At 38.3% G+C, this 288,358-nt stretch overlaps 1 protein-coding gene across 1 annotated transcript; it reads left to right on the forward strand.

Moving 5' to 3' along the window:
- Positions 1-18,151: 18,151 nt before the first annotated feature.
- Positions 18,152-139,174, forward strand: RNGTT (RNA guanylyltransferase and 5'-phosphatase). The gene is made up of 16 exons (XM_026666545.2): positions 18,152-18,377; positions 26,146-26,255; positions 27,732-27,835; positions 27,913-28,001; positions 32,068-32,143; positions 40,246-40,498; positions 52,396-52,505; positions 56,316-56,417; positions 60,994-61,129; positions 64,026-64,097; positions 77,912-78,076; positions 88,233-88,301; positions 119,221-119,321; positions 129,018-129,084; positions 136,119-136,242; positions 138,510-139,174. Exons 1-16 carry the CDS (start codon positions 18,314-18,316, stop codon positions 138,671-138,673), a joined length of 1,806 nt encoding a protein of 601 aa, XP_026522330.1. The 5' UTR covers positions 18,152-18,313; the 3' UTR covers positions 138,674-139,174.
- Positions 139,175-288,358: the final 149,184 nt, after the last annotated feature.

Below are 288,358 nucleotides of genomic sequence, written 5' to 3' on the forward strand. Positions count from 1 at the left end.
TTAGTCAATTCAAATTCTAACTTCCTATATTCACACAACAAAAGGGAGGTAATGCAGATTTATGATGAAAATATATTGATTAATATTGATTAATCACATGAATGCTTTATTTTGTGGGAGGGAACTAAATGTTCTTTGGATTTAAAGATAGATTTTTCTGGAAAAATCTACATGAAATATTGATGGGTGCTGACGTAGATTAGATCTGCGTAAAGCACTTAGTGGTGAAAAAAATAGTACACATTTTCTATCGGAGACCACAAAGTGGTACCACTGAATAGATTCTGTCCAGTGTGTAACAGAACTGAGAATTAAGAATTGGACTGAGAAGCATCAGTTCTGGATCTGTACAGGTTTCTTTTGACTCATTTTCTGATAAGAACATTTCACAGTAAAATATTCAGAATCTTTACTAAGGACAAAGGTGAGTAGAATGAATACACGAATGACATTTCTCATACCCTCTTGAAATTTCTGAAAGTCTGCTTTTTATTATGGTCTTTGTGAATCAGTTCTTGGATGACACTGTGAAAACCACTTTAGGAGGCTAGATCATAAATTATCATATATATAATTTAGCTTAAGATTTATATCCTGATTTCCCCCTAGTACTCAAGGTAGCTTATGAAGAATTGCTACCTCAAGTCGGGCTGAAAAATAGTAACTGGCTAGAGTCATCCAATATGTTTCCATGGCTGTGGTCCTAGTCCAATATTGATCAATGCACATGTATATGTACAAACACACATACACAGACCTTCCCTTCCTTCCTTCCCTTCCCTCCTTCCCTCCCTCTTTCCTATTATTCTATTTTTGATGATCTTCTGACAAAGTTTTACAAGTTTTGTGTTGTTTCAAAAACTTTCAAAAACTTTATAACTTAGCCAGCATTATCTCTCAGCCTTTGTCTTGTACGTAGTTTTTAATCTTACTTTCTCACCCAGAATTCATCTTTCTTGAGGAAAATAGCTATATAATTATTCTGTTATTCTCAATATATTCATATTCAATGCTATGGTATCCTATAGATATGTGAATACTGTAAATGTTTAAGATGCTATGTCAAGAATATAGCAAGATTATAAAATCTGTAAGAAAATCCACTATTAGTAAGAGGTCAGTGTCATACGTAGCATTTTATTTGTACAGGGATTTTTTTAAACTTTGAACTTTTTGCTGAACAAGGGAGCGGGAAGTATTTGGAGCAGTTGTACATTAACAGCCCGGAGTTTCCTGTTTGAGTTAACATAAATGAGAAGTGACACTGCATTGCATGTGAATGATTACTGGCATTTACGTAGTACTGGGAGTTGGTTACAACATGTGTCAGCAAAAGAGGGAGGCATTTTCTCTTGGCTTTACGGAAAATATGTGATAAGACTTTAGAACACTGCCTCGAAACTACCTTTCTTCCAGCCACAATTTTCTTTTTTTAAGAAACAGGAAGATCATGGATCAAAACGACCTAGTTTTTGTCTCCAGTCAATACACTATGGAACTTCTATATAGGGATTTATTTGCTTTGGCAAATTTAGGAAACATACAGCTTTAAGGGAGAACACTTTCAAATTGAACTGTAATGGTCATGACACACAATAGATGAAAAAGAACCAGGAAGGCAAATTTTGTTTAGCTATAGAAACTAACACCTGTGAAATGTTTTCTTTTAATTGGAGGAAATTCAAATGTTATTATGCCTGGGTATTGTTTTTTTTTCACATTGGCATCATTCCACTCTGGTTGTTACACTGAGTAATCATAATTTGATTCGCCATTATGTGAATGGTCTTTTTACAACTGATCAAATTAATGGAATGAATGTTGTTGGATTGCATTGAGATACCTTTTTTTGCCATAGTTTATATGCACTCATATTTATTCTATTTTACCTGAAAATTGACAAGCTTCTTCCCATGCTGAATAGTTAAGTTAAAATACTGTGTTTGTCTTGAAGTTTGGTGGTTCAAGAGCCATACTGCAATTTACCAATTTACTAGAAATCTCTCCAGTTCTATTCATTTACCACTCCACTGCTTTTTCACACTCAGTTGTACATATTTCTACAGACATCTCCCTGCTTTCTTCAGTGGCACTAATGTTTCTTTGACATTTTTCTTGTTAGTTCATCCTCTGATTCCACCAAACACATCCACAGAAATCTGTATTTACATTTCTATCAATACTGAAAAATAAATAAAATTCTGAGTAGCATTCATTCAGCCACGCAGTTTACTTTCCTTTTCCTTTGTGAGTCATGCCTCATAATAGTGCTGACAGGTGCATGACCTCTCAAAGAAGTAAATAAAACTTTTTAGTGGGCTGAATGGAAACTATTCAGAGTTTTTATTTCTGTGTGTGTACAGAGTGTACTGCTCCTTATTCATGATTGGTTTCTTAGAATTGGTTTTCTTTTTATTTAACTGCATTTATATAGCTTAGGTTTGATTCACTACATTATTTATTTGTTTATTTATATTTATTATATTTCTTTGTTTACTTTAGTTAGGTTTAGTCTAGTCTTAGTTTAGTTGTTTAGGTTTAAGACATTGAATTCATGGAGACATTCCTATACTATGCAGTGAAAGCCCTCTTTGAGGTAAGAGAGCCTCTATTTTATTTATTTAGTTACTTGTCAACTTGCATGTCTGATTCTAGGATGTAGGATTCAAAGAGGTAACACGATAGGTAGCATGACATAAATAATAGTAATAAGAAATTAAAGGAATCTAGGAACAAGCAAAAATAATTTTAGAACAGTTTTTAGAATAACTTTTGAACCTGAATATTTTAAAAATATTGGTACATCTTCTTCCAGGCCCTGAATTGTGTTAATATCTTTAATTTAAATGCATCCACAAGACAGCCAGAAAAGCTGGGAAACATGACTCTGTGGCCTTGCTTAGGGCGCACAGAAAAGTACATACTCATGGGGCTGGAAAACTGTATGGATTGAAAAAGGGCCTTTGAATTGGGAAGGAAAATGGCAGAAACAAATATTAGCATGTTAAACCATGGGTTTGATCCCATGGCCACAGTCATGCAGCACAGCACATCTAGTGCCTGCATGGAGTCAAGAAGTAATTGAGATAGTCTCTTATGTGCTTATGTACTTATGAGCACATTATATCAGTTGTATCATGTGTAGGCTAGACACGTTCTCTATCTTCTTTAGCAATTTTTATATGGAAGTTGTTGAAAAAGTGGTGGGACTCAAGACTTAGGGAGAAACTGCATTGGTTGCCCCTAGTGGATGACAGCCTCAGGACCTACTTGGGGAAGTTCTAGGTTCTTTTACATTTCTAGGGGCCTTCAATATTATTAAGCAAAATATCCTGGACTGTTTACAAGGGTTGGAAGTTGAGAGCAAGTAGTGATTCTGCTACTTCCTTAGTGGATAGTCCAGTTGATAAAAATAAGGGAGGAGACATCCAGTGGCTGCTCACTTGAGTACATGAAATTGCTGAAGGGAGGTCATCCATCAGTTTGGGATCCAGTATTACTGATACACTGATGATCACCAATTGCATATCCCTGGGATGTTCCAGGGATAGGGTGACCTCGTATTTGGGGGCTGTTAGGCTCAAAATGAACAGACTGAGATTGAATCCTATGTTTGCTCAAACCCAGCCCTCCACCTCTCAGTTTAACATCACTACACACAACAGTGATACCAGAACAGTACATGTACCAATATCTTCTGTGATAATCAGCCCAGAACCATATCAGAGCAAACTGACGCAGACTAGCTGATTTAATAGTAGTTTTGTACCACTGACTCTATATGAATTCTTCTTAATTTACAAACAGCTGCATAAAATCCATGCAATTAGTAGTCAAGAGGCTCAGAGTCACACTAAACTAGAGATGGGAGGATCCGAGCCTCTGACCATGTCATCAACATGATCTTGGAGGCTCTGTCAATTGTTCATACAGCAAGGTTTATATTGGAAGAAGAGGGCTGTTATAACATCACTAATGGCAGACCAACTAAAGGCAACTTCAGGTGTCCCTGCAGCTGGCTAGAGGCAACATTCAGATGATGTCATGAGGATTGTTGCTTAACAGTAGTTAGTGAGAGTCTTCAGGCTATTAAAAAAAATATGGATACAATCTGCCAAATTTGTAGCTATAGAAATCTGCTATTATTTCTCTCACATCAATTTCAACACAGACACCTCCCCAGTAAATGACAAATAAATAAAACCCCAAGCAAATTCAGTTTCAGCTCCTATCATAGTAGCCTGATTTAATTTTACAGAAAATAGTCTGCTGCTACTACAGAGGCAGAGCAGGTAAAAATGAACCCTTTTCACAAATAATGTATATCCAAGTGGGTTTGTTGACCCTCTCCTATGATTATTTCCAAGCAGCAACATTTCCAGAAATTTATATACATTAAGAATTCAAATAAAATTTTAATATAGTTCCTTCCAGATCCCAGTTTCGAGATATAAGAGTTTTTCTCAACATATATTTCATAGTTTTTCACATATAAATGTGTTGAAAAGGTAAATAATACAATTTTCAAAACATTATGTATTTTTATTTAACAGAAAAGTGATCATACAAAATTCAATGGTGAAAATCAATTTTGCAACACACAATGTTTATTGAGGAATCCCACCCACAGATAGAAGTGGAAGTGCAGTAAGTATTATGATAGGTTTGGTTTATTGTCTGTATGATCAAATTTGCACATCCACATTTTCCTTGCTGTTTGGAGGGCTGGGAGATAATCCATTCGACTGACAGCTATATTGTAAGTGAATGGGATCCTACTTTCAGAAAGCTTTAAAAAATCAAATCAAATCGAAGAGCACAGCTGAAATTCGTATTTAAAGTCCAAGGTGAGATCTACTTTTTTCAATGGAAGTACTTCTGGAAATGGTGCTAAATTAAGATTTAATGTTTGAGTATTTCAGGGTTAACTTACATTTTGTTACATATCTGCACTGTTGCTACCACAATGTAATCATCCATCATTAAAATGCGACAGAGTGAGAAGATGAAATTTTCAAACAAATTCTAAGATTATTTCCAGGAGTTCCCAGGTATACTTATTCAAAAATGTTTAACCAAATGTTTAAATGTTTAAAGATGAGATGCCATGTTTATTGGACAAATGTGAAATATATTTTCACATATAAAAAGGGAAATTATTATACTGAGAGGTCATTGATTTGTAGGAAATTCATAGAGTCATGGGGAAAAAATGAAAAACATTTCTCTCTGAATTTTTTGTGGTGTTTTGCTGAGATTTTCAAATTCTGCAGAATTCTATACCAGGGATGCAGAAGAGTCAAGGACATCCCATAATTGGACTATATTATTCAACCATGAAATAAGAGATTTTAGACAGAATGTGCTCTCTCATGGCATTTGAAATAAAATTTAGATGACCTGTCTTTATATGCTTGGCTGAATTATTCCAAAAGCAAATGTGATGGAAAATTTTGCTAGTAATCTGCCTGATAATTTCTGTCAAAAAGTTATTCATTAGCTTGAATTATTTTGTATTGCAATTTGGCTAGTTTTGATTGGACAAAAATGTTATTTGATAAATAATTTAATGTTAAGGTTTTTTTTACTGAAAAACTTATTTTTTTAAAAAATGAATATATTGTTTCTCTTCAAATACAGTCTTCAAATAGAGGATCGAACTAATGTAATTCTGTTCTAACCTACTTGCTTTTAATCTATTTTAGTGAATATTTCAAAAGTTCAAAGATACCTGCAGTCTTTTTGGGGAACTCTGTGATGACTTGGGGTGTGGCACAAAGGCAATTCAGCTAGAGTATAAGTATGGATCCCTTTATTAGCTCCAACTTTGCCCACAACATCCCGGTTACCTTCCAGTCTGGAGAAAAAACTCTCCCACGAACCTGCAACAGCCTTTGGCTGAAGATATTCCAATCCAAACATTGTAAACAAAAAACTTTAAATTATAAATCCAACAAGGCAAAATAAGTAATAAACCAGGCAGGGCAAGATAAGGAGTTCCAGAAGTGAAGTAACATGGCAGTAAATCAAACCAGTTGGGAGGATGCCAGGAACTCAGATAACAGCAGCCAACATTAGATAAACTCAACATTTGTTCCCGACAAATGCCCCTCCCAACTGGTTCTCATTTAAACTCCCTCCCCAGGTGTGCCTTGTGAAGGGAATCAGGGTCCTTTCCTCCCTTGTAAGCCATGCAACCCACATTGCTCACTTCTCTGTTCTTCCCTACATGCCCTAGGATGAAGAGGGGGTGGGCCCTGGTCTTCCTCTGAACCCCATTTCCCTTGTTCTACCTCTCCTCTGCTCTGCCTAGCCTGACTTTGCCCATCCCCAGTTTCATCCACAGATCCTGCTCCCTGTCAGCTGTTCGTCTTCCTTCTCGGACTCAGACTCCAAGGGGGAGGGCATGACAGACCCCCTCTGCTTCCTGCTTAACCCAATCAGGGACAACCAGGAACTGGCTGGATTGCTGTGGCTAAGACATGCAATCGTGTGACATCATACTTTACACTTCTTCACATATGGTAATCAGTCCCAATTTGGTCCCAATTGAAATCGTAACACAATTACAACTTGTATTATGAATATTCTCCTTTACCATCAAATACTCTCCTGAAGCTCCTTCTATGATTGGGGCTTTGACAAGGCGAAGGGGCTTGTGTGGGTAAATGAAATTGTGGGCTATGTCATTGGACATGTACATGTCCAGAAGGGTCACCAAAGGGGAAAAGGCCATGATAGACACCCCAGACTAATATCAATTGCATCTGCTAACCTGCCTTGGACTAGCATGGCAGATTATAGTCTATTCCTTAAACATGTCAATATAACTTCAAAAATGGCCCTTATTCCCCAGTGGTCCCGGGACAACTACCCATGGCAGCAGGAAGACCTGCCCAAAGGCAGAGGCTGCTAAGAATCACCGGGTTAAATCAGGCTGCCTTGGGATATTGAATATAGGAACATTCAACATTTGAACTATGAAAATGGACATTCAGCGTGAAAAACTGCTGATTGAACTCAACAATGTGCATGGGGTGTCATTGGATTATGTGAAACACAATGAAAAGGCAAACATTTAATTGAGCTTGATAGGATTCGGCATCTACTCTACACTAGGGGTGCTGAGGATGGATCATGCAATGGAGTTGGTTTTCTCATCCACCAAAAGCTGCAAGACTCTGTAGTAAAATTTGAAAGTGTATCAGAAAGAATAGCCCAATGCATCATTCAATGAAAAAAAATACACATTTCAAATAATCCAAGTGTATACATCAACAATAAGCTATATTGATGATGAGGTCAAAGAGCTTTACAGTAAGGTGGCCCAACTTCAAGATAAAGAAAAATGCTCATACAAAATGCTAATTAATGGTGATTTTAATGCAAAACTAGAAAGAAGAATAACTGGAAAAAAGCTACCTGTATGGAAGTGATGAACGAGATAATAGAGGCGGTAGACCAGTAGATTTTGCTGAAGGACAGTTTTATATCATGAACTCATTTTAAAAGAAAAAGGCTAGCAGAAAATAAACATGGAAGAATCCATCTGGTACACAAGCAAAATTCACTACATCATGGCAAGTGATAAAACCATATTCTCCAATTGTACCTCCATCAGTTGCTTTAACGTTGGAAGTGTCCATAGAATGGTACAAGCTAAAGTGAAGCTAAACTGTCAAAGAGAGTGTATGCAAATTATAAAGATGTCATGAAAAACAAAAATAAAGAGTGATAAGCTGTTACAGAAGAACAGCAATTTTGAGATTAATTTATAAAATTGTTTCGCTTTATTGCAAGATTTGGAAGAGATGAGCATTATGGACCTAAATGAACCAATAGCAAAAAGCATCTTTGAATCTGCTAGAGCGCCCCCCCGCCCGCCCCGCCCCGGGGGCGCCCCGGGGGGGGGGGGGCGGGCGCCGGGGGGGGGGGGCCCCCGGGGGGGGCCGGGGGCCCCCGGGGGGGGCCGGGGGGGGGGGCGCCCCGGGGCGGGGGGGGGCCGGCGGGGGGGGGGGGGGCCCTTCGGGGGGCCCCGCCCGGCCCCCGCGGGGGGGGGCTCGGGGGGGGCCGGGGCCCCGGGGGGGGGGGGGGGGGGGGCCCGGGGGGCCGGGGCCGGGGGGGGGGGGGGGGGGTGGGGAACTGCTGGAAAAACACTTTGTACAGTCAAATAATACCACTTAGAAACATGGAAGATCAAGGAAGTGCTGGAAATAATAAAATAGCAAATAATAGCTGTAGCCAAGAAGATCAACAAATATGAAGCTTGAATTGCAAATTAGAGGCAGAATCTCTAATTTCAATCTAATCAGAATCAAGTGCCTAGAAATAACATTAGTCAGTTAGCTTTGGGCAAAGATTGATGGCACAATGGAAGACAAGGTTGCTGGTCAATGGTGAAAGAATTGGAGAGGTTTAAAAACAAGAGAGGAATTTCCCAAGGAAACTCACTATCACAACAAAAGATTTGTCATTGCACTGGTTCGTCTGTCAGCAATACTGAATAACTCAGGCAATGACTATCAAACACCAAAAACATTTGCCAGGCTACTCCACTTGCTTTACATGGATGATTTGAAAGTATATGGTAAAACACTGTTTGAAATAGCATCGCTGCTCAACATTGTCCGTATAAACAGCCAAGATATTGCAATGGAGTTTGGACAGGACAAATGTGCCATGCTTGCCATACAACAGGGAAAATAGTGAAAACTGACAGAATAAGGATGCCCTATTGAAATGATATCAAGAGTCTGCATGAAGACAATCTCTGGCTACCTCTCAAGCTGACAACATCAAGCACAATGAGATGAAGAAAAAGGTTACAAATGAATACATCAAGAAAGTGAAGAAGATCTTAAAATCCAAACTCAGTGCAGGAAATACCGTTAAGGTAATCAACACCTGGGCAATTCCAGTCATTAGATACACAGAGGAATAGTGGACTGGACTCAAGAAGAACTAAAGGTTTTGGACAGGAAGACCAGAAAAATAATGACAATGAATCATGCCCTTCTTCCATACAATGATGTTGAAAGACTCTACCTACCAAGGAAAATGGGTCAGCATGGAATGTAGCAGGTACATCAGATGGTTGAAGAAGAAGAAAGGGCATTAGAAGAATATCTGAAAGAAGTGAAGAAGATGCATTCTAGCTAGTATATTAGGAAAGCTTACCGACTACTGGCAAGACCAAACTGGCCTACAAGAAAGACCAAATGAAGAACAGAATGGACGCATGGGAAGACAAAGCACTACATGGCCAGTACACTAAAAAAATTCCAGGGAAAACAGAACAAGACCTGACAATGGCTAAGAGCTGCATTCTAACCACTGCGTCACCAGAGCTCTGGTATATAGAAAGATAATAAATATTTGAGTTAAAATACCAATAGAAAAAGAATACAATACAATATTACCTTACACTCATCTACTCAAAAGTAAAGCCTGATGATTTTAATAAGGCACAGAAAGTGTTTAATATACAGAGGTGGTATTCAGCAGGTTCTGACCAGTTCTGAAGAACCGGTAGCCGAAATTTTAAGTAGTTTGGAAAAATGACAAATACCACCAAGCCACGCCCACAGAACCGGTAGTAAAAATTTTTGAATCCCACCACTGTTAATATAGTATATGTGCAACCAAGTGCATATTGAACTACACGTTATAAGAATACACAAGAGAGCACAAGAAGAGCATGAATATTGCCAAACGCCTACAATAAATATAGGAAAAAAGCAAATCACAATTGCATGTTTTCATATAAATGACTGCTTATTCATAAGAAAATATAATAATCTCCAGGTTAATGCATTTTAAAGTTAAAATTATTCTTTTGACAGAACACAATAATTTTAGTTATCATATTTCGTAGTTGCCCAATGACAACAGCCCAGGAGGATGCACTGTCAATTTAAATAACTGCCTTCTTGTACAATACAATATATTATAAAAATTAAATAAGATACTAGCAGGGATGGGTAACTAGGGGTTCACCCGGGTTCGGGTGAACCCGTAGCTAATGTTATGGCTGCTTCAGCGAACTGCCAAATCCCATCCCTACCTGGCCCCGCCCACCCTGCCCCTCCCCTCCCAGGAGTCTCCACGCAGCCTGTTTTGGATGTGAGGTAAATACAGGGCCCGCGTGGAGGCTCAGAGAGGGCGAAAAATGGGCCTCCCGGAGGCTCTGGAAGGCCAGAAACAGGCCCGTTTCCGGCTTCCGGAGGGCCTCCGGAGCCCAGGGAAAGCCATTTTCGCCCTCCCAGAGGCTCGAGGAAAGCCTCCGAAACCTGAGAAAGGCAAAAATGCACCCCTCCAGGCATGGTGCAGGAGGCCGACTAGGCCACGCCTGTTCTGTACAGTTAATTAGCATTCTTGTAAACCCCGCGCCGTGATTGGCTAAAGCGCGCGGTGACCGGATTGGCCAAGCGAGCCGCACCGATTGGCCCGTTAAAAATCTCCCGCGATTGGACAAGCCAAGAGCGGGAGATTCGAAACGATGTCATTGGTCGCGGCCGCCGCAGCTTGAGAATAAAAAGCCGCAGGTTTTTTCCTTACAGCAAGCATGTAACTGGAGCACATTAAAGAGCTGAACTTGTCACTGACTCCGAGCTTCCTTCCTGCGCTGGACACAACACTGGCGACGAGGGTGGGATCCAGGAAAGAACCACCGAGCACGTGTCCGGAGGAAGACAAAGACCGACGCGATGGCCGGCCTCACTCCGCCCGGCGCCTTTCAACCCGGCTACCGAGGACTGGGAATCGTACGCAGACCGTTTCCAAATGTTCCTCGAGAGTAGCAACTTGAAGGACGCAAACGGGAACAAGAAAAGGGCCGTTTTCCTGACACACTGTGGGCCCGCAGTGTTCAAGATGGCGAAAGCCCTCGCCAAACCCGCCGACGTGAAGGCGATGGACTGGGCCGACCTTGCGCCATTACTCCAAAACCACTACGCTCCCACCGTACCCATTCTCATCCGGCGAGACGAATTCTACCGGCGGAAACAGCGGCAGGACGAGAGCATCAACGACTTCATAGCCGCTCTGAGGGACCTCGGGGTATGTGCAGTTCCAGGAACTAGACGACATCCTCCGGGACCGCGTGGTCCTAGGTCTCCGGGACCAGGCATTGAAGAGCCGCCTAATGGCAAAGGGCGACATCAGTCTCGATGTCGCCCTGGCAGAAGCGTCCGCAGCGAAGCCACCAAGAAATCAGCGGCCCGACTGCGGAAGGCAGAGAACGGGGACCGCGCCGACAACCCAAAGGCAAGCCGCCGAGAAACCGCCATACACCACGGCGACCTGGACTCCGCCTCGGACACCCCGGACGAAGGAGAAGAAGAAGACGCTCCATCGGCTCCAGACAGGACGAGACCGACGAGACCAACGAAGTCGTAAGTCGGGACTCAGTGCGCAGGGTGCGGGGGAAACCACTACCGAGCAGACTGCCATTTTTTCGATGCGACATGCCGGCATTGCAATAAGAGGGGCCACATCGCAGCGAGTCTGCCGGCTTAGAAAACTTACAGCCCCGACGCCGAGAACCAAGCAACCGGAGGCGAGACAACACACCCCCAGGCACCGAGAGCACCAAGCCGACACTCGCTGGAACAGAGACAGCCAGGGCCGACGAAGCGGGAAGACCAACAAAGGGAGGAAACCCACCAGACAGTCACGACACACGCCGAGACCAACGACACCCGAAGGTCTATGTGGAAGTGAGCATCGAGGGCGAGCCCTGCCAAATGGAGGTGGACTCCGGATCCTACCTCTCCATGATCGCCTGGAAAGAAATCAAGCGGCTGGTGCCTAACATCCACAAGGCAGGGCTGGAGAACCAAAAATTGATAGTCAAGGACTACCAAGGAACCGAATCCCGTCATCGGGACCGGACAGTTCGAGGTGACCTTCAAGGGCCGCACCGCAAAACTTCCCTGACAATTGTGGACCGGAACCGACCCAGCCTCCTAGGACTCCAATGGTTCGCACCACTGGGCATCGAGGTCACCGGAATAAACCACATTGAGGAAGCCGACTGGGAGCAGCAGCTGGCTAAGGACTTCCAAGAAGTATTTGACGGCACTTTAGGCAAGTACCGAGGGCCCCCTATCTCCTTCAGTCTAGACCCAAACATCGCCCCCATACGCCTAAAGCCGAGGCGGGTGCCTTTCGCACTACGGGAAAAATAGACGAGCAGCTTGACAAGCTCGTCAAGCAGGGGGTTCTGCAACCCATTGATCACGCCCGTGGGAGACCCCAATAGTCACCCCAATTAAGCAGACGGGTCAGTAAGGATCTGTGGGGACTATAAGGCCACCCTCAATTGCGCCTTGCAACAAAGCGCATACCCCGTCCCAGTCGTGCAACATCTACTTCACTCACTGGGGGGGCAAAGTCTTCAAGCTCGACCTGGCACAAGCCTATCAGCAACTGCCGGTCGACGAAGAAACCGCCGAGGCACAGACTATTGTCACCACCGGGGGCATTTCGTTGTAACCGACTCCAGTTTGGAGTCAGCGTGGCCCCGTGGATTTTCCAAAGCCTCATGGAGAGACTCCTACAAGGAATACAAGGGTGGTCCCTTATTTCGATGACGTACTAGTATCAGCAGCCAACCGGAAAGAACTAGAGGGTCGCCTAAGGGAGGTACTTGAAAAATTCAAGAGGGCCGGTTTAAAAGTAAAAAGGAAAAATGCCAGCTTTACACAGAGCAAGTCGAGTTCCTGGGGTACCTCCTAGACAGACATGGCATCCACCCGACCGGAAACAAAGTAAAAGCCATCAAGGAAGCCCCACTCCCAAAAACAAAACAGAGTTACAGGCATTTCTGGGACTGCTCAATTTTATAATGTATTCTTACCCCAAGGCGACCACAGGCGGAGCCTTTGCATAGGCTCCTCGACAAAACAGCAAAATGGACCTGGGGACGCGTGAGGACGCCGCTTTCAGGAAAACAAAAGACCTGTTAACCTCGGATGCCGTCCTCATACAGTACAACGAGACTCTACCCCTCACCATCACATGCGACGCCTCACCTTTGGCGTAGGTGCCGTCCTCAGCCATGCCCTAACGGACGGGAGAGAAGCACCCATTGCCTTTTCTCAAGAACACTTAGCAAGCCAGAAAGGAACTACAGCCAACTGGACAAGGAAGCCCTTGCCATCGTTGCGGCCGTAAAGAAATTCCACGAGTACCTTTACGGCCGCCGATTCACAATTATCACAGACCACAAGCCGTTGCTAGGAATCCTGGTGGGGAATAAGGCTACACCGAACATCCTATCCCCCAGGATGACAAGGTGGTCCGAGTTCCTCGCCGCCACGACTACCGGCTCACACACCGCCCGGTAAGACAATCACCCATGCAGACGCACTGAGCCACTCGCCATTACCCGACCTCGAGGACGACCCAGCACCCACAACGACCACCCTCAGCATAGAGGCGTTACCCGATCTACCCATAACCGCGTCAGACATTGCCCGAGAAACTAATAAAGACAAATGCCTGGCGCGGGTATTGCATTGGGTAGAAAAAGGGTGGCGGAAAAAGACAACGACTTAATCATTCAGGACATTCAGAAACCGGCAAACAGAACTGTCTTTGCAGAAAGGTTGTTTGTTATGGGGGACAGGGTGGTCGTACCAGAAAAGCTGCAAGGGAAAGTATTAAAACTTTTACATGAAGGGCACCCGGCATCGTACGAACAAAAGCCTTGGCCAGAAGCTACGCTTGGTGGCCAGGCATAGATAAGGATATTGAGGGTTGGGTGGCCAGGTGCTCACGCTGCCAAGAGACCAGACCAAACCCCCTACCGCACCAATACTAGAATGGGAGACCCCAGGGGACCATGGTCTAGAACAGTGGTCCCCAACCTTTTTGTACCAGGGACCGGTTTCAAGCAGAAACATTTTTTGAAGGACCGGGGAGAGAATCCGAGTTTGGTAGTTTGCTTGCAGACGCGTTTCATTACCTGACTAGGTAACATCTGATGTTGTTACCTAGTCGGGTAATAAAACGTCTGCCAGCAAACCACCAAGTTCAGGGAGCGCCGGCCCTGCCTCCTCAGCCCCATCCTCAGGTGTCTGCCTCCCTCCTCCCTCAGGTGTCTGCCTCTGTTCTCTCTCAGTCACTCTATCGCTCCTACAGCAGCCCAGGAAGAAACTGCTTCAAAGAAGCCGGGGTGGGGTGGTGAGGCTTTTCCACGCGCCCACAGCTTCCGAAGCGCCGTTTCACCCCGCCCGCCCGCCGCGCTGGGTTCAATCCACAGTGCTCCGTTTACCTGCCTGCCTGCCTGCCTTCTTCGCTTCGGAGCAGCTTCGCTGATAAAAAGAGGCGAATAGTTATTATTCTCAGCTGAAGCTGCTCCCAAACAACCAGACAGGCAGGCAGGCAGAACGGAGCACTGTGGATTGAACCGCGAGCGAGCGGGCGGGCGGGGTGGGGTGAAACGGGCGCTCGGGAAGCTGAGGCGACAGGAAAAGCCACCCCCACCCCGGCTTCTTTGAAGCAGTTTCTTCCTGTGCTGGTGGAGGAGCAACAGAGCGACTGAGAGAGCTGAGCCAGAAAGCAGGACAGGCTTCGGTTGCTTCCTCCCTCCCCTTCTTTCATTTGTGTCCTTGATCCCCGATCCCAGCAGCATTCACCGAAGGCGAAGAAAGCCGCCATTTTTTTTAATTTTTTTTCTTTGCGGCCCGGTAAAGAGTGCTCCACGGCCCGGCACCGGTCCGCGCCCGGTGGTTGGGGACCCCTGGTCTAGAATACACATAGACTTTGCCGGTCCCACAAGAGGAAACACATTCCTCATCACGGTGGACGCTTACTCCAATTGGCTGGAGGTAAGCAACATGACAACCACCACAACTGAAGCTGTCACCAGGGTACTCAACAAACTGTTCGCGACCCACGGTCTCCCGGATGTCATCGTGTCAGACAATGGGCCCCAATTCACCTCGCTGAATTCAAAAATTCCTAGCGGAACGGGCATTCGACACGCACTGACAGCGACGGCTCATCCGGCGGCCAATGGTAGGGCGGAACGGATGGTTCAATTTACGAAAAAACCATCCAGAAAATCGAACACGGGACATACAAGAAAAAATAAATAAAAATGCTCCTAATACAACATATAACCCCAAATACGACAAATCTAACAAAAGCCCGGCAGAATTATTAATGGGGAGGAAACTAAGGTCCCCACTTGACAGACTACACCCCACATACAACCCGGAAAAACCCCAGACTCATCGAGCAAACACCGGGCATTTACACCGGGCGATGCAGTCTATGCAAAAAAACCTTACCGGAGACCACTATGGGTACCGCAACCATAACCCAACAAACAGGCCCCACTCATACAGACTGCAGACAACGGACGGACAAGCGTGGAAACGCCACATCGATCAATTAAGATCAAGGGCAAGAAACACAACCGACACGCAAGCAAACACGGGCAACCCCATTAACACAAACCAAGGGGAGGGAAGATACAGGGGCCAAGGAAGGATAGAATATAACCAGCAATACTCACCAGATAACAGCCAACTCGAAGCCTCACCAGGGAGAAGCAGCCAGGCCAGCTCAACCAGCCCGGAAAGACCAGGCGGGAGCGGCGAAAGTCGCAGCTCGACCAACCCGGGTAGACCGGGAGGGAGCTGCAACAACAGGCCAGGCAACACCTTCCAGACGATTCCATCCCATGGACAAAGAGAAACAAAAACCCCGACCGAGCAGGTCGAAAACCAAGGAACAACTGACCTGGCGCAAGTCCAGTAGACAGGTACGGAGCCCCGCCTACTTACGGGACTACGTTACGTAGGAACAAACCAAGAGGGGAGGGTGTTCTGTACAGTTAATTAGCATTCTTGTAAACCCCGCGCCGTGATTGGCTAAAGCGCGCTCGACCGGATTGGCGAGCGAGCCGCACCGATTGGCTCATAAGAATCTCCCACGATTGGACAAGCCAAGAGCGGGAGATTCAAACGATGTCATTGGTCGCGTCGCCGCGGCTTGAGAATAAAAAGCCGCAGGTTTTTCCTTACAGCAAGCATGTAACTGGAGCACAATAAAGAGCTGAACTTGTCACTGACTCCGAGCTTCCTTCCTGCGCCGGACACAACAACGCCCATCATGGCCACGCCCACCCAGCAACTGGGCAGAGAACCGGTTGCTGAAATTTTTGAAGCCCACCTCTGGATACTACAGCAGTTGATGTCTGACTCTTAAGATTTCACTCAGTTTTGAAATGTTTTTGGTGTGTAAATAGATGGAATTATATTGCCACCTAGTGATCTGTAGCCCAAATGTAAATACACACACAAAAAATTCACCAAAAATCTTTAGCATTCATTCTGTTTTTGCCAATAAAAATAGAGGGCTACCAAGAGCTTAAATTGCTGCTAATAAAATGTATTGTGCTTATTGAATGTGATGATGACAGTAATGATGGTTTTGTAAATCACCCATACCTAACCTACTTACATTTGAAGTAGTTTTTGCTTTAATTTCTGAAATGACAGATACAGTATTTACTGATCATTATTACCCAAACATTTCTGTTGTTTTTCAAAGTAATAATGCAGTATTTATTTTTTTCATTTGAAAAACCAAAACACTAACCAGTTATTTTCCTGCTGTGGGGAAAAAACGTGTTTAAACCTGAGTTATTTGCTTACCAAACTACATTTCCCTTGCTTCCTTTCTTGCCTCCTTATTTATATTGTTTTATTATAAGAACACATATTATTGGATATAGTGATATTTATGGAGTGCTGCCTACATAACCCTGATGATTTTTAGATAGCTTACACCTTTAAAAATAAATGAAAATTTAGAAATCATTAACGGTGACTTCTAAAATGTTAACATTGTTCACCATAAGGTTGCTTAAATTTTACATCTAAGTTACATCTGAGTGTGGCATTAATAAACTGAAAAAATACATCCAATTGTTCACATCTTAGGCTTAATTCTTAACACTAAGATTGCCACAGTATTGTTTCTTATTGTTTATGGTATTGTTGATGCATGCCAGAAAAAAAAGACAAAAGCAAACACCTTTCTCATTTTCTGTTTTGTGCTTCTGTCAGTTTGCTTTATTGCTAATGTGTATGCAGCACTGATTATTTTAGTACAATTGAATTGTTAGCACATGCATTTTAGAGGATGAACAGGAAATTTTATCGAAGGCAGCAACATGGGCAAAAATGAAGCCATAACATTCCCAGCAAAGAAACAGTATGAAAAAGTAGGATCAGTCTGCCAAAGATAATGGTCAGAACAGCTGTGGGCAGCCAAGAAAAGAGGTGAAATAAACAGAATAGCTTGTTGTGTGGATAGAAACAACAGCTGTATGAGTTTGAGAGAGTGAGAGAGACAGAGATAAGCTGATTAACCTTGAGGCCAGCAATGCCATTCAAAACTCTGATCTGTCTCTACTGCCTGAGAAATGACATTTGAGCAGGGCTTCTGTAACTGATTGTTAAAAACTCACATGCCCCACAACATTTTAAATTGTTGTGTCTCTTCCTGCCATTTTTGCTGTTCAGATACGGTGCGAGTAACAAGACTATGAACGGATTTTAATAAAACTGAGTTGTACTAAGATGGTCTCGGCTTTTACGAATATTTTTTTTTTAAATGAAACCCTTGAACACACGCACTTCTGAGTAAGCATGATCACCATAAGAAATGCATTTTAAATATATAACCGCTTTTTCATCTCCTTCCTCAATCTCCTGCCCTGCCAAAGCCTCACTAACGTGGCTTTTATTCCTGTGTAAAAGTTATGATGGAATTTAGAGACTCAGGGCACGATTCGTTTTCGCGGTTTTTACAGCAATGTTTAAAAAATGTAAATCTCTACACCGCTCAGAATCGCTCTAGAAGGGAGATGGGAAGTCTCTAAATACGATAGGTAAATCAAATAAAAATAAGGGGGAAAAATGAACGCAGATTCCTGCGCAGGATTGATTTACAGTGCGTGATTACTACTGCAATGGAAATTCTTAAGCCAAGCCCGAAGTGAAAACTACTCTTCTTTCTATCTCTATAGGAAAAAAAAAAAAAAAGGACTTACCATAGAGGCTCACCGCCCCGCCCTTCTTGAGTTGGCAGAACGGCAGCGACATAAAAGTTCCCGGAACCGGTTACAAACGGCCGTGGGGCATTGTGGGTTGTCGGCGTTACTTGCGGGCGACGGAGTGGAGGAAGCGACTGTTGTTGGGGTCTTTCCCCCCTCTCCTGCCCGAGTCCCGACCCCCTCTAACGGCGAGCGCTCCCGATAGCGGCGGCTGCGGCTGCTGCATTCGGCCCGGCCATGTCCTTCAACAGAATTCCACCGCGGTGGCTGAACTGCCCGAGGCGCGGACAGCCCGTGACAGGTAAGCTGTGTCGGGACGGAGGACGGGGTGATAAGCCCGTTTGATAAGAGAGCCCGTTGCGTATCCCGCCATGTGGTGCTTGAGCCCTCTCCTCCGCATGTGGAGGCTGAGCAGCCTTTGGTCCAGCTCGTATTGAGGGTCTTCGCTCTGTTGGACCAGCAGGCTTTATTAATACAGGTAGTCCTCGACTTACGACCACGAGGGAGCTCAAGCCTTCTGTTGTTGAATGAGTTTTGGCCCATTTTATGACCTTTCTTGCCATAGTGGTTAAGTGGTTAAGTGAATTGCTGCGGGGGATAAGTTGGTAACCTGGTTGTTAAGTGAATCTGACTTCCCCCTTGACTTTGGTTATCAAAAGGGGATCACGTGACTTGGGGCACAGCAACGGTCATGAGCGTGAACCAGTTGCCAAGCATCTAAATTTTGATTACATGATCATGGGGATGCCACAAAGGTGGCAAATGGTCATGAGTCACTTCTGTGCCGGTGTAACTTTGAACGGTCACCAAATGAACCGTTGTAAGTCAAGGAATACTTGTATAGGAAAATCATTGATCAGGTGTGGGAGACTGATTTTAGAAAGGGGGGGCAGGGAGAAGTTTCCTCTTCAGCCATTTGGATGGTACTTTTATGGAAAGGAAGAGAAAATGCAGACCTATTAACATTCTCACTCCAAAAGAAAGGAAGCAAAACCTTTTTTGTAATGTATTGAATACTTATTAATCAATACTAATTCACTGAACCCACTACAAGTAACAGAAACACAAATAACCCCCAAGCAGCCTGATAGGAGCAAACTAGTGGCTTACCAGTTTTGGATAAGGTATACCTGCCCAGTTAAAGGCCTAGTTTAATTTTGCTCCCAAATCAAAAGCTTCAGCCATGCTGCGCAAATAGCAGGGACAATTTCTTGCTTGTCTTAGGAAAAAGGGAGGGGAGTTGGAGAGATTATTTGCAACATTTAATTGTGCTGGTTAATTTAATCCTGTAAAGTAAAACGTGACCATGAAATAGCCCAATAGAGCTTCAGTTAAGTAAGGAAAACTAATGCTGGGCCAGTTTCTTGGCAATTGAAAAAGCAAATATTTGCAGCCATAGTCTAAAATAAATTTAGGAGAAATTGTTTCAGTCTAGGTACCTCTCATTTTCTAAATTTATCACAGTTTATTGATCATTGTTACTATATTTGAGGGTTGCTGACAAGAGGTTTTTTTTTTAATAGAATGAGTCAGATACCCCTAGGGAGAGATCAGAAGAAATTTTTAAGAGTTGCAGTGAAACATGTTCTAAATTTGTCCTGAGTTGGAATTTGGCTGAGGCAGGATATTTTTTATCAGAAAATTTTGATCCTGTGAATCTCAAGGAAGTAGACAGGATTCTAACAGTTGCCAGTGCAGTAATCGGTGGGACAGACCCAGGTCTTGGCTGATTAAGGTTGTGGTTCAGCCCAGTGCATTTTTGAATGAGGGAACAGTACCTCCTGCCTTGAAAAAGGCAATAGCACTTTGATTTATATACTGCTTCACAGTGCTTTACAGCCCTCTCTAAGTGGTTTACAGAGTCAGCATATTGTCCTCAACAGTCTAGATCCTCATTTTATTGAATCTCAGAAGCTGAGTCAACCTTGAGCCTGGTGAGATTCAAAGTAGCAAATTGCAGGCAGTCGGCAGGCAGCAGAAGTAGCCTGCAGTACTGCACTCTAACCATTGCACCATCCTGGCTCTTGGTGCATCCCTTTCTGAAGAAGTTATCACTGGATCCAATAGTATTGGATAATTTCTAATTAGTCTTTAACCTTAACTTTTGAGAAGTAATGGAGTGCAGCTCTAAAGGACCTTGGAGGAAAGCACATTATGCAAGGTTTAGACATGGTTATAGCACTGAAACAATATTGATAGTGTATACTCTGGTGGAAGTGGGGGTAGCAGTGATGCAACTCTCCTGATTATTCTGGATCTTTCCATGCATTTCAATACTATTATTTATGGTATTTAAAGAATACCATATTAGGTATTAGAGCAGGGGTGGGCAAACTTTTTGGCTCGGGGGCCGCATTGACTTTTAAAATTTGACAGACGGGCCGGGTCAGCACAAGATTTTTGGGAATCACCCCCTCCTCTCCTCCTTCCCCCCTTCTCCTCCTTCCCTCCCCTCGGAGGCCCCCTGAGTCAGGAGTTGCTACGCCGGCGCGGCTCCGCACGCTCCACTCCCGTTGCCTCGGGAAGGGAAAGGCAAAAAGGAAGAGCCGCGGCAGTGCTTTTGCAACGGAGCAGCGGTACCGAGGTTCAGGCTCAGCGGCTCCTGGTTTTGCCTTTTCCTTCCCAAGGCAACGCGACTGGAGCTGCGCGAGCTGCGCCGGGCGGTAGCAACTCCTGACAGCCCCAGCCGGACACCTGAGCGGAGCCGGGCGAAACTGCCTCTTGCTGCTGCCAGAGCACCGCCGGTCGCCTCCTCCAAGCAGCCTGCCCGCCCACCGGGCTTCACCTCTGCCGCGCGGCTCGGAGCCAGGCGCGAGCGCCCGCGAGTTAAAATGAAGCCGAAAGTTGCTGGGAAGTTGCTCGGTGCTGGGAGCAGGCTTTTAAAGTGCCGCCCGAGCAGGACCGCCGAGCCAGGAAACGGGCACCAAGGCAGGGCAAAGCTCCACCAGCAGCGGCCTAGCTTTAGGTGGCTCCAAGCAGCCCGCCCTGCCCGCCGGTGGAACCCTTCCCGCTCCTCGGCAGGAAGACGCTCCAGCCTGCAAGCTTTGCCTTTGCAAAGTTTAAGCCTGAAGCCCCGGAAAAAAAAAGGGGATCGGGTGGGGACTCACCTTCGGAGAGGTCACACTCGAAGGTGATTTCGAACTCCCAGCTGAGGCCTTTGCAAATTTCTTTTCTTTCCTACCCCTAGATCGCTCCGCACTGTTTTGCAGCTTTGGGGGCCACGCGCACAGGGCAATTACGCCACGCCCAGCGATTTTTTTCAGGGCGGGCCGCATTGGACAGACCAATGGCAGCGATTTTTTTTTCAGAGGCGGGCCGCATTGGACAGACCAACGGGCCTGATGTGGCCCGCGGGCCGTAGTTTGCCCACCCCTGTATTAGAGGATAGGGAATGGAGACATTAAGTTGCAATGGTTTTCTTCCTTTCTCAATCTATAATCAGTTCCAGTTGATGTTGGTGGAGAGAGATTGAAACTGAAGTCCTTTCTTTGTGTGATTCTTCGGGTCTCAGCTTTTTTCTCACTCATGTTTAACATTTATGTGAGGCTGGTGGGTGAGACTATCCATTGACATAGGGTCAGTATCCATATTGCATGTATGATAATCAGTTCTGTATCTCAATCCCAGAGTGACCAAGTGGTGCTGTTGAGGTTCTGTCTTACAGCCTGTAAGATGTTAGTCTAGTTGGGGAGAAACAACTGAATTGTAGCAAGACCAAGTGGCAGTGAATTCAAGAATCTGTTATTTCTGGTGGCTTTCTAGCTCTAGATAGGGATTTTCCTGGACAAAATCAATAAAGAATTTGAAGTCCTTGTGGATTCTCAGTTGATCAAAGAATAAATTGTAACCATAGCTGAGAGAACTTTTGCATAGATCTGCTTGTGCATCAGTTGCACCCTTTACTGGAATAGAAAGCTCTTTTTATAGTCACTTATGTTTTTTCACCTTTGAACTGGGCTAATGGACATAATATGAGATACCCTTGAAGACCACTTGGAAGCTACAGCTCATCCAGATTGTGGTGGCATGCCTAGATTTCAGTGTATCTTGTTTCACGCATATGTAGATACCCCTTCTTTGTGAGCTGCACTATCTGGATACCAATTGACTTCCAATTGCAATTCAGGGTGCATCTGTTAAGCCTTTTCTAGCTTGTGGACTAGATATTTATGAGAAATAATTGTTTCCAATAATTTTATGCCAATGCTATAAAATCTGGCAGGTTGATATGTTCCTGATCCCATCAACAAAGCAGTGTCATCTTAGGAGATTTCAAGCCTTCTCAGCCACTGGTGTATACTCTCCTTAATCTTATTGCCTCTTTGGAAAACCTTAAACTCTTGGCTTTTCTAGAGTCTTTAGAGCCATTCATAAAACTTATATTAAAGGTAAAGATTCCCCTTGCACATATGTGCTAGTCGTTTCTGGCTCTAGGGGGCGGTGCTCATCTCTATTACAAAGCCGAAGAGGCAGCGCTGTCTGAAGACATCTCCATGGTCATGTGGCTGGCATGACTAAACCCCAAAGGCACACAGAATGGTGTTACCTTCCCACCAAAATGGCCCCTATTTTTCTACTTGCATTTTTTATGTGCTTTTGAATTGCTAGGTTGGCAGGAGCCGGGACAAGTAACGGGAGCTCACTCCGTTATGCTGTGCTAAGGATTCAAACTGCCGACCTTTCTAATCAACCAGCTCAATGTTTTAGCCTGACTTATATTAGCATCATATTATTTTGATTTTATGTATGTTTTGGCTTTTTTCTGTATATTTAATTCTATATGTACTTTTGTAATGTTTGATTTATAATTTTCCTTCTGGTTAGTTTTTATAATTGCTTGATAATGAGATAGGTGGCATACAAATTTAATAAGTAAGCAAACAAATGTTTTGAATGCATTTTGCCTGTTCTGATTAGGCAGCTTATAAATTGAATAAATATATTAATTAAATATTTATTATATAGGTGCATTTAATTTTATAGTTTATGCTGCAACCTGATTCTACAGTTGTTGACATTCATTTTTTTCTCATTAATTCCATTTTCTCATTGTATTCCATAATGACAAAGTAAAAACAAAATTTTAGAAATGTCTGTAAATTTATTAAAAAGAAGAAAAAACTGAAATATCACATTGGCGTAAATATTCAGACCCTTCGCTCAGTACTTTATTGAAGCGCCTTGGCAAGTCCTCGACCCTGACTTAAAAAAAAAAAAAGTGCCCGCAGTTCTGCTTCTACTTGTCCCGCAGGGAGACCATGAAGCTCAGAAGGGAAGCCCCAGAACACAAGGGCATCTGTGCGCTGCCATTTTTCTCTGCGCCGCTCCGCCTTTTCCTTTGGCTTTGGCTCCAGGTTCCACATCCTCAGGGCAGCCCCGCCTGGTGGTCCAGTCACCGAGGAGAGAAGTAGAACTGATCCAGTCTCCCATCGTCTCTACTACTACGGCATCTGCACACTGCCAGTTTTCTCTGCGCTGCGCTGCCTTTTCTTTCACCTTTGGTTCCGGGTTCCGCATCCTCGGGGCAGCCCTGCCTGCTCAACAGCCAGCCCGTCACCGAGGAGAGAAGCGGAACTGGTCCAGACTCCCATTGTCTCTACTACTATGGCATCTGCGCTCTGCCATTTTTCTCTGAGCCTCGCCGCCTTTTCCTTCAGCTTTGGCTCTGGGTTCCGCATCCTCGGGGCAGCCCTGCCTGGTGGTCCAGTCACCGAGGAGAGAAGCGGAACTGGTCCAGACTCCCGTCGTCTCTACTACTACGGCATCTGCACACTGCCATTTTTCTCTGCGCCGCACCGCCTTTTCCTTCGCCTTTGGCTCCGGGTTCCACATCCTCGGGGCAGCTCCGCCTGCTCAACGGCCAGCCCGTCACCGAGGAGAGAAGCGGAACTGGTCCAGAATCCCCAAATTCCTTGCAAATCCTCTCAAGTTCAGTCAGGTTGGATAGCGACCATTGGTGGGCAGCCGTTTTCAGATCTCTCCAGTGATGTTCAATAGAGTTCAAATCAGAGCTCTGGCTGGGCCACTCTAGGACATTCATCATGTTGTCCCTAAGCCACTGTTGTGTGGTCTTAGCTGGGTGCTTAATAATCATTGTCATGTTGAAAAATGAACTTTTGGCCCAGTCTGAGGTCCTGAGTGCTGTGCAACAGGTTTCCATTAAGGATATCCATGTACTTTGCTCCATTCAGCTTTCCCTCAACCTTGACCAGTCTCCCAGTTGCTGCTGCTGAAAAATACCCCCACAGCATGATGCTACTACCAACAGGCTTCAGTGTTGGGTTGATACAGGGCAGGTGATGAGTGGTACCTGGTTTGCTCCAGACATAATGTTTAGAATTGAAGCCAAACAGTTCAATCTTGGTTTCATCAGATTAGAAAATCTTATTCCTCACAGTCTGAGAGTCCTTCAGGTGTTTTTTTTTTTTTTGCAAACTCCAAGCGGGCTTTCATGTGTTTTGTACCGAGGAGAGGCTTCCGTCTAGCCACTCTTGCCACAAAGCTCAGATCGGTGGAAGACTGCAGTGATGGATGTCCTTCTGAAACTCTGTCCCGTTTCCACACAGGATCTCTGCAGCTCAGTCAGAGTGACCATTGGGCTCTTGCTCACTTCTCTTACTCCCCCGATTGCTCAGTTTGACTGGGTGACCAGCTCTTGAAAGAATCCTGGTTGTGTCAAACTTCTTCCATTTGAGGATTATGGAAGCCGCGGTGCTGTTAGGAATCTTCAGTGCAACATAATTTTTATTGTAGTCTTCCCCAGATCTGTGCCTGACAATAATCCTGTCTCTGAGCTCTGCAAGGCAGTTCCTTTGACCTCATGGCTTTTGCTCTGCTACAGTATGCATTGTCAGCTGTGACGCCTTCTATAGAGAGCTGTGTGCCTTTCCAAATTATGTCCAATCCGTACCACAGGTGGACTCCAATCAAGGTGGAGAAACATGGCAGCAATGATCAAGAGAAATGGGAGGCATCTGGGCTATATGTCAAGTGTAGTTGCAAAGGGTCTGAATACTTAAGCCAGGGTCCCCAAACTTTGCAACTTTTAGATTAAGCTGGCTGGAGAATTCTGGGAGTTGAAGTCCACAAGCCTTGAAGTTGCCAAGTTTGAAGACCTCTGACTTAAGCCAATGTGATATTTCAGTTTTTTTTTTCTTTTTAATAAATTTACAGACATCTTTGAAATTCTGTTTTTACTTTGTCTTTCTGGGGTACTGAGTGTAGATTAATGAGAAAAAAATGAATTTTAACAACTGTAGAATCGGCCTGCAGCAAAGTGAAGGGATCTGAATATTTTCTGAATGCACTGGATATTGAATACTGGAATAACTTAGATTATAATGAAGTAATACATAGAACCCCCAAAGCTATTGGTTAAAAACTGGTATTTAAAATGTATGCAGTTGGAATAAACTACAGCCGTAGAGTGCTAAGTTATTGTAATGATGTGGCTTGAGCGTGGACAGTCATGTTTTGGATTAACTAAATCTAAATTTCTTTTCAGAGACAGTAATATGTTGAAGTTATATGACAGTTAATTAAGTTGAGACATTATGCTACCTTGTTGACAACTAGGCCATTAGTTAAATCTGATGAAACACTTTATTTTCCATGGCTATCATCTGATAATTCAGTAGCTAGGCCGGATCCAAGAGTTTCCTTGTATTCTTTTATCTCAGAAGCAATTAGTTAATATTTGCATATTTTTTTGTCCTTGAGCAACTCCATGTTATCTGGATTGAATTTTGGTCTATTTATCCTCATCTAATTTATTTTAAATATATATGAGTTTAGGTATTAATTGGATATGGCTAATAAGAGGTTTAATTAAACAACATAATTTCTCTAGAAATGCTTTTGGAGTATTCTCAATGAATGGGAAATAAAACTTTTCAGGTACTGGATTTTACCGTTCAGAACTTAATTTTGTTATAGAAGATACTGAGTTATGTCATAAACTGCTATAGTTCTTTGTCCTAATGAAGAATATTAATAATGATTCAAACAGACAGACATTTTTATGAGGTTTCATGTTGATTAGATGCATTTTTAAAATTACTACCAAACAGGAATATTTTTACCTCTGAAGACGATGCTAGGACCAAAATATGATGATAAAGTTGCTGAAGAATATCGTTTCCATCCCTCTATGTTATCCAACTATTTAAAGAGTCTCAAGGTAAAGAATATAATTCAATTCTTTAGTATCTAAATACTAAAGGTTTTTTTTTACTACTTTACTACTTTGTTGTTTTTTCTCTGAGCATGCCTACTTTAGAAATATCTTCCCAATATATTTATGGATATGGTGGTATACATGTCTGTTTGTCTGTATGTCTGTTTGTCTGTATGTTTGTTTAAAAAATAAAAGGAAACAACGAACACATCAAAAGATGAAAACATTGGACAGCAAAGTTAAAACATTTAAGTTAACAACAAAGGGAATCAACACGATGCTTATTTCCCGTGGACAAAACTGTATCTAGGACAACTAAGAGAATGTAATTTTTCCGCCCTACTGCTATTTTCTGTGTACCTCTCCCCAAAATTGGTTTCAGAGGATTCTCCTAACACTAAAGCAGGAGGGGAGTATATGGGTAGCAGGAGAGGAAACCACACTTTCTCTTGACAAAGGCAGTTTTGGAAACAGGAGCAAAGCATTGGACTCTCCATCCTTTCTCTTGCAAATTCTGCATATGAGGCTTTCAATGATACAAGTTGGGATATACATAGCCATGGTATTTTCACGGTGTATGTATAACATCAGAAAAGGTACTTCTGAATATTAACCATTAGAGTTACGCATGTTCATCATAAACTGGTTATCACATTTAAAGCCTTTTATGGCACAGGGCCAGGTTATTTGCAGGACCGCAGGACCTACCCGTCCTTCCAAATCAGATAGGGTGGGTACGCTCCTAATCCCCTAATAAGGGCTAGTGTTGACCAGGAATTTAATGTTTTTATTGACAGTTCTGAGGAAGCATATGTGCCAATGTCATCAGTGACTCTGCAGGCCTTCAAGGCCATGGAAAGTTCCTCGGGAAACACAGTGTCCTTGCAAGACCTCCAAGGGCGGCAGATTACTTTCTGTACTTCTTCCTCTTATCTAAAGTGTGCCAGTTTGTCTGGGTGGAATATGCCGGTGCTTCTGGATGGAGAAGTGAACAGTGTAACAAGCATATAAATATGTCAAAATGTGTTCAAGTTTCCCTCTTGCTAAGCCCCTCCCCCCTCCGGTCTTTATTCAACTGAATAAACATGTAAAAAGCTTATCAAGGTAAACACCTGGACTCTGTCTTTCTTTATACCAAGCCACACCTAAAACCAGCAAAACACTAGGAAGCATGCCTTTTCTGTGGCAGCCCCTGCCCTGCCTGTTTGGTTCATCAGGCTTCTACCCTCCTAGCTCTCCAAAAATCACCGAAGACTTGGCTTTTCTCCCAGGCACTGGGATAATTGGACAATTGCACATTAGGAGTTGACTTGGCACCAGGTCTTTGTTGTTTTAACTTTCAGTTGAGAACTGCTAAGAGTTGTCTAGAATAGATGCACAGCTATACACACATTTTAAATAAATAAACTACCTAAAGTTATGTTCACCTTATGTGTAACTTCACATATCTGTATTAAACTCTAATTTTATTACTTTCAGGTTAAAATGGGTCTGTTAATAGACTTGACAAACACCAATAGGTTCTATGACAGAAGTGAAGTAGAAAAAGATGGCATCGTATATGTAAAGCTTCAATGTAAAGGGTAAGCTAATGAGACTCCTGAATATTTTTTTATGGAGGAAAATTCTTGCCTTTACTTAACGCTTCTCTTTTTGGTAGGCATGGAGAGTGCCCCACGCCTGAAAACACAGAAACATTCATTCGTATATGTGAACAGTTTCATAGTAAGAACCCAACAGAACTTATAGGTATGTATATTAACCTTGCTGTGTGACTATTTTCCGTCTGTCTTGGGTGTTTTTCCATGTAATATACTAATGCTCCATTTGCCACTTTCTACTGTAGTTGCACATAAACATTTCACAACTTAATCCAGCCAGCATCGAATCATGATAGCAAGCAGTAGAACCAAAAAAACCAAAATAGGATGAAATACCAGCATGTTGGAAATAAGCATTCCTGACGATGTTTGTAAAAAGGAGCAAGCCTGAATGACTGCCATGAACTGTATTTAATTTTCCATTCATCTAGATAAGTCACACAGTACTTGCTATCACCAATGTCTTGCTGAATAGGGAAGCATCAAGATGAAATCAAAGCTGAAATCTAAATAATTTAATCAGCCCTATTGTAGGGAGTCATAGAAGTGATCATGTTGTCCAGAAGCGATTAGGACAACAGTTATAGAAGAAGCATGCATGAAGACGGTGATGGGGGAAGTATTAGAAAGAGGCACTGGCTCCACCCTGACCCTTGGAAGAAGAAGAGGGAGCGAAGGGAAAACTCAAGTAAACTTGCTAGATTCTGTTACTGTAACCTATCTTAATAAAGTGTAGCTCTAGTTGTACTGTAGAATCAGTTTCTTCATCGTCTGTCTCATAGGGCTGAAACATACATCAACTTTAAGATTTATTACAGGTCTTTTTCATCACTTGATTATACTGGACGTGTACAAGAACTAAAGTTAACAACGTTATGTAATGGTCTGGAATAAATGTTATGATGGAAATGATTCATTAGATTGCATACTCTTTTCTAATATTAATTCCTTTCTTTAACTTAACTGCATTCATGGCAGTGCAATGCCGAATGCTGATTGACATTGCTAAGCAGTGGGGTCTCATGGTTTCTTCTACATACAATCATATTACTTAACAAAGTTTCTGGTCCCAATTAACATAGTTAAACAAGAACTATATGTCATTTTACTTACATACCACACAATTTCTATACATGATTATATACAAGTGACTAGCTTGAAGAAAGGCCAAAATGATTGTATCAGTTGCCTATTAAATTAATTTAATTACCCGTACACAAGAATGTTTATTCTTAATATTTGAACATGCTATTTAATGCATTCTAATCTGCATTCTAATTTCAATTGTGAAGTCTAGACCAGAGACGTTAACTATTTTAAGGAAACTTGTTTTTTATGCATATCAACAGTTGCATATATGTATATCTTTTATTTTTTATAAGTAACTCAAGACAGTGAACATACTGAGTACTGCTTCCTTCTTCTATTCTCCCTGCAACAACAACCTTGTGAAGTGGGGCTGAGAAATCATGACTGGCCCAAAGTTACCCAGTTGGCTTTCATGTCTTAAGGCGGGACTAGAATTCACTGTCTCCCACTTTTTTGGTACCTTAACCACTAGACCAAACATTCTCTCTACAAATATATAATATTTTATAATTGCTTGTGTATAAATTAAGATTCAAATTAAATATATATGAGTATACAATCATTCATTTTTACTTTCATTATACAACTTTATTAGTCTCTACTATTAGCTGAAACACAACCAACAGAAATAAAGGATTTTTTTTAATCCGTGGAAGCAGCAAGATTAACACATAAAACCCCCTCAGAGTTTCCTTTTCAGTTGTCTCAATTTGGATTGTTAAATGCATTTGTCAAATTCCAAATGATTACTACATTTGAATATAAATAAACTATTTTCTTTCAACTGAAAATAAAATGTACTCTTTCTATTTTACCGGGGGAAACCTAGGTTAAACCTTATATTAGTTTTTTAATTTAGTCTTTCATGTGTATTGCTTTATTTAGCATATACATTGTATTAAAATAACTAATGAAGACCAATAAAATTTGACAAAGAAGCATCAATAATCCTTCAAGCTCTACTGATGAAAGTCAAGGGACAGAGGAAAAATAGCACTATAATTAAATATAAAGAAGACCAAGCTAATGACAAGCTCAGTGTTCGAATAGAAAAAATTGAAGTGATGGATAGTTCTGTCTTTTAGGATTGGCTAGCAATGTGAAGGAACAAGAAATCAAAAAGTATGGTTGACTAGCATTTAATGTGAGGTAGCACTAAAAGCCTTAGAAAATGTATATGGATATCCTCGATACTCACAAAGATTGGCATCAGGCAAACAACACTTCTCTCCTTGTGGAAGTAAAAGATGAAGAAACCTGATACTGTGAGATCCTTTTCAACTTTATTGTTAGAGAAGACTCTTGAAAATAGCACTCATAATCCAGAAAACAAACAGAACGAATCATGGGACAGTCCAGAGCTCTCACCCAAATGACTAGGTTAAAATTACCAAAACGTGGACATATTATGTGAAGGCCTAGCTCTCTGGGAAAGGTGGAAAGAAAGAAGATGACCAACAGCAAGGTGGATGGGTTCAGCTGAGTGCTTATCGAAAGACCTGCAGGGCCAGATTGGGAACAGGTCATCCTGAAGCAGATCTACCTCATGGCTAAAACTCAACACCAATTTCAAGGCACATAATCAAATTGAATCGAGTACAGATTTGGGAGTTTCAAAATTGATGAAAAATCTTAAATTATTCAAATATTGAAACATAATGAAATCCATGAAAGATGGTGTTCCCGAGCAAACTTATTTGCTCTAATGAGTTGCTGTCCAGAATAATTGCAACATATATTTGATGACTATTTCACTCCAACAGGCTCATTTGAATTTTACAAGGTGTGTGAACTGGATACTTTGATGTAATTTTTAAGAATTGCTTTTTTTCTTGGCCACTAGATGGAGACATTACCACAGAAATAAGGCAGATGAGTTTTTGGATTTTTTTTTAGTGCTACTGGTTCATTGTTTTAATTGAATCCAGTCTTTAGAATTTTCTTATAACAATTGCTGATGTACAGTCAGTTTTATGTCATATTAATATAGAAGCTAGTGAGTGAAAAATCCTATGAGAATAGGAGAGCCCTGAGGCCCATCTATTCCAGAAATACGGCCCTCAACAGTAACTGGTTTCTGGCAATAAGACTTAGGTGAAGCAGTAGCCTCATTTCAGCAATTGATATCAAGATGAAAGCATGTACTCTTTTGAATCCAGAATAGCTGCTGAATGTACTTTCTCCCCATAATCTGCCTGATGCTCTTTTTTGTGTGCTATATAGGCAACATATTTCATCAATTGTAAGTATTAACTAAGTGTTCTATGAAGATTTTTTTTTCCCCCTTACGTTGCGACAGTAGCATTTTGTCCCAGCCTTAATTGGGCTAAACAGCTTGTTGATGGCTAGTGTCTTTATGTGCTATGGCACATTCTGAAATATTAAGTAATCATGTTTGGTCATAAAATCAAAACTGACAGTAAATTACAAAAGGTAGAGGGAAGAAGAAGCTAATGTGCCAGGAAAGAATTTTCCTCTCCAGATCCTTATGTAAAAGAAAATGGCGGTGGTGGTGGATGAGAACCAGAAAGTACAGGATAGGTTAGAAGTATATTTTCATTCAAAGGGATATGACAATTCAGCAAGTGTACTAGATTGTATTGAAAAAGCAGACTATAGTTCTGGCTTTCCCTCCTAAATGTATATTATGCAAAATATACGGAAGATTTCCCCCCCCCCCCAATTCTGATAGGAGTATTCTTAAGATGTATCCAGAAACCTACAGAATATTTTTTAACTTCATGTGTCCATTATCTATTGATACTTGCTGACACTTTTGAACTAGAGAATGATGATTGAAAAATGGTTGAAAAAATGCTTTCCATGTTCATAGGTTGCTCTCATGCCCTTAATCCCTAGTTTTGTTTTGAAATGTGCAAAACAAAGAACTGAAGTGTTTGGTTATTCAAGGAACCGTTTATGTGGTAGGCCCTGTTCACACTCCAATTTCCTCTTGCAGAGAAGGAAGGAAGAAGTAAATGGTATGAGAAGTGAATGAATGATCACATACGAGCTGAGGACTAATTCCCTTATAAGGGAAGTGATTATGACAAGCAAATGTTCCTGATGCTTTTAAGTGAGCTTGGCAATTGTAATTATATTTTTTCTTCAATTTTGTCTTCTAGGTGTTCACTGTACGCATGGTTTCAATCGTACTGGGTTTCTTATCTGTGCCTTTCTGGTTGAAAAGTTGGATTGGAGGTAATTTTTTAAATAAAAAATAACTCTTGGGCAATATTATAGCAACAATAGCATAATTGCATTATTGTACATATGTCATCAATGTCATGGATAATTTTTGCTTCATCTTGTTAGTGGGGTATACAAATTAAAGTGGCTATAAAACATATAAAAGGAGACCCTGTGGATTTTACTCTGCTAGCCATTGCTGACTATAGGGGGCAGTACTCATCTCTGTTTCAAGGGCATTGAGCCAGGGCTGTCCGTGGTCATGTGGCCAACATGACATCACTGAGTGCTGTGGAAGTGGTACCTGTTTATCTACTCGCATTTGCATGGTTTTGAAATGCTAGGTTGGCAGGAGCTGAGGTGAGGACAGGATCTTACACTGTTGTGTGGTGCTTGGGTCTCAAACCTGGGCTGCCAGCTTTCCAGCTGACAAGACGAGTGTCTTAACCACTGAACCACCGCCCTGCCCCATAAAACATAGTATTTCGTGTTATATAATATTGCCAACTTTCCAGTATATCATCAAGGAGGCAAAATAATATTGCTAAGTATTCTTTCATGGATTTTATTACTGCCAGATAGAAATATTTCAGTTAATTTGTTTCAAGACTGATCGGGATTTTTAGAAAAAGTTTGACCTCTTTCAGATGTTCTGAAGGTAATTAATTTTGACTTGATCTCTGTTTTTGGTCTGAAATTTGTGGGGGGAAAATCTCCTTTTTCCTTAGTCTAGAATTATCATTGTTGTTATTAACTTTGTGTGCTACAAAGCTTGATCAGATTCATGGTGGCTTACAACTTTTTTTTTTTTGGTTTTCTAACACCTGTATGAATTTTATGAGCTATTCATAAACATTGTCATACAGCAGGAGAGTGAGTGACAGTATAATGAACAAGTGATAAAACTAAACACCAGCTTCTCTTTCCCTTCCAGAAATGCTGCTGTTAGAGCAATAAATGTTTAACAGAAAAGCAGACCTGTCAAAAAACATAAATATTTCTACGTTTTCTTCTCTCTAATCTATACAGGTAGTTCTTGACTTACAACCACAATTGAGCCCAAAATTTTTGTTGCTAAGTGAGACAGTTAAGAGTTTTGCCCCATTTTACAACCTTTCCTGTCACAGTTGTTAAATAAACCACTGGTTATTAAATGAATCTGGGTTCCCCCTTGACTTTGCTTGTCAGAAGGTTGCAGAAAGTGATCACATGATCTGGGGAAACTGCAACTATGACAAAAATGAGCATCTGAATTTTGATCACGTGACCACAGGGATGCTGAATGTTCAGAAGTGTGAAAAACAGTCATAAGTCACTGGTTTCAGTGCTGTTTTAACTTTAAATGGTCACTAAATGAACTATTGTAAGTTGAGGACTACCTGTAGTTTTATACATGTAGCATTTTTTCTTTCTTTTCTAGAGAGAGGCCTTAGTTGCTACCGGAGTGGGATTCAAAATTTTTAACAACCAGTTCTGTGGGTGTGGCTTAGGTGGTGGGCGTGGCTTGGTGGTCGTGTGACTGGGTGGACATTGCTTGGTGGTCATGTTATTGGCTGGGTGTGACCAACTCAATATCACTTATATCGAGGCACACATCTCCTCGCCTGGCCTCTCATGACTGTGGGGATGCTGCAACAGTCGTAAGTGTGAAAAATGGTCATAAGTCACTTTTTTCAGTGCCATTGTAACTTTAAATGGTCATTCCACACAAGCAAAGTAGCAGCAAAGGAGGGGGGGAAAACTCCAGAGAAGTTCCTGATACAGGAAGTCTAGTCCTGCCAAGAATGTAATAAGGGTTAACGGAGAGGCAGTTTCTGTAAGCAACACCAGAATGTTTCCTTCCTGCCTTCCTTACAGGATTAGGCCAGTACTTTCTTCTAACAACTGGTTCTCTGAACTGCTTAGAATGTTAACAACCTATTCTAGTGAATAGGTGCGAACTGGTAGAATCCCACCCCTGGTTGCTACCCTAGCAAAGTTCTGGAAAAACAGATCAACAATGAAATTCACAGTACAGTGGTAGAGCTTGAGTATGTGTCAGGCCTGTCCATTTCATTCAGTGAAAAAAATTAATAGAATCATTTTGCTTTAGTCTGATAATTTGAATTTTGGCCCGATCTAACATATCCTGTAGATTTTAGAAAATAGACTTTTGTAACTTTTTGGACTTTATGAACTCTATATTGTTTCTTCGTTGTACTTCTTTTAAGCAAGCAAAGCATCAAAAAAGCTGAACCCCCACACCTCCCTGCATAAGGTTAAAAGAAAGTAAAACAAAGAAAAGCACATTTAAATAACTCTCAGCCTGCAACAATGTAGATAAGATTTTAAGGAGAAATGCAAGTATTTACATATCTATAAGAAGTATTCAAGATCCAGTTGGATGTAGTGGTGAGTGTATCAGGGTAGGAATTAGCAGACCCGGAGTTCTAGTCCTGCCTCAGGCCCTAAGCTAGCTGCCTGACCTTCCTTTGAAAGGAGTGCATTGCAATGTTTGGGATTGTGTAAGAGGTACTTCTTCTTTGTATCATTAAGTCAGCCAGATCTTTTTCTGGGCTTGTGCAGCTGCTGCTTGTGGCATATTAAATATTAATGTGCTTTATTTTGGCGTAATGGAGTGGAGGATATTTCATCAGAAATTTGAAGTATAATACTAAATTGGCAGGCATATAATTGGAGGGGAAGGAAGGGTGAAAATTGACATTACATGAGAAAGAAGAGTTGACTGTTTTTAACACTGGCTGCATGACAGATTGTAGAAGGAAGCAAGGCCAGTTCTGCATGTGCATATGCTTTCATAACTGCATCATTAGCATGATAAAAGATGTGGCTGCTTTAAAGATTCGAAGAGAGATGCTTATTATGCCCTCATGCTTGAAAATAACCTCTTCTAAAGAATAGCTGACATTAACAGACCCTCTGCTGAGCAAATTGGTTATTCCAGGGTGACCAGTTTTTGTAAAAAGGGTAATCTTACATATACGCAGGGATAAATCTATTTTATTCAAGAGCTAAACATAATCTGTTCCCTATATGTGATATAGAAAGGTGAAAGATTTGAAAATACTGCATCTGCATCTAACAATGCTTTAAAAAAAACCGTCCAGAGATGGTGGTAATTAGTATTAGCAGTGTGGCTTGGGTACACAGTTGTATACACTGAAATAGTTCAAGATCATTGAAACATGTAATTTGAAGACTATATCAAGGAAAATTTAGGATATTAGGAATACGGTTTCTTTGTCATGTGCTCAGGTGAATTGGAAGGTTCTTGAAGAACCTATATTAGTTCTCTCCAATAATTAAACGTTGAATGCTGCACGCCAGCAGTAACTGTTTTTTTATGTTCTTACATTTTTTCACACTTCAGTAGTGTCTAGACACCTGTTAATAATATTTTACAGTAGCTCCTGTAATAGTTACAGTTTGTGTTTAATTAAATTTTCTCCTTTTTTGGCATCTTCAAGAAATCCCCATTTCTCAAAAAAAATGTCATTGCTTAGTGCTGAAGATGGTCATCTTCTTTCATTTGGAATCACAAGTGGAGAGGTATCTTGTCTTTAGCAGACAATGAAAAAGTGACATCCTGCCCCTACTGTTTTTGGACAGTAGGCATAATTTTTGTGTGTTTGGGTTCGGTGGAGATCACCAGATTCCATTTTTTTTTTTGGTATGTATGTCTTTTATGTACTAAATCCTTCCTGCTTAATATTCTGTTATGATTTTAAGCATTCAAAGGTATCTTGTGGCTTTGCTTTGGTGAATATTTCAATGGATTTTATGCTTACTATATTTAGAATTAAAGTTTTATCATTTAGCTGTCTATGTGCCTTTTATGCCACTGAGGGGAGATGCTTCTCCTGATCAGAAAACTCTTTTATTGTGTTGTTGTTAGACATTTTACTTGCATTATTTATATGCTGCCAGATTTTAGTTTTATGTTTCTAAAGTTCTCCAGATTATAACGTGAAAGCACTAAATACAATTATTTTGTATCTACTGTAGATACAATATTTTGGTTGGAACCATTTTCAATTGAGTAGCATACAAGATACGGTAGCTAAATGAATACATTAATAATTCTACTTCTTGTTCTTTTCTGCTCACCTTTACAAGGCAGAAGTGCTGACAATCTAGCAGATTGAAAGTATTTTCTAAAAATGGTGGAATCTAGGGGAAAATTGCTTCAAGATAATAGTTTAAAAGAATCATCACATTTTAAAGTCTCCTTTGTTACAGCGCTGTTTCAAATAGACATTTAGTGTTTATTTGCATTTATGAAAATACATTTCCTACATAATATTCTATTACCCTTTATTTCTTAGGCATGTGAATGTAGAAGAAATACAGATGCAAAATGCTGGTGTTGGTTTTATAGCTTATTTAAGGAAAAGAACAGCATACCAATAATTGTTTGGGGAGCTTTGTTGTATTTTCTTCTTTAGCAACTATTTTGCTTTTTTCCAAAGCATTTCCATGAAAATGCAAGGCTGTTTCTTTTGTAATTAAAACATAGTATTTATTGGCAATTACTTTTATAATTTTGCTCTCTATTTCCAACAAAAGTATACTATATTTTTAAAAAACTACTTAAGCATGTTAAGATTGAAACCCATGGAAATTTCCTAATATATTTTGGTTTCTCTTGATAGTGTCATACTTTCTTGACACATTATGAAAAATCTATTACAGTGGCAGGATATGTTGGGAGCCCAAGATTTAGTAATAACTAGTTAGGAATTATGTTTATTTTAAAATATTTAGAACTTTTAAATATTTTCCCTGCTTTTGGGCAAGCATACTATCAAAGTGATTTGCCTACATAAATCTTACACTTGGGTTTATCTATATAAAAATAAGGGGAAAATGTGTTTGAATATTAGTGGCTTGGCTTGGTAGTTAGGCTGCCAGTTTGAGCTCCAAGCTTGGCAATTTGGTTGCAAACATTTCATCACCATTCGAGGAGACATCATGAGTGCGTTTTGAGTTGTGCCAGCTCAAGGAAAAAGGGAAAAAAGAATTATGAAGGAGGATAGGAAAAAAACAAGCGTGATTTTCCTGTGTTTACCATTAAGAGTAAAGCTTCCTTTGACCAGAACTTAACTCCTGGTAAGCTTGTGTAGTTTTCTGAGCAGTGATACAGAAGTGGTTTGTCATAGCCTTCTTCCCAGATTTTGCTTTTTGTTTTTACTTTCCAGTTTAATCAACAGCCTAGGGATTTCTTAGTTCCTATCTGAATACAAACCCGGTTTATTTGTGCTTAGTTTTTCATGAATCAGCCAAGGTCAGCCACCTGTAATTCTTAAAATGTTATGATAGTCTGTTTTTTTCTGCTGATGAATCTTCAGGGAGGATCAAAGGGAGCTACTTCTTGACAGAAGAAACAATTATTTTGTTTCTGTTGTTCTGCATCAGAGGTGGTATTTAGCCGGTTCTGACCAGTTCTGGAGAACCGGTAGCGGAAATTTTGATTAGTTTGGAGAACTGGCAAATACCACCTCTGACTGGAGATTTTACAGTATCCTTCCCCTGCCATGCCCACCAAGCCACGCCCGCAGAACGGGTAGTAAAAAAAATTGAATCCCACCACTGTTCTGAATGGTTGGTGGTAATTCATGATCTGTGCTTATCACTGAATTGCTCTGTGATCTCCATGATATTTTTGTAGGTCTTAATTTTCTGTGGTTTGGAAAAAGTTTTGAAATACAGTTTTTTATGTTTTTGTACAGATGCACTGTTAAGTTCTTTGTGCCACAGATCTTTCAGTTTCTGGTGAAACGTATGGACCCCTTCTCAATAAAATGTATTTAAATGCATAAAATTAAATGCATAGATATATATTGTATTACAGGTAACTCTTGGGTAATGACTATTCATTTACTGATCATTTGAAGTTACAACAGCACCATAGAATGGTATTTATGACTGGTTCTTGGAGTTCCAGATGTTGTGGTATCCTTGCAGACATATGGTTATGATCTGATTGTTTGACACCCAGCTCATGATCACAATTTCCATTGTTTCTTGCTGGCTCCCCACAAGCAAAGTCATTGGGGAAGCTGGCAGGAGGTCAGAAGTTGTGATCAGATGTGGTCTTCACTTAATGTCCCCTGCAGTCCTTAATTATGATGACAACCAAAATCGCCGGGTTGTAAGTTATGTGGTCACCCGATGGTTGCACTTTACGATCATTCTGCTTAGTGACAGAAATTCTGGTCCCAATTGCTCTCATAACTCGAAGGCTATTTATATAAAAGAAATGAGTTGTAATTATGGCTTGTCATGCTGCCAGCCAGATGTTTAGACTGGATTTGGCATTTTTATCCACTTATTGAGTCCTTCCCAAGAACCTGGGATAGGCAGATTTTTATTTGATGGTATTAAAGGATGGTGGTATTAGGGGAGTGATGCGGTGGCCAAGAGATGGAACTCTCGCCTCACAATCCGGAGGCTGTGAATTCTATCCTAGGTAGAGACAGATATTTTTATTTATTTATTTTATTTATTTATTTTTGTCAATTGTTTACAAGATAATAGGTATAAGTAAAAAAAACATAGTTATGAATACATGATACATATAAGAAAAATAAAAAAATAAAAGAAACAATAGGACAGGGACGGTAGGCACATTGGTGCGCTTATGCAACCCCCTACAGACCTCTTAGGAAAGGGGTGAGGTCAATAGTAGACAGTCTAAGGTTAAAGTTTTTGGAGTTTGGGGAAGAAACTACAGAGTCAGGTAGAGTATTCCAGACATTGACCACTCTGTTGCTGAAGTCATATTTCTGTTTGGTGTGGTTAACCTTGAGTTTGTATCTATTGTTTGCTCTTGTGTTGTTATGGTTGAAGCTGAAGTATTCATTGACAGGTAGGACATTGCAATGTATGATTTTATATATTATACTTAGATTGGACCGAAGACGGCGTAGTTCTAAGTTTTCTAGGTCTAGAATTTCAAGTCTGGTGGCATAAGGTATTCTGCAACAAGTAGAGGAGTGGAGAACTCTTCTTGTGAAATATTTCTGGACTTTCTCAACTGTGTTAATATCAGATACGTAATGTGGGTTCCAGATTGATGAGCTGTATTCGAGTATTGGTCTAGCAAATGTTTTGTATGCTCTAGTTAGTAGTGTAATATTACCAGAGAAAAAGCTACTTAAGATTAGGTTAATAACTCTTAACACCTTTTTGGCTATGTAGTTACAGTGGGCTTCTCTCTCTGGGCACACTGAGAATTTATCTGCTGAACAAAATTCCGCATTGGTGACAGGAAGGGCATTCGGCCATTAAAACACTCTGCTAGGTCCATTCAGTTGCCCAGACTACACCCCACAAGGTATTATGGGGTTGTTAAATGAAGAAGAAGAAGATGATGATTAAAAGTATCATCGGATGTAAGCTGTTCCAAGTAAAGCTGCCTTTTGCAATTATTATTAATTCCTCGTTTTTATCTTGTTTATTTCTTGTAAGCTGCTCAGAGTTTCATTGTTAATTAATTAATTAAATATATATGCTGCTCAATTCTCAGCAACTCCAGTTTGCAAATTATTTAGTTATGTATTGTTCAAGTTGGGTAGCCAAGCAATTAAATAAATAAAACTCAAATGTAGATATCAAAATGTTACAATAATAACAAATATCTGCTTTAGTAATATTGTGTGCTTTTTTTACTCCATTAAATCAATAACAAGGGCACACGCTTGTAAATAACAATTTTAGATACCTATATTTTATTGAAGTTAAGAAACATTTTTGGAGTCTGCAGCCCGTAAATTGTTTTGTTGTCTGTATATATTATTGAATGGAACACTTAAGTTTTAGTTAAAGGTTAGTCAAAATAAAATAGTATTTTTTTGTTATCCAGGTTCATGGGTCCCATGACATCTATTCAGGGCCTTCAGGGAAGCCTTGGTTAAGACCCTTTCAATATATCCTTGGCAAGTGTAATAAGAACTGCTGTGAGATTTTATGGGAGCCCGTTTGGAATATTTGATGCTGAGTCTTGGATCTGCTACTGCTCTGTCCTCTTGGTTTTTTGGAGCCATTTCTGAATTTTTCTTTTCATGCCTACATTGTCACACACAAGGTCACTATTTTTTTTTTTTTTTTTGCAGTATTGAAGCTTCTGTGGCTCTTTTTGCTCAAGCCAGACCGCCTGGCATCTACAAAGGTGACTATTTGAAAGAACTCTTCCGTCGTTACGGAGATGTGGCTGATACACCAGCACCACCTCCTTTGCCAGAATGGTGCTTGGAGGAAGATGAGGAAGACGGGGATGAAGATAACTGCAAACTGGGAACTCTAGAATCAGAAGCTTGCTCGTCAACTTCCTTTCCTAGCAGAAGAAAAAAAGAACATTTAAAGCTGGTAATGATGAACTAGAGCATAATATAGCATGTTCTTGAACTCATTTTAAATATGTTATTGTAATTTCTTTTTTAAAAAAATATGTGCCTTCAAGTCAGTATTGATTCCTGGCAACTGCCTGGACTAGTCCCTGCAGTTTTCATGGTGTAATTGTTAAGGCACCAGGTTGGAAACCAAAACACTATGAATTTTAGTATTGCTTTAGACATTAAGTCATCTGGATAACCTTGAGCCAGTTACTCTTTTTTGAACCCAGAAAGAAAACATTGGCAAGCCAGTTATGAAAATGTTATCAATATTTAGAGCATGCTAAATTTAAGCGATTCAGAACCTGATAAATTACCCACAATTTCATAACCTTAGCATTCTCATTTCCTCATTGTACATGATGTACTGAAACCACATAGAGTTGCTGCTGAAATATAAAGTTAAAATAAGGAGTACCTCTCCTTTATAGAGTGCTGATAGAATACAAATAATGCAATTAACATACAAGATATCTATGTTGTTTAAGGTACCAAATTTGTACTCACCACACATTCTCTTAAACTAGCATTCATTTCATGCTTGGTAGAGCCAATACGGGAGATAAAATGGGATCTCATTTTAATCGAAGAAAAAAAAGTTAAAAGTTTTGAGCCCTTTGGTTTTGAAGCTCTAATAGTTTAGATCAGGAGTGTCAAATTTGCAGGCCATGGCTCAGATGCGTCATGTGCTGGCCATGCCCATGCCCGGTTTAGCGGAAGAGAAAAAGTCACGATACGTCAGGTGACAACGCCGTGACGACGTGAGTTTGACACCCCAGGTTTAAAGTGTAGTATTTTTCTGATGGTATTAGATAAGAAATCCCTGATCAGTAAAACACCTTAAGTTGCATACTGAATTTGGGATTCAGGATTGGAAGGCATCTAGTGAAATATTAATTTAGTTAATAAAATATACTGCCAAACTCCAAACAACTCTGGGTAGCTTCCAGTAAAGTACCATAGTATAAAAAGAAAAAGATCAGGCACATCCAGAAGGAAAAAACACAATATATCAAAGAAAAAGGACTTAATAATAAGTCTATCCCCGGGCATGAGAAAGCAGCCAAATTCTCAAAGAGTTTTGGAATATCATAAGAATGTTTCAAAACTTAGGATGTTCTACTGTTCGGTTGTTTGTCCTCCTTCGCTTCCCATATTCAGTGAGTTTTTTTTCCCTTTTCACTCTCTTTATCAGCCATAAATACTTTTTTAAAAAAGTTATAATAAATAAAAGGCTTGCTAAACTAATATTAAATTAATACAAATTTTGATTATAATTCTGCTGCTACTGTTATTTAATATTGCACAATTAAAAAGTAATGGTTTTAGTTACAGACATAATACTTTTCCATTTTGTTAAAATGAAGGAATATGGCAAGCGATAAAGAATTCTGAATGATAATGAAAAAATTGTTTTTTTAAAAATGAAGAATTAACTCTTAAAAGAATTAAGAGTGAATGTAATATTAAGTTATAACTGGCATTCTAGTAGCTTTTGTGTGATTTATTTTTGAAGAATAGAGCTTTGAGCTTTAACTTAATGAGCGAACTTTTTAGCTAGCCAAGATATTAAAATTTGAAGTGTTTATTAAATTAATATGCAAATTTCTTATAATTTTATATGTTTTATGTGATTTGTCAAGAAATAATGAGTATTAATAAATCTTTTTTTCCCCTAATTTTCTGCTAGACCTAAAAGATAGAATCTAAGGTACCATCATTAACCAGATGAAGAAGAGTAAGGTTTTAGATAATTCTGCAATCCTGATGTTTTGAAGAATACCTTAGCTATTTGTACTGTGGGGATAGTGAAGGTGGGGTGGAGTTGTGTTGAAGACTGTAAGGACATTGGATTCTGCCAGTTCTACCAAGAGAGGCTTTTAATTAACAAAGCATAATAATTGAATCGTACCTGGGGAGGAGAGAGGGATCTCACTCTGCCTCTGTCTGCCTCTACATCTACATCTATGCCACTGCCTCTTCCTATGTCTCTGTCTCTGTCTACATACACACACTTGAAGATCCCATGACACATTGGTCCGATTCCTCAATGCCTGACACATTCCTACCAGATTCCTCAATGCCTTCAACAGTGACAGAGCTTCCAATGTCCTGCCCTCACTCCAAAAGTATTTTTTCTCCAGTGAGACCGGTCTAGGAGGGCAACTTGGTCTACCCGGTTATGGGACAGAGCATACTGTTTCTGCTTTTGCTTTTCAGCACCAATCCAGGTGCCTTTGTAGGCAGTCGCTTTCATGACAAACTATTTTTGTGTTGAATTTATGTTTACCTTACTTCACTGCAAACGGTTTTAAAAGTTCAGGTATATATTTAGAGATGTATCTGCCTTGAAAATAGCCCATGTTGAACTGTATAGCATAGTCAAAACAGCAGGAGTTGACCACAATGCCATTTTGCATTAGGCCACAATATATTTTATAAAATGTGCCAAATTACAATGACACAAGAGTCATGGCTTCCCGATTTTGGACACATTTTGTGAGTTAGCCTGTTTGAGGCATTTGGGTTGAAAAATTGTTGTCCCATTAAAGGCTAAACATGGACAAACAGAAAAGTGTTAGTAGTATATAGATGAGTAAATGTGCATTGGGGAATGCAGTCAGGAAATGTAATACAAGAAGCTATTTAGTAACAAATATGACTTTCAGTGATAGGTAGTTCTGCTTCACAGGTTCTAAATATTCAACACTGGTGGATATTTAACTCTTATAATAGCTACCATGACAGTAGAAAACTGCAGCGTTGTTGCAAACAAAGCATTTTGTACATAATTATTTGGTTTGAGTGACTTGATGACCACGAGAAGACTTTTTTTTTAACCTGCCCCCCAAGCATTTGTATTTTTGTGCTATGATTTTGATTTATTGTCTTTGCTTCCAACCTCAGAACAGAAGTCGAAAGACCCAGCTGACAGAAATTATTGGATTGTCCATTAAGAAGAAAGCTAATGGTCAAATAAGCATATTGATAATTTTAATTCAAGGGTGAAAAGATTTGAAAAAACAAAATAGTTTGGTTGATTCATTTAACTTAATTTTATAGCTTTTCAAGCACTTTTTATCCAGGGGAGGGCATAGAAATACAATGGTATGCCTAAGCTTCCAATGTGCATACAAGCAAAAAGGGATAATCATAATAATAAAATACAACATGATGTCCTGTTCTAAATCTTCTTTGTTCATTTCTAGATATACAACTAAGGTCCAATCCAGTATTGAAGATTTTGGTTTATGTGTTTAGCATATAATTTTATAACTTGTTTACTATATTTAAAAGCCTAATAGGTCTACAAGTCATCCAATCTCTCTTGTTATCTTTTGGTATATTGGTACGAATATTGTCTACCCCCCGCCCCCCCCCCCAAATAAATAAAAATCTTTGGTGATGTTTCCCATCTCATCGGTGAAAATGAATGAGATCAGACTTTGTCCCAAAGAAACATGAAAAATAATATCAGGTATATTTTGAATGATGTTGATAATATTAATCAGCAAAATAAAAAAGCTGGTATGCTAGTTCTTGATGCAAAGATACGTTTTGACAATTTGGAAAGGCCTTTAATCTTCAATAAAACAAAGATGACGTTTTCTGAGACATTCTCTTAATAATGGTCAGAAATACCTTACTTGTTCCATTATCTTAAAATAAACAGAATAGTTTGAAAGGAATGACAGAAATAGGGTGGATTCTTAAGAGACCTAATAAAATTTGAAAAGTTTGTAACAAAACTTCAAAATATCTGCTGGGCTTATTATTTATTTGTTTTGTTATTGGAATATGATTCAAAACTGAACAAATTAAAGAACGTACCATTAAATAGATACAGATTTTAAAGAGAATGATTGATAATAAAAGCATGTGAATAACAATGGAAGATAATTATTAAATTTATGCAAGTATTACACTCAGAATTGATGCAAGATGATTTTTTTGTTGCTATATTATACTACTGTTCATTTCCAAAATTGATAATTCAGATTCAGAATCTGCTAAAAATACAATAATCAGGATGGACCATTTTTTTAAAGATTTGGTGGCAATGTCATAAAACTCAACAATCCTAGAAGATGATTCATCCTAGAATGAACCAAATTTTAAATGTATTTTCTGCCAGCTATTTTTCTGTATTACTAAGCGTTAATATTCCTACAAAGGTCACACAGTTGCTGTTGTATATGATAACAGCTGCTTTGATACTTTATCCTTCTTACTAGAAATTACACACAATTCCTTTTTTTAGAACAGTAGCAAACTAACTGGGAATATGCATTATTGTCAAAAAAATAACTTTGTAGTTAAAAACAAGTCTAATAAGGAATTTAATTTAATCTGGAAACCATTTATAGAGTACGACTCAGTGCATGAACTTACACCATATCCAAAGTTTGTGTATTTCTTAATGTTAGACTTTAAAATGTCATATTTTGTGTGATTCGTTATGAGGTGCTTTCTCTGATTAATAATAAATTAAGATCACCTTTATATGCAGTACTATTCTAATGTCACATTGAAAAATGTAGCTTCTAATTTTTCTTTTCTTTTCGTCATTGTCTTTGTTTTGGTTTTAAATATCTGTTAAATAAAAAGTTTTTTAAAAGGTTAACATTATTTCAGGTAGGACAGACTCACTAGCTGCTTCCTTTTACATGCATAAAGGATCTTACCAGTTTAACCACTTCTGTCAAGGAAAGTGAGAACCTATAGGACAGTTATTCATAACTGGATAATCCGTATTCATTTCATATCAGGATCTGCCTAACAAGTTTTTGAAATGTTTCTCCCATACTTATCTAAAATGTCTAAGATTTTTATTGGCTGAACTCTGGGAACTTTGGCAGAAGAAAAAAAATAATTCATTTCCTTGGTTGACTAAATCAAAAAATTTCCAGGCTTTTTCTGGGGTGTCTTGCTCATTTTTTTATTCACAAAATATTTGTTTTCAAAGATTTAACAGCTCTTGAAGTAAGGCCTTTGGGGAATTTTGTTTGTGAGTTACAGATGCAGCAGTGCTGAATTTCATTTAGAGCTACATACTTTTTTTGATCAAACCACTATGACCACAAGTAAGTAGTGAAGAGTATTTTTTAGCTATCAGCACAGACAGCAAGTTTTCCCCTGTTCATCTCAATGGTTCACCAGGTCTAATCTGTTTGATGGCTGTACTGTAAATCATAATCAGAACTTTGAACCTAGTTCAGTAGCCAATTGGCAGCCATTACAGTTGCTTCACTGTGTTGCTTCATTTTGCATGGACTACAGTTTTAAACCCTATTCAAGGGTTACCCACTAAAGTTCATTACAATAATGCAGTTAGTAGTGCATGAACAATAGTAGCTGACTGTCTCTATCTAGCAAAAAGGGAGGTTTCTATACTACTGTAGATGAAACTACTTTCACCATTTAATGTCAGTGATTCATGGAAACCCTATCCCAAATAAGCCTACCTCTAATCTGTTCCCCCCTCCGACGTTGTGCAATCCCATTTGAAATAAGCCACTCCCTTTCTATACTTGTATAGACGGCTGTCTGTCTATAAGGCCTGTATCTTGACAAGATTCAGCCTCAGTTTATCGACTCTTATTACTATATCTAGATGCTGGTTCAGAATACGTGTATCCTTCCAGATTCAAATGTTACAGAAACTAGATTGATGACTGTCCCAAGCAATTTCATATAGTTGTTAAATGGTATTGGGAATAGAAGAATATCTTGTATATTGTAGCAAAATTGCCAAAGAGGCAGCCTGGTCACTTACTGTTGTTCTCTGAGACCTTCCCTGCAAGTAGCAAAAAACTGCTAAAGAGAACCAATAGATCAAGTAGGCTCAACAGAGTCATCCTATATGTCTTTCTGGCAGAAGCTATCAATCAGAGCTACCGTGGCTGATTCTTGAAACAAGAACTCAGTCTTAAAAGGGTCAAGATGATTTGGCATCCTCTGAAAAGTCTGCAAGTGTCTAGACACCATCCTCTAAAGTTCTTGGTTTTTTTAAAAAAAGAAATGTTTGTGAGTAGACAGTAATTGCTGACATCCTAGATCCAAGGAGGGCTTTGGCTGATGCCTTATTTTTATGGATGCTGGTCCATTTGTGCAGCTTTAGCCTGGAGATAAAAATTGTTACGATAACCAGGTCCAGGTTTTTCTAGCTATAGGCTTCATGGGTGGAAATGCCATCAGATAATGTAGATGGAAATATAGCTAAGAGTGATTTTATATGTTTTAGTAACTCTGTTTCTGGAGAAAGTTGCCCATTATACCTATATAAGTTGACTTTAGTTATATTAGACAAATATATGGCTAGATTCAGGTTAGCACATAATATGGAGATGCTTTTGATGTTGTAATGGAGCTGGAATTGTGGGAGTGCAACAATCCCAATTCTTCTTGATCACTTAGCAGCTTTTAGTACCATTGATTATGGTACACTTCTGGACTGACTGCATGGAGTGATGCATCTCCTTTCTCCATGACCAGTCCAGTTGATGTTGGTTGGAAAAGAGAGGTTGAATCTGATGGCTGTAATTTGTGTGGAGTTTCAAGCCTTGATGAACAGCTAAACTTCATATTTAACATCTACACGAAGTCTCTGAATCAAATCATTTGGTATATCAGAAATGTGCTGGTACCTCTCATGATATTTCATCTTAACTCTAGGCAAATCCAAATGATCACGTTAAAGCCATATGCAGTTCCTGGAAGAAGTGGAATGTTTGAATGAGAAGGAAGAAGCTTAGGCTTCATCTGACAAGCTTGAATGGCTGTGGGTCTTTAGGCCCCCGGTGTTCCAGATCTTTTACCTTTGATGCAGAAAGGAGTTATACTACTTCATTTGGGTCTGCTGCACAGTCTAGGACTTTTGAACTCACAGCTTTTGTTTGAAAGACAGTGTGGCAGAATGCCTTTCGACAGATGATTTTGTGCAGCAGTGCACCCTTTCTTGGACCCAGATGTCCTTCTTATGATCACTCGTGATGTTTGTTATCTCATGGAAGGATTATTGCAATGTGCTGTATGTAGAGCTGCTGTTTTAATCTGTTTTTAAAAAGATATAACTGGTTTAGAAAGCAGCATGAGCAGTAATGTACATGCCCTTTTAGCCCCTATGTTTTGTGCAATGCCTTGGCTACCAGTTGACTTCTGGGTGCAATTAAATGTGCTGGTATTGATTAACAATACCATCTAGCAGGACTCGGGAAACAGGAGCTTCTCTATTATCATGCCTGAAACAGCATCCCCTGGAGATTTGTGTGACCGTTAGTTTACCAGACTATAGAAGAGAATTGAAAACATGTCTCTTTCCCCAAAATAATGTGGATTAGTATGATTGTACATGTTACATGCACATCCAGGTTAGTCTTATGATCATTCACTTGTATACATGGCCTGTTGGGCCTGCACATCTCATAGTGCTCTCCTGCTCTACCTAGGTTTTCTAGATAGGTGGGTCTAGAGTATATAAAACAATGCTGATTAATAACCAGGAAATATTTAGGAACATATTCAAATAAACTGAACAGTGGGGTACATAGTGTTCTGATGGAATACATGGAGATTTGATTAATTCAAAATTTCAGCTAAGCTTCACAGGATTTTCCTGTCTCTCTCTCACATTTGATCACCTGGTAACCAATGCATTTCTCAACTAGGCTGTCTATCTACGGGCTAGATAGATGGAAACCACAAAGTCTGCATCCAGCATTCAGTTTTAGGAACCCTTTTATCCTTTAAAGTCCTCGCTTTGTTGATTTATAAGTCTGGTAGCTGTTGATGGGATTAGGAGGTTTTTTTCTGTGTGCTCAGTGCCAATCCCGTAACATTTCTCCGTAACAAGTTGATTCTTATCTATCTCTTGAAAGGTGTTTGGGTTTTTGTCCTCTCTGCACCCATGCCACCTCTATTTTTAGATGATGGCAACTTTAAGTTAGTTTCACATTTCCACACAATTCAATCTCAAGTTCTTACATGTGGGACTTTTCTGGTGGGAGATACAATTTGTTAGTTCTTCTTTCTGGGTGATATTACATTAGGGTTTATTGTTGGCTTTATAGTTCTTGTACATGTCAACAGCCCAGAGCTGTTGCGTGGCATAAATATTTTATTAATAAATAAATGATAAGTGAATTTTCAAGCATTCTAGCCAGCCATGTAATTAGTGGTTCCTTTTGTGATTGGTGGTTAAATGTTAAAACTAGTTAAAACTAAATGTTAAAACTAGTTTTGGCTGTTCTTGCCAGTTTTGTTTCCAAAACACTACTCTTCCATCAAGCTTGATGTACCACTGTTGGGTCATTTACTTCTCAATATTCTACTCCTATCCAGCCTGTTGTGAATGTCTGTCTTCCCCACATCAACAACCCCTGCCCTTCCCCCAGCCTGGCTTAGCACTCCAAACGTACAACTCCACACGGCTGAAATTCAGATCCAGAGGATGACATGTAGGGCTGTTTTTAAAAATGCTTAGCCTCCACCTCCATAGCACTCCCTTTCTACCTGATGCCGGGAATGTGCAATTTTAGTAGTGGCATGTTGCTTTAAACCCTGAGCAATCTGAGTTGGAAGATGCATAACTAGGGCAGAGCAGTTTTCATTAGCATCTGTTACTTTAATTAGCTGTTACTTCTGGAGAGCTGGCTGCAGAATGAGCCATGTTTGCCTCCATTCTGCATAGCATCTCCATAGCACAGCCAACAGAAAACAACTAAACCCCCGTTACCACTTTGATACGAAAATCCTGTCCCTCCTATTGAGCTGCCCTTATGCTGACATGGCAGCGTATACCTATACCCAGCTTGAGTGCTATATGCCCAGATTCATGGGCCAGAGATAGCCTTGCTGCTCTCTTGATTTGTTGTTAGTTTCTTTTTGCTTTTTAACTTAAGATAGGGTTTTTCCTATTTTCTGTTTCTGTTATTTTTCTATTAAGATTCTTTCACGATACCAACTTTTCATCTCCAGTGATATTTGGTGAAAAAAACATTAACTGGAACAAGAATTTCTAGCTAGAGATACTGATTTCAGTTACATAACTTTTTTTTGCATCCTGTTCTGAATCAGGGCTTACTAGCCATTCCATACCTTTACAGAAATCAATCCACAGTTGTCATCAAGTGGTTATTCAACAAATCTGCAATAAGTGACATCTATTTGTCTTGATTGTGTTTTATGAAGAAGATTGAGTTGTGACTTGCTAGAATTAACTGAACTAAACTGAACTAAAATAATTTGTTTTAGTTTAGCAAAATGTGTAAACCCAGTCAGTATGTTTTCTCTTCATGTTTTTATCTGAATCCTGGCTTGGTCCTTTTATTGAGGTTAAGAATTAAAGGTAATAACCATGAAAACTTGCTGTTATTAGGCAAAACAGCCATCAAATTCACATATTATTTATCATTAACTAGGCCAATATAAACTTCTTTCATCATTTGGTCCTGCAAGAATCTATAGATAGAATTGGTGAATTATATTATTGTAATATTAGATAGTGAAAAGTGATTGAGTATAGTTGATGAGAAGTTGATGTACACTTTTGCTGGTTGCTAAGACCTGGAGACTTAATTACAATGTAACACTAGGCTTTTGTATGGTTTATTTGGTTTTCACTCAGTATAAGGTTACTCAGTTGTGATTCAACAGATAATTTGTTGAACCCAGACTACCTGCAGCTGTTTTTGAAAAGTGGCTACTTAAAAGGTGGTAGAATTTTATCTAGTGCTTACATTAATTTCTTGTTTAATTACACTGTTTTATCTCCTTTAAACAAAATACATCATAGTATCAAATTAATATGAAGGATTTCATTTATTCAGGTTAGCAAGAGAAACTGTGCTCTAAATTACTTGCTCAAGCACGTAAGTATTCTGAATGGTAAATAGGGAGAGAACTATCTTTGTCATGAAACATTCTGTCTCAGATTATAAAATGGCTTCCTTCCTTCTGTCTTTTAAATATTTTGACAAATTTATGGTTTGGCTGCATCTTAAATCATAGTTCCTTATTTTGCCTGCCTCTGGGGTTGTTGATTAAATGCCATGCTTAGTGGCTTCATTTTTAACGTCTGATTTAATGTGTGACAGTTTCATCTCAATGAGGCCCACCTCAACAAGATTCATACAAGATGGAAAGTAAAATGGCTGAATAAATAGAAGCTAAGGTATCTTTTCCCATTATAGTTATTGAATGAATGAGTGAACAAGGCTTGAACATTGTTGCTCTGGTAGTGTATAATAAGTCAAAATTCAAGAAAAATAAATATAATTCCATATACCATATAAATATAACTGCATATACCATATAAAAACCTTGTACTGTAGTTTTATATACTTAGAACATATTCAAGGGTTAAAGATGTCATTTACTAGGATCTATACTAAGTATACCTTTTGAATTTCTAGGTCAATGCTATTTGAATTAAAACATTGCTCATAGTACATAATTCAAAGTTCATGTGAATACAGGTAATTCTTGACTTATGACCAGTTGCTTAGAGATCATTTTAGGTTACTTCAACTCTCCCAAAATGGGCTTAACCTGGTTTTGAAATTCCAATGTCAAACCCCTTCCCTGTGTAATCATGTGACCATATTTTGGGCAACTAGTCCACATTTATGATGCTCTGTGACAAACTAGTGGTTACTTTTGGTTTTTGGCAAAGAAACCATCCATAGCGAACAATGAGTTTGTTTAAACAATCACACAAGTCACTTAACAATCACTGTAAGAAAAGATTGTAAAAATGGGTACAGTCACACTTTATGACCCTCACATCTTAAGACCATAATTGCTAGGCTCAATTACAGTGGTAAATAAAGGGCTACCTATAATTTAACCAACTCTTAATGTTTTTATTATTGTCTGAAGGTAGTAAGGTTGGTAATCAATCTAGACACAAATGGAACTGAGCATTTCTATCATTGAAGTTCAGGCTGATAGAATCTCATGACTGATTTAATTTTAAGATTAAGGTGACGTCTGTTGTCTTCTAATTAGTTACACATTGTTTCTCTAATTCCCATTTAATTATTTCCATCATTCCAGTTCTTTTTAATTCTTCAAATTCACATCTTTTTTTCTCTTTTGCATTTAGAAATCTGGGAAAGAATTTTTCTATTACTTTGAGCAAGCAACTTTCCCTGTGACTTCAGATTGTTGCTTCTGATCCTAGGCATCCAGTTTGAGCCATTACAATTAGTAGCTATTACAGTCTATGGTTATGTTTAGTGATCATGCTATGATAGTGACTTTATAGATTATCCATTGTAATTTGGTAGAAAATTAAGTTTTGATTAAATCATTCTTCTGCATTACAGGTGAAGGGATGGTAGACATTTATTATATTTTTAATTTCTTTCTCTTATTCTAACTTTGCATGCTGAGCAGCCTGGTGGCCCAGAAGTAGAATTCTTTCCTCGCAATCAAGAGGCTGTGAGTTCAATCCTAGATAGTGGCAGGTATTTCTCTCTCTGGGCTCAAAGAGAAAATACCAGCAGTATAGGCATCAAGAAGGGCATCCCGCCAGTAAATGCTCAGCTCCATTCATTCTCCCGGATTCCACCCCAATGCAAGATATTACAGGATTGTTAAAAGAAGAAAAAATATAAGTTTGCAAGCTGGATGAGCTCAGTTAAAGTGGTGATGGATGCACCATTCATAGATCTGGAAATTAGGTTAGGGCAGATCCTCATGGAGAAAACCTATGTGGTCGCTAAGAATTGACACTGATTTGATGGCACATAATCTAATCAATTCTAAATTTAAAATTACATTCACTGAAAGTTGAAATCTAAATAAAATTTGAAATATTCTGAGTGTTGGTGATAGTATTCTAAAATTATGTTTTCTTTTACATTTCAGGGTGCTGTGTTTTTGGAAGGAATATCACTTAAACGTGTAATTCAAGTAACAACTCAACCAAGGTTAGGAGAAATCCAACTTAAATGCCAACAATTTTGTGGCTGGAAAGGGTACGTGAATATAATTTTTAAAATGTAATTTAAATATTCTGCAACACATTTTCTCCATCATGGCACCAAGATGGATGTCTGCTTGGTTAGGCTTGTTTTGTTTGAGGATGTTGTGAATGGTGTTGGTTGCTTGGCCAACAGGAGGAACAGAATGAGTGGCAGCAGCAACAACAATGGCGCAGATAGCTGGCAAGACAGAAGTGGATCGAGTAGTTTGTGGCTGGTGTGCTTTTCTGGAGAATGACCAAGTGGAACTGTGTTGAGCAGCAGTCTCTCCATTACAATGGTTGTGGTGATTAGTAGTGCAGTGGATCAGTTGCCTTGCTGCAGCTGACAAGGGCATCAGAATAAATTGCAGAGGACTTGGCACTTGCCCACCTTGGGAATGTTGCCATACATATTTTAATAGGCTTGGCTGGGCTACAGAATGAGGAAGTTATTTTATTGAGGTGCTGGGATTTTATGGGTAGAAGGCATGGAAGGAGAGTAGCTGAGCCTGCCGCGGGCATCACAAGAAAGACAATTCTGCTGTTTTTATTTATTGTTTGTATGATTGTTTTATTCATTTAAAGTTGTTGTAAAAACTTCCCAGAGTTAACTTCAGATGAATGGCCAAATAAATCACATACATACATACATACATACATACATACATACATACATACATACATACATACATAAAGCTAAAAAAAGTGGTGCCCTCCTGATGATCTTTAGCTCTCATAAACTTCTTACTTAGCATTGGGTAATACTTAAGGATTATGGGACTTGCTTAAGCCTGTTGGTAAGTGAGGACCATCATTAGGTTTTTTTTTAGGAACGGGCATAAACTGAAATAATGAAATAAGCATCTTCAGATAAGATCATATGAATATCTTTTGAAGTGGTTAATTAAAATGTGGTGATATTTCATGATCAGGACCATATGTTCATTAAGTTGCAGTTCAGAATTTATAACTCAAGCCTATATATAAGAATCTAGTCAGTCACAGCACTATATTGACACTAGATAAGAGGCAACAGCATTCAAGGGGGGCTAGACTTGGAGAACTTGTGGCAATATAACAACTCCAATGACACACTTAACTTTGCCTTCCCCCTACCCCACTTGCTCTTCTACATGATGCTGGCATAAAAAACATTGCTATAGGGACAGCATTTTTACAAACCTGTACAGTCTTAAAGCTGTGTTTTTAAAATTCCATTGATACATCTATAATTTACTCCACTGAAATTAATTCTGGAAATTTTTTCAGTAATATTGAATCAACTGTGATTGACCCAGAAGAATTTATTTAAAAAAAATATTATTTATTTCAATGAATAAATGAATGAGTGTAAGAACCATAATGTTCATATTATAAAAGAAGTACTAGTTAAATAAGAATGATATAACTTATATGTCTATTCGGATATACACTGCTCAAAAAAATAAAGGGAACACTTAAACAACACAATGTAATTCCAAGTCAATTACACTTCTGTGAAAGCAAACTGTCCACTTAGGTAGCAACACTGACAGACAATCAATTTCACATGCTGTTGTGCAAATGGAATAGACAACAGGTGGAAAGCAGAGGCAGTTAGCAAGACATCCCCAATAAAGGAGTGGTTCTGCAGGTGGTGACCACAGACCACTTCTCAGTTCCTATGCTTTCTGGCTGATGGTTTGGTCACTTTTAAATGCTGGCAGTGCTGTCACTCTAGTGGTAGCATGAGACGGAGTCTACAACCCACACAAGTGGCTCAGGTAGTGCAGCTCATCCAGGATGGTACATCAATGCGAGCTGTGTCAAGAAGGTTTGCTGTGTCTGTCAGCGTAGTGTCCAGAGCATGGAGGTGCTACCAGGAGACAGGCCAGTACATCAGGAGACATGGAGGAGGCTGTAGGAGGGCAACAATCCAGCATCAGGACTGTTACCTCCGCCTTTGTGCAAGGAGGGACAGGAGGAACACTGCCAGAGCCCTGCAAAATGACCTCCAGCGGGCCACAAATGTGCATGTGGCTGCTCAAACAGTCAGAAACAGACTCCATGAGGGTGATATGAGGGCCCGCCGTCCATAGGTGGGGGTTGTGCTAACAGCCCAACACTGTGCAGGACATTTGGCATTTGCCAGAGAACACCAAGATTGGCAAATTCGTCACTGGCGCCCTGTGCTCTTCATAGATGAAAGCAGGTTCACACTGAGCACACGTGACAGACGTGACAGGGTCTGGAGACGCCGTGGAGAACGTTCTGCTGCCTGCAACATCCTCCAGCATGACCGGTTTGGCAGTGAGTCAGTAATGGTGTGGGGTGGCATTTCTTTGGGGGCCGCACAGCCCTCCATGTGCTCGCCAGAGATAGCCTGACTGCCAATAGGTACCGAGATGAGATCCTCAGACCCCTTGTGAGACCATGTGCATTGGCCCTGGGTTCCTCCTAATGCAAGACAATGCTAGACCTCATGTGGCTGGAGTGTGTCAGCAGTACCTGCAAGACGAAGGCATTGATGCTATAGACTGGCCCGCCCGTTCCCCAGACCTGAATCCAATTGAGCACATCTGGGACATCATGTCTCACTCCATCCACCAATGCCACATTGCACCATAGACTGTCCAGGACTTGGGGGATGCTTTAGTCCAGGTGTGGGAGGAGATCCCTCAGGAGACCATCCGCCACCTCATCAGGAGCATGCCCAGGAGTTGTAGGGAGGTAATACAGGCACGTGGAGGCCACACACACACTACTGAGCCTCATTTTGACTTGTTTTAAGGACATTACATCAAAGTTGGATCAGCCTGTAGTGTTTTTTTCCACTTTAATTTTGAGTGTAATTCCAAATCCAGACCTCCATGGGTTGCTAAATTTGATTTCCATTGCTAATTTTTGTGTGAGTTTGTTGTCAGCACATTCAACTATGTAATGAACGAAGTATTTAATAAGACTATTTCATTCATTCAGATCTAGGATGTCTTATTTTTGTGTTCCCTTTATTTTTTTGAGCAGTGTATTTGTTTTGATTCTCAGTATATGATGCACCAAGTCCTTCATGCATACTATTAGTCTTCTCATTATCAATAAACCCTCAAGTTGTCTGGAAATATTTCTGAAATATATGTTATTTTTAAAAGATTTACCTTATTTTAATTTTAATTTTATAACATTTTGCTTTCTTTATTGGTATGTATGCCTCCTCAAAACCTTTTCAGTTAGGCTACATACAGTCCAATTGTTGCTGTCTTTGAATCTCTGAAATCTATAGCAGCCTGACCCTATTTAGAAGGAAATAAAATAAAACAAACAAACCCAAAACTCACTTGGCTTTTAGCTATATGTAAAGCGTAAATGCCGGAAGCACTAGTCCAAAAATGTCATTGTTTCTAAAATATTTATTTCTACCATTAAAAAAATGTGAAAACAGAGGAAAGGTTCAGGCTTTTAAAAGGAACTGGCAGTTCATTTTTCTACACTGGTGTATGACAACTACCTTACAATCTCTAATATCCTTTTCAACTAATTCTTGTCAATCCTTGATCCTCAACTATCAACTTCTACATTTTAATGTTATAACTACAGTATTAAACTGATGATAAAAGGGTATGGGGTTAAATAGTGTGCAGTGTTCTAAATAATCTTCATAACAAAAGCTACTTTAATTTAGAAATTGTCTGGAGATCCAGCGATGGATTAAATGGAGTGCAAAGTCCACCTTATTAAAAATATTCCTACCTTCAAACTGATACTAAAATTGATATTCACGAAAGACTGATTAGAAATGGTTGGTACTGGGTACTATTTAAGATCCTTTTTCACCACCTCTCATTAGGACTGGATTCCCTGGGGCTCAGCCTATATCCATGGATGAACAGAATATTAAATTGTTAGAGCAAAAGCCATATAAAGTAAGTTGGAAAGCAGATGGAACTCGGTAAGTTGAAGTTCTTTGTGAATTAAAGGAGTCATTTCAATAATTCTGATACATTAAGTTTTTTTAAAAAAATCTATTGGTACAGTTTTATATAGCTTACAGTTTAATAAATTAATTTATACTATGGTTGCAAAATCATTAGTCTGAACATTTTTAGCTTGCTCCTTATGTGTTATACCAGTACTTTTCATCTTTCGTTTTAATTTGCATGTTTTGTCTTACCATAAAGGTTTTTTACTGTATAAATGCTATGGTACTTATGAAAGGTTTGTCTCCAAATAAAAATGGAATCATTTTGCTTTTAACACATGCCAATGAATTATTTATATACTAACATGGGATATTAAATGCTGCAACACCCATTTAACCTTATTCACTACTGTGACGGGAAGAAAACGTAAGATCAGTTGGGTGCTGGTTGTTTTGATCAGTGTGCAGGTGGGTTCTTAACTAATGCTTTCAATTAACTGAAATTAAGAGCAGAAGTACATGAAAGCTGACCTGTTAAGAAAATAAGCAGCTGTAGTCAGGATGATTTAAAGAAGATTACATCCAACTGTGAATAACATATATACTGACAAAGGCTGAATATTTCATTTGTACATTTTCCCCAACAGGCAGGGTATACCAAAAGTCAGGTCCCGTAGGCCGATCACAATATGTTTTATTCATTTTATTACTGATTTTTTTTTTTAGAGAAAATGTTCAAAGGCACAATGAACAAGTAAGGAAAATGCTTAGATAAAAATGGCAGTGAATTTAAACATTTAATGTAATTTATATAATAAATTACCTATGGGGTCTTTCTTTTATATATTAATAGTCTTTAAGCAGAAGTATTCTGTATTAAAATCTGTGATTTTGATGAAACTATAGAGTAAGTAATGCTGCTTTATGTATGCAGCTTGCTTTAATCTGCTTTTCTGAGATGTAGGATTGCCATTTGATAAATTTCTAACCTCCTTTCTATATTTTTTCTCTAATTCTGATATTGTTAAGATTCAGAGATTTTGAATTGATCGTTGGAAATTTTTGATATGGTTATAGCCATACAATTTTTTTTTTGAGTTTGCTTTTATATTTAATAACTTGGTACAAAGATAATTATTGGGATACTCTGAGAAACCCTAAAAAATAGTTTGTTTTATCTTGCCTGTTGGTATTAGTATTTTTTTCTGATATCATATTGATAAATGTTTTAAAAATAGACAAATTGCTAAATTTCCAAGTTAGCATAATTAAAATGTATCTTGTACAAATTAGAGATAGTCAATTAAACAATGAAACTGTTGTTAGAGTAAGAACAAAATGGTTGTATGCTACATTCTCCAGGATGATCATGGAGAAGGAGAACTTGAAGGTGAACCACATCTGGGATTGTCACCTGGAACCCAGGAGGTATACCTTCTCAGTTGTGACACCTCCAGAGGTTCATTTGGGTACTACCTTGATGATATTGTACACATTGTTAAAGCCTGTCTAGTTTCCTAATCCCTAGGATAGGATATTTGGGGAATCCTGGGTGATTGGTTGATAGTTTTTACAGATATTTAGATTAATTCTTTCCTTCTTTTTCCTATTTAAATATAAGCTGGCCAGAGTCATTTTGGAGTCAGGTGGCTTCTAAATTTAATAGCTAAGGGAGCTATAGTTTTACAAACATAATAACTTTGGAAGAAGTAGGTTATCAAAATTGAAATTATACAAGAAAGGTAATTATCACAGGAAGGAGAGGTTTGTTCTCTATATGTGGTGCTCTTGGCTTTTATAATAAAAAGTATAATTAGCCCAGGTGGTTAGTGGCCTTCTCCAGTCCCTAGATACATACCTCATTAATAATGTTTGTAGCAGATGTTTTTTCTAATGAGTAGAGTTGAACGTTCAGGCCTGAATGGCATAGCAAAGGTAATGAGACACTCATCTTTAGGAGAATAAAGCTACGGGTAATTTTAAAAAGATGTTTGTAGTCTGCGAAATAAATGTCAGTTATGAGAAGGTAATCCTACATTTTATGTGTAAAAATTTGCAAACTGACTAAAACCAATTATGTGAAATCCAGTTGTTAGGAAATGTAATTATTTTGCTTTTGAGGCTTACTTATAATTTCCTGAAATTATTAAAAGAGATACATAGAAGCAATGTTCCTTTAGCTTGAGGAAATTGTGTTGTTTTTTTGGGAAAATAATTGTTGTATTTTAATAACATGTGCGCAGTTGTTAGCTGTAACAAGCCAAATGTGAACATGCTAGCTCAGTCTGCTTTTCTGTGCCACATCTGTTGTTACATTTGAACCTGATTAACTTCTAAGTTGCATAAATAATATTTTGATGCTTGGGGGTTTCTATTGGTTTAAGTAATTCGGCATAAAATCCCAGTGGTTGCATTTCTCAAATGCACAGAGATGCAAAACCAGTAAATAAAAGAGTTTTTCTTTCTTCCAGTCAAAAGTATTGCTGGGATGTAGTAGGTAAAATGAAATACTTCTTTGAAGTGATGTTAATGAAATTGCTTCCTGATAGTTTATAAAATTACTAGATCCTCATTTTTTCTCTTTTCAATGCAACATTTTAATGTAAGAATGGAAAGAATTTGGGTTTATGAAGATTTAATTTATACTAGAACTTAAGATAGTGCAAGGAAGCAGGGGTGGTTCTGAACATATGTTCAATACCAAAACGAAGAATATTCTTCTTCAACAAAGAAGAATATTGGGGTGCCAACAAAAATATCTCCTATGAATTCTGCATAGTTTCAGGAAGGGCATCCAGCCAGTAAATGCTCTGTTCCATCCAGTCGTCCCGACTCTACCTCAAATTAATGGATTACAGGATTGTAAAAAGGAGGTTTTTTTTAATGCTCATGGTAGGTTGAATCTCTGAAATGCCTAAATTTCTAAAAAAATAAGAGTTTTAGTTTTTTCTCAGTTTCAATTTGGAAATCACCAAACCTATAAAAAGACACATTATAGATTGATTTAGTAATGATTAAGGATGCTTAAATCACCTGGCTATAAAAGCAGTAAAATAACGTGATTGTAAAGTATATTAAATAAAATATCTTTAATGTTGAATGAATTCTAGAGTTTTCTACAGGTAGTTTTTAAAAGAGCTTCATGAACATTCATTATATAATTAAGGAATATTGCTCATCAAGTTACAAATGGGATATTTGAGTATACTGTATGTCTGTTAAGATGGTTTGCTATTGATTTTCTTGGCAAGTATTTACCGTATTTATCGGCGTATAACACGCACTTTTTCCCCCCTGAAAATAGGGGGCAAATGATGTATGCGTGTTATACGCCGATATATGTTAAGAAGCCTTCGGTGAATGCTGCTGGGATCGGGATCAAGGACACAAATGAAAGAAGGGGAGGGAGGAAGCAACCGAAGCCTGTCCTTCTCTCTGGGTCAGCTCTCTCAGTCGCTCTCTCGCTCCTCCACCAGCACAGGAAGAAACTGCTTCAAAGAGCGGGGGCTTTTCCTGTCGCCGCAGCTTCCCTGAAGCGCCCGTTTCTCCCCACCCCACCCCGTCCGCCCGCCCGCCCGCCCGCAGTGCTCCGTTCTGCCTGCCTGCCTGCCTTCGTTAATGGTTGAATCGGAACAGCTTCGGCTGAGTAAAAGAGGCGAATAGTTATTATTCTCAGCCGAAGCTGCTCCCAAACAACCAGAAACTAAGGCAGGCAGGCAGGCAGAATGGGACACTGTGGATTGAAGCGCGCGCGGGTGGGAGTGGGGGTGAAACGGGCGCTTCGGAATAGCTGCGGCGACAGGAAAAGCCCCCGCTTCTTTGAAGCAGTTTCTTCCTTGGATGGTGGAGCAGCGAGAGAGCGAAGCCTCCTTCTCTTCTCTCCCCCCGTCCTTGCAAAAATTTTCTGCTTGAAACCGGTCCCTGGTACAAAAAGGTTGGGGACCACTGATTTACCTTATAAGTGGTAATAATATTAATAAAAAAAAGTTCTGAGCTACCCTTATTTTGCTTCAAAGTTTTTATTTAGAAATTTAATTTTTTTTCCTGAAATTTCCCTCTTAAAATGAAGATGCGTGTTATACGCCTGTGCGTGTTATACGCCGATAAATCGGTAGCTCTAAAGTTCATGCTGTCTGCTATTCCTTTGATTCAAAATAATTCATGCATAGGTGCAAATAACTGGACACATTTGCTTTTCCACATTAAAGAGATTTGTTCCAATGATGTTATATAGGAAGCATACATATTTTTTAAAAATTTCATTTTGTTCCAGCCGTGAGAGATATAATTTTTAGCAAACTGTAGGTAGGTCTGTGCATAAAGATTTATACTGTAGCATTCATTGTTCTCGCTTGCTTAAAGAGTGTGCAATGTATAATTTTCAATTATGTATATCTGTTTTGTCTAATGTCATTTCAAATGTAATATGAAATTACATGAACAGATGATCCTAAAAACCAATGGTTCAAACTCAGCTTGAATTGAAAGTAGCAATTCTCCTTTCTTTTTGAAAAAAAGTTTGTTAAGAGGAACAAGATTCAATAACTATAAACATTGTGAAGGAAATAGGATTTTAATTGATATTACATTCTTTTCCCCCCCTTAGGTATATGATGTTAATTGATGGTAAGAATGAAGTTTATATGATTGACAGAGATAACTCTGTGTTTCATGTGTCTAATTTGGAGTTTCCGTTTCGTAAAGATCCACGGGTGCATTTAGAAAATACTCTTTTGGACGGGGTAAGAGGTTTTCTTTGCAGAATCATGCTTTCCTTAAACCCAGCATTGGATTTTGTATGATTACTATAATGGTAAAACGCAGATGCTACCCTTATAGGACAGACTCCTAGAGTTCACAAAATAAATTGCTATTTACCAAATATGTGTCATTGGGATTGGTTCCGAATATTCACACTATAATATTTTTTTATTGCTTTTATTCCCAAGTTCCAGAGTTGGACCTTATCAGAGAACCATTAAAAGTGAGAAATTTTAATAGAGATAGCTCCTTGTTATTGCTGGTATTATCATTCCACAGCTGAACAAATATGACTATTTTAACTTAAGATCGCAGTGATCTTTGGTGAAATAGCAAGTAAATGCGTCAATCAACACTGTTTTGTTTGAAAGAAATGTTATTAATTTTTTTACAAAAAACCTAAGTGCACAAACTAATAAGTTAAAGGAGAAAAGAAGGAAAAGACTTCTTTTATACAGTTTTTTTTTCTAATTATCAAAAATACAAAACCATAAGTGCATTCCCCCTCCCCTCCCCCTGCATTTCATGAGAAAAGTCTGCATGGGGTTACCAGTCAACTATCAATGTAGATGTTTTTTCTCTAATCAAAGAAGTTAATTCAGTCATCTCAGCATGTTCCATGCGGAATCTGATTTCAGTTGTATTTTAATCTTCAGAATCTTCTGAATTTGTGTGTGCATTTGTATCCAAAATGTTTTGGGTTTTTTACATTTGCACCAAAGATGATAAAATGTCCCTTCATGCACATATTTCTAGCCTATTTGAAGCAACTTTATAGATTCTAGAAAATTTGGCGACAAGCATCAGCAATACACCATATTATAAAAATCCTGTTACAAAGCAAGTTTTCTTTATGCTACGAATTGTGATAGATCATTAGTAGTGAAATGTGTCTGTCATGTTAATCACCAGTGAAAAGATTGAAATTGAAATTGGTCCTGGGCAAGAGATCCTACTATATTTATTTTACCATGGAACTACTATATTTATTTTACCATTTTAAAATGGAAATGCCTTGCTTTTAAGGCGACATGTATCTACAGATCATTTCTTGAGCGGATTTAATTCTTGAGTATTTTAAGCATGCTTGATCATTTGACCTATATTCTGCTCAGGGCAATTTACATGGGCATTTTCCTTCATTTTCCTTCACTTCATTACAGTAACAATGATGTTCATGGTGTTTGGTGGAGAAAAAAATGAATATATCTTTTAAAATCTTTAATCACCATCACTTTATATAATTTCACACTTGGGTTTATTTAAATTGACAGGCAGTAATGAGATCCCTTACCCAATCCTTAACTTTCAATACAACATTGTGTGATATCCTTTTCAGATTTGCTACCTTATCTTTTCCCAGAACCAATGACTTCAATGCAGCATGAGAGGTTTTTCTTTCAGAAGTAAGGTGTTTTTTTGTCTAAACCTAGAAGATTTAAAAAGAACAAATCAACAAATTAACAGACATTGAAAATAAATCAGAGGGCATATTAGCCGTTGCAGCACAAGTACAAGTCTCAACAGGAGTCATTGGCTCCTTAGGTTTAATATTGGCCTGAATAAAAGCTGTTTTTATTTGGTGCATTGAAAATCATATTCAAGGTCAGGAATAGTTCTCATAAAATACAAAGTGCTTGTTAAAGATAATCACTTTCTTCAGAATTCTTTATTGGCAATTCAAAGCATCCCCCGACCATCCCATAGTTATTTTTTGTTTCCTTAGCAACACAATAAGGATCACAGAAATCTTCATGGAAATTACTATTGTTCTCACCTATTGTTCTCTTTCAAAGTAACAGGCACACACAGATACAGTACTCAGAACTTGTTTACTGTAGTTGAAGTAAATAACAACAGACAGAAATGTAATTCAAATGCCTACCAGAGTGTTGCTTGAAAAGTGTCATTAGAGTCCAAAAAGGAATAGCCAAGTCCAAATACTTTCCAGGAGCCACAGAAAGCCAAATCAGGTAGTCAGCTGGTCAAGGGATCACAAACAAGCAGGAAGAAGAGTCATGAGCTGGGAAGCCAAATGGCTGTCTCCAACAAAGACTGCAAAGGAGCTATCTAAATCTGTCTGCAGACAGCTGTCTGCAATTACTCATGCCTCACTTTTTGCTTAATGAAGAGTCTCATCAAGGATTGTTGCTCTACTTAATTCAGTATGCATGTAACCTAGGACTTGGGGGGGTGGGCATAGTCACCTGTCTGCTGTAGTAGAACAGGACACGTCTGCGGCTTTTCAGCCTCAGTTAAACCCTGGCTTACTGTTTCTTGGGACTGACAATCTTGAAGCACAAGACAAAAGCAACATCATCAGATTCAAGGTCAGAGTCAGATTCTGCATCCTGGCTCATAATAGTTATTGCCTTTAGCAGAGTTATGTTGCAAATCCTGGGTTTGATTAATTTCATGTTAATGAAAGGTAGAATGTGCTATTCAGATGAATATGCAGCTGTAGCTTTGCCTCAGAATGACAATATCTTGTTATAATCTTTATGGATTCCCAGTTTCAGTTATTTTCTGCTAGGGGTTATGAACAGGAGTTATGAAAGGATCTGCTTTTCAAAAATTATTCTTAAAATGTTGATATTGTAAATTGTATCCTTGAAGATTAAAAAGAAATGATAAAATTCTAAGAAAGCTGCCACATCATTTTATTCCCACTCATCTCTTTCAGTTGCCTTCTTGATTTTGACAAAAGACAGAAATAAATCAAATCAACCATGTTGAAAATACAGTAAAAAAGAATGTTTTAGCTAAAAATCAGTTGTGGAAATCTGCATAAAATAATATTTAATTAAAATCAATAGTTGAACTGTTGCCAAAGTTGTTGAATGAATGTTAAAATACTGTTTTGCTTTTCTATTTAAGGAAATGATAATTGACAAGGTAAAAGGTCAAGTTGTTCCTCGGTACTTGATATATGACATAATAAAATTCAATGTGAGTATGTTATATTTTGATTTTTGTGCATTTGTAAGTTTTAGAAGGGAGGAATGTTTTTAATAAATATAGATTATAAATCAAAGGTGCCATTGGAAAGACCAGAAGAATGCACACAATCACATCAGTCAAATGATATAAAGTATACAATAGACTGCCATATTTGTGATAATATAAAATGCACTTTCAAATATGTTTACAGTGATTTGAGTGATAGAACTAATGTGAGTTCTAAAGTTAGTCCAACTTTTTCTAAAAGTTCTTGAAGAATTATGTTAAGACAAACTGATATTTATTTTTAAAGTGGGGAGATGTAGGAAACTGATGAACAAGAACTGCAGGTATAACTTCATTTTTAGATAGATTATTTAGAGTCGCCTGCTAAGTGGCTATAGAAATCAAATTAAGTAAGTAAGTTAAGTAAATTAATTTAGAGAACTTGTGAAGTACAATTAGCTTTTGCCTTATTGAAATGGGAAAACAGAAGATGCTCTGAATAAACTTCCAGTTATAGATTTATAACTTTATAAGCATGTCCAGAATAGAAGGAATGGCAAAACTTGTGTTATCTACCTAAAGTGGGGGGGGGTCCTGCCCGGCAGGGGGTTGGGGGGGGGGGGGGGGTGGGAGGCAAGCCGCTGGCGGGCGCCTGGCGGCGGGGGGCGGCGGGGCCTCTGGGGGGGGGGGGGGGGGGCGCCAGGCGGGCCGGGCGCCGCCGGGCGGGGCGCGCCCGTTCAGGCGGATTCGGCGAAGGAAGTTGTGGGAGGTGGTTGGGAGCAGGTGGGGGGGGGGGGGGGGGGGGGGGGAGGGGGAAAGGGGGGGGGGGGGGGGGGGGGGGGGGGGGGGGGGGGGCCACAGCGCGCGCGGTGGCCGCGCGCCTGCCCGGGCGCCCGGGGCGCCCCCGGGGGGGCGTGGGGGCGGGGGGGGGCGGGGGGGGGGGGGGGGGGCCCCGGCCCCGAGTGTGCCAATTAATGCTCTTTGTTCTATTTGTTTTGTTTTTCTTAATTTTGAGCCCATTGTTCTCTCTGCCTCTACTATTTTGTCAACACAGTATTCTGTTTTTAATTCAGTAAATTATTTTTATAACTTGTTTGCTTCTTTGCTGAAACAGTTTTTCTTATCAGAAAAGATTCGATGTTAGAGAATATTCACTCTTATTCAATAAGTCTATTAATAAGATGTTCTAGAAGTTGTTGGACTGAAGATGCAAAATATTATTTGATTCAATAAGCAAGCAAGGAAGATCTGTGCTGTAGGACACATTGTATTAGTAAGCAAAAGATAGTATATGTGATTGCAATCAGTAATGTTTGAGTCAAAATATTTTAGATTACATTGAATCAGTGGGAACCTCTAATGGGACTTTACTAGGCAGCATTGCGCTTCTGATTGAAGGAGAAGTTCAGCCTATATGTTATCAGCAGAAGCAAAAGCAGGACTTTATTGGAAAAGGGCCATTAACAGCTGCCAAGCTGTAAAGATTTGTTAAGTCAACAAACTGTCTTTATGCTAGATATAAAGGTTTAATTGCAAAAATAAAAGGTTAATATTTGATTTGGCAAAAAGTAACATAGGCAGAAAGCCAGTTTGTTCTAGAGATTTAAGGCACCAAACTAGAAACTGGGAGACTGAGTTGTAGCCATGCCTTTGAACACAAAGCCAGCAGTGTGACTTTGAACCAATCATTTGCTCTCAGCCCTAGGAAGCAGACAAGGGCAACCCACTGCTGAAAACATTGCCAAGAAAACTGCAGGGACCTATCCAGACTGTTACCAGGAGTCAATAATGACTTGAAGGTGTGCATGCATATGTGTGCACATGCACACACATTACAGAGCAATAGCACTTAGACTTATATACCACTTTACAGTGCTTTACAGCCCTCTCTAAGCAGTTTACAGAATCAGCATATTGCCCCAACAATCTTGGGTCCTCATTTTATCTACCTTGGAAGGATGGAAAGCTGAGTCAACCTTCAGCCTGTTGAGATTTGAACTGCCAAATTGCTGGCAGCCGGCAGCCAGCAGAAGTAGCCTGCAGTACTGCATTCTAACCACTGAACCACCACGGCTCTATGTCCTTAAGTAATGGGTATTAGTCCTATCTTCTTTTTCTTTGATATTTATACAAGGTGGAATTTTAAAACATAAGCTTTTCTCATTATGTCTAAACTTGGGGCAACTCTGGTTCATGTGTTTTATTTAGGAGGTCAGGTTAGTTGATTTATAGTGGCTTGAAAAATAAACCATTAGCTCAAGTGGAATTGCACCTAAATGACATGGATCTTCCCTCTTTATTTAAAGACAAAGAGATTTAAGATGCTAAGAAAGCAATAAGATAGGAAACTTTTAATGCAACCAGCAATAAAGTTGAGTCCAGGCTAATTATTATCCTGCTGTGTTATATTTGCAAAGAGGAAAATGCTCACAGTCTCTTCCTAATAATAGGCTACACTGTTTGCTACCCACATAAGACAGCTTATATGAATGGACCAAGCTGTCCTCCCCCTTGTTCTTCCTAGAAGATAAAAAGTACTATTGGTGATGACCTTTGGTTCTCTAACTGTCAACAGAAAGCAGCTTTCTCTTCCTAATAATGGAAAAATGAGATTAAAAGCTAGTCAAAACAATTGGTCCAAAGATTTTGGTGGTTGAGGAGTCAACTATTCTAGCAGTTCCTTTTTTTGATAAAAGTTTTATTTGGGTTTTCACAAAACATAATACAAATAAAATGTCTTTTTTTGGGTTATCACTTCTCCATACAGACACAAACTCAATTTCATATTCATCGTTGTGTTCTATTCCATATCTTAGTAATATTTTAACATTTTCTCGACTTTTCATTCCCTTAGTTTTCTCAACCTTGCTTTTAATTATCTCATTCCTTTCTAAATTCAATTATATATATCTTTTTCTAAGTTTCAATATCTTTCTAATCATTATATTTATACTTTTGTATGTCCTGTTTCAATTTCATATTTTCTTTCCTCATTAAACAAAATTTTCCCCTGTAGTTACTAATTGGAGTATGACACCTTTGTATCTTTTAATTTTTGTCCATTCAACTCTTATTTAAACTTCAATTTATGCCTTTACAATTATAACATTCAATATAACACATAACTTCCAGTCGAATTCTGCTTGGTACATTCTTAAAATACACACTGTTCTTAAAGAGAAAGTATATATATAACAATAATAAATAAAATACTTATTCTATTCCAATTCAACTCTATCATTAATGTTAGTTATAATCGTTAACATCTTTAACATTTCTTTTCAATGAGATATCATACTTATAATATTTCCATAATTTTTTCATATTTCTTTGATATTTCTCTTCACTTAAATTTTTATAACTCATTAATAATAATTAAAATGTTCCCATCCTTTTCTAATTTCATTCTCTCATTCTCTTTATTTCATTTATTTATTAACAAACATTCCATTACATTACAATGAGTATTTTATCTATCATTTTAATCACACTTGTTTTATATTTTCTAAGTTCATTTCTATTTCTAATATAACAATACTATCTTATGTATCCTTGCAGAATCCCTCTTTCAATTAAGATTTCACCCATTATCTCTATGTCTTCTAAATAGGCTTATACCTTTAATCCTTGTACATTTTCCCTGTTTCTCTATATCCTGTTTCTGTCCTTTATAAGTTTTCCTTTCCCTCTTCCCCCTCTTCTTCCTCCTCCCCTTTTGACCCCTTGTCTCTCTAATTCTAATTCTCACTTCTGTAATCCTCTCTTCTGTTTCTTCCTAATATTATAATTACTTTTCAAACTATTCTTTTTTTTTTTTTGGGTTGTTTTCTCAGATCTTAAATTTTTCACTCTCTTTCCCCCCCTTTCCTTTTTTTTCCCCACAGAGAATTACTTGGTCATTGAAGATGGCTTCTTCTTTGTCCCGCCCTTCTTGTTCTACAGGCATTTCTTGTTGTTTCTTATAGTTCAGGATCTCCATTTCTAAAAATTGAAATATGAAGCCAAAAAAACCTCTTCCTTCTTGTGCATCTTCTTTCTGTTTTTTAAGTTCCATTTTCAATTCTTCCAAGAGTGATACCATTTTAAAAACTTTTAAACAACCACCCAATTGATTTTAGTCCTTTAGATCCAATAACCAAAAATCCAAAAATAATCCAAGCTGTTTCTTCTTGCTTCTTTTTTCCATTTTCTGTTCCTGGGGTTCTATTATCTTGTTACAAAGTTTCAGTTGGAATGTATCTTTTAGGAATCTTGTTAAAGTTTCATTGTTAATTCCTTTTACTTTCAAGTGGTCTCCATTTTTCCAGATCCCACCCTTTTGTTTTTTCCGTTTCTCTCCTTTCCTTCTTTTAAAAATTTTTGAAAATCCAGAAGTCTTTATTATCCCTTTGACATTTTATTTTCAGCTTAAATGCCTGTTAATGTCAAAGTGGACTTTTGTCAGTTTCTTACTTGAATCTCTTAGTTGTTAATATGGGGAAGGACAGAAAAAAACAACCAAATCTTTTCCCTTCCCTCTCTCATTCGCCGCTTCAAAATCTTCTTTGGGAGTAATGTTATTCTTTATAGTTCAAATTCCAGGGTACCTTATGTTGTTGCTTTTTCAGTTCGACCCGGTCAGCTAAAACTTTCTTTTGATCTTCCTCCTGCACATTCTTTTCTGGTCGAGTTCTTCTCTGAGGTGGCCATTTTGACCACCGCTGCAACCACCTTTGGGAAAGGGAGTAATGGCCAGCTGGGGAGAAGAGATGCGGCTCTCCTCGACCCTGATGGCGGTCTCTCCCCTCTTCACCATCTCTATAGGGTGGCTTAGCCCTGAAACCAGCCGGCTCGGGGTGCTCCAGTGGCGAGCACGGATCGAAACCGCGCATGATCGTGAATTTCAGTCCGTCACCGAAGAAGCTCAAACCGGAAGTCCTACTTTTAACTTTAATTTCCTGAAGTTGTCAGGAAATTATATACTTTATTGAGCTACTAAAAATGTGAATGAATGCAAATGAAATCCTATATGAATGCATACTGTATAAAGAAATAAAATCCTACTTTAACATACATTGCATTTTTCAGGTGTCCAAATTTTAAACTACCATATTTGCCGGCGTATAAGACGACTGGGCGTATAAGACGAGCCCCCAACATTTCCACTCAAAATATAGAGTTTGTTATATACTCGCCGTATAAGACGACCCCCCCACTTGGAGGCATGTTTTTCAGGGCAAAAAAGTCATCTTATACGCCGGCAAATACGATAATGACATCTAGGAAGCAGACAAGAAGGAAGCAAGTGTTCCCGAGCAGTTTTTCTCAACCTCAGCAACTTTAAGGTGTCTGAACTTCAATTCCCAGCATGCAGGCTGGGGAATTCTGGGAGCTGAAGTCCAGACATCTTAATCTTGCTAAGGATGAGAAGCACTAAGATAGAAAAGGCGGGGAGAAGAAGATGATTCAGCCTGTGTGCTTTATGCAGAATATATGATATGCTGGGCAACAAGGAAAGGAAGGAGTGATTTAGTGGAAACAACAAGGAACTTGGAGAAGCCTTCTAGGATTATGGAAAGAATGTTAAAGTTTCCTTAGAATTGTAGCAACTCTATTTTCCAGTCTTCATAAGGCTTCCTAACGTTTAAGTCTTCATAACGTTTAAGAATCGCCGTTGAATTCAGAGCTTTTGCTGAAATTCACATGTAGTTCTACCTACTAAAAGGGCAATCAATGGCTGGAATATATTTGAATCCTCTGCATGTTAAGTGGGGTTTGGTATAATAGGGTTAACTATGATTTCTGTAGTAAAAGTTTCTGTGAGAGGCATTGCCAAAAGTATGGAAGTAGTGACTCTGTTACCATGCCAGTGAGTCATACAGCATGACTCACTCGACACAAAGCCACATACTGATTTCATTATAATATTCATATAATACTTATTGTTACAGTATGCCTATGCCACGACAACACTTGCGATAAATTGATCGAAAGTACCCGATATAACTCTGAATATACAGAGACTGCAAATGATAATAAACACAAGCCTGAAAACTACGAGTCTTGGATCAGCACTTTAATACAAACTTACTCGTCTTGCACCCATTTAAAACATGCACCGAAGACGCCCCTCCCAATGAGCAACGCTCCAAAGCGCCTCGGAGTTCAAGCTCTGCGGAATTCCGCTAAACGCTTTTCCTGTCAGGAACCGGTGCGAACTTGCGCGAAACCCACAGAGGCTTTAGAGACCGAACTTCGCGGTCTCACAAGTGGGCTTCCCCGGCTCAAGCGGGTCTCTTGCCTTAGCTCGACTGGCCGGGAAAGGAGCTACTGACCTGGCATTATGGCGGCAAGGCAGGAAGCGTCTTTGTCCCGCGGCTGGCGAGCCCTGCCTTCCGCGCTGCCTCGGGGCGTCTCTCGAGCCTTCCGAGAAGCTAGGAGGCCCCCGGCTGCGCGGCTCGGATTACAGGACGGCCTCGTCCTCGCGGCTTTCCTGCAAGCCTACCAGAAGCTGCGGAGGAGGAAGTGGGATAGGAGCCGCTGCCCGGCCAGCAAGTTTCTTTCCTCCCCGCTTGTCCTCCCAAGACCTGGCCTGGGGATTGGAAAAGCCGAGTCGAAACTCTCGCATTCCGCCTCGCGGCTGGCTCTGAAGCGTTGCTGTTTTGGATCTACAGAGAGAGAGAGAGAGAGAAACGGAATTCTGTTCCTTCTTTAAGCTTGTTTAAGGCTTGTTTAGGAGACAAACTATGTACCGTATTTGCCGGCGTATAAGACGAGCCCCCAACATTTCCACTCAAAATATAGAGTTTGTTATATACTCGCCGTATAAGACGACCCCCCCACTTGGAGGCATGTTTTTCAGGGCAAAAAAGTCATCTTATACGCCGGCAAATATGGTAATAATGAATGAAAGTTAAATAATCTTAGAAAAAGCATGGAACTAAAGTCCTGTTTAATGTTTAAAAGTAGCACCAAACCTTTGATTTAATTCTTTGAATATTTTGCTCAACATCTTCAATATCTTTAGTGTTTTCCAAGCGTTCATAACTAGCCTTTCTTGTGCCTTTTATAAGGTTGAGAGGCAAAGCAGACATACCATAAGCCTGGAGAAAAATGAAACAGCATTAACTGAACCAACATTTCTAAATGATCGCTGTAATTGGTACAAGTTCCTTAATATTCTGAGAGGAGAAATAAAATGTGCTGTTCAAAACGAGGACAGTTATTTTTTCTTAGGCATTGTCTAAGATTGGATTCTTCGATATTAAATAATGGGAATATATGTAATTTTCTTTACAGGAGGTCAGACAAATTAATATGGGCCATTCTGGCCTTACAGTCAAACTCTGAACAGATAATTTAGTCAGTATGTGATGAATTAATTTACCCCCTATTCATATAATTTCTACAATAGGTGTCAGAGAATTCAATTGCTTGCTTCAGCTTTAAAAAAAGCTTCAAAAATTTGAAACCCAAATTTGTTAATGAAGACACAGTTAAGTAAAGGCTTGTGAGGAAAAGAATTAGGATTTGGTTATTCTTCAAAAGTCATACTTTGAAACACACTGGAATACTACACAAGCAATCTTTACACAGTTGCTATAACATTTAAAAGTACTAAGGCTTTTATGTACAGTTGTATATCCAAGTCACTTAAGACAGATATATCATCACTCCATTATATATTACAAGCAAGGCCCTTAAAGTCAGCTCTAGGATATTGGTTTAAGTATTGTTAGGCTGCAGACTTGAGACTCACAATTTACATCACCTGAAATGAGATAGTTCCTTGTCAAATACAGTGATATTAACTACTCCTTCCTCTGATTGTGTGTGTGTGTGTGTGTGTGTGTGTGTGTTCAGGATTTCTGATCTGGGTTTTCTGCGTTGTATTCACTCTTTAACTCTTTATCTCTTTATTTTTCTGTACACATTATAGTACAGAGTGTTTGATTTTTGGCATTCATTCGTATAGCAAACAATTATCATGAATATTCAGAATGCTTTTAAAAGAATGTTCTTGGAATCTATAAAATTTTGACTTCTTTTTCTGAATTCTGTAATATTTTGGGCCAATGGCTTTTTATTTGTAGCAGATCAGAGCCACCTTGTGGTTTCTTTAGTATCTTGTGTTGTTTTCTCTTTTGTTTCCCTCCCTGCTTTCAGTCCACGTTTGCCATTTGAATGTTAAAAATACCAACTTAAAAATGGTCAGGTATTAAAAATTTGGAATACTTATATGAAAAGCTTTCCTGGAAACATTACCCTATTAAGACTAGGCTTTCTTTTCCCAGATCAGTCAGGGAGGCTATTAAGAATAGCAAAAGATGTAGAAAAAAAATAGGTAGGAGTTGCAGATAATTGCAGTCTATACAAAAAGGTGTGAATGCTTTTGAGAATGAGTTTATTTGGGAAGGGAGATTTGCCTAGTGACTTTTAGCTATGTCTCTAACATTTAAATAGGACATCTCTCATTTTCCTTTCATCCTTACTCCAGTTACCTTTCCCCTTTACCTACTTCCATCGTTTTGTTCCTTTATGTTTCTACCCCTTTCAGCTATCGTTCCTGTTGTCCATCTTCTTTCAGTATTTTTCCTATTTCATGCTTGAAAGAAGAAGGTGGGGAATGTGCCCATGTATGTATTTGAATGTTTCTATGTTGTAATAGAGAATTATGGTTTATTTAGAGGGGGCTCAATTTATTAATTTTTATTTTATTTTATTTTATTTTACAGGTATTAATCATATTTCAGAGGCACATAATTTAAATTAATAGTAATTAATTCAGCTTATTTTTATCCCAACCATGGAGCTTTTTGAAGATGTAGACTATACTAACAGAAACACACATGTACACAAAAATATGTCTTGTACATGTGTTCATTGGGGAGAGGAAGGACTGATTTTAGTTAAAGTTGGCAATCTAGTAGAAACCTAGGTTTTCACAGGACTTTTGTTATACTATGTTTCCTGGCCACATGTTCTGAGGGAAGGGCAGAGCTCATAAAATTGGGTTTGCCTTTGTTCTGGGGAAATATAGTAGATATCATTCTTTCCTGAATTGATAAGGTTTCTGTGCTGATGATTGACCAATGGTTCTGGCAGCTCTTTCTCAAACACAATTGCAACTTTGCCTGATGGTGGCATAATTGAGTTGCCTGTCTGCCAGCTTACATTGCTCCTGTCTGGTCTTTACACATATTTGGTCTACCCCATACAGTGTCCAGTTTGTGGTCTTATAACTACTGAGACTTTCCCACTAATAGAACTTTATTTTATTTCTTATGCTTCAGTATTATTTTGTTGCTAGTAAAGTATTACTAATTATTTCAAATGAACTGTGAAATTGAGCAAATACTTTAATGGAGAAGTGTTTAAAATTTTTGCGCCTCACATTTAAATTTAAGCTAAAATCTAATATGCTGCAAAAGTGATACACTCTAAAACCTCAATTTAATTGACTCCCCCCAGCACACTTGAGATGCAGCGTATCGAATTTCCATTTACATGAGGTGGATGAGATGAATTAATTTTTCTGTAATCTTATAACATCTGGCGTGATTGATGTTATTTATGCCATGATGTAAATGACCATGACAGTGTACTAGCATGTTGAATAGATAGCTTGAGAATAATGGATAGTCTCTTCACACATATTGTTCATTATTAGGAAATAGGTTACTATTACTTTGTTCTCTTAGACAAAACTTATCATGATAGTTTATAAATAATGATATAGAATTGAGTGTGATCTGATTTTTTAAATTTTATTTTGATATACAGATAACTTATACATGTAGCATTGGCACAAGATTTTCTCTTTTTTCAGTGGCTATATGAGAGATATTGACTTTCCCCTATATATCAATATAATGTACTATGAGTGTATGAGGTTTGGGTCAAGGAATTACTTTCTGTTCCTTAATCAGTTTGATCATAAAGTGGCTGGTCCACATAATGAACAACCAGTGACCTCTGGGACATATGTGACAGTCAGACATGAGGTAGTTGAAAATTGTCAGGAAATATATGAAACTTTAAGTCGATTTCAAAAGAAGAAACCCCTTTCCAACAAAGCCAAAAAAATAATGGCTGGTCCCACATAAATTCTGTGACTTGTTTACTCTGTATCATTATCCTACTGGTAAACCAAGGAAACACTAAATGTGGCTCTAAACTGCAAATAGGTGGCTTACTTTATCATGAATTGTTTGTTCAAATTTTCAGTAAAAGATTCTATCAGAATGATGTGGGAAGCTCCATTGTTAATTAAATTTATATGTTGCCCATTTCCCTGTTGCAGCAACTCTAGATGGCTTATAGGATGATAAAAATAAAATACAACACAATTAAAATTAAGAAGATTATCTAAAGACTAAAAGCCAAAAGACTGGTGACTTGGGGCTGGGGATCTTCTCTCTAGTCCACCTGCCATCTCCAGCATAGAACACCACTATTGGCAGAACCAGGTCTTAAGGCTCTTTCAGAAAGCCAGGAGTGTGTGGGCCGACCTCACCTCTGGAGAGAGAATATTCCAAAGGGTGAGGCCACAGAAGGAAAGGTTCTTTTCTCGGACTCCACCAACTGAAATTCATTGAAAGAAGGATCCAAAGTAGGCCTCTTCAGGGGTGGGATTCAGCCGGTTCGGGCTGGCTTGGGCGAATCAGATGTTAAATTTACATCTGGTTTGCCAAACCGGTAGTTGAACCGTCTGGCTGGCCCCACCCACCCCTCCCCTCCCAGCAGTCTCCACGCAGCCTGTTTTGGATGCAGGTAAGGGCAGTTGCGTGGAGGCTTTGGGAGGGCGGAAATTATGGAAATAAGGATGTGGACCTGTTTCTGGCTTCTGGAGGGCCCCCAGAGCCGGGCTTTTTGAATCCCACCCCTGGGCCTCTTCCACTGGAGTGAGTGGAATGAGCCATTCCCATTGGGGCGAGACAGCTCCTCAGATTATGCCATTTCTTTTGAATCATTTCTATCCATGTTTTTCTTTATACTCTGAAATTACACAGAAAAATTGTTGCAAAATCCATAGTGATTCCTCTTGAACAAGAGTTGTGCATCTAAAGGCTTAATAAATACATACAGAAATACATACATTTTCACCATTCCATGAATCCTCCTAGACTTATTTAAAACTCTAGTATCAAAATTGCTGCTTCCAGTTTTTTGGTAAAAGTTAAATATTTTGATTAGACTAGCCATTTTTACTTTTGAGTTATTTAAATATTCTCAAGTGCAGTCTATCTGGATCAGATTAGTTAACTTTCTGCTATATGGATGTGTGTGTATGTGTATAGCCAGCTTCTATATTTGAGTGAACATGGAAACGGAGGGGGGGGGGGAGAGAGAGAGCCACACACACACACACACACACACATGCACACACACACACACATGCACACACACACAGACACATACACAGAGACACACACATATACACAAATCCTTTCTTATACACCCGTGTTGGCAAACCTATGCCACGTGTGCCGGAAGTGGCATGCAGAGACATTTCCCTCGGCATGCAAGAGGTCACCCGGAAGAGCCCTACTGCGCATGCGTGTGCATGCCGCTGCCCGACAGTTGATTGTCGGGTAACTGGCGCGCATGTGCAGGGGCAGAGGGGGGATGCATGGGAGACATGCACGCATGCACAGGGATGTACTGCGCACAAGGGGTTCTCACGCAAGAGGGAAATTGTGCGCACATGAGCAGATGTGCAGTGTGCGAGGGGGAATCACTTGCGCATGCGCAAAGACGCGTGGTGCACAAGGGGGAATCACATGCTCATGTGCAGAGACGTGTATGTGCAGCTGCGCATGCACAGAGATGCGCATGGGGGGTGAATTGCACGCATGTTCAGATGCGTGCCGCATGAGGGAGGGGTCGTGCACGCATGCACAGGGGGAGTTGGGGGGCCCAGTATGCATTGCCTTCTGGGTGCTGGCACACTTGCATGCGCACAATTATTGGCACGGGAGCCGAAAAATGTTAACCACCACTGTTATATACATTACTTTATAATATTTGTAGCCCTCAATTTAGTTAGCTGTGCTATTTGTAGAAATCCAACTTCATTATTGAGCATTAAGAAATGAAAGTGAAATCTGATATTAAATACATTTTAATATTAATATGTCATTGGCATAAGAAATATATTTGTATTTAAGATAATAGTTTAAACTTGAAGTTTACATACCAGTCTTAATAAAGAAACTTCTATACTGAGACATATATTTTTTTAGTGTTGTTTTAAGTAGTAATGGGTGTCTTCCATTCCTACTTGAAAGGAAGTTTGAAAGGAAACAATTTAGGGAAATGTAGGAGGACAGTGGGACTGGCACTTCTAATGAGTGGTTTTAAAAAAGATTTAAGTAATAAGGAAATTATAACCTACTTTAGGGGGAAATTATGTATTTTTTGAAGGAAAAGGTATGCATTGTCAAATTATCTGGTCAGAGTGACTGTTACATTTGCTATTTTTTGTTGGAATTTCTGGGCAAGGTTAAATGTTGTACTCCATGCTTGTTGTAGTAGACTATCCCTGCAAACCATAAGGATAATTACAGCTCTTTCTCTCTATATATTTTACTGCCCTCTGAATTCGTACTTATAGTTTTATTGGCCTCATTTAAGGTTTGTTGCGATTAATAAATGCAGTTGTGTGTAAATGAAGGGAGGAATAGGGAATGCTTATATTGTTAGTCTCCAATACATCTCTGATTCAGCTGACATTAGCTTTTTTTGATCCACTGTAATAAACAGACTGTAATGCATTATCCACCTGCACGTTACCACCTTACTGGGAGAGTGAACACCTTTTTAATTGTAGGTGTTCATGCAGTAAAAAGAATATTATAGATGGGTGATGGGAAAGAAATGAAGTGGAGAAATCAATGGGAGAATAAGCTTATATAAGGAAAGCGGAGGGAATATGGAATACTATTGATAGAGGCTCTAGAGCAGGGGTGTCCAACCTTGGCAACTTTAAGACTTGTGGACTTCAACTCCCAGAATTCCTCAGCCAGCAAAGCTGGCTGAGGAATTCTGGGAGTTGAAGTCCACAAGTCTTAAAGTTGTTAAGGTTGGACACCCCTGCTCTAGAGCAAGGGTGTCAAACTCTGGCCCGCAGGGCTGGCCTGAAAATAGCAAAGGACCAGCCCGCAGTGCCTCTGCTAGTGAAAACGGGGCATGGGGGGGGGCTGTGTGCAGCTCCTGTGTGGCCCGTTTTTGGCCTGGACAGCCTCCTGCACCACTCTTCCAGCCAAAACAGGGTGCTGTAGGAGACGTCCATCCTCTCCTCTCCCCCTTCCCCGTCCTGGCCTGGCCCGCAGAGGAAAACTATAATGCTGATCCGACCCTCGAAGAAATCCAGTTTGACACTCCTGCTCTAGAAGCTCCAGAGCAAGAGAAGGGTTAACGTGGACCGAATGTACGTACTTAAGAAAGACTAAAAAGAGAAGTTGAGTAATGAAAATGGAGCACAGAGAAATATGAAGGAAAATGTAAGATAATTGAAAACCTGCTATGCAGACTTAGGAATATTGTACTAGGCACAAAAAAGAAAGCAGACTGTTAATAAAATGATAGATTTGTCCATAGTTTGAAGTGTCCTTTTACATCAGTAAATATAAAACTGTTTTCAGAATTATTTGAACTCCGAAAGAAAAGATGCCCCGTTTCTCTTCCAGTCTTTCTAATCTTATCGCTAGAGCAAAATTATGACAATGTTAGAAAATCATTGTTGAGTTAAACACACCTAAGTGAAAATTTTCTTTCATGTTATCTAATTTTTATAAATTGTGTATTCATGGACTTCTGATATTTTAATTTGGCAGGCACAACCAGTTGGAGAATGTGACTTTAATATTCGCCTGTCATGTATAGAAAAAGAGATTATACTCCCACGGCATGATAAAATGAAAAATGGTCAAATTGACAAAGCACAAGAACCTTTTAGTGTTCGTAACAAACCATTTTTTGACATCAACATTGCAAAAAAGGTAAAAATATTCTTGATATCTGCTGAATGGTAATTTTCTTAGCACATAATGCTTCAAGCCTTACAAGACTTTCCTAAATGTAAACATATGCTATTCTCTCTCTCTCTCTCTCTCTCTCTCTCTCTCTCTCTCTCTCTGTGTGTGTGTGTGTGTGTGTGTGTGTACACGTGTATAGAAATAGCTTTCCAATAGATTCCAGCTTCTAATTATGTTTTCTCAGAAAAGTGCAGGACAAAATCAAGCATGCAGCCAAGTCAAGATTTGATCTCTTAATGAATAACATTGCGAGTTATTTTCTGAGAAAATGTTTCTTTGCTCAAATTTTCAAGGAAAAAGCAAGGGGCCAAGAATAAAGTCACACATAGCAGAGCATGAAGGAGGACATCTAAAATGTCCTTTAGTGAGTACTTAACTGTCAGCAGCTTTGCAAAATTCTTGTCTAGTTTGGAAATAAAAAAATAAGTGTTATTTCATAAATAACATGAATAAGTCTCCTTAGTAAAACTTGATCATAGGGCAAGAATCAGTCCTGGAAAGATTGAACACAGGCCTCTTATGTATTAAAGGTATGGTCTCTGCTGACCTAATGACCCTGTTAATCGAGGCATGCCATATCAATGTACTGCTTCACTTGCTTTTTGATCTTTGTTTATTTAAAAAAATCCATAGTAGTATGTACTGATTTGCATTTGTTCTTATTTTTTTGTTTTCACTATTATATACTTAAAAAATGAATTACTGTTCTCTCGATACTTGTAAGTTCATGTATAAACATAACTTTTTATTATATCATTCACTAAATGTCAGTCTAGAAAAGTCATCAACACGGGTGCACAGCTCTGCTTGATCATTTCAACTGGTAAAATGCTTGAATGAATAAGAAGGCTTTTCAGCCTGAAACTAAACTCATTAGACAAGCAGTAAACCTTTCAGTTAATGGAATCACGAAGTCTTAATACACAAAATTTGAATGTTTTATGATCTGTAACAAGTATTTCATTTTTTCTCCTTCTGTGTTAATAACAGCTATGTACCTATGCCAGAGTATCCTTTATAGTCTATTCGACAATACATTTTAAGTGGTCATTAGATTTCCAGATGTTTCTGGAAAAATGTAGTCCTGTCCTGTAATAGTATATGTTAAACTTAATTAATATATGAGAAACTCTTAATAGCTAATTATTTCTAACACTAAATACATTCAAGTTGTGCCTGCACTAAATTTATTAAGTATATTGAATGGCAAATAGTTACATCATTCAAAGTGCTTTTGTTACATTTTATTTAGTCAGACATACATTATCCAGAATTCTATCCTTTATGCAGTTTTTATTGGAGAGTTCTGAAGGGTCTTCCTCCTTTTTTTTTGCTCAGACTTCTGCGAACTTTGAATTTTGCTGATGCAGATATATTGTTTAGCTAAATAAGCTTGTGTTATCTTCTGAACTTCAGAAACATAACAACTTCAGAGTAAACAACACCGATCAATGGGATTTTAATACTGAATCTTTTGGTAGAGTCTGTTTAATCAAAGTGCATTGTACAATTGATCTTTCTGTCTTTCTCATAGAAATAGTGCCTGATCCTGAGCCACATAATTTAGTGATAAAGTTGAATTTTGTGCTCAGATTTAAAGATTGCCATTATAAAATTATTCTTTAGCTAGCATTAGTCACTTTCGTATTATTTATTATTTGCAACTGCAGATTTCTATCTTGCTGCACATTTATGAATCCATCTAGGAAGAATATATTTGGTTAGCTTATAAGGCTAACATAAGAAATAGGGTAAGGGACATAGGGCTCGAGGAAGCAGCATTGGCTTGCTTTTCAAGCAAATTGGATCTGCCTTCTGTTCCCACAGTTAATATTTTCTAAAGTTCTGCTCATCTCTAGAAACTGATCACATTTAATATTGCACCGTTTTCCATCCTCTTAGCAGAGTAGGGAGAGTTTTGAAATAATAATATTTCAGATTTGAAATTAATAATAATTGGTAGAGGATGGATTTTTGCCATTGCAAAAAATGAAAATGTGCTAGGCATTGCAGAGAACAAAAAATACATTAGAAGAGACAAGGAGAAATATGTGTGTATTGAACTCATTGACTTCTATAGCTAGAGAAAGGAACTGTTGACACTATCTGGAGCTGTTACTTTGCCAAAATCATAACACCCCCCCCCCCATTCTTTCCTTTGTTTTATTTTCAGTTTTGTTTTTATTTTCTAGTCCATCAGTAAGTCTGAATCACCTATATCAGCCCTGTATTTTCTGCCAGAATTGACATAGCATTCTTTTCTCTGCCTTTTCCCAGCTCCATCTGTTCATTCTCATTTCCCCCCTGTTAGTCTTCTATCTTCTCACTGTTTGTCTCTCCTCCCTATGCCTTTTCTGTTTTGCATTGTCATTTCTACTATCTCCATTTTCTTGGGGAAAAATGCCTACTAATATTCTTTTTTTTTTTTTTGGTTGCTTTTATAAATGTGATCACTGTTCTCTTCTTTGCCTTGTTATTTCACTCTTTTGGGTTTTTTCTGCGCAGTGTAAGAGCTTGTTTCTTAATTTCAAGTCATGCTATAAAACACGATCCTGATTGAATCATGATTAACACTCATCAAGAGTGATCCTTCCAGTTCCAAATCAAAATAAAATATGCTAGAACTGAGAGGTTTCCAAGCAGATGAACTGCACATAGGTGGGGTTTTTTTTTTGGGGGGGTATTACTGGGATCTGCCCCCACTGCTGCTTCTTCCCTAGTTGCCCTGCAGCTGCTTCTGTCTCTCTCTCACACTGTTCCTTCATTTCCTTTCTTAACAGCTGTGCATACCACTCCTCCATTTGTGAGTTGAACAATAAACTACACAGTCACAATTTACTGACTGCTGGGATTTGCTTTTTGGGAATACTGCAGATAAGGTTGCTATATCTGTCAGTTCTTTGGGCTGAAAATAAGCACTGAGAGTTACTTATATGGTTTCACTGATGAGTATCTGAAGCCAAACAGACACCATCACAGCCTGTTTCTTTCATTTTTGAGGTAACCATTTCAAGAAAAAAAAACTTTTAAATCTGTTTATGATATCCGAGTAATTCAGTTTAGACAGCAGGGCAGCATTACTTTGTCAGTGAGTCAATAGTGATCTCAATATCAACTGGGATATTTAAAATATTAAGTCAGTGTAACAATCAACCTATGAGTAGCTTTTTGATTTGTTTACAATATTCAAATAAGCATTTGAATGAGTGACTGAACTAGTTTAATTTGCAGATCAAACCCATGAAGCGCCCCTTGCAAAAATGTTTCTTTAAGTATTTAATGATCAACTACTAGAAGAATTGGCACAAATTATGGCAAAACCCTGTATTGCATACCTTCATTTTTCCAAAGTCTATTTTGCTTCCATTTTTCCTCCTTTCCACTGTTACGTTAATTCACCATTTATGGCAGTACTGACAAAGCTTGACTGACAATCAAATTTGTTATTAACGGTTTGTGCCATTTAAGTGCAACATGGTAATGAAATCTGTCTTGGAAGGGAAAGGGACTTAACATGGAGTGTCAGTGTAAGAGGACGCTTGAGCCTCAGCTTTGTAGATGACGATTTGCAAGTTGGCTTCATTGTTTTAGCCGGCTTTAAAGTCACTGAACGCCATGCATATCTCCTCAGCCTTTAAGGGCTTGTTTATTACATTTTAGGGCTTATTACTTATAACATATATGAAGAGCAAGTCATATTCATGTAGGGTACATTTCCAAAGGAGACAAAATGTTATTTTCATGGCTCAGATACTATTTTACAATGTGCTCTCAACCTGTACTGGTTGATGCTATTGCGCAGATTAGCATATTAAATGGCTTTTATCTTAAAATTTCAGGATATGATATCTCACTCTCATTTTTCTCATTCATGAAATGAGAAAAGTGGAAAATGTTTAGCATTGCTTGTTCTGTCTCTTTGGAAGGTAGAAAATGTAATTTGGGGATGAGGGAGGGAAATAATTATCCCCTGAAAGGGTAATTAGTCTACATATAGCAGAAGAAAGGAATATGTGGTGCAGTAATTAGTTACTTGAACTATGGAGAAAAAAAGGGCTAAATAAAAAGCTACTTTTCATATGGTCTAATAACAAAAGAAGATGAGTCAGAGCAAAGCCCATCTAGTTTACTGAATGGTTTGAAAATCTCACTTCTTTTTTCCAGCGCTCACTATGGCTTGGATTAGGCTGTGTTTCCCTTTGGCAGTCATGCCTGGCTCTCTTTCCCTTTTGAATGCACCCTGAATAACTGTGCCTATATGGCTGCACTAGTCAGCAGTGGGAAAGGGGAGCTTGCTGTTCATCTTGTGGGCTTTAAAGAGCAGCAGCAACACATTCAACAAGAATGAAAACATGCACCTTTCAAAGAGTAGTTCAATGATATGCTATACCTTTCTCCTAAATATACTGAGGTACCTGTACATACTAATACACTAACGTGTACATATTGTTGAATTAAGCATTAAAATATTTTTAGTATAGCTTCGAGGTTATTATTTTGAATGCATTAAATATGATGAAGCTAGTTTGCAGTTTTTGTCTGGGTTCAAATATGACTTGTGAATGCAATCCTTATTGTCAAGATTGAAGCTGAGGCTGCGTAATTTAAACAGCGTTACAAAGAATCCAGGGCTTTTTGTTACTTTAGATTGCATTCTGTATTTACTGACAGGAACTAAGGTCCATTGAAATTATCGGGATTTTATATATAAAAGCGAAATACCACTCATGCATCATCACAAAATCTCCAGAACTGTAAAAGCCTACAAACTTGAAATTTGGCACATATGTTCCTCTTGGCTTCTAGGTGCTCACTAAGAAAGGATTTTTCGAAATGACCATCAGAGCATTAGTATTTCTTATCATTAACACGCTCTGATGCTAAGGAGTTCTACTCCCCTTCCCCACCTGAAAAGAAATTTGTTCCAAATGCAAAACACAAGCAGAGAAGAGGAGTTTCAGTTTCAGTTTCACAGCACCAAGCAGCTTTAGTACAGAACAGTTGAGCTAAGCCACACCCAGGCTCCTTGCTGTCTCCTTGCTTACATAGCAAATACTGTTTCACTTTCCTCAACTCTCTCACACACTGACAGAATGTTAGCCAGATGAATACCAATGGATGCCAGTAGGCAGAGGCAGAATTTTTCCCTTATTTTCCTCCCCAAAAATTGAGCCCGACCATATAGTTTCATAGCGAAGCATGGGTATTGAGCTAGTTTTTAAATAGACACACAAGGGTTTTGAAAATATTACAGAAAAAAAATCATTATTTGGGGAAAAAAAGCCTCTATAATGTTAAATCCACAATTCTATTAACAGGTAATTCTTACTTAACAAACTATTCATTCAGTGACCATTCAAAGTTACAATAATGCTGAACAAATGATAGTTATGGCCAATCCTCAAAGTTGTGACTGTTGCAGTGTTCCCCCATGGTCACATGATCAAAACCTGGACACTTGGCAGTCTGATTGCATTTATGACTGCAGCATGAGCTTCAGCTTCGTCCATCCATCCATCCATCCATCCATCCATCCATTGCCTCTCATCTTTTGCCTTTTGTCCGCTTTGTACTCTGCTGCCTACTCCTTCTCCTCTGGCAGAGCTCTGTTTTTTTCTTCCTGCTGTGGATGAGACACAATTGTCTGAGGCAGCTGTTGCCTTGCAGGACGCCCTTATGTGACTACTCCCTGGTTACTCTGGAGAGGCACACTGCAAAGATCCTCCATGGATGGTGAGGACAGTTAGGGTAGGTGGCAGAGTGCAGGGAGGACAAAAGGGCAGAGATGAGAGGCTGGTGGGGGGAGTTGAAGCAGGGACTAGCACAATAGGGGACAAGAAACATGAGGGCCTCACTTAATGACTGCAACTGAGACTACTGGAACTGCTGTCGCTAAGCAGTATGGTTCTGTAATATTTTGCTTGACAACAGCATAGTTTAGCAATGGAGATTCCAATCCTAATTAGGTTTGTTAAGTGAAGACTAACTATATAGTAGGTTTTTGAGATGTAAACATGGATGCTGGAGTATTCATTGGTGGTGATAAATTGGGCATAGAGTATTTTACCTTGGGTTCAAATTTAATGAGCCATAGGCATTACTGCTCTGTTTCCAGTTTTGTGTCTTGAATTTAGGATTAATTGCTGATTGTAAAATGTAGCACATTGTAATTGCCTGGCAGTTATAAGATATGGATGATTAGTAATATTGTTTTAAGGCCATGTTATATGAGTATTACTACAAATGAAATAAAGTACATGATATGAGTAGCTTTTAAAGTTAGCAATTAGTACCAAATACTATTATCCTAATTGCCCTGGACAGCTTTGAAAACATACCATAGTGACCTGGAGCAACTCAGAGTTAGCAGTACTCTGACTTTTATTCCCTTATGTAACAGATGGCGCTCATCTGTTGAAAGACTGTCAAGCTGTGGGTTAGCAAAACATTAGTAATAAACCTTGTCATATGTTAAACTTGACCTGACATTAATCAGGCTTGGAATGCTACAACAGAATCATGGATAGTAATTAATGAGCTGATGCTATTAGCAAGCAACAGTATCATACTGTTTTTTCTTTTCTTTTTGGAAAAAAAACAATTACATTGTTAATTTATAGTTAGTGGTAATAATATCTTTAGAGTTTTGCATGGTGAATTTCCCTCCTCTTGATTAGCTAATCTGATTTATTATATTAAAAGCGTAACCAGATAAAGAAATGGTTTTAGAGTGGTGTACAATCTATACAGGTGGTTACTTTCGCTAGAAGGATTTGCATAGTTTCATCTAATGTGCCAATTGTCCATTTTTCTAGCTTGGAAAGTACTTCAGACAACCACTAATGTCCTAGTCATTTCACTGGGCAATTGTTCTAATTCACTTTACATATGGCTGTTCTTGAAGCCCACACAGAAACTTTTAGAATTTAGTGTTGTGGGCAATAACATATATGCCTGTGTGATACCAGTATGCTTCTGAGAGAAATGCAAGGTGCTGGTTATGACCTATAAAACCCTATGTGGCATTGGGCCTGATTACATGAGGGAAAGCCTATCTCCTGTGGAATCAGCCTAGCTCATTCAGTCTGACAGAGCTGGTCACTCTGGGTCCTTTCAGTTAAACAATGTCATATTTGAGCTCTAGAAGCAGACAGACCCCACCCCTTCTCTGTGCTTGTCCTCTGAAATAAGATTCTCTAATATGGCTTCCACAGTGTAGGCATTCTGAAAAGCCTTAAAGACCTTAAGTCAGGGTGCTAGGGGCTCCTGAGTGTGATTATAAAGATCTTATTTCTTTCTTTTCTTTCTTCATTTTCATAATTATATTTTGTTTTTATTCTGTTGGTTTTATTGTGTATCACCCAGAATTGAATGATGCCTTTTTTTAAACCTCTATAAAATTAATTGTAATCTTGTTTATTTCTCTCCAGGCAAATATATACATGCATCATATGAGACTGAAGATGACTTTTATATGTATTAAAAAGATTGACTATTCAAACATTACACATGTTTCTGTGCTTTATGTTTAGTGGTAGCTGAATCTAAAATCGACCATTTAAAAAATATTCATATTGAAATTGATGAGAATTTATTCACAGCTGTATTAATTTTAAAGGATTTGTCTAAAGTATGAATACGATTGAATTCAGCTCTTAGATTGCGCTAGACATATTTTCACTGTTCCAAACAGTTTTTTTTCCTCTTGGGTCTTAATATATACCAATGGTGAAACTCCTATATATTTCCATTTACTCTTATATCTCAGGAAGAGGTCTTGCTTTGCACCCTGTTCTCCACATAGTAATGACCCAAAACAGGTCCTTTTTCCATAGTAGTATAATGATATGCAAAATCACTTTTGATTCCCCCCCATCAATTAATTTTATCAGGCTAATTAGAGAGTTATGCTTTTATAGTGAAATATGTTTTGTAATAAGTTAGCCTGGGCATGAATATCAGAATGTGGCATGTCTGTATATTGAATTCCTGTGCGTGCACACACACATATACACACATTTATTACATGTTCTTGTCTGATACAAAATTATTGCAGATATGGTCTTGACTAACTTTTCTCAATATAATTCAGAATGGAATTGGTTTGATTATACTCAGTTTTATTTTTTCATTATAAAAACAATATTTTATTTAAAAATCCTTAGTTCTGGAATAGTAAATTGCATTTGATTATATGCACTAGCAAATGAAAAGTAAAAATAAAACCTGTGAAATTAGCAACATATTACTACTGTCTTCAACAAATGTTTTAATATATTTTGCTCTGTAACATTATGTTTATTTTGTATTTGCTGATTATATTATCTGTCCCCCATATATATGATATACTTGGCTATCCTATTAATTGGCTATCCTATTAATTTTTTTGCAATTATAAGTAGTTCATGTTGCATTATCCAAATTGTACAAAAAAAAGATCTATTATTATAACAGCATTCTCATTCTTGTGTCTGCCATAAATTAATTTAATTAAAACTTATAATTAGCAGTTTTAATATATTTTAACCAGAAGATACTGATTTAAAGTTTGCTTTAATACTATGGTATGAAGAAGAATGGATATTTGAACCTATGTTTATTCTTTTTAAGCTGTGGCGCCTTTCATGTTAATATTTAGGCAGAATAAACAGTAGACCAGTAGACCAAAAGTAGAACAGTAGACCAAAATATTTTTTGTTTGGTTTAAATTTAGAGCAACTTTTTATACATATCTTGATGAATGTATCTTTTCTTTTATGTATACTGAGAGTATTTGCACCAAGACAAATTCCTTGTGTGTCCAACCACACTTGGATAGAATAAAGTATTCTATTCTATTCTATTCTATTCTATTCTATTCTATTCTATTCTATTCCATTCTATTCCATTCCATTCCATTCCATTCCATTCCAAGTACATACTAGTAGATTTTATCTTCTAATATTCCCAAGACTTCCTCATTCATACGTGATAACCCAACTAGTAGAAGAAGTCGATGTTTACCTTAAACAATCTTAAAGGATTTATAACAACTTCAGATATAAATTCATTGGCTTTCATAAGGTAATGGAGAAGGTTAAGAAAAAAAAAAGTGTGGAAAAAGTGGTCCTACAAAGACTATTAAAAAAGAAACAAGTCTGCAAAAAGGAGATCTTATTGGCATAATGATGAAGATTATTATAATAATGTATACCTAAAGATATATTATATACCTTAGTGAGAGCTAGTTGGTCCAGTAGTTAAGGCTCTGGGCTGGAAACCAGGAGACGAGTTTTAGTCTACCTTAGTCATGAAGCCTGCTCTCTCTCTCTCTCTCCCTCTCAGACCACAATGTCAGACTTAGGCAACAGGTTGGTCGATCAATTTCTGTTGCAACCAAATGGATCAGTACTGGATTGATCTGATAAAAGCAGACTCTACACTAGAAGAACACTAGGAACAACAACAAAAATGTTTATTATAAAATGCTTATTACCACTCTCATCTGGCAGTGTTTACTTTTGACTCACTATAGTTTAATTCTATGTCTTAACCTGAATAAATGGTGACTGATCTAATCCCATGGTCATGTTTGAGGAATGGGTGGGTCAAGCCTCAGACCCCTAACTCAGTTGGATTATTTTTTTTTCTTTTCTGCACTTGAACTGCTACTAATTTGGATAGAACGAGTAAAACGTAATATGGTCACATGTAAAATGATTTCCATACCCCTACTTGAAAGCATTTAAAACGATGCTGACTAGTAATGCTTAGAGGCACTGTTGGTATGAATTAGAAATTAGTGTGGGAGAAGCAAGGATAAAAAATGGGCACAAAAAAGGCAAGGACTGTTACATCTCAACTGGCCTCATGTCTTCTGCAATGCATACTTCAATTCATGAACATTAAAATGTGTTTACTGTTTCATTGCAGTGCTTATCTCCTAATCCCATCTGCTTTTTAAACAATTAATTAATAGACATTAGATGTTAATTCTTTCCAATAAATGCTGTGTATAATCTTGAGGGGAGTTATATGGTATATAAATTAAGCAGAGATGTTTAGATATTTTTCTTTTATATGTCAGGGTTGTTTTACTTCTTAATTTCAATTGCTAATAATCATTTGGTGCTTCTTGCAGCTTCTTGAGGGAAATTTTGCAAGAGAAGTCTCTCATGAAGTGGATGGACTAATTTTTCAGCCTGTAGGAGTAAGTTGCATGAATTTGATTGTTACTGTATTAAAATTATGTGATAAAATTTAAAAGTAATCAATTTATGCTACAGAAGAATGCTTAAATTGCTATCAAAAACATTCTACTTAAAATATAATGTTTTTGATAGTAACTTTTTTCCTTGTCTCTACAAAAAATAGCATGCCCTGTTAATATGAAATATTTAAGATTACATATTTTATTACCTCTCAGTCTATAAATCATAAATATATTACATATTCTTAAAGGTTTAGAAGATTCAATTGTTTTAGAATAAATATCTTTGAATACTTTGAAACTCCACAAACTGCCATGTGGCACTTTAAAGATTAACCAATTTGCTTTAATGTAAGATATCATCTATCACAATTCATTTCACTAGATGCATGAAATACAATTCTGAGAATGGTGTGGAGAAAAAGAGCAAGATCTATGTATTTGTGTATGCATGTACACTTACACATCTACACACAAACCCACACGCACGCACACACACAACACATTCACTAAGACAGTGATCCCCAACCTTTCTTATGCCGCGGCCCGGTATCCCCAACCTTTTTTATGGCGCGGCCCGGTACCGGCATTAGCTGGGCGCCGCCATCTTTTTGATGAAAAAGTGCTTCCGGTGACCTCACCGGAAGCACTTTTTCATCAAAAAGATGGCGGCGCAGCTTCGAGCTTTTCCGGGTAGAAATGGCTTTCTACCCGAAAAGCTCACGAGCGCTAGCGCCGCCATCTTTTTGATGAAAAAGTGCTTCCGGTGAGCTTTCTACCCGGAAAAGCTCACCGGAAGCACTTTTTCATCAAAAAAAGATGGCGGCGCCCAGCAAACCAGCGGCCCGGTAGGACTTGTTCCACGGACCGGTACCGGTCCGCGGACCGGTGGTTGGGGACCCCTGCACTAAGACATTCTTCAATTTTGAGAACAAACGCTAAGGCATTCTTCTATAGTGCTTATTAACATACAGTATGTGCTATAGTAAGAACAATTCATTTCTGTTAATTTCTAAGAAATAGTACTGATTACGCACCAAGTGGTACTGACAACTTTTGCACAATACAATTGTCCTTTGTAATGTTCTATTATATTTACCTTGAGATCAGGAATGACTGGTGGGTGGAACACCTCACTAAACAACTGTCTTGGACAGCAGCCAAAGTTACTTTGCAACCAATGCCCATATTTACAAAATTGGAAATAACTTTGCAACCAAAGTCAATTAGTACCCATTGTTCTGTGCCTGATCCATTTTTCTCTGCTCCCACCAAAGCAGAAAGATTACTTAACCAAGCAATCTCTTCCTTAGCTGCTTTTCTCCACAGCAGCGCAGTGCTGCTCCCAAAGGTTCTAAGTTCTATCTAAGTTTAACAAGCTTACTTCTATGACTTTAATTAGCCTCTGCATCTCTTTCACTCCTTTGAATTATGTTTGCCTCCTAAGGAGCTCCTGCAAGAAGCATATTGACAGCCAGCATATTGTTTTTGATGTGGTGTTCACCACTATGTGCCTGCTTGCTCTCTTGTAATCCCTTCCTCTCCAATCAATGTAAATATAACCATTAATTCACTTCTTGCTAATTATTCCAGCATCATAGTGAACATTAAACGAACAGGGAGTGAGGGGAAATAAATGAAAATGAAGTCAAATTGTTTCAGTCTTCAGATTTTCCACTTAGTAATCATGTCGCTTAGTGACTGAGTTGCTGGTCCTAATTATGGTTGCTAAATGAGAACTACCTGTTCTGCATTGAATGATTATATGCAAATATTGGTTAATGTATTATTTTTTATTCGTGAAAATCCTGCCACAGATAGAGATGTATAGTATTTTAACAAGAAACAAACATTTGTTAACAAGAAACCTATTAACTTTTTCAGTTGTTTTTTCCAAAATATTCAGAAAGCAGACAACAAGTAATTCTGTAGAATTATAATTATAAAAAGAAAAAAGTAATGCGACTTTGCTTCAAATTACAGAATTATCAGAAGGTTTGTTACACTGAATAATTTATTACTCATATAGATATATGATTTTTTTCTTAAATCATACACTCAATCATAGAATTAATTACAATTCAACAAGCTAATGTCAATTTATTACCTCAAAATATTTGTCACAGTGCTAATTTAGTAATCCAAAAGAAACATCCTAGGGCTCTAAGACAGGGGTCTGCAACTTTAGATACTCAAAAGAGCCATATGGACCCGTTTACCACAGAAAAGAAAACACCTGGAGCCACAAACCTGGATGGGTGTGGCTAACTCAATGTCACTCCCTCCCATCCAGTCACATGACCCTCACCCCCAGCTACGCCTACCCAGGTTTTGTGGTGCCCGGTATTTTCTTTTCTCTGGGAAACAGGTATCTCTCTGTGTGTGTGTCTCTCTCTCTTTCTCTCTCTTTCTCTCCCCTCTGTCCCTGTCTCATCTCTCTCTCTTGTCTCATCTCTCTTTTTCTCCCTTTCTCTTTCTCTCATCTTTCTGTCTCAGCTCTCTTTCTCCTCCTCCTCTCTCATTTCTCTTTCTCTTCCTATCTTATCTCTTTCTCCCTCTCATTCTCTCTCTCTGTCTCTCTCTCTGTTCGTCTCTTTCTCATCTCCCTCCCTCTCTTTCTCCCCCCCTCTCTCTTTCTCTCTCCCTCATCTCACTCTCATCTCCCTCTCTTTCTCCTCCCTCTGTCTCTCTTTTTCTCTCTTTCTCATCTCTTCCTCCCTCCCTCCCTCCCTCTCGTGTGTATATGTGTGTGTGTTCCCTCTTGAACCATTTCCATAAACAGGTGAGGGTTGGGTCGTTGTTTTTTGCTAATGTTGTTCTTTCTTCTTCTTTAGGTGCTTTTTACCATATGATTTAAATCAAGAGTCTTTTAGGTTCCCAGATAAATTAAGCTCTTTTATTCCCCTGCTGTGGCTTCCTGTCGGCTGAACCCACTAGTAGTTTGCCCCCCCCCCCCCCACCCTCTTCTACCACTTACTCCTCACCTGCCCTGAGAAGAGAAGGGTGATGGCAGTGGATGGAGACTCGCTCCATATTCCAGAGCGGAGTGAAGCACCCCTCTACTTGCCTCTTCTTCTGCCCTTGTTGGTGTTGCATGTACCTTGGCTGCTTGGGGAGATGCGCAACTTCCTCTGTATCCCAAAACACTGGCTGGACTGGCTGCAGCCGATGCTCCATGTTGTAATGGGCCCCAGGAGGAGGAGGGGATGCCATCTCCCCCATTGTGAAGCACACTAAATTTAAATGTGCTGCGCAAGGTGCTGCAAGAGCAGTGAGCAGGCCATGGAGGTGGTAAGAGGAATATGGGGAGACACGCGACTTTCTCTCTGCCCCGAGACACTGGCTAGGCTGGCTGCAGCTGATGTTGTTGCTCTTGCCGCCTCCATGGCCTGCTCGCTGCTCTTGCAGCACCTTGTGCAACAGAGTTAAATTTAACACGTTTCACAATGGGGGAGACGGCGTCCCCCTCCTCCTGAAGCCCATTACGATGTGGAGCATTGACTGCAGCTGGCCCAGCCAGTGTCTCAGGCAGAGAGTAATTCGCACGTCTCCCCAAGTGACCCATGTGCTTGCAGCACTAACAAGGGCAGGTAGAAGAGGCAAGTAGAGGGGCCCTTCACTCCCGCTCTGGAATATGGGGTGAGTCTCTATCCGCTGCTGTCGCCCTTACCTTCTCAGGCAAGGAGTGAGCTGGAGGGGAGGGTGAGAGGGTTGGGGCTAGCCAGTGGTGGGATCATCTGACAGGGAGCCACAGGAGAGGGCCCAAAGAGCCACAGGTTGCCAACCCCCGCTAAAAGGGTTACTTTTAGTTGGTATCTCTCCACTTATAAAATACCATTTTATTGGTCACAGGTATGATTTTTGTTGATCTCTCCTTGCACATCTGGCAATTTTATTCTGTTCCAAAGAGATGGAAACAGATGAGAACCACCTATGATAGCCTATTAGCCATCTTCTGGGGGGAAAAATCTGAACTGAAGAAAGTTCTGCTAAAAGTGGAGCTGAGGACCAATGTGGAGTGAAGTAGAGTAGATCAGCTTTTTGTAATTCCTTTCTAGATAAGGAGATTGCCCACAAGTTCTGCACATAGTTGCAGAATTCCTCCTCCTCTTCATGAGGAGACAGGAAGATAGTGGTCTCCAGTGGATTTATAGCTCTGGGAGATAAAGGAAAGCCATTCTCATTCAAACCGCAGTCAGTTCCCTTCTAAAGGATACTGGCTCCACCTATTTCCTTTTCTATCAATTTCCAAAATCATACCTATAACCAATCTATCAATATGAAGTGGTTTTTATAAGCAAGGGGATACTAATTAAATATAACCTTTAGAGTCTTAGATTTTTCTTTGGAGCACTATAAAGTACTATTGTCAACTGCTTTTCAGCTATTAGAAACCTTTGATCAACAAGTTTCAGAACTACTTGGTGAGTTTTCTTCAAACCTTAGTGAGAAAAGCTTTAAATATAATTGTAATTTTTTTCATAAAATAAAAACAAAAGAGCAGTTAGAATGTTGATTTTGAAAAGTTACAAATGGATTAAGGGTTCAGATGGATGTGAAATAAGTTTTTGATACTAATTATAAGAATCTTTCCAAAGAGAAAATGCTGCTGTTTTGAACTCTTAAAACAACCATAATAGACTTTTGAAGACTAGACCCTAAGGGGAACCAGAAGGGACTAAAGATTACAAGTAAAGAAGAACACTTAAAAAATTGACTTACTCATACAGAATGGAGCAAAATTTTATTTATGTATTTATTTTAGATAATTTATATAGCCACCTACTTGCTCACAGCGATTTTAGGTGGCATACAGACAATAAAAACACAATGTAGAAAAAAATAAAAATAATAGAAGTAAAAAATAACAAAATAAAAAAACCCAGCTGCCCTAGGTGACAACACACATTCAAAACAACCATTTAATGGGCTCCATCCTACTCTTTGTTCCCCAGGCCTGGTGGCAAAACCACATCTTCAGGGCCTTGAGACAGAGTGGCAGAATGGGGGCCAGTCTAATTTCGGGAGGGATAATGTTCCAGAGGGAGGGAGCCACTACGGAGAAGGCCCTTTTGGGTCCTGCCAGATGTCTGACTTCAGGGGACGGGACTTGCAACATTCATTGCCTCCTTGCTCTAGTGGGTCGGGTGGATGTGACCAGCAAGAGACGGCCCCTCAGACAATCTGGTCCAAAGCTATGAAGAGTTTTAAAGGTGACAACCAGAACCTTGAATTACATCTGGAAGGAAATCGGCAACCAATGCAGTTCCGTAGGAGAGGTGATATGTTCACACTGTGGTATACACAAAACCATATGGGCCACTGCATTTTGGACCAGCTGGAGCTTTTGGTTGCTTTTCAAGGACAGCCTCATGTAGAGTGCATTGCAATAATCAAGATGTCGTGCCCCCATCAGAGTCTGAATCTGAAGGGGAAGATGAACAGCTGACAGAGAGCAGCAAAGTGGCTCCATTGGCTGTGGAGGAAACTGGGGAAAGGCAAAGTCAGGCTGGGCAGAACATGGAGGAGGTGGAACAGGGGAGAGGGGGTTCACATGAAGACCAAGGCCCACCCCCTCCTAACCCTAGGGCGTGCAGAGAAGAATGCAGAAGAGAGCAATGTGGGTGGCATGGCTTACGAGGAAGAAAAGGGCCTCGATTACCTTCACAAGGCACACCTGGGGATGGAGGAGAGGCAGCTGGGAGGGGCGTTTGCCAGGAACAAACGCTGAATTCATCTAGTGTTGAGAGTTGTGGCCTGCATTCCTGGCATTCCTCCTTACTATTTGAATTATTGCCGTGCTTCTGTGTGCTTGTCTTGCTGGAATTATTGACGTGCTTCCTTGCTGGAGTGATTGATTGCAGTCATTCTGCTTATAGCGTTTGGACTGGAGTATCTGCAGCCAGAGGCTGCTGCAGGTTCGTGGGAGAGCTTTTCTCCAGGCTGGAGAGTAAACGGAACGTTGGGGGCAAAGTTGGTGCTAATAAAGGGACTCATACCAGTTCTCTGGCTGTGTTTCCTTCGTGCCATGCCCCAGGTCATCACACAAGATTTAAAATTTAATTTTGAAGATACTGAAAGCTATATGGACCCATAACTCAATTTTAAGAGTACCTGCTTCTTAAAGACTATGTTTAAAAGATGTTATGGAAGAGGAACACGTTTTTCTGGACAAGACAGATTGATGTGAAAGCATATTTAAAAATGACAAAATCCAAGAATGATTTGAACAAGGATTCTATATGTCACACAAGAAAAACCAACTGATGTCTTAATTATTAAAAAAGATGTGCAAATATTAAACCAAAAATGTGACCTGGATATTTTTTTTATATTAGATTTACCAAAGAGACTTTGAGGAAAAAAGAAAAAAAAGAAAATTTTAGAATATGATTTGAAGGGACTATATTGTTAAAAGTAAAAGGAAGGGTTGGTTTATTTGATTAAGATTAAAATAAATATGTTGTTATCTCTGGTAACAGAGATAAAATGATGATCCTTTATGGATCGGTTAATAGATAAGAGATGGGCTATGGAAGGAAGAGATCATTTATTGTAATTCAAGAGCAGGTGACATGTTACTAAAATTGTTTATACTTGTGATTTAGAGGGAAATTATTTCTTTGTATATTCCTTTTCTTTTTCTTTACTATATTCTTGTTTCCTTTTCTATTCTTTATATATTTTTTCTTTTCTGCTATGTTTTTTATTTTTTTTGTATTAGTTTTTATTTTTTAATTAATATTTAATAAATACTATATGATAAAAATCATCTTTGTACCTATTCCTTTGATCTGAGCATTCTATCAGCAGAATGATATGTTTCAATTCATAATAGTGTTTTATAATCCAGTGACTGGTTTTGCTTATTGTTTCAAAAATTTCAGTGAGAGACTCAGTAGGATGGAGAGATATTCTATCCACTGAGGATAATATATAAAATATATACTATATTTTATGCTATGTGTTCAAAATGTAAATGTTTAATAGAAATACATAATTATTTATGAATTCTTTATAAATCTTGGAGTATAAATACTGACTTAATACTAGATTTTTAGTTTTAAAGTAACATGATTCTTAAGGTTGTAGATAAACATTCTCATCAAATGTGGGAGTGAGCTTCTTAGTATTTTTTTAAATTCAAATGGATATTCACAAAATATTCTCTACTTTTTAAATTGTATTAGTATGGTCAAGTGATAATGTAAAATGTTTAGGGAAAAATAATTAAATTAATTCCTTGAAAATTTGGTGTGGTAGCTTTTCAGCATATCGTGACCAATTGATCTTTCAACATAAACTGTAAGCAGTCTCAGTGAATTTGATTTATCCCTAGCATAGAGTGAGTGTGGCTTTCTCTAAATTAGTTCTTGGTACGTATAGGACTAGATTAAAATTAAATAAATTCTGTTGAGCATCCAAGACCAGTGTTTATCCATAACCTTCTCATATAGGCTAATTTTTTTATCTTTGATCATTTCATTTTAGTAACAAAAGTTTTTTTCTTGGAAAGTATAAATTAACTAATGCTGTAGAAAACAGACAGCTTAGTAATGCATCTTCTTGTTCTACATCACAGATGAAACTAGAAAATGGCTTTAAACTTTTAAAATAAAATTATTCATTCTCGGGGGAAATAAAATTATGATCAGATAAAGGTATAAAACTATCTTTATGCTACCGATATTGTACAATATCTTTAAATTTTGGTGCACTGGAATCCATAATGATCTATTATTTTTATATGCCATTATTGTTGCAATAGGTGTCATTCCTCACTAATATAGCATTGTAGAAATACACTTCAGATCATGCTGGTTAATAATCTGTTAAATAGTTTCAAATACTATGTTTTGTATTGTACCATAGAAGCAATTTTCTCTAAACCACTTCGTAGGGTATAATTGCTGAACAATATTTCTTGGTGCTTTATGTTTTTTTAAGAAAATCTATTATGTGAACCTGCACAAGAATTTTCAATAAAGCTAATTGAAACTCTGCATGCAAGCTAAGACTTGGCTCTGCTCACCATAATTAGAAATAGATTTCCTAGTATCAGAATAATTTAATATAGATATCATGTTAATATTGCCTGCCTGCAATCAGTAGCACTGGTGCTCTATTCCCAACAAACATGTCTATGAAAATCTTGAGGGGAAAAAAGAAGGTAATCAAATGCCTACATTGCAAATGAGACTGTTCAAATTTTTGCATTGTAAGCAGAAATGGACAATCATAAATATCCCCATGGATTTATAAATTTATTGCTAATTAGATTTGATAAGCAATTATAGCACATAAATAAATAAATACACAAAATCCTATCTTTGCTATTAGTTAAATAATTGTTAATTACAAATAAAACATCAAGAATGATTGCATTCATCAAAAAGTTCTACTTTTTAAAAAAGAATGATACCTGTAAAAGCGTTATATTACTGCTTCTCAGCCTATCTTGAAAACGTGACATTTTAATATAGTTTTTAGTTATTGTTTGATGTACTTATAACCTGCTTAAAGATTTTATTTTTTATCCAAAAAACTCTCAAGGGTGCTTTATTAGCATTGTCTTGTTGTGAAAAAGTAAATCTACAAATGTCATTTATTTCCAAGAAAAATGCTACTCTGCTTAACTGCTTCTAATTAAGTAATACATTTTTACTTTCTTTTTTCTTTTTTCTTTATAACTGTCTCGGTAAGTGGAGCACTCAGCCATAAATGGCTCTTTGCTTATGGGCTTGAAAATCTTATTCTTTTTCTAGAAGAGTTTGAGCTTTAGTGGGTAGTTCCAGGGGGGAAAAAAATAATGAATTGAAGATGGTTCTGCTAAAAGCAGACTTAATGACTATGGCAGAAAGAAGGGCTGAAGAGCAGACTGGCCCTTTGTAATTCTGACGAGGACTTGAGATCACTCACAAATGCTCTAGATAGTTGCTCCTCATGACTCCACAAAACAGCAGTCTCTAGTCAATTTAGAATTCTGGTTGACAAGAGAACAGCCATCTTGCTCAAACTGTGTTAGCTTCTTCAAAAGAACACTGGATTCATGTACTTCCTTTTCTAAATACTAACACTTATGAAAATTGATTGTTAACTGCCTTTCAGTTTTTACAAACTTTTGGATTGACTAGTTTCATAAAGCACCTGATAAGATTTTTTCAATTCTTAGTGAGAAATGTTTAAAATATAATCATATTTTTTATGAAATAAAAAACAAAAGAGCAATTAGAATGTTGATTTTGGAAAGAGACTAATGGTGCATTTGAAATAAAATTGTGACATTAATTGTAAGAAAAACCATAATAGACTTAGAAAGTTGTACCCTAAAGGGAACCAGAAGGAACTAAAGATTACAAGTAAAGAAGAACACTTAAAAATTTGACATTCATACAGAATGGAGCAAAATGCTTTAATTTTGGAGACACTGAAGGATATATTTGAACAGTGGAACCAGAAGTCATTTTTAAGAGTGCCTGCCTCTGTAGAAAGACTATATTTAATAGATCTTATGGAAGAGGAACAAATTTTTCTGGACAAAACAGATTGATGTGAAGGTGGATTTAAAAATGACAGAATACAAGAATAATTTGGAAACAGCTTCTATACAACACACAAGAGAAACCAATTGATGTCTTAATAATTAAGAGGATGTGCAAATAATAAACCAAAAGAGTGACCTGGATAGCTTTTTTATATTGGATTTATAATAGGGATTTTGAAGGATTTTGTGAGAAAGGACAAAGGAAAAAATGAAAATAAATGAATTTTTAGAACATGATTTGAAGGGACTAAGGAACTATATTATTAAAAGTAAAAGGAAGTGTTGGTTTATTTGATCAACATTAAATAAAAACATTATCTTTGATAATCTTTTGCTGATACCAGGCAGGACTGAAACGATGATCCCTCATGAATTTGTTTATAGATAAGAGATGGGATATGGAAAGAAGAAATTATTTGTTGTAATTTAAGAGTGGGTGACAAGCTACTAAAATTGTTTATTGTAATGAAAGGTGAATAATTTCTTTATATATTTCTTTCATGTTGTTTCATTTTTACTTTTCTATTTTTCTATTTTTTCTGCACTTTTTATTTTTCTTTTTATAATGTAACATGTTAGTTTGTATTCATTTTATGTTTTTAATTGTATTTTTAGTAAAATTACTATAAAAAGAGTTTGACCTGTAGCCACAGTATATGAAATCAAATTCACCATGTTTGCTTGATATGTAGCAAAACTGAAATGCTAATGCAGCACAGTAGACCAATTGGCTCCTGCTCCTTTCTACATGTATGGATGCCTATCTTAATCTCTGGCCTTTATTTTACAATTGTGATATGTACATGTAAATTTTAGAAACTGTAAATATTGCTTGAAGTGCAATGCAGGCATTACTATAGAGTGTGCTAACGGCAGAAAATGCTTTCAGAAAACATATGTACAACTTTGAAACCACACTCCTTAATCCTAATTAAATTAGAATAGAATAGAATAGAATAGAATAGAATAGAATAGAATAGAATAGAATAGAATAGAATACTTTATTGGCCAAGTGTGATTGGACACACAAGGAATTTGTCTTGGTGTAAATACTCTCGGTATACATAAAGAAAAGGTACATTCTCTAAGAATCAAGAATCATAACGTGCAACACTTAATGATAGTCATAGAGTACAATCAACAATCAAATCATACTAGGAAAGAATCAATATAAATCATAAGGATACCAGCAAGGGTAGAACATTGCTTGTATGCTGATGTCGTGTTATGAAGAACACAGCAAATTCTCAGTGGTTTGAGGTATTGGATGACATTGAGCAATTTTGTACTGTTGCTTCCCTCCTCCTCCTCAATACTTGGTATCAGAATCTCAGAAGAATATCAATAATTGTCAAATTCTGTATTTTTAAGTTGCCTATTTCTATGTGCCCAAATTTTAAAAAGTTTGAGATACCTCTTGGGAGTGATTAATGTTATTTCCTGCAATTTTCACTTTGGGTTAAGCATTCTTCCACTATTGTGTAAGTCTTTGCTCTCAAGGAACATCTTATCATCATAAGTGAGACATTAATAACATTACAGAAATAACATTATTCTTTCAGCTGACACTGCTTTGATTAATAGGCAGCCAATTTATCATCTGTAGTATGTAAAGTTGTAATCTTTTTTTTTTACATGTTATCAGTGTACTTATGCAGGTGGGAAACACTATTTCAGTAAATGAGTACTGAGAATAAAGCAAAGGTGCTGTTTGGGCCATCCCCATGGAAATCTGAACATATCATAACAGGCCCTTGGCATTTTAAAAAAAACATGGAGAAGGCAAGCAACAATGATGGATCTCTTCAATCCCAATTTGAGATCAAAACTAAATCTCAGGGCATCAATATAAAATATGGCTACACATGAGTCATCTTCAGGGTCAACACTCTCATGACTTCTGCAGCCACAAAATAACTGTCCATAGCGCTTAAAGCAGAGAGGTATTCAGAATAAAGGTAATTTAAGTTACAATATGTGGCTTTTCTTTTTCTTGCTCAGAATAATTGGCTATCAAGTGATTGCTTTAGTGTATTTTCCCACTCAGTGTCTCAGAGCAGACATATTGTAGTAGGATTGTTTTTCCCTCTTTCTTCAGCAACTAACTTTTATATTGTGTAAGTTTATAATCTGGAAAGAACTAATAGTTCTCAGAGATACTGAGGCCTCTTAATTGTGATTGAGAATATGCAAATGGTATTTTAACATTTGGAGGAACCATGTTCTATTTCTTTGTGGAGAGTAAGAAGAACATTCGTTTTTCTGGGGGCTTACTCTGCCAACAGTCTAGCTTGGTCAACAGAGAACCAAAGATTATTTTCTTTTCTTGCTGACAGTTTAATCAGAATATGGAGAGAAGAAAAAGATTTGCTATTCTGGACCTACTTCTTATCAACAGGAAGGAATTGGTTGCACTGAAGGTGTTTGATATTTTAGTGCATCTTTGGATTTATGATCTATAAGGGGGGAAGGAGGGACTGGGAAAAGACAGACCTGTATACTGTCAATCAGAAGATCAAATTTTGTTTGACTCTGAATGAAGGTAAGTCAAATCCAGTGATTTGAAATCCTGAAAGGATGGGAAATCCTAGAAAGATTGAATTGTTTACATTTGTAAACAATTCCTGTAAGAAAGAAAAATGGGAGGAACTAGAAGACGTCAGTATGCATATGCTGTATATAGAATTTCTTAAAATGTTATTGAGCAGTGATGGCGAACCTTTTCGGCGTTGAGTGCCCAAACCAGAATGTGTGCATGCATGCGCTTGCGCCAGAGTGTTGGAAACTGAAGACCGGCTGGCTGGTGCACATGCAGGTGCTAGCCAGCTGGTCTTTGCACATGCCAGAGCACCGGAAATCCAAAGACCAGCTGGCCAGTACATGCATGTGCATCGGCCAGCTGTTCTTTGAGTTTCTGGCACTCTGGCATGTGCAAAGACCAACTGGCTAGTACGCATGCGCGTGCCAGAAACCAGAAGAGCAGCTGGCGACGGTGCATGTGCCCACAGGGCTCTTGAGTGCCACCTCTGGCACGTGTACCATAGGTTCTCCATCATGGCTATAGAACAAAAGTATATGGGAGACTAAAGTATACAGTAGGCAAAAATAAAGACATATAACGAAGAATGCAAAGTAGTCTCTAAAAACTATAGAAACTGTCAAAGAGGCTAAAGCTTAAAATTGACTGATTTTTGTGAGAGACATATTAGAACTCCCCCGCCCCCCAAGATTCTTTGCATACTTTAGAAACAAAAGGAAAAACAAAGAGGGTATCCATTGCAATAAGAAGGAAGTTCTAACTCCTATATTCTTCTTCCTTAAGAATTAAAATCAAGGAATAATTAGTCATTATTATCTCTTGGGGAAAGGAGGTTTACTAGTTCTGCTCACAACCAAGAAAGCAAGATTCCCACAGATTCAGATTAGGGAGTTGTTTTGCAAGAAAAAGGGATTAAATTATTGAATCTTGGTAATTGGATATGCATATCTTGGTCCTCATTTGTCCATGAGTGTGTTAAAGAATATCTATGTGGCCCTTTTTTTCTGACTAATGCTAATTGTTTATTTGATATTATAGAAATATCTGTTTTTCTGTAATATTTTGAAAATGTCCATTTTAATTCTTAGACTCAGAGAATTCCATCATCGAATGTTAGCTTAGAATAGCTGAGGAGATGGTAAGTGAGAACTTGGCTAATTTAAATTAATTCAGGTCTCCAGGGCCAAATGATTACATCATAGGATAATAGAGGGAATAGTGTGTATGATCACAGAACAGTTCTCAGTAATTTTTGAGAACCCCTGAAGGACTGGAAAAATCCCAGAATATTGGAAGAGAAGGTTCCTGCTTTCAGAGAGGAAGGAGGTTCCAGATAATTAGCATCATATCACGAGCATTAGATTGACTTTTTTCAGTAAACAGGAGCCAGTATAGTTATTACAGATACATTGCACCAGACTAATTATATATCTTTGATGCAGTTATTAGTTTAGTAGGTAAGGGGAATGCCTTAGATGTAGTATATCACAGCCCAAACAAATCCTTCATCAAAGTCTGTGGTAATATTTTCCTCAATAAAATGATATGGGCTAGATTATGTTATTCTGGATGGATTCAGTTGGCTGAATAACTACCCAAAGGATACTCAATAAAGGCAAAGGATACTCAATAAAGGCTGCATGAAGGGAAGGATCTACAGGAGTGTTACAAGGCTCTTAGAAATAAATTATTTTTATAGCAGGATAACTGCTTTAACATACATATGATAAAAAGAAAAAAGAAAAAATTATCTAATTCTTTCGGCTTATATAATCAGAAGCAAATATTTTTAACTTCATTGGTAGTCATGTCTCTCTGTGCCTCCTTTCTTCCTCTAAAAATTAAATTAATTACTTGTGAAATTGGCTACTTGTCATGCCAAGGTAGCTGACTGCCCTTTTGTAAGGAGCATGGTGTATGTTTTCTACAACAGTTCTGACCCTTACAGCTGCATTTTCTGGCCATGAATAGATATCAATTAAAAATACTTTCCATAGCAAATTTTCCCAGAAATGTTTTTTCTAAATTACTTTTATGTTATCTTAACTACGGTACCCATTTTCTTGTTGGATAGTCTTGAATTACACTTTTTAAAGGCTAGACATTTTTGGTTTAAGTAAGTGAGCAATCACAGACACAAACAAAAAACTTCTACAATGTTGTCAGGTATCATATGTTTTATATTCTGAAGTGTATGTGTGTGGGAAATGCCTTCAAAATTCAAAAAACAAATCAAGTCTTCAAGTGGTTTCTTTGCTGACAAATAAAGAGTGACATGGTGACTCTGTTCACTCACCCCCAATATTAGCCATACATACATACCCGCAACCCACATAGAACAATATGGAAATATAGTTTTTGTCATCGTACTCATTTTGAAAAAAAGGTGACATGCAAGCAGAGTAAAATATTATATATCTCCCATAGACTTTTAAAGGGCACTCTTGACACCTGCCACAGTGAAAATTAATGTGGTACACACAATATTCCAGAAAATAAGAGGTCTTGGCATGCATGGGTTCAAGTTGCCTAATAATATATTCTCCAGAAACCACGAACAATTAGCCTTATTTGAATATTCTATATAGATGGGAATGATAATTTAGTAAAATCCAGGCATGTTTAGCAGCTAGCATGTATAAGAAACATGCAGGTATCTGGGTAACTAGCATAATTTGAAGGTCAATATCTATTTGACCCCAAAAGTATTGTTATTTACATGTTTATTGTTGGAAGGTCAAACCTGGTTGGAACACTTGGGAAAAAGGCTGAGAAGATTTTCTGTAGGTCAAAGAATGCAGACCTTCAACTGACACTTAAATAATCCTTTTGTCTTTTCATAGCCTGTAGGTAGGAAGTAAGCTACTTATCATCTAGCGATTTTGTCCTAAAATACCACAAATTCCTAAATAGTAATCCCAAATATATGTGAGCACTGTCTACAAAGATCACCCAGACACATTTTAAATAGCCCAATAAAACCTATCCATATGAGTTTCTGCTTCCCAATAGTATGGCATGTTACAGCAACACTAATAAGGAACAGTTTTTGTACTCTTGCTAGGAGACGCAACCTTGTTAACATGCAACCATTTGGAGATTATTCCAAGGTCATGTGTAAGAAGTGGGGATACAGGGGATACTCCTATTATCTATTAATAAAATGGTAAATAAACTAAAACTTGTTGAACAGTGTTAAAGAGAGAAAATACTGTATAGGTTATAGAAACAATATATCAATGGATTTTTGTAAACTGCCAATTTCTTTGTTCATGTGCATTGTTTTACAGTGCCTGCTTATTCAATGCCTGAGCATGGGAGAAAGTAACATGTGAATAATAATGGATGTACCATGCATCAGGCTCTGTAATAGACATTTTATCACCTAGTGAAATTTTGAAGTCAAAATCCATGAGCAAAATTGTTGGTATTATGCTTGATTTGGAGGTGACATGTATTACAGGAATTGAATTTGTTGAGGTATTAATGTTGTTTTTACACCTGTGCAATTGGAAAAATGAATTACATGAATCTGATGCATCCCGTTTCTCTTATGTATACTGCACACGGGATTAAGGCTTACCTACTTACGTCATTTATTATCTATTTTGAGAATACTGTGTAAAATATCCTCATTGAGTATTGTAGTCCACCCTTTTTAAAGTTTAAGATAAAATTAAAAGTTACTTGCAATTAAATCTGCAACATCCTATGAGATCTTAACTTTTAAATTACATGTTATTAAATTGAATTGCTTTGTCAGTAATTAAATGACTGACAGAACTGAGAGCCAATTTATTATGTATAGCTTAGACTAAAATAAACCAATTTTTATCTCTGTGGGAAACTGTAATTGTATGTTTTACCATATGTTTAAATAATATATAATCTTCAAACTTTATTTAAAGTATAGTCTCAGTTGCAATGAATCTGTGTGTCTGTCTATCAGTGCCTGCAAGCAAGCATTTAATTACAGTACAGGATTTCATCATAAAAACCACAACAAATTTGGATTCTTTATTACTTGCTGTAATTTTATGTTAAAATATTTAAACTACACTTGGACAATTATTTGAGGAATTCTTGTTCAAGATGTAAAAATTCTAAAAATGAAATTAGACCAGCTTTGTTACATGGTTCATACTAATTGCCAAGTTCCCCATACTGTGGTAAACCATGCATAATGCATTCCTTTTCCTAGCTGCCTTTAAGAATTTTTGTTCTTGGGGGAAAAAATCCATGTTTATCGAACATGGCTTCAGAAGCCTGATCAGCCTATTTGAACTAGTGGATGAAGTTATAAAAAAAATCAGATAGCTTCGTTTCTCAAGGTGTTGAAAATTCTTTTAAAATAGAAGCTATCTGTATTCAGCATTCTTTAAAAAAAAAAATATATATGTGTAGCCAATCCAAATGTTGCACCTGAAAGCTGAAGTGCTGTGTAAAACTTTGGAACAGTTTACATAATTTATCCTATTTTGGAATTGTTATTCTCATGATTCTTGCTTTGTTTGTCATGAGAGAAGTCTGTCTTTGAAACTTTTATTTAAACTTATTTAAAATCAGATTTAATTACCTTTGTGCTTTTAAGATCTTACTTGGTACCACAGCTCTTCCAAGCATATTCGATTAGTTATGATACCTGCAAATTAGTTTTAAAATGAAAAGAAACCCCCAAAGGTTTGATTATCAAGAGACCGAATTACATTCTGAGAATCATAGTTTGATTTCGGATTTGATTGCAGGAAATACGACTTCAGCAATAGAGTGGTCAATGTCTGGAATACTCTACCCGACTCTGTAGTTTCTTCCCCAAACCCCAAAAACTTTAACCTTAGACTGTCTACTATTGACCTCACCCCTTTCCTAAGAGGCCTGTAGGGGGCGTGCATAAGCGCACCAACGTGCCTACCGTCCCTGTCCTATTGTTTCTCTTATTCTTTTATTTTTCTTATATGTACCCATTTCATGTATTCACAACTATGTATACATTTATACTTATTATCTTGTAAACAATTGGCAAATCAAATAAATAAATAAATAAATAAATAAATAGTCAGTGGAATAGATATATGCTGGAAGTAGAAATGTAGTAAATGTGGCTTCTCTACATAAACTGAATGGACGGTGTATCTAAGCCGCTCGGTGTTGTCTTGCACTGAGAAATAAGCACATAGGTTTGATAAATAAATAATAAAATAAGCTTCATTAGATTGAAACTTGAGGATTTTTTGGACACATCCAGAACAATTTACAATTTTATAGTTTATTTTTGAGGTATTTAAATTTTGACTGAAGATTGCATTTGAGGTTACTGATTGTATCTTGCAGTTGCTAGATACATTGAATATTGTAAAATAATGATGATATTAGACTCCTAAGATGAGGTTATAGTTGTTCAGTATTGTTGTGGCTAAGTGCTGTTCCAAGAGTGCTGTTACCATGGAGAGAGCTTTGGTTTCCATGACATTTGCTTACAAATATTAGAAGGCCTTGAACCCCAGGAAAAGTTTTGTCCTCTGTTATACATTTTGGGTGCTAAAATATATCTTGTCATGATATGTTTATGTAGGAGCTTATGTATCAACACAGTTCCATCCAGTTTAACCCTCCATCTTTTCAATGGGGTTTGTATATGGCCGTCATGGTGAACCTATGACATGCATGCCGGAAGTGGCACTCAGAAGCCACTTCTGCTGGCACATGAGAAGTCGCTCAAAAGAGCCCCACTGCACATGCGTGCACACCCCCGCCAGCCAGCTGATTGTCAGATATTTGCTGTGCATGCATGGGGGGAGATGTATGCGTGGGAGACGTGCACATGCGCAGATACATGCAGCGGGGGATCACACGTGTATGCACAGGGGGGGCGGGGGAGTCTCACTTTTGGCACCCAACATGGAAAAGGTTAGCCATCACTGCTATATGGCATTGTGACACAATATATTAAGAGCTGTTGAAACAAAAAAAAATAACAGTTTGATGTAGTATAACCAACATACATTTATATAAATGTACTAGTCATTTTCAGCCTAATTACTGAACAGTAATTATGATGAATGGGATAGCAATCTGCTGGCATCTTTTGTAATTCTGCAGAAATTATTCTAATTGCCATTTCTGATGTGTTTCTTAATTCTTTATACCTCACATTACAAATAATCCTACTTTGCCAAGTTGCTTTCCTTTCAATGTTTTTTTTTTTAAATTTACCACTCCAGAAGGAAAAAGAAGTCACAGTTGCACTTGAGTTGCTTCTTTTAAACTTTGTTTTACAGAATGAATGCATATACCTGGAATTATCCAAATCACACAATTGTCCCTTTGGTTGAAGTCATAGTACATTTTTAGGTTCAGCCACTGACTTGATCCCACAATTTCATTTTAGCCAATCCATTCCTCTTAGATATCTAATAATTAATTTTAAATGAACCATGCAGACTTTCCATTAAACTTCAGTTGTTCTATTTATAAATATTATTGGTGTAAGTTATTATTGCTAGAGGCATTGAAATATCTGACACATCCATCTCTCTGTTTCTCTGTCTCTGTCTCTCTCACTGTTTTCTCCCAGTTTATCAACATTAGTCCTGTTTGTTCCATTTTGGAAGAACTATCCTGCTGACAAAATATTTGAATTATTTACATAATTTCAGCATTTTAATGTGTTGGAAAGGATAAAGACTTTTTGATGATGGGTGTACTCCAAAATTAAAGCAGGATTTTATCACTTAAAATGAACCGATGTTTCTTTATTGCTGGCTACTTGGTAATATATGTTTTTTTACTTTAAAGTTTGAGAACTATATCTTTCTGGCTTTGTAAAGTTCATATAGGACTGTTTTTCTGAGATATCATATTCAGATGCAGAATATTCTTAAGATTACAGCCCTTTCTTTTTGTTTCCATGATATACTGAAACTATTTTATCCTTATAATGAGGCAGCATTAAACAAACTGCCTAACCATCAAATTTTATATATTAGTATAGAAGTAAAGGTATTCTGCAAATCAAAAATTTAAAATTTTAACATGTTTCAATATATGTATTACTCAGCTTTCTAAATCTTTTGAAATTTGATAACTTGACAGAAATATTAAATATCATATTCTTTCCTCCAATTAACTATTGAAATGTATTCTTGCAGAATTAAGCACAGTTAAATTTAGCAGTAGCAATTTTAATCTAGATATATTATGAGGATATGCACTTAATGTAATTAAAACTCATCAAATACATTAGGGTATAAATTTTGACAGAAAAAAATCTGTATGTTGCATTATGATGTTCTTTGAATCCAAATCATAAAATAATTTATTCATTTGAATGAAGCCGTCCTGGAAAAAGGTCTAGATGTTTTGTATCTTATTATTTCAACTCTGTACAGTGTTTTGAGCTTTTCATTTGAGAGATTGCTATTTCTAGATGTGTATACATTCAGGGCAGAGTAAAGAAGTAATCACTTTATAAATGTTCTCAGTGAAAGGAATATAATAACAGTCATTATAATGATCATCTCAAAGGCTTAGTGCAAATCTGATATTATAGGATCATGGCTGTCTGTTGCCATATTCATTTGTAAATCATCATAGACCATAGATAAAGAAAAAAGACAGAAAAAAATATAATTAATTGTACTTTTTAAGTAGTAATAATTTATAGAATATGAACACATTTCTAACACAACAGGGGTCAACATAATGAATAGATCAAACTTGGTAAGGAATAAAGTATTACAAAATATATTGATGTTCTGTACAGAGATTGGTGAGAGAACCTTGTTCTGTGTCAAGGTTGCAGGTACACACATGGGGTTTCTAAGGAGCTAAAGTATTTATTACAGTTTAGGCATAAAACTGCAGACAGGGTCACAATTCAAATATCTAGCAGAGCTTGCCTGAAGAGTGCTGATTTCAGTCCAAGATAGTCCTAATATATTCCAAGAATCAGAGAATGCCAAATCGGATAGTCAGCCAGTCCACGAATCAAGAAGTAGGAACAAGTATCACAAGTTGGAATACTGAACAGTTGTTTCCAACAAAGACAGCTATTTAAATCAGTCTGCATACTCATGCCTTACTTTTTGCCTAGTGAGGAGCCTCATTAAGGAGCATTGCTCTGTTTACTGTCTAGATTTGGGGCTTGTGCCTCACTGCTGTAGCAGTACAGGGGATGTCTGTGGGGTGATCAGCCTCAAATCAGTCCTGGTTTAATAATTCTGGAGGCTGACAATCTGACTTGGAACAATTGTAGAAGAGAGAAATGAAAAAGAAAAAAAAACCTGGGTTTAGCTGGTTGTGGAACAAACCTGTTAATTCGTAATGGACATAGTTGCAGCTATGGACTCTTGTGACCTTCTTAGATGTTTTGATGCGCTGATCTATAATGCCTGATTGTGACAGGCAAGAAAACTTGCTAGTAAAGTGGTTTAAGGAAATCACAGTATGATTTTTAAAAAAAGACTAACGTTGTGAACTCAACCTTGAGTCCTTATGGTCTCAGCACATGCAAAGGTAATCCTGATCACTGAGGGCAAGCTTTGTATCAAATTGTAGCAAAGTAAATGCCCTTCTATGTGGGGCATATATGAAATATATGATATATGTATCTAGTTGTGTAAACTGGAGCATATATGAGCTTGTGGTAATGGCAGATATAATTTTTTTAAAAAAATCTAGGTATCTCACTTGAATTAAGCTTTGCCAGAGTTTGATCAAGTCCTACAGAGTATTTGGTTGAGGGAAAGGAGTATAGCCCACAAATGGGCTGGGTTTTGTTTTTTTTAGGAGGAGGAGTAACTAACCAGGAATGTCATGTTTGAGAGAACCAATACAAACTACTATGGTAGCTTTTCTGGCTTCTCTAATAATAATGTTCTTCATATATGCCTAGCAAAGCTGGGGACTGGAACAATTGGGACATTATAACTTGTAAACTACTTAACTTGGTTTGTTCTTTACCAGCTTAGTTGTTTCAGTGTCCCTGAATTCTACTTTGAGATGCCAGACTGGGTTTTTTCCTGCTCTGGCATTTCAATTTTAGTGATCTCTAACAGGGCATGTAAAGCCCAATATTTTGTCCAGCAATTTTAATTGCTGCCATAGGCCTTGGGATTATGGGCAGTGCCCTTTTGAATGTTCCATGGTTAGGGCAATTAGAAAATCAGTTTTTCTGCATTTATCTTCATCTCAAATTTACATCTTGCTATGCGTCATTATGGTGTCATTTGGCATATATTAAATAAGGGTAGGCAACCTGTGACCTGCCTTGATCTGGTTTTGTGTTCCCATATATTGCCAAAATTCAATAGCAAAATTGTCCATTTTTGTGTTGCAATTTTTGCACTCAGAATCAGAAGGAAGTAATATTTAGCAGAAATAAAAGTTGATAACTTTTGTAGCTGCTTCCTTCTAAATCTGAAATTTTTTAGTGTGGTGTGAAATATCAAAGAAACAATGGTTTTAATTATAAATGTCTAAATCTGTAGATAAAATGTGGTCATGTTCTTTGCTTAGTAGAATAGAGTATCATGAAAAGGATTATGAAATAAGATGTTTAATGAGGCTTGAAGTCTGAGTAATAAATGCTGGTGCATGAGAAATAGATATTTATACTCTGTAATTATAAATACAATATACAATAAAACATGTTGATCTGACAGTTTTTCTTAAAGACTCTGAAGAACTATTGAAATATTGCAAGTATTTCTGCAACCAAGTTATAATTCAAGTGTCTCTCCTTGTGTAGCAAAAATGGTAGTACCCATTCAAAAGAAGAGGGTGATATGAGTGGGGGAAGAGGAAGAGTGAAGGCCAGCCAATCCAGAATTTTGTTGGCAATTCAGATGAAGCATTGCCATTTGTAATTTATCCAAGGCACATGAATTAGATCGGCCAAGGTGGCAAAATGAAGGCTTGAAGTTAATTTTTAATCCAGATATTGAAAAACCATTGGACTATTTACAAAAATGCTAGATTAGTGTAATTGTGTCCAGTTGTCTGATTTTTTTTGCTAAAGCAAATTTCTATCCTGAAACTATAGAGAAATTTATGGAAGAAATGATGATTAATTCATTCATCTCAATGCTCCAGTGCATTAACATATTATAATCTTTTGACTAACAAAACCATTAGAAGCAAAAACAATTAAGAAAATAAAAAAGATTCCTTATACCAAAGTTTATAACATATGAAATTATAGTTTATGAAATTATTGATATCTATGGCAATAAACAGTAGCATTGTTTAAATTATGACTTTTTCATATCTGAATTCTTATTCCCATCCTAAAATAGATAGAATAGGATAGAAGTTATATGACCTAAGGCTATCTGAAAGACCTGTGAACAGCCACCCGAAACTTTCAGCAGTTGTTACCTAATTGTAATTTTATTGTGACAAAAGAAGAAATTTATAGATTGCATGACTGGAGAGTAAACTTTTTTTCCTCAACTTTTTAACTGTAGCTATTTAGTCCAACTGCTAAATTTCCAAATTCCAATATGATATCCCAGTTATGGAATTTTGTTTCCTCTCTAAGGAAATATTTCAGGGGTATAAAGCTTTAATATGCTTTATCATAGATGGAGATTTATGAGAAACGCATTCCAGAAGTCAGAGAGTTTTGTCATCGCTGGAGGTAAGTGGCTGCCCACTAAATCGGTACTTCTGTAGGCCTACATTTGAAAATAATAATAACATTACAAGCCATTTTTGTTGATCTTCTTATGCCAGATTTTTGGAACCCAGCTTCAGATTTACCCTAACGCGAAAGAGAAAACTTGGTGAGAAAGTATTTTTTTCAAGCAAGTTAGCTGTTTGTTCTTGACATGATATGTGACTTTTAGGATATTTTGTAGGAAATACCAGTGAAGCTTGATGTTTTAGGGTCTAAAAGAAAATGTTTATGTAATACCTGTAGATTTTCACTGTGATTTCTGTTCATTATGGGCTTTTCATGGGTTTTTCCTATGTTTGCACAGGCATTGCTTGAACATTCTAGAATTGAGCTCTCTTTGAGGGGGGAAGTTTCTAGAGAACACATTCCACATTTTTTCTCAGCTATGATACAACAATGTCTTTGGGGACGTATTCTTTTTTCCTTCATGAGTTAATGTCTGTATTGAACATTTTGGTATGTTGTACCACACTACTAAAGCTTCATATTACTCAAGCAAGGACATTAAGATGTATTATCTTGGCCTAGAACTCTATTGTGGCAATAGGCTCCTCGGTCTCAGATAGTTCCACTGTCAAATTGTTCTTATGGTTAGGGTTTTTTTTTCCCCTAACCTTCAGCGAGAATCTATTTTCCTGTATCTGAAGTTCATTATTTTTCTTCTGTTCTGTAAGATGACAAGAACAAGGGTGAGCTTCTTTTCATTGATATCTTTTTGTTTACCTCCATTCAATCTTTTCAATCCATAATTCTGCCTTTTGAAAGTACACTCCAAAAGGACAGTGTCCGATACCACCGCCTTGCTGAATGTCACTCATCTTGGTTCCTTGCCATTAAAAGCTTCTTTCTGGCAGCTCTGCTTCATTATTCAATTATTTCTTCAAAGTGCTAACTCCAACAGGGGAGTATTTCCTCCCAACAGCAGTGTAAAAAGCTTAAAACAATCCTCCCCCTTTAAGAAAATCAAGCTGTCAGGCTTCCAAGTGAAATGGCTACACATATATCAATTTCGGGCTCCACACAAGCAAAGTACCAGCAAAGGAGGAAAAAAAAACTCCAGAGAAGCTCCGGAAACAGGAAGTCTAGTCCTGCCAAGAATGTAATAAGAGTTAACAGAGAGGCAGTTTCTGAAAGTAACACCAGAATGTTTCCTTCCTTACAGGATTAGGCCAGTAAAGTAGAAAAAAACAAAAGGAGATTTCTTCTAACAACCAGTTCTCCGAAAGTTAACAACCTGTTCTAGCGAATAGGTGCAAACTGGTAGAATCCCACCCCTGTTTAAGAGTTGTTAAATAGTCAGTGTAAACAATACTAAACTAGATGGATAAAAGACTGACTTGACATTAGACAGTTTCTGTGTTCCTTCTAATGTATGGACTGCCAAATAGATACTTAGTTGGCTTGAAAATTGTGCTCAAGTGTTCACCAGTGGTACTTATCATATTGGACAAAGGCTTCAAAGGGCATTGTAATGATTAGTCTTGTGTTTCTGTTGTTATTCATCAATAATTTGGATGAATAGGTAGAGGGGGTTGCATATCAGATCATCAGATAATACAAAATTGGGCTAGATAGCTAAGGCCCCAGAAGACAGAAATAAAATTATCTAAGTAGGTTGGAAAAAATATGCTGAAATAGAATAAATTTTAATACAAGCAAGAGCAAAGTTCTTCACTTAGGATACATACAAAAAAAATCTAATGCTTGCATTAGGGTGTAGGATGGAGATACTGTCTTGATAATGGTACTTGTGAAAAAGATCTTGAAATAGTACTTGATTGTAAATTGACTAAGCCAGAAAAAGCTGGGTGTGTTTAGACTTGAGAAAAGATGACCGAGGCAGGATATGATAGCATTCTTCAAATACCTGAAAGGATGACACATAGAAGAAAGACACATTTTATTTTATTTTATTCTAGATTGCAGAACATGGAATAATGGATTTAAGTTACAGGCAGATCCCAATTAAATGTTAAAAAAGTAGACCCAAGTATCCAATGAGGAACTGAGTACCATTTCTTGGAAGGTGTTCTGGCAGAAGCCAGACATCCATCAGTTTAGAATGCTGTAATTTGGGTATCTATTCTGGACAGTGGTTCAGTAGTTAAGATGTTGGGCTTGTTGGCTGGAAGGCCAGCAGCCCAGGTTCAAAACCTGAGCACCATGTGACTGGATGAGCTCCTGTCCTCACCCCACCTCCTGTGAATGTAGCAGTTTGAAAGCAGGCAAATATGAGTAGATAAATAGATATCACTTCTGTGGGAAGATAACAGTGCTTTGTGACTTAATGCTGGTCACATGACCTCGGAAATGTCTTTGGACAAGGCTGGCTCAATGGCCTTGATGAGCACCACCCCCTATAGTTGGCAACAGCTAGAGGAGTAAAATTCACAAGGTCTCCTTTTTTTAATACTGGGCATAGAGTTTAACTTAATGGCAGATATGGCCCTTTTAAACTCTGCCATTCTGTGATTTTATCCTAGAACATGGGTGTCAAACTCCTGCATTACTGTCAGGGCTCCAGTAGTCACCCCCATTTAAATCATGAGTCTTTAGCCTGATTTTCAAAGCTCAAAGAAGATTTATTAGAAGACATGCCGGTGCTGTCTGGGTGTAGCCAACTCTGAGACACATAATTCATGGTCACCCTTGACCCTGGTTTTCCCCCACCCCCCTGGGTGTATCATAATTCATATTCTCCAATGGGACAAATCCATAGCCAAGAGTCATCAATCATACTTTCCAGTTAGAATTTTGCACGGCAGAAACTTCGGTCGCCTGGAAACTTAACTATGAAAACATCCCTGAAATGCAGTTTTGGTTTTGCAGCTGCTACACTACTCCCACGTCCCTTTCTGTTGGCAACTCTAAAAAACCAGAGAAATATTTTATGAGTTGACAGTTACGTTGCCATCATGTGACGTTTTGTGATGTTTTTCTCATTTGTGGAGCTGGGGTTGGCGTGATACAGATACAGATAATCAGAGTTGGAAGGGACCTTGCAGGTCATCTAGTCCAACCCCCCACCCAAGCGGGAGACCCTACACCATTTCTGACAAATGGCAGTCCAATCTCTTCTTGAAAGTCTCAAATGATGGCGCCCCCACAACTTCCGAGGGCAAGCTGTTCCATTGGTTGATTGTTCTCACTGTCAGAAAGTTTCTCCTTGTTTCCAGGTTAAATCTCTCCTTGTTCAGTTTCCATCCATTATTCCTTGTCTGGCCTACAGGAGTTTTAGAAAATAGCTTGACCCCATTCGTTGTTTGTTTTAGCCTCCAGTCCCCTAATCATCCTGGTTGCTCTTCTCTGTACTTTTTTTAGAGTCTCAATATCTTTTTTATAATGTGGTGACCAAAACTGGATGCAGTACTCTAGGTGTGGTCTTACTAAGGCTTTACTAAGTGGTATTAGTACTTCCCTTGATCTTGACTGTATCCCTCTGTTAATATAACTTAGGATTGCATTTGCTTTTTTGGCTCTCGTCGTCCGGCTCACGGGCTGCCAGTTTCACACCCCTGTTCTAGAACATTTGAAAAATAATGATAGTTTAAATCTATGAAAAAAGTCATGTTATCCAAAAAATATATATATCTCTCTCTCTCTCTCACACACACACACACACTCACACACACACACACACATATTTTCTCTCCTCCCAACTAAGACAACCATGGTAAAAATATGCTATATTTGTTCAGCTAGATCATGGGAAAACACTGGAGCATAAGACAACACATTAGTGATTTCAGGAAGAAAAGGAAATTCTGTTTTTGAGTTTATTGATTTCTATATGTTTTGAAGTTGTATCAGACAATGTGAGGGTAAAGCAATGAAGATAAATTTTAACACTGCTAAATTGGCTCAGCTGAAACTGTAATCTTCTGTAATTAGTTTGTTGTATTTTTGTCCCACCTTTCTTTAGAGCTTGTACACAGGCCAGCATATATGAAGCTAAATTAATTTTTGTTATTAAGAGAGTAATTCAGTTGTCTATGAAGGTCCACCAGAGGATCTGTCATAGCCTTCCTACATACATGGGTCATAGCCCACCACAGAAGATGAATGAGATCTTTGAAATTCAACACTATGTATTACCCGTTAAAAACATAAAAGCATTGTAGGATCAGACTAAACAATCTGTTAATTCTGGATACTAATTCTTACTTTTGTGAACCAGATGCGATCTCCTGTGTGTATTTCCCAGTAACTTTTTGGGATATTTTCTATGACATGAAAAAAATATTAAGCAATAAATAAAAATATATACTAATGACGAGTGGCCAATGCTTTGATGTTGCAGTTAGGAAACTACCACTAATTGTCTTCTAACTGCTGGTCTGGAATAAATCTTTTCAGGTACTGGAATCACTAGAGAAATACATCCATTCATAATAGAGATGAAGGTATTTGATACTTATTTATGATTATATGTCAATTCAAATGGGTTTGCATTGATTGTGATCAATTTAATAACTCATTACCTGGACAGAAGTGTTCAGCTACCCATTCCTCTCTCCCATCCTCATATTACATATTTATTAATTGCAAGCAGTTGTTTTCAATAACTGGCAATGAGGGTCAGTGTGGGAAAACTGTGCTTTTGGAAGAAACTGTGGCATGAAAGATACTTATTTAACAACTGAAATGTCAACATGAGCTCTTATTAGTCAGATATCTTTGGCAGTTTTGTTTCCTTAAAAGCAAATGGTCTGTTAGATTAGCTAGTCTTCAGATTGTATTCTGAAAAAACCAGGTGTTCCTTGGAAGATTTTTAGGGGTCTGCAAAAGAGATAAAAAAAGTTGATACTGAGAGATGCCAAATTTAACTCATCTGCCTCGAAGTATAAATGTTTTCTCCCCTGCTATAAATAGCATCTTCTTCTTTTAGTCAAAAACTTATATATATACTTGATAAACTGGGGAGATCTATTTAATTTTTATGATCATGCATTTTAGTAGAGTAAACTAACAATGTAATTACTTGCTGTCATATAGTCTATAAAACCTTCCATCATTCATTTAAGCAGGTCATGGGCCTGTGGAAGTGCATGTGGCAAAATATTACATAGCATGTGAATTAATTTGGAAAGTTGGTTCATATTCTATAGACTACTGCATTTTAGAAAGCCTGTTCTATGGGAGGGTTGTGTCTGCTGCTCATTTCCATGTTTTCCTGAAAATTGTTCAGCATCGGTTTCCAAATGTTAATAACCTGTTTTCTTTGCAATGGAAAACTAATCCTTAAAAGCAGGGCCATTTGAAAAATTCAGACAACAGAAATACGATGGTATTCTTGAAAATTATTGTGTAATCATGTACATTTAAACTATACTCCTATATTTTACATCATGATTTTGAATATTTATGGCTGTCAGTAAACAGGATGATACTAAACACTCAGCCTTTGAAGGCTGAAACTTGGTTAAGACATAAAAGGAAAAAAAGGTATTTTGCCACATAAATGATTTCTGAGAGTTACCATTTATTATAGTTCAAGGAAGAATTTCACAAGTTTTAGCATAATTGAGGGTAGAGATAAAGCAATGCCAATTTCATCTCATCAAGGCTTCCATTTTTCTTTTTGAAATGCTTAATCCAGTTATTTTTTGAAAGAAACAATGCCTCTTCATCCTGCAACAAATAATAAAAGACTTGTGAAGGAGGATAAATGTGTGAGAAAGTAAAGGGTGGCCGTTTTGTATCTTGCTGTTACCAGAAACTGGAGAAGAACAATAAAAATATAGAAGATGCAGTTTCTGTTTGTTATTCATTGAGCTCATTATGAAACATTTCCTATATGGTTTTGTTTTGTTTTTTTGTACTATAGCTAATAGTAAATAATCCTTCCTTCCTTTCTTTCCTCTCTCCCTCCCTCTGTCCTTCCCTCCCTCCCCTATTGCTTTCTGACCATATTACAATATACCATTAATATATGTATTGGACTAGCTGTTAAATGTAATAATGTGCTGAATTTTAAATTTGATTCCTGATGAATTAGACCAAGCTTAGTCCTTTAACATATATCCATATTATTAGTGCCTGAGATACCAACCTCTATTGTATGCATGAAGTTATTTATTGTCTTTCTGCAAAGTCACTGTGCTACTTTGTTAGTGCTTTATATTTAATTGTTGTGATCAATTAAAAACAAATTGGAATCGGGGCCCGTGACAGCAAACACTGGCATGCAATGTATTGAATTTGTCTTAGAGGGTATAAAGTATTTTTTTCTACATAATAAGAACATGAATGTCCATTAAAAATGTATGAAAAATCTGTAGCTATTTTAGCCCTCCTTGCAGGAATATGGTTACTAATCATTGTGATCTTGCTAAGTCAAAGATTGCTTCAATAAGTGTCTTTGATAGAAGATTTTCATCTGGCATATTTCAGAATGTATAACTACTGCTGTCACATTAACTTACAGTTGAACAACAATAATTATTCAGTTATTAGAATTGCATCTAATAAGTCAACTCTTGGAGTCTCTGGTTGAAACTACTCCTTGTAAGGTTTTATTTAATGTTAGCTGATCTGAAGTTTAACCTCAAGAGATTGTGCTTTGAGAGAGAAGCCAATTATGTAGGGGTCTGCCTTACAAAAGATTGGTTGATTGTCCAGAGAAATAATGCATGCAGATAAAATATTTGCCCTCAATCTATACCTTAAAAATTCCACTGCTTGCCATAATAGGAATAATCAAACACAGTATAATACAGTAGACAGTAGACAAGAGCATCATTTGTTTCTTTTGAGACAGCCAGCTCCACTGAATTAAAAGTTTATGCAAAAAAATCTAATTAAAGATCATATTTGCACCTGGGTGGAGTGACAGAACACTAAAGCCAAAAGTAAGGAAGAAGCTGTGGGCAACATATCATTGTAAATTTGATGGCAGAACAGAAATAATAGACCAGATTTTTGTGACATCTGTTTGATACATTTATGATCAAGGAATACAGATAACTTCATTTACCCTCTGAAATATTATTCTATCTAAGGAGAATTTGCTTGTGATTGGAAGAATGATAAACAGTAGATTTAAAAGAAATGAAATACAGAAGATGTAGACAATACAAAATTTTGGGGCAATAGGTATAAGAAATCAAAGATCTATTTATAATATTACAGTTTAAGCATATATGTATACACATACTTAATGCAATGACCACTCTTATCAGGTATAAGATTGCTTCATGAAAGATAATTCTGTCTAGGGCAGTTAATTAATCATGTTGATTTTTGCCAAGTAAACCTGAATTTTAATATTGTGAGAAAGCCTATTCTTTTTTTACTATTTTTATCTATTTATTTAATAGTGCAGAAAAAAGGAAATTGGATACAATGAAAACCATATATTCAAGATATTAAACAGCTTTTTATGCACAGTTGAATCAGTGGCTTAAACCTATTGATTTCAATGACTTTCAATATGCCTAACTGGACATAACAGTATTGATGCCCAACATTATAATGATTATTTGTTTATTTTCCTAAAACCATGTGAAATTTCTTCCAGATCAATATTAGGTTTCTTTTCTTTAATTTGCTACTTTGGGATGTCTGCCACATAGTCTTAAATATACTACTAGCATTCTCATTCATGAATTATCAATCAATCTGACACCCAAAAAATCAAAGTCTGATTACTGTCTGGAATTGAAAGTCTGAATTGAATTGAAAAAGGTGGGGAATTTTCTCATTTCACTATATCAATTCCACACAAATTCCCCAATAAATACCCTCAGAAGATTAAAATGAATTACATGAATAATGTATAGTGCATTATACACATGGAAACAAGATTTTTAATACATTCTTTAAGCAAAAATACCCTGCTTTTATTATTTTTATAAATAACTCAAGCTGATTATCTAATACATCTTCCTCTTCCTATTTTTCTCACAACAATAACCATGTAAGGTGATTTTGGGCCGAGAGAGAGAGTGACTGGTTTCTAGCCAGTGCCACTTAATCACTAACCCACTGAATCTTAAACTTCTTTCGGTTACTAATTGCAATGCTTTCTGTGTTATACATCTTATGAAAGGATGACACAATATGACTTTATAACTATTTTTCCTCAAATATTTAACAGATTATTAAATGTTGGCTTGCAAGCAAACAAATCAACTTTCTTTAATTTTTCATTTTTAAGAAATACAAGCCTGGACGGTGTGATGACATTTTGAAATGGAAGCCACCTAGTCTAAATTCAGTGGATTTTCGTCTAAAAATTGCAAGAGTTGTTGGAGAAGGGTATGTATATCTTGCATGAGGAACTTATTATCAGAAATGAGCTACTGGTAAAAAGAAAAAAAGCTACAGGCAAAATTGATTAGCATAAGAAGAGATTTATCAGACAAGGTAATCATTCTGGGTTCAGAAGCCCAGACTAACACGGGGGGAGGAAAAAGATGGCAATTACTTGAGAAGGAAGCTGGAAAGAAATAAAGAGGCTGGGCAGAGAGTGACTCTGGGGCAGAAATTCACATGGCATCTCAATTCCCCTCCTCCCCATATATGTACAATTGTTTAAAACATCCTGTAGCTTGGTAGGAAGCAGATGGATCAAATACTATGAAGCCTGTAAAAATTCCAATGGAAAGAGATGAAAAGTAATTAACTCAATTCCAGATAGTGATGTAAAATAATCAAGTAACTTTTCAATCAAGTGCCCAGATCTCTCTTTTTTTGGGGGGTGGGGGGGATGCTGTGACAGCCAGAACTTGGAGCACTGGCTGTAAGTCCACCTTGTTCAGCATCATTGTAACTTGGAATTGTGGCTAAATGGGAATTCTAGTACCTTTGTCAAGGTCCTTGCTGACTTCTGCTCTGTCCTTGCAAACCCTGCTGTCCTTTTCTCCAGCCAGATTGCCCTGCCAATTGTCTTTCTGATCCTTTTGCTCTTGCTTGTCCTCAACCACAGATTCCTCCTCCGACTCATGCAGCACAAACACAACCCCCCATTACCTAACAGTTCTGTCAATTTTATATATTTTTCCCCAAAGGCAGACATCCCTTCTGTCAGTTGTATTAATTAGGCAGGAAGCTTCTAGTGTCTGTGTGACACTTGGCATGGATCTGGCAAATAGGCAAAGACATAACCTTGAGATTAATTTACAACTCTGACCCAAGCAGGACATCTCATCCTGCTACAAGACAATCTGCTCTTCTGTTAACTGAACATTATTACATTATGCTTGATACTGCTTTGCAGTTGGTAGTACTGTATTGCCAATTAAAGAAAGAAACCCAGTAGATTTATATATTTTGTCTGAAGAATATCCTTTATAGAATATATAGATCAAACTATGCTCCGAGACAGTTATTTCTGTTAGCAGTTATTAACTTCAACCACAGATCTTAGAAATAATTGTTGGATTTGCAAAATTTTAGAAAAGACAAGTTGCCCCAACTTATTAAAAACATACAAAAACCTTGTTAGTGGCTTAGTCTTGAAAGTAAGTCAAATAAATAAGAAAAATAATAAATAACTAAGCAGAAAAAAAACTGATATTTAATCTATGAAAATGTCACATTTAAAGTTAAAGCTACAGTATATTAAAAGATAAAATATGGTACTCATGGTAGTCTACTCATCCGTGGAAAAGTATTCAATACAATAAATACTTCATTTAATAGATTAATAGAGCATATGGGGTTGGGTAGGTTGTTAAATCTGATCCACAGTTTATATAGAGTTCATTAACGCAGTTTATATTAACTACAAATTTTGGTAACTATTTTTATTCATATGTCCATTATGTCAAGTTTCAGTTCAGGAATTTATTCTACCTCTGATGTTCTGCTCACTATTAACACCAGTTTAGACCTTAATACCGTATGATATTCCTATCAGGGTTCCAAGTAATAGATCCATTGCAAGCAAGAACTCCAAGGCAGGTGAATTCCTCAACAAATAGCTTGGAAATAACCATATTGGCATGTATCTTGTGAAAAACAACTCTGACAGGCCCCTTGGTTTTCACCTAATTAAAAGTCAGAGTTTTCCCCTCAATCCCAATCAGTCAGTCACCTGGCCCAATCACTGCAGCTTCTGCTGGTCTGGTGACATCACTTCTCCTTCCTCCGGCCAGATATGAGAACGTCCTTGGTTCCCACAAGAAAGTATTTTATTTTGACTACACAAGCCCAGCTATCTCTAATCCCCCCTCCCTATGCGTTGCTTCAGTGTGCCAGCACTGCAGCTCCAAGTTAGCTTCGCCCAGGTCAGCTTCACGGTTGACAATTCCTTATTTGCAATTAATGAGCTTTGCATACTAAAGTAATTCTAATGAACTTCTATGCACCCATCCAGTCATATGGGATATCCATATAACTGTTATCACACTCCGTAATGTTTTTCTTGTTCTTCTATCTGCCTTTCCCTTCCTTTTAAAAAATAAAATAGAAAAAAGGCACAAATTGCTATAGTGCTGGGTTGTTGTTTTTTGCTTTGATTTAAAAATGAAGGTTTGATGTATATTATGATTTACTGGAAGATGAAACTATCATAGCTGAATAATCTTTGCAGTGAGAAATATACCATTTCATGACAATGATAAATCTATACATGGTTCAGTTTTCAAGATAGGACAATGAAGCTCTGTGCCATTTGGGACACTTCCCCATCCTATTGAATCTTTGAGATCAATAAATAAGTTGAATATTAAACATAGAACATCCTTGCCTCCTCTTCATTTTTCTAACCAAGCATTAGCTACAAAGAAATGGGTTATTCTTCATGGCTTTTGTCTTCCTTAATCTATGCATTCTCTGTTTTCTTTTTCACATTACCTCCCATTGTTCTTCTGTTTGCCATTGCGTAGAGTATTTCTTTAATTAGAAGCTTCTATTCTGTTTCCCCCCTCTATTACTTTGCTTTGGAATAGTTTTTGACATTATATGTAATTATGTATTGTGGTTACTCCATAATAACTCTTTCCTCTCAGCCGTAACATATAAATAAAACCCAGATTCTGTGTTGATTATTATTACCTGGGAAATTAAGAATTATCTTCATGATTAAAAAGAGATGGTTTTGGTTTGTTTTTAAAATATACTTCCTCTGGTAGACGAATAGATACAATGTGAAAAAAAAATTATATAGTAATGGATAAATATACTTCTACATACTTTAAACTGTGAAAAAAACCTAAGTTTCAATATGTTTATTGAATTTTTAACATTTAACTTTTTATTAGTTTATCACAGTATAAGATACAAAGAAAAAAGGCATGAAAAAGTAAGAGAGGGAGGGAAAAAGAAGGGATATAGTGTAACGGGAAAAAAGAAAGAAAAGGACTCTGACTTCCAACTCTCTTTAGCACAGTAGAAGGTAACAACATTACAACCACAACACTTGGTATTCAATATGTTTATTGAATTGGAATGCATTACAATATTTAATACCTTGAATGATTTATAGTCGTTCTGCTTGGTGATGGAATGCATAAAGAGTGGAGCAAAGTAAAATTCATATTGCTATCTCAGTTACTAAACTGGAAGTAAAACTTAACACTAGAACAGGGGTGGGCAAACTACGGCCCGCGGGACACATCCAGCCCGTTGGTCATTTTAATACGGCCCGCCTCTGAAAAAAAAATATTCCCCTCTAAAAAAAAAATTGGGGCCGGCCAAAGAGACCCGCGCGCGCCAAAAAATTGCACACACAACACGGAGCTGGGCAGCTGCTTCCCTGCTAGCGGGGCCAAGGCCACCGCCCGGGAACGCCCACTGCTTTCCCAAGCCAGGGCTGGGCGGTGGCGTATTGCCCTGCACCGCGTGGCCCCCGCCTGGCAGCGTGCTTCTCAGCTGGTCTCCTCCTCCTCGGCCATACAGAACAAACAGGCAGAGAAGGAGGAGATCAGCCGGCTGGTTGGGGAAGCTTTCTGCGCCGAAAGAGGCAGCTACTAATCTCCGGCTTTGCTCCGCTTCTCCAATGGTCCGGCACCACCCTGTTCTTCTTGTGCTGCAAAGAGCGGCTAATGATCTCCGGCTCCGCTCTGCTTCTCCAACATCCGGCGCCACCCTGTTCTGTGTCAGGCCCAGCAAGTCCGAGCAGCCGGCGCACAGAACAGGGCAGCGCCGGATGTTGGAGAAGCAGAGTGGAGCCGAGATCATTAGCCGCCTCTTTCGCAGCACAAGCCTCCCCAACTGACCAGCTGCTCTCCTCCTTCTCTGTCTGTTTGTTTTGTATGGCCGAGGAGGAAGAGATCAGCCGGCTGGTTGGGGGAAGCTTTCTGCGCCGAAAGAGGCAGCTACTAATCTCCGGCTTTGCTCCGCTTCTCCAATGGTCCGGCACCACTGTTCTTCTTGTGCTGCAAAAGAGGCGGCTAATGATCTCCGGCTCCGCTCTGCTTCTCCAACATCCGGCGCCACCCTGTTCTGTGTCAGGCCCAGCAAGTCCGAGCAGCCGGCGCACAGAACAGGGCAGCGCCGGATGTTGGAGAAGCAGAGTGAGCCGGAGATCATTAGCCGCCTCTTCGCAGCACAAGCCTCCCCAACTGGCCAGGTGCTCGCCTCCTTCTCTGCCTCCTTCTCTGCCTCTCCCCTCTTGCTCCTCACAGTTGCCCTGAGCTGGTGCGGTTCTTTACTTGGGCAGCCAGACACCCGCAGCAGCGCCCGCAGCACCAACAGGCAGTTCTGCCCGGGCTCTGCTCAGGTGTCCGGCTGGGGCTGTCAGGAGTTGCTACCGCCCGGCGCAGCTCGCGCGGCTCCAGTCCCGCGTTGCCTTGGGAAGAGAAAGGCAAAACCAGGAGCCGCTGAGCCTGAACCTCCGGTGCCACTGCTGCTGTTGCAAAGCACCGCCGCGGCTCTTCCTTTTTGCCTTTCCTTCCCGAGGCAACGTGGGACTGGAGCCGCGTGGAGCCATGCCGGCAGTACCAACTCCTGACTCAGGGGCCTCCGAGGGGAGGGGAAGGAGGAGAAGAAGGGGGGAAGGGGGCGATTCCCAAAAAATCTTGTGCTGACCCGGCCCGTCTGTCAAATTTTAAAAGTGAATGCGGCCCCCCGAGCCAAAAAGTTTGCCCACCCCTGCACTAGAAGAATGTTTCCAGCCTTTCGGTGCAAGTTATGCTTTTATGATGAGACCTGAAGATACAAGGCAATTGCTTTCTATTGTACGACATTTTAAACAAGAATTCTTTTTAAGCTGTGTAAATGTCCTTAAATAAAGTTAGGTCAATATAAGGCCAATTGAATACTCATTTATCAGGCACCAGCTTTTTGTTTCCATGCATACATTTTAAGAAGTTCAAATATATCATGGACCAGTGGAAGAAAGCATCAGGATAAATTTGCTAATATCATCTCTATTTTGGCAAATATTTGTTAATTAAGAAGTTGATTTAAGTCCTAGTTTTAAGCTTTACTCAAAAAGACAAAAATCAATTTTAGATTACCAAAAATCAGTTTAAATCCCTGTTTACCAAGAATTAAAAGTAACACATTTTAACATGGGAAAGGAGGCAGGACATTTGTAAAAATTCTTATGGATAGTTGCTTGGAAACCAGGGTAGATTTGATTTAAAATGTTAGTAGGGAAGATTCAAATTTAATGATTTAAATTGTGATTTTAGTTACTGTTCTGGAAGATCCTATTACCATTTCTAGTTAAAAGTGCATTTGTTTGATGACACCTTTGACAGTGAGATGTAAATTTCATTTCTAGAAGGTACATTTAGCATATAGAGTAATATTGATTGTTTTTAGATGAATTGCCATTAAAATTGAATTATATGTTAGTACTCACGCTCCTTTAGAGCTTTACAGCTGGAGCAGCAGTTTTCATTATAATGCTTCATTTGGGCAAACAGATCTTACATTTTGTTGCACTATTTGCATTTTCATGCTTGCTTCTCTTGTTCTCAAGTACAAGTGGTTGAATTTCATCAAAATATTCCCAGATGGGGTCTGTTTTACATAGTAGGATTGGTTTATTCACTAAATTGTTTTCCCTTGACTAGTTTAATTTACAGCATCTGATAGCTAAAGTGGATTTCTAGAGTAAAGTCATGCTACATTTGATAGATGTTGGCTAGATAGATGTTAACTAAATGTGGACTTCTAATATGCAAACCTTGAAGCAATATATTCTACTTTAATGATGTGCTCTGGGATTTGGTTAACATTTAGTGACAGAAATTCTGACCCTAGTTCCCTTCGTAAGTTGAGGACTATCTGTACTATTGTTGCTGATTGTTCATATGAACAATATTAATTTGTAGGCCGGTCAGGTTTATAGATATTTCAAGTGAAGGATTGGTCAACTTTGTATGTAGTGTTTACTACAAGAATAATGTGTCTGCTCTGATGGAATTGAATTGGGCATCTCTACAGGCATTTGTTATTGAGTTTTTTGTTTTCTAGTCTATCCTGTTTTTTCATTCCCTTATGTAAGAGTGGTTCCAAAATGACAAATGAACACTGGATAAAATGGACTGGAGCCCAGGGATACAAAAATAACATCCTGTAGCTAATTAGATTAACAACATGCTATCATTTATATGAGCTGCTGGTTGTATATCAACACTGCAATTCTTTAAGGTAGCAGTTTAACTTGTTCAAAAGATGAGGATGGAACAGTAGATTTTCCACTTATACACACAAAGGATAGCATTACAGATTAAAAAGCTACATTTATCACTTGAATTTTACATCCAGTTTTAAGATAGTTTTTCTTTCCTTATATTGATATCTTCCTGCTCAGAAGGTAAGAGATCAGGATAAGAAAAAAGCAACTACAATATTAATCAGATCAAGTCTTCAAATAACAGAAGTATTGCTTAAAGGGAACAAGAGAAAATATACTTTTAAAATAGTCAGATGATACCACTATTTAATAATAGAGATTGTTGAATAGTTCAGTGCTTGTAGAAATACATTGCTGTCATCCTTCATAGACATATTTCAGCAATCTGCAAAATAATTGCTTTAGTCTGTCAAAAGTTTAGTCTGTCAAAAAATTAAAACAATTTATCTAATTTGTGAATTAAAATCAATATAAGAATTAAAAACTGCCAGACCAAGAAACATGAAAAAGTACTGTGGAGAAACTGAATTGTTCTCATATTTCCTGTACATACTTTGTTGAGGACAAAAGTTTTTTACATGGAGATGAAATGGAGGGGGGAATTGAGACTTCACCAAAATGGAGGAGATTCTAACAATGGCTGTTAGATGAAATAATAATCTCCCTAAAGAATGAGAGAGGATCAATTCTTTGAATAATTTATAAATAGGATGGACAAAGTATTCAACACGCTATAATGAAACTGTCAGGTGAGAGTAAAGGCATGTGGTGCTATTTATTAAGCTGTTCTTTTTTTAAAAAAAATATTATTTCCAAGGTTACACAATCAAGAAAAAAAATTACAATACAAAACAAAAAACTGTCCTTTTTCATTTTTATTAATCTTAATAATACTTATATACTAGAAAGAATATGACCCGTTAACTCTGATTTAAGTATTAGCTAGCTTATACAGAGTTCTATGAAAATATACTTATTCCTTTATGGATTTTCTGAATGTTTGCATATCTTTCCCTTAAATATTATCAGTGAAAGTTAATCTGAGTCCTAATGGTACATTAAGGAAATACGATATGAAAGCAAAAAACACTGGAGTTGGTGCTTGTTCCATTTATATCATAATCGAAGTTGCCCAAAATATAATGTTCCAGTATGAAAAAATAACGACCCTCCCATCCAGTTGATTGTTTCTAACTACAGCTGGTTTATATTTCAAACATTGAGAACTTATTTGGGGCAGCTTAGTCCTATATACAATATTTGCTTCTCATCAAAGCAATGTCTTTCCCATATTGAAGTTAAGGGGATAACATATTCTGCTTTAAGCCTTGATACATCTAAAGGATGGTTTTCTAAAAATTAGTTATAATTCATGTAGACTTTTGTTGCTCAATTAGTTAAAAACAATTTCTTTCTGGATTGTATTGGAGAAAAATATTTGGAGAAAACCTACTTTAGTACCTGTGTAAAATAATATTTAAAACAACCAGAACAAGAGAACCCTAATTAAAATGTTCTTCTATAATCTACAGAAAACTATCTATTAGCAATAGGAATAGCAACTATCATGGACTATCTTATGTTTGTTTTCTTATACTAAATAAATGCTGTTGCTCTTTTCATGGATTGCTTTTTTGCATATGACAATCTGATAAAAATGAATTTTAGCCATTTATTCTGAAACTTAAATATTGTTAACCTCCAAGAATTCTTCCTGACATCTTTTATTGCTTGATTCTTGCCAGCTGCCATGGAAATGGGGGGAGGGATAATTGGGCTTTGTGGGGGAAGGGTGCTGGAGGTCTGAGTTGTGTGAACTGTAAAAGGTGGGACGCTTTCCCGCATTCTGTGCAACTGCAGCTACTTATCTTTTCTAGGCCAAGGTCAACCATCTTGGCATACCAGATGTGTGAGACGCCACCTGAAGATGTAACCCACATGACATTATACACACCTCAGATTGGATGTCCAGTTTGAACTGTTGGGGGAGGAGACTTGGGATATCTTTCAATATGTAATTTCCGTGCCTATTTGCCTCAGATCTTGCTTTCCTTTCGTTGCTATCACTTCAAATTCAGTAAAAGTACTTTTCTCTTTTAATGAAGTCTAAGGTTTTCTTTTTTGGATTATGAATGGAGGCACAGCTGACAAATATTTTAACTAATAGCAGAAATAGGATGGGGATACTGTTTTAGCCACAAGGATATAGATAAATTAAACCAGGGTGGACAATTAATTTTTCAAGGAGCCACATGAGAAAACTGGGACTGTTGCAGAGTACCAAATCAATAGGGCTGTGAAGGTGCATAAGTATGCACATACAGACATAATTGAAAAAAAAAAAAGCAGTTGCTTTCAAAATAAAAGCCATCCACATAGGCCAGACAAGGAAGCTAAAGGGCTAGATGTCACCTGGGGACCATAAATTGCCCAGGTTTGGATTAAACACATCAACCATTTTAATTTTCTATGGACTGCTTAAAGTCTGAATAAAAATTTGAAATTTGAAGATCTGGATGATTTTTGTACTTTACATAACATGTAATTTATGTGTTACCTGTTTCAGTAGCTGCCTTTCTTTGGAGAATTGGTATATTTATGAGATAATATGAGATACTTATGATAGATTCCATATAGGCATGTTTCTAAGTAGGCCTCCGAGGAAAGTCTTTACAAAAGAATTTCAGCCATTGGCCTCACCTTTTCTTAAATTTGAATCTGTGTTGGATTTCTGCATGGTCTTTTCCATAGATCTTTTAGAATCATGTATTGATCATTATCAGTCAGTAAGTGTAATATAACTTGAAAGTCAGATCTCCATCTTTTGGTAAGAGAGAAATTATTCTAATACTAGGATTCCAGCTAAGAAGTGACATATAGGGGGGGGGGGGGGGGGGGGGGGGGGGGGGGGGGGGGGGGCGGGGGGGGGGGGGGGGGGGGGGGGGGGGGGGGGGGGGGGGGGGGGGGGGGGGGGGGGGGGGGGGGGGGGCGCCCCCCCCCCGGGCGGGGGGGGGGGTTGGGTCGGGGGGGCCCCCCCGGGCGGGGTTTGGGGGTTTGGGGTTGTTTTTCGGCAATGAATTAGAAAATTGTACTCTTTTGAGAATTTTATATTTATTCCAAACATGTAACCTTTTTTTTTTGGGTTAAGTACTCATTTTTTGTAGAAATAATGAAGTGAGTTTTGTCCATTCCTTAACAGCTCATGCTTTGATAAGCATAATAATTACTTTTCTGGAGTTTGCCTTCTGACAAGCATGGACTTTGATATATTACTAGATTTTATAGTATTACTTCAGTTCTGGGTATATTAACTAAAATATACAGTATATATAGGCCAGGATAGATTACTTTACATGTACTTATCAAAACATGCATGGTGGTATTAAGACAGCTTTTAATTAGACATTTTATTTTTTTAGACTTCTACCACGGAACGTCGGATTCCTTTATGTTGGAAGTTTAGAGAGACCTTTTGCAGAAATTAAGGTAATAGCAGTTAACTTTGTAAGTTTTGCCTAGGTAAAGTTATGGGTGTGTGTGTGTGTGTGTGTGTGTGTGTGTGCATGTGCGCTGTACCATTCATATGCTCAGCATTTGCAACTTTGTGAAAAATAAGCAACTTATTTTAAAACATTTCAGTAAAGTATTTATACTTTAAAATGATTATGTTCTTTACTTTCTTAAGTCGATTCTTTTTCAGACATTTGGTTGAATTAATGTATTTGAATCTGACATACTCATCTTTTTCATGAGGATTAAATAATTCCAGGTTAATATCTATATTAGGAGCCCTGGTGGCACAGTGGTTAAAATGCAACATTGTAGGCTAACTGCAAAGTCTGGAATTTGATCCTGACTGGGTTCAAGGTTGATTCAGACTTCCATCCTTCTGAGGTTGGTAAAATAAGGACCCAGATTGTGGGGGCTAGTATGCAAATAATGCTTTTAACATGCTCAGAAAGTGCTGTAAAACACTATGGGGTGGTATATAAGCCTAAATACCATTACTATCGCTGTAATTATTGTAGAGAGAATAATAATACTGTCACAAAGAGGAAGACAACAGTTGTTTCCACTGTTGTTTCCTAGCATCTTATATTTAAGACATGCTGCCTACAATTCTAGGTGTAATAAAGAGTTATCAAGGTTAGTACCATTAATACCCTAATACTCTATTTACTTATCCAGTCCTCTTTCAAAACTGGCTAAATTGCTGTTTATCAGTTGGTCTGATGGCAGCAAATCCCATAGTTTAGCTATGCTTTGTATAAGCAATTTAGCTTTTAATGCTTCTGAATATCAATACATTTTATTTTAAGAAATGATCCTAAATTTTAAGAGGGAGAAAAACCAGTCTAAATTTACAGATAGTTTATGTTTTCCTCTGAGAAAGATTGAAATACCCCTCTCAAAAAAATTATTTTAGCTGTTTTGTTATATACATATTCTATTTTAAGAGGTGGTGATCAAATATCTACATACATGCTCCAGGGAGATGAGCATAACTAATCAGGTGTTCTTGATGCTCTTTTTTCTCTCTTTCCCACCCAGGTTCTCTTAACCATGTTATGGAAATATTTAATTTTTAAGAATCAGTTTAAATTCTTAAGCACTTACTTTTTTTTAAATAAAGCAACTAGAAGAGTCGATATTTTAGGTGATACTTTAACTGGAGTACCAAATCTTATAGGAAGAAAATTTCCACATGAAACAAGAATCCTGTTGAAATGATAGCAAGATAAACTGGCTATGATTAAGTCAAAAACAAAATTATATAATATTTTAAAATATAACACTGGCACGATCATTTAATTTATAGGAAAGTGACTGGAATCTTGCCTGAATGAAATTGCTTTCAGATAATTTCATGTTCTGTAGGATTTAACTGATGATTTCCATAATAACATTTGAATGTGAGATAGTTAATAAAAGACATATTTCATAGTTGCCAACCTTGGCTACTGAAAACATACCATAATTAGTCTTTGGAGATTATGTTTATTCTTTTGGTATACTGCAGCCAGATGAAAAGATTTAAAACTGAGAGCACATGATTAAATTTATCTCTTCTTATTGTAGAATGTTCCTATGCAGGCAAGTATTATACCATAGGGAAAGCAGAACTCCTATCGTGCCAATCTGGGTCTTTGTTAGGAACAGAAACCAGCTCATGCATACTATTACATATAATTATCATAAAATTATGGGCTAGAAATGGAAGAGTCATGCTGTTGCATTTTAGACACCATATTTGTAATAAGCTGTAATAAAATAAGCGTTTTTGAATTGGATATAAGAATAGGCCTTACTTGCAATTACAAATGTGTGTTCAATTGAAATACTTTTGAAGCTCAATTTAACAAAGCAAACACATTTTCTGGCAGCTTTAGTATAATTGTTTCCAGGGTTGAAATCTCATTTAATTTTTTTTGGTGAAAAAAACTTGAATAAAGCTAGCTGCTAGGAAGCGAAGCACAGTTGAAGAAAACTATTTCAATTACCTGGTTTTTCAGTTTTATGTGAAACAATAAATAACAGTAAGTGTTAAAGGATTCCTGTTTATTTTTTCCATACTTTCCATATGATTTAAATGATTTATTCATACGTAGAAATTGTCATTTTAATGAGACATTTTAATTCTATATACTATATATAGGACATTTCTCTTAATATATAGGGCAGACCGCAGTTAACATCAAATATATATACAGTGAGAAAATTGAAATCTATACTTGCTTCTTGATAAGCACACCAATTTTATATGGATTTATAAGTCACTTTCATTGACTTTTAAGTATATATTTAAAATGACAAACAATGGCTTGTCATTCTTTTTCAGGAACATTACAAATGATAGACGCTAATATTGTGTTAGCAGGAGTTTTACTTTCTGTGTCCCTGCAAATTATTTATAATGTATTTGGCAGGGGAGTGCGGGAAACAGGAGCATTCTCCCTTCCAGTTCCTTAGAAGAAGATGCTTCTGTTAGCACATACATAATCAGTCCCCCTCCACTATTCTCCAGCAGCAGTGAGCTACCAACATTTAGTGGCATGATGCACTGCTGATTTTAGCATGCAGTTGAAAGATGCCTCCTATATGGTTAAAACATCTTTAAAAGTATAATTACATTTCAGATATTTGGTCCATGCCTTACTAGTAGCATCATCTCATCGCCCTTCTTCTCTGCAGCCATCAGCTACAAAGTAAACAAGTAGATTCCCAGGCACCAAAAAAAATGGATTCCCTGCTGTTTTAACAGAAACATGTATTGGATTTCCTCCATGCTATGCCAACTGGGAGGCTGTGGTTGAAGAGGGGCTTTATGAAGAAACATTGTTATCTAAAAGGATTTGAAATGATGAAGGACAGTATTTTTTAAATTAAAGAATAGAACTGAAAGAAGTCATTATCTTATACCTCTGAATTGCTCATTTGCTGTGGCAGTTCAGCTAATCTTACATCGTGATTTGGAGCCCGTTTTGCAAAATATATCTGACAGTTATTTTTAAAATATATTTGGACTATATTATTATATAAACATTTACAGATAAAGATTCCTTGCTTTTTCTTTTTTTCTTTTTGGTTTTGGAGATTCTTTTTATATATGATTATATAAATAGAAAATGTAGAGTAGAGTAGAATAGAATATAATTTTTTATTGGTCAAATGTGATTAGACACATACAGAATTTGTCTCTGGGGCATAAATTCTCAGTGTACATATGAGCAACAAGAGATAAATCATGATCATAATCATAAAATACAATCATCATAAATCAGAGGATATAAACTCAGAGGATATAATAAGATACTACATAAAGGCAATCAACATAAATCATGAGATACAATCAACAAAGTTATAAGAAGCTAAGGAAATAAGTAATAGGAAAGATGAGAAGAAGAAGAAGTAATACAGCCCTACTATGTGGTTTGACATAGGGCATAGACAGTGTTGTTGGAATTAGTGATTTAGCATATTGATTGAATGATGGAAAAACCTGTCCTTGTGTCTAGTTTTGGCGTGCAATACTGTATAACGTGATCTTGAGGGGAGGAGTTGAAACAGTTTATGTCCAGGATGTGAGGGTCTGTAGATATTTTCACACCCCTCTTTCTGGCTCATGCAGTATACAAGTCCTCAGTGGAAAGCAAAGGCCCTAGAAAAATTGATTTATGACTGTTTTTTCACATTTATGGAAGAAAAGGAGGAAAAGGTGATGGCTTCTTCTAATAATGTTATCCCTTGTATCAAGTGGCCCTTGAAGGTTAATTAAAAATAAAACAAAACACACACATACAACGTAGTCCATTTTCCAAAGATTGCTTGTTCCTGTTTTAATGGATAAGAAAAGCAGAGAATTCTGGAGGGTCTGCTTTGCAAAACAAGAACAATCTTTTTACTAATGGCTAGTATTGATGAATCTAAGTCAGCCTAATTTTTACAACAGTGTTACTTTCTGATATTACTCAGTTGTGATTTGTAGGTTGGACCAGTGATTATAGTAGATAGTGATAGCATAAATTACATGGGGGGGGAATGTTTTCTCCCCCTCCCCTCCTTCCAAGCATATTCAGAATAATTATAGTAACATATCATTGTTTAAACTGATCAGCGCTTTCAGTTAGGAAAATGCATTTAGGTTGTTGTTCTGACAGATGTTATCATTTTCTGGAAAGATCTTCCAGATTGTTAATGAATGGCCAAGCAAGTACATAGTTAGTTAGTTAATAATCCCATTTAATTGTCACAGTGAAATAGAGCAAGCACATAATTTTCTGCTATTTCAATTCTGTGAACACCATAAGAATGATAAATTATGACAGAGCTTTATAGAGAATGCTGATTTGTGAAAGTCATTGACTATAATAAACTTTCTTCCCTTCCCTTTTCCTTCTCAAACAGGTGGTTCACTAACATATTTTCCTCCTTCAACAGGAAATGGATGGATGGACTTAGCTAGCTAGAGATAAATTTTACCTGGCAGTGGTTACCAGTTAATATGCATTTTCAAGTCATTAGTAGCCTAATGTTTTTTCTGTGGGCAATCATATTCACTGTGGATTGGGAAAGTGTATATTTTCCTGAATGTGACTAGCTGATTCCACAACTGAAAACCATCTGGCTAAAAACTGCTTTTTGTGACATATATGTGATATGCTATAAAAAAGATTATGGATGGACACATTGGGCAGTTAATCATGCTAACAAAATGGGAATGATTCCAACCCTATTTTGTGATGGATAACTTACTGGTTAAAACTCCCAGCATTTCTCATGATGTCACTTCTGCTAAAAAGATTTAAATCCATTGACCCACCAGAAATCAATATAGTGGCTACGGTGGTGGTGATATGAATTACTGGTGTTTATACAGCTGGATGGGGTTAGAAGGAAGCGCTTGTGATGATTAGATTTAAATAAATTTAAATTACTACAGAAATGATAATAGTTTAAAATTAAAAGGATGGGGAAAAATTGGAAATGCATTTGAGAATTTGTAAAATTTCTTCAGGACAAAATAATACCTTGCTGTTTCAACAGTAGTGTTACTAGTTACTAGAAATATTAGTTAAGCTGAAATACTTCTGTAGGCATGAAGCAGGCATTGAGAACCCTGGCATCCTACTGTAATGAGGAACAATTTATAATCAGTTTATGATAAATCCAAAGTTTTAGATTTTTTCCTAACAAAAGACAAAAGCACAAATGGACAATTGGTTCCCATGAATTAGAGCAGGTCAGATATTTAATATTTGGGCATAGTATTTCAGGCCTCCAGGACATTAACAACCCAGGAAAATTATGCCACTTCTACTGCTCAAAAGAACACACAAACAATAATTAAATTTTATAGGCAACAGGGCATATTACATTCCAGCAGCGGTTAAATTGTTTACAGCTAAAACAATTACCCAACTGGGATACAACTTGACCCATACACATATCTGAGCATTTATGAAGCCATTGAAATTTTTTTAGGATTTTGTTCAGTCTCCCAGTACAGTACTGAGGCTTGAAGCTAATGTACTAAGTATTAAGAGTCAGGCCTGGTGTAGGATTCTAATCTCAGTATTTAGAATCAAGTTGGATCCTACAGCTACCAATCTCATTGGCCCTGTATCTATATAGCAGAACTTTGAAGTTGTGCTTATCCTGAATCTTTAAGCCAATTAACCCTGGAGAAGGCTGAATTAATAGTAGAAGAAAGAATTGGGGACATTGATCATCAAAATATCACCAGTGAGTGCCCTTGGAATTCTATCACCAATTATTGGAAAGACCCAAGCTTTTTACTGCAGGGTATCTATACAATCAGAAGTTAGTTCCTTCTCTTTCTTTTCATTTTTCTTTTCATTTTTTAGTTTTGGCTTTGTTTTCTCTCTCTCTTTTCCTCTTTCTTTTCTTTACATTAATTCTTGTTAGGTTTTATCTGTTGTTGAAAATTCTCAATAAAATATATATGAAAAAACAAAGGAAGTATTATAAAATATTGCCTTGGGACAAGATTAGGCTATTCATTTCCACTCTAGTACAGAAACCATTTCTCATATAATGAAAACAAGAATAGTATGGGTTTTGTTTAGAAAAATAAAATATGTTCAACAACAGAGGTTACCATAGCTACTCCAAAATTTTGCATGGCTAATAAGGTGCATAAGATAAAGTATTCAAAACAAATAAAATGTTAAGTGGATGCAAGTAATTCTATGATTTAGTGTTAATCTAATAGTAAAATGCAGCTTGAAAGATATCTGCTTATGGTTTAACTTTTTTTTAAATAAAACCAACCCTGGAAGCATTCAAATTATTTTATTATAAAGGCATTAAGACAAGTATATGGCATTTCTGATTCTCAAATGTGTTAAATTATAATTCCCTGCAGCCCCAATCAGGATATTAATGGAAATGAATATTGGAAGCTACAGTTATCAACATCCGGAGGCCATAGATTTCCCATCAGTTACTTAGTTACACACAGATGGAAAGCGGTTTTGTAACTTATACCAGTGGGGAATTTTATCATTGTAAATTTGTACAGTGATAAAATCGTGACCATAATTATTGTTAGTTTGAGAAGACATAGGATTACAGAAATGTTGGACAATTTTAAAAATCGATTTTAGTATAGGTTTACTGATTCAAATGACAAGTATAACATATTTAGAAATCTAAGTGGGATGTTTTGGGATCTTATGGAATATATTCTGATTAAATAACACAATAGACACAATTTCCTGTGTTCTATTTTATATTCTGTTTCTGTAGATGTACCGTAATTACATCAAGAATAAAACGTCTTGTGATTTGAACAGAAATCCTTTGCATTTCTGCATTCTAGGATTTTTCCCCTTAAAAAAATTATATGCCCATAGGGATGTTATGTATTCAAAAATAATTTCAATATATATTCGTAAATTGAAATTTAACTTGACTGTTTTCTACTTTTATCATGATCTGAATTTAAGAAAAAAATTGACTTTCTTTTTTCATTTGCAACAAAAAATATTTAAAAACAGGTAACAAAAGACTTGAAGCAATATGATAATAAAATAATAGAATGCAAGTTTGAAAACAACAGCTGGGTCTTTATGAGACAAAGGATAGACAAAAGTTTTCCCAATGCTTACAGTACAGCAATGGGTAAGTGCAATAAATTGGTTCTGTATCTGCATTTTGTTATTAAACTTTAGCCAGTAAAAATAACCTTTTTTTTTTTTTTTTTGCAAAGACTCTTAAGACTCATAATTTGAGTTCTTTTGGCTTCAATAAAAATTGGAGTTCAGAACTGCAGTTTGACTCATGCATATTTAAAAATGAGACTTGGACTGGCATGGAGCGTTCATATCAAGTGGTCTTCTCTTGTCTGGCACTTTCAATCATATTCAAATTAAGACAGATACTACTCAGTGAAAACTAATGTGTAAAGCATGGGAAATAAGATATTAAAATTATGAAAAATAATTGTTTATGTAGTACATTTGAATTTTCCTACTATTATTAAAAATAATCTACTAAAAATATAAGACAATAAGATTCATCCTAAGGCAAATGCTTAAAAATCATTACAAATTATTACTGTCGTTGTTGAATAGATTGAGCTAAAATGCATTTTAACTGTACACTTCATGTGGCAAAAATTTATTTTGAAAAATTCAGAGGAAAAATACTATTGGTATGTTGTAATAAAAGTTACAAAAAATATTTTAAGTTCCAAAAAAATATTTAAGTATCAAGTGATACTAACTTTTATTAACGTCACTATTTATGCATAAAACCCATAGTTACATGCTGTTAAGGATTCCATATTTGTACAGTTTAGGTGCCAATATTTTCCACAAAAACATGAAATTACTTAAGATATATACTTTTCCCCAAATAATATGTTGCTTGCAAATGTCTAAGCATAATACACTTACAATTAATAGAAAATATTTAAATGTGTTTAAAATTTGTTTTAATTGCTTCTTAACAGTAATAAGTTAACCTTTTAGACCAGGGGTGGGCAAACTTTTTGGCTCGAGGGGCCTCATTGACTTTTAAAATTTGACAGACGGGCCGCCACCTGGTGTCGAAATGCCTGTCATTACAAGTCAAAATCAAATGAATGCAATCATTCAATCATTCACATCACACCTTAATTCTGTACCAATCTTCGGCGGGCCGGATTAAAAAGACCAACGGGCCGGATGTGGCCCACGGGCTGTAGTTTGCCCACCCCTGTTTTAGACCAATGTTTCCAAAAATACTATATCAAAATTTATTACATAGTTACAAGAAACATACCAGGCTGTTTATTGCAGGATTCAGTAGAGTATAGTGCAGATGACGCTAAGCTGGCAGGAATAATCAACACCCCAGAAGACAAACTCAGGATCCAAAAAGATTTGACAGTCTTGAACAATGGACCCTATCAAGGTTTTATACCTAGGCAGGAAAAAAACCAAAGATACAAGTACAGATTCGTGAAACCTGGCTCAAAAACAGTAACTTTGAGAGGGACCTTGGAGTCCTTTGGACAATTCATCAAACATGAGCTAGCAGTGTGTGGGAACAGCCAAAAAAGCTAATACAATAATTGATTGTATAAACAAGAGGCTCAAAATCACACGAAGTATTAGTACTGCTTTATAAAGCCTTAGTGAGGCCATATCTGGAATATTGCATTCAGTTTTGATCACCACATTACAAAAAAGATGTTGAGACTCTGGATAAAAAGTGGGAAGAATAGCAACTAAGATGATTAAAGGCCTGGAGACAAAAACATGAAGAACGATTGCAGGATTTGGGTATGGCCAATTTAGAGAAAAGAAGGTCTAGGGATGACATGACAGCAATATTCCACTATTTGAGGAGGTGCCAGAAAGAAGAGAGGGTTAACTTAGTCTCCAAAGCAGCAGAGGGCAGGACAAGAAACAATGGATGGAAACTAATCAAGGAAAGAAGCAGCCTGGAATTAAGAAGAAACTTCCTAAGAACGAAGACAATAAATACATAGACTAGCTTGCCTTCAGAAGTTGTAAGTGCTTCATCACTGGAGATTTTTAAGAAAAGAGTGGATAACCACCTATCTGAAATGGTAGAAGTCTCAGAGACTGGAGGAAAAAATATCAAAATTTCTGGTTTTGGGGATCTGAGGAGTTTTAGGTTTCGGTGTAGAAATTGACCTTTATAGGAACATTGTGATGGGAAGCTTCTTCTTTTGAACTAGTTGAACATGGTTGCATATGGATAAAACTTTCTTTGAGTTTCACTGCATGGATTATGTTGTCATGATGCTCATAAAAGTTTGCAAGGCAGTTGGTTTGGATCCACTGGATTTTGAGAATCTCCATTCTCTGTTAATGCAACTGTGAATAAATGTGTTTTCTTGCTCTTCTCCATCTCACAATGTGTTATTTGCCTTCCAGCTGTATGCAACAGTATACAACATCCAGTAACAAAGGAATTCCTTTTTGAATTCATTCAAAAATGTATGGCAGCAACTCCAGGACAGCCACGTAAACATCATCTAGATCCTGACACTGAACTCATGCCACCACCACCACCTAAAAGGCCTCGGCTGTCATCATAACATATCTCTTCTGACCAAGAAAATAGTAGAATTGTTTAGAATTCTACAAGACAATATGTTTGGTGTAAATATTCTGTAAATACTTAAGTGCATTTTTTTTGGAATGCCGCATCAGGAACTAAGATTTGTTTTCTACTTGACAAGTTGAACATTGTTTCTAAGTTTGAAAAATATTAATCTGAAGAGTTAGATTAAAAAGATATGGAATCAGTGGAAAGCTATTGTTTGGTAGGTAACTTTCAAATTTAATATTTTATACCAGCAATCAGGAACTGTGAAGCCATGATAAAAATGTTCCCCCCTTTTTTTAAAACAACAACAACAAAAGTATTTCAGTGAGTGTGTGAAACTTATTGCCTGGTTTCATTTAGTTTAGTTATTAGGGTCTTGTTTTAAAAATAATTGCAAATGGTATTGTAATGTTCTTCTTAAATAAAAGTTTACCAGGTTTCACTATTTTTTTATATTAAAGACATTACAAGGTATTATATAAAAATTGTATTGGATGTGCACTGAGTGTTTTTTTTCCATCTTGAACTAAACATTTCCTGAATCTGTTTTAAAACTGGATTCTGCATCATTACCAAACATAAACAGTCCTTGATATTAAAAACTATTTTCCATTTCTGTGCAAATAAATACAAGTTATACCAAAAAAGTATATAATTTGAGTTTCATGAAGATTAGCCATTTTAACAATATAAGTTTCTAGAAGATGGTAGAAGAAAAACCAGAGAATATGTTGGTATATAAAAGTGGCATTTAATCTCAATTCCAGGAAGAATGGCTTTTAGAACAGTTAATATAAAAGGAAATATTTTCATGGAAGAAGTTAGAATGATAAGCTTAGTTCAGTTTAGTTTTCAAAGCAAGAGTCAGTTTAGCTGATTGCCAACATCTTTCACAATCTGGTTTTTTAATATTCTAGTTTAAAATAAATCATAAGTTGCAGGACAACTATGTTTTATTCTACCCCTAAAGCATTTCATTGATATGGAGAACAAAGATGTGTTTAAAATAGATAAATATTTGTAAGGGTAAACATTTTCACAAGTTGATTGTAAAAGAAACCATCTCGCATTTTAACAGTATTTATGTATAGATCACAACTATTTAATCAACCTTTGATCTTTGTTAGTAATATGGTGGTAGCCAAACAGAATATATTAGAAACATTTACTGTTTATATTTTTAAAGTTTAATAGTTTTCTTGAGCCTAATATATGGAGATCAATTTGTGCTTTGTTCAATGCCCATTTTGGAGTCTACAAAAATATTTATCTTTTAGGCATTGAAGGAAAAATGTGGTTAATTATTTTATGCAATTAAAATGCTAAATACATTGTTTTGGTAAGGAATGAGCTGAGATTGGTGGAGGATACTAAAAACAATGAAAAGCTTATCTAGATATATTCAAAATAAAAGGAATATATCAGTATACTAAATGCTGAATAAAAACAACAGAATGCTAATATGTAGGAAAAATTGGAACTACACAACTCCTATTTGGAGCAATCTGTTTTGAGAAAATGAAATATGTTCCATCAGGCAATTTGAACAGGAAGATGAAAGTTCCTAAAATTGCTTATTTAGTTTGAATTAGATTCAATTTCCAGACTACATAAATCCTAGTGCCCTTCCTGTCTTCAGGTACTGAAGGATGAGTTGATCAAACCTGCATGCTATTTATTGTCTATGAAAAATCTTGGCCCTGTCTTTAAAAAGTTATGGGCAGGGAATTACAGGCAAGCCCGTTTACCACTAATACCTGCAAAAAATCCAGGACAGATCACAACTCTAACCTTGAACACCCTGCAGTGATTTTCAGTAGTCAGTTGGATAAAGGAAAAACAAAACTTAGGCAGTCAAATTTTACTTCATTTTTTGGATGGGGAAATGGAGTTGAGGGCCGCTATAGTTAGCAATGAGAAAAATCGAGTAAAATCTGCAGGGACTCTTGGATGGGGTAACTTCCTTAACAAGTCATAGCAGTGCTGCAGACAAATTGAAACTGAAATTCAATTAAGGCCCTTGAGGCCTGTTCTGTTCAACATTTTTGTATTAAATTCTTGAATGAAGAAGTAGAAAGAATGCTTATCATTTTTGTAAAAGACACAAAATTGGGTAGGATACCAAATACTTGAGAAGGCAAAAATTCAAAATGCTATTGATACGTTAGGAAAAAATGGGATGAAAGGAATAGGATGAATTATAACAGAAATAATGCAAATATATACGTTTAGGAAGCAAAGATCAAATTCATAGGTATTAAACAGGAGAGAACAGTCTTGGCAATAGTATTTGGGAAAATCTTAGAATTATACTTGTTTACAATACAAATCACAGAGCGGTGGCTACAGAAAAGGCAAAGGTAAATTTAAAACTGCTTAAATCATTAGAAATAATATTTTTACTTATCTTTGCAATGGGCAGATCCCACCTTGTATACTTCATCTCCTTTTGTGCATATATAGGTAGTCCCCAACTTATAACCACAACTGAGCCCGTAATTTATGTTATTTCTTAAGTGAGTTTGCTCCATTTTACGACTTTTCTCACCACATTTGTTAAGTGAATCACTGCAGTTCTTAAATTAGTAACACGGTTGTTAAGTGAATCTGGTTTCCCCATTGACTGCTTGTCAGGAGGATCACATGAGTCTGGGATACTGCAACCATCATAAATAGGAATCAGTTGTCAAGCATGCAAATATAAATCATGCGACCACAGGGATTCTGCAACAGTCAGAAGTGTGAAAAATGGTCATAAGTCAGTTTTTTCAGTGCTGTTGTAACTTTGAACAGTCACTAAACGAACTGTTGTATATTGAAGACTACCTGTACTTTAACAACGATTCTGACAGATTGGAACAAACTCGGAGTAGAGCCATCAGGATGAACAAAAGAGCTATCGGAGAACAAAAAAGCTAGAAGAGAGTTTGAAGAAATTGGAAATGTGTTACTCCAAGAAGTGAAAATGGGGTGGAAATATAATAACATTTTTCTTTTTCTTTTTTTATTAATAATGTTTATTGAAAGTTTTTAAAAAAATATTTTAAAAAAGAAACATGTTCTCACATTTTTGCAACGTTTTCATAGCAGTGTACATTCCTATTAGTGTCAATTAAAGTCATTTGTTACAAGTAAATGTATAACTTGTTTCTTAAATCTTTACTTTTTATGTTATTACAATTATAATACAATATTTATTTAATTATATTACTTTACATATATACATAACTATATATACATTTATCCTAATTTCCATTTTCCCTTGTTGTTTGTTTAATCAGTTTCACTAGACATCTTTACTTCCTTTTTATACAACCATTTGTACCATATATTCCAAATTGTAAGAAACTCCCCCTCTTCCTTATTTTTTAATAACATGGTTAGTCTAACCATTTCTGCATATTGGTGGATTTTATTAGTTATTGCCAGGTCCGTGGGTGTCATTGCTGATTTCCAGTTTTGGGAAAAGACTATCCTTGCTGCTGTAATTATATGTGATATCAGATGCTGGTGGTTTTTGCTCCATGTCATTCTGTCATTCCAAGTAGAAAGGTCTCTGGGTTGAATTTAATCTCTAGTTTTGTCATCTCTTCTAACCATGTCTGTATCTTAGACCAGTACTTTTGGGCTTTAGGACATTTCCACCACATGTGAAAATAAGTTCCCTGGCTAAAGTTACACTTCCAACATTTGGGTGACATATTAGGGAACATCCTAGCAAGTCTTGCTGGTGGGAGGTGCCAGCGATAAAACATTTTATAAATATTTTTTTTATATGAGACTGATAACATTAATTTATAGTTAGTTCGCCAAATTCGTTCCCGTTGTTTTAATTCAATATTGTAGCCACAATTTTTAGTCCATGTTATCATGCTCTCCTTAACCATTTCTTCTTCCATTTTGAATTTCAATAAACAATTGTACATTTTGGGGAAATATAATAACATTTTTCAAATACCTGGAAAAATGCTACATAGGAAAAGATAAAAATCTGAAATATTTCACAAGAAGAGTTCTCCACTCCTCTACTCGTTGTAGAATACCTTATGCCACCAGACTTGAAATTCTAGAACTAGAAAACCTTGAATTACGCCGTCTTCGGTCTGATTTAAGCATGGTATATAAAATCATACATTGCAATGTCCTACCTGTCAATGAATACTTCAGCTTCAACCATAACAACACAAGAGCACACAATAGATACAAACTCAAAGTTAACCGCACCAAACTTGATTGCAGGAAATACGACTTCAGCAATAGAGTGGTCAATGTCTGGAATACTCTACCCGACTCTGTAGTTTCTTCCCCAAACCCCAAAAACTTTAACCTTAGACTGTCTACTATTGACCTCACCCCTTTCCTAAGAGGTCTGTAGGGGCGTGCATAAGCGCACCAACGTGCCTACCGTCCCTGTCCTATTGTTTCTCTTATTCTTCTTTTATTTTTCTTATATGTACCCATTTCATGTATTCACAACTATGTATACATTTATACTTATTATCTTGTAAACAATTGGCAAATCAAATAAATAAATAAAATAAATACAAAGTAGTGGTTTTAAGTTACAAGAAGGTAGATTCCAGTTGAACCTAACAGTGAAAGATGTTTGACAATAGAACTATAGGCCCCCCTTTCATAGGCAAAAGCTAGAGAGCCAGCAGACATTTTAGAATGGATTCATTTATTGAGCAGGGGATTGAACTTGGTGGCCAGATTGGCTCCTTTCAACTCTTTAGAATAGAAGATCAAGGTCAAATTGCATGGCTTTTCTCCAGTGATCATTTAGTAGACATGAAAAGCTAACTATATATAGTTAATATAAAGTAGTATCTTTGAGCTCCTGTCTTGTCAAGTCCTTGGATATATCCAGTCAGTTTTCTTAGCAGCAGCACAAAATTAGTTGGATTCCCTACTAATTAAAAAGTTGGCTGTGTCTAAACTCCCCTCCCCTCCCCTCTCCTCATGTATAATCAATTCAAACTTTTTATGTGTCACATGGACACAGACAAGAGCACCACAGGACATTGCAACATGCTAGTAAAGGCCAAGTGGTATAACATTGTATGCAGGTACAGTGTTCCAATTGTACCTTCAATTACATATTGAATGTAATCTTCAGTTAAATATTAGTTAATTTGATGTCTTGAAAAAGTGGACAATTGATTCAGATGGTGCTATAATTCAATTTCTAGGAGCCACATCATGACTTTTTAGCTGGAACCAGCAAAGGCTACATAAAATAGTGAGGGACAGGCCACTTGAAATAATTTATTACTTTAGGGACTTCTGCCAGGAAGACTGAAAAGTGCTGCAGCCGAATTGGAAGATAAATGAATGTCAGTCAATAATTAAATATTATCTTGCTCTTGTTTCTCCTCTTAATTAGTCCAGAGTCTTGCCTAAGAGTCCCATTAAAACACATATAGGAATGCCAATTACTGTACAGCAGTAAGAAACTTTGATTACTCAGATTCAAGCAGTCTAGAATATGAGTCAAGGAATACCTCAAGTAATAGTTTTGAAGCCTTTTCCTGGAAGAATGTTATAGCTAATAGACAAGTACCGTATTTGCCGGCGTATAAGACGACTTTTTACCCTGAAAAGATGCCTCCAATTGGGGGTCGTCTTATATGCCGGGTCGCTTATACGCCGGCAAATAGTAATTGGGAAGCACTGCGGCTGCCAGCGGCTGAGGCATCTTTACGCACCGTGGAAAGCGATCCCGTGAAGCGAAAGGAGCAGCCAGCCTTCTCCCAGCTCCCAAGGAAACAGGGCTCGCACCGCCCGAGCTCCGCTGAGGTATCCGGCTGGGGCTGTCAGGAGTTGTTCCGCTGGCGCGGCTCGCGCTCCAGTCCAGCGTTGCCTCGGGAAGGGAAAGGCAAAACCAGGAGCCGCTGCTGCCATTGCAAGCGCCGCCGCGGCTCTTCCTTTTGCCTTTCCTTCCCGAGGCAACGCGGACTGGAGCCGCGGAGCGCGCCAGCGGTAACAACTCCTGACAGCCCCAGCCGGATACCTCAGCGGAGCCCGGGCGGTGCGAGCTCGCCTCCTTGGGAGCTGGGAGAAGGCTGGCTGCTCCTTTCAGCTTCACGGATTCGCTTCCACGTAGACAAAAGTGCCTCAAAAAAAAAAAAAAAAGTGCAAAAGTGGAAGGCGTGCGGAAGAGGGGGCGTATATAACAAACTATATTTTGAGTGGAAATGTTGGGGGTCGTCTTATACGCCGGGTCGTCTTATACGCCGGCATATATGGTAACTAATGAATAATGAAATCATAAACTTGCTAAATTAATGTTTTGACCAAGTTGAGTTCATAAACAGCATGAATGCCCCTTCTTCCATATAACCCCAAGATATTTCCTGTGATCAATGATTCATCTAAAGTTTTTAGGTTTGTTGGGAAAAGTCTTGTTTTGGGGAGTTATTAATAATCAGGTACTTCTCATGAAAGTATTGGATCAAGACAATGATTATTCTCTAGTCATACATGTATTAAAGATAGAATCGCAGTGACATCTGCATAAGGCAGTCTTGGGAAATGTCTATTCTTCAATTTGGAATAAAAAAGCAAATAGATACATTAACTACTGTATTAGAAAATCAGTTGATGTTAGCAACTATAGGGAATGAAATGCCTCCCAAAATTGAGGCAGATGGCAAAGCCTCAACAAGCTTTAAATCTCTAGATTGCAAACATTTCATCTGTGCAGTAAATTTTGGAATACTGGGGAAAAATCTACAGACTTGGGCAGACAGCCATAGTGAGTACTACAATTAAGTTGTTTATTCAATAATTGAGGATTAGCATTACAGGTTGAAGGGCAATAAGTATGCTTCAGATTCTATATTTCCTGTTGAAATCTGAAATTATTCTGGACATTTCTGTGATTTCCTCAATAGAATGTTCAATCAGATATTATTACCTTTATTGTCAAGAGTACAACATGTGTACAATGAGATTGGCTGAGCCTCCCTTCGTGCACCCCCGTACACCCCCCAACACAACTCACAGTGAGGACAGAAGTCCCTAGTCCAGTCCCAATGTTATTACACTACGTGACCTTGTTGCACAACGTGCTGGACCTGCAAGTCTATCATACTATGTTGACATGAAGTTATATTCCGTTCAGAAATCTGACAGCCCATGGGTAGAAACTGTTCTTCAACCTGTTGGTGCGACTGGCTATGCTTCTATATCTCCTACCCAATGGGAAAACAAGTTGGAAATAGGCAATATATCCATAGGTTACTCAAATAATCTAGATTAATAATAGAGGTAAGTAATTGTGTCAAAATTTCAACCAGACATAGAATAGCTTTATGGAAATTGCTGCTTTAAAAGCTTGGGTAGAATTACATACTTCCCTCCCAGATCTTTCAACAAGATGAATCAAATCAGCTGTTACAGCTTGCTCCAGATGGAAGAAATTGACATTTAGGGCATATACATTATAGCTGTTGGGTTCTGTATTTGCAACTTTTTGTTAATGAGGAAGCAGTGAAGGTTGTGCTTCTTGAACTGTGTATCTTTGCTAGTCGATCTCTAAATGGTATATTGTTGCTTTCTTGGATTTGCATTGGGCTCTGTCATGAATTTTTACAATACTTGTTGGGGTCTGCAACCTATCTGCAGGTTTACTCCCCGTTTTGTTATTTAATGTAGTATATAATGTTCTGTTTTGGGGTGTTTTTTAAAGATTTTTTAATTGGAATTATGCATTTTAGTGACTTTGTGGCAGATTCAATGGGTACCAGCATGCTTTTTATTGCTTCCAATCTAGTATTATTTCATTTTGCTCAATCTAAGTGAGAATTTTAAATAACCAGATTAACTGCATCTCTATTAACTAATCTATTTTCTCTTTGATTGAATCAGCACCTCTCTTTTGTGTTTGATTGAACAATGTTTATTATCTTTAGACCTAGGGAGGGGTTGAACTTTAAGCCTTTTTTGAGGCTGCTGACAAAAGAAATATATACACCAGACTTTTCCTGCTTGCTAATCTTCCACTGCAATCTTAATCTGATTTCCAGGAGGGTGCAAATAGAATCCTTGAAAACCTGTGTGTGTGTGTATAATTTTTTACCAATGGCAGTATCACTCTGTTCAGCTGTGATGTGCCTAGTGGTTGAGAGCTCTGCCTCTTCTGATGATAATCCAAATTATCTTTAAAAGAGTTTATTTTGTACTTTGTTTCTATCTGCCTATTGTTCCTGACATTGTGAGTAATTGTATGATTACAGATCCATTTTGTTGCATCAAATGTTGTCTCATCTTTGATCACATATAAATAAGTATGAGATGATCGCAATGATAATGCATTGAATTCAAAAGTTAGTGACTAGTATGAAAAAAAAGTTGGACTTTTTTTTTTAATTACAAGAGAGTGTCTTTGAGGCCACCTGCACCCAGTGTTTATCTACCCTTCCATTTATTTATTCCACTGATTTTTCAAGCAGGTTCAGTGTTCAACATAGGCTGGGAAAACAGAATAGCAAGCAATACGGTGAAATAAACTTTGCTCTGCAAGGATAGTGGTAAGAAGCAGAGCATCTTAAATGGCTACAGTCCATAGCCACAGAATATATTTCAAATAGGAATTTGCATTGATAGAGTTCATTTTCAGAGAAGATAAAGACACTAAAGACAACTGACAGATTCCAGCTAATAAAAATGGCTGCCCAGCAGACAAAATGAGAAATGAATTAAGCTGACTCCTTAAAGAAAATGATTAAAAAGGGGCCGTTCCTGCTAATGACTAGTCATGGTGCCTTATATAGAGACAAAAAGGCAACCAAGCATTTCTATGTATATTTCAGACCACCTGACTAGTGGCATTAGCAATCTTTATTAATCTTTATGAAAGGACCTACATCTATCTTCAAAAGCCCTTCAGAAGCAAACAAAAAGGGAATGAGCAGTAGAGAATAGTTTCTAGGCTATGACTCTCAGTGCATATACCTTAGTTATATATTTTAGAGAGAGAACTCTTAGCGTTCCTACCTATGAGTTTTTTTTACATGCCATTTTTCTCTTCTACATTGTGTTTGACATACTTGCCTATTTGCAACAGCTACATTAAGTATCAAGGGTCTGTTAATAATACACGAATAAACAAGTTGGAAATAGGCAACTCTTTCTAAGGCTATGTCTGAGGATGAAATGCTTGCCACACAGCCAATTACATCTAAAGCAGAATCAGATAACAGATAATCAGAGTTGGAAGGGACCTTGTAGGTCCTCTAGTCCAACCCCCTGCCCAAGCAGGAGACTTCTGAGGGCAAGCTGTTCCATGGGTTGATTGTTCTCACTGTCAGAAAGTTTCTCCTTATTTCCAGGTTGAACCTCTCCTTGATCAGTTTCCATTCATTATTCCTTGTCTGGCCTTTGGGTTCTTTGGAAAATAGCTTGACCCCTTCCTCTCTGTGGCAGCCCCTCAAATATTGAAACACTGCTATCATGTCTCCCCTGGTCCTTCTCTTCACCAGACAAGCCATGCCTCAGTTCCTGTAACCGTTCTTCATATGTTTTAGTCTCCAGTCCCCTAATCATCCAGGTTGCTCTTCTCTACTTTTTCTGGAGTCTCAACATCTTTTTATAGTGTTGTGACCAAAGCTGAATTCAGTACTCTAGGTGTGGTCTTACTAAGGCTTTATAAAGTGGTATTAGTGCCTCCCTTGATCTTGTTTGTATCCCTCTGTTAAAGCAATTTAGGATTTTTTGGCGGCGGCTGCACACTGCTGGCTCATATTTAGCTGGTTGTCCACTAAGACTCCAAGATCCCTCTCACAGTTACTGCTATTGAGCCTGGTTTCACCCAGTCTATATGTGTACTTTTGGTTTTTCTTGTCTAAGCGTAGGGATTTACTTTTCTCTATATTGAATTTCATTTTATTAGATATGACCCAGTGTTCTAGTCTGTCAGTTTCCATCATGGAAGGTCCCACAGAAGCAGATCACTCAGAAAGGAAACACGAAACAGCTTTTTCCAAATTTAATACAACATAGAAAATAAGCTCTATTTTTACCTATTGGACTAAAGTACAGCAGAGAAACAGATAAACTAGCAGTCTATGGTGCAGGGGGGGGTGTGAACTGAAGAAATAGTGGGTGCAGCTGCACAATTGAAGCTCTGCCCCCTTTCAGTGTACTTCACACAAACAAAAATGAGCTGAACCTTTGTACAATTGTACCTGCCATCTTGACTTTTTTTTAAACCCACTTCCTGTAGACACCCCAGGTCTTTAAAAGAGCTGCCTAGCCTCTCTTGATTATTTCATTTTAGTTCAACTCAATCATACAAATGGCTTGAGAGTCTAAAAGGCATGAATGTTAGTTTGAAAGACATGAATAACTCAAGCAGTGAATTACTGGTTCCTTTTATGTAATAATGAAATAAACTAGCAACAGCTTGATTAGCTAACCTTAGCATTCACTAGTGAATATGAATCTTAGAATTAGAGGTATTGAATATATAAATGTCAAGAACAGTAGAAAAAAATAATAGGAATGTGGAGGATTTTCTAATCAATGTTACTCTGAGTGGTACCTAGAGTATTTTGAGGCCTAGAGCAGAGTTCCCCAACCTTTTTGGGTTGGTGGACTGGAGTGGGGGGAAAGAGGGAAAAGGGGATTTTTTTTGGAAGGGCAGGCACATGCATGCATTCGGGCATGTGTCTGCGCAAACACCCATTGTTCGTGAGAGTGGGGCTGCGAGTGCCCATAACAACACTTGTACGAGTGTGGCTGTGACGCTTGCAGCAACACTCATATTAGTGGGGCACACAAGCAGGACAGCAAATGCCTGCGACGCTCGTGGTGTGATGCTCGTTTGAGTAGGGCTATTACGTGGACTGGTGGCCAAAAGGCCGCAGCCCACAGATTGGGGGACTCCTGGCCTAGAGGATGGTGAGTGATTTCAATCTCTCTTGCTGTTTTGCTGCTTAACATTACCAATTTTAAGCAACAAAACAGCAGGACAGATTGAAACCACTCACCATCCTCTAGGCCAGGAGTCCAGGGAAAAATAAAAATAAAAAGGCAGATGATTTGTAACAGATCCATGATTGACCTCTGGCATTTCCTTTGCTGTGTGAAATGCTGAGAGGCCTCATGCACATCCTGTGGTTTCTTTGTCTTAGTCAATGCACTTGTGTGTTTTTACACACACATTCTTTCACACACACTTGTACAGGGTGTAGTTTTTGTTGCAAGCTGTGCAAACATACTTAAAGATAGCTCTCCAATTTAAAAAAAACAATCCCAATTATTGAAAACTACCTCCTGTCTGAGAGGGGAGAGGAGCTGCATAGGCAACAGAGAGCAGGACAAGGTGATGGAGTTAGATTCTGGCATGATTCTGTAATCAAATTGTTACATTCAAGTCTGTGCCCAAATCCTTGGCTAGATCAACCCAATTTGAAGGAGCACAATACAGTACAGCAAAAGGGAGAGTCTTGTTTAAGTTATCCTGGTATCAGTACAGACTTTGGCATGTGTTTCTTCCTTCCCAGGCAAATATAATATGCTCAATCCAACTTAATAGTGCTTTTTCCTCACTTTATAGTTGCAATTTCACTGGTTAGTTTGATCTGAGAGAAAGTGACCAGCTAATGAACTTTCATGGTTGAGGGTGGACTTAAACCTGAATTTCCCCAGGATCTGTCCAGCACACCTTGACCTTTTTACCATGCTGGCTATTATATCCATTTCCTTTCATAATTGTTCCCAAATGTTGAAGAATTATATATTGCAACTGTTCTTTTCTAATCTGAAAATCTAATCAGGAATCTACAAATGAAATTGAGAACTTTGGTTGGCAGAATAATAATAGTGTCTCAGTGTAAAATCCTTCTGAAGAGAATATTTATGCTCTGTGGATTTATAGAGCATTGACTTCTGGGAGAATGAAAATACAAGTTAAACATTTAAATATGAATTACAGGCAAATAGATATGGAAAGGGGTATAGATATTAGAAGTCAGAAACAATGACATAAATAATTTATTATATACATAAATACATGTAAATGTATGTATATGAAAGTTATTTTATTTTATTATTTTAAATTTGTAATATTTTCTGGCATTGTTTAATATTTCAGAATATGTAAGATAGATCTTGTTTAAAGATTATTGCACTGGTACAAAAATCCATCTTTATAGAAAAGCAATTTAGAAATAGCAATTTTATTTAGCAAAAAATATATTTCAGTCCTTGGAATGTGGGCTGCAATAAGATTAACTTTTAAATATAGCGGATGGAGAAAGGAAAGGCAATTATAGAAGATAGTAAGCTTGAAGTTTCTGTATTTCAGATTATATATTTCTCTGAGCAGGGAATAATATTTTTATTATGCACTTAAAACTAACTGCAGTGCAGACACACTATAAAACAATCCTTGCTATAATAGCATATTACAGTCAATTATGTGGTCCCAGATATAAATTTGGAGCTAATCCTGGGATTATGCCTGCAATCCTTCCGAAGTTTGAAAAAAGAATGTTCCTGGTTTTATAGAATTGATTCCCTCAAAGTTGCTGTCTGCTCTTCCATGAATGGTGGCCAGGGTCAGGGAGCTGCAAGAGGTCCCTTATGGGCCATCCAATATGAAAAATGGTCATTCTACCACTTGTGATCTGCTTACACTTTTGCTTATATCATTAGCAAAAAAATACAAGTATATGAACTGCTCACTGTGTTGGGGAATTGCCAGTAGGCTGGAGGGAGGGGTCAAGGAAGGGCCTAGCTTAGATTTGTTGCACAGCCAAAAATGGCATAAGCATGACCTTCCCCCAATCCATGAAGCCTTCGCTCAGAGGTGGTATTCAGCAGGTTCTGACCAGTTCTGGAGAACTGGTAGCGGAAATTTTGAGTACTTCGGAGAACCGGGAAACCAAGCCAGTCCCACAGAAGCCAGTCCCGGGAAACCAAGCCATGCCCACAGAACCGGTAGTACAAAAATTTGAATCCCACCACTGCCTTACCTGATCGATTCTTATAACATAGGTGACAAAAAATAAAGTTACAGTTTGAGACTATTCACGAATGGTTCTGGTTGCTTGAGTCATTGGGATAATAGGAACTTCCTATTAATCTATTCAATTAACGACTGAGTAAACAAGTACTTTCCTCCTCAACCTTTCAAAATGTGCTCCCTCTAATAATCTCTGCCAATGTCTCCTGAAGCTGGCTGCTGGTTGTAAGTCTTTAATTTGCTTTATTCCTCTCTTTGTTAACATCTTTTTCCTCTTGAGTTAGAACACCAAAGTGCTTCTTATCTTGTTCTCACAGGCAAACTTCCAACTTCACATTATATTGATTTTGCTGCTAGACATTACTCTGGGACCCTTATGTCTTCTATTCCTCTGGCTCACTAGGAATCTCTCTGCCACTAGGGAAGGGCCTCTCTGCTTCTTCCTGTGATTTTTTTTTCTCTTGCCTTTTCTCTCCCCCTTTTTCCATCCCAAAGTATGTTTCTCAGCATTCTCTTTGCCGTCTCCCAAGCTGTCTTTTTTTATTCTGTCCTCTTTCTATTGCATGATTTTAGAACTAGTTAAACTATAACTTTCTGTCAGTATCCCTGCAGTAAAATTCTCCAATTTCTGTTTACCTGTTACCCATCTTGTTTGATGTGCCCTACAATGTACCAATTGAGTTGATAATTTTAATGGTTCCATTTCTCCACAAACCACTGGGTTGCACTTATAATAACTCACATGCAATAAAGAGTTTCTAAACTAAATGGTCCATGACATAAACTGATATTAATCTCTATGGATTAAAAAAAGGCAAATGTTCATTTGTTTATTTTTAAAGCCACTGTACAGAAGCCCATGATAAAGTACTTAAGTACATTTTAGAAACATTTTAAATGTTCAGATTCCAAGCATAATTTTGGTGGAACTCTATTCCGAAGAACCCCTATATGGAGTATGATATCTCAGTCCAATCCATTTGTACTGTTTGCACTAATTTCCAATGATGTAACAAATGACAATAGCGATAGCACTTAGACTTATATACCACTTCATAGTGCTTTACAGTCCTCTCTGAGAGGTTTACAGAGTCAACATATTGCCCCCAACAATCTGGCTCCTCATTTTGCCCACCTCAGAAGGATGGAAGGCTGAGTCAGCCTTGAGCCTGGTGAGATTTGAACTGCCAAATTGCAGTCAGCTGGCAGTCAGCAGAAGTAGCCTGCAGTACTGCATTCTAACCACTGTGCCACCATGGCTCATAACTAGAAGTAGGTGCAAAAAAGTGTCAGCTTTGTAGCACTTAGCGGAAGTGGATTGATTATCTAGATTCTTTTCAGTTTGGTTTCAGGACTGGACATGGGACAGAGATGGCACTTCTGGATGATCTCTTTGGAGACTTAGATGAAGATAGTGCGCCTTTTGTCATTTTGGATCTCCCAGCAGTTATCAATGCTACCGACTCTTGGGTTTTACTAGAATATGTATAAGAGTTGGAGATTGGAAAATCTGTTCTGCTCCTTCTTTAAGGGATAGTTTCAAATAGTTGGGGTAGGGGAGGGAGGAAAAGCGATTTTTATGGCTTTTGATGTGTGGAATTTCAGAAGGGCTGGTACTATCTTCCCTGCTTTTAAACATTTATATGGAGCCACGAGTTAAGTTCATCTTTTGATTTGGGGTGCAGAATCACCAATATGATGCCTTTCAAAGTTTACTTTATACCTTGAGTCATAGGGAAATGCTGTGGATGTCCTTAGAGCTTGGAGGCTGTTAAGGGTCTGGATGGAAAGGAACAGATAACCAAACCCAAATCAGATGGAGTTACTGTCTGTACATTGAAGTTCTCTGTTGAGTCTACTGTTGTCTCTGGATGGACAGACCTTCCCATGAAAGAGGAGGTTTGCAATTTGGGGGGTCCTTATAGACTCACAGCTCTTGCTAAAACAGCAAATGGATGCAAGGCTAGAGGGGACTTTACCTATACTGCTTGGCCAATTGTGAACCTGTCTGATGTAGAAGTATCTGACTGTAGTTACTTACACTTTGATCATCACTCAAGTAAACTGCTGCAATGGACTTTACATGGGATTACCCTTAAAGACTGTCAGAAATTGGAATTGTTCAGAATGTGACAGGCCACCTTCTGGTTATTGGTTTCAGGAGAAAATATAATACCAATCCTGTGGTCCTGCACTGGTTGATAATTTATTTCCAGGTAAAAGGTTTAAAGTCTTGGTGTTGACCTATAGAACCTTCATGATTTGGCACCTACTTATCTGAAGGACTGCCTTCTCTAACCCAAAGACAATCAATGTAGGCACATCCAAACTGAAAGTCTGCCTAGGCAATTAATTGGAAAGAGATGCTCACATCATGTTATTCAGGGCGGGGATAGGCAAATGTGAAAATTGTCAGAATGTATGCATAATTTGGAATATAAAATTAAGAGGGCCTAGGAGAGGAGTGTACGAAGAAACAGTGTTGGACTCAAAATTGAGATCTAAGGAAATCCTGAATTAAATGAGAATATAATATGAGATAGCCTGGAAAAATGATAGCATTAGTATAATTACACTGTCACTTAAATAAATTTTGAAGTTTTCCTTTCTTAGCAACGTACAGTTCGGGAATATTAATTTCCTCGTAACAGCCATATTGATACTGTCTCTTCTTCTATTTTAATTGCTGATTATGTTTCTGATCTTCATGTCTTGATTTCCTACCATGCTGGCCTGGCTTTCTTTTCCAGATAATGACATTTATTGTACAAATCGAGCTCATTGGAAAATTGCTTGGTTGACAGTTAAATAGCAGCATGTGCCACACACATTGTTAATATAATTTTCTGGTAATGTACCTTCTATGTTGCTATGAGGAAAAATGGTGTTTTATTGTTGATTTATACTTGTGTTTCCCCGAAAATAAGACCGAGTCTTCTTTTTGCTCCAAAAGATGCTTTAGGGCTCATTTTCCAGTTAGGTCTTATTTTGGGGGAAACAATGTACTAAATGTGGCTGTCCGGCTGACAGTCTGAATTGGGGCTTATTTTGGGGGGTAGGGTTTATATTACAAGCATCCTGAAAAATCATGCTAGGGTTTATTTTCCAGTTGAATCGTATTTTCAGGGAAACACAGTACCTTACAGCATGAGATTGTACTATGTCTGGACCTAAGCAAGTTGCACATGTTATCTCCACATTCTAATTTCCTTTTCCCAGGAGAATAAATCTTTCTTTGCAAAAATATGATGAATGAGTCCATGGAGTTGACAGTGGGTCCCCTCCTATCCTGTCATCTTCTGATATGCAGGGATCTTGGACTGTGGCTACACAACTAAGAACCCCTAGTAAGAAAGATGCTCTGCACATTTACACATATACCCATTTCTACATGTTCTTCTGCCTTCTCCAAGGAAACTTATTTTTTTTCTCTTTGACCTAGTGGAAGAAAGAGGAGAAATTGGAGGCAGAAGCAAATGCTTGATATTTTTTCCAGGTCAAACCCTCAATTTTTGGATAAATGGGAAGAGAGCTATCTTCCTTACTATTTCCATTGGCAGTGTAAAATTCTCTAGTGATGTACTTTTGTTGTGATCATTATGCTCACATGTCATTTACTGTTAGTCTGTAGAGAGATAGGTTGTATCTCTCACTGGAGTGGGTTATGTGAGTTTTTGATGGCACGTTTTGCAGAAAATGGGATTCTACCATCCACCACCTTTCTGGATGGGCCTTTGTTGCCTGTGTTTTGAACAAGATAGATTAGGATAGAGGTGGGGAAATGATAACTCTCCAGATCTTACTGAGCTTGATCATCAATCAAACTGGTCAGATCTATGGCTATTGCTTTTATAATTCAGCAATAGCTGGGAGGCCATCACTGCCCCTAACCAGAACTATGTTTCTAGGCATGGAACTTGCTACTGAACCTAATTACCTCCAAGATGTGTGTCAGGAACTCTTCTCTTGCCAAACTGTGGTTCTACACCTTTGGAGGTTTCTGCAAACTAGGCCTGAACAGCTACAAATACCTCCCAGGGTTAATTATATTATGCACTAGGTTGTCAGCAATTTTGGTTTCGCTTTTAATTTTATTATGGGTGAATTGTCAGGCATGTTGTAATGTTAATGTGTGATTCGGCATACATTTAAAATGATTACACAGTAGAAATGTCCCATTTTCACAGCAAGGGCGAGCTTTCTGTTTCTTTAATTACCCATACATAATTATTTATGCTATGCTTCAGACAACTATGTCAGCTGTTGTGAAGTATGGGTGTTTATTCATTGATGTATTATAAAATTGCATTAAAATGCTACCATTCTGTAAATTGGTTGTTTCAATCTAGTTTTGAAATGCTAAACAATAGGAAGAAGACAGTAACAAGACAAGTGGTACATTATGTTTTCCAAATGTTACTTGAGCATTATTTTATCTATCAGAAAGGGAGTTCAATAAAATGGTGCAGAATATTCTAATCTCTTTTTTGAATTTCTTATTCAAGGAAGGGGGGTGTAAAAAAAAAACCTTACATGCCAGCCTTTCCATTTCTGCTGATCTCCAAAAATTTTGGAATACATTTCCACCTTCTCCACTATGTTTCAGGAGGGTGATGAGGCAGGGGAGGAAGAAGAGCTCAAGCAGAGTACCCCTCCCCATTTTTCTTTCTTTTCCTATTGATATTTGCATGATAAAAGAGGTTGCACAGTAACTCTATATCACCTGAAAAGAGGCTAGCAGTACTATAATTAATACTGCAATTGTGAATGCCCAATAAGGTGAAAGTTGATGGGGTTAAAATAGGTAGAAGTAGACAAGCTATTATTATAAAAATGACTAATGGCCTCCCAAGAAAGAGGTTGATGTGAAATAACTAACTGGACTTTGCGTCAGTTCAAAGAATGGGGAAATGGGTATATTAACTTGACTACTAGACCTTGCTGATCCTTAGCATTTTCAGTGTAGCATCATCGTCTTAGCACAGGTTATTTTTCTATCAGTTTTAAAACCATGCTCATTTTCTTCCAAACGAGCTTCCCTTAATATGTGCTCAGCATATAGATTGCATAAATAAATAAAGGGAGAGCACACACTCTTGTTGCACCCCTTTGCCAACCTGGAGCTAGTCTGTTTCATCACATTTTGATCATACTGTAGCTTCCTAACCTGTATGGGAATGATGAGATATTCAGAAACTTTGTCTAAGCACATCCCATAATTTGATATGATGGACACAATCAAAGGTCTTTGTATAAATCAGGGGTGTCAAACTTGCCTTGATGATGACATGACATATTGTGACTTCCCCCTTTGTTAAACCAGGGGTAGGGTGTGGCCAGCGCATGATACATCTGGCCCATGGGCCATGAGTTTGAAACTCCTGCTATAAATCAATGAAACACGTCGTGATTTCTTTTTGGCTTTCTCAATTCTCCAGCATGCATCAGTGATAGTATCTTGTGTTCCTTGGCCTTTTCTTTGAATATCTGCTATCTCTTTTTCCATCTGCATTAGATGATCCTAAACATTTCTTTTCTAGCAATGTGAAAATAAGGATATTGTATAATAGCAATAGCACTTAGACTTATATACCGCTTCACAGTGCTTTACGCTATGTAATTGTTTGAATTCTTTATTAAGTCTCCTTTTCTGACATTGGTATGTAGATTGACATTCTCCACTGTCTGTTGGCCATGGTGCCATTGCTCAAATTTGTTCACATAGCTTGAGTATAGAGTTCAACCTTATCTGGAAGGCTATAAAGAGGTGAGGTTTTAATTTCCAACTCAAAAAGCAGGGATGCTAGGACCATTCACCGTTACTGAAGAGTGTTTGCAGGAATTGGGTATGACTAGTCTAGTGAAAAGAAGGACTAGGGGTGTCATGACAGTTGTGTTCCAATATCTAATGGGCTACCACAAAGAAAAAGGGTCAACTTATTTTCCAAAGCACCAGAAGGCAAGACAACAATGGATGGAAACTAATCCAGGAGAGAACCAACCTAGAACTAAGGAGGAATTTCCTGACAGTTAGAACAATTAATCAGCAGAACGACTTGCCTCTAGAAGTTGTGGGAGCTCCAACACTGGAGGTTACGAAAAAGAGATTGTACGATCATTTGTTTAAAATGGCATAGAGTTTCCTGCTTGAGCAAAGAGATTGGACTAAAAGACCTCCAAGGCCCCTTTCAACTCTGTAATTCTGTAGTATAGAGGGAGTTAGGATATCTCTTAGATTTTAGACATTTTCAATCATAAGTTACTGGCACCCCTAAGGCAGTGGTGGGATTCAATTTTTTTTACTACCGGTTCTGTGGGCGTGGCTTGGTGGTCATGGCAGGGGAAGGATACTGTAAAATCTCCAATCAGAGGTGGTATTTACCAGTTCTCCAAACTACTCAAAATGTCCACTAATGGTTCTCCAGAACTGGTCAGAACCGGCTGAATATCACCTCTGCCCTAAGGTTAAAAAAATAACCGTATTCCCATGCATATTTGTATTCTGAATAGATGGAAGTTTCCCTCCCAAGACATCCTTCACATCTCCCCCCCCCCACAGGATTCTTTCATACGATAAAAATCAAAAAGAGCAATCCAGTTGCAAGAGCCAGGTTGAGCTTTTTAAAATCAATTGACAGTTTGTTTTCTGCTCCACAGAAAATGTAAACGTTTTTTAAAAAAAGATTTAATGCTTCTGCAGAGAAATCAATGCTTTGAAATCCAGAGGTAATTTTATCAGCTATTAATACTTCTGCTGCCATTTTGCAAAAATACAAGTAAAAATCAATCCAAAAGTATGCCTATTTTCTAGCTTTTAATTATCGCTGCTCGGATATCTATTTTACTTCTAATACTAAAACCTACACCTTCCCCTTAATTTATGAACATTACCAGAGGTGGTATTCACCATTTCTGGAGAACCGGTAGCAGAAATTTTGAGTAGTTCGGAGAACCAGCAAATACTACATCTGATTGGAGATTTTACAGTATCCTTCCCCTGCCCACCAAGGCACGCCCATAGAACCGGTAGTAAAAAAAAATTGAATCCCACCACTGAGCATTACACTATCCAATGTGTAATTCTGCTTAAGAAACCCCAGTTAAGGAATTTTTGCCACAGGAAACCCAGGTTCAAATCCATCTTTTCCCATAGAGATTCATTGGCTGATTTCATGCTACTTCCCTACCTCACAGGGCTCTCTTGCTGTGTGGAGAAAGTACTGTAGAGGACAACATTCTATGTATGTCATGTTGAGATTAGAAGGAAATGTGGAACGTTAATCTTTCCTTTTCTTCTGTTCAATTATGTCCAATTGTTGGAATTGCTTGGATAAGTCCCTGCAGTTTTCTTGGCAAGGTTTTTTAGAAGTGGTTTGTCGTTGCCTCCCTCCTAGGGCTGAGAGAACGTGACTGGCCCAAGGTCACTCACGGTGGCTGTGTGCCTGTCTAGTGGGATTAGAATTCACATTCTCCCAGTATAGCCTTCACCACTATACCAAACTGGGATATTAAACTAACAAATAATAACGGTAATGCTACATATACATACTTTGACTTTTTAAAAATATGCTATTCTTTTTAATAAGAATTAGGAATATGCCATCCCAATGAATAGTAGTGATTGGAAACGTTTATTTATTGATTTAATAAACCAGGAATTGGAATTGTGTCAAGTACTGTATATATGTTTTATCCTTATATTTAAAAAAATCACAAAATTTTTAAGATACATATATTACATGAGATTGGCAGAATTTCATATTGTAGTCTTCTAAAAATATAGTTAAAATTAATTCTGAAGTTTCACAGTTGACTTAACTTTTATCACAAATCCTGGGGCAGGGTAATTTTTGGCCCTACACTGATACTGGGTGTCAGTATAGGGCAGTTTAAAATGTCTGGATTATTGTTCTACTTTGTTTATGTTTTAATGTATGTTGTTTAGAGTTGTGTCAGCAATTGAGGCAGCTTATAAAGCAAGTAGTAAATAAATATGTAGGGATATTGCCAATTATATATCCCCAATTCCTTAAATAAATCAACGTTGAATATCTGTTGGCACCATTTTAAAATGCAATAAAATCCATAAGAACAAAGTATTCATGCGTTAGAAGATTAGTGTTCATTGGTAACTTCAGGAAGCTAATAATCTTAATACAGTATATCTGCATGTAAATCTTCCTTATTCCCCAAAGGGGGCTCAGAAAATTACTGCTAATCAGTCTTCTAATTTTGTAGCCTTTGAAGATTGTAGCCTTGTAGCCCTTGTAGCCTTTGAAGCAGTTTATCATAGATGGATACCCTCATAATTTCCACACCAAAATCAAGTCATGTGTAATTGTTACGGTCCTCACAAATCTGAAGGATAATTCACTTATATCCACTTTTACAGCCTGCAAAATCAGCTTCTTTTCATTCGTTCAGTCAGTCAGTCAGTCACTCATTCATTCATTTTTATTCCAGGTATTTATAAGGCTGTCTAACCCAAACAATGTGACTTTGGAAGACACACCACACAAACAATTTCAGCCCTCCCCCCACCAAAAAATGAAAAAAAAAATCATTCAAGCCATAATTAAGAAAATCCCACATATAAAATGTTGAACTGAAAAGACAATGAAAACAAATCAATGATATTCGGTGAACTTGATCTGATCAGAAAGGTTTAATGAGTCAACAGATCTCATCTGACCTATATGTGCTTCTCGTGTTAAATAAGGGAAGATTGTGCTTTTATTGTAGACAATGAATTGGATTAAATTTTGGGTGAATTCTTGGCTGGGCTTTGCTGTTTCTAAAGTTCTGTATGAAACTCTCAAGTCAGATTGTCTTGGTTCAGGTTGTACACAGCTTGCGAAATGCTAATGGGAAAAGCTTTTCCTTTCTATGATGATCTTTAACTGGGTTTAGTCAACAGACCTTCATATTGGGAGGGAGGGTTACCATTTGTAATTTTGGGGCCATATTCTTCCCCACTTTATATCTTGCACTCTCAAACACTAGGTTGTTAAAATAACTAGTCACTTAATGGCACTTGTTCAATGGCAAGAAAGAGAGCAACGTAGTCATTATATGAGAAGGACAATGTCCAAACTGCCATGAGCAATTATGAATATATTGGGGAAGCCACACATTACTTTTCATTTTGTCACGGAGACTGCACGTCACGCTCTACTTTCTCTCCCATTCTCTTTTATTTGCATTTGGAGAGACAAAAATAGTTTAATAGTTATCTAGCATGCAAAAAGTGTTTTTTTTAAAAAAGATAATCTTTAAACATCTCTTGTAGGCACAGTTGCAACTATTAATTCTCCCCAAATAATTCAGCAGGAAGCATAGCTCAAGAATTTTTCTTCTGGAGGTCCTATTGCTTGCAGCCAGCATTTTATTTGCAGTTCAACCATGAATTTGGTTCATTCACTTGTTAACCTTGCTGCCTTTTTCCTTTTCCCCATTTCTAAAATGTATATCTATCTGTTGATAAGATAGGCAAGAGGAACAGGAATGCCTGTTCAAATCCTTAGTGCTAGCTGGAAGCTAATTGAATTTCGGTAATATAATAATATTGTTTTATGGTGTGAGCATGTGAAGAACACAGTGGTTTGTTCCTCTAAACAGCATGGTGCCTGCAATTGCTCAAAGTCTTGACATGGCTGCTTTGAGGATGTTGAAATGGTTAGCTATGCAAAGTAAAACAGTGAATGATTTGCATGGTCCTAGCCTCCCAGAGATTTCGATTTTTCCTATAAATTTCACCTGGTTTCCTGCAGTAAGCAATATCCGTTCTCTGCTTTGGCTCATCCTGACCTCAACCTCCCTTGTCTCCTTTTCTTGGTAAAGAGAATGAATGTGCATGTGCTCCAAGTGCCTACCATTAAACATTGCTGTCTTGTGGGATCAAGGAAGCGTGCCTTCTTGTGCCCCGCACCCTGTGGGACAGCATCCTCCAGAGATAAGGATAGCACCCTCTCTCTTAGGGTTCCAGAAAGCCTTGAAAACCTGACTTTAATGCCAGGCCTGAGGTTGTTATTTGTTCAGTAGCCCCTGTTTTATTTTGTTGATTTCATTCTCTATTAAATTATTGAGAGAGGGGGTCTGTTTGATTTAATGTTTTCAGCTGCTTTTATGTTTTTTTCTAGTTCTGTATGCTGCCCAGAATCCACTGGAGTTGAGTGGCCAATAAATAAATAAAGGCCCAGTTAGTCATAGCTATTAGGTTTTGGAGGTCTTTGAAGCCCTCAAACAAAGTTAAGATGAGTTACTTTTAACTGCTACAGAATCTTAGATTTGTGTGGTCTGCAAATTTGGAAGGATTTTGACCTGTGAATCTTTGCAATTATGAAGCTTGAGGTTCTACATTGGTAAATTCTTAAATATTCTGATAAAACTTACTGCATCATGGTATTATTGCATGTTAAACTAGCAAAGGCAAATCCAATCCAAAAACTTAGTTGACTAATTGTTATAAGCTGCAGTTTGCTTACCTGTGGTGTACTGAGGAAACCATAATGATTGGTTTATTACAACGTGCTGAGCCCAAATGAATCAAATCATATCATCACTTAATATGATATATGAATCCGTTCAGCAAATTAGACAATTATTGTTATCATCCGGTTGATTTGAAACTTGTCCTGCATGCTTGGAGCTAATTTCTGCTATCCCTGAAGATCATTCAGCTGAAAAACTTTTAAGTTGATTCCAGTATAAATTTTCAAGGCTTGGTCCTTATAGTATGTTGGCAGCTCAAAGCTATTTAATAACTTGCGATGTTATGATCCAAAGAAGTTTACTAGTCCTTAATTCCCCCTCCCCCCCACTGTTTTGCATCGGGCAGCAGCATACACACTTTCATATTAAATGGACTTGAAAGTGGCTTAAATATCCAATTGCAAAGGGCTTCAGAGATAAGAATGTTAGAGCACAGTTGATCAGAATAAATGATTGCTGCTAACTTTATTAATTCTCTAAACTTCCAGAAAATGAAAGAGAATACTAGGTTCAGCATAATTGAAGCTGCTTTGATGTTTCTGAAACAAATCCTTGACATAATATTTTTTAAAAAGTCTTTTCATGATTTCCTGTTTGATTCAATATCTTGATAACTTTGCTAGGCTGCAAATTTTAGTGATATTCAGTTGGCAGTAAATTATGACTCTTGTGCTGTGTTGTCCTCTTTAGAAAAAAGAACAACAGCTCCCAAAGCAATACTCTTTCTTTCACTGTGCACTGAACTACTGGCTAACCATGCTTTCCAAGGCTGTCTTGGTGCCAGCCATCTGTACACATATTCAAATTTATATCTCTTATAAATATAAATTTGTACCTGTTCTTTTGATAAACTTGATTAACTCTTAATTCAAATTGAGCCATTTTCTGCAGAAAGTTCCAAGGTTTACATTTACCATAGCTTTAATCTACAGTAGTAAATCAATGTTTATCCAGGCCACGAGTCACAAAGAATATTTCACTGTTCTTGATAAAGAACAATAATATGTAGGAATCCATGGAGTCAGCCCTGTTCTATTATGCCAAATTTCTGACATCCTTTTAAAACTAGTTTTTAAAGGCCTCAAATATTTACAGGAGTAATATATTTTCTTTTATTATAAAAAGTTTTTATTTTTTAAGACAAACATATACAAACAAAACATGAAAACATAGAACCATCTTCCATTTTGTATACATACAGTGTGTCAGTTGGTTACAAATGTTTTGTGCTATCCTTTTGTAGTCATAACTCACAATTTATATCAATTTTCACATTGTCTAACATATGCTTATATATTTATCAGTTATTAATCATCCATGACTAAACTATTCCATCATTTTATACGAGATATTCCAAATTTTGTTTTAAAATTTATATTTCATCCAATGGTTATATATGTCTATATTATATTTTATATCAATCTATTAAACTTCTATTACAAAATTATCTAGTCTATTACATGTCTTTTTGTCCAACCATTGATAAAACAAATCCCATATCATATAAAATTGTTTATCTTCTTGTTCTCTAATTTCAAATGTCAATTTACTCATTTCAGCACAGTCCATAATTTTTTTTAATAACTTCCTCCTGCATAGGTATTTTATCGTTTTTTCCAGTTTTTAGCAAATACAATTCTAGCCGCTGTTAAAACATTTACAATCAAATATTTCAGCTCTTTGTTGTATATTTCTGGTATAGTTCCCAATAAAAAGATCTCTGATTTAAAGTCTATATGTTGTTTTATCATTTTTTCCTACCATGTGTGCATTTTAGTCCAATATTTTTTGCGTCCGAGCATGTCCACCACATATGGTAATATGAACCAGAAAATAAAATGACATTTCCAACATTTATCCAATGTATTCTTAAACATTCTCGCAAGTCTCATCGGGGAAGGGAGTAATATATTTTCATGTTTCATGCTGCATGTTAGGGCTGAGCAAGTCCATTTAAAAGAGTGTTTTGGAACATGTACAGGTATAGAGGCACTTTTTCTGCAGGCCTTAAAGAAACTGTCTTTTTCCAGATACGTGCAACAGCTTCACAACTGCTCTGAGGTATTTCTTCCTGAAAATGCATTAACAGCTCTTCACAATAAGAGACAGCTAGAGGCAGCTTTGGAAGTAGCTGTGCAAACTTAGAAAGACACTGGGCAGTTTGAATAATTTGAAAAGAGGGTGCTTTGTACAATTCCTGTGCATTCCGGAGTGCCTTTTCCACAACCTCACAGTATCCCATTAATCAGACATTTTTCATGCAGAACAAGCCCTATGAACTCCCCACCTTCTCCCCGTGTTCTTATATGGTCTCCCATTTATATCAGTGGGAGTGACGATTGAAGGAGAACCTACTGGAAATGGAAGGAGCTCCTCTCTCCTGTCAAGGAAATCTTCTCTGTAAAGCTTGAAGTGCTCTGACACTATCCGTTGCCTTTTTTCCTCGGACAAGATGCCAAAGCAGTGTTTGGCTCATGAGGAAAGAATGGAGTGAGGGAGGTGGAGTGAAATCCATAAAACAAATTCTCCCTGGAACCCGTCTCTTTAACTAATTCACGCATTTGCTGTTGAGGTAATTCCCCGTTAGGAGAATGAGCGCAAACAGGGAGATGTATTTGAGAGTAGTGTTTGAATAATACACATACAGCACACACATACACTGTACAGTAAATGTAGGTTTTTACTTCCAGAAACATTAAGCAAAGTCCAAACAAGCAATCCAAAGTCATTCACAGGTAAATCAGTCAGTTTTTCCAATCCAGGGATAATTCAGTAACAAAGTCCAGTGTCAAAAACAGTTCGGTAACAGACTTACATTAAATCCAGAAAATATCAATCAATTAGGAAAAATGGAGGAACGGCAATACTTTCCAACAGAAGGAAACAGAGATACACTCACACTCTCTTCTGAGACTAAGGCTAAAACTAAAACAACCCAGGTTTCTGTCTCCATCTTATGGCCGTTTCAGAAACCACACCCAACTACAGTTTTGCATTTTCTTAAAGATACAGTTTTAAAATGTCTATCCTGGTTTATATATTTCTAACCCAAATACCTGTTAGGTGACTTGTATTCCTAACATTTGCCACACAGTCTTCTAAAAACTCTAGCTAAAAGGATGTGTAACAAAAGATCAAGGGTGAGGATCTCACTGATTCCCTAAATACTGACTTCTGGTTGTCAAGAGTTTTGAAAGCTTCATCTCAGCTAGCGTCACTGAGCACCTGCTGAGAATCGCATTTGGCAGAATGCCAACCCTTAAAGGCCCACCGAAGCTCCTGCTTACATTGCTATCTAGTTGACCCTCCTCTTGCTCTTTTCTGATTTGTCATTAAGTATGGCACACCTTAAGAACACCAATTTCTCTTCTGGGCACCTTGTTATTCTCCTTCCCTTGTCAAACCCTGACTCAGTCTTCAGTCATAACTAAATACCTTAGGCCAGGGGTGTCAAATTCATGTCATGATATTGTCATGTGACATATCACAACTTTCCCCCTCCTTCGCTAAACTGGCCTGGGCATGGCCAGCATGTGACACATCTGGTCCATGGGCCAAGAGTTTGACAGCCCTCTCCTAGGTTGATATATAGTACTGTCCAAAGATGTCCTCAAGGGGTTAATCCACTACCTAAGGATGACATCCTTGAGTTGGGAGGAAAGAATTTAGACATAAATTAGGCAGAATCCATGGCCACCTTTACTGTGTCTCAAAAAAGAGGCTGGATAGTGTTGCTGTCCTCATGTAATGGACTGTATGGGTGACCTTGAGGAAAGAGGAGAAGAGGTGTTCTTCTAAACAGCCATCACACAACCCTAAAATGAACAAAAGTCTGCAGTTGCTTAACTATGGAGCGAGCAGATAGAAGCAGAGTGGGAAGTTTGTATTTTTAGACTTGTAGGGTTCTGTACAGCCTCACAATAAAGAAGCTTTAGTTCATCTAGTCAGATTTTCTTTCTGGTTTACCTGGGAAGGCTGAGATCAGGATTTCAGGGCAGTGGCCCCCAACCTTTTCCGTATCAGGGACCGGTTCCATGGAGAGAGTTTTTTTCACAGATGGAGGGGCTGTGGTTTTGCATCCTGCCAGCATCTCATGGATGGGGCTTCGCTTATTTGTGCAACCCGGTTTCTGGCATGCTGCAGACCGGTGCTGGTCCATGGACTGGGGGCTAGGGACCCCTGTTTCAGGGCACCAACTGGTTGATTCCCTAGTCATTTCTCCTCCCCACCCACCCCCCGAAATATAAATTATTGGTGAAAAACCAGCCAGCTCTCCTGATTGTGTGGCACAATGGACTTGCCTTAATTTCTATAATTTGGCACGTGCTGATTATGAAAAGGCATTTTCACAGACGACACCAGTTAGATCATCCACATTACTGTAACCTGTTAGAAGAGTAGAAGATCAATTTGCAGGTCCCTGTGTCAAACAACTAATTTTCTCAAGAAAAGAAGTCTATTAGAAGGATAGATTTGAAAGCTGAATCAGAAAGCTTTCAGTGCCTCTGGACTTTTCTTTCTCCCTACTGAAAATTTTATCTGCAAATTGTTTCTTTTTTCTCTCCCCCCACCTTACATATTTTAACTAGCAATGGCTCTTTCAGAAGTAACTTTTATGTCCTTCCCTCAACCCTCTCAGAGGGCAGACTCAGCAAGACTTCATTGCACAGAGGATGGAAAATGATTTTCAATGCTGCATATTTTATTCTGACCTGAAACAAAAACTAGTCTGGTTGCTTTTGAAAAATGTTCTCAGTAGAACAGAGGAATTTTATTTAAGATACTTTAGAGTAGACAGAGCCCCAAATTTGAAATCTAGTTGCCAATTCTGCTACCTAGCAACCAGAAAGTAATCTGAATATATATTGATGGTTGTTTGGGTACATACACTAAGGAGCCAAATGTTTCACTTGGTTTGCAATTTTATTTACTCTGGGGTCCATGACAGTAATAAAGTTTAGTCCTTCCTGTTTGTTACCATCAGGCAAAGAGCCTCGCCTCTTTGTGCATCTCCTATATTTTCCTTCTTTTACAATCTCTCCAGTGCATGTGAGTGCTACTAATTAGGTTAAAATTAACCATTTGGGAATTTAGAATTCTTGCCCTTTCTCCAGGAAGTATCCGCTATCTCATCAGTCCTTGCACCGTGGAGAGTCTTGGCATAACTTCCAGACATCACCCACCCCCGAAGTGTTGTCAACCAAATTCAAGAAATGTTGTTTCTCTGGTGTATCTGCTTTGCAGTCAGCACAGATTGTCTTTAGCAGTTTGGCAGGATTTTTTTTAATCAAACCCATAAGTCCCAGCACTTGCATTCTACAGCATGCAGGATTTTCCCCTTAAAGATGAAAAAAAAAAACTTTAAAAAGTAAACCATAATAAAGAAAAAAAGAAATGTGTATCTTCCTGCAGGGTAAAAGGGGGAAAAAAAGGATTCCCTGGTTTTGATAATACTGGTCCTGGCTAGATATGTTCCTGACACTTATGTTGAAAAGCTTCTACCCTTAAGCCTTGTTGTTCTTCTTTCTGGCTCATCAAATCTGCTAATCATCTAACTATTGTGCTATAAAACAAAGGAAAAATGGATACATTGGTAAGAAATGACATGGGGATGTAATTTTTTAAAATGTGTTTCATAAGGAAAAAATTGCTTTATTAATTCCTTTTCCTTAAGCTGCATAATAGCTGACACTATGGCTTTCTGTGATAGCGGATGTTTCTGATGGATGCAAATCCACCCTTTTTTCCCCCTCCTGGCTTTGTGCAGTTTCTATTCTAATTAAATGATTCACCAGGGCTCAATATGTTCAGATGCCTTTTTAGTGCTTCCAGATTGTTTTATGTCAATGTATTCAGAATCTCTGGGAAAACAGTTGATTTTAGGTCCATATTCTCTAGCGGCCATTTGACTGATTCATGTCTGATAATGCCAGTTCAAAGATATGCAATTGTTCAAATCTATTTTTGCCATGATTCTGCTCCTGAAAGACTCAGGAGGTGTTTTTGGAGGCAAGGAGTGATGGTGACATCTGCTTTAAAGGAACTCATTGGGGTATCTTTTTCAAACATTCCTCTGATTCTAAACCAAGGGTCTCCAACCTTCGCAACTTTAAGCCTGGAGGACTTCAAATTCCCCCAATTCTGAGAATTGAAGTCCTCCAGGCTTAAAGTTGCCAAGGTTGGAGACCCCTGCTCTAAACTGCTCAGTCTAAAAAGACATTGTGCTTAATGACTTTTTGAGAGGTGAGAGTAGAGAATGTTGACATAATCACAATATTTTTTTCTTAAAAAAAAAAACCACCTAAATGGAGCACCCAAGCTTTGCCTGAAAGCTAACAGGAGAATCGACTGAAAAGAAATCAGATGCAAGTTAACATAGATAGAAGCTGCCCTGGAGGCTTTTGAAGGGAGAATGCATTTGTCCTTTAGCTTTCCAGAAAAATATGCTTGCTTAATGTCTCCTGGACAAGGAATACAAGTGGATAACGTTGGTACAGGTGCCTGACAAGCCGGAAAGAAAAAGATTTCCAATGAATATAAAGTCTTCCTAAGAGTACCTTACTCAAGTGTCAAACAAACAAACAAGCAAATGATCTGGTTTGAAAGACACTGCCGGAGATTATGGTATTGCTTTTGATGCTTTTAAATCTTTTCTTGGCTCTATGTAATTGGATAACCAGTTAACCCTTGAATAACTTTCTCTTCCAGATGTAGTGCCAGGAGACAGGAATGACTACAAGCTGGGGCCACTCTGGTTATAGCAAGCACATGCTTTTGTGAGAAGCTCTGTCTCTGGCCAGGAAGTGTAAGTTGACTAGACACACAGAGATATGTCTGTGGTCCAAAAATCAAGATGGTGCTCCACCTGTTAAAAAGCAGGTGGAGTTTTGAACTTCTAGTGGGGGAGGGCATGGTGAACTGAAGACAGCTCTGCAGAAGTGGAATTGGGACCTCTCTGGATAAGGAGAGGATGAGCGATCACCCATGTGTGCTCTGTGCAGCTGCTTTGCTCAAGTAGTTATTCTGTTGGTTTAGAATAGAATAGAATAGAATAGAATAGAATAGAATAGAATAGAATAGAATAAGCTGAAACCTTGGAGATCTTCTAATCCAGCCCCCTTGCTCAAGCAGGAGAATGTATACTATTTCAGATAAGTGACTGTCTAGACTCTTTTTAAAAACATCCAATGATGGAGCACCTTTTCTGACCAAGGCTTATTGAGACACAAACAAACACACCCGTAGTCCCATTCATTCACAGCCCGTAATGAGTCTCAAACAGTTTGTAAATAGCCCCGTGGAAGTCTGCCAAAGTCCTTCAGGAGAAGTCTGATAAGCACGCACCTTTATCTTCCTTGAAATGCTGCCAACGACTAAATTTCCAATTAGTTATACAAGGCCAAACGGAGCACAAATTCAACACACAGCTTCAGGTTTCAAACTGACCAGTATGAACAAAGTTGCTTCCTGCAAAGGTTCATGTGCCTTTGCTCTTCCTTTATGTCTTATGGGAGGGCCAATCACCTCCAAGCCTTACTCCTGAGTCGCCCCTTTTGTTTTAACTGTTCTTGCCTTCTGGCAGCTCTGCACATGCTTGCACTGGGAACAGGCTTCCCTTGTTCCTCTGCTTCACTGCTGTCAGATTCTGGAGGCTCCGGAGTCAGCACATAACTCCCAGATGGCCCTGGCCCCATCTCTGTATTGGATGCAGGACCCTCATCTGAGTCCTCCCCAGACGGGCCCATGTTCCTCCCCACTGTCTGACTCTGCTGCCATCTCCACCGGCTGCCAGCAGACCACAACAGTGCCCACAATTTCTGGAGGCAAGGGGTGCCACTGGTTAATTGTCCTCATTGTTAGGAAGTTTTTTCTTAATTCCAGGTTGCTTCTCTCTCTGGTTAATTTCCAACCATTGTTTCTTGTCCTGCCCTCTGATGCTTCGGAGAATAATTTGACCCCCCTCTTCTTTATGGCAGCCTGTCAACTACTCGAATACTTCTATCATGTCACCCCTAATTCTTCTTTTCTTTAGACTAGCCTAGACTAGGTTTGAACACTGAGAAATGATGGGATCAGCCATCTGAGTTGCAACCCTGACAAAATCTTTCAAAGGACATCACATTCACTTTCTAATCATTTTGGGAACTGCCTATTAACCATCTTAAAGCTCTTAGGGATTTTTGGAATGAAGTGTGAAAAATCTTTATTGGATGAGTTTATTTTCAACCCTGAACAAGAGAAAAATAAATTATATGTTTAAGAATTTAAAAAATGAAATAAGCAGCACAAAACTATGTTTTTGGTTTGAGAAAATTATAAAAAGATCAAAGGGTCAGATAAACCTGGAATACTGACTTTTACTATAAGATTTTGGAATTAACTATAAGAAATAAATAGCTTCTAATGGGAAACAGACCTACTTTGGCTATCGTGATTATTATAAGCCACAACAAAGGTAATAATTTTAGAAACTAGACTTAGAGGAGATCAAAGATTCTAAGCAGAATAGAAAAATAAAACCAGCCTGTACTTGGTACCAGTTAATAATGGGTCTTACAAAATGACATGAAATATTGGAAATATTAAAGGAAATCTTTGGAACCAGAAATTAGTAACTACAATATCAACACTGTAATACTGATGTCTGCTTCTATGGATAGATATGTCTAAATATGTTAATGAAGGATTTACAAATATAGAATAAAATTTTATCTGATTAGAGATAGTATTGAAAATTGGATTTACAACTGACAAGCCAAGAGGATAACTTAGAAAAGGATGTTTCATTAGATATACAAAAGAAACTGGCAGAGGTCATAAAATTTAAAATGGACAATACAAATTAACTGAGAGTGAACTGGATAACCTTTTTCTATTGGATTTATACAAGAGACTTGTTAAAGCCTTGAAGAATTGTGTGATGGGGCAAAGAAATGAAGAGAAATCAAATCTGATCGCGATGTTTGAATAAACTAAAGATTAAGACTGTAAGAAGTAAAAAGAAGAAATATAAAGCTGGTATATTTGACCAAAGTTAAAACAGGATGTTTTGTTACTTCTGGCTACCCCTGGTGGATTTTCTTTTGACATCAGGACTGAAAAGATGACATTTTATGGATTTGTTTATTGATAAAAGTTGGGCTGTGGGATAGAGAAATAAATGCTCATCACTTTAGAGAGGCTGGAGAGTAATTAAAGTTGTTTATATTTGTTGTGATGATCATTGGAAGTTACTTTAGTCACACCATTGTGAACACTACTTCAACCACCCTTGCAGATATCCCTGCAGCTACTGCACAGTGAATAGTAGATAAGTAGCATATCAGGTTGTCTCATGAAGCAGACCTGGTTATTGCCAGGCCTCCCTTGACCTTGTTTAAATGAGCCCTGGGTGTGTTCCTGTGTGTGCTTTCAGCAATGTTTTTACCAATCAGGATTTGAAGGGATGGGTATGGATTCACACTGAGTAGTTTTTGAGAGCTGCTGCTGAGAAAATGGAGTTCTTATAAAACTCAGTGACAGCTGGACCACTTAGCACTTTGATCAGAATTTAATTGGCTGAAAGCAAGTGTTGTTTGACCTTCTGCACAGGCTGTTGGCTAGATTGGGAAATTATAGGACTGCAATGACAAACCACTTCTGAACTGGTGCCAGGAAAACGATATGGACCTGTCCACGAAGTCACAAGAGGTTGAGCTTGTTTCAAAGAAAACGTTATCATTCTAAACAAAGATCCTTCTCGTTATTTAGAGGCTGACATATTTTCTCTCCCCTCCCCATCTTGCAAATCAATAGGCCCACACTTATCTCCTCTTAACATCCCCATTTTTAGCTTGAGCAGCTCATCAGTTACATCAGATGGCGCAGGAGAAAATGCTCAGCCGCAAAAATATGTTCTGAGTCTGAAATTAAAACTCAATTTAGTTTAATTGTCCTTGATTTTTATCAAACGAATCAAACGGCTCGTTCCATATTCCAAGTTAAATGATGTGAAGTTGGGTGGGAGGGAACAACTTAGAAGCTCCTCTGAAAATAAATGATGCAGTGAAGTCTTGTGTTGTCTGGGTGGTTGTCAATGTCATTTATATATCAGTTGTTGGAGTGGGGGGTGGGCTCTTAGATTCACTGCTGTTTAACATGGAGATCACTAAGAGAAATTCCAAGCTAATATCCCTGGAACTACAGAGTTGGAAGGACCCTGGGGTTGGATATTTGTTTGTCTGTATGTTTACATGATAAAAGTGGAATAAATATATTCCAAGACATTTTCCCTATTTCCCTCCTATTTTCCCCATAACAACCCTGTGAGGTGGGTTGGGCTGAGAGAGCGCAACTGTCTCACCAAGTTGGCTTCATGCTGAGGTGAACTCACAGTCCCCAGCTTTCTATCCTGGTGCCTTAACCACTAGACCAAACACCCTCCTTGTTTTAGAATGTGTGAGTCTCCACTACTGTTAGAGTACCCATGCAGCCTTGGCTGAAAAAAGCCAAGCTCACGAATAGCATATTTGATGGGAGACTACCAGGAAATCTTAGAGTCATCAGTTAGAAGCCAAAACAAAAACACAATGGCAAAAAAAGCAAACACTCAAGCAAACCCGTATGTGAATGTGTCCTTTGGACAAGAACGAACCCTTTATTATAAGTTTATGAAGTTCCTTTAACGACTTGATTTACTGCTGTCACAATGAGTTGCATGCTTCCCATATACAATGCTCACTCTGAGTCGCTGAGGTTTTCTTCAGGGAAGAATGAAAGGAGCTTGATTTTGTAAAATATTTATTTATTTATCTATCTATTTATTTATTTATTTGTCAAATATGTACAAGATAACAAGTATAAGTATGAATATACACAAGAACAAAGAGAGTAAATACAGATAAATGGGGACAGTAAGACAGGGACGGTAGGCACGCCCCCTTTAAGGACCTCTTAGGAATGGGGTAAAGTCCACGATCGACAGTTTGAGGTTGAAGCTGTGAGGGGTTGAGGCTGTAACAATAGAGTCGGGTAAGGCGTTCCAGGCGTTTGACCACTCTGTTGCTGAAGTTGTATATTTTGCAATCGAGTTTGGAGAGGTTTCCCTTGAGTTTGTATCAGTTGTTTGCCCATGTATTATTGTGATTAAGATTGAAGAAGTCGTTGGCAGGCAAGACGTTGTAACAGACAATTTTGTGAACTATGCTTAAATCGGACCGCAGGCGGTGCAACTCTAGATTGTCCAGGCCCAAAATTTTGAGCCCGGAGGCATAGGGAATTCTATTGTGAGTGGAGGAGTAGAGTACTTCTCTCGAGAAATACCTCTGAACCTACTCAATTGTGTTAATGTCTGATATTCAGTGTGGGTTCCAGATGGACGAGCTGTATTGGAGAATTGGTCTGGCAAAGGTTTTGTATGCCCTAGTTAACAATTCAATGCTGCCGGAGAAGAAGCTTTGCAAAATAAGGTTAACAACTCTTAAATAATGCAAGAAGCTCAGATGTCATTCTGGCAATGGACAGTATGCCCCCCTCCCATGAAAATAGCATTTATTCAGTCGTTATTAATATTCCTCTACTGGCAAACTAAAATCAAGGGATCATGGATAAGAAACAACTTCTAGGAATAGCGGAATATTCTCTTTCAGCCATGGAAAACCCGTGATGGGATTATTTGGGACAATCTTTTTTTTCCCCAGCTCAACCTGTTTTACAGTATTAAAGTTCTGGGATGAAAATTGAATGAGGTTTCTAAATTAGCCACTTTTAGCTCTTGGGGCAAAGGCAAGAAAAATCCAGAAAATGTAATAATTAGTGCTGGTATTTAATAACATTATATGATAGTCTTTTAACCAATAAAGAGTGGCTGTGAAACATAATCAGAGTTATAATCATATCAACAATATATCAAAGAAAGAAATATTCCCTCCAGATGTTGATCTAATTTTAAACAAATAGGGCTCTCATTGGAAGGAGGTTTCCATATCACAAAGTACAAGAAGAGAGTAAGATCCAGAGGTGAGTGGCTGCTTCTCTCTCCAATATGTACCTATTCCACAGAGGTGAGGGAACATCGTTTATCAAAGCTAGAAATAGTGAGACTGACTGTACTGCATTTTGAGAAAATCAAAATGCCTCCTATTCAGCCTAAGTGAATCATTTTATTTATGAAATAGCATAAAATGAACAGTGAATGCTCTGTGGTAGGACACAAACAGCCCTAGAGGAAATACCTTAGCTCAATCTTCTCCAGTGTGACATTGGGGACACCGCCAAGATCCCAGCTGTTGGATGTATAATCTCTATTCATTCCACGGTTTCCTTCATAGAGCAGAACAGGGGAAGAATTACATGGCGTTGCATTTGCCATCTCTATTCTGCTAATATTATCTATATAAAAGCTTTTAAGACTGGAATGACTAAAACTATCTCCCTTCAACCCTGTCCAGACTAATGATCTATTTATTTATATATTATTCATTTATATATTATTTATTGTTTTGGTGCATTTGCACCAAAACATTCCTTGTGTGTCCAATCACACTTGGCCAATAAAGAATTCTCCTCTATTCTATTGGATTGTTTCCAGAGGTTCTGGAAATCATAGATAAATATACAGATAACATCAAATATTGCCTGTTTTTCTTGTCTTTCTCCTTGCTTTTGCTACTGTTGGTCCCATTTTGCTATCTGTTTCAGATATTTGCTGTTGTTTAATAAATAAACACCAAGTTATATTTTTGGCTAGCTGAAGGGAGTGACATGTATGTTTACTCCGATTTGGATATAGGGATTGACTGGGAGTGTGCTGAGTGCAAACTGAAGTGGGAATTACTTACAGTATTTTCCCAACTCCAACAACTGTACTTATGGCTGAACTCTAGTGAGTCCGGAATGGGTATGTGGGAGATGTATTGGTGTAGTAGTTAAGGTGGTGGCCTAAAAACCAGAAGACTGTGAATTCCAAACCCACCTTAGACATGAAAACCAACTGGATGACTTTGGGCGAGTCACTCTCTCAGCCCAATTCACCTCACAGGGTTGCTGTTGTGGGGAAAATAGGTGTAGGAAGGAGTATTATATATGTTTGCTGCCTTGAGTTACTTATAAAGTAATGAAGGTGGGATACAAATCCAATAAATAAATAAATAAATGAGTTCCTATTTGATTTGATATCTCTTCATGTCATCAATAATTGTAATTTTTTGGACTGCCTCTGGGAGTTAGGCATGGAGGACACTGTTTTCCAGTAGTTCTTCTTTCTACGTTGCTGTCCTACCTTTATGGGCCAGCATGCTCCCAGAGATCGAGGTAACCCAATCCTGCTAGGACTCAGAAAAGGCATCAAAACTCAATTGCTCCAGCAGATTTGGGTGTTGATATCAGTGGGACTGATCCTTTGTTGCAGTGGAGTGTTTGCATAATAGAATTTTATGTTCCTTGGTATATGCAATAAGTTGTGTCTTGTTATGCGTAATAATAATTTATTGTTTTATTTTGATTCACAGATGTTGGCAATGTAAGCAACACAGAGTTGGTAATGGCAGAAGTGGTTTATAAACCCAATCCATAACTACCTAATCTTGGAGACATAGCCTATTACTTGTTTTGAAGTAAGTCTTATGCATTGATTTGCAGATAGTATCTTCAGGCAGAGGAAGAAGCCTCACTAATGGAAAGAAACTCCAGCTCTTGTCAATTCTAACTGCTTCAATCACCACCTTTTTAATCAAGAAGAGAAAATTACAGTACTGTCAAGGGAATGAGGTCATGATTTTTGCCCAGACACATACTAAAGGACATTGATCTCCTGACTATATATTTTATGCTTATCCACTTAATGGCTTTGGAGAATGTATGCATTGATAGCTTTTATACTTAGACTGCTAATGATATGTTCTGGACAGCTTGCTAAAAAATAGCAAAGAGGCAGGCCAGGGATGGGTTGAGCTTGTGGTGGTGGGGACAGAAAACAGCAGGAATGGTGCCACTTGAAGAAACAAATATCCTCATAAAGTTGCTTGGGCAATCAGTGTTATTTGAATGCATTTTTTGACACTTTGTGAGTTTTTTCCCCCCTGTATTTTTACAGAAAACAAAAAAGTAAACAAACTCCAGCTTAAAAATTGGACATTAAACACATTCAGCAACAGAAAGGAAAGCAGGAAAACCTACCCGGTGCCTTATTTATCTGGGAATGGTTTGACTCTGTCGCTCCTGAGGAAGCGGACAGGACCTTAGGAAATATGAGCAGAGGCATCTATGTTTTAGTCCATATCCCACCAAGCTTGCAAAAGCTTCCAAGGAGGTGAAATATGGGTGAGTTTTGGTGCTTAATGCTTCCCTGTGGGAGGGGGTGGTGCCCCAGCCTTTTAAGGAGGCTGTGGTCCACCTTTTTCTTAAGAAGCCATCACTAGACTTTACCCTACTGGATAATTTTTGTCCTGCTTCCAATCTTCCAAATACCACCTCTGACTGGCCCCGCCCCCATGTATTCCCAGCTGATCGGCTGGGTCTTCTTTTGTTGCCCTGCACAGGAAAACGGAGCTGGAAAGCAGGTTAGTGGGGTAGGGAGGGAATGGGGATTTTGCAGTATCCTTCCCCTGCCACGCCCACAAAGCCACGCCCCCAGAACTGGTATTAAAATTTTTTGAATCCCACCACTGTAGAGAAGGCATGGCAGCTCCAGAGGTTTCTGGATGAAATCAATTATCTGGACTCTTTCCAGTCAGGATTCAGACCTGGATATGGAATAGAAATAGCACTGATTGGGCTTTTTGATGATCTCTAAAGCAGGATGGGAGTAGTGTATCCATCCTAGCTCTATGTGATCTCTTGGCAATTTTCAATACCATCAGTCATGGTATCCTTCTGGAGCAGCTTCAGGGATTGGGAGTAGTGGGAAGATCCCTGGTGTCTTGGTTCACTTCTTTCCTCTGTGGTCACTCTCAGATGATGTTGATTGGAAGCAAGAGGTTCATCCCCTGCTTTGCAGAGTTTTTATTGAAATATCCGCATCAACAGTACTTTTAACCCCCATCAGCAGCTAGAGAAATAATGGAGAAATTCAGTCATCACTGAATGATGTTATATAAACTATGAAGAGGGTTAGGAATAGAACAAAAAAGGTTAATGAAAAATGCTAGGTCCCCTTCCATTTAGGTGATAGTGTGATTATTAGAATAATAAATTGTTATGTTATTTTCTAGCCTGTTGCTATAGAATGGAGAGAGCAGAGATCCAGAAAAAGTGCTAAATGACAATTGGAATTATGAGTCTTCCCTTCCAAGACTTCAATCAATCAGAATAGAGCCAGAAGGGAACTTGGAGGTCTTCTAATCCAACCCCCTGCTCAAGGAGGAGACTACACCAAGGGTGTCAAACTCAAGGCCCATGGCCAGACCCATGAGGTGTTTAGATCTGGCCCACAGGTCTGTCCTGGAAACAGCAAAGGACTGGCCTACAGTGCCTCTGCCAGCGAAAACAGCTCCATTTTAGCTGGAAGAGGGTTGTTGGAAGCCGTCAGAGCCGAAAATGGAGCTTGTGAGCCCGTTTTTCCTGGTAGAGTGCTTGGGCTGCCACAGGCGCTCCCTACACAAGTGACATCAAGCTGGCCACACACACCCTGGCCACACACACCCAGCTCCACCAAAGTCAAACACAACTCTGATGCAGCCCTCAATGAAATCGAGTTTGACACCCCTGTCTCCTATACCATTCCAGACAAACATAGCTTCCAGAGCTATGACACTGGAAAGGGTTTAGTTTGGTTTATGTTTTTCTCTGACACATTTCTTTTGATCCCTACTCATCTTAAACCCAATTTGAATCTAAATATTTACCTTGAAAAAAATTCCTATCCTCAGTCTCAGCATTTGAAGGATCTCCACTATAAAGAGACACAGTTTTAAAGTTTTAAAAACACAAACGAGAAACTCTTCAAACAGTCTCAGTAAGCATGAGGTAAATGTTCCATAGCTTCTTGGTTGATTCCAATAGGCAATTCAATAAATTGGTTGATTTGATGGTATGTATATGAGGTTGCTATTTGCTATCCATCATCAGACACAACTATTGCTTTCTTTCGTTATGACTCATAATGGATCCATAATTTGTTCTCTTTGGACAGAAAAGAAGAAAGGAAGAGCATTGTCTAGAAGGGCTGTGGCTCGGAGAAAGGTTTCAATATATTTTTTCAATCTTTCACAAACAAAAATAATCATACAGATGCTGTGGAATTAGTGGAGCTTTGTTTACCTGCTTGTTTTTTCAAATAATCAAACCACTAATGATCATTATGTTGTGTTACCAGACATCCTGGGGAGCATTTGTAGAATTTACTTCATTGATCTTATGTTTTCCAATTTTTACTTCAGTTGCTTTGGCTGACATACGCCTTTATGCCATGACGCTTACAAATATGCTTGCTTTTTTTTTTTTTCTGATTGTAACTCTGTCAAGGATCAACAAAACAATACATTTAATTTCTCCTCCTGCTGTGAAATGTGGAATTGCCTGCCAGTTGGGTGAGTTGACAGACTTCAGCTGTTTTCAGGTATACCTCTGAAACTTACTGATGGCAAGGCTGCAGTATGCCAGAACAGAAAAGCAATCAAGAGACAACTTTCTCTACAATACTCGGCACTCAAACCAGAAAGATTGCAGCATGATACCTGCAGTTCACATAAAAAAATAGTCTTGTTTGTACATAAACTGATAGTAGAATCACATCCTGATCTCCTCTCATCTTCAGAAGACAATGTAGGAGGAAAGTTGTCTTGTCAGGCAGGGGTAAGCCAAAAACCAGAAGGACTCTGGTAGCACTTTTTCTGACTAACAAATGTTATTAAAAGGCATAAGCTTTTGTGAGCTATAGCTCACTTCAGATTTAATCCATGATGCAGAATTAAATTGAAATGAGGCAAGATGTAGAAGGAAGGGGAAGATAGATTGGGTATGCAGCTTCAAGTTACACATGAAACAGATTACAAGCACCTTATCAATGAACAATTATATGTAAAAACATGTGTTTGTCCAGAACTTCAATCCAAAAAGATATCACTTTGGCGGAAAAACAAATCTGGTCATGTTACCAATTTCAAAAGCCGATACAAAAATTTATGCCACCAGATAAAGACTGAATGCACCAATAATCACATTAAACAAGAGGAAAACCTTCTACGCACCAATTACACCTGCGCTTTTTACAATTTTGTAAACAACAAACTAAAAGACTCAAGGTCCATCCCACCCCTGATAGGACCTAACGGTAAAGACTGCAACGACGACACCATTAAAGCCAACCTCTTTAACACATTCTTTGGCTCAGTATTTGTAAACAGCAATGGATCATGTCCAGTATTTCCTAGCTGAACTACAGACAACTACAATGATCTAATACATATTGATTTTACAGAAGACAATGTTGAAAAAGCACTACGTTATCTAAAACCATCTCTATCTATTGGACCGGATGGAATATGTGCCTACTTCTTAAAAAAGCTATCCACTGCCATAGCCAAACCTCTGAGCATAATATTTGAAAAATCTTTCAGGACCAGCTCCTTGCCTAACCTATGGTCACAAGCCACGGTCATCCCCATCTTCAAAAAGGGAGACCCCAGCCTAGTTGAAAATTACAGACCAATCTCCTTATGCTGCGTCACCTGTAAAGTCATGGAATCAATTATTAACCAATGCATTATCCTCCACTTAGAAACAAACAACCTACTCTCCAATAAACAATATGGTTTCAGAGAAAAACTATCCTGTAATCTGCAACTCTTACACTGCAAAAACATATGGACTACACAACTCGATCAGGGCAAAACAATAGACGCAATCTACATAGACTTCTGTAAAGCCTTTGATTCAGTGGTACACGACAAACTACTCCTAAAACTAAAATCTTATGGTATCTCTGGACAACTGCATAACTGGATAGAAGCATTCCTGTCAAACAGACAACAAATGGTCAAAATTGGGAGTGTCCTATCAAATTCTGTACCTGTCAATAGTGGTGTCCCCCAAGGCAGTGTTCTAGGACCAACTCTCTTCATACTCTACATAAATGACCTCTGTGATCATATTAAGAGCAACTGTGTTCTTTTCGCTGATGATGTAAAGCTGTTCAATACCACAGACAATACTGCTACCGTTAAAAAAGATCTTGACTATGTATCAGAATGGTCAAAAAAATGGCAACTTCAAATCTCAACAAATAAATGTTCTGTCTTACATATTGGCAAAAAAAATAATAAGAAAATAAAATACAAGCTGAATAGTCAAGATCTTGTTGATGATCCAAGCTCTGTAAAGGACCTTGGAATACTCATCTCTAATGATCTAAGTGCTAGAGCCCACTGTAACTACATAGCCAAAAAGGCATTAAGAGTTGTTAACCTAATCCTACGTAGCTTTTTCTCTGGTAACATCACACTACTAACTACAGCATACAAAACATTTGCTAGACCAATACTCAAATACAGGTCATCAGTCTAGAACCCACATAACATATCTGATATTAACACAGTTGAGAAAGTCCAGAAATATTTCACAAGAAGAGTTCTCCACTCCTCTACTCATTGTAGAATACCTTATGCCACCAGACTTGAAATTCTAGACCTAGAAAACCTTGAATTACGCCGTCTTCGATCTGATCTAAGTATGGTATATAAAATCATACATTGCAATGACTTACCTGTCAATGAATACTTCAGCTTCAACCATAACAACATAAGAGCACACAATAGATACAAATTCAAGGTTAGCCGCACCAAACTTGATTGCAGGAAATACAACTTCAGCAACAGAGTGGTCAATGTCTGGAATACTCTACCTGACTCTGTGGTTTCTTCCCCAAACCCCAAAAACTTTAACCTTAAGACTGTCTACTATTGACCTCACCCATTTCCTAAGAGGTCTGTAGGGGGCGTGCATAAGCGCACCAATGTGCCTACCGTCCCTGTCTTATTGTTTCTTTTATTTTTCTTATATGTACCCATTTCATGTATTCATAACTATGTATATACTTATACCTATTATCTTGTAAGTGATTGACAAATCAAATCAAATAAATAAATAAATAAACAAACAAACTTCTGACATTGCCTGAAACCTTTTGATGTATGTGAATTCAGCTTTCTCTCAGTGACTCAATCGGGTGGGATGCAGAATTTTAAACTACTGGTTCTGTGGGCATGGCTAGGTGAGCATAGCCAGGTGGTCATGTGACTGGGTGGACGTGGGTTTTTTTTTGCCTACTGGGCCTCAGGCTAGCCTCTTGAGAGCAAAAACGGGGTAGGGTGGGCGTGCTGTACAGCACTCCATTTTTGCTTCCAGGAAGCTTCCCTGAGGCCCAGTAGGCAAAATATATAAAAAAAAGGGGACTTCCTGGGCCTCTGGCAAGCCTCCTGGGAGCATGGACTGAGGTAACACCAATATGCTGATGATATTCAGCTGTATGTCTCGGCCCGTGGTGAGTTAAGTGTTGCGGTGTCCTCCATCTCGCAGTGCCTGGAGGCTGTTTGGGGCTGGATGGGGAGCAACGGGTTGAAACTAAACCCATGCAAGACCAAGTGGCTCTGGGTTTGGCATTCGTTGGCTCAGGGAGAATTACCACTTTGGTTTTGGATGGGGTGGTACTATCCCAAACAAACCCTGTGTGTAATCTAGGGCAGTGGTCCCCAACCTTTTTTGTACCAGGGACCGGTTTCAAGTAGAAACATTTTTCAAGGACCGGGGGGAATCCGAGTTTGGTAGTTTGCTTGCAGACGTTTCATTACCTGACTAGGTAACATCTGATGTTGTTACCTAGTCGGGTAATAAACGCCTGCCAGCAAACCACCAAGTTCAGGAAGCGCCTCGGCCCTGCCTCCCTCAGCCCCATCCCTCAGGTGTCTCCTCCCTCCCTCCCTCAGGTGTCTGCCTCGTTCCTCTCTCAGTCACTCTATCGCTCCTCCAGCAGCCCAAGAAGCTGGGGGTGGGGTGGTGTTTCCTGTCGCCACAGCTTCCCCGAGCGCCCGTTTCACCCCGCCCGCCCGCCCGCTCGCGGTTCAATCCACAGTGCTCGTTCTACCTGCCTGCCTGCCTGCCTTCTTCGTTCGGAGCAGCTTCGGCTGATAAAAAGAGGCGAATAGTTATTATTCTCAGCCGGAAGCTGCTCCTAAACAACCAGACAGGCAGGCAGGCAGAACGGAGCACTGTGGATTGAACCGCGAGCGGGCGGGCGGGCGGGTGGGGTGAAACGGGCGCTTCGGGAAGCTGCGGCGACAGGAAAAGCCACCCCCGCTTCTTTGAAGCAGTTTCTTCCTGGGCTGGTGGAGGAGCGAGAAAGCGACTGAGAGAGCTGAGCCAGAGAGCAGGACAGGCTTCGGTTGCTTCCTCCCTCCCCTTCTTTCATTTGTGTCCTTGATCCCGATCCCAGCAGCATTCACCGAAGGCGAAGAAAGCCGCCATTTTTTTTATTTTTTTTTCTTTGCGGCCCGGTAAAGAGTGCTCCACGGCCCGGTACCGGTCTGCGGCCCGGTGGTTGGGGACCCCTGATCTAGGGGTTTTCCAGCACTCATGACTCCTGCTCAAAGAGCAGGTGGCGGTCATGTCTAGGAAGGATCTTTGCTCAAGTGTGGGTTGTACACCAGTTACACCCTTTCCTGGACCATTGGTCCCTACTCACAGTCACTCATGCCTTAGTCACTTCCCATCTTGATTATTGCAATGCGCTCTATATGGGGCTGCCCTTGAAGAACATCCGGAAGCTCTAGTTGATGCAAAATTGAATTTTTTTTTATTTTTTTTCCAGATTTTGTTCTATTCTACTTTATTCATTTATTTGATTCTTTTTGTTAGTTTTTATTGTTTTTTATTTTAAATATGGTTTTACATTCTGTAAGCCACCTCGGGTCACCATGGGTGAATAGGCGGCAATATAAATTCAATAAATAAATAAATAAATAATAATAAACAAATAAATAAAAACAGGTTGCGTGCCCCCCGCGAAGCACCCCCGCACTCCATTTTTTTGCCTCCTGGGCCTCAGCGAAGCCTCCTGGGTGAAGCAGTACAACAGGGAGGGGGGGAATCAGCTGTGCCACGTGATTTAGATTTGCTAGAACGCAAGAAATCTGAGGATTTCCTGCTTTCTAGCTAATCTAAATCACGCGGCGCAGCTGATCTTCAGAAAACAGCTGATTGGTGGGGGGAAAACAGGAAATACCTTGGTCTTCGGAGAGAACCGGTTCGCTCCCAGCTGATCCGGTAGAATCCCACCCCTGTAGCTTATTAATAATGTATGCAAATCTTTTATACTATGAGAGTAGGTAACAACCTGTAGTGTCTGGTTGGTTTTTGTGGTCTGTCTTTTATCCTGGGGAATTGATCTGGCTCTATTTTTAGGTGGGTAGCTCAGTCTCCTGCATGTTTAGTTAAATTTCAGTACTTGAACATCTTTTTTAAGTGGATGAGAACAAATGTGGTTATAGCATACCTAGCATCCAGTCACCATGATACCAAAAAAGATGCTGAGATTCTAGAAAGAGTACAAAGAAGAGCAACAAAAATGTTCTGGAGGCTAAACTATAAGGTGAATGGTTCAGAGAACTAGGTATCTAATCTAATGATGATGAAGAGTAGAGGTGACATGAGAGCAGTCTTCTAGTACTCGAGGGACTCTTGCGAAGAGAGGATCGACCTGTTCTCCAAAGCACCCAAGGGCAGGGCAAGAAATAATGAGTGGAAGATTATAAAAGAGAAATCCAAACTAAGATCCTAAGAAGAAATTTCCTGACAGTGAGAACCATTAATCAATGGAATGGCTTGCCTCCAAAAATTGTGAGTGTACCATCACTGGAGATTTTCAAGAAGAGATTGGACAACTATTTGTCCTGCATGGTATAAGGTCTCCTGCTCAAATAAGAGGTTGGACTAGAAGATCTCAAAGGTCCCTTTCAATCTTGTTATTCAGTGATCTATGTTTTAACCACTGAGCTCCTCCTCCTCCTTCGTCCTAGCCACATAAAGCAAGAAACCAATAAATTAGGCTGAATCTCCAAAAAAAGTAAGTTTTCAGTTGGGCTGAAGAGCTGTAGCTTAGAAGCAACCCATATTACCTCTGCCTATAATATGTTGATTCAGGCAAAAGAATGTACCGTGTATTGGTTTCATTAGAGCAAGATGGTACTTCAGATGTCTCTAATTGGGTTTAACTATCCTTTTTTCAGAGAAGGACTTATGAACTTTGAGAAAGCCTCTTTATTCCTGAAATATTTAGCAGCAAATGGTTTTTCTGTCTGACTCACACTGGCTGTTAATGTTTTTGTTTAAAACTATAGTCAGTTGGGTCCACGGCAATTCACTGTGGCCAACTCACCACAGCCAACTCACCATAGCCAACTTGCCATGGCCAACTCTCTGTGGGGCAACTCGCCACGGCCAACTCACCATGGAATAACTCACTGGGGGACAAGAGTTACACTAATATCAAAGAAATGGTGGAACAAAATCATTAAAGAAAAGATGCCAAAGGAGGGACAGAATGAAATGTGAATGACAAAAATTAAAATATTTTTATTTATTTATTTTGGAATAATTAAATTGCATTGTTAACTTGTCCCATGGCAAGTTGGCCGTGGTGAGTTGTCCCGTGCAGAGCTGGCCATGGTGAGTTGGCTGTGGCAAGTTGACCCATTCCATAGTCAGTCTGGGGGCCTCAGAGAACCTCCAACCTTCAGCATCAGGCAGGAGACCCGGTCAGTCAGTTGCTCTCACTGGAATCCAAGTCAGCTTCTGTTTTGCTTGGTTCCATTTCTTCTGCAGGGGTGTCATTTGAGGTTTAATCAATCCCCAACTGTTAGCACTGTAGGCCAGAGCCCAAGAAAGAGCCATGAATGGAAGTAAATCCTGATTTAGTCGGTCTCTTGGTTTTGATTTATTGACAGATGCCTCTAAGGGTAGACACCTTGTTAAATTCTGAGCCAAATGCTTCACTGACCAGCTGTTCCTATTATGCTCAGAAAGTGCTGCAATGCAGGGTCAATTTTCTTTCACTTTGTATTATTCTTGCAGGTCCTTTCCCCTGTTTTGAACAGTGCCAGTATGGCCTCTCTCGCACACCCTGCGGGCAGTCTAGTTCACATGAATAACACATCAACTTGCACTCCCTTTCTTTCTGCTTCTTGGGTTTTGTATGCAACCAATCAACACAATCTCTAATAAGCTTCCTGTTGAGAGATGGAGCAGCACCGTTTTCTAATTTAAGCATTTCGGTGAGTTATTAAAGGCTGTTGACAATCTAGTCAGTTATTATTCAGACGAGTGTTAGGGGGGAAAAAAAAACTTCTAAAAAATGCTGCTGTTTAGCATGTGTTAGTTTAGAAATCAAAATTTGTTATTGCAGTTTCGAGTCACAGAGGACTGAGGCTTGCATTTAAAATTCAGAAGAAGAGGATATTTTTTTTTTTTGTTAAAAATGGAATCTGCATCAGTATTAGTAAATAATGCTGGATTTGTAAGGTGTAAAAAATGATAGGGTCTGTTTCAAGTTTGCTTCTGCCTTCTTAGTCATAGGGATTCAATCTCAGGTCTCTCATAGGTGAGCACTTCAAATAATTATTCTGCTAGATTGAGTAACTGTTTGGATTTTATAAGAAAGGAGCAAAACTAAAGGAACAACTGAAGAGCTGGGGTTGAACATCCACTGATGCTGTTGACCTCAATTGACAGAGCCCTAAACTTCAAATTGAAAATCACAATAATTGGATTTGTTCAGCTGCTAAGCCCAAAACAAACCACATCATGGCTTAGCATAATGTGTGAACCCATCCCTATTTAACTTAATTTGGCGTTATTACTTATTATTACATTTGAACTCTACATTCCAGTTTATATAAGATTATAGATTATACTTTATTTGCAGCCTAAAAACAAGGTTTTTTTTTTCCCTTTCTTGTTCTGAACAGTGTCAATATTGAGCCAAGCAAACTTGCTTGGCTCAACATTTAAAGAGTTTCAAAACTCTTTAAATCTCCAAATGCTGCAAATTGGTTTTAAAGTTCTAAGTAGTTTTCCAATCTTATACTTTTCATTTCAGCTTCTAAAGTGATGTACCCATTCATCCATTGATACTATTAAACAGGAAGCTTTTAACAAATGCAGGGTAGCCTTCTCACTCATCATGCACTGATGATCTTACCTAGTTGGGTAATGAAACACCTGCAAGAAAACAACCAAGCTCAGAGGGCATCAGGGAGCCCACAGTTCAGTCCTGAACTTCAGATATTCTCTTCCAAGAGAGCCTATTCTCTCTCCCAAGCTTTATTTTTTTTTAATATAAGCTGCTCTATATTAGACTTTGCCTTCCATGTCTCACAGGTAAGTCATGGTTTAGAGAGAAAGATGAGAGAGCAAGTTCAGTCTTTTTGCAGCAGCCAAGTCTCTTGAAATGGTCTGTTGAGATATGAAGGTCATCTTTATCTCCACAGGCTGATCTGCTGCTGATGGAAAGTTAATGCCATTATCTGAAAAGCCTGGAGATGCGGAAAAGAAAAGTTTTCAGCTCTAGGCTGCTGAAGAATCTTGCTGATTTCATTTAGTGTATAGGATTGCTAACGTGATCGCCAACATTCAATGGTGGATATGGCACAAGAAGACGAAGAATGGATGCCCTGTGTCCCTAAGCTTAAGATAACCTTCAAATTTACAAAGACCAAACCAGCTTCCCCTAAGAGTCCCTCTCATCATCCCATGGCTCTTATCTTGCAAAACTACCATTTCTACCCCTTGTTCATCTCCATGATTGTTGACTTGTTTTGCTTCTTCCATATGACAGCTCTTGCATAGCTCTTGTTCCTGCTCCTCTTTTTGAATCCTCAAACCACTAAAAATGCACAAACACATTTCTGCTCTTCCCAATGCCACTTTCTGGCGTGTCCCTTACAGTTCCTGCACTGGCCTTTCTCAGACACCAGCACTACTTCCTCCTGGTAGGGGTTTATTTGCTGGAGTTAGAAAGGAGGGGATCTCAGATCAGAACTTCTAACAGACTTTGTGCCTTACTGTACCATTAGTATGTTGGGCCTATTATCAAGCCTGTCAACCCAGCATCCATAACATAAGAGCGTCCAGAAGAGCTAGACAGAATATTGTCAGCTCATTTCATGGTCTGAAAGCAATAAACACTTCAGAGTCAACTAGGTTGGCTGGGCAGTGTGAATAGATTTTCCCTTCGGGTAACAATATGAAATATGTCTAGCCTTATCTTTGTTTCGTTTCACTTTGTGAAGCCAATCTGTATTTGTTTTTTTTCTCTATGTCCAATGCCTGTATCTTGATCTTGTATCTGGCTTCTGTCTGCTAGACTCATTGTTTTATGTCAGATCCAGATTGCATTAAGAATTCTGATGCCTAGCTGGATTCTGGTGAAGTGTAATGCAAAGGGGGAATGAAACTGGGATGAGAGTATTGGTGGTGAGGGAGAGTAACTTTTTTGACAGGACAGAGTCCACTGGGGTAGGAAGAAGAGGCCAATAGATGGTTGATTAAGGTATACAGATACAGGCAAATAATTAAAAATGTTTGAAATATATGGAGCAAAGAGAAGCCAATGTTTAAGGCTTCCAATTAAAAGGTGGTAGGTTGAGAGTGCTTTTCTATTACCATTGCTATTAATTAACAGCCCTAATTTGAATCTACATATTGCCTGCTGATTTGAACCAACTTTAACTGGCTCAAAATGTGCTGTTGAGAATTGTTCTGACTGATGCTTTTTTTTTTTTATTTATTTATTTGATTTGTCAATCGCTTACAAGGTAATAGATATAAGTATAAACATGAGTAAGAATACAGGAAATAGGTACGAATAAATGGGGACAATAGGACAGGGATGGTAGGCATGATGGTGCACTTATGCACACCCCTTACAGACCTCTTAGGAATGGGGTGAAGTCAATAGTGGTTAGTTTGAGGTTAAAGGAGTGGGGGTTAGAGGAGGTAACAACAGAGTCAGGTAGTGTATTCCAGGCGTTGACCACTCTGTTGCTGAAGTCATACTTTGTGCAATCAAGTTTGGAGCGGTTTACGTTGAGTTTGTATCTGTTGTGTGCTCTTGTATTGTTGTGGTTGAAGCTGAAGTAGTCATTGACTAATAGGACATTGTAGCAGATAATTTTGTGTGCTACGCTTAAGTCTAACCATAGGCGGAGTAGTTCAAGGTTGTCCAAGCCCAAAATCTCAAGCCTGGTGATATAGGATATTCTGTTGTGATCAGAGGAGTGTAGTACTCTTCTCATGAAACACTTCTGGACTCACTCGATTGTATTAATGTCTGATATGCAGTGCGGATTCCAGAGTGATGAGCTGTATTTGAGTATTGGTCTGGCAAAAGTTTTGTATGCTCTAGTTAGCAATTCGATATTTCCAGAGGAGAAGCTTCGTAAGATTAGATTTACAACTCTTAACGCCTTTTTGGCAATGCTATTACAGTGAGCTCTAGCGCTTAGGTCATTTGATATGAGAACTCCAAGGTCCTTGACAAAGTGAGGATCATCAATGAGGTCATATCCGCCTAGTTTGTATTTGGTGTACTGATTTTTTTTTTTACCAATGTGTAGGACAGAGCATTTGTTGGTCGAAATTTGGAGTTACACCTGTTGCACTGGGTGTCAATAAGCATCCGGGTGAAATGTAAGGTGGTCATCTATAAAACTCTACATAGCATGGGGCTGGGTCATTTGTAAGACCACATTTCCGAGATCAGATCTGGCAGAAGAAGCATGTTATAGGTCTTGTCAGTGGCCTGGTCATCTTGCAGTACTCAGGAAGTGAGCTTTTTCTGTTGTTACTCCTCCTTTTTGAAACATTACTGGAAATCAGATTGGTCCATGGGGGGTCTAGTTGTCAGAACATGCCTATCTGATAATTGTTTAATTGATTTTTCACCTTGGCTGTCAGTTATATATTTTATTCTGTTAGTCACAGTGAGATGGATGGCCATATCAACTGCATGCATACAGGCAAAAATAGTCCTCATAATTCCACTTAGCCCTGTAATGTAATTGGATCTTTAATCTGGAGATACCTGGAAAATTTCTAAGTTGAATTTCTCGGGATCAATTATTTTATAAATGTAATATACTCATGTTCTGTCTAACATCTCATCGACTTCTATGCGGAAAATGCTGGACCAGATAGGCCTTTAATTTGGTTCTAACAGTATTTTTTTTATGCAATCATAACACAACAGGAGTTGTGTGGCTCTGCATTCCATCAAATCAATCTTACGGTAATGTATAATTGTGGACTGTCATACAGTTAAACCATAAAAATAACAGGAGTCAGTAGAATTGTCTTGTCTTAAAAATGGAGATCTACTGAAAAGGGACTTTTCTATGCCTGAAAATGCCATGTCCTCTATGTTTAATGTATTCATTAATGCACCCCCCAAATGGGACTTAAGCAGTTAACTACACTGATTGTTTTAGCTACCATACATTCACTATGCTGAACTATTTAGTTTAATAATGCCAGTGAAGGCAGATAAAAACCATATGTATGGGAACAAAAGAAACAGGGAGAATAATAATCCTCCAAGTGGCTATGCAGTGTGAAATTGTTTGAATGTAATAATTACGATTCTGAAATACTATAATTTTGTATTTTCAGGAGAAGTTAGTGGAGAAAGAATAATCCCTCCCAATTTTTTTAAAAATAATTATCTTTAAAAATGGGGAATTGTTTCTGAATGTAGCCACAGAGTAGATGAGTAGCAAGAACCTTGCTTGCATGCAGTCCATTTTGCTAATCATCTGGTTATCAGAAGAGGGAAAAAAAAAGATGCTGGAATATACCTGATCAGGGGTAGATATACCACAGCTTATACATGTCCACCCAACATTATGTCTATAGGACTCCAAAACGTAGCTCTGAATGCTTTGGACTGCTGTTGCTGGTATTTTACTACTTGGAGAGTAAATGTTGAATGGGATGCTTGAAATCTTCAGAGATTTCAGCCCATTTCATTCTTTACAGACCTTGAACTCTGTGATGAAATGGCAATGTACTAAAGAAAATAAAGATTTACTTGGGCAGAAAGCTTAGAGAAAACCATGGAGAGGAGTTAAGAGAACCGAGAACCAGTTGAAAACTGGAAAAGTTGTAAACATACACACACACACACACACACACACACACACACACACACACACACACACACACACGGAAAGAAAGTAACCAATATAAAGAAAAGGCAAACTCTCATGACAATAATTTCGCTATAATGCTGGTTTCCCATTTTTTGGAGGGTAGGGTTTAAAGGCAGAGTGGCTAGCATAAACTTCTGCATTGTTTAAAGTCCACAATTTACCTCTTAGCTACCTCAAACCAAACCAAATTCCAACCCAAAAGTAATAGCAGTAACTGTAGTTTTGTCCCACCTACTTTGATACTTTGAATTACCTCAACATCACTGTTGGGGGAATTCCCCGTTAGGAGAATGAGTGCACACAGGGAGACGTAGTGAGAGTGATGTTGAATAACACACGACCAGCACACAGATACACTGAATAGTAAAATGTAGGTTTTACTTCCAGTAAATGGTTAAGCAAAGTCCAACAAGCAGTCCAAGTCATACACGGTTAAAGCAGTCAGTATTTCAGTCCAGGGATAATCCAAATAACAAAGTCCAGTATCATACACAGTTCAGTAACAGACTTACAGCAATCCAATAAGAATGACGATCAGTAACAGTCAATAGGGAAAAATGCAGGAACCAAAAACAGCGAACATCAGAACATCTATCAACAACAACAACAGAACTAACAACCCAGATTTCTGGCTCCATCTTATGGCCGTTTGAGGAACCACACCCAATTACAATTTTAGCATTCCCTTAAAGAGACAGTATTAAATATCTATCCTGGTTTATATATTTCCAAACCAACTGTTAGGTGACTATCAATTCCTAACAATCACTAGCCGCACTCCTGTGATTTTGAGGCAGGGCACACCCTCCCAAATCAAAGCAGTTAGTCCATCTGTCACCTCACTCAACCTATTGCATCCTCTTCAAATATTCATTAAATTCCAAATATGGAGGGATATACTGGTACCTCCAGCTCAGTTTTCAACTCCCCCCTCCTCCCATAAGAAGAGTTTTGGTATTATGGCTGGAAGTTCTGTAGATCTAAACTTCCCAGTCACTACATGAAAGACTGTTTATGGGAATACCTTTGCAGTTCTTTTGACTTTCCACTTCATATAGGAAGAGAGATGAATTAAAGGCGTGGACAAGTGCATAGAAGATACGTGTCCTTGATGGATTCATCAGTTGATCCATTGATAGATCAGAACTGAATGTGAATTTCTTGTGTCCTGAGCCAAGTACATTCAGCTACAAGCATACTCCACAGTCCTCAGTCCTCAGCTACAGTCTTCCCCTCATCCTTCTTGAAGTTTTCCAGATCTTCCTGAAATGTTTGGTGCCAGGTTTTCTTGGGCCTTCCTCTTTTTCTTCAATCATCTGGTGGTATCTAAATGATTGTGGTCTTTGCTGGACAAAACTCACTCATGCAGAGCACCTGTCCAGCAAGGCATATTCTTCATTCTTCCATTATCTCAGGGAGTCTTTTGGAATTACTTCTTTGCAGAACGGGAGTATACTCTACAACAGGAATGTCAAACTCAAGGCCCCTGGGCTGGATCCGGCCTGCAGGGTGCTTAAATCTGGCCTGCAGGGTTACCATGGTAACAGCAAAGGACCTGTCCACAGTGCTCCTGCCATAGGAGGCTCGCGCAGCCAAAAACGCAGCTTGGGAGCCCTTTTCAGGCAGAGCACTCAGGCCACCACAGGTGCCCCAACACGAGTGATGTCAAGCTCGCCACGCCTACCCTGGCCACATCCACCCCAGCCCCCTGAGATCAAACACAACCCTGATGTGGCCCTCAATGAAATTGAGTTTACACCCCTGCTCTATAATATTCTGGGGGGAAAAAACAACTGGCATATTAGATATCTGGTCTTTTTCATTGTTCTTCAAATCTTAGCAATGGGATGTGGGGTACCGCTGCCTCTTCTGAATCTGGCATATTCACTTGGCATTCTTTTTCCATGCATTGGATAGTGCTGTCTGGATTTCAACTCCCTAAGCACTTTTTTTCTAGAGGTAATAAAAATCATTATCTGGAAAAAAAAAGAATCACAAGCAGACATCTAGATTTTTTTTTTTACAGCTATAATTTGGTAGCCCTATTATTTTATCAGAGCACTGCAGGATGGCAGCATACAGGAGCACTGAGGGCTCTACTCTGAAAAGAAAGGTAAGAATCGGCCCTTTACCCACTTACAAAAGAAAACCTGGTAAGAGCTTTTTTTTTTAAAAAAAAATCATCTCTGCCTTTTCCATTCTGCTCACACCAATTGGAAACAAGAAGTATCACTGATATATTTCCTGCAGCATTCTGTACATGAAAAAAGTCATTTGTGATTAGAACAAATTGGACTTAGAGATTGAAAAGAACTGTCATTATTTTATCTTTTTTTCCATAGGTAAATCAACATTGGATCTGGTAAATGAAGCCATTCGTCTGCACCTGTAGCATATTACTAAGCTGGTTTGTGAAATTGTTCCCACAGGACTTTAACACTTGTTAAATGTAGGTAAAAGTAGCTGCAGATGTATAGGTTAGTCCCAAACGTATGTGTGAATACATGTATAAGCTTTTGCTGCCTGAGGTATTGGACAACATTTTTCAAGGCCATTTTCTCTCGTTCCTGCCCTTCAATTAAAAAAAATCAACCATAATAAATAACAATTTGTACCTCTGTTCCAAATATTCGAGATTGGCTCTCAGAAGTGGATATCGGCTCCCACTGCTTAATGGAAGAGAACCTGCACTTTGACAGAGTCCGCAGATAGCATTTCTGATAGCATGCTGAGATATTTATAAATCGCTGTCTATCAAATGTTTGATGGGCAAAGGTGTGCTTGGATGATTCAAGTGCAAAGGCATTAGTTCTCTCCCCCATGGGAGTGAAACTTTTTACTTAAACGCATCTATCATCTGCTCCTGTGTTTTTTTTGTGTTTTTTTACTCTGAATATTGATTATTACTGTTGCTTTCCGCCCCTCAGGCCTTGATCTTCCCCCAGGCATCAATCCCCCTCGAGAGCAGATCTGTGAAACAGATCTGTTGTTTAATGGGCACTTCAGGTGGTGTCTGGAATCCCCTTTCAGCCTAGGAATATGTTGCAATTAGAAGGCCTTGGTGTCTCTCTAATAGCTCTTTCCGGTATGCCCTGCTGGCTGGCTATACTCCAATAATTCAGCCTAAGAGTACCTGGGGAGATGCCTACAGCTATGAAAGAGAAAGAAAGAAAGAAAGAAAGAAAGAAAGAAAGAAAGAAAGAAAGAAAGAAAGAAAGAAAGAAAGAAAGAAAGAAAGAAAGAAAGAAAGAAAGAAAGAAAGAAAGAAGAGAAAGGAAGAAGGAAGGAAGGAAGAGAGAAGAAAGAAAGAGAGAGAGAGAGAGAGAGAGAGAGAGAGAGAGGAAAGGAAGGAAGGAAGGAAGGAAGGAAGGAAGGAAGGAAGGAAGAAAAAACAGCCCACCCTTGTGGTGTACATTTTAATGAACTTTTAAATGACATGCAGTTTTATTCCTCGTCTATCTCCAAATTTCTTAACAGTCTTTCCACCTCCTACGTGCCCTCATTCCTCCTGATTCCTTTTCCCTTTGCAACAAGAACCAGGTGCATAGAAATATGGCTGCAACAGACTTAATGGGGTGATTTTCCTTGGCCTCTTTAATTGTGAGGAAGATTGTTAGGGAGGCAGTTTTGAAAAAAGGGAGAAAAATGCATTCTACAACATATTCCAAAGGGGCTATATTGCTTTTGTGACTCTGACTAGAAGAATGTTCTCTTTTTTTTTTTTAGATGCTGGGTGAGTCTTCACATGCTCAGTGATAGTTAATAGTCATTTTGGATTTTTTTGTGAAACAACCCTGGAAATGCAAAATATTTAGGCATCCTTTGAGCCTTAAAGAGATAGTTTTCATCCCTTTCTCCCTCCCTCTTTGCCAGTTATAAATGCCAACAACATATGTCTTCTAACTCTCTTGCAAAAAGTGTGCAAAGAAAGCGTTTTAGAAAGCTATGAGGCTATTTACAAATAGCTGTTTGCTTGTTGCAAGGCAAAAAATGCAGCTATGACTCCAGCTGGTACAGTCACCCCCTGTGCAATGTTATAGTGTAATTACCTGTCGCAGCTTATTAAAGCAGCAGTGTCCACAGGGTGCTATTTACAAGCATGTCCTTGTCATAAATCTGGGCACATTGACTCTATGTACCTGGATGCTTTCCCATATGGAAAATCTACACCCTCATCAAGCACACATTCTATCTTGTTAGTGCTGAGCTTCATCAATGAGCATGAATGAATACAAATGTGTTTATTGCACTTTTTTCTTTTTCTTTTTTAAACATTGAATGATAGCTGATTGGAACCATCAATACACAATGTATTTTACCCTTGAAGGTAAAAGTGTGAAGTCCTGTGGTTTTTTGAGGGATTAAGAACACTGCTGTTTCTGCATAAAATAATACTGTTCTTTCGATCAGCCTCATTTTGATGTGTTATCTGGTTTTTTTCCCCCCAAATGACCCAGTTGGCGTGCAAGTTATTTGAGTTTTTCATCATAGCCCCATGGGTCATTGATCTTGGCTGCCCAGGGAACAGAGCCTAAATATCTTCAAAGGGAAATATAAAATATCAGAGACTTGAAAGCCAGGAGTATTTTTAAAAGACTTACAAATTAAAAGCAAAATTGTAAAAAGTTGAATTGGAATTGAATTGGAATGTGGAATTCTAATATTGTTTCTTAGTCACTTTGCTCACTGTCATCTCCAGTGGTAAGCCAGAAGGGGGGTGGGGAATGATCAGTTCCTTAGCATCTTTATGTAAAGAGGTGAGACTATTTAACCTCATGGATAACTTTGCAGGAAAGAGTGGAGAAGCTCTCAGCATTCTCTGTAGGGGGGTTTCCTTTTCATTTAAAGGGCTGTCAAACAAAAAGACACAACTGGAACCCGCATCGTTGCCTTCACAACAATTAATGAAGAACTTTGGCTTTCAAACAATTTTCAGCACCACTTGATGTGACCTGATGGTGAACTTTTGCTAATGTGAATATCTGTGCAAGGGTCAACTGTACACAACAATCAGAGCTATTTGCACAGTGGGCTGAAACTCGAAGTGTGCCATCACCCTGTCTACAAATCTCTCTTTTGATCATTGCAAGACAATAATTAGAATGGTTAGAGCATTGGTAACAAAAGGATTCAGTGATTAGACAGTTAAGCTACCCCCAGGGAGCTACCCCCATTTATTTATTTATTTGTTTGTTTGTTTGTTTGTTTTTTTGATTTGTCAATCGCTTACAAGATACAGGTATAAGAATAAACATAGTTTTGAATAAATGAGATAGATACTTATAAGAAAAATAAAAAGATACAATAGGACAGGGATGGTAGGCACGATTGGTGCACTTACGCATGCCCCCTACAGGCCTCTTAGGAAGGGGGTGAGGTCAATAGTAGACAGTCTAAGGTTAAAGTTTTTGGGGTTTGGGGAAGAAACCACAGAGTCAGGTAGAGTATTCCAAACATTGACCACTCTGTTGCTGAAGTCGTATTTTCTGCAGTCAAGTTTGGTGCGGTTAACCTTGAGTTTGTATCTATTGTGTGCTCTTATGTTGTTATGGTTGAAGCTGAAGTATTCATTGACAGATAAGTCATTGCAATGTATGATTTTATATACCATACTTAGATCAGATCGAAGACGGTGTAATTCAAGGTTTTCTAGGTCTAGAATTTCAAGTCTGGTGGCATCAGGTATTCTACAACGAATAGAGGAGTGGAGAACTCTTCTTGTGAAATATTTCTGGACTTTCTCAACTGTGCTAATATCAGATGCATGATATGGGATCCAGACTGATGAGCTGTATTCAAGTATAGGTCTAGCAAAGGTTTTGTATGCTCTAGTTAGTAGTGTGATATTACCAGAGAAGAAGCTACGTAGGATTAGATTAACAACTCTTAATGCCTTTTTGGCTATGTGGTTACAGTGGGCTCTAGCACTTAGATCATTAGAGATGAGTACTCCAAGGTCCTTGAAAGAGTTTGGATCCTCAACAAGGTCTTGACTATTTAGCTTGTATTTTATTTTCTGATATTTTTTTTTTGCCAATATGTAAGACAGAGCACTTATTTGTACCATTCTGATACATAGTCAAGGTCTTTTTGAAGGGTAGTAGTATTGTCTGTGGTGTTGAATAGTTTTACATCATCAGTGAAGAGAACACAGTTGCTCTTGACATGTTCACAGAGGTCGTTTATGTATGAAAAGAGTTGTTCCTAGAACACTGCCTTGGGGGACGCCACTGTTGACAGGTACAGAATTTGATAGGACGCTCCCAATTTTGACCATTTGTTGTATGTTTGACAGGAATGCTTCCATCCAATTATGTAGGTGTCCAGACATACCATAAGATTTTAGTTTAGTAGTAGTTTGTTGTGTACCACTGAATCAAAGGCTTTAGAGAAGTCTATGTAGATTGTGTCTATTGTTTTGCCCTGATTGAGTTGTGTAGTCCATATGTTTTTGCAGTGTAAGAATTGCAGATTACAGGATAGCTTTTTTCTGAAACCAATTTTTTTTATTAGAGAGTAGGTTGTTTGTCTCTAAGTGGAGGATAATGGATTGGTTAATAATTGATTCCATGACTTTACAGGTGATGCAGCATAAGGAGATTGGTGTGTAATTTTCAACTAGGCTGGGGTCTCTCTTTTTGAAGATGGGAATGACCATGGCTTGTGACCATAGTTTTGGCAAGGAACTGATCCTGAAAGATTTTTCAAATATTATGCTTAGAGGTTCGGCTATGGCAGTGGATAGCTTTTTTAAGAAGTAGGCACATATTCTGTCCAGTCCAATAGATACAGATGGTTTTAGATTGCACAGTGCTTTTTCAGCAATGTCTTCTGTAAAATCGATATGTATTAGAACATTGTAGTTGTCTGTGGTTCGGCTAGGAAACACTGGGCATGATCCATTGCTGTTTACAAATTCTTGAGCCAAAGAATGTGTTAAAGATGTTGGCTTTGATGGTGTCGTCGTTGCAGTCTTTGCCATTAGGCCCTTTCAGGGGTGGGATGGACCCTGAGTCTTTTAGTTTGTTGTTTACAAAATTGTAGAAAGCATGGGTGGAATTTGTGCACAGAAGGTTTTCCTCTTGTTTAATGTGATAATTGGTGCATTCAGTTTTTATCTGGTGGCATAGATTTTTGTATCGGCTTTTGAAGTTGGCAACATGACCAGATTTAGTTTTTCACCAAAGTGATCAGATTTGTTTTTCCACCAAAATGATTTCTTTTTGGATTGAAGCTTCCTTATTGTTTTGGGTAATTTGTTTTTCCTGGTTTTTGGAGTTGTTATTGGTCCATATAGTTTGATGACTCTTTTGATTTCTAGTAAGAATATGTTGTAATGGTCTTCAACAGTATTGCATCCAGTGAATAGAAATTGCCAATCAAGGGAAGAGAGATCGTTGATTATAAGATCATAGTCGCCTTTTTTGAAGTTATAATTGGGGATTTTGTCATTGTGATGATTTTTGTGTGGACGTATGTTGAGACAAAAGTCAATCATATTGTAGTCACTGTTGGAAAAGGGTTAATTTGTATTCCGTAAATTGAATTCAAACTATTGCAGAAGATGAGATCGAGGCAGTTGTTAAGCCTAATATCGTTGGTTACTAGTTGTTCCAGTCCCAGATTTGTTACAGCATTGTAGAAGGTTGCATGTATGGGTTCAGTTGTACATTCGTTTAAGGTCCAGTTAATATGAGGTAGACTGAAGTCACCAAGAAAGATAAAAGCGTGTGGGCAGGATGCTGCCCATGTTAGTAGTGTATTTAGCTTATTTACATGTTCGATGTCATAATCAGGGGCTCTGTAACATAGTAAGAACCAAAATGTGATATTTAAGGTCAGTTCACAGATAATGGTCTCAGGAAGAGCAAGCTCTTGGGTAACTTGGATGTTTTTTAGATGTAAGGACTTTTTATAGAAGATAGCAATACCACCTCCTCTACGGATTTCACGATCAGATCGGTAATCATGATAATCTCTTACTGAGGTAATGGAGTCAGGGAGAGATGCCTTGAGCCATCTTTCACAGACAAATATGATGTCGAATTTAGCCGTATTTAGTAAGAGGAGAAATTCAGGTATTTTATTTGCAAGGCTTCTTGCATTGAGTAGCTTGCAGTTAAGGCCAGCTGTAGTTTGAATTGAGGTAGTTGGGGGCGTGAGTGCCTAGTGCTGGGTGATATATCTCTCCAATCAACCATGAATCTCCCTGGGTAATCTTCTGTAGTTCCTATGTTTCAGCCTAGCAATAGCAATAGCATTTAGACATATATACTACCTCTTAACACTTTTCAGCACTTTCTGTGAGGTTTACAATTTAGAAGCATTATTTGCATATTGCCCCCAACAATCTGGCTCCTCAATTTACCAACCTTGGAAGGATGAAAGGCTGAGTCAACCTTGAGCCCCATCCGGATTGAACTCCAGGCTGTGGGCAGAGTTTGCCTGCAATACTGCACTTTAACCATAGATAGGGAGGTTTTAGTCTCAAACTTTATGCGACATATTGGCTCAGGCAACATTTCTTCTTCAAAGCTGGGTGTGCCAGAACTAGGTTCACATACTGTGCTAAACCAAAATGTGGTTTGTTGGGTTTTCTTTCACTGCAACTTGAGAGCCCAGCCATTCTGGTTTATGATGCTATTGGTATGGTACCTTAGCATGATATGTGACTCAGACTATATTTTTTGCAAGAAATGCCACATGTATCATATTGCAGAAAGTGAACAGCTTTAATTAAAAAGATAGCAGTATTTTCCAGACAGCTTAACTTCTGTCAACTTAATTTGTCCTTTTATGTATGCTGCTTTGCCACGTACTCACAGAAAGTGTATTTATTACAGTCAGCGGGAGAGACAAAATACAGAAAATTCGGATTCAGAGATGCATTGACTAAACATGGTGTTCAGTGGTGGGATTCAAATTTTTTTACTACCAGTTCTATGGGCATGGCTTGGTGGGTGTGGCAAGGGAAAGATACTGTAAAATTTCCAGTCAGAGGTGGTATTTGTCGGTTCTCTGAACTGCGCAAAATTTCCACTAGTGGTTCTCCAGAACTGGTCAAAACCTGCTGAATACCACCTCTGATGGTGTTTTAAAATAGTTTTAACTGAGCAATATTTTTACCATTGACTTCTTAATTCCTGCTTAATCTTTGTGGCTGTTGTCTTTAGCAGATTATCTATAACTGATTGTAATGCAAATTGATTGTTGTTGGTTGAAAATATTGCTTATATTCATTCATTTTATGAACTTGATATATATGGTCAAGGGGTCTGTTGACATATGGTTAATCATATATCTTAAAATAAAATAAAAATAGATTTTTCTGTTTGGCGATGAAGAGACGAAATGTGGGGTTCTGTTTTCCATCACTTGATGAAGCCTTGAGATCAAAAATGGTTCTTTCTCCTGCTCTGCCTTGTCCTTTGTGCTTTGCTGCTCTCCTTCCTGCTCCTAAAACTGCTCAGCATAGTTGATTTGATAATTCTGATGGTTGCTGGTTGATTAAATATGCCTAGGATCTTGCATGGAAACTCAAATAACATGGCCTGCCTCTATATACACTGCTCAAAAAAATAAAGGGAACACAAAAATAAGACATCCTAGATCTGAATGAATGAAATATTCTTATTAAATACTTTGTTCATGACATAGTTGAATGTGCTGACAACAAAATCACACAAAAATTATCAATGGAAATCAAATTTAGCAACCCATAGAGGTCTGGATTTGGAGTTACACTCAAAATTAAAGTGGAAAAAAACACTACAGGCTGATCCAACTTTGATGTAATGTCCTTAAAACAAGTCAAAATGAGTCTCAATAGTGTGTGTGGCCTCCACGTGCCTGTATGACCTCCCTACAACGCCTGGGCATGCTCCTGATGAGGTGGCGGATGGTCTCCTGAGGGATCTCCTCCCACACCTGGACTAAAGCATGGTCTCACAAGGGGGCTGAGGATCTCATCTCGGTACCTAATGTCAGTCAGGCTACCTCTGATGAGCACATGGAGGGCTGTGCGGCCCCCTAAAGAAATGCCACCCCACACCATTACTGACCCACTGCCAAACCGGTCATGCTGGAGGATGTTGCAGGCAGAAGAACGTTCTCCATGGTGTCTCCAGACCCTGTCATGTCTGTCACATGTGCTCAGTGTGAACCTGCTTTCATCTGTGAAGAGCACAGGGCACCATTGGCAAATTTGCCAATTTTGGTGTTCTCTGGCAAATGCCAAATGTCCTGCACAGTGTTGGGCTGTAAGCACAACCCCCACCTGTGGACGTCGGGCCCTCATTCCACCCTCATGGAGTCTGTTTCTGACCATTTGAGCAGCCACATGCACATTTGTGGCCTGCTGGAAGTGATTTTGCAGGGCTCTGGCAGGGCTCCTCCTGTCCCTCCTTGCACAAAGGCGGAGGTAGTGGTCCTGATGCTGGGTTGTTGCCCTCCTACGGCCTCCTCCACGTCTCCTGATGTACTGGCCTGTCTCCTGGTAGCGCCTCGATGCTCTGGACACTACGCTGACAGACACAGCAAACCTTCTTGCCACAGCTCGCATTGATGTGCCATCCTGGATGAGCTGCACTACCTGATCCACTTGTGTGGGTTGTAGACTCCGCCTCATGCTACCACTAGAGTGAAAGCACTGCCAGCATTCAAAAGTGATCAAACCATTCAGCCAGAAAGCATAGGAACTGAGAAGTGGTCTGTGGTCACCACCTGCAGAACCACTCCTTTATTGGGGATGTCTGGCTAACTGCCTATGCTTTCCACCTGTTGTCTATTCCATTTGCACAACAGCATGTGAAATTGATTGTCAATCAGTGTTGCTACCTAAGTGGACAGTTTGATTTCACAGAAGTGTGATTGACTTGGAGTTACATTGCGTTGTTTAAGTGTTCCCTTTATTTTTTTGAGCAGTGTAGTATGACTTTTGCAGACTCCCCAGAGTGAATTCTAGAATTTTCAACTAAAGCCTGCATCTGCACCATATACCTGACTCTCTGGCAAATTTTTGTTTGATCATTAAAAAAGGTGCAACAGTAGTGAAGGTGGATGGGAGAATCAGAATGTAGCCTTGTGTTATATCAGAGAGACAGAGAGAGGATAGCAAAAGAAATAACCAAACAAGCAGAATAATGCTGAACCAGTCAAAATTTTGTTGGAAAATAACCATAGAAGGATGACTAGCTTTATTAGAAATTTATATACTTCAAGATCACAAAGACATTGTATACAGAGAGAATTGCGGAAAAATGAAGCAAATCAGATAGTTGCTGAAAAATAAAGTGGCAATTTTACTGAGTATAGGGAGGAGGGGGAAGCATACAGGCTATTAAGAAACATACTATAACTGCTCCAGAAAAGGTCTCACAGTTCAGCCTTGCAAAATTAATAAAAAATAATGCAGGAAACCTTGGTGCTTAAACTGTTACAGATTACTGAGCATTTCAGATTTCATAAGAAAAAGCAAAAAGAGGGAGAGTCACAGCATATGCATCTGAACTTAAAAAGATGCCTGAGCATTGCAAATCTTCAAAAAAGGTTAAATGATAAGATAAGAGACCAGCCATTTTGTGGAATTCTGAAATAAAGATTAAAAAAAAAAATACAATAGAGCAGCTTTAACGTTTAAGAAACCATTTGGAAAATATCTCAATAGAAACTGTTGTTAGAGTTGCAGTTAGGGGTAAAATGAAATATAAATGAATTTTCAGTAGTATATAAACAGATCAGTGGTGGTATGCTACCGGTTCGGCCTGGTTCGCCTGAACCAGTAGCAAAAATCTCTACTGGTTTGGCCAAACTGGTAGTAAAAAAAAAGCCTCCAATGATCAGCTGAGAGGAGGGAAAAAAGCCTCGACCAGAGGAGAAAGAAGGGAAAAGGTCAGGAATGGCCCTCGCACCCGTCCCTCCGATTTTCTCTTCTTTATCCTCTCAGCTGATTGGCACTGCAGGCCTCAGCTGGTGTGTGGAAAGCTGCACACGCGATCAACAAATCAGTAGTGGAACAGGTAGAATCCCACTGCTGAAACAGATAGTAACTGGACAAAATGAACTGTGTTGTCATTATATCAGAGATTTACACAAACCAACTCCATGCAGATTCAAAGAGCGAACTTGTAGTGGGGCATTTTCAGAAAGCTTGTTGCTCATGAACAAGCAAACTGTTTCCTAAAGATCATCAACCAAGCCATTCTTTTCAAAGGAGAACAGTGGTGCATCCTATAGGTCAGGAATCTCCAACTTTGGCAACTTTTAAGACTTGTGGACTTCAATTCCCAGTGATGTTGCCTGGGGAATTCTGGGAATTGAAGTCCACAAGTCTTAAAGTTACCAAGGTTGGAGACCCTCTGCTATGGATGATGAGTTTGATAATAATCATTAAACAAGATGAACTAACCTGGAAATCTAGCATAAAATGTGATACAAGATTGGTCAAATGGCACACACTAAAAGTAAATAGAAAAACTGTGCCGTTGCAATTTGATACTGCTTTTGTTGTATTTGTTATGGATCAGTGCAAACAGCAGGAGCAATTAGAGATGCTAAATTAAGCAATCAGGGTTGTGGTTAAAATTTTTACTGGAAAAGAAAAGATCATTTCTATTGGAGTGATAGTGTAAAACACTACCAAGGTTAGTTGAATTTACATGTCGGGAAGACAATTGATAGGCTCAGGATCTGCCAATGGACTGGAGATCCATCAACCACAAACATGTGGTACCTCTACCACAGAGACCATTGAGACTGAGCTTAAAAATATTGAATGATGCTGCGCCTCTCTTCCAAGATGACAAGCAAATAAAAAAAAATAACGAGAGGACATCATGCTTAGATTTAAGAAAGCACATCTGGTTCCACATGTCATAGTCAAAAAAGTAGAACTGTACTGGAGTGGGTGGAAAGTGAGGGAATTCACTCAGAAGTTGCGTGGAACTACAGCTGTGATTCCAGTAACTAAAATACATCCAGAAAAGGCTTATTTACAGATGGAAATAGAAGCTGTTTCTCACCTTAGAGACCTAGAAAAGATTACGTTTCAGACTTGGTTTTGGAGTAGCATGTACATGGTACTTTGGCAGGCAGCCAGGGACTAAATGCTGCTGGGCTGTCCAGATTCCCCGTGCTAGTTAGATAACTTCATTATCACCCAAGAAAAGAATGAGATGCACCTGCAAAAACCTAAGGGCAGCATTGCAGAATTTGGCAGACAGTAGCTTTTGAGCACAACACCAAAAAAATAATAATAATGTGAGTTTTTGAATTCAGCATTACATATTAAAGTCACTGCATTGTTACACAAAGATTCTGCAAGTGTGCCTTGAAAAATTCAATCTGTCATGAATGCCCAAAGTTAGCAGATGTGTCATGATTTTACACTGGAAGTTCCTCTTTCTCTAAATAATGGGTAACTGTCTTGATGTCTCTCTCAAAAAATTTAATAGATCTTCAAAGTTCATGAACCTTTTAAAATTTTTAACATGCCTACTTAAATATTAACTAAAACATCTGTTTTCCACACAAGTTCTAAAACCATGTAAAGAGAACCCAATTAAACAAATGAGTAAAAAACATTATACTTGTTCGTTTATTTAGAGGGAAATGAACCAAAGCTGCCTGTTTTTTAATCGGTAGGAAAGACACAAAAGTATTTAACACTTAAAGCTAGGAAATATTATATTCCAGGAACAGTGTTTCCAGAAAATGATTTTTATAGAGAAAAGAATAACAAAACATGACATTTTAATAATAGTTGTCTTTTAAATTAATTTAATTTAATGTTGTTGTTGTTAGTTGCGAAGTCATGTCTGACCCATTGCAACCCCATGGACAACGTTCCTCCAGGCCTTCCTGTCCTCTACCATCTTCTGGAGTCCATATAAGCTCACGCCTACTTCTTCAGTGACTCCATCCAGCCACCTCATTCTCTGTCACCCCCTTCTTCTATTGCCCTCAATCTTTTCCAGCATTATGGTCTTCTCCAGTGAGTCCTTCCTTCTCATTTGGTGGCCAAAATATTTGAGTTTCATCTTCAGGATCTGACCTTCTAAAGAGGAATCAGGGTTGATCTTCTCTAGGACTGACCGGTTTGATCGCCTTGCAGTCCAAGGGACTCGCAGGAGTCTTCTCCAGCACCATAGTTCAAAGGCCTTTGGCGCTCAGCCTTTCTTATGGTCCAACTTTCACAGCCATACATTGCAACTGGGAAAACTATAGCCGTGACTATATACACTTTTGTTGCAGGGTGATGTCTCTGTTTTTTAGTATGCTGTCTAGATTTGCCATAGCTTTCCTCCCCAGGAGCAAGCGTCTTTTAATTTCTTGGCTGCAGTCCCCATTTGCGGTGATCTTGGAGCCCAGGAAAATAAAATCTGTCACTACCTCCCTTTCTTCCCCATCTATTTGCCAGGAATTGAGAGGGCTGGATGCCATGATCTTAGTTTTCTTAATGTTGAGTTTCAAGCCAACTTTTGCATTCTCCTTCTTCACCTGCATTAAGAGGCTCTTTAGTTACTCTTCACTTTCTGCCATTAGAGTGGTATTATATACATATCTGAAGTTGTTGATATTTCTCCCAGCAACCTTAATTTCAACTTTTGATTTATCTAGCCCTGCCTTTAATTTAATTTAATAAAAACTTACAAATAATGCATAAATGAGAAAAATAAGCATAAGCATAGTGGAAGGGAATAGACCATATCAGCTTTACAGAATGAAGAATATTTTCTTCACCCAATATTTACCCAACATTTCCTTCACCCAATTGTCAGCAGTTTATCTCTGTGTGTTCTTGACTCACTGGCTTTGTGCACACTCATATACAAATGCACCTTACTGGTGAAATCAGGAACCTCTCTAAGCTCTGAAAAGCATATCTTATCCCCCATTACAGCTAATCTTCATAGACAAACTCAGCCAAGGGCCTAATCCCTATCCTGTTCGTCCTATACAATTTTTTACTGACACTGACTGGACAAGTGGACTGTTCTTTGTGAGTCAAGCTCTCAGTAGAAGAAAGGACAGATGAAGGGGACCCTGCTGCCAAGGACAATTCTGAGACAATAATGGGTCATTAACCTGAACAGGTGCTTTGAGACATAGACTCTGCAACTACAATGATTTGTGCTGACATAACACAGCAGTAACAGGAGAACCTGCTGCCTTCCCATCTGTTGTATCCTGTCCTCTTTTGTCTTCTTGGGTGGCTACAGGACAGCTACCATTTTGCATATGTATTTAATAGCACTGTGAGTACATCTTTGCATTGAATAAATGCTGAATCTCTCTCTCTCTCTTCTCTCTCTCTCTCTTTCTCGAACAGATACCTATTTCCTTTTTATATTGTAGGTATATGTCTTCTAGGGAGATGATCTGGGAATACAGTATTTTCTTTCCCATCTTTGCATCAAGATGCCAATTTCATCCCTATTGTTGTGTCTGTGTGCATCACCCTGTATTGCTACATATTCCTCTATTCAAGGGTGTTCAAACTTGGCAAGTTTAAGACTTGTGGACTTCAACTTCCAGAATTCCTGAGCTAACATGACTGGAAGAGGAATTCTGGGAGTTGAAGTCCACATGTCTTAAAGCTGTCAAGTTTGAAAACCCCTGCTCTATATCCTTACATGGAGGAAGAGAGAGAAAGAGAGAGAAAGAGAGCGAGAGATCCATTTAGCTGACAAGGAAAAAGGATGCTTTGACAAGGGTAGTTGAATTGCATCATATGAAAAGCACATGAAAGCCCATCAGACCTTTGTTGCTTGGCCAAGGTGCTTTCCCATCAAGAAGGCAGGGGACCAGGAATTCTAGTGATGAACAGGATCCTGGAGGGAAGCATCTATTTAGAGGCCAGCAAAACAAGAGGGTAGAATGCTGGCATTTTGCTTAATCTATCCAGAGAGGGAAGTGATGGCCCAGTTGCCCTGGCAACAAGGATATACTCCTTGCTTCACTACATTTCAGTGGTCTTCTAGGAGGACAAACAAGCCCAAAGAGCTTGTGGGGATGCATTGAAGTGCAGAGGGGCAGATACCAGAAATAATTTCCACCAGAATTGTACATCTGATGCCAGCATCGAGAAAAGACATACACAGGATTTTCCTCTAAGGGCATCCTAATATGCTCATCAGAAATCCTCTTGCTCCATTTCTTTAAGACAACATTTGGTGCCTGAATGCTTTCAGATTAGACTGCCCCAAAAGGCTCTCTTCCTTGTGGATCTCTTTCCCATTTGCTGCTGCATTGAAAATAGTGCAACCCTCAATTCTCTAATCAGCGACTCAGGCAGGGCTAAAGTATTGAAGTTGCTTCCACTTCTGGGAATATCTCTGTATTTTGCTCAGATACCCCTTTCAGCAAGAATTGGAGAAATAGGGAGGCAACTTCCCTGGATTTCTTGTTTTTTGCGTGTGTGTCACTGTACCGAACATCTCCAATGATGTGAGGCCCTGTGAAGCAGGGGGGCCCTCCAATAGAAAGGACCAAAATAAAATGGCTGCCTCCTGTCACTCAGCCCAAGAACTTATTTCTTCCTCCCACAGAAGCCTCGCTGGATTCTGAACAGTTCGGTCCGTGGAAAATGAAGGAGTAGCTTTTCTTCTGAAGGAATACACACAGGCATGTTCTATTAGAAGAGTGGAGGATAACCATAGTTTGGTAATGACATAACAGATTAACAGAGTTGGCAGAAACTTTGTAGGTGATCTAGTCCAAGACCTCCCCTAAACAGGAGACCTTACACCATTTCTGACAAGTAGCAATCCAATCTCTTCTTGAAAGTCTCAAATGAATAGGTTAATCAGAGCTTTTTGTATCTCTATTTTAAAAATAAGAGTTCTGGTGTGGGTGATCTCTTTTGGCAAGTGGATGGGAATAGAAAATATGTTGCCAGTATTTTCCATCACATTCTCTAAGGAAGAAACACATTTTCTTTTAGGCTGAAATTATGAACAAAACAAGGCCATTCATATTAAAACACAATCAGAGCTAGATTTAAGTCCTTGTGTACTATCAATGGTATTGATTTATTATGGAATGTATACCTTGCCTTTCAATTATTATTACCAAGTTAAGAAAGAACCATACCCAACTTGATGTAGTGGTTAAGGCATCAAACTAGTAATCCAGGAGACGAGTTCTAGTCCCAACTTAGATCTGAAAAATCAGGTGACTTTGGACCAGTCCCTCTCTTTCAGCCTAGCTCACCTAACAGGGTTCTGGGGAAAATAGGAGGAGAAAGGAGTATTGATATGCTCACTCCTTTATGGGGGAAAAAAGGTGAGATAAAAATCTAAAAACAAAACAAAACCTAGGCCTATGCTGAAATACTGCAATGGAGGCCATATGCCACCAATATGGATACTACAAGCATCTTAAAAATTTTTAATTTAATTCCATAAGCAATTTCTGAAACAATGAGGTTGGATACTGAGGCACTATATATAAACTTTTCCCATAAACATAAACTACAGGCCATCAAGAATACCACCAACAATGTCACCAGAGCATATCTCACCAATCTGCATTTTGAATGTAGGGACTTCTGAAAGCCACCTCATTCTGAGTCAGATCATTGGTTTGTTTAAGCTCAGGTTAGCTGACTTTGAATGGCGACAAACTTCCAATGTTTTGTGCAAAGATTTTTCCAAACTCTTCTAGATGCTAGCAACGGCACTTGGAAACTTTCGTATGCAAAACATGTGTTTTGCCACTGAGCTACAAGTGAGGAATTTATATAATAATGATAATTGCGCCCTTGATTGGACTCTGATTCTTTTTATAATGCTTTTAGACAGGTTAAAAAAAATTAAATGAAACATATTGAGGCAAGAACTTTGTTCAGCCATATGGTCAAAACACCCATGGCCCATCCAATACATTATGAAATTTAGCAATGCTAGTAATTAGGCATCTAAATTTGGACAATACATTTGCACGTGCCAGTAATTAGTCTTTGTTATTGGTCACGCAGTTCGCTACACTTCTCACAGAACAACTTGATTTCCTGTCCAAACACTTCTGATATTTAAAAATGCAATTTCCTACTTGCACATTATCTACACACCATCAATTAGAGTGGGTGATAGAAGTGAAGCCAAATTTTTCCGTTGTTCTTGTCCAGCCTATTGATTTTATCCCAGCCTTGTACGGGAAGGCTGCTATATAATGATTCATTAAGACGCAATGGGAATTTTCTTCTGAAATGCACAACCCACCCTGTGCGCTGTAAGTAGAGGGGACATTTCAGAAAGAAAAGTTTTTCTTTTTAGCATGTTCTCTTTTCCTTGGTTCAGTGCTTTACATGATTAATATAAGGTTCTGGCTGCCATTCAAATCCCATTAATGCATTTTTCAGTCCAAAACAGGACTACTGTCAACCCTGAAGTGAATCTGGCTGAGGCCATCTTTGAGGCTTCATGGTTGCCACAAAGTGAAAGGGGAGAAAGGGAGGGGGGAATTTTAGATAGCTCAGCTTGGCTGTCAAAATAAAAAATTTTCCTGTGGGAACCAAGGTCATTCCAACAGGTGAGGAATTCTTTGAGGAATTTACCTGCCTCAGAGTTCTGCTTTCAGTTGGTGCATTACTTGGAACATTGGTAGCAACTTTATTCAGACAAAACGGCAGTACAATTGCTTGACTGATACAGGTAGTCCTTGACTTACAACCACAATTGAGCTCAAAATTTATGTGGTTAAATGAGACATTTGTTAAGTGAGTTTTGACCAATTTTACAACCTTTCTTGCCACAGTTGTTAAGTGAATCACTGCAGTTGGTAAGTTAGCATCCCTGTGGTTAAGTGAATCTGGCTTCCCCATTGAGTTCACTTGTCAGAAGGTCACAAAAGATGACCACAGGATCTTGAGACAGAGCATAAGTATGAACCAGTTGTCAAACATCTGAATTTTGATCACATGATCATGGGGTTGCCCCAAAGATTGTAACTGTGAAAAATGGTCATAAGTCACTTTTTTCAGTGCTTTGAATGGTCAGCAATCAAGTGGAATGCCATTGCCAAACTATGGGCTGGAACTGAAGGAATTAAAAACCGGTATGTATCACCTGTTTTTTGGTTCTTTTGCTTTCCAGGCCTATGGCACAGGTAAAGAGTATTATAAAGACTCCCTTCTTCAGCTTGTCTTCTCCAGACTAATTAATAATGATCAGAAGACCATTAAGAACCAGGCTTTTATCACTGGTGTCTACCTCATGGATGCTGTCCATGGAAACTATTATATTTACCTATATTTGTTTACATGCAAGTGTAATTTTTATCATTTATTTAGAAAATGTAAATGGCTGTTTATCTTAAACATATAACTCTGTGGCTCAGAACATCTAAAAAAATAAATTGCCACCACCGCCATCATTCCAATAAAGCATAAACTTCAATTTTAGAAAATTTTCAGTACAGCAGAAAAGAGCAGGATAAACTAGCTGCAAAATGGAAAGGGTACCTTATACAAAGAAGAAGCTCTACACAAACTTAGTTTTACCCTATTGTTATGCAGCATGTGAACAGAAATATTAACCTAGGTTTCCACTCCAAGTAAGTCTTACTACAGTAAACATGTTAAAAATGCTCCATGAAGAAATTAAGTCTTTGTTCACCAAGAATCTGCTGATTTAATGTATTTTAGGAAATATTATTGATTTCATCTGTTATTCTGCTTTGATTCTGAAGTTTGGGTTTGAAATTCTCCCTATTGATAGTGCTGTTAGACTAATGTTGCTAGAAGGAATTTTCCTCTAAATCTTCCTGATCGGTGTTTTCTTTGTTTTTTGTTGGCTTTGCCTGTCACTCATGGCTTGATATATTTTCTTCAGTACGCTGCACATTTGTTCTTGTGGCTCAGCAATATTATGCATTTATGGGGTTCTGCACATAAGGTTAAGTTATAAAGGAGTTTCATGGACTTGATTAACCTCTATGCATCTTATTTCTGTTATGGTTGAACTGCAAAGTCCTTTTGCAGAACTGTTCTTATTCATTTGTATGGGGTTATTTTTTTTTTGCAAGGATTTGCAAAGAAAGAACAGCTGTGAGGATTTTTCTTTTTAATCATCTGGTATCTTGTTTCTGGTATAAATCTACTGCTTCAGTTGTGTGATTTGGACTATTGACACAAGAGCCACTAAGGGGAGAGGCAGAAGAGAATCTGGACTGTTGAAAATATAAGGGCAGTAGGGTGACACTTATGTAAGCATAAGCATTGTGGTGGGAGTACCACAGATACTGAAGGCATTTTTTTTTCCTATTCACAGAGTTGTAAAAATAATTCCAAAGAAAGATATGCAATAAGTAGCAAATATTATCACGTACCTCTTATATTAGATGCATTGTTTTTTTACATCAAAGATCTTTACTCCACATTTTTTATGATTGAATCATAAAAATAATAAAACTATGCCACAAAAAAATACTGGTTCTTAGTACAATTAAGCCTGTGATATGCAGATGAGGCCAACAATTGTGCAAATGCAGAAATATACACAACCATCAATCAAAGTACCAGCTGTGGCCTTATTGCAGTGTTTCTCAACCTTCACTACTTTAAGATATATATACTTCAACTCCCAGAATTTCTCGCTGGCTGGGAATTCTGGGAGTTGACATCCACATATCTTAAAATTGCCAAGCATGAAAAACAATGTTCTATTGAATAGAATAGAATAGAATAGGAAAGGGACTTATTTGGTTTATATTTCAATTTCCTAACTCAATGTACATTTTAAAAAGATTACAAATGGCCAACTGTTCTTCTCCCAAGGGCCAAACCTGACTTTTCATGACATATTAAAAGCTAGGCTGAACCAAGACCCACTAGGGCAGGAGTCTCCAACCTTGGCAATTTTAAGACTTGTGGACTTCAACTCCCAGAATTCCCCAGCCAGCTGTGCTTTACTGGTTGAGGAATTCTGGGAGTTGAAGTCTACAAGTCTTAAAGTTGCCAAGGTTGGAGACCCCTGCACTAGGGAACATTTGGAAGCCTAATGGTTGCCTTAAGAACAGTCTCCTATTTCTCAATTCATCAAAAAAATAGATTAAAGATTTAAAACTCAAGCTGTATGTTTTGCACCTGTCTTGAAATTTGCACCACATGGTAGAATGTGGATATAGCCCAGGGTATGTTTTGGTAGCTTGGGAGGCCGTTCACAATTTTAAAAATACACAAAAAAGGATAATGTCTTATTTTGAGTCAAGCTCGTCACTTGTTCTATGGACCTATCCCATTTAAGGAATAACAGGGTTCAATTTGCTTAATCTCTAAGTTCAGAAATAGTTGACCAGGTGGCTTTGCCTACCTCACAGCACATAGGAAATGATAACGGGTATAAAATAAACCCATTGGAAGAAATGCACATTTAATTAACACACTGAAGAGAAAAGACTTAAGGAGAGGAAAAAAATGAATGGGATTAGCTTAATGTGGAACAGATTAAGTGGGCTTTAACCCCTTCGGGATTTTCCCATGTATTTTACCAGGAAACCTAGATAGGGCAGGCTCAAAATGTGAGCCTCTCATAAGCACGCCAATGAGCTACGAATCCATTGGTGATGCCTGTTTTGCTCTCCAAGTTCATGGAAACCTAAAACTAAACCTAAGCAATATGCTGTGTGACTCTCCTGTGTTTCTTCCCCAGGAAACATACATAGGACAGGCCTCAAAGTTAGCATCCTCTTAAGTATACTGATAACACTATGAATCCATTGATGATGTCCTTTATGCTTTGTGACTTGACCTAACCCTAACCATCAGTGGTGTGCCCCCTAATGAGATTCTTCAATGATTTTACCAGGAAACGTAGATAGGGTGCACTCAAAATGTCAGCACCCTCCTAAGCATGTGCTATGAATACATAGGTGGCATCCATTTTATTCTGTAAATTCATGAAGACTTAACCCTTTCTCTAAGTAGGTTTCCCCCCAATATTTTACCAGGAAAAGTAGTTAAGAGGGGATCAAAAACTCAGCACCCTGCTAAGCATACCAATATACTACAAATCCATTGCTAATATCCATTTTGCTCTCTAAGTTCGTGGAGACCTAACCCTAAATGGGTTGCCCCCTCAATGGGACTTTCCCATGTATTGGCAGCATCCATTTTACTCTTTAAGTTCATGAAGAACTAACCCTAACCTTAACAAGGTTTCCGAAGGTTCTAAACGGGAATCATGAATTTTACCAGGAAAAGTAGTGGGTGGTTTAAAAACAAAAAGTCAGCACCCTCCTTAGCGTATAGATGTGCTACAAATGGGTATCACTGACAATGGACATCACAGTTGCATGTTTCATCATCGTTGTTGTTATTATTATTATTATTATTATTATTATTATTATTATTATTATTATTATTATTATTATTATTATTATTATTATTCCACAAGCTTACCTGTCCCATGGATATCCAATAGACTTTAATCAGGAGCCTCAGTGGCACAGTGGTTAGAGTGCAGTACTGCAAGCTACTACTGCAATTTGGCAGATTGAATCCCACCAGGCTCAAGGTTGACTCAGCGTTCCATCCTTCCAAGGTGAGTAAAATGAGGACCCAAATTGTTGGGAGGCAATATGCTGACTCTATAAACTGCGTTGAGAGGGCTGTAAAGCACTATAAAGCAGTATATAAGTCTAAGTGCTAGCATTCCCCCCTCCCCCCACCGGCCTTGATTGCTACTCCTGACAGATTATCTTTCACCTACCTTAGGAATAAAGAGGTCAGATCTTGCTCACCAAATATTGGCTTTCAAAGTCATATTGGGATTTGAAAGCACTTTGCCAATGACAGCTGAAGCCAGTCTGAGAGGCAGATGATTAGCCCCAGGGGATATCAGATTTATGTAGCAAAGAAAAGGGCAGCAAACAGAAGACAACAGGGAACATCCAGGTGAAGAAGCTGCTGTCAGGAATCAAGGCAAGTTTCCTCCTTCTTTCACTCTACTGTGTACCAGCTTGGAACAAAGAATGCCAGCAGGCAGCAACCAGATCCAGGAAATCTCCCCCCCTTCTCTCATGGCATTTCATTTAAAAAAAAAAATGAGACAGGAAGGTTTTAGTTCATTTCAATAAGTACTCTTCTGAAAATGAAGCTGCCAGGAGAATGTGTAGAGATGGAGCCATACGCCTCTCCTTTATGAGGGAAAGAGGGGAATATTTTAATGCGACAATAAGCCATTAGATGCCATGGCAGAATTATACTATGGTATTGTGCAGTCACAAACAATGAGGAAATTATCGGGAATGAGGGAAATGGCTCCACATCTTCTTCCTATAACAATTAGGAAAAGTCAGTCATGATGGAGTTCAAGGCAAGGAAGAAAAATACACTGCTCAAAAAAATAAAGGGAACACTTAAATAACACAATGTAAGTCCAAGTCAATCACACTTCTGTGAAATCAAACTGTCCACTTAGGTAGCAACACTGATTGACAATCAATTTCACATGCTGTTGTGCAAATGGAATAGACAACAGGTGGAAAGCACAGGCAGTTAGCTAGACATCCCCAATAAAGGAGTGGTTCTGCAGGTGTTGACCACAGACCACTTCTCAGTTCCTATGCTTTCTGGCTGATGGTTTGGTCACTTTTGAATGCTGGTAGTGCTGTCACTCTAGTGGTAGCATGAGACGGAGTCTACAACCCACACGTGGATCAGGTAGTGCAGCTCATCCAGGATGGCACATCAATGCGAGCTGTGGCAAGAAGGTTTGCTGTGTCTGTCAGCGTAGTGTCCAGAGCATGGAGGCACTACCAGGAGACAGGCCAGTACATCAGGAGACGTGGAGAAGGCCGTAGGAGGGAAACAACCCAGCATCAGGACCACTACCTCTGCCTTTGTGCAAGGAGGGACAGGAGGAGCACTGCAAGAGCCGTGCAAAATGACCTCCAGCAGGCCACAAATGTGCATGTGGCTGCTCAAACGGTCAGAAACAGACTCCATGAGGGTGGTATGAGGGCCCGACGTCCACAGGTGGGGGTTGTGCTTACAGCCTAACACTGTGCAGGACGTTTGGCATTTGCCAGAGAACACCAAAATTGGCAAATTCGCCACTGGCACCCTTTGCTCTTCACAGATGAAAGCAGGTTCAAACTGAGCACATGTGACAGATGTGACAGGGTCTGGAGACGCCGTGGAGAACGTTCTGCTGCCTGCAACATCCTCCAGCATGACCGGTTTGGCAGTGGGTCAGTAATGGTGTGGGGTGGCATTTCTTTAGGGGGCCGCACAGCCCTCCATGTGCTCTCCAGAGGTAGCCTGACTGCCATTAGGTACTGAGATGAGATCCTCAGCCCCCTTGTGAGACCATATGCTGGTGCGGTTGGCCCTGGGTTCCTCCTAATGCAATACAATGCTAGACCTCATGTGGCTGGAGTGTGTCAGCTGTTCCTGCAAGATGAAGGCATTGATGCTATGGACTGGCCCGCCCGTTCCCCAGACCTGAATCCAATTGAGCACATCTGAGACATCATGTCTCCCTCCATCCACCAATGCCACATTGCACCACAGACTGTCCAGGAGTTGGGGGATGCTTTAGTCCAGGTGTGGGAGGAGATCCCTCAGGAGACCATCCGCCACCTCATCAGGAGCATGCCCAGGAGTGGTAGGGAGGTCATACAGGCACATGAAGGCCACACACACTACTGAGCCTCATTTTGACTAGTTTTAAGGACATTACATCAAAGTTGGATCAGCCTGTAGTGTTTTTTTCCACTTTAATTTTGAGTGTAACTCCAAATCCAGACCTCCATGGGTTGCTAAATTTGATTTCCATTGATAATTTTTGTGTGATTTTGTTGTCAGCACATTCAGCTATGTAATGAACAAAGTATTTAATAAGAATATTTCATTCATTCAGATCTAGGATGTCTTATTTTTGTGTTCCCTTTATTTTTTTGAGCAGTGTAGTTGGCCAGGTTAATGTTTTTAATATTCCAAATAGTGCCTGTGGGAAAATTGATGTGCAATTTAACAAGAGCTCCCTGAAACAACAACAAGAAAGCGAGAGAGAGGGTGAGGGAAGGGGGTATGTTTTTAGATGCCATAATAAAAAGCAAGGATCAGAAACATTATTCTTCTGGGTACATAATATTTGCTATAGTAAAGATTCATTCTCCGAGCTTGTGGGTTGGTTTCCAAATGGTTCATTACCAGGCTAGGTAACATCTTCAGCAGAGTTTAGGGGATGTCAGTGTCAGTGTTCTGTTTATAAAGGCGTAGGTGTGGGTGTGTCAAGTGAGGGTCTTTGAGAATTGCTTGTGAAGTGAGGCAGTGCACAAGCAATTCCATCAACAGATATATTGACCTACAAACAGCCTACAAACCCCCCAGAATCCAAATCAGTCACACAGCCAACCAGAGACAGCACTGACCTTCAACCAACTTATGCAATTCCTCCCACTCCACTCACACGCACCAGCAGTTCACCTCCCAATGACCCTGACCTGAGGTAATCTCCTGTCATGCCCCTGTCAGAGTCTGAATCCAAGGAGAAAGCCGAACAGCTGACAGGGAATGGGAGTGTGGCTCCATTAGCTGTGGAGGAGGCTGGGGAAGCGCAAAGTCTAGCTGGGCAGAGCAGGGGAGAGATAGAACAAGGGAGAGGGAGTTCAGAGGAAGACCAAGGCACACCCCTTTTCATCCTATGGCATGCAGGGAGGAACGCAGAAGAGAGCACCATGGGTTGCTTGGCTTATGGGGGAGGAAAGGGCCCTGATTCCCTTCATTAGCCACAGCTGGGAAGACAGTTTATAAGAAAGGCAGGCTGCATGCAGTAGGCTGCTAGGAGCAAACATGGTTTTATCTTGTGTTGTTGTTGCTTATCTGTGGTCCTGGCATCTTCCCAATTGTGCCTTCAAGTTTTGCCATGCCTTCAAGTCTGGAATTCTTGCTCCTGCCCTGCCATTACTTCTGTTTGGCTTGATTGGACTTAAAGTTGCAGTTTGTGTTGACCATGTTTTGGACTTAATTTTCTGCAGTCAAAGGCTGTTCCTGGGAGAGTTTTTTTCCAGCCAGAAGGTAACCTGGACATGGGGGGCAAAGTTGGAGATAATAAAGGGATTCTTATTGATTATCTGACTGTGTTGCCTTTGTGCCCTGCTCCGGGTCATCACATCTCCTTATCACAAGACCTATCACAAGACTCACAGCTGATTCATCACAAGACCTGTCACAAGACCCTCACTCGACACACCCATACCTAAGCCCTTATAAACAGAACACTGACACTCCCTAAATGCCACTGAAGAAGTTTCTTAGCCTCGTAATGAAACATTTGGAAACCAACCCACAAGCTCAGAGATACAATATTGTTCAAGTAACTGTTAATGGTGCATGAAAATCCAACTTGATGAGAAATGTCAGCATATCTTAAAACATTAAAAGAGTAAATATATACTCTACATAGGTTCAAAGTATCATCATCATCATATAAAATGTTAACTTTTGCTAGAACTATAAATAAGATGAGCTCACAGAAGGATATTATTTAATCTTTTTGTGTTTCCTCCTCTTTCCAAGACTTTCTGCCAAAAAGTTTCTGCTATCACAAGCAAACAAATCAAACCCCTTTGAAGCAAACTGGGCTTGGGCAACTGATGTCAGTCACTTCTTTTTCTGCCATCTTCTCTTCTCTACTCAGTCCTGAAGGGCTTGTCTCTGTGCTAGCTCTGCAAGAAGCTGAGTGGGTGAAAAGGGCATCCGGTGAGAAAGAACTGCAGTGCAAAGTACAGATTTTTATGAAGAGTTTTCAGCTTGCTTCAGTATTTATTTATTAATTATGTAAATGCATCTGCCCTGCTTCCCAAGCAAGGAGGCAGTCCCCAAAGGGACTTGCAATAAAAAAGACAAAACACCTACAACATAACAAAGCAAGTTAATAATACCAGAAAGAAATAATGCAATAACGCAAGGGTAGAAAATTGGTTAGCCCCACAAAAACGGGGTCACCAAAGCCATCTTAGAGAAGAACTTAAGAACTAAGAGAAGAACTGAGCAAATGGATTCAATAGGGATGAGTGTCAATGAAAATCCTCTGACTGATGTTGGATAGTGCAAAATGTTGCTTCTTTCTGATACCTTTTAAGACAATGGATGGAGCATCTGGGAGAAGATACTTCTTCAACTGTACCACTTTAGAGATGGGACATCAGTAGACTTCAGGAACATTCTGTTTACCATTTTGCAGGATAGATTTCAAGGACAATAGCTAAAGTACTTCAGAAAGTTAGGCATATCTTACCCTAGAGATAGGCAATCTGATTATTCCCAGATATTTTGTGCAAAATGCTCATATTAATCATTGCCCATTCTGGCTCTTGCTGATAAGAGTTAAAGCTCAAACATATTGCTAAGCTTGGCAGGTTTAACCTTGAGATGGACTGTGGCCAAGGAAAGGACTTTTTTTTTCCTTTTCCTTAAAAAAACAAACACATATTGAAATCCACTAAACAGCTAGTGAGCTAGAAAATACTAAAGAAAATAACTGACATCAGTACGAAGGTTTTGAAACACAAGGAATTGATAGAGCCTAAAACGTTTCAGGAATGTTCCAAAAGTCCTTTATAGGCCTCTTCAGATGCATCCTACTTTACCCCCCACACCCTATCTGCTTCTGGCCTTTAGAGAGTTTTGGCCACTGCATGGCTTCTTCAGTGGCCTCACTTTCCATTAAGTCACTTCCAGGTTTCGCCACAATATCCAACAACAGGACTTTTTAAGAAACAAGCAGCTAATTGAATTGGATGGCTTCCCCATCACTGGGTTTCTTCCTGTCCTCGACACTGTATGCTTGCTCCTTGTTTTACTCCAATATTTGTGGCCATTTGAATGGCTGCCTGATTATCTTCATGTATAATTATAGGATAATCTACAGTTATACCTATATCAATTAACATTTGTTTATACATTATTAATTCTGTACATAACAATGATAAACAGGAGAATTCTGACTCCATAATAGAACAAACTTATATGTGTTGTCTTTATTGACTTCCAGCCTATTAATGTATTACCCAGCATTATGGCTGTTTCCTGAAGTCACGACTTTCTAATTGTCTCTTTCTGATGCAAAAGCTAGCATCTGCATAATATGCACTTAGAATTAAATCACCCTTTGGTTCTAAATACAATGAATAATTCATTGTCTTTTTAAGATCTTAATATCCTCTTAGCTGCAATCCAGTGTCAAACCAAGCTGGCCATCCTTCCACACACAAAAAGCTTTCTCAGGGCTTTCATCGTGTTCTAAACTTGGGTTGGGGGGGGGGTTGGGGTTTTTTTTTTTTTTTTTTTTTTTTTTTTTTTTTTTTTTTTTTTTTGTTTATTTTAAATTTTTTTTTTTTTTTTTTTTTTTTTTGTGTTTTTTTTTTTTTTCTTTTTTTTTTTTTTTTTTTTTTTTTTTTTTTTTTTTTTTTTTTTTTTTTTTTTTTTTTTTTTTTTTTTTTTAATGAGTTTTTTTTTTTTTTCCATTTAGCTGCCAGTAAATAAGATCACCCTCTTCCTCATGAGAAGACTACTGCTTTCCTGGCCTGAGAGTGAGGGAAAAGATGGGCGAGGAATTTACTGGATGGAGGAACATGAGAAGGAGAAGATGAGGAATGGAGTAAATGATTGTGAAGGGGAGGTATAAAGATGTATGGCTGAATGAACTATGAACTATGAGAGAAAGGATGAGAATTATGAGAATGCATACCCTGATCATTTGTTTTTATTTTAGCCCCATCCTTCAATAGGCGGTTCCTAGATATTTGCCCAATGCAGTGTCATCCTGGGACAGCAATGGACTGTATCTCTTGCTGGATGCAAAAAAGAAAAGAAAAAAAGCCATTTAAGAGAATCAAGAATGATGGGGAACAAAAAGGCCACTGGGATGCAGATATTAAGGCGGTGCCTCCTGTCGATGGAGATTGAAGAGGTCCACTTGAGAAGCTCTGAAAGCAGTCAATATTGAGAAAATTGACTTTTCAGAATATGTACAAAGATGGACATTTGGATTTAGTTCCAATTTTTCTAGTATGGTTCATGCTATTTCCTCATGTGTTTGAGAATTTCTGAATACTTTATATTAGCATGTGACATGTTGTATCAAGGTCTCTTCTAATAGGACCATGTTTATGCTTAATGCTCACTTATGCCTGAGACATGCTTATTGAAAGCCTATGGAGATTCTCAGTCATCCAGGTCATGGTTGTTCCAAAGGTGCTATTTCAAAAGGTAAGTGGACTTTCTTTGTTTTTCCTTGAAGACATTCTGCTTCTTATCCAAGAATTTTCTCTAATGAGAACTGAAGAAGTTTCTTAGATGAGAAGTGAAAGTTTTCAAGGAAAAACAAAGAAAGTCCAGTTGTCATTTGCAAAAGCACCTCTGGGATTTATTGAAAGCAATTTCACCTGAAGTAATAGATTATGGGCACTATTTTCATATTATATGGTTTTTATGCTGCACACATTTCCCTATTGTATGTTCTGCACTTTCTTAATTGGAGAACTGTGTGGAATTCCCCTGCAACAATTTGACATTCAGACATGTAAGGTGATTTCAGTTTGATGGGCAGCTGTACTTTCTAGTTTAGTAATTCTTTTCGAGGGCTTAAAAATTGGCCCTACAAAAGGTAGATGAAAAAAATGCTAATCATGAATGACATTTAGGAGGCTGATACTGCAGCTTAGATATATCACATAAATGGTAAACAGGACCCTCAAAGGAGTGTTTTCTCATCCTATTCATCCTCATGTTAAGCATGTAATGAGGTATGATTGGCATTGTAAACAGCCCTGGGTCAAATCTTTATGCTTGATGGAGTTTGCAACAAACAAACTATTTGGGAAAACACTAGATTTTGTATAATACATCTAGTTGACTTTCAAAAATCTGATCTTAACATAAAAACAATGTACTGTATTTAAATATTCAGTGCCTTTTTAATACAATCCATAATCAAAATGGCAACAGCATTCAGTGCAACTGCTGCCTGATTTGTCTTTTATTTGGAAAGTTTATACAAATGGCTTTCTGACTTAATAAAAGTTTGCCAGGAAGGTGCACTTAGCAGACTTCATTTGAACTTGGGAATTGACCATTAAAGTGTAGCTTTAAGAAGTACTTGAAGAAGAAACCTCAAGGGAGAATGGGCTGCTTCAAATTATATTGCAGCTGAAATAAATAGCAGAGGTTGGGGTAGGAGTGGACAGTTTTAGTAAGATTCTGGTTACAAATCAAATCAAATCAAATCCAAAGGCTTATGGTTTATTTCTAATCTGAATGAACTATTCCCGTATCACTTTTATCTCCCCCCCCACCCCACCCATTCTCTTTGGAGAATGTTGAGTCAGACCAAACCATGATAATTAGGAATATCTTTTCCTGAAACTGGATTTCAGTTTTAAAAAGTCTATAAGAACTAACATCTATGAGTTGGCAAGATTTGTAACATTTAGGTAAACCAGAGTCATCAGCGAACAATATCCTAATACATTGCAAAGTGTTCCCTTGCCTCTTTTGTTCTGAAATTTATATAATTTAGAGTCTTCAGCAATTCAAATGATGTCATTGCTTATCCCCAGTTCCAGATCCTGTAGCAATAGCAATAGCACTTAGACTTATATACCATTTCACAATGCTTTAAAGAACTCTCTGAATGGTTTATTGCCCCCAACAATTTGGGTCCTCATTTTACCAAACTCAGAAGGATGGAAGGCTGAGTCAATTTTGAGTCAGTCAGGATCGAATTCCTGACAGTGAGCAGAGTGAGCCTGCAGTACTGCATTCTCACCACTATGCCACCATGGCTCCTTTATGATTCTTTAGAGAGAGATTTAATTTTAAAAATGGTTTGAGAGTCTGGTTAAACAATGTCTATTAAATCACTCCTATCCACTTGTTTGGATTATTATTACTTACTATTAGTAAGACAAGATTTGCTAATAAAAAACCCACGTTGATTAAGTTGTCATTTAATACATCTATTAATTTTACTTTTTTCCTCCCAAAAGTCTATATGACAGCTAAGAGTCAACACCAACTTGACAGCATAAAACCATATATTTTTTCTTTAGTACAACTTTTAATACCATTCTGTCATGGCCTCTGCCCTCTGAAATAGTGGCTCTAAGAGATCCATACAGCTCCCACCATAATAATGTTCCTCAAGTCTCTAAAATCCTGGTTATTCTCCCAGGGTTTGGAGTAGAATAGCCATACGTTCCTGTCGAGTTTGTACATGAACTGTTATTCTATTTTATTGTTTCCTCCTTTTTAAAGTGTAAACCATCTGGAGCTATTTGCAGGGCAGCCTCTAAATTGCATGATGAAATAAAAATGAGCTATCCAATCATTCACTTAGAAGGATGTTCTGCTGAATGGGTGCTCTACAGAGTCTTTTTTAAACATTTCTGTTATACTGGCTGCTTTACATTAGTGTTTGTGTGTGTGTGTGTGTGTGTGAGTGAGAGAGAGCGAGAGAGAGAGAGAGAGAGAGAGAGAGAGAGACAGACAGACAGAGAGAAAGAGAGACAGAGAGAGAGAAAGAGAGAGGGAGAGAGAGATTGTAAGACCAAAAGTATACACATATTGAAAGACCAAAACAGTGGTGGTATTCTACTGGTTCGGCCCGGTTCTGGCAAGCCGGTAGCAGCGATGAGCAGTGGAGACCAAACCGATTCTCTCCGCCATTGTGCTGTTGGGCCTGCCCGCCCGCCCACCCAGGCTCCCATACTCAAATTTATCCGCTGAATTTAAAGCGCAGCTGCTTTGTGCAGCACAGAATAGTGCTGCGTGGAAGCTGCTGAAGCAACCAGGATCATGCAGACTTGCAGGAGGTGAGTTAGAACGCCTCTGCGTCTATGCAAATGCCTCTGCGCCTGCGCAAAGCACGCATTTTGTGCACGCGTGCACGCAAAGTGTGTGTATGCGCGCAAAGCACACCCACCAAGCCACACCCACCAAACCGGTGGCAAAAATATTTGAATCCCACCACTGGACCAAAAGTTTCACAATACAGAGCTTTGTGAACTCTTTGACAGATATGTTATCCAGCTGATAACTTTTCATAGAACTATAATATTTTTTTGTATCATTCAGGCTTATTTCCTGAAATAATCAGTGAAGACAACAGGCAAAAAGAGGCAACAAAGCTTCAACTTTGTCATTGCAAAGTCAGCAGTTTGGATTGTCAGTGGATTTTTGTATCTTCACTTTCATGGCATTAGTTTGTAGTGCTTGTTCTTGATCAGCAAGTATTAAACCTTTCGTTTCTTTCTTGATGGTTCCTCTCTTAAATCATGCCCATGTCAAGTTGTTATCACATTTTCCTTCAATGTTTTTCAAGTGCTCTCCATGCAAAGCTTTGGTTTTCCATCCATTTAATCTGTCATCCAGCTGTTTTTCCTTATATTCTGCCTTTGTTTCTGTTGTTTTTATAATGTCCTCCATTTTCACAGCCTGCAGCAATTTTTTTGGTACTTTGGTTCACATAATCATTCAAACTTCATTTTTCTTCTTCTACAGTTTGATGGATTTGCAATAGCCCTCTGCCCCCTATTCTTCTTGGCAGGTATAACCTGTCAATGTCACTTCATGGATGTAAAGCTTACGCGTTTTCTGGTCCAGGTTTTCCAGTTCAGCCTAAGTCCAGTTGATGATTCTAGCTGGGTAGTGTATCACTGGAACTGCCCATGTATTAATGGCTTTAATTATGGTTCCAGCATTCAGCTTTGATTTTAATATTTTGTGGACCCTCCTGATGTATTTCTTTTGCGTTGACTGACTTTTCCATTCAAGTATTATCTGCTTCCAATATACCTAGGTATTTGTAACCATCATCTTTTGCTAATGCTTTCACAATGCTTCCATTTTCCAGTTCGATTCTGTTAGATCTGGGAGAGTGGGCGCAAGAATGGAGACGAGGCATCGAATAGTGACTCCAACTCTTTATTAGTGACTTCAGAACAGAGCGAAATACTCAGGCAGCAGCAGCTCCTTTTATAGAGCTGGCTGCTGTCAAAACATCCAATGATTTGAGTTTGCCGCGCTTGGGGCGTCCAATCACGGCGACCCGTTAACTAGCCAATCGGATTAGTCTAAAACGACCAATCACGATCGGCTATTCACGGACCAATCAAAAGTGCAGGATTACGAGCCTGCCGTGGAAGGAAAGCAAATAGAGTTTCAGGCTTATGAGCCTGCTAGTTCGGAACAGATTCCTTCTATTTTTTTTCCATTTTTCCTCGATGCATGGATAGTGTAGCACATTTTTCAAGTCCAAAGTTCATTCTGATGTCATTGCTGAATAGTTGAACTGTGTTGAGTATTGATTCAAGCTCAGTGGGGCTTTTCACATAAAGTTTTAAGTCATCCATGTATAGTAGATGGTTTATCTTGCCATGTTGGCTTGAGATTTGGTAGCCCAGTTTTGTGTTTCATAGGATTATTGTCAGTGGGATTAATCTGATGTTGACTTCACCAATGTTCTCCCCATTTGCTGTTAGATTTCCATTTTTGCATATTTTCTTTCAAAAATGTACAAATATTGTTCTGATTCCAAAGTTTTTCAGACAGGTGTTAATCCAGCTGTGGGGTAATGTGTCGAATGCCTTCTTGTAATCTATCCACACCATATTTAAATATGTTCTTCTTCATTTTGCATTTTTAGTACCATTTTGTCAATGAGCAGCTGATCTTTTGTTCCTCTTGATTTTTTGTAATTTCCTTTTTGTTCTACTGGGTACAAACTGTTTTCCATCAGATGATTGAATACTGAATTTGCCAGTACGCTTGTAAAAAGTTTGAACATTGTTGGCAGACAAGTAATTGGGTGATAATTGCTTGGTTCTGTGCACTTTTCTGGATCTTTCATTATCAAGTATGTTCAGCCAGCTGTTAACTATTCTTCGCTTGTTGCATTTTGAAGCATTTCATCAAATTGAGTGGCCATGTGATGATGGAGGCTGGTCAGGTGTTTTAATCAGTATCCATGCAGTTCATCCAGGCCAGGTGCACTCCAGATCTTGACTTTCTTTACTTGTTATGCAACCATATCAGTTGTTATTACAATATTCTCCATTTTGTTTCCTGTTGTTTGTTTTTGAATATCTTTGATCCAGGAGGCAGTTTTATCATTCCACTTTGATCCAGGAGGCAGTTTTATCATTCCATTTTCCCACAGTTGTTCCCAAGAGTTCAATGTTTTTTGTTTGCATGGGTAAACATTAGTATGGACTTGACTTTCATCAAATGATTGGTAGAAGAGGTGTTGGTTTCTTCTGAACTGGACATTTTCATGATATTGTTTTATTTCTCCTTCGTATCTTTTGATTTTCTTTGCTGTTGCTGTTACATGTTTAGTTCTTTCATAATTTCAATTATTATTTTTTCCTCCAGGTTGTATTTTTGTGTAAATTATTATTATTATTATTATTATTATTATTATTATTATTATTATTATTATTATTATTATTATTATTATTATATACAAAAAACAACAGTGTACACAGCAAACAAGATGACTATGCTGGGTTTTGTATCACAAATCACTAGTCAAACACTTCCCAAGCGTTTAGGACTGCGTGATGTATCGGCTGATTATGTGAGTAGATCCCAGTAAGGTGGCCTTCTGCAGCTGACCAATGGTGATTTTGTCAGTGCCAATTGTTTTTAAGTGCTTGCCTAGGTCTTTAGGCACAGCACCCAGTGTGCCAAGTACTACTGGAACCACCTGCACTGGGTTTATGCCAGAGTCTCTGCAGTTCGATTCTCAAGTCCTGATATCTGGTGATTTTTTCAAGTTGTTTCTCGTCAATTCTGCTGTCACCAGGTATGGCAATGTTGACAATCCACACGTTTTTCTTCTCCACAATCGTGATATCTGGGGTACTGTGTTCCAAAACTTTGTCAGTCTGTATTCGGAAGTCCCACAGTAGTTTTGCATGCTCATTTTTGACCACTTTTTCAGGCTTATGATCCCACCAGTTCTTTGCTACAGGCAGATGGTAGTTGCGACACAAATTCCAGTGGACCATCTGAGCGACTGTGTTGTGACGTTGTTTGTAGTCAGTCTGAGAGATTGTCTTGCAACAGCTCTGAAGGGATCGATGGTTATGTTTGCTTCTTTGCGGAGTCTGCATTTGGGGTCATCAGCAGATTTTCCTATTCTGGCTTTCATTGCATTCGTTCTGATAGCTTATTCTTGGGCTGCAAAAATCAGGCCTTCTGTCTCTTTCTTCAGTGTTCCGTTGGTCAGCCATAACCAGGACTTTTCCTGGTTGTTGTTGTTGTTGTTGTTGTTGTTGTTGTTATTATTATTATTATTATTATTATTATTATTATTATTATTGTTGTTGTTGTTGTTGTTCAAGGTGATTCTGAGCAGGTTAAAGTAAAATAAATGTACAAATATCCAACAATTATAAATATAAAAACCTTAAAATTACAAAAATTAAAATAAATTGAAAATATAAAGGTTTTGGAAGGGAGAGTTGGGGGTGCCTTCTTTGTTAGGGCAGCCAACAACTTCTCCTTTGTCCGTGCTGCTGCATTCTGGACGATTGTAGCTTCCACATAGTCTTCAAGGGTAGCCCCATGTAGAGTGTGTTGCAATAGTCCAAGCAGAAGATGGCAAGGATGGGAGTGCTCAGACTGAAGAAAGGTAGAGCCAAGGAGAAATAGAATGGAGGCAAAAAGTTATGGGAAGATGGTGAAAAAGGCGGCATTGTTTACTATTGCATAAAACAGTTGGCAGATCAGGAACACCCGGAGAGTTGAGGATAGTGGACCATATTGGTGGAACTCTAAATCTTGACAGGTTTCTGTCTGCTCTAAGAACAATCAAGAAAGGGACTTTTCCAGTTAACTGCAATTATCATTATAGTATTACAACTTGGGAAGTGGGGGCAGCAGTAGATAGGACTGAAGAAAAGCAAACCTAAATTGCTGATTATATTTGCTTAACTGCCTGCTTCTTTGATGGTCAATTTACATTTATTACATAAAATCACATAATTCCTCTGCCAGTTTCCAGGGGGAAGGAAAAAAAATCACAATTAGGGAAAGTGAGCATCTCAATCGGACGCATGGAAGGAAGAAACCAAAAACTGAGCTCAGCGCAAAAACAGGATGGGAAGGGTGTGTGTGAATAAAACTCTTGCATGAGTAGACATTGCTCAACCAATTAGTGCTGCCTGAAATAATCCTATCACGATTCTTAATTTATTTAGAACTGCAAATTAGGATGGAAGTTCTCTGTTATTACGAGATGCCAGTGGGGCCATGGAGTTGGGACTTACAGAATGATAGAACCGGAAGTTACCTTAGAAGTCATCAAATCCAATGCCTTGCTTGGTACAAGATTTGCCACATCATTTCTGACATGATCATTTATCCGCTGAAGACCTTTGATAGCATAACACTTCATGAGACCACATCTTCCAATGGTTGATGGCTCTGTTAGAATAGGGCCCTGAGGCTCTTAGGAGATGAAAGTCACCCTGGACAGCGATAAAGACAGAGGGTATGCTTCGGTGGTCGTGAGGAGAATAGAGTCTCCTCAACTGATCTGAAGAAAACCCCTCCATCCGAACTAAAAAGAGAACCGCCAGCATGGCTGAATTGAAGCTGGGAAGGCAGCTGAGACGGAAGTGAAAAAGAAAGGAAAGATCTTGTAACAGCATGCTTAGTCTTGGTAAGAATCACTCCAATTTCTGCAGTGGCATTTTCCTTGGAAAGTGGGACTCAAAGGAGGAAAATAGCTGCGATTAACAATCGGGAGTGACTGTCAGATTTAGTAAAGAAAGAAAAGATATTGCAGCTAGAAGTAACTTTAAAAGTAAGGGACATATTGGATTGGTTAACCCAAATTTCTGGACTGTATTTTTACTACTACTCAACTTGAAGAACTTTGGGAAACTATTGAAAAACAATCTTATTCAGAGACATATTGATTGTAGTTAAAGTGTTTTAATTTAGCGAGTTTTGCTCTCTTTCAATAATCCAGCGTGCTTTTGAACATCCTGTTACAGCCCATTGTTTACAGCACAATAGCAGCAGCCATCAGAGCAATAAATCCCTCCCACCCAGTAAATAACAGCTGCTAGTAAAACAATTAACCCTTTCCTTGCAGACTCTCAATACTACCTCATTACTTTAATCAAACACTGATTAATTCATTACCTCAAAACTTACAACTTTTTTACCTCATCACCTATATCAATGATTAGATAATCAATTTCTATAAAATATTTCATTAATGGTTTAATTGATTTTTTGTTTTAATTGATTAGTGTGATTAGAGTGTTTAGTGCAAATGGTGTGATTACCGATTAGTTTAAAAGATCAAGATTCATGTAATTTAATTGATTAGTAAAATTAGTGAATTAGTGAATTTAATTGAACAGTGTGATTAATGATTAGTTTAATTAACTGATTAGTGATTAGTGTAATTAATTGATTAGGCTGATCATTGCTTAGCAAAATTATTTGACTAGAGAGATTATTGCAATTGATTGATTGGTGTGATATTAGCTATATTGATTACCCAAAATTGTTTCATTAAGTAATTTAATCAACGTACCATCTTAACAAACCTACCATGCCAAGAAAAAAACCCAATGCCAAACCACAACCTAAAGAGAAAGTAATCCCCACCAATGAACCACAAGACTCCTGCACATGCCTTAAATGCTACAAAACTCTAAAGGATAATGAAAATTCCATCAAATGTTCTCTATGTAACAAATATGCTCATCATGACTGCTTGGGATTAACCGAGCAAATGATTCAATACCTAGAATCATCCAATGAGTTTCCATATCTCTGCAAATCATGCAGACCCAAACTGGATCTGTTTGAAAGAGTTGATACCACAGAAACACGAATAACATCCCTTGACACCATAGTAGCATCCCTGGATGCTTTAAAAGAAAGATTATCCAACCTTGAAAAAAAAGACACAACGCAAAAACCTGAACATCCAATAGCTATAAACCACATCTCTACCCAACAACCACAACCCAATCCACAACCCAATCCACAAAAAACATAAGCCAGACAAATAATGATATCCCAATCCTCATCAGAGAAGCTGTTGAGTGCAAACGGAAACGTCCAAATGCCATCTTATTTGATCTAGAGGACATCAATGACAATGATGACATCATAACTGTCTGCAACATCATCAGTGATTATCAAGCATCAACCATCTCCCCTGATGAAATACTTGACATTTCCCACATCGGGGTTTCCTGCATCAGCCCAGAGTTCAAAAACAGAGATGGCTCTGTGGCCCCACGCTTCTGCGGGGTCATTTGCAAAAATGAATCAAGCAAACGTAAATTCATTTATACTATAAATTCACTTGGCAAAAGCAACACCAACCATAAGAACCTCCATTCTCGCCCTGACCTAACCATACAGCAACATGCCCGCTCCCGTGTACTCCGCACAGAACTCAAAAAATGTCTAGACAATGGAGAGAAGGACCTGTACATTGACTACCATGCTGACTCTATCAAAAGACTCTATCAAAAGTCACACAACCCGCAACTCAGCTTTAACCTTCAACTACAACCCTACTTCAACCAATCGACCATCACCCAAGACTAGGCACGCACGCCCCTAACTACCTCAATTCCAACTACAGCTGGCCTTAAATGCAAGCTACTCAATGCAAGAAGCCTTGTGAATAAAATAACTAAATTTCTCCTCTTACAAAATATGGCTAAATTCGACATCATATTTGTCTGTGAAACATGGCTCAATGCATCTCTCCCTGACTTCATTACCACAGTAAGAGACTATCATGTTTACCAATCAGATCGTGAAATTCTTAGAGGAGGTGGTATTGCTATCTTCTATAAAAAGTCCTTACATCTAAAAAACATCCAAGTTACCCAGGAACTTGCTCTTCCTGAGACCATCCCGCTTTTATCTTTCTTGGTAACTTCAATCTACCTCATATTAACTGGACCCTAAACGAATGTACAACTGAATCCATACATGCAACCTTCTACAATGCTATTACAAATCTGGGACTGGAACAACTAGTAACCAACAATACTAGACTTAATAACTGCCTCGATCTCATCTTCTGCAATAGTTTGAAATTAATTTATGGAATACAAACTAAAGAACCCTTTTCCAACAGTGACCACAATATGATTGACTTTTGTTTCAACATACGCCCACACAAAAATCATCACAATGACGTAATCCCCAATTATAACTTCAAAAAAGGCAGCTATGATCGTATAGACAACGATCTCTCATCCCTTGATTGGCAATCTCTTTTCACTGGATGCAATACTGTTGAAGACCATTACAACATATTTTTACTTGAAGTCAAAAGAGTCATCAAACTATATGGACCAATAACAACTTCCAAAACAAAACAAAAAAACAAATTACCCATAACAGTAAGGAAACTTCCGGTTTGCTAGCTTTTGGCGGCGGCAGGGATTTGCCACTGTGCGATCCCTGCTGCGTTCACTGCCAAGGTTCCCCCGATCCATTTGGATCTGGGGGATACAGCTGCCCTGTAGAGGCAGCGGAAGATAGGGGATCCGGCAAGGGGTTTGGGGTACCGCAAACCCCTCCCCAACCGGCTAAACTCCCTTTTCCCGAGCGGAGGAACGGCGGTCAGCAATGGCCGCCACGAAGAAAGCTGCAGCCGGGTAAGCAAGAGCAGGAGGGAGAGAGCTGAAAGAGAAGTGAAAGTTGCTTCTGGCTGGGACAAGACGGGAGAAAGTTATTTGGAACCTTGAAAGCTGTTAAGTATCTATTGTTCCTTGCGAGAGTTACAAGCTGCGAATACCCTAAAGGGAAAAGTTTTTTTTTTTGTTCGACTCTCCTTCCTAAAGTGACACCGGGAAAAAAAATCTTTTTGGCTGTGAGTGGGAAGGGAGAGTGAAAAAATCTGAGCAAAATTTGAAAATAAGGAGAAGATTGCCTAGAATTGCAAAGAGTTTAAAAACTTCCAAAAATATATTTGAAAAGGATTTGTGATTACTTTAACCCCAGAAGAGAAAGTCAAGAAGAAGAAGGTATCTAAAAGAAACAGTCTGTTTGGATTGTTTGGTGATTTTGGAACCTTTGGAAATTATTTCTGATTAAATCATCTGGGTGGTTGTTTGGAAAAACTTTTTCTCTACACAATGGCATCATCTATGGATGAATTGGAACTTATATATCAAAAATTTGAAAGAGAAAACAAGGAGGTGAAGATGGACTTGGCACTATTTTCCAATACTTAGAAATGGCTATTTATATTTATGTGAAGCAGAATGAGGATGATGGGGATAAAGAAGAAGGAGAAGCCATCTTTGATGAGAAAAGGACTTTGATTGGAGAAGGGAAAAAGTGGAGGTCTTTAAGATCTGGAAAAACAGCCCAAAAAGAGAAGAATAAGGTGGAAAAGGGACATTATGTTAAGAAACAACAGAAAGGGGAAAGCAGAATAAAAGGGAGGTGGGGAGACAAGGGGTTAAAGAGGACAAGGAGAAGAAGAAGCAAGGGAGAAAGGATGGTGGGGAGCAAGATATTAAGAAGCAAAAGTTTTTCAGAGATAATGGATAAGTCTTATTGTTAATGGGATTCTAGAAGGTACATAAGATTGCATTTTTATATCTGTATTTAGAAGTAATTATAGAAAATTAGAAATAATATGTAGTTTAAAAGGTGATAAAATATTTAACATAAACAAGTGAAATTTTTGTTAAGAAAAAGGGAGTATTGTAATGAAATATGATCCAAGATTATGATGTGGGGGGGTTTAATAATCGTGGAAAGCATAAGTGTTCCCACAAAGGCATGACATTCAATTGAAATGGATAAAATGTTTAAGATATAAATGATTGTTAATATTAATAATTAGAAGATGGTATATTAGCAAACCTTTTGTGAAATGAGATTTGAAGTAGAAGAAGGAGGAACATTTCAATGAAATATTGAGCTATAATATGTGATGTGGGGGGAGAATAATTTTGAAAAATAGGGCTCTCATAAAAGCATGTGATTTAATTGAAAAGTAATGAGTTAAATATCTAAGATATGAATGAATATCAATATTAATGAATAGATTTGTATTATTTTTGATAATATAGTATAATTTTAGAATGTACCAGACAGAATACCAATGTAGGTTATGTATTTTATATTAAGTACTATAAATATAGAGGAAAAAGACAAAGGCATCATACTCCATATAGTATATAGGAGAAGTACTTCTTCTTTTTTGTTAAAGAAGAAAAATAAATGATTGGCTGGAATAGAACAGACAAAGAATAATAAATATTACGATATGAATTGAGAGGAGATAAAAAAATAAAAATGAAATAAAATTGAGAAAATTTAAAGGAGAGGAGAAGTTATATAGAAAATTGAAAATGTTAAGAAGATATGAAATGGTATGTAAAATGAATATGAAATTGAACTTGTGTCTGTACCAAGAGTTTTAACCCGGGACTAAGCAACTTTCAGAAAAGAGATTTTTTATACTTTTATGTTTTGTGTTTATGTGTATTTATGTATTGTTTGTCTTGAAAAATAAAACTTGTTTAAAAAAAAAAAAGGAAACTTCAATCCAAAAAGAGATCACTTTGGCGGAAAAACAAATCTGGTCACATTGCCAATTTCAAAAGCCGATACAACCATTTATGCCACCAGATAAAGACTGAATGCACCAATTATCACATTAAACAAGAGGAAAACCTTCTACACACCAATTCCACCCATGCTTTCTACAATTTTGTAAACAACAAACTAAAAGACTCAAGGTCCATCCCACCCCTGATAGGACCTAATGGTAGACTGCAACGATGACACCATTAAAGCCAACATCTTTAACACATTCTTTGGCTCAGTATTTGTAAACAGCAATGGATCATGCCCAGTATTTCCTAGCTGAACCACAGAAAACTACAATGATCTAATACATATTGATTTTACAGAAGAGAATGTTGAAAAAGCACTACGCAATCTAAAACCATCTCTATCTATTGGACCGGATGGAATATGTGCCTACTTCTTTAAAAAGCTATCCACTGCCATAGAAGAACCTCTAAGCATAATCTTTGAAAAATCTTTCAGGACTAGCTCCTTGCCTAACCTATGGTCACAAGCCACAGTCATCCCCATCTTCAAAAAGGGAGACCCCAGCCTAGTTGAAAATTACAGACCAATCTCTTTATGCTGCATCACCTGTAAAGTCATGGAATTAACCAATCCATTATCCTCCACTTAGAGACAAACAACCTACTCTCTAATAAACAATTTGACTTCAGAAAAACACTATCCTGTAATCTGCAACACTTACACTGCAAAAACATATGGATTACACAACTCGATCAGGGCAAAACAATAGATGCAATCTACATAGACTTCTGTAAAGCCTTTGATTCAGTGGTACATGACAAACTACTACTAAACTAAAATCTTATGGTATCTCTGGACACCGACATAACTGGATAGAAGCATTCCTGTCAAACATATAACAAATGGTCAAAATTGGGAACGTCCTATCAAATTCTGTACCTGTCAACAGTGGTATCCCCCAAGGCAGTGTTCTAGGACCAACCTTCTTCATACTCTACATAAATGACCTCTGTGATCATATTAAGAGCAACTGCATTCTCTTTGCGGATGATGTAAAGCTGTTCAATACCACAGACAATACTACTACCCTTCAAAAAGATCTTGTCTATGTATCAGAATGGTCAAACAAATGGCAACTTCAAATCTCAACAAATAAATGCTCTGTCTTACATATTGGCAAAAAAAATATCAGAAAATAAAATACAAGCTGAATAGTCAAGATCTTGTTGAGGATCCAAGCTCATCTCTAATGATCTAAGTGTTAGAGCCCACTGTAACTACATAGCCAAAAAGGCATTAAGAGTTGTTAACCTAATCCTACGTAGCTTTTTCTCTGGTAATATCACACTACTAACTAGAGCATAGAAAACATTTGCTAGACCAATACTCGAATACAGCTCATCAGTCTGGAACCCACATTATGTATCTGATATTAGCACAGTTGAGAAAATTCAGAAATATTTCACAAGAAGAGTTCTCCACTCCTCTATTCATTGTAGAATACCTTATGCCACCAGACTTGAAATTCTACACCTAGAAAATCTTGAATTACACCGTCTTTGGTCTGATCTAAGTATGGTATATAAAATCATACATTGCCATGACTTACCTGTCAATGAATACTTCAGCTTCAACCATAACAACACAAGAGCACACAATAGATACAAACTCAAGGTTAACCACACCAAACTTGATTGCAGGAAATACAACTTCAGCAAAAGAGTGGCCAATGTCTGAAATAATCTACCTGACTCTGTGGTTTCTTCCCCAAACCCCAAAAACTTTAACCTTAGACTGTCTACTATTAACTTCACCCCTTTCTTAAGAGGTCTGTAGGGGGCATGCATAAGTGCACCAATGTGCCTACCGTCTCTGTCCTATTGTTTCTTTTATTTTTCTTATATGTACCCATTTCATGTATTCATAACTATGTACATACTTATACCTATTATCTTGTAAGTGATTGACAAATAAAAATAAATAAAAATATCTAACCTGAACCAACTTCCCTATTATTTCAACTGATTGGATCTGGTTGTGCCTCTTCTTTCAGACATTTGAAAATTGTTATTGTTGTCTTCCCTCAGTCTTTTCTTCTGCAAAGTAAACATACTTCCAGTTCTTTTAACTTTTCCTCATTGGACTTGGTTTCTAGTCTCCATAATATGGTGCTCACAGTATGAAAGACTTGGGGTCCAGCTGTAACATGGGTTGTAAAACTATAAGCAGCAGCTTGTTGTTGCCAGCTGAAAGCCCAATGTGATATATTTCTTGACTCACCTGCCAATTGAGAAATGTATTCTCAATGTGTTCTTTTGGTCACCTGCCTTAAAGGAGATGTTCAAATTGTGGAGTTAGCTAGTTCCAATGCATCTGGACTGTATCAGTTTATCAAAAGCTACTGTTGAATAAAATTGTGCCAGATGTACAATACTTCATGGGTAATTTGCCATCATTTTGTCCAAAGGCAATCAAATTATTTAAATGAATGAATTCATTTGAAGACTGGGGAAAACTCAAGTGAACATAACTAATTCCTCTTGTTTCTTACAAATAAAAGCCTAAGGATTTGGAAGTAGACAGTACAATTTGCATAATTAGAGAGGGTTGTCAATCACTCTTCAAATAAACCTTTATAATGACTAACACTGTGTAACAAGTAAGGTCAAGCTCACAAATGCCAAGTGAAGCATCGGCAAAGAATAATGGCCTGTTGTTTTATTGTAACTCTATGCCACTGACTTTGTGCCATTGATTGGTGGTAAACAATTTCTGAAACCATAGGTTAATGTGTAAGAAAAACCTTATGGCTGAAATTGTTCTAAATAAATATAATACTCAAAGAAGGGTGCATTGTGTCTGCTGAGCAAACATGAATGTTTCAAACTCTGGTGAGAGTAATCAGGGTATAATGAAAGTATCTTAACTTGGTTTTCTGAAATTGATTAATTGTAATAAGAAAACAAATAATGATAGAAAACACAGGAGAAATATAATTACACCTTCCAAAATTGCAAAATAATGATGCATATAATCATAGAATATTTTCAGACGAGGCCTTCATTTTAAATTAAGTGTAATTTGCAAAAGAAGATCAATGACTTTGAAAACCTTCTTCAAAGCCTGACCATGCGTGTTCCATATATATCCCAAAGGGAGTGTGTTGGAAATTAAAAGGTTTATTTTACTGAAATGTACTCTGTTATTGCTAATATTGCTTTTTCAATCCACAATTCCTGCAATAGTTTGGTATAGCATATCAGGGATATCTACTGTATATTAGAGAAGAAACTTTACTCAAAGAGAAGGATAAAGCTCCACCTAATTGTCTTAGCATAATTAAGTTGGCTAACAATCCTAAAACATGGCTAGTGATTGCTGGGGAATGGCATTCAAAACTGGAAAACCCAGTGAAAAAATTACCATCACAGTATTAAAATCTCTGTGTAACAAAGGAGGAACCATGGTTGAGGTCAACTTTATTGCCAGTACTCTATACAAGATTGTTATAGTTTGGGATGAATAGCTATATTCATAATTTTGTTGTTTGGATGTTTTGAGAACACACTGGTTGCAGATTCAGAATTTGTAACTTTTCACTGAGATATGCCATAAATTCTAGTATGTCTGTTAGCATATCTCTGTGGACAGCAGAAACAAAATCTTGAGGCCCTAGAAAAGTACAGAGAAGGGCAACAAAGATGATAAAGGCTCTGGAGGCTAAATAAGTTTAATAAATAAAAATAAATTAATTAGTAAATCATACGATGAATGAGTTATGGGGCTAGGTATGTTATCCTAAGGAAGAGAAAGCTTGGGGGGCAACTGATAGGTGTCTTCCAATACTTGAAGGGCTGTCACAAGATAGACAGCATCGATTTATTCTCCAGAGTACCTGAGGGCAGGACAACAAGCAGTGGATGGAAGTTTGTCAGAGGGGTATATGTGTCAAACTGGGAACTAAAGTGAAATTTCCTGACAGTGAGAACTATTAATCAATGGAACAGCTTGCCTTCTGGAATTGTGAGTGCTCCATCATTGGAGGTTTTCAAGAGAAGATTGGACAAGCGTTTGTCCAGAGTGGTATAAGGACCTTTGCCTTGGGCAGGGAGTTGGACTAGAAGACTTCCAAGATCCTTCCCAGCTCTATGATTCTATGAAATCTGGATCTACCAAGAGAGTTTTTGGCCTTGCTGGGACACATTTTTGGCATGAGAAGTTTATATATATATAGAAGTTTATATTATATATATATGAATCTACATATATATGAATCAGTTGAGATGGGAAATCACTGTTCATGTGAAAATTAAATTGATTGCATACAACTACTATTCATATGTAATACATTTGATTTAATTTTGATCCCAGCGACTTGTTAATTTTTGTGTGAGGAAATTGTGTTCTCTTTTGTGGAACAGACTAGTGCCGTGATGGTGAACCTATAGCACACGTGCCACAGGTGGCACTCAAAACCATTTGTGCTGGCACGTGAGCTGCAGGCAAACTTACATCATTGCTCTGTGCGTGCCTCATAGCTGATTTTCGGCTGGTTTGAGGACTTTTTCGGATTCCCAGAGGTTTGAGGAAGGCTTCTGCAGGCTTCTGCAGGCTTTTCAGGCCAAAAACTAGGTCCATTTAGTCACTTCCTGTTTTTACGGAAATACCAGAAGTGATGAAACGGTCCCAGTTTTCAGCCTGAAAAGCCTGCAGAAGCCTGAAGAAGCTTTCCTTAAGCCTCTGGGAGGCTGAAAAAGGTCTCAAACCAACCGAAAATCAGCTGTGAGGTGCAGTGCAGGTAAGGGGGTGGCGGGAGTTGGTAGGTGGGTAGGGACTGTGCGCACATGCATAGGGGGCATAGGCGGGTGCGCATTGCCTTCTAGGTGCTGGCATGCAAGCGCGAGCGTGCGCACAATTTTTGGCACAGGAGCCCAAAAAGGTTAGTCAGCACTGGACTAGTGTATGCTTTGGCTCCACAGAAGTGATGCCTCACTGAGTTAAAGTTTCTTATTCTCTTTGGCTTAAAAAAAGATTCCAAATTTCATCCACCAATGAACAATACATTTTGAGCATCACAATTCCAATTATTTCATTCTATGCCTTTTGTAACTTATTCCAGTTGCTAATTATGGAGGTTCTACTAAAAAAACAGAATGGATCCCACAAACCTGAAGTTTACTGAGGATGAACAGCCCACTGGCATTTTTATCTTGAAGGTCAGCATCTTACAAATACAATAGAGCTTTCACACAGAAATAAGGAGCTTCTTGATGTCCATTAGCTCATATCTTGCTAAGACAATTATTTTTTTCAGAAAAGATTTAGCTGTTTTATTTTCTGTTCTCTTCATTATGAAAGTACCACACAGTTAGTAAAAGTGGGAGCCTGGGAAGCTTTGATAGATTATGATACAACAATAACAAATTAATAAAATATCAACCGCTAATAACTGTATAATAATAATGACAGAAAAGAACAGGAATAAATCCTTTGGAGGGAGAAGAATCAATTAAGACTAAGGGAAAAAGAACTTCATTCTAATCAGAATTTTTAACACTTCTACCCAAGGAGATATGTGGAAAGGGGAGGCTTGCCAGAAAACCAAGGTATAGCTCAAAGCTGATGGCAGATAAACATGGCAGTAAGGAGACCGGATCAAAGACCATATGAGTTGCTGCGCTCACAAAAGTAATTGGGAGTAGAAATGACGGATAAAAAAAATATTTTTTAAAAAAACCATGGGTATACTCCATGTATACAAATCTTTGCTCCATCAGAATGGTGAACTTCCGGTTTGTCGGCCGCGAGTGGCAGGGATTTGCGAGAAGCTGCGCGATCCCTGCCGCGCTAGCCGCTTTTTGGGGCTCCGATCCAGACGGAGTGCGGGAGCTAGCCACTGCAGGGGCAGCTGAAGGTAGGGGGATCCGGAGAGGGGTTTGGGGGTGTTGCAGACCCCTCCCCAGCCGGCAGAACCCCTTTTCCCAGGACGGTGCAGCGGCGGTCCGTAATGGCCGCCACAAAGAAGCTGGCAGCCGGGTAAGAATGCGCAGGAGGAAGTGGAGAAAGTGCTTGAGAGGAGAAAGTTTTTCTTGGTTCCTAGGACTCTAAGACATATTTAACAAAATTCCTGAAAAGTATGACTTTCTGAATGATACCTTCGAGAAGAGGAAAAAGCGGCAGTTTAATGGTGCTGAAAGGATAGCTTACCCTCTTTTTCTACGGAATAAAAAGTGAATATTAAGAAACCTATTTTTTTTAGGTGAAAACTGGCTTTAAGCGATGAGTGGGAAAAGAGAGGACTTAAAAAAAAAAAAAGAATGTTATGGGGGAACAATTCTTCCAGAGACATTAAGGTTACTCAAAACACTTAGTCTTACTCAGTTGAAAAAAAAAAGTGAAATGTGCATACCCCAACATTCCATTTCTGAGAAAAACATATTCATATTCCAGGTACCCCAGGATTTTTGGCACAAAAATATGTGGAGAGAGAGAAAAATCAGGAGAGAAGATGCAATTTTTAAATTGCATAATAACCAGAGAGGAAATATTTAAGACATCTGCCTATTCCTGCCCTAAATGTGCTTATTTCTTTCTTCCAGTGCTGTGTATTCTATGAATCTTTCCTTGGACCATAAAATTTGCTCAGCTGGTGCACATCAACATGGGTCTTTAATTAGAGAATTGCTTCATCTGTATATCATAATTTATTATTATGCCACCAATGTTAATACCTTTCCATAAAGTATGTATTAAATTAAAAGGAAGATAATACAACCCTTTGTCACATTCCATGTAGTGATTGCAGTTGTTTTGTCATTTTTTCTTTCTACTGCAGCAGCTACAGTTTGTTTTCAAAATAAATTCATAATAATATATAGCCTCTCAAACAGCCCTATAATTTTTACTATATCTAGCAAATTGCTATACTACATTCAATCAAATGGTTTTTTAAAAATAGAACAGAGGCATTAATATCCACGTTCACTTCTTTACAATATTCTTCTAAGTAACATATACTACCTAATCCTTTTAAGAATCCAAATGGGATTTGTTGTGTACCATTTTATGAAATACTTTCAAAACATCAAGCTAATCATATAGTATTCATTGCATTCCCCCCCCCCCATTGTTTATTTTAGGTGGAGTAATAGATGTAAATATTAATCATATTATTCATTCATTTGGAATAATCTGTATATCAGAGATTATATTCAACAATGTTGGAAGCAAGTTTACACCAATTTTGTCAATTAGTTGTAATATTTCTGCAGAAATGTCATCAGATTCCACCATCTTGCCGTTTTAAAAATGTTTTAATTGCTTCTGTTCCCTCTATAGTTTGCATAATTACGATGTTTTCTTGTCTTGAAAAAAATGGATGATGTGCTCACTCAGAATAGAACATTTTTTTCTAGGGTCACCAGAAAAATATACGGTTAAGTAACAAAATTTACAGAACTCAATGGAAGTACATAAAAATGATTAATAAAGTTAGGGAAAAAAAGACAGCAAGGCAATAATATTCAAGTAGGAGAATACTAAAAGATTAAAAACCTTAAGCACAATGATTAAATTATAAAATTACTTTAAAAAAGTGAAAAGGCTGAATAATAATTATCTTGTTTTGCTTGCTGTTTCCAAAGGAGTCAAACAGACCTCTGAACAGACACCATAGCATGTACAATTTATTTATTTATTTGTTTGTTTATTAATGTATATTCTTTTGTTAGTTTTTATTGTTTTTTATTTTTATTTTTTATTTAAATATGGTTGTACATTGTATAAGCCGCCTCGAGTCGCTATGGGCGAATAGGCAGCAATATCAAATAAATAAACAATAAACAAACAAACAAACAAACAAACAAACAAACAAACAAACAAACAAATAAATAAATAAATAAATAAATAAATAAATAAATAAATAAATAAATAAATAAATAAATCTCAAGATCTTGAAGCTTGGAGATCATCCAGATATATCAACATTTAATTTATTCTATTTTATATTCATTGATCGGCCAGCCATATCTCATTAGATGTTTAGAAAATATCATTTGTTTTGATTTCAGATAATTTGTGTTGAGCTTTTCCTCAGAATAATGGAAAGCAGAAGTCCAGAGGGCTCTTAGGCCTAAAACTGAGAACAAGAGTGGCTGCATCATTTAGATAGGATTTTGACAGGTGCTGATGAAAAAGTGATTAAAAAATTATATAATTATTTGTTGGAAATTAAATTAGAGGAAGAGCAGGTTAAAGAAACAATGATTGCTTGGGGGAAGAATTTTGGATATGGGATTGATTTAGAGAAATGGCAAAAATTGTGGTCTCAAAATTATAAAATGACAATGTCAACAGCATATAAAGAAAATTTGTATAAGATGTTTTACAGGTGGCATTTTCCCCGACAAGAATAGCAAGAATGTTCAAGAATAAATCTGAAAAGTGCTGGAAATGTCAACAGATACCTGGCTCATATTACCATATGTGGTGGACTTGTGAGGATGCCAGAAAATATTGGACTAGAATTCGCATATGGTTGGAAAAAATGACAAAGAAACATATAGATTTGAAACCAGAGATTTTTTTTATTGGGAATCTTACCTGATACATATAATAAAAACTTAAAGTATTTGATTGTAAATGTATTAACAGCGGCTAGGATTGTATTTGCTAAAAATTGGAAGAATGAGAAAATACCATCAGAAGAAGAAGTTATTAAGAAAATATTGGAATGTGCAGAAATGAGTAGATTGACATTTGAAATTAGAGAACAAGAAGATAAACAATTTTATGAAGTTTGGGATCTTTTTATCAATGGTTGGATAATACAATATAATAATAAAATATTTAGAGATCTAGGAAATAATGAATATACATTTTTTGGGGGGGGGTTGATAATACTTTTATAATATTTTATTAAGATAGACTTGGTATGATTTTATGATTTGTTAGAAAATAAATTAACTAAACTATAGTTATCTCGCTTAAGTATGAATTAGTTAAATTATAGTCAAATGATTGTTTAATAATGATATTAGGATATATAATTGTTGATTGATAATATGAGTTATTATGTAATATAATTATTATAATGACTATGAAATGGATGCACAAAAGGAGTGGTAAACCAACCGATACACTGTCTGTAAATTTATGAAGGATGATGATGTTTTTATGTTATGTTTTATGTTTTATGTGTTTTTGGTTTGTTGGTAAAATTAATAAAACTTTTACTTAAAAAAAAAAAGAGTGGCTGCATCATTTGCATATATTTTCAGGGCAGTATTCTGTTGTTAACTATTGTTAGGGTAGAGGTGGAACAAATATTCTCCCACATATACTTTCCCATGTATGTAGCTTTCCTTCAATGTCCATTATTTTTCTTCCTTACCAATCAGTATATTGGCAGGTTGAATTATGTGTACACTTATAATTTCATTTATTTTTATGCTTGTTTACAAGTATGGTATTTAGCTTATAATACTGCAATTTCCCTATGTTTATTACTAATTTTCATTTTCAGATCAAATAGTTCTCTGATCTGATATTTCTTTATATTTGTTCATATTTATGTTTTTTTATTTATGATGTTCTTCCATTAGTTTTAAAATGTTACCATCCATCCCTTCTTATCAATGACAATTGGAATTTTTCATTAGTACTTGTATTAGTCCTACCAATCGTATCCTATTTTCATAAATATCATTCCTATTGTTTACTTTTTCATCCACGGGTTTCCAGATAATGTCTAAATCTTGCTTTGCATCTATGATGTGATAACCTTTGGATGATGTAGTTCCTATCATTTCTTTTCTTTTTTTCCTTCTCCTTTGGATGGTTTTCAGCCTTATCCTCATTTTGTCACTCCTCAATTATGATTAAAATCTATATCAGCTCCTGGGTATGTTTTTATGTACAAGACACTGTTTCTAAATCTTTTGTAACAAGAAGTAACAAGAAGTCCAATTGATTTCTCACTATATGTTCTTTCATACTTAGGTGATAACAAAAAATATAATATCCTAGTTGGTAATTTATAGAAAGTAAGTTAAATGAAACAAAAAGAGCTTATTTTGCTAAGGAAGAAGTAGTAATGAGATGGGAAAAGGGCATATCTCATCAACTCCTAGGTGACTTTGGTCATTCCCTTACATGTCAATCTTCTTGTTTGATTGGTTAGCCTGATGTGTCTCAACTTAAAGTGTGTGGATCTTAAGATGTTCCCAAAATTCCCCAGCCAGCCATGCTGGGAACTGAAATCTGCACATCTTAAAGTTGCCAATTATGAGGGCTATCCACAAAATAGATTACATTTTCGTCTGTAGCAAGAAGGGGCGGAGCTAGCGTGGCCATCTTTGGTCTGTGCGTCCGCCACTCAGTCTGCATCTAGTCGTGCTAGTGGGAGGTTCGTATCGTTGCCCGTTATTTCACAGCAAACGTTTGAAATGTGTGCTGCAATTGAAAATCCCTCGAGTTTGCACGAATCTTGTCATCGACTTTCGCGACCAGTTCATCAGTCACAATGCTCGGACGTCCACTCCACTGTTCATCATGAACGTTAGTTCGTCCATTTTTAAACTTAATGCACCATTGGTGCACTCCACCTTCAGTGATGATGTTGTCCCCGTACACTTCACACAGTTGCCGAAAAATTTCAATCGGTTTATGGTTTTTTGCCAACAAAAACCTTATCACTGATCGCACTTCACAACTCGAGGGATTTTCAATTGCAGCACACATTTCAAACGTTTGCTGTGAAATAATGGGCAATGATACGAACCTCCCACTAGCACGACTAGATGCAGACTGAGCGGCGGACGCACAGACCAAAGATGGCTGCACTAGCTCCGCCCCTTCTTGCTACAGACGAAAACGTAATCTATTTTGTGGATAGCCCTCGTAGATGATCCAGTTTAATCCACCATTGGAATGAAGGATTTGTCTATCTAGAGTTCATCAGAGCACTTAATAAATCAGGAAAACAACAATTAGAGGCCTAACACTAGCTGGATAATAAGCTGGTAGACAACTCATTTAGTATACACCAATGACTGGGTGTCTAGCTGAAAGGAACTTTTGAAGTATGTACTGCAGGGCTTTTTTCTAGACTCTGTGCTATTTATAAATGACAAAGTTGAGAATAAAACAATCAGATTTGCAGATTACAGAAAGATAGCAAAAACCTTTGAAGACAATTTCAAGGTTCAGAAGGATTTTGATAAGCTGGAACAGTGGCCAGAAACTAGAAAGATGAATTTAACAGGGAAAAAATACAAAAAAAAAATATTAAAAAAATTCAGAAAAATCAAAAGCGAGGAAGATAGGGATGGATAGCAGTATATGAATGTGAAAAGGAATTGGGAATCTTGGTAAATCATAAGATGAAAATGAGTCAATATTTGATACAGCTACAGAAAATGGAAATACAGACCCAGGGTAAGTACCAAGATTTTCAAGATAAGTCATTGTTCCTATCAATTCTGCATTTGTCAAATTGCACTTGGAATTTTGTACTGGATTCTGCACACCACATTTGAAGAAGGATATTGATAAAGGGTCATGTTCATGAAGACTCTGGAAAAAATTGTTGGAATATGATCATCACTATGTGTGTCAAGGGACAAATATGAAACTGTATCATGCAAATATTAAACTTTGTATACTTATATCAGATATCAGGACTAAAAATACAATCATAGCATTTATGACATGCATTTAGGTACATGTTGTAATTTATCATTGTATCATTTTAATCTGCTTGCTGGGGAATTGAGTAGGTTTAGCTTGCAGAGGAGAAGAATGCAGGGATAATTGTGTTCAAGTACTGTGGACACAATAATTGTGTTCAAGTGTCTTAAAGGCTGTCATGTAGAAGATGGAGAAGTTTTGTTCAGAGGTGTTGCAGTCTAATGAAATAGGTTCTGTTAAATGTCCCAAGTTTTCTAACCATCAGTGGAACATACTGGTTTAGCATCTTTGTTAATAAGTGATATGGGACTATGTATTGTGGGATAACATGTGGTCCATAGAATGTGTGTGTGTCATTTATTTTTATTGTTTTGTTAGCTGCTCAGATTTGTGGAAGTGAGATGAATGGCCATTCAAACAGTTTAATTGATTAAATAAATAAATAGTGATTTTGACATCTTTTTGTATTTGTGGACCGCCACTTCCTCTACTTCTGTATGTGAGTCAAAAGATTGAAAGCTTCGAGACCATTTTTTCTTATAACTATTTATAAAATATCTCCTCTCCTGATCTCCGGGTCCATTACCATTCTTCAAATGCCAAATAGTTCTATTAATTTTTCAGCTTGGATTTGTTTACAATCTTTATGATGCTGCAGTGAAGGAAATATCTCCTTCATATCTTTTAAATATCTCCTTCTCTCATCTCAGCTATTGTAACTCTTGATTCTGGTTTCTTTTGAATTTTCCAACATCTACAATTTTCTACAAAATTTCTGGAATATTTTTCATCAATATCTTCAAGTTTGTAACATAATATTTTATATTTATTGCAGATGCTTGCTATACAAATTGTTTCTTGTTTTTAGGGGCTTAACATTACCATGTGTTTCGAATGCTTATCACCAAATTATATATTTCTGATTTGTATAGGCCATACAATGAATGAGTTAGCTTCTTTCTAAAAAAAACGTGTTCTGAAACTTTTCCTTTCCTGATCTTCTTTTCCTGAGGCTATTCTAATAATGCTTTATTTTGTAATCATCCTTTTTTAAATTTGGTGTTTTTTTTTGCATAGCTATATGATTAGTTTTGCTGAGGAATAAGCTCCTCTCATATGCTTTCATAATACTCCAAACTGTGCTAATGGGTATTTCTGGTGTATAATTTATATTAAAATCTTGATTAATTCTTTATTAAATTTGCCTTTTATGCTAGCTCTATAATTTAATTCTGTATTATATCTTCAGCACTGGGCCTGGCATATTTATATGAATGATTCCAAATTGTCCATGATTCTCTAGGCTATTTTGAGGGCATTGTCACTTGAACTCTGAAATGAAAAATCACTTTAAGAGTACATCTTGTGTCTTTAAAATGAAATGTCTAATGTCTTTCCTTTGTACTGGACATGTATCCATGTCTACTGTGAGGTAAACAGCATCAAAATGGTAACAGAATAACAATAAAGGAGTTGAAAGGCACCTTGAGGTCTTCTAGTCCAACCCCCTCTTCAGGCAGGAAACGCAATACCAATTCAGACAAATGGCATTCAATCTAGTCTTAAACATTTCCAGTGTTGGAGCATTCACAACTTCTGGAGGTAAGCCATTCTACTGATTAATTGTTCTAACTGTCAGGGAACTTCTCCTGAATTCTGGATTGGATCTCTCCTTGATTAGTTTCCACCCATTGCTACTTGTCCTGCCTTGAGGAGTTTTGGAGAATAGATTGACCCCCTCTTTTTTGTGGCAGCCCCTGGGATATTGTAACACTGCTATCACATCAACCCTAATTCTTCTTTCTATTAAACTACCCATACCCAATTTCTGCAGCCATTCTTTTAGTCTCCAGTCCCCTAATCGTCTTTGTTGCTCTTCTGAATCTCAACTTCTTTTTGTACCTTATGTACCTTATGTACATAGGGTACAGCCAGGTACTCTATGACTATTGTTAAATGTTGTACCTTATGATTCTTGACTCTTGATGAATGTATCTTTTCTTTTATGTACACTGACAGCATACGCACCAAGACAAATTCCTTGTGTGTCCAATCACACTTGGCCAATAAAGAATTGTATTCTATTTTTCATTGTGGTGACCAAAACGGGAGGCACTGTTCCAAGTGTGGTCTTACCAAAGCATTATAGAATGGGTCATGTTAACAGTTCACGTGATCTTGATTCTGTGCCTCTGTTAATGCAGTTTAGAATTGTGTTGACCTTTTTGGCAGCTGCAGCACACTGTTTGCCCATATTTAAGTGACTGTCCATTAGGACTCCAAGATTCCTTGGAAGGCACGACCAGGTCTATTGAAGCCCAATCCTCTTTGCTTACTTTGCCTACTATGCAGTACATGCAGCACACACTAAAAAGGAGCAGGATTCTATTGGTCCGTTGTATTTTGATGCTATTGATCCATCATCACCAGAGATCCTCCTGTAATAGATATTGTTACTGCCTTCCTTTTTTTTAATCCCCAGGTCTTGGAAAAGCCCTTCAATTTCTCTATCTCTGAAATTTTGGTTCTTGGATGGACACTTGGGTCATGCTTGCAATCTGCAATCCTATTTCAATTCCCAACTGCTATTGTTCCAATATCTCAGGGGCTGCCACAAAGAAGAGGGAGTCAAGCTATTCTCCAAAGCACCTGAGGGCAGAACAAGAAGCAATGGGTGGAAACTAATCAAGGAGAGGAGCAACTTAGAACTAAGGAGAAATTTCCTGACAGTGAGAACAATTAACCAGTGGAACAACTTGCCTCCAGAAGTTGTGAATTTTCCAACACTGGAAGTTTTTAAGAAGAGATTGGACAACCATTGGCCTGAAATGGTGTAGGGTTTCCTGTTTCAGCAGGGGGTTGGACTAGAAGGTTGGACTAGAAGACCTCCAAGGTCCTTTCCAATTCTGTTATTCTATGATATTATTCTGAGTTTCCACTGAGTTTCCAGTGCAGAACAATGTCTAATGTTTTTGTTAACAATTAGCTGAATTATATTTGGATTGTATGTTGAGGCAAAAGTAAATTTCACATTTGATGTTGTTTCTGCCATAAACATAAAACAATTGTCAGCATCTTTTAAGAGTGCTGTGCCAATGAAAGGATAGCGTTGGGCAATTAGTATTCTTGGGGCTGTTTGCTTTTCTTATTTAGGCATTCTTTAATAGAGGTTTTAAGGAATGGTTTTGGTCCATTTCCTAAGAAATTATGATCTTGGGATTCTTGTTGTTTTAATAGCAGGAAGATTCCTGCTTTTTTATGTCTCCCCCTTTCTCTCTCACATTTAGTGAAAAACATTGTCTAGTGATTCAGTAAGTGACTAATACCTATGCCAATATAAGTATCTATACTACTTCTATCAGCTTTGGAGGTATCATGAAAAGCAGGCTTAACTAATAACTTTACTATTATATGAAAATGTAGATGGTAATAAACTTCCTTCCCAAATGATTTGAGGAAGGACAGGCTACCATACTTTCTCCTTACTCTCAATGGCAGTGAACTGGGAGCATGGTGGCTCATGTGATTGAGCGGTTGGCTTGACAAGCAGCAGGCTTGTGTTTGAGGGCTGACTGCTGCCATGGGGTGGGTTGAGCTCCCATCCTTTGCTCCATTCCTGAAGGGAATATGAAAGGACCCTGGGCCATGATGATGTCATTGTCTAATCCTTTCCACCTGGAAGCACCTTGGTGCCTCCGACACGAATGTGACGCGAGGCAGTGAAGGAAAGTATGAACAGCTGGAACTACATCTGTTACATCAGCAACTACATAAGTGTTGGTTTTTATAGTTTATCACGGTTTTCTGGAAATTATTTCTTAAAAGCAGAGCAAAACGATTATCACACCATTGTGTGTTTGGTGGTATCAGAAATAGCCAGAATCTTCATCACAATCAGCAGCATTTTCAAGAAGTTACAACGTACAGCATCCTAGCCCTATGTTTTTGAATTGTTTAACAGTTGAATCCTTCAATTTAGTTAACATTTTTGTTCCTGCTGTAAAATAGGGTCTTTCCACAAGTGGTATTCCGCCAGTTTGGACCAGTTGTGGCATACCAGTAGTGAAAATTTTGACCAGTTTGGAGAACCAGCAAATACCACCTCTGACTGACCCCGCCCACCTGCCCCTGCCCTTTCCCATCCTATATTTCAGTGATTTTTAGCTCAGCTGATTCACGGGGCAGAGTGGATTGCCGTGCCTCAGCTGAGCTAAAAAACAGCTCACCTCACCGAGGGAAATTTTTGAGTTCTGTGCACGCACACGAAGTGATCTTTGGGTTCTGCACATGTGTGTGAAGCGATCTGAGTGGTGCACATGCGTGCAAAGTGATCTTTCTGCACATCCGTGTGTAGCAATCTGCGAGTGCTGCGTGTGCATGCAGTGATATTTGAGTTCTGCACACGTGTGTGAAGCGATCTGTGAGTGCTGCACATGGGCAGGAAGTGATCTTAGAGTGCAGCGAGCGCGCAGAACTGATAGTGTGCAATTTGGAATCCCACCATTGGGTCTTCCTGCAATAAGACGTTGACCTAAAGCTGCTACCAGATTTAATTTTATTGCTGCAAACTTTTTGACACATTTATCTATATTTTTGTGGAGCAGTAATTTTTTTTTGGGGGGGAAACTGCAATACCCAGGAATTCTAGGTTAAGCTGCTCGATTTCTACTTAGATACAGGAATAACTCTATCTTCTACTTTAATTAGGAGTTTAGATGGAGCCTGTGGAATGCTTTCAGAGTTCACATCTGTTCAGAGCACAGACACTGACTTCTTGAACTATCAGAATTCTCTGTTCCTTGAAGCTGAGATATGTACTGTTTCAAAGCGATTGCCAAATTAGTTGATTTAGTCTGAAATTACAAAATCAGAATTTATGTGGGTGATCTGCTGTTCATCTGACTTGGCATAAACACCAGTGGCAGGGATGTTAATCTAGCCATCCCACCACCCGGAGTGCTGAGTGGGAGGGATTCCTCTCCTGTTATGGCAAGTCGTCTCTCAATGAATCATTCATATCAGCCTGTGGACTTAGCTACAATCTCATTGTGAACATAAGAAACTTGTTTGTTAAAAGAATTATTATTTCTTTACATGGCAAAACAAAAAGCACACAGCAGCTGCTGCAGTAAATAATCCTTTATCAGGCCAATTAAAATTTCCACACAAGCTAATAAGTATTCATTTTGTCATTTATAGAACAGAAAAAAAGCCTGATAATCTTGGTGAAATAATTTCTGAGGTGGTTTTCCCCTCCGTTTTTTTAAGTATTGAATTTTATTGGAGACCTTCTCAAGCAGAGCAGTCAATCAAATCTTATTCAGCTATTATTCCAGGTGAAAGCTTATTGTGATATTTCCATGCTGTGCACGATTGACTTTGACACTAAAAGCAAGTGAGCATTACGTTCCTTACTTGGTAACTTTTATTCCTTCCATCAAATACAAGTAATAGGTCTAAATCTGATGAGAATTTGTTTAGTTATTTTGTTTTGCTAAGGACCTCCCTCCAAAGTTATTGCATTCTCACTAATTGTAGAATAAAATGCCTCTTTGGTTACATCCCTCCAACACCTTGTAAATGTAAGTGTCAGGATTACAGCAGTTACTCCAATTAAATCATGAGCCACGAGCCACACTCCCAAAACTAAAAAAGATTTATTTGAAGTTAACATTCTATGTCTGGCATTAACCTGGGCATAGCCAACTCTGAGATACGTAATTCCCTGTCACCCTTGATCCTGGTTTTCTCCCTCTGGGTGTATCATCCAACGAAAAATGTCCATAGCCAAGAGTCATCAATCATGCTCTCCAATTAGATTTTTTTGCGGCAGAAGCTTCAGTCATCTAATCAGTCTTTGAAGAAAATATGAATGAAATGTACTTTCGATTCCACACTGCTGCCTGCTCTTTGAAACTCCTCCCTTCTTTCTGTTGTCAGCTATAAAATGTGTATACAAAATGTTTTATGAGTTGACAGTAAGATTGTTACGGGGTCAAATGCCAGTGATATAAGATCATAAGATAGAACTTCTGCATTGAAGACAGGACGAGGAGCAATGGGTGGAAGCTCATCAATGGAAGATTCAATTTGGAACTAAGAAGACTGTCATGACAGTAAGAACAATAAGTCAATGGGACAGTTTGTCTCCCACAGTTGTGGGTGTTCCATTGCTGGAAGTTTTCAAGAAAAGATTGGACAACCATTTGTCCAGGATGGTATAAGGACTCCTGCCTTACACAGGTAGTTGAACTGAAAAACCTCCAAGGTCCCTACTAGCCATAGGATTCTATAAAACAGCAAAATCAATAGTCTGCTTTATGTCCATCTGTCCCTCCCTTCTCATATGTTTATAGACAACTCCAGTCAGTTGGCTCTAAGTAGTTTACAGCTTATATAGAACTTCACTGTGCTTTACAGTCCTCTCTAAGCAGCTTACATATTCAGCATATTGCATATCCAACCATCTGGGTCCTCATTTTACCGACCTCGGAAGGATGGAAGGCTGAGTCAACCTTGAGCCGGTAAGATTTGAACTGCCAAACTGCTGGCAATTGGCAGTCAGCAGAAGTAGCCTGCAGCAGTACTGGATTCTAACTGTTGCACCACCGCGACATATATAACCAATACATACAAGATAAATGAAGAACAAAACCTTGCATTATGATCACATTGTTGGGAGTAAAATCTGGTCCTGTTCTTATTCCAAGCCGGGAGAAAGACGCAGGAGAAATGGATTGAAGGCAGGCTGCAGTTGGAAAGGAGGTCTCCATTTATTTGGTAGCCAGAAGCAACAGTGACAGAAATATATTTATGGGATGGCTGACAAATTGAGGTTGAGGGTCGATGGGCTTTTATACAATTTTGGGGGCTTTGCAATTGAGATGCCTATTCCTGTGCAAGAATATGTCCTTTAATATTTTAATGGCTATTGTCAAATACCTATAGGGTCATGTGGGAGTCATAACTAGCTCTATAGGTAAAGGGGGAAATGCAAATCCTGTGTTTTGTTTGTCTGAGCTAATCTTGTCACTTTTGGCTCCTTGCCTATTGTGCTGCTTATTTGGAGCTGCTGGCTGCCCTTTGTTTATGAATGGAGTGGCCTGGCTTTATGAACAGATACAAAATATCTAGTCCTAAAGCCTAGTCTCTTCAGGCTTCTGCTGGAGGCTGCTTTCCTATATCAGAAAGACTGGGGATGCTTTCTGCCTTTGTGAAGGAGATTTTTCTCTGCTTCTCTCTTCTGCCTCTTTTACTATTCTGTAGAATATTTTATTCTAGTGTGTGTGTGTGTTGGGGGGGGGGGGGGCTTCCCACAACTTAAAACAGGAAGTCCTATTCAGAACAATTTCAGAAATTATTGAAAAGTTTCATCATAACAACCTAACCTCCAAACTTGGTAAAACAACCAGGTTTTCACTTAATTTTCTATTGTTGGAAGAACTATCCTTCTGGATTCGGTTCCAAATGGGGAAAAAGACACTGGAAACATGGAGGCTGTTTGGAAAGATGGTTTAATGGTGGACAGGACCACATGGCTTGGAGTTCCAAAGTGAAAAGGACAATCACATGCTTCAAGATGTTGGGCGAAGGAAAAAAAGAAAAAAAGGACTGAGGTGCTGAGGTGCTGAGAGCGCCTGGGTTTTATGCCCTCTGTTGCAATTTGAATTTGAGCTTGTATTCTGATTGGTTGTCAGACTCCCATGGGGCCTTGCAGGGGCAACTCTGTAGGCTGTCCTGAGTCCCAGGCTTGGTTGAGCCTTGCTGGGTGATGATGTAATGAAGGGGCTTTGGGCAATTCCTATTATGGCTCTACCTGAAGGAGTAGATTTTTTAAAAATGTAAAATAGATTGGCCCAGGCCAGAGTAATGGCCCATTAGCAAAGGTGTGTGTGTGTGTGTGTGTGTGTGTGTGTAGTTTCTGCCACTCTGAATTTCTACTTTTCTTTTTAGGGAAAATATTCTGCCTATTTAGTATATCCTAAAATATTTCATTTTCCTAGGAGACAGGTGGGTTTTAGCTGCCAACACTATCATCCAGGAAATAGGTGGCCATTTGAATAGCAAGGAGATCCTTTGCCAAAGGAGGGGTGTGGCTTTTGAAAAATTATGTTTATGAACCCTGAAAGTATCATGGAAGTAGAAGTGTTTAGCAATCCAGAGGGCGATAAATGCAAAATGTGATGAAACTCCATGTTAAAAAGAGATATGGCTTCAACTGCACAGTTGTTATTTGCCAGTCAATCTCCACATAGCTGGCGAACCAAAGAAGCATGAACCATATCTCCCGCTTGGGCAGGGGGTTGGACTAGATGACCTATAAGATCCCTTCCAACTCTGATTATCTGTTATATAGATTTCAGAAAGGAATCTTTAACACTACTCTAGGAGAAACACAATCTTTAAAACTGTAAAAATAAATTCCTAACTGTGTGGGGTTTTGTATGTGTATGCCAGTGTGCCTGTGGTCTTCAAATTACTTTTAACTCCTAACAACTGTCTGTACAAGCCTTGGAGTTTTCCTGGCCATATTTTCCAAACTGATTTGCCTTTGTCTTCTTCCTAAGGCTAAGAGAGAATGACTGGCACAAGGCCACCCAGATGGCTTTGTATTTAAGGTGGTGCTAGAACTCCTGATCTTCCAGTTTCTTTCATTACTGCACTAAACTAGCTCTTTAAGTAGGCTTAAAGGGAGCTAATATGATTCGACTCTATTTGAAATGCTCGTTACCCATCTGGGCTGGGTTGCCTGTTCTCACCTCTGCTTTCTTCCTAATTTCTCACCTTGCCATCTTGACATTTTAAAAAAAACCATTCCCTTCTTTTCTATTGTCTGTAATCTGTATGAATGTAGTTGTTACTGTTTTTTTATGAAGTACTTTATATTTTGTTTTGAGATGCATTGTAGAGGTATTGGTGCAAAATAAAAAAATACCCCCACCCCCCAAAAAAGGTACTGTGATACCTAGAAGGAAGTTCTACAAATCTATTCTTTTTTCAGGAGTAGATCTGAAGGTGGCAGAATGTCAGGGATGTTTAATAGGAAGTGGATCCTAGCGGTAGTGACTGGTAGTTATTTTATCTGCAAAGTCCCTTTAAGAGGATAAAGTTTGGCTTTATCAAATGCCTTTGATCAAACCGAGAGCCTGAAGCTAGGAGAAAACCAAACCAAACCAAACCTGAAAGGAACATTTGTGCCTTAGGACAAGCTGCTACAGAAACAATACTAATGCAAGGCAGTCATGATGAAAGGAGAGAAAACAGTTACACCCAGAAAGAAGGAAAAGCTTGATATCAAAGCATATTCAAATGATGTAGTAAAAAGACAAGTCTATGGATGAATGCAAGGGAAGAGAATAAACTATTGTTATGTCATGCAGGAGATCACAAATATGGATCTGGAGTTTTGTAGTCCAAAATGAGCTTGCTTAGGTGCCTGAAAGATGAAATTCTCATAGCCCAGAGCAATGTTTTCCAAAATTGGATGCAAGGCTGCAGGCATTTCTGGCTCCTCTGAATGCTTTCTCCCTTTTTCTTTAAGGCTATTTGTGCAGCCTCTCAAGTCTTTCATTGCCATCCACTTGGCTCCCATTGTTCACAGTTGCTCGCCTGCTTGCTTCCTGGCCGAAGCTGAGATCACTGGCCAGGCTTTGCAGCCGATCCCATCCTACAGTAGCTGCATCTGTGCTTCCTCCCACACACTCTTTTTTTTCTTTCCCATCAGGCTGCTGCCTTCATTTAGTCCAAAAACAAACGGGGAAACAACAGGGAAATGTGCTATGCTGAGTGATGTACTTCCCTGCCTACATTCTCACAGCTCTATTTTGAAAGCAGTCGTGACTGTTCAGTGGTCAGAGGTTCATTTTTGGATTGTACAAGCAGGAATGTATTTTGCCCTTGCAGGCTTTTTTTTTTTTCCTTCCTCAATAATTAACAAAAGGAGAATGTCCATTTTACTAAATAAGGTCCCCAAATGTAACTATTTCCTGCTTCTATACCCATCATCCTATTTCCTACTTCCCCAGTCTTATTCCCATTAATCTATGTGTTTCTTTCCAGACTGGTCTCCGTTAGGGGTGTGTATTGAGTGTCATAGGTATCTTTCCTTTTCTAGGTCCGTTCTGAGGCACACATACAGATCAGAGGTGGTATTCAGCCAGTTCTGACAGGTTCTGGAGAACCGGTAAATACCACCTGAGTAGTTTGGAGAACCGGTAAATACCACTTCTGGTTGGCCCTGTCCCCATCTGTTCCTGCCTCCCAGGTCCCAGCTGATCGGAGTCCCAACTGATGGGCTGGGTCTTCTTTTGTTGCCCTTTGCAGGAGAACAGAGCTGGAAAGCAGGTTTGTGAGGTGGAGAGGGAATGGGGATTTTACAGTATCCTTCCCCTGCCACACCCACCAAGCCACGCCCACCAAGCCACGCCCACAGAACTGGTAGTAAAAAAAAAAAATTGAATACCACAACTGATACAGATGCTTGTAACTCAGTAATCTCACAGCCTCTGCCAAAATTGAGGAGTGGTTTCTTTAAGCATTGCTTGCCCTCACTCCAGCCCTTTTGTAATTTCTGCTTTCAATCCCTTTCCCCGTACAGTTTCGTACTCCACTGTCTGTCTCCTGTTGCTCCACTTTTCCCTTTGTGGGCTGTTGTTTGCTAAAGGCTTTGCATGATAGCTCCAGCCCTCTGTCAGATTGTGCATTTTGCCTTGTTTTGTTTGTTGTCCTAGGCTGCTGTTTCTGCTTGGTCTCTGAGGCTCCAGCTATTCGGTGTTTTTTTTTTTCCAGGTAGTCTTCTTCAGTTGTGAGTCATCTTTTTTGCTTCTGTTGTAATGGTTTGTGAGAATGACCTTGTTAAACAGGAGGAGGAGGAGGAGAGAAAGGATTACAGCCAGGAGAATCAGACAGGAGATATTTCAGTCAACAGAAAAAATGAGGGTGTGGAATGTGCCTCAGAAGGGACCCTCCCAAGTTATCTAGGAAGTGAAGGCAGAGCAGAGGGGTGGGAAGCGCTTTCAGACTTGCAAGGTTTTCTTACTGTAACCTTATAATAAAGGTAATGTTGCTGTAGTACAGGTATTCCTTGAGTTACGACCACAGTTGAGCCCAGACATTTGTTCAGTAAATCTTGCTCCATTTTACGAATTTCCTTGCCACGTTTGTTTAGTGAATCACTGCAGTTGTTAAATTAGTAACATGGTTGCTAAGCAAATCCGGTTTCCCCATGGACTTTGCTTGTCAGAAGCTCGTAAAAGGTGATCCCATGACCCCGGGACACTGCAACCGACATAACTATGAATCAGTTGCCACGTGTCTGAATTTTGATCCCCTGACCATGGGGATGCTGCAGTGGTCATAAGTGTGAAAAACAGTCATAGGTCACATTTTTCAGCGCCGTTGTAAGTTTGAATGGTCACTAAATGAACTGTTGCAAGTCGAGGACTACGTGTACTCTTGATTTTGGTTTCTTAGCTGGGTATCTGGAAGGGTTGACTCTTCTGACAAAAAATGTAGTCAGAAACATACATCTGAACCAGGTAAGGAGCAACCCTCACCTGATCTTTTTATTTTTTATTTATTTTTATTTGTCAAGCGATTATAAGATAACAGGTATAAGTATGAATATAGTTATGAATACATGAAATGGATAAATATAAGAAAAATTAAAAAAACGGCAGGCATGTTGGTGCACTTATGCACGCCCCCTACAGGCCTCTTAGGAAGGGGGTGAGGTCAATAGTAGACAGTCTAAGGTTAAAGTTTTTGGGGTTTGGGAAGAAACCACAGAGTCGGGTAGAGTATTCCAGATATTGACCACCCTGTTGCTGAAGTTGTATTTCCTGCAATCAAGTTTGGTGCGATTAACCTTGAGTTTGTATCTATTGTTTGCTCTTGTGTTGTTATGGTTGAAGATGAAGTATTCATTGACAGGTAGGACATTGCAATGTATGATTTTACATACTATACTTAGATCGGACTGAAGGCGGCGTAGTTCTAGGTTGTCTAGGTGTAGAATTTCAAGTCTGGTGGCATAAGGTATTCTACAATGAACAGAGGAGTGGAGAACTCTTCTTGTGAAATATTTCTGGACTTTCTCAACTGTGTTAATATCAGATATGCAATACAGGTTCCAGACTGATGAGCTGTATTCAAGTATTGGTCTAGCAAATGTTTTGTATGCTCTAGTTAATAGTGTGATATTACCAGAGAAAAAGCTACGCAGGATTAGGTTAACAACTCTTAACGCCTTTTTGGCTATGTAGCTACAGTGGGTTCTAGCACTTAGATCATTAGAGATGAGTACTCCAAGGTCCTTGACAGAGTTTGGATCCTCAACAAGGTCTTGACTATTCAGTCTGTATCTTGCTTCCCTTGGGGGCTCTTCTACTTCACTGATTGTGAAGCAGTAAAAACATTGAGATTCTAGAACAGGGCTGTCAAACTCCCGGCCTGTGGGCTGGAGGCATCACATGCTGGCCACGCCCACACCCAGTTTAGTGAAGGGGAAAAAAGTCCCCATACGTCATGTGACGCCTCCATGATGCCGTGAATTTGACACCCCTGTTTCTAGAATCTATTTGGACTAGGAAGGACTTGCACTATCCAGAAGCTCTACAACCCCTTCTAATAAAAATAAAAGGCGGGGAGAGGAGAGGAAGAATTGATTTTCCCCAAAAGTTTGCAGCCATGTGTTTTCAAAGCATGCATCGAGAGGCAGACTTTTCCACGCAATCTTCCTTCCGCAAGATCTCAGCAAAAGCTAGAAGTTGAGTGCTTAGATTTGAATGGGCATTTTCCTCCTTGTTTTGGACTTAGTCCAAGGATTCCACCGGTACAACAACCGGGTCGGTGATCGCACGCTTTGCACACACTCCGCACATGCGCTATGCGTTTAGAAAAGCTCTAATACTTACCTTTTACAGCAGTCCCTGTGAATAAAACAGCTGAGATACGGCAAACTGCTCTGCTGCACGAATCAGCTGCGCTCTAGTCTAAACAAAGGGAATAAAGGTCAGGAAAGAACAGGGGTGGGCGGATGGGCCCACATGCTCATCGCAGCGAACTGGTTCACTGCCAGCTGATCTTCAGAGCAAGGGGTTCACCCGAACTGGTCCGAACTGATAGAATCTCACCCCTGGTCCACAGGATAATTTGACGATTTGACGATTTGATGGGAAGTAGCCCCCGATATCAAACGGGGGGGGGGGTTTTTTGGGGGGGTGGGGGGTGTGGTTGGGGTTTTTTTTTTTTATAAAAAGGGGTTTTTTTTTTGTTGGTTGGTTTTTTTTTTTTATTTTTTTTTTTTTTTGGTGGTTTTTTTTGGGGGTTTTTTTTTTTTTTTTTTTTTTTTTTTTTTGGTGTTTTGGTTGGGGGGTAGGGAGGTAACCCCGGCCCTCCCTTTTTTTTTTCCCCTTGTTGTTGGTTTTTTGTTTTTTTTTTTTTTTTTTTTTTTTTTTTTCTTTTTTCCGGGCGTCTGTTTTGTCCTAAATTTTTGAGATTATTTTTTTTTTGCAGTTGGGAGTCCCCCTAGCCAGTGTAGGATTAGTCCACCTGGAGTGGATGGAGGAACAAAGAAGCAGAGGATTGCAAGGCTCTACAATTCCCATCTATTGCCATTGAAAGACAGTTTCACAATGGTGTGGTTGCATGCTAGTTCATTGACTTCTCCAAATTAAAACTTTTATCTTAGATTGAAAAAAAGAGGGAGCAAAACTGTCTTGTAACTTTTCAGAATAGTTTTTACCGTACAGCTTCATTTATGACTATTTTGGTGCAGCGCGGTGACTTTCAGATGAAGCTGTACGGTACAACAGAAATTCCTGATTCAAACCTTCAAAGTGGTTCAGGCTATCTTAAAGGTTAAAATATTTCGGGTAGCATAAATTTTCAATCTACTTCATCAGAGATCTAGAATTTTTATTGGAATATATACTGTATGTGTATGTGTGGTACCCAGAAGCCCACACATTCACAGAGAAATACAGATGGTGTATGTACAGCCCTTATTGGAGGAGTGAGACAATAGGAAAAGGAAAGGTCAGACAGAAGTGGAATTTATGAGGTGCATCCAGTTAAAATCACCTATAACATTTGGTCATTAACACAACACTTGTTCAATGTGACACAAACATTTCTTTCCAAAAGAGCTGATTGGCACTCAGAGGATGATAAGAAAACTTAGAGACAGAGTGCTAAATTTCCTAGTGGATTCTCGGTTCAGTTTTTCTGCAGTGTAATCAGTCTTAATAATCCCTTTTATGGATGGAGGGCTGTGGTAAGATCAGTGGCAAAATATCCTGTGGAGTTAAAATGTTCCCCCATTAATTTTGGAAATAGTTATTTGTTGGGTGCCACATGTACAGATAAGCGATGGTTTCATTTATCACTTTTTGTGTGTGTAAGGAAAAGCCCAAAGTAAATTGTAATGGGGCATTGCTGATTGATGATGCCATGCATCACACTGAAAGCAAGTGTCTAATCCCTTTGATCTGTGACATTATTAGAATTGGTCACTGTGTGAAATAGTATTGGCATTTGGGTCTGCCAGAGAAGGACATATTTATGCTTGCTTTCAAGAGCTGTCCAACTTTTGACAATTATATAATCCATTACAATTGAACAGATTACAGTCCTACAATCATAGAGCCTGACCCACAGTTGATCATGGCTTATCTATAACAAAATGTTCAGATGACCCTTGGGGACCTTTGGGAATGTATGTATGTATGTATGTATGTATGTATGTATGTATGTATGTATGTATGTATGCATGCATGCATGCATGCATGTATGTATTGTTGGAAGAAATATCCATCTGGTTCAGTTCCAAACTGGGAGAAAGGCACTGGAGATAAAATGGAGGCTGATTGGAAAGAGGGTCCATTTATTGATGAAGTAGAACCACCAAGCACATGTGATTCTGGGCAGCTGACCACATGGAGTTGAGAGAGAGGGGTTTTTATACCTTCTCTTGGGCTTTGAACTTGAGCTTCCTGTTCTTGTGCAAGAATATGTATTCTATTGGCTGTTGTAGGGGTCTGTAGGTTGTCTGAGCTAAGTTTGGCTGAAGTTTGGAGGGTGATGCAATGTCCTTAGGAGATTGTGCAATGTGGTGAGCTCTGCTGCTAGATGATAGTGGGCTAATCTTTTGTTCAGACCAGGGAGTAATGGATTACTAAATCTGCATTTCTAAAAGCTGGCCTCAGTTTAGTCTCTACTTGGGGGCAGGGAGCTGGGACTGAGTTTCTCTCTCCCTTAGGATTTTTATTTCTCTTTTAGGGGAAATATTTATCCTGCCTTCTTAATATTTCCCAAAATATTTCATTCTTCTTGGGTGGGGGGTAGCTTCTCACAGTATGTATGTATGTATGTCAGGGTATGTATGTCTTTTCCTAAAATATATAATTTTGCCCATTCTCTACTACAACTTGTTTTCTTTCTTCCTGGCTAAACTTCTGCATTCTAAAATATGACTGTGATTTTTTTCCCTTCTTTTTTCTGTCCCTTCCGAATAAGGGTTTTTGTTCATTTTGTTTCATCCTTTGTGGAATCTGTGAACAACGCTGTCGGGTCGCCTTTAGAATCTATGATAATAGTTTTGGTTTTCATTCTGTCCAAAGTACAGATTTGGCCTTTTAGAGGATAATGCTGAGGCCACACACTGGCTACACACTCATCTTCTTGTGGCCATGTGGTGTTTCCCCCCACTCCCGCCCATGAGTTTGAAAAGCAGCTGATTAAAGCTTTCACAGTGTGATGGCTGATTGTTGGTTAAAAAAAGTACTTTCTGCATTTTCTTTTCCGCCACAGCCCTGCTATCTTTGATTTCTAAACGGCATTGCCTGTAAGAGAACTAGATGGCAGACACAGTACTGTGTTTCTCTCTCTCTCTCTCTCTCTTTTTTTTACAGAAGTTAAACTGTGTTCCCTTTCTAAAGCTGATTCTATACTATAATTAGAGGGAGGAGGAGGGGTGGGCATATTGAATGCTGCAGCGTTTCCTTTTCTCCTTTGAAATGGGTTACAGTTTCTCAAGGGATGTGAAAGAACTCTTAAGCCAAGAGCGCACTTCTTAAATCACCAGGTAAAGTTCACTGTGACCTTAGCAAGTCCTTGGTTTCGACCAAATTGTGGAGGCTTCCTTGCTCACGTTGAGTCCCTTTTATGCGTACTTAAAAAGAAGAAGAAGAAGAAAATTGGTGCTTTCTGCGTCCAGAATAAATTAGACTAAGCTGACTAAGGAAAAAAAGCATATACTTCTCCTTGGAGAAACAGTTACGTTAATGTCCAGAACTGTTATGCTATTTTCAATCCTTTCTGGCTAATGTAAGGTCTTTCCTAGGTTTTTTTTGCCTTAAATATATATCACATGTGTTTTAGGAAGGCTCCCAAATGATATTTGACAGGTGTAATTAATAGGCTGGGAAAACAAAACTTTTGCACAATGGCACGGAAGCACAGAGAGGAACCTGCCCCACTGTATATCGAGGGGGGCTGTGTGGAGAGGGTTTCCTCTTTTAAATTCTCAGGAGTGCTTGTTTAGTCAAGACCTCACCTGGAAAAACAACACGTCCCTGGGGGTTAGGAAGGCTCAACAGTGACTTCATTTCCTTAGAGTCCTGTGGACCAATGGTTGATGATCTCTTTCTATCAGTCTATGATAGAAAGTATCCTTACCTACTGTATAACAGCATGGTACACTGGTTCAACAGCTGCGGACAGGAAGGCACTACAGAGAGTGATTAATTTGGCAGAAGAAACTATTGGTTGCCCCCTAAAACACTACTGGATGACATTGCCAGGTCTCCTTGTTTCAGCAGAGTAAGAAAGATACTTAGGGACAATTCACATCCTGGTCAGTGTCTTTGCTCACTTTTACCATCAGGCAGAAGACACAGAAGCATAGCCAGCTGGACAAACAGGTTTAAAAACAGCTTTTATCCATGGGCTGTCAGACTCCTAAATACAACTACAATCACTCCATGCATACATGGAAAGATATGACTGGTTTCTCCCTAATTACGACCACTTTCTACATTATTCATGCTGTATTGTACTTTTGTTATGGATAGCACTAACAGAAGCAAAGATCAATTTTGTTGTATATTTATATACAATGACAATAAAGATGATGATGATGATTAATTTTCCTTGGTTTTTAAGAAGAGAATGCACCAACCAGCCCATCTCATCACAGGGGTTTTAGGCAGTGTTGAATTAGATCCGGTCCTCTTACAGGAGAACTGTCAAGTCAGAGATCTTATTGGCCATTCCATTATTGCTAATGCTGAGATGAACACAATGCACAGAACCCTTCTCCTTTGATCAGCCTAGTCCAGCTGGACATCTCAGCGGCACAAAACATTTGCAGATGTGCTTGATCAGAAACTGGTCTTCCATCCATGGTGTGATTCAGCCTGAACTTTCTGAATGGAGCTAAATTAAAACCAGGGCTTATCTTCTTTCTGCAAAACATGACTATTTGGCTTGACCCAAAAGCTTTTTCTCAAACAACTTTTGTTTTTGTTTTTTAAAAGAATTATCATTTGTAATACCTGATCCTATATAAATTCAGCACTCATCCTCTTGTACTAGCATATCCAAAAGTAACATGAGAAATGGAAAAAAAGGTTCACATCTGCCTATTAGAGCCCCACCGAATTTTCACTGCTGTAAGTTTTGTGGGCTACATTGAACCACGGTTTAAGTAATACGAAGAGAGGGACTTCGAAGTAGAATCAGCAGTTTAACCTGCAACTTCAACAGCTGCTTTTGCAGACATGTGACAAATGCTCTTGCCAGCATTTGGAAGACTAAAAACTGTTGTCTAGTCTGTGTGGTTCATGTGAATACACACAGTTATAAAGCTAACAGCTTCCATTAGACCATTCATTACATGAACTTTAGAAAGGAAGGAGGGAAAAACACATGTATGCATGTTTTGTGCTTTTGGGATACATACACATTATAAGACTTCTAGGGACTGTTTATAAGTGATAATAAATAATTGTTTTGATTCTAATTGAATTTATTTAAAAAATGTCAATAATATTAAATAGCATATGAACCAGGGAGTGGAGCTATTATTAATTTGAATTATGGTCTGTAGCTAGATGGCCATTTTATTCTCTTGGATTTCAATCAATACACATTTTCTGATATCTGCTATCTGTTGCAACGTTCTCCTAGTTGTGTCCTAGGTCTTTTTTCTTCTTCTAGTAGAAATGGCAAAGGTATTTCCAAGAATATAAAATTAAAATGCACATGAGGGTGGGAGAGTTAGTGGAGAAAAGTGATGTCATGGGGAAACAACCTGAGCCAAACAATAATGTTCTAGCTAAGAAAATGTCTTAATCATTTCAACTTGCATCATTCTAATATTCACTGAGCTAAGTAAGTCAGGCTTTATAGTTTAGACAACCTATGATTATTGGATATTGGTGGACATGCAGTTTGAAAGAACTGACCAGTATGTACTTGGCATAGACCAGCATGGAGTGATGCACATTTGGGCCTGAGGCACAGGATCTCTCTCTCTCTCTCTATGCACTATCCTTCCCAGGCAATAACTGTGTGGTACATGTGTATGATTTCAACATAAGCAACTCAAAAACCCTGTTCTAGTAATCCAAATGCCCAAAAACTCTTGTTAAACTCTATTTCAATATTTTGGTATTATAGCTTTTTTTTTTTCCTCGCTAGGACATTTGTCTTAAAACACCACTGAATCTATCTCTCCCCATTGTTCTTTCTTTCCTGTATTTTCTTAGTTATATACGGTTTGAGGTTCATAGCTCACAATTTCTTTTTCTTTTTTTTTTTTTTAAACAAGTTTTATTAATTTTTAAAATACACAAATTATCATTATTCATTACATGTTTAAACCTTTTTTCATTGTAAATTTAACAAGTCAGATAAATTATGATTCTGTTTTAAACCATTTCCATATAACATACCAAAACCTCTTATTCAATTTCTCTTTACTTCTCTTTACTCTTATTCAATATTATTATTATTATTTCATCTATTTCTTTCTGACTTAGTTACCATTATTCTCATTCTATATTTCTACAAGTTTTTACTAATTCTCCCCCAAAAACATATACACACAACACACAAAACATAAAAAAATCTTTTTGGAAAGTAACTTGGACCCAGGTGTCTCTCTCTTCATGGACTTCAATTATATTCATGCTCATCTTACATATCATTACTTATTTTATTTACCATTCTAAGCCTTCTATATTAACTTCTCCACATATTTCACCCTTCTTAATTCTATCTTAATTAATCATCTTAGTTTGAATCATTATATTTGTATCTTTTGTCCATTTTTATCATCCCTTTGTCTCATTCCTTATAAAAAAAGAAGAAAATAAGTTTCTCCTGAAATCATTAATCAGAGTATGATGCCTTTCTATCTCCCCCTAAGTTAGTCAAATTAATCTTTAAAATAATATCCAATACCCAATCCGATTTTACTTGGTACATTCTATCTAACTAATACATCCAAAATAATTAAGTACATAATTAGACAATAAATCCAAATATTAAAAAAAGATACTATAATAAAAATTTTATAATAACATCAATACCATAATCTTATTAAACTCTTTAGTTAAAACAGTATTCTAAACCTCCTCTATTATTAAATTTTAAAGCCAATCATTTTTAAACATTTTAACATTTTAATCTCTTATCAACTCTTAAACCATTACAATACTACCATCTCATCTTATGTACCTTGCAAAATCTTTTTTTTTTAAAAAATTATACTTTATCCATTATCCATAAAAATTTCTTTTTTCCATTTAATTTCAAAACATTGTAGCTTTTCTCCACCTTTTCCCTTTCTTTCTTCTCCCAACAAACCTTTCTACCCCCTCTTCTTCTAACCTCTGCCTTACCGGCTTCCCTTCTCTGTCGTATTCCTTTTCCCTTTTGTTTACTATCATCATATTGGTTTTGCACCTTATTTTTCCCTTTCTTAAATGTTTTTTTAGATCTTAAGTCATTTAGTTTTCTTCTTTTCTCTCTTCCTTCTTTCTTGATCAAATTCTGAGATTCATTAAAAATGGCTCCTTCCTTTCTTTCTTGTTCCTCTGCTGTCTTCATCTGTTGTAATGTTTGTTGATAGTTAGTAGCGCCATTTCTAAAAAAAAGGAAAGCTTCTTCCACACCATCTTTACCATTTTTTTGCTTGTTCATATTCTTTTCTTAGTTCCTCAACAGAAAGAGCCATTATAAATCTTTTCTTTTCTTTTCCCCTTCTTTCTTCTTACAACAACCAGAATATTCAAAAGAAAATAAAAAAAATAAAACAGTCCCAAAGTTATCAGTCAGTCCAAACCAAGGCAGAGTTCTCACTTTCTCCTTCTGGGGTAATATCAATCAAAGAGAAAGAAAGTCCAAATCTGTTTAAATTCTTATTGCAATATCTTCTAGTCTTCAAATCCTTAAGGCATCTGCTCCAACAAAGTCTTAGCATACAAATATTTTCTTTTAATCCTCTCTCTTCCCACTCATCGCTTAAAACCAATTTTCACCTAAAAAAATAGGTTTCTTAATATCCAGTTATTTATTCCGTAGGAAAAGAGGGAAAGCTATCCTTTCAGCACCATCAAACAGCCGCTTTTTTCCTCTTCTGGCAGGTATTATTCAGAAAGTCATACTTTTCAGGAATTTTATTAAATATGTCTTAGAGTCCTAGGAGCCAAGAAAAACTTTCTCCTCTCAAGCACTTTCTCCACTTCCTCCTGCGCATTCTTACCCGGCTGCCAGCTTCTTTGTGGCGGCCATTACGGACCGCCGCTGCACCGTCCTGGGAAAAGGGGTTCTACCGGCCGGGAGGGGGTCTGCAACACCCCAAACCCCTCTCCGGATCCCCTACCTTCAGCTGCCCCTGCAGGGCAGCCTAGCTCCGCACCCGTCTGGGTCGGAGCCCCAGAAGCGCTAGCGCAGCAGGGATCGCGCAGCTTCGCAAATCCCTGCCGCCGCGGCTTCGACAAACCGGAAGTTGCTCACAATTTCTGTCTGCTCTGGGACTGACGTCTTTCATTTTGAATTTATTCAACACAAAGTCGTGGCTTTCCTTATACTTCTAGCTCCTTCTACTGTTCTCCATTCTACGGCTTCCCAACATTCTTAGGTTGCCATGTTGTAGTTTGTTTCTGACATCATTTCTCCAGAATTGCCCATAAGTAACTACTTCTTTGATTTAGTATAGGCTTATACTTGTGTCATCGGTGACGGTGTCTAGCCGCATTGTAATTTTAATATCTTTACATATTATCTGATTAAAGGTAATTACTCCCTCTTCAGCCCATGATTTATTTGATTCCCCCCCCCCATTTTCAAATAAGTACAATGCCAAATCATTAGATTCCCGTGAGGTCTAAACTTTACTGGAAGATCTGATGTCCCTCTGATTGTGAAGTAACCGATACCAGTTCATTTCTGTTTGATTCTGAGAATATCAATCTTCATTCTGGACCCTTCTACTCTGAGAACATAACATTTGTCTTAGTGTTTGGTTCTGAGATATCATCTACCAGTGATGTGTGTGTGTGTGTGTGTGTGTGTGTTTGTAGCACTGAAATTCTGGATACCTCAGTAACTGGACTTTCTTTCAGGTTTAATTCAGCCACATTATTTATTTCCCATGGTTTTTTTTGCTCTTCCACAATACTTTATTTGATACCTTCCAGCCTGGTGATTCATCATCCAGTGTCATGTTGTCAACTATTGTTTGGTTGTGAATGCCCATCTGGTTTTCTTGGCAGAATATTAGAGTGAGCTGCCATTTCCTTCTCCAGTAAATCTAGCTAGTCTGACCACTCAACTATAATCTGACCATCATGAGAAAATATTTTGGGATTGGACACTCAATGCACCTTGTCACTGAGATGCTGAAGCCTCTTCACCATTTAAAGACAAGGGCCAAAAAGGTTGCTTTAGCTTAAACTCAAATCTCTGTCTGACTTAGGCTTTCATTTGGATAAAGAAGTTACATGTTAGCTTGGAAATAACTATTATTGTGAGCCATTTATATTCTTACAAGTCTGAAATTCACAAGATGTAATAAAAGAAATGAGTAGATGTGATCAATGCTATAAATGTAATTTTTTTTGTGTGGATAGGTGACATCTGCTCAGAAAAAAAAAGATTTAGATCACAAAAATGATAGAAAACATGTTGGAGGCTGAAAGGAATGATAAGGAAGAGCCTCAATGAAAATATATCAGGGCAATGCACCTGGCTTTTGGTATTATGATAAAGTGGCCTTCCAAAAAGTACATGAACCTAAGGCAAAGGAATGGGAACAAGCTTTTAACTATATTTCATTTAAATATAATTAAAAAACAAATTGGTGCAACTTTTATGGAGCCTTGGAGCTATACTCAAGGCTTTTGGCCTTGTACAATATTCAGGTCTTTGTGTATCTCTGATCTACAGAGTATGGTGGTGAAAGAATAAGCAGTTATGAATTGCAGCCTCCCCCAGGTCATTTTCTAATTACAGTATAAGGGTAAGAAAAGGTAGGCAGAATCATGGAATTTCATTTCAGGTCTGCTTGTGCTGTAGGCTTTAACAAATGTCAGTGAAAGTGAATGATTTTTTTAAAAAAGCATGGAACTCAGCACTCGATGGATTTATTTTTCTAGAAGGCCTATTGTAATTGTGCAGATGTTACAGTCCAGCTGTGCTCAAAAGGACAATCCTGGTGTTTGAAGGTGTTTAGAAGATTAAGGGATTAAATGGAAAAGGCATCAGTGGAACATTTTTTTTTCCTTTTGGTTAGTCTGTTACTTTAAATTTTTGCCTAAACCGATTAGAGAGAGAGGAGAAAGGAATGTGGAAATCTGTTCTTTGGGACCTTTAACATTGATACATTCTACATAATTCTGCATTTTTTTCCCCTGACCGCAGGAATAATGCTTCTGCTTTTATGCTGAAAGGGAGACAATATTCTTACTTTGAATACCAACCTGAGATTCAAATGAGGCAATGTTTTTCACTTATATTTTAAATTGGCGATCTTCTTGTACTGAAATTGATGGTGATAGGTGACACTGTTACAAGGAAAAAATATGGGTAAATCAGTGGTTCCCAACCTTTTTTTCACCCCGCACCCCTAAAGAAATTTCACTCGAACCTCGCACCCCCTGAAATTTAGACTTTAGGAACTACTGAATGCGTTAAATATATGGTAGGATTGAATCTTTTCAGCTATGCATGTGACGGCCACTAAATAACAATACTTAACTCTAAAATGAAAACAAAGTTAATCCATTGCATAATAAATAAAAATGCCAACATATAGCCAATATCCTATTATTTACCTGGACTTTTCTCGCACCCCTGGAATATCGCCTCGCACCCAGGTGCGCACCCCAGGTTGGGAACCCCTGGGGTAAATGATAAAGGATGAAGTTTATCCTTTATGTATGTATGTATATAGTAGTATTTTTCATCTGTGTTTTATTTTATGGCTTCCCTGGTATAAACCAAACAGTAATCAAGTTGAGACATTAAGTATGGAGCTGGAGAGATGGTTAGATTTTTAATGATGTAACTTCAAGTGCAGATTTGCCACTTCATCCAATTTACATCAATAAACTATAGCATGCAGAAAGGAGAGGCGTAGTCTCCTTCCATGTAGAAATTATACACAATGATTATTAAAGGCTCTATAGGTAATCCTCAACATACAACAATTCATTGAATGACTGCTCAAAGTTACAAGGGCATGAAAAAAGTGACTTATGACCATTGCAGCATCCACATAGTCATGTGATCAAAATTCAGACCCTTGGCAACTGACTCATACTTATTTATTTATTTTATTATTTATTTGATTTGTCAATCACTTAAAAGATAATCGGTACAAGTATAAACATGAGTAAGAATACAGGAAATAGGTACGAATAAATGGGGACAATAGGACAGGGATGGTAGACATGATGGTGCGCTTATGCACGACCCTTATAGACCTCTTAGGAATGGGGTGAGGTCAATAGTGGGTAGTTTGAGGTTAAAGGAGTGTGGTTAGAGGATGTAACAACAGAGTCTGGTAGTGCATTCCAGGCATTGACCACTCTGTTGCTGAAGTCATACTTTCTGCTTTCTACTTTCATGTTTATGACTGTTGCAGTGTCCTGGGGTCATGTGATCAACTTCTGACAAGCAAAGTCAATGTGGAAGCCTGGTTCACTAACAATCCTGTCACTAACTTAACAAGTGCAATGATTTGCTTAACAGAGGTGGTATTCAGCAGGTTCTGACCAGTTCTGGAGAACCGGTAGTGGAAATTTTGAGCAGTTTGGAGAAACCAGCAAATACCACTTCTGACGGGAGGTTTTATAGTATCCTTTCCCTGCCACCCTCACCAAGCCATGCTCATAGAACTGGTAGTAAAAAAATTTTGAATCCCACTACTGTCGCTTAACAACTGTGGCAAGAAAGGCCGTAAAATGGGGCAAAACTCACTTAACAATTGTCTCGCTTAGCAACAAAAATTTTGGGGTCAACTGTGGTCGTAAGTCACACACTACTTGTACAAACCTTCAGTTCAAACATTATATGAGAAGATTACCCCTTTGCACAAAATTTTCTACTTGAATTGATTTTATTGGGTCAAATATGATCCGGTGCATTCAGATGGATTCATCAGATTGACAAATGTTTGACACGAGTGCACATTTTTTATCAACCAAATCAATTTGAATTAAATTTACTCAAATGCTTGAAATGGAATCAACCCTTGAATTGATTTAACTGGTTGACTTGTATCAACAGTTCCAATTAGATCTCAGTTTGTTTGTCGATTGTATTTCAATGTCACTGTACTCCACATAGCCTTCTTACTCTCATTAGAGCTAGTTACCATTGGTATTTTTTTTCCGTGGGTTAGAAAATATGAGGTCTTAAAGGTGACTGAACAACATCATTCACCACTAACAATGCAGGCTGCAGTTGCCACCTGAGAGATCAGCCAAGAGCCAAAAGTTCTTAGGGCAGAATTGTCACTTATGTCAACAACCGTTGTGATCGTTTGGTGTCATGTCCCTGAAACACAAGGCAGGGGGGTTGTTGAAACATGGGAAAAATGGGGAGAAAAAGCAAGTAGTTCAAATTGTCACAGATATAAGTAGGGAACTACACCCTCACACTGACAGATTGTAATCAACAGCTTCATTCTAGCTAGCAATAAAGATTTGTTCAATTGCTGAGCGACTTTGGCCAAGTTCAATCCCAAACAACCATGTAACATTGGGGATTGGAGTTTTACTGCCAGTTCAGGGTCAGGAGAGCTTCCCAAAAGGGAGCTGTAGTTCAATTCGATCAGGAGGACCACATGTTCCTGCTTTCCAGCTGATGATATTGTACTTTAGTGTAAAATATCATTACAGCATTTATTGTCCAGCTTAATAGCTAAAGATGTATGAAAAGGAATATGATTTGTACCTGCAGAAAGCTGAACATGAAATGGATGGATCTCTCTTGGCAAGGAGTTTCAAGGAACAGCTGCTATCTTGAGTTGTCATTACTTGCCTTCAAAAGGACATTAATTAATTAATTAATTAATTAATTAATTAATTAATTCAGTTTGTACACTGCCAGATTTCCAATGAACATGGTATATTCTCCCTCCTCCAAAATCCTACACATCTAAAAATCAGGCAGACTTACATGGGAAGACATCAACTTTCACATTCTATGGATATTGTTTATAGGATGCAGCTTCAAATGCTGCTTAAAAATGTCCTGGTTGATAATGACTCTCTTACAGCCAAGGAGTCACCATTTCCCTTTAAGTGCAAGAAAGTACAACCCACATTAAGTTTATTTAGGCTGAAATCCAGGATGAAGGTGGCATGTGTTCCGTGTATCTTTCTGGCACATCAGGATACTTAAAGACATCCCTTAAATAGAATTGGAGAGGGAGGAAAACTCTAAACTGATGAAATAGGAGGTGGAATGCCTGCCATCTGGACAATGGCTCAGGTGTTTTCAGGGATGTTGCGCTAATGTGTACACTCTGCAAACACAGCTTCATTAGCAGAATTGTTGAACCATGGCAGAGGCAGGAAAAAGATTGGAGGAACCCTACACCTTCCCAATGCCCCTTGAACAATGGGTTGCCTATATTGCAATAACCCATCTGAGTAGGTCAGGGAATTGGGGATATATGTGGTGCCTATCAATGGTGGGATTCAATTTTTTTCACTGCCGGTTCTGTGGGCATGGCTTGGTGGGCATGGCAGGGGAAGGATACTGTAAAATCTCCATTCCCTCCCCACCCCAGGGGGAAGGTTACTGCAAAATCCCCATTCCCTCCACACCTGACTAACCTGCTTTCCAGCTCCGTTCTCCTGTGCAGGGCAACAAAAGGAGACCCAGCCAATCAGCTGGGACTCGGGAGGCAGAGAATAGATGGGGGCAGGGCCAGTCAGAGGTGGTATTTGCTGGTTCTCCAAACTACTCAAAATTTCTGCTACAGGTTCTCCAGAACTGGTCAGAACCTGCTGAATACCACCTCAGGTGCCGATGGTCTGTGAGCGAATGCCAATTTCAAGCTGGCCCTCTGCTGTGGTCGACCCATTGTCTCTCTACTAAGAAAGTCCAAGATGCCTGTCAAGAAAGTTAAGGGGATACTTGTGCCCATGTGATTGAAGCCCCCTGTTTTTAATCTGTGTCATGGATATTATGAAATCATGATTAATAGAGGGTTTATTTTTTATTTTTTGAATCCCCCCTTGCAAGTATCCCTATTCCTTATATGGCAGGAGAGGGCAGAGTGATGGTGGCCACACTGACTACTAGACTACAGATAGTCCTCAACGTACGACCACAATTGAGCGCAAAATTTATGTTGATATGTAATATGTTTGTTAAATGAATTTTGCCCCGTTTTGCAACCTTTCTTGCCACAGTTCTTGAGTGAATCATTGCAATTGTTAAAGTTAGTAACACGGCTGTTAAGTGAGTCCAGTTTACCTACTGACTTTGCTCATCAGAAGGTCGCAAAAGATGATCACATAATCCCAAGACACAGCAACCGTCATAAATATGAGCCAGTTGCCAAGCATCTGAACTTTGATCACCTGACCATGGAGATGCTGCACCAGTCGTAAGTGTGAAAAATGGTTATAAGTCACTTTTTTCAGTGATGTAACTTTGATCGGTTACTCAGTGAACTGTTGTAAGTCAAGGACTGCCTGTAGAAATCTGTGTGTGGCTATTGATTTCACCCATCATCTACTTTCCAATGTAACCTCTTTCCTTTCCTGCTTTAATCTGAATTTGACAGGTGTCGCTGTAGTGTAACGGTGGTGCATCTTTCACCTTTGTTTAACTGCAGTGCAGGTTTATTTATCCATCATTTCAAGGATCCACTGCCTGTCTACCAATAATCCAGTTTTTCCCTGCTAGATTTGGTTTCTGTTCTGCTTACCTTAACTTTCAGCTATTATTGCTACATTTCTTGCAAGTTAGAGGCTCATTAAACTGACTCAGCTTGGCACTGATTTCCAGTAAATCGCTAGCACAAAGAAACTGTTTGACTTCCAGCTTTTTTGACAGATAAATTGTTTTAACAACCACCAAGGCAATAACTTTTGGTAACAGCTGGAATCAAACCAGCAATCCTAGGGTTTTTCCAGACAATTGACTTATAGGCAATAATGCATAACTTCGTCTCAGCATTTGTTACAGGAAAATGTCATTTCCCCAAAATTGTACTTCTGTTGCCATGATATAACTTTCCCACCACTTGAAAAAGTTTCCCCTGTACCTTTAGTACATATATTCATTTTTATTCCAAGAGATATGTTGCAGTATCTTCCTCCCCTGCTATGCTGCATTGTGGGGATTGTTTTATTTGATTTATTTGATTTGATTTGTCAATTGCTTACAAGATAATAGGTATAATTATAAATATGAGTAAGAATAGAGGAAATAGGTACGAATAAATGGGGACAATAGGACAGGGACGGTAGGCACGATTGTGCACTTATGCACACCCGTTACAGGAATGGGGTGAGGTCAATAGTGGATAGTTTGAGGTTAAAGGAGTGGGGGTTAGAGGATTTAACAACAGAATCTGATAGTGTATTGACCACTCTGTTGCTGAAGTCGTACTTTGTGCAATCAAGTTAGGAGCAATTTACATTGAGTTTGTGTGCTCTTGTATTGTTGTGGTTGAAGCTGAAGTAGTCATTGACTAATAGGACATTGTTGCAGATAATTTTGTGTACTAAGTTTAAGTCCAATCATAGGCGGCATAGTTCAAAGTTGTCCAAGCCCAAAATTTCAAGCCTGATGGTATAGGGCATTCTGTTGCAAGCAGACAAGTGTAGTACTCTTCTTGTGAATACTTCTGGACTTGCTCAATTGTATTAATGTCCGATATACAGTGCGGATTCCAGACTGATGAGCTGTATTTGAGTATTGGTCTAGCAAAAGTTTTGTATGCTCTAGTTAGCAATTCAATATTTCCGGAGGAGAAGCTTTGTAAGATTAGATTTACAACTCTTAATGCCTTTTTGGCAATGCTGTTACAGTGAGTTCTAGCACTTAGATCATTAGATATGAGTACTCCTAGATCCTTGACAGAGTGAGGGTCGTCAATGAGGTCATATCTGCCTAGCTTGTATTTGTTGACATTGTCATTTTATAATTTTGAGACCACAATTTTTGCCATTTCTCTAGATCAATCCCATATCCAAAATTCTTTCCCCAAGCAATCATTGTTTCTTTAACTTGTTCTTCTTCTAGTTTAATTTCTAATAAATATCCATACAATTTTTTAATCACCTTTTCATCAGTACCTGTCAAAATTTTATCTAAATCAGTCAATTTATCATAGAAACCTTTTGTTTTAAAGTCTTTATCATACCTTGAATGTATTTGGCATATGAAAACCAATTCATCTTTATACCTTGTTCCTCTAATTTTTGTATAGATTTAAGTTCACCCTTTTCATTCAATATTTCACCATATCTGTTTGTTCTTTTTTATATATTATAGGATAAGAAAATGCTTCAACAGTCGATAGCCAGACTGGAATTCTCAAATAACATTGTCTTTTAATCTTCTCCCAATTTAACCACAGAGACTCCCGTATATGATGTCTTCTAAAATACCCCTGTGTTTTAGTTCCTTTGTACCATAAACAAGCATGCCACCCCAACAACAGATCATGTCCTTGTAATGTCAACAATCTAGTATTTCTTAGTGTTATCCATTCCTTAACCCACATCAGATTTGTAGCTTGGTAATACAACTCCCAATTAGGCAAACCAAATCCTCCTCTTATTCTAGCATCTTGCAAAAGTTTTAACTTTATTCTCGCTTTCTTACCTTGCCATATATATTTCAACACAATTTTATTTAAATCTGCAAAGTAATCTTTTCGAAGCCTAAATGGAATTGTTTGGAACAAATATAAAATTCTGGGTAATATATTCATCTTGATTGTTGATATTCTCCCTATTAATGACAGTTGTAAATTTTCCCATTTCGCCAAATCTAGCGCTATCTGCTGCTTAAGTTTGATATAGTTATTCTCTTTTAGTGTACTGCATCTTGCTGCCAAATGTATCCCCAAGTACTTGATCTTATTCGTGACCTGAATTTTCAATAGATCTGCCAGTTCTTCCTTTTGTCTTGATAGCATATCCTTTGTCAAGATCTTTGTCTTATCTTTATTTATTTTCAGACCAGCCACCTTTCCATATGTCTCTATCTTTTCTATCAATTTTGATGCTGTTTCTAGTGGGTCTTCTAAAATGAAAACCAGATCATCTGCAAATGCTTGCAACTTATATTCTTCCTTTTTAATTTTCATCCCTTTTATATTCTTTTCTTCTCTAATATTTCTGTTTAGCACTTCCAAGGTTAACAGAAACAAGAGAGGTGATAGTGGGCACCCTTATCTTGTTCCTTTTCTTATATCAATAGAGTCTGTCAGTTCTCCCTCTATCATTACCTTTGCCATTTGCTTATGATATATAGCTTCTATTGCTTGAATAAATTTTTTAGCAAAGCCCATCTGTTCCAGCTGTAATAACATAAATCGCCAATTCACATTATCAAATGCCTTCTGTGCATCTAGAAATATCAAAGCCATTTGTTTCTCAGGATGTGCCTCGTAGTATTCCAAGGTGTCCAAGATTACTCTCATGTTGTCTTTAATTTGTCTCTTTGGCAGAAATCCATTTTGATCAGGATGAATAAAATTGTTTAAGTATTTTTTTAAGTCTTTCTGCCAATATTGAAGCAAAAATTTTATAATCTGCGTTTAGTAAGGAAATAGGTCTATAGTTCCTAATTTGTAATGGATTGGCCTCCTCTTTTAGGATAAGTGTAATATAAGCTTCTGACCATGATTTAGGTATCTTCTTCTTTAACATAACTTCATTCATAACTTCTAGCAATGGAAGGTTCAACGATTCTTGTAATGTTTTATAAAATTCTGCCAGAAGTCCATCTGGGCCTGGTGCTTTTCCATTATTTTGCTTCTTAAGTGCTTCAGTTAACTCCATCATCGTTATATTGCTTTCTAACATTGTTTCAATCTCTTTAGGTATCTGGGGTAAATTAGTGTTCTGTAAATACTGTTTAACTCTTTCCTCATCAATATTCTCTTGTGTGTATAGTTTCCCATAATAGTCTCGTATGATTTCCTTCTTCTCTTTACTACCATAGCAAACTTGGCCTTGGTCATCTATTAATTGCAATATTTTCCTTGATTCTTTCTCCTTTCTCAATTTATATGCTAACCATCTACCTGGTTTGCAATGTCCTTGAAAAGAAGTCTCAGTTCTTTCTCAGCTTTGTCTGGTCAAGAAAAAGAAATAGAATATTTCCAAGCCTCTAGTTGGCAGTGTTACAAAGTTTCTTTTGCTTTCACTTTCCCCCTCCTTTTCCAAACAAAATATAATAAGAATTAATTAAAAGGGGAAAAAGATATTTAAAAAAATAACTAAAAGGGAGTCTCTAGCCTAGAATATTATAAAGTCAAAAAGGAGAACAAGAGTAGATGAAAGAGGAGAAAAAACCAGTCCAGTTTCAAAATATAAAATCATGTGTAGAAAATCCAGCAATGAGAAAAAAAATTAGTTCTTTGACATTCCTATTTAAAATCGCCACTTAGTCACTTCTGTCAAAACTTTTACAGATTCTTTCTTTTCCTTAGGGTGTCCTTTCAAATCTTAAAATAAAGAAAAAGTTCTCACCAAACCGGCACACTCTCTCTTTCTGTTCTCTTTCATTTCGGAGCTGTCCCAACTTCAGCAGCTTTAATGGCTGCCTCTTTGCTGCTGGCAAAAAGAGCTTCTCCAGGATCTACTAGGGACTTTGCGGTATCCCTGGGATTGACAGGATGCGCTCTTTACATTCACCATCTCTTTGGGATGGTTTAGATCTGATTGGACCGTCCAGGAGCAAAGATATCGGCAGCGATCTCAGACCTCCAAGATCGCATGCCGTATCATCGTGATGCCAGCTCCCCTGTTCTCCTTCATTCTTCTGCCTAGCTTGTATTTGGTGTACTGATTTTTTTTACCAATGTGTAGGACCGAGCATGTGTTGGTCGGGATTTGGAATTGCCAATTGTTTGACCATTCAGACACATAATCAAGGTCGCTTTGAAGTATAGTAGCATTGTCACTGGTGTTGAATAGTTTTACGTCATCCGCAAAGAGGACGCAGTTGCTTATAAGGTAATCGCAAAGGTCTTTTATAGAGTATAAAGAGTGTGGGTCCTAGAACGCTGCCTTGGGGGATATCACTGTTAACTGGAGCAGGATTTGATATAGCACTCCCTATTTTTACTATTTGTTGCCTGTTTGACAGGAACGCAGTAATCCACTTATGAAGGGATCTGGAAATGTCATAAGCATTTAGTTTTAACAGTAGTTTGTCATGTACCACTGAATCAAAGGCTTTGCAGAAGTCTATGTAAATTGTGTCTATTGCTTTACCCAGGTCAAGTAGAGTAGCCCATAAGTTTTTGCAGTGTAGGAGTTGAATATTGCAGGATAATTTTTTCCTGAAACCAAATTGTTTTTTTGAGAGTAGGTTGTTTGACTCCAAGTGGAGGGTGATGAATTGGTTAATTATTGATTTCATGACTTTGCACATGACACAACACAGTGAGATTGGTCTGTAGTTTTCAACTAGGCTGGGGTTATCTTTTTTGAAGATAGTGGTGTTGGTGTTGGTGTGTGTGTATGTTTGTGTATGTGTGTGTTTTCCTGGGAAGGAAGAGTGAAGAATGCCAGGGGAGTATGCCAAGACTATATACTGCCAGCAGGATTACCCAAGATGTGAAGGTCACCCCAGCTGTCCAGATAAAGCAAGCAGGCACCAACATTGGACAACAGCAGTATGTAGATGAAGTGGCAATGATACAAATGACTGGGTTCAAATTATCTTCCTTTGGACACATTAGACAAAGACCCAACTCTGAAAAACATTCTAAGAAATTGATGACCAGCAGCACAGCGGTTGGACTTAGTTACAGTGGCAATGAGTGCAGTTTTGAAGCTCAACAAGACAGGTTAGGGATAGAGTGTCATGGAGAAGATCCGTGTATGGAAAGAGAAGAAGAAGAAGACAATCAGGGCAAAGTAGATGGACCTGATTACAATAGCAATGGGTACATCTGAAGGACCATGTTGGGAACAGATCCTCCTGGACCAAATCTGTGTGTTTCTAAGAGTTGTCAGCAATTTGATGGCACATAATCCGAGAACATTAGACTGGTAGACAAAGGAACTCTTTGTATTGAAATATGTACCCTGTTTGGGGTGAAACCATACATGAAGAGCACAGTTTCTCATCATTTCCAGAAACCTTTAAATATAGTATGGAAAAAATAGGCAAAACATTTCTATTATTAATGCTAATAGCACTTTTAAATAGCATCACAATGCCTGATGCTTTCTAAGGCAAAAATCTCCTAACCTAATTTGCTAATTCAAGTCTATCACAGTGGAAATAACAGAGTAAAGGAAAGGGTAAATGAGAAGGCAAGATAAATAAGGATGTTGTATATGACCCTATCATTAATCAGAACAACACAGGAGCCTCAGGCTTTCAGTATACTGGGGGACAGAATGGCAACCTCCAACTTCTCTCCTGTAGGTGTCTGTCCTATAATCAGAACTAATTTGGTTGCCTTGTGTGTGCCACTCTTTTATATATTATATAAATATAATTTATATTGTATATTTATATATTGCAGATACCATGAGCCATGATGGCCCAGTGGTTAGAATGCAGTACTACAGGTTACTTCTGCTGACTGCCAGTTGCCAACAGTTTGGCAGTTTGAATCTCACCAGGCTCAAGGTCAACTCAGCCTTTCTGTTGCTTTTTTGCTCTTCTCTGATCTTTCTATTTACATGTTTACGTTTAGGTAAGTAAGTATTATCTCATTTGTTTGCCACTACAATTATTTTCCTATTTGTGATACACACTCATCTTAAATTATCACAGAACTGTCTAGCATTGAGATGGGAAAAAATATATAATGTTCAATATGGTCAGATCAGATTGCATTACCTTTCTCTCAAAAGGTGAGCCAACTGGTCACAAGTTTGCTTAGTATTTACTACAACCAGGTTAGAGCAGTAGTCCAGGACATAAGAGAAACCTTGGAAGTAAGCCTCATCTTTCCTCCAAAGCTTCTTTTTTCGTTTTCCCTATTCATTCTCCTACTCCATATGACATCTTATTATCTATATTCCTCCCTCTTCCTGAACAGGCAGGTAGATTTGATTTTGTCTGCAATTTCTGCTTTTGTTCCCCATCTGCACTTTACATGTTGCAAAATATGGTACTTCTCCGATCCATGCTCGGGCCACCACCTAAACTTGCATTGACTTCTTAGTGCTCCCATAACTCTAACCTTGCCTATGCCTAAATCACTTGCATCATACGAACATTGGTTGATTCTCCCTCTAAACTCCTTCACTGGGGTCCTGGGTACCTTCAAAGCCTTCAGACTGGAAAGGGAAACCTTTACCTATTGTTTAATCCTTGTTGCTACCACCTTTTCCAAAATAGGACGAATAAATACTGAGAGAGTGAAATAGAAAGAGATTAAAGATGTTAATTTTTGGTGCAAAAAATAAAATAAAATCTTATCAGACAGGCTGGACCAGACACTGTTTATATTCCATTCAAGTAAGTTTCACTACAATCCATTGATAGTTCTGGCTGTAATTAGCTATTAAGAAGCCAGGAGGGCACAGGCTGTTCTCCCTGCAATGTGTCTCATCCATTAGATTTGTTCTCTTATCAGCCTCTAATGGCAAATCAAGGGTGAAATTATGGCAACATTAATGGAGAACTTTCTCCTATTGCTTTTCACAAATAATGGTTGTACTTAGCATAAAACTATTATCTGGACCTTTGGTTTGCCTGCGTGGATAACAATTATTAGTCTGGGGTAAGAACCACAAAGGGGGGGGGAATTGCTTTTTAATTAACCAATTCTATTCCGTTCAAGCCAATGCAATATTTAATAGGTATTTTTGGTAAGGATTATTTTTGTTGATTGCTTCCACAATTAACTGAATATTATTTGGCAACAGTTCTTAAAGCAACACCACACAAGGTAAACATTTTTAATCCTCACATTAAGACACCCTTGAAAAGGAGAAGAAAGACTTCCCAAATGCAGGAAAAAAAAATCAGATCTAAATTTCAGTAATTTAGCTTCTTAGCAGGAAAAGTACAGTATGTTAGGTCTGGCTGATATTGCTTTTACAATCTTATGTCACCTTGCCTTTGGTATCATGTGAAAAACATTGTAAGAATGTTCCTTCCTCTCTCACCACACACTTGAAAATGAACATTTAACACAACTGGATTGACTTTTTTGCTTAAGGATCTGACTTTCTTTCTGTTTGGAAATGGAAAATGCTGGTTACAAATAATGTAGCGAAATGATGTTGCCTTATAGCATGAAATAGAATGCTTCCTTATATCGTTTCTGAAAAAAAAGGTACTGGACACCTTCCATTCCACCATATCAATTTTGCCAGTAGTTGATTACTTGACACACTTTCTTAAATTTCAGACAATAATTGTTCCATTTGCCCCAGAAGTGTTTCTAGAATACATGGTAAATAGATAATAGATAACAGATAATCAGAGTTGGAAGGGACCTTGTAGGTCATCTTGTCCAACTCCCTGCCCAAGCAGGAGACCCTACACTATTTCTGACAGATGGGAGTCCAATCTCTTCTTGAAAGTCTCAAGCGATGGCACTCCCACAACTTCCGAGAGCACCATATTCCTGCATAGGGATACTGTATGATAGCTAGGAACAATGCAAACTGTAACCCAAATACCTAGAAGATATTAGATGGGGGAAGGTGATACCTATCCATTTTGTTGCATTTTATTAATATTTAATTTGTAGCATGGAAAGCATAACTTACTATTGTCTCGGTTTTGATAAAAGCAAGTTTATTCAAGGGCAGTGCAAAAGAATGGCTGAAATGGAATTACAAACCACAAGAGTTCTTCAAATGGATCTCGCGGTTCATATATATCAAAAAAAGTGACGGGTGGATACAGAAAGTTTGACTTTTTAGATTTGATCTAAGTACCTACCAGGCACTTCTGTTCTGGAAGTCTCCAAAGGTAGTGAGGGAGATAAAACATAACACTTCCTCTGGACAATTCTGCAATAGACAACAGCAGGAGAAGTACCTTTGTAGCATTAGTAATCACAACTGAGCCGCAGTTTGCTGTTTCATTACTTTGCTTCTCAGAGCTGGCTGCAACTGTCTTCATTGATTAAGCATGTGGGGGCATCCTCCCTCTTCCTCTCCCTCCCCCCCCTCTCTTTGCTGTGCACATAAAATATCAGCTTGGAGAATTGTAGCGATCTGCCTTTGATGACCCTCCTGGCTTGCTGGTTTTTAACAGCTGCACATTCTTAAGAAGGAGGTATTGACAAGTCAAATTTTCAAAGAAGTTCCCAAATGTATGTTCTAAGAAGGGGTGGTGCAAAACACACTAAAATCTAGTGCTATCTCTTAACACCATTATGATTGCTAAAAGTGGAATAAATAATCCTTCCTCTCTTCAATAGAACTTATTGTGCCTAAGAAAATATTCATATGCAATTCTCAGTGTCTGGTAATGGGTGCTTAAGAAGTATCTCTATTTCCTGTTTTCTTTGTATCTGGATTCATGATCTGTGCTGTGCCATGCTATGGGTTCCTTGTTTTTGATTTACTATGTTTCTGATCCAAGTCATTGCAGTTTTTAAGCCAAGATTTATAGATTATAGTAACCCAGGTCATATTTCACAAATATCATCCATTAGTCTGGCAAGTGGCTATTTTGAGGCCACTCAAATTTTCTTCAAGGAGGAGAGTGTCTTGGCTCCAGTACATAGCTTAATATCTTTTAGGACTAAGTTTGTAGACTAAGTGGTTGTCATGCATGCTGTGAGCATAGTTTATCTTGATCTCACCAAAGTGTTTGATAAAATCTTTCCTGATGTTTATTTATCTTGCTATCATGTCATCTAGAAGATACTTCAGTCATGGAGAGCTAGCAATTGGCTGAGCAACTACATTCAAAAGATGCTTGTAAATAGTCCTTGCGGACATGGATTGGACCTAATTCCTAGATGTCCATTAAGGTTCTAATTCATATTTTTAATGATTCTATACTTGTGTGACAATGGATGAAATTTGCTTCACGTATCTAATCAATAGGAAGTAAAGGAAATTTTGTTTTAGCTACTGGGTTGTTGTTTTTTTTGAGACCAGCTTCTGGAAGATACAAAACACCAATTGTGGTAGCATATAACTCAAGTTGCTCTTTGTTCTACTTTGTTAGTAGCTCTGCTTGGTTCTTACTTTATCACCCATCCAAAAGAAATCTGCCTGCTATCGTGAGTACACAGCAAATGAGTGATATAGCCATTTTGACTGATTCTGCAAGTTTTGGAAGATGGTGGTTCTGTAATTGTGTTTTATTGTTACTTTGGGACCTCACTTGTTCTTAGTACCCCTCTGCTATCATACTTCAGAAGTATTCCTTACAGAGCATTTTCCAATATCTTGCTACATAATTTCATGTAAGCTGAATGTCTATAGAGATTCTCAGTTATCCAGGTCATAGTTGTCCCAAAGGTGCTTTTTAAGAGGCAACTGGACTTTCTGGTTTTTCTTTGAAGATGTTTCACTTCTCATCCATGAAATTTCTTCAGCTCTGACTGGATGTTGGGGAATGGAAGGATTTATACTCCTTGTAGACAAGTCTGCAAGGAGTATAAATCCTTCCATTCCCCATCATTCATGTAAACTGGTTGGTTGAACTCGGATGAGGTAACAGTTGTAGCTTGGATTGTAAGTAAGTCAAAATGAAGCAAAGTAAATCCAACGTATTTAATAGCACTAACCCATGGATATGTTTCCAATCATCTCTCCAAAAAGGAAGGTATAAATTTAGACTAGAAGGCATAATTGTTGCTAAAAAGGTGGATCTACTGGTAACATAATCAAAATGTAAGTTCCCCTGGCAAAACATGCCCTGAGTTGGCAGCTCAACTGAAAATGTGTTGGTTATACTGTAGTATTAATATTCAACAATGGTAGTTGTAATTTCTAGAGAGATGAACTTAAAAACAAGACATAAGCATCTATCTTCTACACTCCAAATGCAGCTATGCATACAATATCTGCTCTGTGTATTAAGCTAAGATTGACATCAATTAGAAAGCTTAGCTGACTTACAAGTGCAAGACGACATTGTAGACAACGTTAATTAACACTATTCAACTCATACATTGTTGCTTCTTTCTGGAGCAATAGAAAGTCAAGATATTTACAGTAGTGTTTCTCTTAATGAAAAAGAGTTTTGCATTAATTAGCAGCTTGTCTATATTTTTCTAATGTCCATCTAGGGCTATATGCTTTGCAGTAAGCTTCACATAGCACACCAATCCATGTTTAGCTGAGTTGTAGTTTGCTACATAAATTTAATGGACTGAGGTTGTACAACAGAATTGATCATGAATTAAGCTATATTGGCGGGACTCGAGCAAAATGTTGTCTCACCAACGTTTAGTCTGTTGGTTGCCTTCAAAGTTTTCCTGTATGACCTTGTCCATGAGTTTGTGTATAGAGTATCCCTATGTGTGTGAAAGAAAATGTTGTGATGAGTTGGGTTCTTTTGATTAGCCTGAGTGGCTCTGCTATTGCAACTTGGTTAAACAAATTGATAAGTGTTTAATAAAAAAAATGATATTCCTTCATGTCTAGAAACCTGGCTTTGATGGATAGAATGAGTCATGCAGCTTGGGGGCAGGAGAGCAAAGCAATATGAAGATGGAATCAGGGCTGAACACTGAAGGAGACTAATACCAGAATGCTTTTTGTGAGGTTTTGCTGATACTGAAAACATTTAAGGTGCAATGGAAGTGGTTGGTGTCTCCACTCTAAGTCTATAAAATTGCTGATCTGCTTAAGGATCCGCCTTCAAAATGTGCTTCTTTGCATACAAGCAAATATTACAAGACTTCAGAATTTCTCAGGGCCTGCTTTAAATTGGCTATTTCAAACTGGGCAATGTAATTTATTTAAAAGATTTAAATAAAAGATTTTAAAGCATGTTTTTCTTTTGTTTAAAAAAAAAAGACAACCAAACTTCTAACAATTTCATAATTTTCTCAGTGTCATTTTAATTGTAATTTCTAGTCAGTCATTTAAAAAATAAATCCAAAGCATCCAAAATGTTTCGATCTTTGGGATTACACTATCCTCCTGGTTCCTTTGCAATTTGAAGAATACGGCATAACTGATGTCAATATGCTTTCCTCTAGCTTGCAGCCAATATATTTACTCAGCTAATTCACTCGAACTGTATTATCTACCTTCCCTTTCATGGGCTATTAAATTCAGTTTACCTGGCACAGTGCCAGAATAGATCACCAAGGTATTACATCTGAGGCTGGTATTCACTTCTGCAATGCCCCCAGCTGTATCTAGTAGTCCTGCTAATGGTCAGGACCAAGCCAAGCACTTCCTAGCGGTGAACTCTAGGATGTTTCCTGCAGATTGATGTGAAATGAGCAGCCATGCAGAAAAAAAATAATCTCTGCTACATCCAGTAATGGTTGGATGCTATAACCTTCAGAAATGGCAGCAACAATGGGAAATGCTCTCTCCTGATTCTCTATGTTTAGATCATATTCTGAAATGAACAGAGTTTCTAGGCTTATTTTCACAGATCATGGAAATTGCTTATTACATAATCTTTTTTTCACATGTAACAAACACCTCCTCACCAGCAATCTTCACCCAGTTAAGCAGAGATTAATATCAAGATTAACACCAAGACACTAGTATCTAACGATTAAGCAGTGAACAATACCCCAATCAAGGAACTGCCAACTGAGATAAACAATCAAACAGTAAACAACAGCCTAATCAATGAACCATTGAGAACTGATGCTGACAAGGTAAGCCCCTTGCATATACACAGAGAACAAACCCCATTCCTTTCTAGTACTGATGAAGTTACCTAGTCGGGTAATGAAATGTCTGCAAGAAAACAACCAAGTTCAGAGATCAACAAGGTCCCCACAATTCTTTTTTTTTATATATATATATGAATCCATAGATTCTCAGGATCAGTGACATAGAAAACCAAACAGGTTGAGGAAAGTTTGAATAGGACCAGAAAGATTCCTTGATTGATTGATTGTTCTGTAGTAATTGATCAGTTGTTGCTGATTCCCATAGCTATTGTGGTAGTGACTCTTGGAGAAATTGCATTAGCTTGTACTTTCTATTTTAATTTGGGGAAAATGGGAAAACAGGTTTGAATTAATTAAGAACAGGGTTTTTTTTAAAAAAAATTCCAGATCCTAAACTCTATGCTTTTAGGGGGTTCTTTGCTGGTTCTTTTCACTATAAGTGTTATTTATAACTACAGTTCTAATTTATCTTCTTTCAAGAGACATTTTATTTTAAGATCAGATTCTGCTTCTGATCAGAATACCCTGACAAAAAACAACAACATGTCTCTAATGTACCTTGATTCCAGAAAGAGCATCAGTGGAGGCATGCCAGACAAAAATTCAAGTAAGGAAATTCAGAAGAAAAACTTTTGGTTCATTAGATTTTCAAAATTTCCTCCTTGCTACAAGTTCAGATTGACTCCCCAAGACAGCCAAGTAGGATACATTAAGGATGATCAAAACAAACCTTGGATGTCAAGAGAGACGTTGCAAGGAAAATGATGGATCTTTCTTGTTCTGTTCTTCTTCCATTCATTTGCCTGGAGAATCTCCATGTTTGACATTCCAATCTGGTGTTGCATTCATTTTCTTTATGAATGAGATTGGTGAAGGTACTGCAACACTGCACACCAGCTGTTGAAAAGCAGACTATTGAAAGCTAATCAGACTCAGTTCTCTCAGGAATATTGACCCGGTAAAGCAAATTCTGTAACTTAACTCAGTCTTTTCTTTTCCTAGAGCTTGAATAGTATTTTCCTTGTCCATGTTATTATTTTGTACAAGCCCTAAATCAGACTGAACAAACGTAGATTCTGTTTAGGACTTTCATGATATAATTCTCCTGTCTAATACAGAGAGTATTTGGAAAAACTCTTATCTGTCATGCTAATTTATATGCCCAGCTTCTGAATGTATTTGTGACTGACAGTTTAAGGCCAAAGTTAAGACACTTCCATGTTGTTGCAAATTCAGCAAAGCTGAGGCCCATGGTTCAATGGTAAACCTTTTGATCAGTAATCATGTTGCACAACACCTTAAACAGAGGTGGTATTCAGCAGGTTCTGACCAGTTCTGGAGGACCGGTAGTGGAAATTTTGAGTAGTTCAGAGAAGCTGCAAATACCACCTCTGACTGGAGATTTTACAGTATCCTTCCCCTACCACACCCACCAAGCCACGCCCACAGAACTGGTAGTTAAAAAAACGTGAATCCTACCACTGATCTTAAATCACCCTAGCATTACACATTCACCTTTCTTGGAATGTTCAAGTTGTAATCGGGAATGGGATAAAATGGAATGATGCCCCATATTGTCTTGGCCCTGTGTTATATTATAAAATATTGTGTGATACTTCACAACTTTGTGGATCATAGTTGCTAATCCTGGGATATATCTGTTAAAATGGTAACCTTTGCTTTGTTAGCTTCTAATGTTTAAGCCAGCATCAAAAAAACAAACAAAAACAACACAATAAATTTGTCCTAAACCAACATTTTTTTTTAAAAAAAAAAATCCCTTGAAATAAACATATGTCTCTAAGCCCCTTACATGTGAATGACTTGGTGCATTAACTGATGTTAAATGACAGAGTTCCCCAACCCCTGGGCCACAGATCCCGTAGTAGTCCGTGGTCTGTTAGGAACCAGCTGCACAGTTGGAGCATGAACAGTGGGCGAGTGAGTGAAACTGAAACCACTCCCCCGTGGAAAAATTGTCTTCCACAAAACTGATCCTTGGTGCCAAAAAGGTTGAGATCCACCGCTCTATGATATTTCTGTGTCAATTTGGCATTAACCCAGACCAGGAGTACAACATAATGTAAATGAAACGGTCTTCTTTTATTTTATCTGCATTCTTTTGTGACATGTACTAAATCATGTCCACGAAAATGGATGATGTTTTTGTGCATAAGATAAACCAGTGAATCTGCTCTAGTCTTCTGCATTTGCGCACTATAGATCTTGTGTCTTTGTAAAGATGGATAATCACAGCATCTCTGGGAAGAGATTCATTCATTTTCTGCCTGTCTCTCTCAGATGCATTTGCTGTGAATTTTGAAAAGTGGGCAATCCTCTTAGATGGGACCTGACAAAACAAGGTCCCCAAATAGCCATGGAAGGCACACTACAAAGGTCCGATCTTGTTAAAATAGTGACAAATCTTCCAATTTACAGTTTATGTTTCCTTCTTCTTTTTTCTTTGATGAAATAAACATTGCGTGATGAAGGGTTACAAAATATAATCAGACTAAATTATGTTACATAAATCATCTCAGCAGATTGATTTAAAACAATCGCGTTGTTTCACATTGCCTGGAAAGTTCTCCTTCATGGAATAATTTGGCTGATTTCCATTCCTTTTCTTTGCATATGGCAATCAGTCTTTGCCAATATCTAGTGAATAAGACAGCAAAACCTAATGAGCTATGCATTATAAATCTGTAATGCATCTCTTGGATGAGTTCATTTTACACAGGCATGTTTGTACACATGCACAGAGATGTGATGTTTTAAAACTTTCTCTTTGTTATAATTCCAGAGGAATTGTCTGGAATTATATGTCTGGGCATTACTTTACTGTGGGTATTTCCTGACAGAATGTACAGGGCTATGTTGATTTAAAACCGCTATTCTAAAAGTACAAGATAATATTTAGGGGAGAATTTTTGAATGTTATCTAAAATATCATATCAAGAATCTTCTTATTAAACTTGCACTATTTCTTCCAGGCAAGTGGTTTTCAAAATATCCATCCTCAGGGACTAAATCTTCTCACAAAGACCCCTCTTCCTAAGGAGCCCTTCGATTCTGCAGGGGACATTCCAGTTTGAGATCAGTGTCTTGATTGAAGTCTCTCAACCTCCAGCTGCTCAATTTATAGTTCAACTGCAAAATCTCACAATCTCTTCTTTACTCAGAAGGAACGCGTTGGCCAGAAATTTCCCTCTGGCTGGCAATCTCCACTGCAATGTTGTTCCCACTCTTTGAGGGAAGTCCAATTCACCATGAATATTCATGGGAAGCCCCTGAACTTAGATTAACCTTGATGGTAGGAGGTTAAAAACAATTTTCTAAAAAAAAAAAGTATGAATTTCAACCTTGTATCTGTTAATGACTTAACTTCTCCACCCTCTTTTCTCATATCTGTTTCATTCTGTTGAAAATGGATAAGCTTGGGTTATGATTGCATTGGATTTGAATATATATTATAAACAATTTTGGTTATTTGTGGTATGGCGGTGGATGAGCACATGGATCTGACTTGCATTACAGAGATGTGCCTGGATGAAAAATAGAAATGTAACCCTATTGTTCTTCTCTGCTCTTATCACATCTTCAGACACATGTCCAACTACATGTGTCAGTGAGTGCATTGGATAAGACTGCAGCTGCAGGAAATGAAGCAATGCTTAGAGTTATGGGGGGGAAAGCACAAATAAATTATCTTGAGTGATCGTGATTGGGTACCTACGTACAGAAATATGGCCTGGTGACAAGAGTGGTAAACTTTCATTCTCTGCTCTCATCACATCTTCAGATTCATGTCCAGCTACTTTGTTCTGGTTACCAATATCCTCTTGGGGAAAGAAAGGAATGAAGGCTACTGTGACATGGTTGTGATGAGCTTTTGCCTGTATGGGTCAAAACAAGCTCAGATTAAATTCCTGAAAGGGAGTTCTGGTTTGCTGGTGATTGATTTGGCTTGATTCATGTTCCAACCTTGATTATGAAAGGGACAGTAAATCCTCTACAGAAGCAGATCCACAATTTGGGGAATGCCCCTGGACTTTTCCTACTAGAGCAGCAGGTGAAGGTCATAGCTGAGGATGTGTTGTCCTGCTCCCAAAAGGCACTAGTTCAGGTCTTCTCGGATCAATGTGGCCTGCCACTAATGACTCTTTCCCTTATCACCTCAGTTATAGGCTCCTGTAATGCTGTTTACACGGAGTGGCTCTCCTTAAAGATAACTTGGAAGCTTCAACTGATAGAAAATGTGGGGACAGTACATGCAAGACTGTTACATCTATGTTATGATCACTGCAGTGGTGGGATTCATTTTTTTTTTTTACTACCGGTTCTGAGGGCGTGGCTTGGTGGGCATGGCAGGGGAAGGATACTGTAAAATATCCAGTCAGAGGTGGTATTTGCCGGTTCTCCGAACTACTCAAAATTTTCGCTACTGGTTCTCCAGAACTGATCAGAACCTGCTGAATACCACCTCTGGATCACTGCATTGCTTACCGGTTTACTTCCAGGTCCAATTCAAATTTCTACTCATCTCTTTTAAAGATCTGCATGGCTAAGGCCACAAATACCTATGGAATGATTTTTTTTCATCCAAATTCAACCAGTTGTATATGTTCAGTGTAGGGGTTGGCTGAGGGCTGCAAGAGATGATGGAGTTTGGGCCTTCTCAGGAACACCCCCCATTTGCAACACCTGCCAGCCAGTGGTGGGATTCACATTATTTTACTACCGGTTCCGCGGGCATGGTGTGGCATGGCTTGGTGGGTGTGACTTGGTGGGCGTAGCATGACTTGGTAGGCGTGGCTTGGTGGGCATGGCAGGGTAAGGATACTGTCAAATTTCCATTCCCATCCCAGTCAGAGGTGGTATTTGCCTGTTCTCTGAACTACTCAAAATTTCTGCTACCGGTTCTGCAGAATTGGTCAGAACTTGCTGAATACCACTTCTGCTTCCAGCCCAAACAAGGAATGTTCCTGATCTTCTGGCCTTAATGAAGGCTTTATATATTCTATTGTTCCAATGGTGAATGCTGGGTTAGCTAGATTAGGACTGCCTGGGATAGCCAAATTACATTCTGCATTGTCACTTTAGTTGCTTTTGTTTGATTGCAAATTACTCTGCCTCCTTTGTTAAAGTGGGCAGTCTATAGAGAATTATGTAAATTATTATGTAATGTTACACATTCTATAATTATATAAATAAATAATATTAAAAAAAGCAGGCTAGAAGCATTTTTA

This window comes from Notechis scutatus, chromosome 1 (assembly GCF_049901735.1).
Source record: "Notechis scutatus isolate UNSWTSFEM ecotype Mainland chromosome 1, rNotScu1.2, whole genome shotgun sequence".
Classification (NCBI taxonomy): domain Eukaryota; kingdom Metazoa; phylum Chordata; class Lepidosauria; order Squamata; family Elapidae; genus Notechis; species Notechis scutatus.

Excerpts from the sequence above, each read along its gene's own strand:
- RNGTT (XM_026666545.2), top strand. The coding sequence starts at position 18,314 with ATGTCCTTCAACAGAATTCCACCGCGGTGGCTGAACTGCCCGAGGCGC. Across the intron at positions 26,256-27,731 it reads ACTATTTAAAGAGTCTCAAG|GTTAAAATGGGTCTGTTAAT; the intron begins GTAAAGAATATA and ends TATTACTTTCAG. Across the intron at positions 32,144-40,245 it reads GTTGAAAAGTTGGATTGGAG|TATTGAAGCTTCTGTGGCTC; the intron begins GTAATTTTTTAA and ends TTTTTTTTGCAG.